Source organism: Amblyomma maculatum, chromosome 3, assembly GCF_055883805.1.
Source record: "Amblyomma maculatum isolate TAMU_Amacu chromosome 3, ASM5588380v1, whole genome shotgun sequence".
In the NCBI taxonomy this organism is placed as follows: Eukaryota; Metazoa; Arthropoda; class Arachnida; order Ixodida; family Ixodidae; genus Amblyomma; species Amblyomma maculatum.
The window spans coordinates 45,338,572-45,626,929 of NC_139346.1; the positions used below are offsets into that span (position 1 = coordinate 45,338,572).

The 288,358-nt window shown below is 47.0% G+C and overlaps 1 protein-coding gene and 3 pseudogenes across 1 annotated transcript; 2 read left to right on the top strand and 2 right to left on the bottom strand.

Moving 5' to 3' along the window:
- Positions 1-73,594: 73,594 nt before the first annotated feature.
- Positions 73,595-170,209, bottom strand: LOC146194675 (uncharacterized). Its single transcript, XM_084597498.1, has 10 exons — positions 170,101-170,209; positions 165,625-165,759; positions 146,274-146,359; positions 144,365-144,385; positions 141,288-141,471; positions 108,162-108,455; positions 105,897-105,997; positions 93,637-93,850; positions 92,704-92,889; positions 73,595-73,800 (listed from the first exon to the last, which is right to left on the bottom strand). Exons 1-10 carry the CDS (start codon positions 170,135-170,137, stop codon positions 73,697-73,699), a joined length of 1,362 nt encoding a protein of 453 aa, XP_084453624.1. The 5' UTR covers positions 170,138-170,209; the 3' UTR covers positions 73,595-73,696.
- Positions 135,681-137,625, top strand: LOC146194676 (uncharacterized; annotated as a pseudogene).
- Positions 170,210-197,238: 27,029 nt separating the features above from the next.
- On the bottom strand, positions 197,239-209,637 carry LOC146194677 (uncharacterized; annotated as a pseudogene).
- Positions 209,638-255,343: 45,706 nt separating this feature from the next.
- Positions 255,344-261,161, top strand: LOC146194678 (uncharacterized; annotated as a pseudogene).
- The last annotated feature ends 27,197 nt before the right edge of the window (positions 261,162-288,358 follow it).

Genomic DNA, 288,358 nt, shown 5'->3' on the forward strand with positions numbered 1-288,358 from the left:
AACTCCGTCCTGTCTTGCGCGATTTTCGCTTATAACACCAGCGTCCAGGAAACGACCAGAGTGACCCCGTTGCAGCTTGTGTATGGTAGGGATCCAAAGACCACGCTTGCTGCAATGCTGCTGTACGTAGCAGATGGTGATAACCTCGACACCGCCGCATACCTGCAGCGTGCAGAGGAAGTCCAACTCGCACGGCTGCGTATTAAAGACCAGAAGCGCACCGACACCCGGTGATACAACTTACAACAACGCCGCGTAGAGTACAAGTCAAGAAACCATTTGTGGGTATGGACGCCAATTCGCCGTCGTGGACAGTGAAAAGCTACTACGCGAATATTTTTGGCCGTACAAAATCGTTCGGCGCATACGACAACTTGACTACGAAGTCATATCCGGCGGCATCAGACCACATCCCAACGGCGCCGCGCGCGCCCTGAAATCGTCTATGCGATGCGCCTGAAGCCTTATTTCGAGTGCTATGGGACCGTTATTTTAATTTGTGGTATTTTGTTTACCTTTCTGGGAGTATTTCTAAGCAGCCAGGTGATGCTTTTTTAAGAGGCAGTAATCAAGCGAACTATTCAGATGTTTATTTGTAGCTTTTTCGACAGCCATAGGCACGTGACCTTATCACTGCAATTCTAGCGCACGAATGGATATTGTATTCATTGTTTGTTCATGCTCATTGTGACGAGACGAGGCGCTATCATTTCCTTCTTGCAGAAGATGCTTTGATATGTACCACAAAAGGCTCTAACTACGCGCGTGTGTTTCTACAATGTTCCAGGGTATGGTAATCACCGTTTGCTGTCTTATCTCAATCTTTACTCGGCACTTTTAAATCTAGCGCAGAGAGTGAAATAGGCATTCTTTGTTCGACTACTGTCGGGCACGTTTTCTCCTATCGCCGCAGCCGAATTGATTAGTTATTTTTCTGGCGCATCCTAGCCCAATATAGAGTTTTTTTAGTGCACTCTAAGATTCTTCATTTATAGTTATCGGCTTTTTGACCAACACGTAACAATTTGTCATCCGGACATCAAGACAGACCTCGGAACTGAACCTATAGACAAAAAACTTGTGTTGCTCTAGTCGAGTGATCTTCTCGAACTTTTACATCGCTACAAAACTTGTTTTGCCACGACATCCACGGTTCGCTGCACGGCCGTTGCAAAACACAGAATTAGTTTCTAGGGCGCAACACACCCTTTTCGCCAACCACCGTGTCGAGTTTCATTTAAAAGAAAAAGAGCCGAACAGGAGCAAGTGCATGAAATTATAAGCAATGATGTAATCCAGGCCTTCCAATAGTCCGCCGGCTGCACCTGTGTAGCTGGTCAAAAAAAAAAGGGTCTTTACGGTTCTGCGGAAATTACCGGCGACTCAATAAAATGACAACGAAAGATGTATACCTACTGCTCCGAATAGACGGCACCCTCGATCGGCTCCGTCACGCCCGCTACTTTTCGTCGATTGAATTGAAGAGTGGGTACTGGCAGATTGAAGTGGAAACCTCGTTTACAACTCAAGATGACCTCTATGAGTTTGGTCCCGCCGGGGTGTCGCAGTGGTTACGGCGCTCGACTACTGTGCCCAAGGAGGCGGGATCGAATCCCGATCTCGGCGGCTGCGTTTCTATGGAGACGAAACGAAGTGGCGTCCGTGTGCTGTGCGATGTCAATGCACGGTAAAGAATCCCAGGTGGTCGAAATTTCCGGAGTCCTCCACTACGGCATCTCTCATAGCCTGAGTCACTTTGGGACGGTAAGCTCCACAAACCAAACCAAACCTCTATTAGTTTAAGCTGATTCCGTTTGGGTTATGTATTGCACCTGGCACACGAGACATGGACACTGTGCACGCCGGTCTAAAGTAGCAGACGTGCCTTGTGTGTTTAGATGACGTTATCGTTTTAAGCACCTTTTCCAACTATCTTCTGTGCCGCGAAGTGGTTCCACGAAAGGCTGGCCTCATTTCAAAACGCTGGTTTGCGTACAGCGAGTTAGTTTCCTGGCAATCTCGTCAGTCACGCAGGCGTGAAGCGAGATCCTGTAGCGTCGTTCCCACGGCCATGGGAGAAAAAGAGTGTGAGAAGATGTCTTGTTTTGTGCGCCTACTTCAGACGTTTTTCACCCAGATCGCCGCGCCGCTGATCCACATTGCAAAAGATTGCGTCGCTTTTGAGTGGAACGAGGTGGAAGAGTCAGCAATCAGCCAGCTAAAGCAAGCTATTTAAACCACACCTATATTAGGCCTTTTCGTTAAAACTGCCGACGCTGAATTCCACATCGACATCAGCAACAAAGGACTGTGGGGCAGTACATGTGCACTCGCAGGACGACGCTGAGCGAGTTATTGAATAGTCTAGCGGAGCCCTTTCCAAGGCAATATGTAATTTCCGCAAAAGGAGTGTCTCGCTGCCATCTGGGCAACAACCAAGTTCCGGCTGTATTTGTACCCCCCCCCCCCCGCCCCCCCTTTTCTTTTTTATGTGGTCACTGACCATCACTCATTATTTTAGCTCGCCATTAGTAAGAATACCACGGGTCGGCTTGCTCGACGGAGTCTTCGCCTGGCGGAGTATGCCGTCACTATTGTATTTAAATATGGTCTAAAACATTATGATGATTACTGCTTGTCTTGAGTCCCTGGAGCTGGATTTAGGAGGCGAAGATGATGACGCGGAGCGCTTTATTGCAGCATTAAAAGCGGCCGATATGGCGGTCCGACAAAGACAAAATCCACAGTTCCGATATCTACTCGCGCACCTCTGAGGACCGTAGTACTTGCTAGAGGGCTAGTTGGCCATCCGACTCTGACGACCTCTGGCGCTGCATGGTTATACACGAACAAAATGCACACACAAGAGAATTAAACCAAGACGTTCACACAGATGATGCGCTCATCTGTGTGATCGTCTTGGTTTAATTCTCTTGTGTGGTATTGTGTTTGTGTATAACCATGCCGCGCCAGAGGTCATCGGGGACCTCTAAGAAGTCGAAGATGTGGTACCTCGTGTTTTCGTGCGCCTTCTTCCCGCTTTCAGAATAAGGAAAGGTGTCCAGTACAAAAATAACTTCGACAGCAGGCAGAGATCATGGCTTCTTATTATGGACGGATTATCTGTGCAGCGAGATCATGGAAGCTTCCCATGGTGATCCTACAGCGGGCCACCTTGGTTAAAGCTTAACACATTCATGGATTCAGGGAAATAATATCAGAGCCTTTCAATACTTTTGCTGGTAATAAAACACCTCCGAAAGTTTGATATAAGGACAAGAGTGGCCGCTAGGAGCGCCCTCATCATTCTGGAGGCGAGAAGATAACACATATGTGCACCATGGAGATGACACGTGTACAGTATTTGGTAAATCCACTGAAACAATTAACCATCTCATACTCGAATGTCATCATCATCATCAGCCTGATTATACCCACTGCAGGGCGAAGGCCTCTCCCATATTTCTCCCCTTAACCCGGTTCTGTGCTAGCTGCATCCACTTGACCCCTGCGAACTTCTTAATCTCATCCGCCCACCTAACTTTCTGCCGCCCCCTGCTGCGCTTTCCTTCCCTTGTAATCCAGTTTGTTACCCTCAGCGACCATCGGTTATCCTCTCTTCGCACTACATGTCCTGCCCATGTCCATTTCTTCTTAATTTCCACTAGAATGTCGGTAACTTGAGTTATTTCTCTGACCCACCCTGCACGCTTTCTATCTCTTTAATGTTACCCCTACCATTTTCGTTCCATAGCCCTCTGGGTTGTCCTCATCTTAAGTAGAACTCTCTTGGTTAGCCTCCACGTTTCAGCCCCATAGGTGAGTACAGGCAAGATGCAACTGTTGTATACTTTCCTCTTGAGCGATACCGGTAAGCTGCTAGTCATAATCTGCGAGTGCTTGCCAAATGCGCACCATCCCAATATTATTCTTCTTGTTATTTCGAATGTAATAGTATTCATCTAGAAGTCGAAGTAGGCGCGGTCACCCTTCTTGAGGCCCTTTGGTTTAGAGGTACCAGTGGCCGAGTGAATGAATCTGCGGTAGAAGCTAGCAAAAAAATTGAAAGACTGGTGGCTTAAAAGCAGAAAAGTAACATAATGTCAGTCTTGTAGAAAAAATTCATTAAATTGAATGATGGTATAGTTAACTGATCAAAAACAATAATTAAGATATAGGGAAAAAAACGAGCATGATAGCATCTGCTAGCCCCCCCCCCATTTCAAAGGGAACACTCCTATAATCCATCCATACATCCATCCATCCATCCATCCATCCATCCATCCATCCATCCATCCATCCATCCATCCATCCATCCATCCACCCACCCACCCACCCATCCATCCATTCATCCATCCATCCATCCATCCATCCATCCACCTACCCATCCGTCCGTCCGTCCGTCCGTCCGTCCATCCGTCCGTTCGTCCGTCCGTCCGTCCGTCCGTCCATCCATCCGTCCATCCATCCATCCATCCATCCATCCATCCATCCATCCATCCATCCATCCATCCATCCATCCATCCATCCATCCATCCATCCATCCATCCATATCCATCCATCCATATCCAACCATCCATCCATCCACCCACCCACCTACCCGTCCGTCCGTCCGTCCGTCCATCCATCCATCCATCCATCCATCCATCCATCCATCCATCCATCCATCCATCCATCCATCCATCCATCCATCCATCCATCCATCCATCCATCCATCCATCCATCCATATCCATCCGTATCCATCCACCCATATCCACCCGTATCCGTCCATCCATCCATCCATCCATCCATCCATCCATCCATCCATCCATCCATCCATCCATCCATCCATCCATCCATCCATCCATCCATCCATCTGTCCGTCCGTCCGTCCGTCCATCCATCCACCATCCATCCATCCATCCATCCATCCACCCACCCACCCACCCACCCACCTGGGCATCAGAGCGATCCTGGCGTGGCGCTTCATGGCGCACGACGGACTGAAAAGAAAATCTCTCGAGGGATGTTACAATGAGAAAGTTGTGGGTACTGGCAGAGGAAGGCACAAGCAAAAATAGAAAACTGTTTATTAGCGCACTAGCATCCGGCAAGCCCGGTAACACTCGGACGCAACCTACTAACTGTGCTGCAAACCAACGGGCCTCGCTCGTGAATGATGAGTCCCGATTGCACAAACGAAGCAAGCAGTAACCTGCAAGGTATGTGTAGAGCAAGGGCTGGCTAGTATTGAGAAAGAGATGGTCACGTGTTGTTTGGACTGATGGGGCCTGCGCGGCCGTTCGTGGTTCAAGTTATGAGGCGCAATGCGAATACGTATACCGGCAATAGGCGCTGGCACACCTGGCTGTGCCTGCGGGCGTGGAGACTGTTAGAAATGAACGGCGGCGCAATACGGAAACGCACACAGACAAGAAACGGACGCCACATGCGCACACTTCCAACTATTTATTAGGCCGAAATGTGGCATATTTATACGTCCAGCTCAAGCATGAGACTCATCGCCCAAATCCGCTACAAACTCAACACGTGATCGCCAGGCGGCACCGTCAGGAAATTGTATTAGGTTTGTAGCGGATTTTGGCGATGGGTCTTATGCTTGAGCTGGACGTATAAATATGCCACCTTTCCGCTTAATAAATAGTTGGTAGTGTGCGCATGTGGTGTCGCTTTCTTGTCTGCGCCCGTTCTTGTCTGCGCCGCCGTTCATTTCTATTATGCACGAACTCGCCCCCCAAGCCGTTATTGTGGAGTCCTGTGTATGTCCGGGGGCAGTCTTCGCACTGCTCTGAGGGAACTGGGAGAAACAGTAAAAAGGGCGACTTATTACTAAATCTCTCTTTGGAGCTAGAATTATAACAACCATAGCAGGCTATTTGCGCCATATACACTGTTGACAAGTCAATTGTGTCCCTGTAATTAATAGTGCAAATTTCAGTAGTCGATACATGGTACTAAAGACTCGGGCCGTTATGAATTCCTCCTGAGAGTGCAATGGTTTCACCTAGTGACCCCGCATGATGCTTCTTTTCATATCGACACTTATTTCGAAACATTTTATTAATCCTTTCGTTCAGGTTCGTTTCTTCCTAACAACGATTAGCATGAATAAATCTGTGATGCGAATTGAGGATTAGGGAAATAAGACCGTCTGTTGTTTCGCATATGAATCTCCTGTGGGCGTTTTTTTATTAGCAGCAGCGTTGTGCTACATCTCAACTTCGGTTGCTCATGCAATATTTGTTTCTTTTCACTATATCTTCATTCTTTTATTCTAGTTCTTATTGCAGTTTATAGCCCAGACTCCTGCTCCTCATATTCCAGCATGGCCGCAATGACAGACGTCTGTGTCACCAGGTAGCTGTTAAAAAATATAAACGCATCATTAATTCCTTCTTAGACTTTCTAAGCGGTAGCTGTGACGGAGAGTCCCCGAGGCAGAGGAAGAAGGGGCACTACCGTTCGCAGAAAAGGCGTCATGAAGTGGAGGTCTCGACAAGTCATCTCACACGCATAAGGTGACTCATAATTTGAATGTCTCTAGCAAGCACGGTGTCACGACGGTCTTCTCAGCACCCTCCCACCCCCCCCCCCCTCCCCCCAAAAAAAAAGAAAGAAAACAATTAGTTAACTTGTGTGTACGAGTCCCGGGCGATGACAATAGACAACAAGGCTAATATAAGAAGCATTTCAAGCCGTGCGTCAAATGTGCCACTGGGGTTTACGGCGCGGTTCGGGTGTCCACAGAGCAAGTGTGACAGTTACTGCGCCTTTCCCTTCCTGTGAACCAATTATTATTATTGTTAATTATTGATCCAATCCCCTTAAGCTGTGGCAAAGTAAACGTCGTTCAAACAGGCCGATACTTGAATTATTGGGCTGCAGAGCACAAACAGTCCAAACGTACATCTACCCTTCCACTGCCTGTCGTGCGATTTCAAGCCAAAGTATGAACCAAACCTCACAGAAATTAGGAGCTTAAGTACGAGCAAGGACACTCTCGCGCGTTAGTTGCTCGAAGCCTCTTACATCAAAAGGCTAGGATCAGAATACATATGACACCTCAGTATCACTATTTAATGGTGAAAGTTGCCTTCCTAATTTTGTTTAGATAGGGAAACCCTAACGTGACATATATGCTTTGCCGATGGTGTAGAAGCATTTGTCTTTGCGTATGAACAAAAATGTTAAATTTTTGTTTCATTTTTGTTATTTCGAAGAAGTTTTATTTTGTTGTCGTTTCGAAGAAAAATTCGACCAGTTGCAGTAAGCGCCTGTCCGTTCTGTGCCTATTTGAGAGTTCTTCGTTAATCTCTGTGGATTCTTTTGTTTTCTTTTTCACTCAGAAATTACAATCTCGTAGAAGAACACTGTTCCCCACGATCATTTCATCAAACATCAAAACTCTTAGAAGAGATCAAATGTACAGAGTGAAGTGTTATCAAGCCAAATTTAGTCAATACTTTTAACTTTAATTACTGGAAACATAGCTGGAATATTTCTTTCAGGCAGACCTTGGAGCTTTTCACTCAAAATATGAAACAAATTTGTGTTACGGCCCTGCCTATCATTGGGTTAGATTCCCAGAAACAAACCGGGCTCACACGACGCTGCAGTCTACTGCGATCAAGTGGCATTCTTAGCCACGGGCAGGGATTTAGGTTTTTAAAACTTTTTGCAGCAAAAGTTCTATATCACATGCGATATATCACTGGAAACAGGATTTCTATATCACTGGAAACAGGATTGCGGTTACGTGATTTTTGTGCCGCATTAATAATAGAGTTCTACAATCGACTGAGTAAAGGCGGCCTCAGTCTTTCTAACCCCCCCAACACACTCATATCTAAATGCAGGTAACGTCATAGTGTGCGTGTGCGCCATGTTGAAATACAGTAAGCTCCATCGGTGCTACATACCCTAGGTGAAGACAGCGAGGGCAGCTAGTTGCAGATTACAGAAAATGCTGCTAGCATATTTCAGTCAACCCCACATCTGAGAGAAAATGATGCAGGATTGCAGCGCAAATTAGCGAACAAGTAGAAACAGACAGACAATTGCTGTAATCCTGCATCATGCATCATCATCCTATGAGCGCCTTCTTCAGAGCTCACAACGGGCAAAACCAAAATATATGACTGTGTTCTGCAATAATCCCATCTCCGTGTCATCTCTCTGCCTGAGGTCTCTCTGGTAGCGGAAATATTGCTGCTAAGAAACTGGACTTTAAAAACCCTAATGAGTTTCTTCGACAAAATTTGACTTCGGTGTTTTCCTCCAGTACACTAAGCATGTACAGGAGGAAGGGCCTTTTGTGGGAGCAATTAACCATTTTATATGCCTCCTGACTGTGCGCTGACTCAGTCAGCAGCATTCTTCACAGGTTTAGCTAGGTCTCCTGCACAAAAGTTCGATCAGAAACCAATACTGCACTCCATTCCTCACACTGTTCGGGCACAGGAAGTACACACGAGGGCAGCACTGTGCTTAGTTTTAAGGCGAAAGCTGGTTAGGGCTTATGACTCACCGGTGTGTCCGTGCGTGCGTCCACGGCAGCGGCGGTTCATCTTCAGAAGGGTTAGGTTGGTTTTAATACTGATGGTGACTCAATGATGTAGTAGTAGGTGTATGAACATTAGTCAACAATAATAAGTTCATGAGTCAAAGCTAATTATCTAATAATACATAATAGTTAGATAACTAGTTAATGATAACCAGTTAACTAGTTAACTTTGAGACAAAGTACATGCACGCACTGCGCATGCGCAGTAGAATACATCTCCAATCACTTTTGGGACCAGAAAGGAATGGTTGCAGATGTCTACCCCTAACGTCGCCTTCCCAGATACTTGTCAATAAAGCAGTCTCAAAGCAGGTCTGGTTAATGCATTGGCCCCGTGGCGCCTTGAATGTGCCAGAATCAGCAGCTAGAGTCGCCGGACGAAACCAAGCAGTGGCCAAACAGAGGGCAGCGACAGTGGTGGTTAAAGGCTTTCGCCGCGGCACACTTTGACGATCCAAAGTGCCCCCTGAATTTTTAAAGGCGAAAAAGACTGAAAAACAGAGCGATTCAGGCTTTGAGTGTGAGTAGATTATAGCGGAAGAGGTAGCTAGAACGCTTCGTTATACTTTGGTGGCTCTTTAGTGACTCGTTTGGTGACTCTTGCTGCTGACTCCTTGACGAATTCTAGGCGCCACGGGGCAATGCATTAGCGAGACCTATTTCGAAACTGCTTTGTTGACAAGTATCTTTTGAAAGACAACGTTTGGATTCGGCGTCTGAGCTATTCCTTTGTAGTTCGAAAGGGTTGGACATGTATTCCACTGCACACGCTCAATGCATGCGTGTAAGGATGTCTAAAAGCTTGCTAATTAACTTATCATTCTGGACTAATTATCCAATTGTCATTAACTATAGTTAAACAATTAATCTTGATTGTTAGCTAATCCTTTACTGATTCACTAATTGTTATCAAATTATGTTCATACACGGCGCTGACTCATTGCTACTACAGGGATGGTGTGACATGTGGGGAACAGCTGCATAGTACGGCTGTGACACGTCGTAAAGGTGCTACAGCAGGAATCCTGTGACACATGTGGGGAACGCTGGCATCATATTGTTGCGAAAGCAACACTACGCTTGTCGTCGAGCCATTTCGCGTGGCCCAGCGTGGGCCAATGAATGAATGAATGAAAACTTTATTTCCACCGAAAAGGAGCCCTTCATCTCTCGCCCCCGGCACGCAGGCCGGGGAGCGGGTCAGGAGGGCCCCGCAGGCTGAGGTCAGGTGAGGTTACAAGCACTCTTCACGGCCTCAGCCGCCAGGCGGGTCGCGTGCCGCTGAACGGTGGGATCTCCGCTCCGCAGCCAGACCTCCCAGGCTTCTCTACTATCAATGTTAATGCCGGCGCCTGGGGAATCGGCGCATTGCCGTATTATACGATCTAGCGTGCCCTTTTGTCCGCAATTGTTACATTTAGAATCTCCTTCCTCCCCGGTCTGGTTTAAGAAACCCCAGACAGGGCAGATGTAGTTATCGGCTTGTAATAGCCTCCAGATGCGTGCTTCATTGTTAGTGAGAGACCGATCTGGGGGTGGGTATACTTTTCATCTAATTTGTAAGATTCTGTGGTCTCATTGTATGTGATAGCGCGATATTTAATTCCCTTGCATTCGGGCTGTTCTACCGCTACCCGGTGGTAGAGATCTCAGGCCAGCAGGTGCGCAGCTTCGTTGCCAGGGACAGACTCGTGTGCTGGTATTCATATGATGGATATGGTTCTAGTAATGAGATTTGTGAGATGAATCTTCCTCTGAGATCCGTCATTTGTAAAATTACAGACAGCCGTATTGCTGTCGCTGATTGTAGTTTTGGCCTGTGATCCAGTGCATGCGAGCGCTATTGCGACCTCTTCAGCTGTACTAATGTCACGGGTGCGTGTTGAGGCCGCAATTTTAGGCGCGCGTTCTCCATTTACTACTGCCGACACAGCTGCTCCGTGTCGTCCGTATGATGCGTCTACATAAGCAACTTCATCTACTGCTTTGCGTTTCATTCTTTTAGCGATGGCTTTGGCTCAGTGTTCTCTGCGTTCTTTGTTGTAGTATGGGTGCATGTTTCGAGGTAAGGGTGGTACCAGTATGTGTTCTCTTATGTTGGGTGGGATAGATGTTTTCATCTGTGGGCCTCTGTCTGATTGGAGTCCGACCCAGTCTAGGATGGCTCTGCCTGTCTCCGTCTGATTTATTCTTTCCAGTTGAGAGATTCTGACAGCTTCAGTGAGCTCTTGCCATGTATTATGAATCCCCATTTTCTCCAGCTTCTCTGTTGATGTGGAGACAGGGAGACATAGTGCGCGTTTGTCGCATTTTCGAATTATGACGTCGATTTTTTCACGTTCTGTCTCTTTGAGATTGAGAAAATGTGTGGCATAACATATGCGACTGATGATGTAGGCCTGTGTCATTTTGAGTAGACTACGTTCTTTAAAACCGTGTCCTCTAAGCGCTACTCTTCTGAATATGCCCGTAACTTGGGCTGCGTAGTTCTCCAATTTTTTGATGGTGTTTGTGTTCTGCCCTCTTGCTTGGAGGATCATTCCTAAAATTCTAATTTCCTCTACTTGTGGAACCGGGTAGTTTTCAACATTTATCTTTGTTGAAATATAATAGATGAATAGTTCTGACTTTTGCGGCGAGCAGGATAGACCGCGTTCCGCAGTGTACTCAACCACCTTATTTGCGGCAGCCTGGAGGTTGTTCTCTATTTCTGCATCGCTACCTTTATTTATCCAGAGATTTATGTCATCTGCGTACATGCTAAATTATAAGTCCGGTATTTGCTCTACTTGTGCTGGCAGCCCCCTCATAGCAATGTAAATAGAAAGGGAGACTAGACAGAGCCGTGTGGCGTTCCTTTGCTACCCAAGGTGATTCTGGGTGATTTGGCGCTTTGAAAGCTCATGTTGACTTCTCTGTTAGTGAGAAAATCTTTGATATAGTTATAGGTTCTGATTCCAACCCCAACTTCTTGGAGACCTTCGAGCACTGCCTTATGCTTGACATTGTCGAAGGCTTTGGTTAGGTCAAGTCCGAGAATAGTCTTTGCATCTGAAGATTCATGTGTTATGATATCGTATCTAAGTCCGAGCATCACGTTCTGCGTGCTTAGCCCCGGCCTGAAGCCCACCATTTCGTGTGGCCAGAGGTTCTCTTGCTCCATGTATTTGGTAAGTCTCGTCTGAATAACGCGTTCCATTAGCTTTCCCACGCACGAGGTCAGTGATATGGGTCTTAGGTTCTCTATAGTTTTGGTGGATTCCCCGGCTTGGGTATGAGGACTATACTGGCATTTTTCCATGCCTGCGGTAGTTGTCCAGTCTCTCATACCTTATTCATGTATTCTGTCAGGGCTGTGATTGACTCGTCGTCTAGATTTCTGATAATAGTGCTCGTGATACCGTCAGGTCCTGGGGCTGATCTTGCCTTTAATCCAGTAATCTAAGCTCGGACTTCAGCCCTATTGACGGGGGTGTCTAAGTCTAGGTTAGGTTTCCCCTCATATGCTGGTAACGTTTCGGTTTCCGTTTGTCCGATGTAGATTTCGATTAATTTACTCAATTGTTCGTCCGAGCCTTCAAGGGCATGCTTAACTTTAGTTTGATTTATGTTGGCTTGTCCTTTAGATTTTTCCGCATCGAACATGTGTCGTAGAATGCTCCATGTTTTGGAGAGGCTCATACCTTGTTTTCATCACATCTGCTACACCAGTTTTGTTCATTTAGTTTGATGGCTTATGTCTCCATCTCTTTATTATGTCGAGCTAGTGCTCTCCTAATATTACGGTTCCAAATGTGTGTTTTTAGGCTTTCCTGTACGTCTGGTTTCTTGTTCCACATGTTAGGAGTCTGCTATCGATACTCGGCGGTGCGTCTTCGTCTTCCAGAGTGACTGTTGCTTGCTCCACGTGTTTCTTTAGCGTTTGTGACCACTTATCGATATCGTCGATTTTCACAACTTCGTCGGTCTCTCGTATTTGCCTATATCTTTCCCATTCATGATTTTGGGTTCTTTGAGTTTTATAATTTTGATTCCTTTTCCTGTGAGTGCAATAATGAAGTGGTCACTACCTAGGTTTTGCTCGGTGTTTTTCCAGTCCGCTGTACTTACATTCTTGCTTAATGTCAGGTCGGGGGGGGGGGGGGGGGGGGGTCCCTGCTGACGCTATTACCCGTGCGTGTGGGTGCATTTGGATCAGTGTGCAGGGTGAGTCCTAGTCTTTGCATATCTTCCCATTATTGTCTGCCCTTAGAATCCTGCCTATTGTACCCCCATTCCTGATGGGCTGCATTCAAGTCACCGGCTATGATAAGCGGGTTAGTTCCTGCGATCATTAGGGCTTTTCGGAATAGGATTTGAAACCTAACTTTCCTTTGCTTCGGAGGGCTGTATATGTTCAAGAGATACTTTTTCGGTCCTTTCTTCCAGGGATGATTTCGGTTAAAATTGCTTCTATATCCCGAGATGTGATCTCGTGATTAGTAGCAGCTATGTTTCGCTGGATAAAAGTCATGACTTTGGATTTTTCGCCCCTATCGCTGCTGTGGCTTTGATATCCAAACAATTTGGTTGGGTTTTTCCCAGTCTCCTGTATCATGATAGCTATGGGTTTGTCGGCAGTTTGTTCTATGTATTGTTGCAATAGCGCTCGCTTTCTCTGGTACCCTCGGCAGTTCCACTGCCAGATCGTGGACTTGTCTTTCTGATTATGGCTTTTGTCCATGATTATTACCCATTGTTTCTTCTAGTTTTGCGATTCTGTTACTGGATTCAGAGAAGGCCAGTGATGCTTCCTGCATTTGTTTAGTGAGATTTTGAATCTGCACTTGCATCTGTCCCTGAGCCCCTAGAAGTTGCTGGATTAGCGTGTTATTATTCTCGAGTTGCTTATCAAATTTGTCATTACGTTGTTCAAATTTTGTATTAAGGGTTATAAACGGATCAGTCTCTCCCCCTTTAAGCTTCTGGGGTGGCGGCCGGGTGAATTCCAAGTTCGTACAGTTTTATTCCTCTGAAGTATAATTAGTAGTAATTGAATTTGTGGTTTTTGGTACCTCATTTGATTGATTTGCCGGCGGGCTCTTAGCTGTGGGCTTTTCGGTGAATTTAGATTTAAGTTCCTGAATTTCGCGACTCATTTGTTTGATCATCTCTCTAAGTTCTGCGTTTTCCCCTCTGAGCTTTACCATCTCTCTATTTTCAGCCTGGGAGATTTTGCTAACGAAGCTTACCGTATTGTTGTCTGCTGACTTGAGTTGGCCCCATGGATTCTTGGGATCTCTGGGAGGCAGGCCAGGTCCTCGTCCCTGGCTCGTGTCCCGGGTTTCGAGGTCTCTCTGGTTCTCGAGCTTGATCTTTATCTCGATCGGGTCCCCGACCGTGGGTCCATGTTTGCCCGGTTCCATCCTCGGGGTTCTCGTCCGGTGCTCTTGTTCCGAAGAGTAGAGGATGGGTCCCTGGCTTCCTGAAGTTGATTGCAGTTGTTTTTCTAGCCTTTTCTCCCACATTTTCTTTTTGAGAGGTAGGGCATCTTGTATATTACGCGGCATTTGTTGTCTCCTAGGACATGGTCTTTACCCCAGAGTTGACACTTAGGTTCACATGTGTGTCCAGCGCCTGGATGTTCCAAGCCACAGCCGCAACACTTCACGTTGGTCGGGTCTGGGCATACATCGGCTCTGTCTCCCAGCCTGCCGCATGTTGTGCAGACTTCGTACTTCTTATACAAGTAGCACCTCATGTTGATTCCCTGGAAATTGAACCATTTCGGCACAAACCAGTCTTCGAAAAGTATCAGAATGGTTTTGGATCCCGCTCGCAGTCTTCTAATACCGGGGATTTGCGGATTAGTCCCACTCCATTCTATATTTTCTTTAAGTTCCCCCGCTGAATATTCGAGTGGTAAGTCGTGAACGATGCCTTTGCCTCCCTCTTCCGGCATGACGATGTATGACTTGGCTTCGTTGGGTCCAATCTTCAGAGTTTAAAATGACTTGGCTTCGTTGGGTCCAATCTTCAGAGTTTAAATTGCTGCGTACTTGTAAGTTCTCTCGGTATCCGTGGTAGTGACCAGTATTGATTGCTGAGTAGAGTTTGGGGAGATGATGTCACCCTTCGTCGTAGTCAGATCCAGGCTGGCGGCTTGGATGATAACTCGAGACAAGTTCAATCTTCGTACAATGTTGATAATACAGTTAATTCCGCCTCTGGGGCGAATGATGATCTTGTTAGCGGTGCTGGGAATTCACTCCTGCTGTCGCTCAATCAATTTTTCGGCCAGCTTCCTCCCTTGAGGGGGCTTGGGTAGGCTCAGCGTTCCAACGTGGTCGGCTTGGGCGTTGTTGACGGCCACGTTTCGGTTTCTCTTTCTGATGAACCATTGTCTGTTCAAAATATCGCTGGCGGAAGCATCTCTTCCCTCCACGGTTTCCATCATCTTGCTCTTCTCAAGTAGCGACGCTCTGGGGCCGCTCCCAGCCTCTTCGGGTAACGCCTAGCGCCCAGCGAGGCTTCGGAGTCGAGCTAGGCCTAGGCCTCGGTCAGAAATTTTTAGACTCATAAAATCCAGAAAATTGTGCCTACCGCCGAAAGTCCGGCGTCCCCGTGGTGTTGCAAGGTTCAGGTATCAATTGGTAACACAGGATAGGAGGCGAGAAGTCAAATACTGCATTCGTAGATTGAACTTTTGCGGAGCGAAACAAAGTGGCGTCCGTCTCAGAAAGCGACCGCTGCTCGGCTCCAGCGTGGGCCAAGCTGCGCATGCGCGAGGAGCTGCGTGACGTCCGATGAAGCAGCTGGTGTGTCGGGAGGAGTTAGTGGCCGCGCGTTCGCTGAGCTCCGTAGAACGCAGCCGTTCAAGTCCAAGTTTCAACCTACGGCGTGCATTATACCGCTGGATTCGACTACACGCGTGAAGTGGAGTCCAAGGAGACCGCAAGTTCGGAGGCAGGCACACTAATTTGCCTATTTTTCGGTGGCCTACGCGGGACTGCTAGGCTTATCCGTAAGCCTAGCAGAAGAAAGACGCTCTCGGCGGCGGGAGCCACAGAAGAGCATGAGCAACACAATGGAGCTGGTGGAGGGAGAGACTATCAACCCCGCGGAGCTAACTAAGGGTACCTGGTTTGTTACCAAAAAGAAAGGCCGCGTAGTGCCCCTCGAAGAGGAAACGCGAACCGCGACCAAAGATGAGGAAGAGCGGCGGACTACAGGTCACAAAGCCGCCATCGGAAGAAAGCTAACGGCAAAATCGGTAAAGCAGTCCGCGAAGATACCGAGGGATGCCGAAAAAAATAATAATGCGCCCCCGGGGCGGAGGCAGCCGCCTAATAGAAGGTGGAATGATTGAACTCGCTGAATCGATCGCCCGCGCCGCCGGCATCGAGCTCAAGGACGCCGAGAACGACATCTTCTCGGCAAATATAAAGCAACAGTCCATACTAGTCGCCACTACTAGCGAAGAGCGTGGAAGAAGGTACGCGGCTTTGCGCGTAGATTTCGCGGCAGCAAAAATATCGAAGTAAAGGCCTATCCCGCTATGCCTGAAGATTGCGGCAAGGGAGTTGTGCACGACATCCCCCTACGCTATTCCAACGAAGAGCTATTGGAGCGAATACGCAGAGAAAGGAGAACCCTTCAGTGCTCGGTGTTCGCAGACTGGGAGCAACCTCCAAGACAATACTAATCCTCTTCGAAGATCAGAAGGTACCGCGCTGGGTGTACCTATTTCCCTTCGCGCAAAGATGCGTCTTATACAAGAAGAAATACGAAGTTTGCCACGCGTACGGTCACATGGGATACCGAGACGACGTCTGTCCGGATCCGACAAATAAACCCGAGAGAAGGTCATCTGTGCGAACCGAGGTACCAGCTATGCGGAAAGAATCACCTCCTCGGCGGCAAGCGATGCCGGGAGATATATAGAACCCCTTACATCACCAAAAAAAGACGATGGGAGAAAAAACTGGATCAGCAGAAACACCTGAGAATGGCTGATGCAACTCAAAACTGCGAGCGCGAGGGACGCCCAAGAACCAGAAATGGTTAAGAGGACCCCGGCTATTAAGGAGGAGATCGGAATCAAACAGCAAGGACTGCCATCACTTCACAGCCAAAGAAGGAGACTTTCCAAGGCTGGAGGAAGGAGCCACCGCCAACTCTACGCGACGCCGCTCGTGCTCCGGTACCAGGGACCAATCCAGCTCTGGACGAAGGCGCTCCAGTTCGAGGACTTTGGCCGCCTCCTCCACTGTCAGCAGCTCCGGGTGCTCTACACGGGACCCCAAGACGTCATGGGGCCCACCTGCAAGCAGACGCAGTCCGAGCGGAGATCGAAAAACGGTAAGCTTCACGGTTAGCAGTTCCCAGGTAAATAGGGAGGCAGACGAGAGATCTAAAAAACTAGAAACAGAGAATCGAGAGCTCAAGAGAATGCTCAGCACGCTCACTACAGAGATTCAAAATTTAAGAATGGAAAAGAGTAACCCCCCCCTCCCCCACCGAGGAACCAAATGGTACACCAAAAACAGGTACAGAAACAGATGCCCTCTCCCCCGCCTACAAAGGTCGTAGTCGCGCGCCCTGAGCCGAGGGATAATGAAGAGGAGAAAATGATTATTGAAACAATCGGGCCACCCCCGCAAAAACGTAAAGGGGACGAGACGGACCCGCTGGTGGCATTAGAAAGGAGACTGGACGCTAAATACGAAGCAAGATTTGAAAGAATCGAGACCCTCCTCACCCAATTAATGGGTGCGCTAAATCAAATACAGACGCAATTCACCGTGATGCAGAGCGCCTTCACCGAGAGGCTAACTACATTAGAAATGACGGTGACCCAAATGCAACAAAATGGACAGGCGCAGTAAAAATGAAGAGTCTGGTGTGGAAGTGGAACTGCAGCGGCTTTCAACGAAAGCGAGCGCTCTTGCAACAGCACTTAGAGCAGAGCGAACAAAAACCTTTAGCTATAGCCCTTCAGGAAACAGGAAAAGGTCCACCAAAATTATCGGGATATCAGGCGTTCCACGGTGACCGGGGAGAAAAATCCCGCGTCTTCACGCTAGTTAAAAGACACATAGCGGTAGTCGAGCATGAGGTCAACTCGTGTGACATCGAAGCTGTATTAATAGAAATTATCACTGGTCGCAAGGAAGAGGCTAGTCTCTTCATCTTAAACGTGTACAGCACCCCCAAGAAAAGAAAGGTACGTTTCCGCGCCCTCTTCCGCAAAGCGATCAAAACAGCAGGAAACAATGCTCTTATAATTATAGGAGACTTCAATGCCGCCCACCAAGAATGGGGCTACAATAGACACGACCCTAAGGGTAGGCAACTGTGGGAGGACATACATGAGTTCGGCCTCACCCTCCTGACGGACCCTAGCTGTCCGTCCAGGATGGGAAACAGCGTCTGTGCAGACATCACCCCGGACCTTACCCTAGGAAAAAACATGAGAGACGTAGTCTGGAAAAACACACCTCTAAATTTAGGCGGCGACCACTTTGTTCTGGCTCTCACTCTCAGCAAGGGCGTCAAAACGCGTCGCTTCAAAACGCCCAAAGTCACCGATTGGGACAGGTTTAGGCAAATCGGAGAAAACAGCGAATCGGGAGATGAAATCCAAACATGAAGAAACGGGCAGAGACGCTTAAGAAACAAGTAGAGAAAGCAACCACGACCCTAAGGGAGGACGATGCGCCGGTGACGGTTGACAGCAAACTCCTTCATATGTGGGAAGCAAAATGCGGCATGGAGAGGCGTCTCCGGTCGCAAAGATGAAACAGGAACCTTAGGTGAATAACAGCAAGATATAACAAAGAGATTGAAGATTACGCAGTAAAACTTTGCGAACAAAACTGGTGTAGTAGGTGTCACGAGATGGAAGGGAACGTGAGCCTTCCTAATACGTGGAGCCTACTGAGACAACAACTTGATCCTGACAATTCAAAAACTCAATCGGGCATAAGACTGACGAAAGCCAGACACGCGTTCGAGGGCACGGACATTGAACGCATGGCGAAACTAATTAACATGTACGTAGGCGACACACAAACCTTACCCCTGCCGGAATACGAAGGACCCTTAAACGAGGCCCTAGACGCGCCGATCACGGAGGCGGAGGTTCGCGCCGAAATATTAGGCCTAAAAACAAAATCGGCTCCCGGCCCAGACGGAATCACAAACAAGGTTCTCCGAAATTTGGACAATAACTCTATCCGCACGCTCACCAAATGCACAAGCATCGTATGGGACAAAGGCCGCCTCCCACAACAGTGGAAGACGGCCAACGTAATTTTGATACCGAAGCCAAACCCCTGAAACTAGAGAGGTAGGTAGGTAGCAACTTTAATGATTCAAAAAAGAACCAAGTGAGGGGAGGTGAAGGGAAGTGAGGGAGCAGGACGACGATGGGCCCTCAGGCCGCTCTAGAGCTTACGACCAATCTCTCTAACATCCTGTATAGGGAAATTGATGGAGCGTGTCGTCCAAACGCGACTATCGCGTTTCATGGAGCTTAACGACCTGTGGCCACACGAAATGGCTGTGTTCCGGCCCGGCCTGTGCACACAGGACGTAATGCTCCGCTTGAGACACATCATAGAAAGTGGAACCAGGGACGCGAGGGTACTACTAGGTCTAGACCTGACAAAGGCCTTCGATAACGTAAAACACGCGGCAATTCTTTCTGGCCTCCAAGAATTGGGGGTCACAAAAAGACACACGACTACGTAAAAAAACTTCCTGTCGAGTAGAACGATAAAGATAGTTTCAGGGCATCGAATCTTCCACCGTCAAACTAGGAACAGGGGTACGCCACAGGGTTCGGTGCTGTCACCGTTCCTCTTTAATGTTGTCATGCGAAACCACCCGGCAGAACTGAGGAAAGTGGAAAACTTGAAATTCAGCATGTACACGGACGAAGTCAATCTGTGGGTCACACCCAGGGGAGTGACGCGAGCATCGAGGAGCGCTTGCAAGCGGCAGCGGTCACCGTGATGTCCTACGCGGCCGAAAGGGGCCTCTCGTGCTCTCCACAAAAATCGGAACTGTTTATCTACAACCCAAATTTCCTCAGGTGCAAACGCCAGATAAACACCAGCGTAACAGTAGACGGCCAAACAGTGCCGAAAGTTGAACAAATTAGGATCCTGGCGCTGTTTCTACAAGCAGATGGGTATTTACAACGGTAAAGAAACTGAACGCGTACGCTACGCAAGTCACGGGTCTGTTCAGGAGAATCGCACTCAAGGGTCGGGGCCTTAAGGAACGAAGCTACGTGAAACTAATGCAGGCTTACATCACTAGCCGCATATGTTACGCCACACCATTCCTAAACATCAGATCAGACGACAAGCAGAGAAGAGACGCACTCGTCAGACGATGCGCGAAGAGGACTCTCGGACTACCCATCTCGACCTCGACTGAACGCCTCCTCGAAATGGGGGTGCACAACAACTGGACTGAACTAGCAGAGACTGTGCGCATGGCGCAACTAGAAAGATTGAGCAGAATCACCACGGGCAGAGCCCTCCTCGGCTGGGTGAGACTGCAGTCAGATAGAGGAACAAGCGCCAAAGTGGACATTCCACGAAAGTGTCGCGAATATATAATAGTGCCCCTCCCCCCCCCCCCCCCCTACCTAAAAACACGCACCCTACGTACAACAAGGAGAGGAGACAAAAGAGGGCCGAGACGCTCGCAAAGAAAGCGGGGAAAATGAAGCCCGGGGAGGTCGCATACGTAGACGCGGCTAGCAGGAAGTCGGGGGCGGCGGTGGCTGCGATCGTCAACGGCCGCGGCGCACCCGCCGCCGCCGCGTCCATTAGAAGCCGAAATGTAGACACGGCTGAAGAAGTTGCAATAGCGCTCGCTTGCGTTGGAACGGAAGCCAGCATAGTTATTAGTGACAGCAAAACAGCTGTCTGGAACTTTGGAAAAGGGAGGGTCTCGAAGGAGGCAGCCAAAATTGTAGAGAAAGGAAAACTTGAAAGATTCGAATTATTTGGACCCCCGCGCACGAACCTGTCCCCGGCAACGAGGCGGCGCACGAGCTAGCCCAAGCTCTCTACTACCGGACAGCCGTAGAGCCGCCTGATTGCGATGGGATGGATGAGAGGCTGCAAACGTATAAGGAAATCTTAGAACACTACAGACTTAGCAGAAGGCCCCTGCAACCTCCGGACCGAACGCTTAATAACGAGGAGGCAGTCGCTTGGCGGCGCCTGCAAGCTGGGAATTTCCAATGTCCCGTCTGGCTTTTCCACACTCAAGTGGAGGAAAACGCGGACGATAAATGCGAAACCTGCGGAGAAAGGGGTACTCTGTATGATATAATCTGATAAGTACTTTCTTCTGGGCGAGTTGGTTCATATTAGCAAAAGGTAAAAGACTTGCGCAAAAAGTAGATGAAGAAAGAGACGGGACAACGTGACGTGCGCTCTGTCTTCTTGTCACGTCTCTTTCTTCATCTACTTTTTTGCGCAAGTCTTTTACCTTTTGCTGATATAATCTGGCAATGCCTCGATTCCCCTGGCGCCAAGGAAAACATAAATAGTAGAGAAGCCTGGGAACTGCTACTGCGGAGCGAGTCCCCCGCCAACCAGCAGCAAGCTATCCGCCTGGCGGCTGAAGCCACGAAGAACGCAGGCCTCGGCCTCCGTCCCATAGGCCTGCGTGCCGGGGGCGGGGAGTAGGGGGCCTCCTAAATCGGTGGAAAAATAAAGTTTTCAACAACAACAACTGGTGTGTCGGAGCTGCCCACGCGGCCGCGCTTCGCCGCACGCTCCGCTAGCGGCGACGTGACGTCACAGCCGCAGCGAGCGCCAGCGGCGCATCACTTTCTCCGTTGGTTATGCGAGGTGTGTGTGTGTGTGTGTGTTGAAGGCCTCGCCTTTAAAAAAATGGGTCCGCGAGCCATGGTCTCGCCCGACGAGAGACAAATCCAGTCTCTTAAAAACACCGGTTTATTCCGGATAAACAAAAGAAGCAAAACAGAGAAACATAAGGCGCTACTGCTGAGAACAGGCTATTCGAGCGCGCGACATTAGAACACCAACGGAAAGCGGGAAGAATGTCGAAACAAAACACTGCGGTGCGAATAAAACGAGCAATGGGGTCAAAGCGCTAACGGCGGCACAGGAAACTTTGCTTCTCGCGGATATAGTCCCTAGTTACATGAGTAGTTTCTGCAAAAAACAAATTCAAATTATAACGCTAGTTATTTACGGTATATTTTTTATAACCAAACTGATTTTCCGAAATGAAGCTGCTATGCCTAAAACGCTTCTCTTGGTTCCACCGGGGTTTCTTCTGTGATGTCTGTCGCGGTTGGTTGGTTGGTTAATAGGAAGGAAAAGGCACAGTACCTGTCATACGTTTTTCTGTGGACACCTGAACCGCGCCGTAGGGGAAGGGAGGAAGGTGGGAGGGAAAGTGGAAAGAGAGAAAGGTGAGTCATAGTGGAGGGCTACGGAGTAATTTCGACCACCTGGGGATCTTTAACGTGCGCTGACATCGTACAGCACACGGATGCCACTTCGTTTCGTCTTCATTGAAACGCCGCCGCTGAGGTCGGGTTTGAACCCGAGCACTCCGGACCGTAGTCAGGCGTCTTACTACTGCACCACCCCGGCGGGGCCCACTCCTATTCGCCTCCATCGAAACGCAACCGTTGAGGTCGGGTTCGAACCCGGGTACTCCGGCACAGTAGCCGGGCGTCTTACCACGGCACAACCCCGGCGGCTCACCAGTAGGGTGCCTCTGTAGCACGCTGCCGTTGAGTTGTTGTGGCTGTAGACAGAGAGAAACGAAAATGCACGGGCCTGTTACTGGCTCTGTAGCTGAGCCATCTCCGCTGCCTCGTGCGACAGAAGATGGATGGATGGGAAAACATTTATTTCATCGGCTTTAAGAGGTTCAGTTTGATTGCTGGCAGCGCCAGATGGCCGCCAGTTGCGTCCTGTCTGCGATCTCTTCGGCCCACTCAGTGACCCGAGCCTGGATGGCCGGATTCTGGCAGCGCAGCACGGCCTTCCACCTTTCCAAAGATGGAGCTGGCAGCAAATCGGCGGGTGGCGGATAGGCCGCGCACCCCCATGTAATGTGGTATATAGTAGAGTCGACGCCACACTTTGCATTCAGGGTTAACCTGCTCTTTGCATATATATGAATAAACTTTGGGGCAGGGGAAGGAGCGGGTTTGTAGCTGGCGCCAGAGTATCTCCTGGGCCTTGCTTAATGAATTGTGTGGTGGAGGGAAGATGCGCCTTCTCAGGCTAAAATGGCGAATTATATCATGGAACGAGAGCAAGCCCTCCCTCGCGCCCGCGGGAAGCGAGGTGCTCAGCGCCCGGCCGACGAAACCTTGGGCATATTCGTGAGCCTTCTCGTTCCCGGGATTACCCGAGTGAGCCGGAACCCATACCAGTTCTATCGTCTTACTAGGGACTGGACGGTAGCTTTTAAGGAGAAAATAGACAAGAAAAAAGAAGAGAGAGCGAGAGAGAGACAGACGCGCGCTGCAAGTCATCGTCCACCACCACCGAAGCGGTGGCGGGTGCAATGACGGCCTAAAATAGATACTTCTGTGGCTGGCTAGCCCATACCGCAAGCGTCTTTGACCTACCGTCCCAGCCCCGTAGGGCAAGGAACTGCCACCCTTCACCACCTCTCCTGCCGTACAGGGTGGAGACAACGGTGCCATATTGGGGCAAGCGCAGATGCGGCGGGAAATGAAGCGTCGGCTGGGTTCAGCGCGCGCTTGAGCTAGCAGGCTCAGTTGTATAACGTTTTTACATATATACCCGCATAACTAAGGGCTCTCATGGTGAAATTGAGGCTGCTCTTCAAGCAACTGCACACGTCATCGATGAAGCGGCCAGGAGAGCGGGTCTAGAATGCTCCCATGCAAAGACGGAGCTTATAGTGTTTCATAAAGGCAAATTAAATGCGCCCTTGACGACAGTCGTTATACAAGGTGTGGAAGTAACAGAGGTTCAAGAGATAAAGATTCTGAGGCTCAGGCTACAAACAAACTCTGGAAACCCGCAAGCAATCAACAAACTGAAATGGGCGGTTCACCAAACAGCCAGACTGATACAAAGAGTCACCAATAGACAACGGGGCATGAAAGAACACGACCTCTTCAAACTCACAGACGCCTTCATCATAAGCAGGATTACATACTCCCTCCGCTACTTAAAACTCCAAAGAAACGAAGTTGAGAGAATCGACGCCATCATTAGAATGGCTTACAAAACAGCAATGGGCAGAGTTCGCTTGACTCCCAACGAAAAGCTTCTCAAGCTCGGGGTCCAAAATACCTAAGAGGAACTCAAAGAAGCACAACGAACTGCCCAAATAAAGCGCCTATCCAGCACGCCCGCCGGTAGGACAATACTTGAAAGATTAGGTATTGAGGGCGAACCCTACAAGACCTCCCTCAAACTATTCCACGCGATATCTGAAAGAGGATCACCATCCAACCTTTTCCTCGGAACATGAACACCCACGCTCATCAAGGCCGAAGAAAAGCACGAGCTAAGAGCCTGCACAAAACCCTGAGCCGGCTACAGGCTGTCATCTACGTCGACGCCGCAGAAGATGCGGAAGACCCCAACAAATATTCGATATGTGGAGTTACGCACTTAACACTAACCCAGCGAGAATCGTTATGGCGGAGTCTGTTTCCACATCCAGACCCCTAGCCTCCCTCAGAACTCTTGCCTGATCCCTCTAAAGAACCTTGGGACAAGCTAAGGTCCCGCAATGACCCTGGCATTCAGTTCAAGGCCGTCGAATGGGCGGGCATTGCCAAAAGCCTCCACGGCCTGCGGCACGCTAGCTGACTTCCCCTATTCCTCCCACTTATTCTAAATAAAGTTTTATGACCTAAGCCTCGCATTCCTGAGCGCTTTTTTTGCTAAAAAAAAAGAATGTGAAAAGTATTGTTTGCTAGAAAGCCTCGGAATGCGTCCCTGCCATCCATAATGCCACAAATAAACGCGCGCCAAGGAACGCCACCCGACAGGAGCGATGGTGTACAGTCAAACATACTTGGAGGAAAAAGTGTGGTAGATACTGTGCCTTTCCTTTCCTGTAAACCAAAATAATTAAATATAGCAACGAACACCGATAAAAGGCAAACAATGAGAGGCAAATTTTAGGATAGGTAGGGTAGCCTTTCCTCTTAAGAGACCCTCCAATTTTTTTTGCTTGAATGGCTCATACTGTCATGGACAGTGTGTCCCGCTTTTGCGGCGGCTGTCGCGTGGCGTTTCTTGGCGCGAGATCAAGTAAGGGATTGCAGATTGAAGGAACGCTAGACAAGATGAGACTTCTGAAGGAAAGGCGCTGTACCTTGCGCCAAGATGGCGAGCGCGGCGGCGCCGCACGTGCCAAGGGTGCCACCACTCTCAACGACGGCGGTGGCATCGAGGGGCTGGCATCGAGGCACCCTAGTCACCAAGCGATTCACATTCATCTTGCGGAAGAGACCGCAACAAGCCAAGGGCTACCTGAGTCCTGACAGCCTCTAATCCACGAGCGCAAGACTCCCTGGCACGCGTGCCGTGGGTTTGCTCGGTACGGTGGCTCCGCAAGAGAGATAACGACAAAAGTGCTGAAGAAAGCGGGTGGTTCTGACTAGCATCTACCGCCCGCAGAAGCAGCGCAAGCGGTTCAGGTGTCCAGAGAGGCGTGTGACAGATACTGCGCCTTTCTCTTCCTGTGAGCCAATTATTATTATTATTATAATTAATAATATTTGTGGGAAGGCACATATCACCGCTCCTTCCCCTCCTGGCTACGACGCGGCGGCAAGGAGCGGCCTCTCCTCTTCACATCACGTGACAGCCCCCTTCCCCTCTCTCCCTCGACTGCTGTGGCGTGGGAGGCGTGCGCTGTGTGCGGGTGTGGTGGGGTGCCACCTCGAGAGAGCGAATCGGACGGGCCAGCAGTGCGGACGTGTCCGGAAAAGCAGGGACTGGTTGATCGCGCGCGCGCGGCCGAGGAAAACCATTAAACCGGTTTACCCTTTGGTCCTCGGTGTTCGTGTTGTTCTTGGGGGCCACCACTGTGGTCTGAGCTAGCGGAGCGCTGTTTGCTCTGAGAGCGGAGCCGCAGCCCCGTAGAGAATCCCACATTTTGGTGCACTAACGTGGGTCCCCAAGCAGCACACCAGCATTGGTCCAACAATGGTTCATCACTGGAAAAGAATGGCATCAATATTGGACTGATATTGGCATTTGGGCATTTTACTACATTCTCCATTCTTGGCCCATCTTTCGTTCCAAGATTGGTCCAGTGCTCAACCAAGCTGGAGCCACCAATGTAGGCACAGTATTAGACTTTCCATTCATGCACCATGATTCTTGCCAATACTGTCCAGCATTATACCCTCATTGTATTACCAATATTTGTGTAATACCAGCTATTCCATTGATGGCCCATTGTCAATGCCAATATCATATCAATGGTTAGCCATTGCAGGTGCACTGGCTACTCCATTCATGCCGCATATTGTCGATACCAATATTAATCCAATCGTTTATGGGTACACCGGCTACTCCATTCATGTACCATTGATGATGTCAAGATTACACATTTTGTGGCACTGCCTTTGCAGGCCATAAAATGCAGCCCTTTTTATTCTAGCCATATTCGTGACAGCACATCGAGCTTGCTGGGACAATAATGGCTTTTCAAATAAGAGTGGCCATAATAATTCAAATTGTCGCTCATGAGCAACCAGTAGATATTCACAAAACAAGGGCATGGTTCACAAAAAGATAATATTTATTGCAATTGTTATATAGACGGCAGTTGTTACTAGCCAGCGCTGAGGGCATACACAGCCGCAGTTAGCGGGGCAGTGGCCGGGTTGGTCAGGGCAGGGCGGGCTCTCGGGAAGTGGAAGGGGCCAGGGAGCTGGAGGGCACACTCATCGGCGTAGTGAGGGGGCTGTCCCTGCAATTGAATTCACAGGTGGCATGCCTGGTTCGCCAGGGTAGGTTTCAGCATAACGCCTTTTTCTTCCACCCCCCCCCCCCCCCCCTGTCACAGGAACCAGGCAGCCACCTGCGAATAAATGCGTGTGCCTCCAAATCGTCCACCCCAACTTTTTCGCAAATGGCACCTGCACAAAAACAATGAGGAAACAAAATTTACAACACTATTGCGAGGCATATAAAATCGCGCCCATTATTTTAGGAAGATGTAGAAAATTCCAGGATTCATGTACCGAAATTCATGGCCAATGAGAAACACTATACTGATGAGTTCCAGATTAATTTCATCTGCCTTGGGTTTATTAGGATGAAAGACGTACATACATTGCATAGCATGTGCCCTGTTGCATTTTGATCGCCTCCACAGCAATACGGCTGAGACAGCCAGTGTTTCATCCCACACTAGGAATTAGTGCTTGATTGTCGGCTGTCTCCGCATATGACTGACGCGCTAGTTTTTTGCCGCTCCTACGCTTTCTGCGATATGCAAATAGTTTATACTAAATATTGTTACCAAGAGTATGTTCGGCGACCATTTGCATTTTTAAAATGGCTAGATATAATATACACAAGCGATCTAAGCCCACGACTACTGCACTGGCCACTGGTTAGCTGATATACGCTTTTGACTGGTTTTGTGGGTAGTTCACTTAAACGGGAGCTCACTTAAACGGGTAGCTCACAGGTGCTTCATTTTTACACATATACTGCTTGTCCAAGCAAATTTGATCCAAGGGATAAAAAAAAACATTTCGGAGGCAGGCAAAGGAAACCAGATACATATTGCTGGAAGCTACCTTGAGCGCCACAGAAAAGGTTTTGTTTGGAATTCTTAATTGACATTATTTACCTAAATTACTGATTACTGACTTACACAATATATGGTGTTGCTACTTTGAAGAGTACCGGCACAAAACCATGTTTGATTATTTGCGATAAAGAACCCTCACGTCTGCATTTTGAACGCCAGATACAGTAGGAAACCATGAAAATACAAAGATCAGATTCCTGGACAATACAATTGAGGACTTGGCTTGGCTCGACAGCCCTGTGTAGCGTTAGACCTACAAGTTGCCTATGGTTTCTTCGTCCGCGCCAGCAGATCCATCCAACAAGACTGTATTTGTATTTTACAGCTGAAAAATACTGTTCCACTCATTTGTATCCTTACCGCTTTGTAGTCATTATCCGCATTGCAAAGTTCGGCGCGCTCATTGTAACTCGAGCCTTCATGCGCGCCAAATTGCCGACGCGAAGCAACCATCACCAGCATATCACCCTTACTCATGCATGGGGCTAGCCATCATAGCGGCAGGTTGTTTTGTCCGCTCAAAATCATGTTGTGAGCAGCACAATCGAGGTGCGCGAATGGGCTGGTAACGGTTTCGGTATCTACATAACCCGGAATTTATCTGCAGCTGGAAAAAAAGGTACACATGAGTTTTCTAACCGCAAATATTGAAACAGGAGTTTCCGAACGTGCTCACCGACTCCAAGTCCTACTTATTGTCTAAAGTGAATATTTAGTACTTGAAGCGAATAACCTCACTTCCCTACGTACAAAATAAAAATTTTCTGCGCTGTCCTAAGTGGCTGCCAGCAAAAATGCGCCACCGGTTTCCATCGTCTGTTTCTAATGGTTTATTTATAACCCTTGGCTCAAGCTATGGGGCACAGCAGGTGTAATGTAGCTTTAATAAAACCTGCAAAGATATATATTGGTAGATTTGTAAGGTTTACAGATTTCACTTACAAATTCTACAGGAATCGCGTCATTGCGGCCTTTCTTTAAAATTGACACGTAATAGCGCTGTATTCGTGGCTAAAATAAAGTACTCAACGCATTAATTCAGCTTAGCAAATGCAGCTGTAACAGAAAGTGAGGGCTGGTGACACCTAAGGTGTGCCTAGCTTTCAAATTTTCTTAGATGGCACAACCGTTCGAAATATGGAATCTTAAAAAACGCCCTTGATATTGGCTTTCTCGCAGCGTATTATGGGTGCTTAGATAAGAAACATAATCGAGGTCCCATGGCCATCTTTCGTCTCCAATGAAATTCTTATATGTGGTTGGCAAATATCTAGACACAAAAGAATTAACCTGTGGTTTTCAAGATACGCGTAGTTTCCTCGAAAAAAATAATTGTACGGTATATCTCTAGAGGTAGAAAACGCTCTTTTTGCCATTTCAAATTGTTGCAAGTTTGGATACAATGATTTTGTCATCTACTCTTTTTTACTCACTAAATACATGCAGGTTTTATATTTACAAACACTATTAGAAACCCATTTTGTTTTTGCAGTTGAGTTATTAAAAAATCGCAAACTTTTCTTCAGGAGCGATACGCTGCAAAAATATTCATCTTTAACCTTATGTACTGGCATATGATGCATTAGGTTGGTTGCACTAAATATGTTTTCACTTCCTGACGCATGTTCTTAATTCCAGGCAGTATCTGGAGCTCCAGACCACTAGGTGTGTTCTCCACAACGCATCAAAATTGCTCAGAATTCGAAGACAGCAACAAAGGGCAAATTTGCTGCCATTAAAAAAAGATCACCTTCGATTTTTATTCAAATCTCTCTCAAAAATCTTCAGTACCTCAAAAATATCACGGACTAAAAAGTGTTGCGTTATACTGTTTAAAAATATAACATTAAATATTAAACCGAGTGCTTGTGCTGATAATGGCCAAACTCAGCCTGCATTCTTGCAAGATCCAATAATATCTTGGCACAGAAACTATTTCTCTACATTATCTAGGTTCGATTCTTTATTTCTGAAAAAATTTGAAGCTCTAGATTTGTGTCTGTATCTGCATATTATTTTGAAATTGGACAAAAGTAAGAAAATGGTAAAATAAGGAAAACTGATTAGAATTGAAGAAACGGCCGCAACATCAATTTTTATCAAAATCTGTGGAAACAATGCAAAGTACTTTGTAAATTTGAGTCAGTAAATATATTGAATTCTGCAAGATGTAATATTAGAAATATAAAAATGCTTGTTTTTGTTTTATAGATATGCTTATATGGCTCCCCCTTATGGAGTAGGCATCAAAACTTCAATTTAGTATTTGCTGAATTTAGTTACATTTTACCTTAAGTAAAATTTAAAACCTTGTCAGCGCTTATACACCCTTTTTCTGCTTCTGGGACAAATACTTAATATAGCTTAAAATGGTATTAATTCACTATTTCTGTCAATTTCATGGCAGAACGCAAGTGAAGGCTGAACTTTTTCTCTTTCCTGCATTCTTTTTTATTGCTAGGTGCAATAGTATTCAATCTAGGTTATTAATATATTATTCCATTTCTCAGCTTTGACCACCACTAACAATACTATATTTTTGAAGATGATTTTTCAATGTGTAATTTTTATAATCACAATCATAAGCAAATCGCTTTCCAGCATAATACTTTTGGTGGCGTTACAGAGAACACACATAGCAGTTTAGAGCTCCAAATTCTGCCTTAAATTAACAACATGACCTGCGTAATAAACACAGAATGTTTTAGTGCAAACAACGCAACGCGTCACGCCAGTATGTAAGGTTGAACATTAACATTTTTGTAGCGCGTTGTTCTTGAAGCAAAGTTTGCGATTTTTTACTAAATCAACTGCATCAATGAAACACACTTTTGATACTTTTTAGACAAGTAAACGTTACCCAAATGCGGTGAGTAAAAAACAGTGGATGACAAAATTTACGCAACCAGCCGGCCTCCAAACGTGCAACTTTTTGAAACGACAAAAACGGCGTTTTCCAGCTTTAGTGATAGGCGTTTTTTTTTTTTCGAGAATACTACGCCACATCTGGCAAACCTAAGGGTCATTCCTTTGTGTCGAGACATTAGCCCACGACATATGAAAATTTAATTGAAAAAAAAAAATGGTCATGGCACCACGATTACTGTTCCTGTCCGAAGACATCCATATTTGTTTTCAATTCGTCTCTTCAAACAGGCTGGTTTAGCCAATGCGGTGAATTAAAATATCATCGCATATATTAAAGATTTTCGCGCTATATGTTGTACCTAAAGCTACCTATATTGTCACAACTGTCATACATTATTTGTAGCTGAAACAACATCACAAAAGGGATTCGATTGCAAATTGTTCGCTAGTTAAATACATGTACGAGATGACACACGTATACTTTGTAGAATACAATTTAGGAAAGAGCAGATACAAACTACAGGCGAATAATGCTATGATATGGAGCACATGTATTACTCCGATTAACAGTAAAAAAATCAACATTTAACATATTAATATATTCGACAAACTATTGCATGCTCACATAGGAACACAATTAATGAGCTCATTCACGCTTCTAATGTCTATGGGCATTAGATGTGTGGATGACTTCGTTTTATTCCAATTCGTGCGTCACTCAAAATAATTGAACGAGAAAAAAGTTAATGTCTACACAATTTTCAGTGAGTATACCACAAATTATACTAAGGTGCTTCATATATGTCACATCACCTAGCAAGTGAAATGGGATAACAGAAGTAATCGGACTCTAACCCTGATCAGCATTTCGCTTTTGCGCCATCTTTGTAAGTTTTTAGGCAGGCTTTTCCACTGATTATCCTCTTCTTTATACCCCTGCTACCCACAGGACACAAATCTTCTGGGGGTACCGAACTGCCGGTTTTCGCACCAGTGATACAACCCTATTGATCCATTTATACGTAGAAAACACTCTCGATGCGCACCTAAAAAAAATGAAAGCATGTATGTGTAGGCGAAATCATTCACCGGCGATTTAATAATATGATTTGAACAATAAAATCAAAGGATCACACTCGAAGTAACAAAAAAGTGGTGGAGAGATAGGAATTGAAGCAATGAAAGGCGTTTGCTTTCTGCAAAAAGCCAATAGCAAGAGGTCCACCGTCTATAAGAATAGGCAATAAAAATAAGACATATTTAAAGGTGCATGCAGCAGTTACAGTGATGCAGTGCTACCTTTTTTTTAGGCAGGCTTTTCCGCTGATTTTCTTTTTATTCATTGCCTTTCCAACCACAGGACACATATCTTCTGGGCCTTGTCGGTTTTCGCAACAGTGATACAACTCAATCGATCCATTTCTACGTAGAAAACGCTCCCGATGCGCATCTAAAAAAAATGAAAGCATGTATGTGCAGGCTAAATCATTCACACATGATAAAACAATATGATTTGAACAATGAAATCAAATGACCACACCCAGAGCGACAAGAAAGTGGTGGAGAGATAGAAATTGAAGCAATGAAAGACGGTTGCTTACTGAACAAAGCCTATAGCAAGAGGTCCTGCGTCTATTTGAATAGGCAATAAATTAAGGCAAGTTTATAGGTGCATGCAGCAGTTAAACTGATGCAGTGTTACCTTTCTTTTTCACTGCAGTGATTGGTATAAATATTACAGCAATTGCTAGGCATCTCAGGTAACGCCATTGAAAATTTCATCCAAGGTACCGAGGAGCAGTGGCGTGTTATTTGCAGCTGTTAACGGAAAGACAGGCTATCCTATGAGTGCATGCGCATTTCCTCCTTTTTGTACCTTGAATAAAAGCGACTGAACAGTGAGGATTGTAAGAGGTGCAGCGTCCCTAGGAATGGGGAACAAAATTAAGTTTTAGTAAACAGAGGTACAAAAAGAAGCAAATATGCCTGCAATAATAGCATGATGGCCTACCTTTTGATCAACAGCTGTAAACAACCTGTCACCGCCAGTCGGTTCTTTAGATAAGCTTATAAATGCCAGAGCTTAAAGCTAAGAGCAATATGAGTAATATTTATTGAGGTCACGGCCGTAAACAATTCTAGCGGAACACTCCATTACTGTAACTATTCAAGCGTATATTTATACATATCGTTCATTAAATAACCATGCACATCATATTAAGTTGCTCTTTTCTACTCCCAAGTGATTTCCTATAGAATACGTGGATCTCTGCTTCGGTTTCAACATTCTTGCACGATGGCTATGGCGTGCACTTCATGCATACGGTACAGTACGTGAGGTACAAAGAGCTGTAATTGCCGAACAGGCGGACCTGACGGCCTGTCCCATTTCGCCTGAAAGTGCGCGCCGTGATCGAGAGCTTCGCGAGCAATATATTTCGGACGATATGGTTGCCTCATACCGGCCGTCAATGTTTTGTACAATGTGTCCCGCGTGCACGTTGTTTACTTTGCAGTGACAGGGACGCAGTGCACACACGGCTTATGTGCCTTTTTGCTTATATTGTTATTTTCCCCCGCCTTCGAAGCGCGTCTGCGAAATCGCTCTCCTATTGTCGCCGCTTTCTGATAACGCCCTCACCTGAAGGCGCGTGCTCAGAAGGGGGGCGTTGATTAAAAAAATTTTGAAAAGGGGCTCACTTGCGCTGTTCACAGCTTTCAATTCCTCAATATGATATTAACGATTATAAAAGTGGAGGTTCATTATGACTTAATTATAGCCTAATCATCAAGCGGCATCACGCACATAATGTCCGCCCAACTGTAAAATTCGCTTGCACAGACGGCACGAACAGTTTTCAAAACTTCGTCTGTACATCTGAAAACAAAAAACTGCCCTTAACTCTTAACAAAATCCAAAAACTGTGTGAACATGGCTTCCTGCGCGCAGAAGAGAGGCTGTCCAAAATATATGTACAAAGCCGGGCGCATAGTATCTGGTTACTAATTGATTGCGGCGCGCTGCACCGTCAAAAAACTGCGCAAATGGTTGCCTGCAGTGTTCTGTCACGTGTTGGTGGCATACACACCTGTTACGCACGGCTCCTCTATTTTCGGCGCAAATGCTATTCATATCGCAGCCAGCAAATAAGTCCACGCACTTGCTTGCATGTAACCCGGACGAAAATTCGCTTAGTTCTTGAAGTCATGCTTCGCGCAGTTGTTTCGAGGAGAATACGGAAAGAGAACATTTGGGACTGGTAGGAGATTATATAGAACCAATTATGAAGCAATGGCATGCTGCAAAGATATATACTCACGGTCTAAGATGACGGCGTTCACTGAGTCCGGTAATGCCGATGTTATTCCGCCGTTGCTGTAATCCGTACTCCGGCGACATTTCACAGCTAAGCTATTCACTGATATGTTAGCAAGCACAAACCGGAGCACATGGACATGTATAGGTGCAAGAGAAAATTATGCACAGCACAATGAAAAAGAAAATTAATGAGGGAAGAAAAAAAGAAAGGTTTAAGAAGCTGTCACAAGTCTTGTAGCGTCTTCAACAAGCTCTGAAATGAACGTTTCGGGAGGAGGCCGCACAGGCACAGCAGCGCAGCTGGGGATGCTGCCTGTTGTGTCTTGCACGTAGACGCGTAGGCGAGGGGGAACAACGAACCGCTCAACTAGTGGGCGATTCCCGCCGCGGTGTTGTGTTCGCAAGGGCTGCGCGTGGGAACAAAGGACCAACGACCCTCTCAACATTCCATTCCTCCTTTACCCAGCCCTCTTCTGCTTGCACCGGCCAGCCGTGACTTCGGACCGTGCCGATGAGCGGCCGCCAGTGCGCACCGCTCGAGTCGAGTTCTAATAAATAGTTTTGTTTTTTGTGTTCGCAAACGCATTGTTTCTTCCAGCCAACCACGGACATAACATTTTCTAAAAAAATAGAAAGCCTCCCCATCTACCATCCACATTCTTGCGTAAATCCATATAGTTGGTGCATCGACAAATGCGCGCGTCCCCTCCCTTTCGCCACCTATGATCGAACAAAGGATGGTCGTTCGACCTTTTATATTTACTTCAAAATATTATATATTGTTGCGTGATGACTGATTAATAATGTCAAAGAGGCGGAGTTCCGAGCTTCTCTTCTATTCTGGCCAACTTTGGTTATAGATTATACAAATTATGCTCAAGTTAGCTAGCTGAAAATTATCCGACTAAATACATACATGTTTTTATTTGTATTCAGTTAATGTTCGCTTTTCAGGTATGAGTAGATGTTTTTATAAAAATTGTCAACATCGGCCGAGGAAACGAAAATTTTCCTAATTTGCAGGCCTTTATTTCAGAAAAGGTTCATGGTAGAGCAGCAATAATTCCACAATATGTTCTCAGCATAATTATCCGCAAACAGCTAAAGCTCATATTTTTATGACATTTGGATACAGAGATACGATCGCGCTAATTTACAGAAAACAGCGAACATTGAAAATTTTTAGGAAAACAAAAACAGTTTTCACATTGTTTAAACTTTTTCCACCTATTCTACACTACCTTAGGTTTCAAAACCATTAAAACACCTTGCATAATTTTGTTGCGCAAGTAATTATGGCCACTTCGATAAGCCTTTGTCCAATTATAGCGCACCGCGCTGTTCTGAACATTGTACGGAATTTGTGAATTGTTCAAGATTTTTTAAATTTTGGCATATAATTTTGTACTAGGGAGAAATATATTGTCACGCCACTGACGAGAAAAGAGGATTACAAAAGAGGATTATTTACAAAAGAGGATTAAAGATATATACATTGAGGAACAGCCAAGGAGCCAGGCTACGAGGGCCATCCATTCGACGCACTTCTTTTTCTTAATCTTCCACAAACGAGCGCGCCACTTCGTCCTCATCATTCTCCAGCTGTAACAATATTTCTTCGCTCATGTTTTGTCTCGACTTCGCAAATCGACGGTGACAGACACAGCAATAAATGATTCAGAATCAATTTTGTGCGCGGCGAGGTCCTGATGCGCTGTGGCATCAGGCAACACCCAGACGTTTTTCGCAATCACATTCACATTAACGCGGATTGCACAAAAATACGATAACGTTCAATGAGCAAGCAACGTATTCCAAATCATTTTAGTAGAATGAAAGAGTTGGAAAGGGCATGGAAAACTGCCTCATTAAAACAGTGTTTCTAGGCTGCATTCGATTTTTCGAATGACTCGACAGCGCACATTATTTTCATTCCTGTACAGTTTTTTTTTATTCCTTTGCCACCGCCTAGCGCGGTTGGAATGGTTAAACTCTAAACTAATAGGCGGAAAAAACTGTTTTTGTTTATTGGCGATATATATGTTGTGCGCCATATAAATGTACCGGGGCCTTCATGCTCGCAGTCTGCACGTGTCACGAAATCGGCGCCCATTTTCATCAAGCCGGTACAGCGCTAGGCGCGCGCGGCGTCGCGTGGAGAGCATGGAGAGAAAAGCCCCTTCCCCGCGCGAGAGCGCGTAGCTTTGTACGCGCTGCCGTGACCCTCTTTCCCATTGCCCGGGGAGGACGGTGGTTCATCGGCCTGGAATGTGCCAGGCCTTTCGAGAAAGTTCTTTGGGACCTGGCCAATGACGACGCGCGGCTCGACTGGAGGAGAAGAGGGAGCTATAACCAGCGAAGTTATGTGTGTGTGCGCGCTAGCTTTGACGCGTGCTAACAAACAGACGCGGCGCGCCCTATTTAAAGAGACCGCGCCGCTTGATGAGGCAGTCAGTCAGCCAGTCAGTCAGTTCGTCCGTGTTTTGCGACGTATTCGCCTGTGCTTCGGCTGGACTCCCGGGGATCACCCGCTGCTGGCAAGCCCAAGGACTTTCAAGAGAGCGGCGCTCGTCTCGTATGGCGGCCACATCGTGACTCTTGAGGCGTCGGACTGCAACAGTGCCCGGTGAACAATTTGGTGTTTGTTTATGTACTCTCTCGTGTTTCATCTGTTGTAAAGCCTCTACGTTATTAGATACCTGTGTAATTGCATGCTTAGCATTTGTATTCTGTGAACCTCTCGTCTATGTATTTCAAGTGATCTTGTGTATTCCTTTGTATCGTCTCTTGCTGTGCATAATTTGTGTTTTGTTTGTTACTTCTGACTCCGATCCTTTCTCTGGTTTGACCCGGCGACCGCTGGGCACCAAACGACCACCCCCTTCTGTCACCACAAGGTAGTTGAATTCCGGCTGAGCTTGCCACGCAGGTCGAGGGCATCTCCTTTGCGACCGGAACAGCTACCCCCACTCACTCAAAGGGTGTCTGGGAGTGTGCGCACCGTTAAGGGTGCATCGTTAATAATACCCCCATAATTATTAACGGGTGACAATTGTTCTGGCGTCCGCGACAGGACGTTTGGTGCATTCAGGCTCAGAGGACGGAGAAAGAATTGGAAGAGTTTACGAAGAGGTCGTAAACAGGGTAACAGCAGAGCGATAGCAAGAGGTACCGCGCTGAAGCGGGTGTGTAAGGTCCATTGAGAGTGCTATGTATTAGCATTAGGCAGTTCACATTGAAGATGAATCTCAAGGAGATTATTGCGTTGGGCCTAGAGAAAGGTCTTAAAGGAGCTGAACTGCGGGAATGGGTGGACCGAAAAGAAAGAGAGGTTCAAGCAGAGGCAAAGAGAAAACGAGAAGAAAGAGAGAGAGAATGGCAGAGGAAAGAAGCAGAGGCAAAGAGACAAGAAGAAGAAAGAGAAAAAGAATGGCTCAGGAAGAGAGCCGAAAGAGAAAAAGAATGGCTGAGGAAGCAGGCAGAAAAAGAAAAAGAATTCTTAAAAGAGAGAGATATCCTTCTCAAAAAGCTGGCTGAAGTTCGGCGTTTGAAAGGTATTACCGAGCCTCCGGAGGTTACCTTTCCTTATATTAGAAAGTACAGTGAACCAAGCGATACATTGACAACCACAGGTACTGTAGAAACTGGCTCCAGCAGCCAGAATGAGGTTGTGGATCAGCGTGTTCTTGCAACAGAAACGTCAGATGACCTAACTGGAGCTCAGAATTCTCAGAAAAATGATATTGTGCCCTCCGAGACGACAGGTTGCAGAGAAGCTGCAACGGCAGCTATCGAGCCAGAAGGCTCATGCATATACTCTTCACTTCAAGAGGAAGCGCAATATTCTAGCTCCACGTCTGGTCGCATGACTGACGGAAAGGGAGAGCTGTGGAATAACAGCGATGCCGAAAGCTTAGATGGAGCTGATGCTGAGGACAGCATTTTTGCCGAAATGCAAAAACCGGTTTCCAGGAAGGGTTTGACTGACGAGGAGGCTTTACTCATTGAGGAGGACGAAATATTTCCCTCCGTTGGGAATGACAGTGCAGATAATGAAAACCGCCAGAAAGAGAAAACTGCACTGCGAGAAAAGAGTTTAACAAAAATTTTAAGGAACAGGATGTAACCAAAAGTGAGGATAATGAGTCCCTAGTTGAAAATGAGTCCTGCTTTGAGAAGGTACGACTTAAGGTCGCAAAGAAAAGAAAGAAAATGAAAAGGATTGGGGGAGAACAAAGTTCTCAGAATTACGTTCCTTTCAGACAACAATGTCCTGATTATGCGGGTAAAACTGGATCAAGCATTCCTCGGCCAAAGGTGCGAATAAAATTGGAAACAAAAAGAAACAAATCCAAACCTGCCATGTCAGGCAAAGTCGACAGGGAAATGTCCCATAGAAAAAGAAGGAAGAAGCGGCTGAACGACTGGATGCGCAAGCGCATGGGGAGCCGCCCCGACCGAGAAAGAATGAGACGGCCTGCTCGAAGCGCCGCTAGGCTAGGTAGAGTTAGTTCTGGCCAAGCTTCCGATCGGAAAGCAAAACTCAAGAGTAGAGGGAGGAGCGAGACAAAATCGCGGATGAGAAATATCATTAGAACCAGAAAGAGTCAGGACACGCGAAAGAAATAAAAACCAGTGCTTTGTGAGAATGAAAACTGGCGTATCTGAAAGATGGAGAGGAACTGATACGTTCCAAGGAGGAAGTACAACACGAGTTTGGAAATATAGGCGAAAGCATGCCTTACATTGTGCGCTACAGATTTGAGTAACTTTGTGGTTCTGTGTTGTAGATTCTTACGTGTATCCGACAACAGTGCGGTGCTATGTTGTGAATTTCATAGCATTGATGTGTGAATTTTGTAATGGGTTATTACAGTTTGTGAAATTTGTGCAATGTGTGTGTTGTGGACATTTACCCGATATATTTGTGAGCGTATGCATGTGCGCGCGATGTTCGTGGTTGTTGTGAATATTGTGGGACAATATTCTTTAAGGGAGGGGCAGTGTCACGAAATCGGCGCTCATTTTCATCAAGCCGGTACAGCGCTAGGCGCGCGCGGCGTCGCGTGGAGAGCATGGAGAGAAAAGCCCCTTCCCCGCGCGGGAGAGCGCGTAGCTTTGTACGCGCTGCCGTGACCCTCTTTCCCATTGCCCGGGGAGGACGGTGGTTCATCGGCCTGGAATGTGCCAGGCCTTTCGAGAAAGTTCTATGGGACCTGGCCAATGACGACGCGCGGCTCAACTGGAGGAGAAGAGGGAGCTATAACCAGCGAAGTTATGTGTGTGTGCGCGCTAGCTTTGACGCGTGCTAACAAACAGACGCGGCGCGCCCTATTTAAAGAGACCGCGCCGCTTGATGAGGCAGTCAGTCAGCCAGTCAGTCAGTTCGTCCGTGTTTTGCGACGTATTCGCCTGTGCTTCGGCTGGACTCCCGGGGATCACCCGCTGCTGGCAAGCCCAAGGACTTTCAAGGGAGCGGCGGTCGTCTCGTATGGCGGCCACATCGTGACTCTTGAGGCGTCGGACTGTAACAGTGCCCGGTGAACAATTTGGTGTTTGTTTATGTACTCTCTCGTGTTTCATCTGTTGTAAAGCCTCTACGTTATTAGATACCTGTGTAATTGCATGCTTAGCGTTTGTATTCTGTGAACCTCTCGTCTATGTATTTCAAGTGATCTTGTGTATTCCTTTGTATCGTCTCTTGCTGTGCATAAATTGTGTTTTGTTTGTTGCTTCTGACTCCGATCCTTTCTCTGGTTTGAACCGGCGACCGCTGGGCACCAAACGACCACCCCCTTCTGTCACCACAAGGTAGTTGAATTCCGGCTGAGCTTGCCACGCAGGTCGAGGGCATCTCCTTTGCGACCGGAACAGCTACCCCCACTCACTCAAAGGGTGTCTGGGAGTGTGCGCACCGTTAAGGGCGCATCGTTAATAATACCCCCATAATTATTAACGGGTGACAGCACGAAAAACTGTCATTTTTTTTACCACCGTGTGAATGCCCAAAACTAAAATGGTAACCTCGCGAGTCTTCCGGCTTTTCGTTTTCCAGTGATTGCGTCTAGAAAGTACAAACATCGTATTTGGTCCTTTCTCCAGGTAAACAGACGATGCTACGCGTAGTTCCTAATGGATAATACAAAAGCACTAGAACAAAAACATCCCTAAGAAAATGGTCATTTGTTCCTTCAACTTGAGGCAACGTTTTGCTTCTCGCCAATGAAAAAGCTACCTTCTAATCACTAATTTAAAGTCACATGAACATGCTATGGCGACACGATTTCGTTTTTATGCCGTTCTCACTGACAACTGGATTTGTACTATAGGTTAAGTATAGATGCAGGGATGTAATCGGCGTCCAATACAGGCATATTGGGTCGTGAGTGCTAGCCGGTCTGGGGTATACATATGTGGTCGCACGGTCGTGCTATCATTAGATATAATTGTGCGACAAACTATGCGCCTGCGACGAAATCTGCATGCATGCCAATAGGCTAAAACCGTAAACACATATAGCTGACCCCCAAAGGTGCACCGCATATGAGCGCACCGAAAAGACGAATCCAGACAGTTGCAGCGGTACGTGCTTGAATGCGTTATAGTAAATGTCGTCCCGTACGTGGTACTCTGTGAGGTCCGAACGATCGGCTGAAATGTCGGAATTAAATGCCGCGGTTTGGCGTCCAGCGCACGTGTATTGAACCCTAAAAATGGAGAATTTGTTTTGATTGAATGGTCAACGGAAAATATTCACTTCGGCAGCCCATTAAAGCTGCGTTTTTAGGATGGCAATGACAATTGCGAGATCAGGGGACAAAGTGGTCCATCGTGGGCAGTTTTCATACAAGGTTAGCTAATACTGGAAAAACACAAGACTAATTGCAATGGTCCATTACAGCCAGTTTAAAAAAACGGAACGGTCAACGTGGGAAGAACACAGGACACCTTGGTCCATTGTAGCCAGTTTTAAAAACTGAACGGGCAACGCCGGAAGAACACTGGACAACATGGTCCATCGTAGCCAGCTTTAAAAAAGGAACGGCCAACGACGGCGGAACACAGGACAACTTGGTCCTTTGTAGCCATCTTTAAAAAACTGAATATCCAATACTGGAAGAACAGAGGATAACATTGTCCATTGTAGCCATGATTAAAACCGGAACATCCAATGCCGGAAGAACACAGGACAACTTGGTCCATTGTAGCCAGTTTTAAAAAGCGGAAAACACAATGACGGAGGAACGCAGGATAGCTTGGCCCATTATAGCCAGTTTTAAAACCCGGTGCGACCATTATTGGAGGAACGGCAATCTTGGTCCAATATAGACATTATGTATGTACGGCAGTGCCAATATCGGAAACTCACTGTACATCTTGGCCCAAGCTAGCCAGTGTCGGCTACTGGCAGCGCCAACACCGGGAGAGCATTGGCTAGTCTGGGCCATTGTTGGACTTTGTGCTGATTGGCATATCCTATGTTGGGAGCATGCTGGTTAGGCTTACCCAATGTAGGGCCACTGTTTGCCGTCGTACTTACAACATTGGCCCAATGCTTTGTGCTGCCTGGGTCCCTGTTGGCGTTCCAGCGGGGAAAGCTAGCTCTGTATGAACAACATGACCAGCCCGCGCTATAAGCTGTCTGACCTAATGATGTTGGCCGACGTCTGCGGCCAAGCTCGGGAGATTTCGAGCATTAGCCATTTGGCTACAGCAAATCCAACCGCCGATGCGAGGTTGGGAGGTCAATTGGACGTGTTGCATGATGCCGCAGGCGCGGCTACCGTCCGAAACGTTGCGCCGGGCATTCCCGGTAAGCACATCGAGCCGTACAGTCCGATGGCTGTGGCTATAGAAGTTCCGTTTTTTTGAACGTGTCCCCTTGCGCACCCGCCGATGCGGCTCGCGCTAGTATGTTCGCGCCGCGAACTCCTAGCCAGCTTCCGAAGCCCGTGCCAGTGGCAGTGGCTCCCAGGCCCAATCGCTCCGCCATGAAACAGGAGCGATTGCCAATGCAGTTCGCCAAACGAGTCTTAATACAGGCAATCCTGAATTACTCGTACGGCCATCGCCCGTCGGCGGCGGCTACTCTTCGCTCCTTCTGCCCGCTGCGCACGCAGGCTGGCCCGGTGGCCAAATTGCGTCTACACCCGCCAATGCGGTGAGCGCTCCCCGTCCTTTGACGGAGAGGCATGCAGTGTACCCAGCATCGGGAGATCCCGAGTTGCATCACAAGCTACCGCCCGTTGGCGATGGCTTTATTCCCCCCGGTATTCAGTCGGAATGGCCCATTGGCCCCGATTGAAGAACGCCCGCAACAGCGGCACGCGCATCACACCCGATGGCTAGTGAGCGGGCAGTATGTCACCCTGAGGGAGACGCCGCAAAACGTCCTCGCACCCGCTTTGCAACAGCGACACGCAGAGCGCAAATGACTTCCTACTGGCCTTGCGCCGGTATGCGCTTGCGAGTGACCTGAGCGAGAGCGATATTCTGAGACGAGCTTTGCCAGTAGCACTCGTCGATCAAGCCGCCCGGTGGCACCTATTGGTAGGCCACAAAGCGAGCACTATGTCTGACTTTCGACGCTTGTTCAGGGAGGAGTTCCTTTCGTACGATTACAGGCAGCGAATGCGGCGAGAACTGGAGCTGCGGACACAGGCACCTGATGAATCGCTTGTAGAGTTCAACCGAGCGATGCAGGAATTGTACGAGTACGCCGACACGGAAGCTTCGCATTCGGAGCGAGTGGAACGCGTCCTCCGCCAGTGCCACCCCACATTTGCCCTTTACTTGAGCAGCTGCCGATGCAGCGACCTGAACGAGCTTGCCATTGAAGCTCGCAGAGTCCAGGCTCAGATTTCTGCAGCCCGTAAATACCGGTCCCCGCCACCGGCTAGAGAATCACTAGAGCCGAGGTGTGCCTGGAGCGGCGCCCCAACGGTAAGGAGTGAGTACACTCCTGAAGCAAGTGGGTTCACGAGCGAGCCGTTGCCGCTCGAAATATCGGATCGCGCCCTGGATCCCTTTGGGTACCGGTTGCGCAGTGCTGATTTCAACCCCCGTGAGTTCACCGGGGTTCAGCCGCGAAAGTCCGCACCTACTCAGAACGCACCCCCGGAGGGCCGCATACGGCCAGACGGTCGGAGTGCCTCTGAAACCCGCCGAACGTCGCAGCAACCAGCATGGCGATCTGTGCGCTGCTTTAGCTGTGGCCAAACTGGTCACATAACCAGAAACTGCCCCTCGAGATCGGGAAACGAGGCAGGCCGCCGGTAGCAGCACCGGCGGAGGCTGAAAACGCTCGGAAGCCTGTACCCGTCACGTCCGCATTCAAAGTTGGAGAGCCAACTAACACGCCAGCGCCTTTTGTTGACCTCGCCGTAGCTTGAGCAACATTTAAGGCACTGCTGGACATGGGCATTTCGCTGATTGGAAACGCGGTCGTTTCCCAGCTCCGACGGCGGTCCGTTCGGATGCGAACAACGCCCCTCCTGCTCGTTAGCGGAGAGGTGCGCTTCGCAGTGCGGTTCGATAAGCATGTACGCAGAATGCGTTTTGTTCACCTGCCTTGCCTGACAGTACCAATTATCCTAGGCCGACAGTTCTTGGCTAAAACTGGACTGGTGATCGATATCGCCAGTGGGGGTTACCGGGAGAGCCCGTGTGCCCCGCTCAGGCCATTCGCCGAACCGCCAGTTACAATGCAGTTGTTAACGCGCACGGCCGATCCGCTCGCAGAAGGGAGGCATACCTCCTATGAGGGCTAATCGTCCCCCCCCCCCCCCCCCATTCCCGACCGAGCTCGGTTAGGGCGGCCCGTCTCAATGCTCCCTCTTCGCAGTCGGAGAAGAATACGCATACAACCCCGGCCACTGCCGGCGGAAAAAGAGACAGTGGGTTTCCGTGTCAGCGGCGGCCTGTCAGCACGCTTTTCATCTGCATTTGGAAAAGAAAATGCAGAGATTGCTGGGCGATGCCGGTGCGCTGACAGAGCACCAACGTGACCGACTCTTCTCGTTCCCTACTGAAAAATATGTATGAGGCAATAACCTCACATTTTCTCACACAATCTCGCTCAATTCACATAAGAAATCACATACAAGTCACATATAATTGCATAAGATCTCTTAGTTTCTTGCACATTATCATAAATTACGAGAAATATTTTATGATAATGATGTCCAACGTATGAGAGTCTATGCGATTTGATGAGATGTTGTAAGGTTATTTCCCCGTAGAACTTTTGGTTTTTCAGTAGGGCTGCTACACAACTTTGACGAGATGTTCACAGACCAGCCGGGATGTACCAATCTGGTGCAGCACCGCATAAATACGGGTGACGTGCTGCCCTGGAAATGTAACCCAAGGCCCGTCAGCGCTGCTAAAAGGCAAGCGATCGATGAGGTGCTCCAGGAGTTGCTCGATGCTGGTCGTATATGCCGTTCTCAAAGTCCATGGGGGTGCCCAGTGGTGCTCGTGCCAAAGAAAGACCGCACGTGGCGCTTGTGCGTCGACTATCGGCGTCTGAACGAGATCACGGAGAAAGATGCATACCCCTTTCTGAGAATAGACGAGATTGTTTCCAATCTTGGCGGAGCTCAGTTCTTTTCGATACTTGACGCCAGCAAGGGGTATCTGCAGGTCGAAATGCGACCAGGCGATGAGTACAAAACGGCGCTCTCATGTCACAGAGGACTTTTCCACTTCAAACAAATGCCCTTTGGATTGTCCGGCGCTCCGAGCACATTCCAGAGACTAATGGACCGCGTACTCGGCGATGCCCGATGGCAGCACGCCCTCGCCTACCTAGACGATGTGGTCGTCTATTCCCACACATTCGAGGAACACCTCGATCACCTCAGAGACGTTCCGGGAAAGCTCAGGTCCGCTGGCCTTACGCTCAATCCCGCAAAGGCGCAGATATGCCACGCTCAGGTGAGCTTGTTTGCATATCGAGTTGAACGGGGGCAGGTGTCTCCTGATCCAGAGAAACTTCGGGTGATCCTGGAGTTTCCTGCGCCTACAGATTTCAGCGCTGTTCGCCGATATCTCGGTACTCTGGGATACTATCGACAGTTCATTCCCAACTGTGTGCGCCTGCAAGCGCCCTTGGCACAATTGCTAAGAAAGTCTTCCCGTTGGCAATGGGGAAGCAGGAAAGGAGTTTTCGCCAGCTCTCGCACGCCATCGCTGAGACAGCAGCTCTGAAGCTGCCTGACCTAAACAAGCCATTCGTTATCCAGACCGATGCCTGTGATATCGGAGTGGGAGCTGTACTCCTCCAGATGGATGGGGATCAGCTGCGACCAGTGTCGTTTGCGAGCCGCGCGCTCTCGCCGGCAGAACGCAATTACTCAGCGACGGAAAAGGAATGTTTGGCCATTAACTGCGCAATGCGACGTTTCGAAATGTACGTAGAAGGAGCAAGGTTCACGGTCGAGACCAACCACATAGCCTTAACATGGCTGAAACGCCTGCGCGAGCCCAGCGGTCGGCTTGCGCGGTGGGCCCTGACACTACAACGCTTCGAGTTCGAAGTGCGCTACCGAAAAGGGACTGCCCATGCAGTCGCGGACGCGCTGTCACGAGCGCCGGTCACTGACACCCAACCGGCAGGCGAAGACGAGGAGGAGACGGAAGGGCAGCTGTCTCCCCCTCTGCGTAGGGAGCGCGCAGCGGGCAGCACCCCGCCTGCGGAGTTACGAAAGCACGTGCGCTTTGTGGGAGCAGTAGTCCCCCTCGAAGCTGCGTTCAGAAGAGAAGAGCTTCTCAGAGCCCAGCAGGAAGACTGGTACTGTCAGGAGTTAATCAGTTGTCTTAGCGAAGAGACGGATGCTCTGACAACTCAGGCCAAGTTGCGCTGTGAAGCCACTGGTAGTGTGGTTGGCGCTAACTCTACTGTAGCTGGTTTTGCTACGAGTGAGTTGGAGAACTTTCTGCTGGACTTTGAAGGAGCTTTGCTAAAATACGTGCCAGACAAAGGAGCCTCCAGTGAGTGCCTTAAAGTTGTGATTCCGCGCAAACTGCGCCGCGCCGCTATGCGGCACTATCACGATGCCGACGGTCACGGGAGCGCTCCAAAGACATGGCGGAAGCTTTGTCGGTTCGCTACCTGGCCCGGAATGAAGGCTGACGTATGTCGTTACGTGCGAACATGCCACATCTGCCAAGAGAGGAAGCCTCGAGGTGGCAGACCACCTGGTTTACTCTAGCCCATCATAAGCACGAAGCCATGGCAAATCCTGGCGTGCGATTTGATGGGGCCGCTGCCGCGCAGCAAAAAGGGGTACGAATACGTGCTCGTCGTTACGTGCCATTTCAGCGCTTTCGCTGAACTGTACCCGCTGCGGAAAGCTACTGCCCGGGAGATCTTGGGAAAGCTATTGGAGGTGTTTTGTCGTTTTGGCTTTCCAGAGCGACTGATAACCGGCAACGCCACGTATTTCACGTCGAAGGTGTTTTGGATACGTGCGCGGCAATGGGTGTACGGCAGCGGAAAACCACTTGCTATCTATCATCCCCAGTCCAACGTGAGCGAGCGCCGCAATCGGGATATCAAGCCGCTCCGGGGCGCATATGCGCGGTCGCATAATGATTGGGATGAGCACTTGGACGCCATATCCTTCGCTCTGCGCACGAGTGTAAATCGCTCGACCGGCTTCACGCCGGCTTTTCTCATGTTTGGCAGGCAGCTGAACACGCCAACGGACACGGTCCTGACCCATAGGTCGGACGATGTTCGCAATGTCGAGGCCAATGTCGACGACTACGCACGGCGATTACGAGAGCGTTTGGCCAATGCCATTAAGGAGGCGAGCCGCAGCCGTGAGAAGGCCAGGGAGAGCCAAAAGGCGAGCTACGACCAAGACCAGAGGGACCTTGAGTTCCAGTTGGGAGACACGGTTCTGAGGCGAAATCATGTTTTTAGGGATGCATCCGCGGTATTCGCGGCCGGCCTTGCGCCCCGATGGGTCGGGCCCTTTGTGATCGCAGAGAAACACTCGCGGCTGATTTACCGACTGAAAGACCCGCACTCGGGCCGAATAAGCGGCCCATTCATGTGGGAGAGCTGAAGCAGCATTTTCAGAGAGATGCTGCGGAAGCTGAAACGCCTCTCGTTCCGGAGAGCGCCGAGGCGGGCGATGCTGAGAGCAGTCTCTGCCGGCATCGCTATAACACCCGCAACCAGCGAAATCGTTGAGGCCGCATGCGTGAGAGCGCACATGCAGGCCTCAAACGCGGCCCTTGCTTGCACAGTTCGCATTCGAGCTGTTGAGGGAGGAACGCCAGACGCGCCAGTTCGCGCGCAAGCGCATGCAAGGGAAGGCAGTCCTTTCCGCGATGTCAGAGTGCGGAAGGTAGGCGAAGTCGCCTAATGTCAACCGCAAGGGCTCGAGAGGTCTCGTGTTTATTCGGCGCGTGTCGATACACAAGCCGACAGTGTCCCTTTACGCGAAGCCTGTGCTGAGCACGTTCAGAGGGACCTAGCCCGCCGACTGTCCTATTTATGACACCGGCACTCCGGGCGCAAGAGCCACGGTTTCTGCATTCAGGCGGCGAGAGCGGTGAAGATGATGTTTAGACAGCGCGCCCTGTGGCTGCGCCAGCCTGCAAAAGTTCTTGGAGCAGCTCGCATTCGAGCTCGACTGAATAACGAACGGGATGGCGAGGAGATACCAGTGCACTCTGACCTTTCCCGCCGCAGTCTGGGCTTTCCCGGAGCCGAGTACGTCTGTTCAGCCCTGGCTGGAGAAGATGAACGAGCCCTGCCTCCTGCCCTGGGCGACAATCCCAGGGCGTCGACGCTGCTTGAAGCAAGCGGCGCACCACGATTCCAGCTTTCAAACTTCGTGCCTTCCCCCCGGCAGCAGCGAGTACGATCCCAGATGCAGAGCCTGCCTCTCCCGGGCACAACCTAGTGTCCAGCGGCAGGGAACTGCCGAGAAGCCAGACCAATGGCACCAAAGAGTGGAAGCGACGCACGCCTGCACCCCCGGGCGAACGCCTCGATTGAGGTAGGAGGGGTGTGGGAAGCCACATCACCGCTCCTTTCCCTCCTAGCTACGACGCGGCGGCGAAGGTGACGAGCGGCCTCTCCTCTTCACATCACGTGACAGCCCCCTTCCCCTCTCTCCCTCGACTGCTGTGGCGTGGGAGGCGTGCGCTGTGTGCGGGTGTGGTGGGGTGCCACCTCGAGAGAGCGAACCGGACGGGCCAGCAGTGTGGACGCGTCCGGAAAAGCAGGGAGTGGTTGATCGCGCGCGTGCGGCCGAGGAAAACCATTAAACCGGTTTACCCTTTGGTCCTCGGTATTCGTGTTGTTCTTGGGGGCCACCCCTGTGGTCTGAGCTAGCGGAGCGTCGTTTGCTCTGAGAGCGGAGCCGCAGCCCCGTAGAGAATCCCACATATTATATGCCGCCGCGCATTAGAGTCGTACAGTGGGTGCACGTAATCATTTCCTCTGTATACTGACGCCAGCGAGCCATAATGCGTGGCGTGTAAGGCGCATGGGCGATGAGCTCATTCAAAAAGACTTCTTGACTTAGGGTGAGGTGGGTTTTTCGCGTAAAAGGTGGGTCTGGTGTGGCCATCTGCATGCGATGCTGACTGAGGCTACGAAGACTGGTGCGAGTATAGCCCATAAGGGCAAGAGAAGGGGTGTGTTGCCCGCCCAAGGTCGAGTAAGGATGAAGCAAGGGGGGTGAAAGTAAATGTGGACATCCCACCTGCCAAGGAAGCCGCGGCGTGGGCCGCCGCAGTGCCCCCTGATTCGTCCGAGTGACCTGGGGTCCACTGAATAACCACAGTTCTGGTCGCGAGTTGATGGTGTTTATGGAGGCACTGTGTGGCCGTAGCAGTTGCATCTTGTGAACCCGGAGTAGCAATGTCCTTGTAAGCTTCATAGGAATCAGTAAGAATATATATTGAACCAGTTCCGGTGCAAGGCACTCCTGAAAAGTCTCCCCAAATCGCGAGGAGTTCAGCATGAGGTAGGTGGCAGGCATAAGCGCCTGAAAGGGAAGGGTTGTCATCGCATACCCAGTGCATAGATGCAAATTCGCTTGTAATCGATGCGTCGGTGTATATGTCAGTCGTATCAGGAATTCGCTCTTGTCGGTGGTGGGCAGCGAGGAGCTCCCGGGGAATGACTAAATCCCGATTTATAGGTCGGCGATAGAGGCGTGTGACTATACTGGCATCTTCCAAGGGGGAAGAGATGCATATAGGGCTGGTGTTTTGTTGCTACACTGTTCATCCTAGGCAAGCAGGCGACTCCCTATGCCAAGGATCCTGCGGAAGCGGAATCACTGGCAATAGCCGTCACCATAAAAACACAAGACAACCAAAAGAAGTCATCACACGTAGTGACGGACTCCCAAGCAGCCTGCAGGGACTACCTGGCCGGAAAACCTCACAAAAGAGCGTGTGCAATATTACGTTCCATCTCCCAGACGCAGACAATTACATGGACACCTGGACACGAAGGCCTAGAAGTAAATGAGGTAGCGAATGATCTAGCCCGAGCTCTCACAAACCGGGCGGATCCCCATCCCTACCTCACCCATCTCCTAGGACCCTACGGCGACAGGCTGGAACACCTACGGTTAGAAAGAAGAATTTTCTCACCACCACACAAACAACTTCCTACCTCGGACGCTATAGACTGGAGAAAAATACAAACACATTCCCTAATCTTCAAATTTTAAATAAGATAATCCCAACAAAATACACGAGTTACTGTCCTTGGTGCGGTGCAAGCCCCACATTCTATCACATCTCTTGGGAATGCCAGGACAAACCTGACCCAACGTTACTAGTGCCATGCCCGACACACGAGCAGTGGGAGGCGGCCCTGACCAGCGACAACCTGGACCGGCAAGCCTGGATTATCCAGCTAGTCCGCAAGTCAGCTGCTGCCAGCGGAGCCCTGGACTAGGGGCACCGACCACCCAGCTCTGCGAATTTTTACTGCTTATTATGCTCATTAAAAGTTTTCTCTCTCTCCCTTGGACAGTGTTCTCTAGACGCATTCGATGACGCGTCTGTGACTCGAAAACGATGGTAGCGAGCAGTGGAAGAGCGGCCAAATGCTCAAGGTCGGATATAAGCGTTTGCTTAGGTAAACAGGTAATAGCGCGTAGTGTTGCGCGATGAAGGCGTTCGACCTTAGTGAAGTCAGTCTTCGACAGTTGGAGGACGGGTGTGCCATAGAGGATTTTTCCGACCGCCGCTACTCGGGCCAACGCACGGCAGGCATGTTGCCGCGCACCGCCGTGCCGGTTGGACAGGCGACGAATACTGTGTAGCAGTGCTGGCTAAAGGTGTTGCAGCTGATGAACCCATTTCTGGGGACTGCTGTAGCTTGAGATTGGCAGGCCAAGAATGCGAATTTGCCCATTTGAAGAGGTGATGGTGTTGCCTCTAATGTGAAGATGGATCTCCATACTGGGGTTGGTTTTATGTTTTCCGTCGAAACTAATCAATTCAGTTTTATGTGGTGCGAGTTCGAGGCCAATTTTGGTTAGAGTATGTTCAAGACAAAGAAGAGCCGCCTGAAGTTCAGTCTGCATATAATATTTGTGTACTTAATCCGCTGCCTCAGTCCAGACGGTAATATCATCGGCATATATAGCGAATCTTGAATTTGTGCCGAGTTCCAGATTCTCGGCGACGCGTGTCATGGTCAAGTTGAACAATATGGGTCCGAGAATGGAACCCTGAGGTACACCCCTATCCAAGTAATAGGTTTCGGGCACCCATCCGGAGCTTTGCCATGTAGCTGAACGGGTATAGATGTCAAAAAATTGCGGATCCAGATTTGGGCACGAGTACTAGGAAAGCGGTTGACGAGTTCCTCCAGAATAACCTAATGCGAACATCGTCAAAGGCTTTGTGTATATCGACAGCCAGGAGATAGTCAAGTAACGCTTTACAATGAGCTCTATTCAGAACTCTTCGCAAAAGCCGAAAGCAGTCATGAGTTCTGAGGTTAGGGCGGAAGCCGGCTTGAGATGGATGAAATCCACGACTGACGTATTCAATGCAGTGACTAATTCGGGTATGCAGCAGGCGCTCGATGAGTTTACAGAGATGTGAAGTCAGGGCGATTGGACGCAAATTACTAGGAAGTCGAGAGTTTTTGCCTGGTCTAGAGATAGCAAGAATAAGAGAAAGCTTGAGATCATCCGGTACCGTTTCGGTCTCTCAGTAAGAATTAATGATGTCAAGAAGGGCATTTTGGGCTGCCGAGTCGAGATTCCGATGCTCCTGCCGAATGACTCGGTCATGCCCGGGTGTGGCGCGAGCTCGGTCTCTTCCGAGGGCTGCTTGCTTTCTCCCTTAGAGAATGGGCGATTCAGGTCTGGATCCGGGTTTCTGACTGTAAAAATGGAAACTGCTGGTGGAGGCGTTAGGCTGGCGTGTGGGAAACAGGTGCGTATAACTTCATCTTCAACATCAGCCGGGTTGCCATTGAGAAGGAGATCGGCGAGAGGTGGGGCCCAGCATGCCTTGCCACGAAAGATACGCCAAAGTTGTGATAGGCTTTGTACTTGTCCAAGACGGTCGCATGTAGAGTGCCAAGCCACACTTTGCAGGTGAAGCTGGTATGCCCGGATAAGCTTGAATTGTCGTCGAAGAAGTACGAGATCTTTGTGACGTTTTCCGCGAGTCCGAAAACTTAGGCAAGTTAGGATATCTGCGCGACTCCAAAGGTTAGCCAGGTGAGCCTCCATGCCAAGTGTGGAATCGTCGCAGGGGATATATTCGAGAGCTTGAGTGCGGGCATCTCGCAGTACAGACAGGAAGGAGTCAATATCCGAGAAGGGGGTCGTAGTATTAGCACGAAACTTGTCCCAGTTGAAAATCGTACGTGTTGTCCGAACGCGAAGACATTTACGATTGAGAGTGAGCAAGATGGGCATGTGATCACTACCCCAAAAAATAAAAATGGCATTATTATTATTATTATTATTATTATCATCGCTGGACCGCTAGGCTCTCTCAAGCTAGTGCCGCGACCAACATTACGCCCATTGAAAAAGCACGCGCCGCGAACCGCTAGGTCGCTCGGCTCCTTCAAGCTTGCGCTGCCTCCGGGGGCGGTAGATGATAGTCAGAACCCGCTTTATTCGTCTCTTCTGTCGTTTTCTCTCTTGTGCAGCCACCGTACCGAGCAACCCCAAATGGGTCGTGGCCGGGGGCAGGAAAGCGGACGCCCATTTCCGATGGAAATAAAAGTTATGCAACCAACTAACCAATGCTGATACGAAGCTGACCACGCCGTGGGTCCGAGCGGCGCCTTTCTTTTTGCCGCTTCCTCGAACGCCGTACCACATCAGAAGTAGACCCAGGTGTCCAGGAGGCGATAGTACAACAGACATAAGCGGCGTTTTTTTAACTGGCTGTTTGAAAGGGAAATGCGCATTACCTGTCACACTTGCTCTGTGGACACCCAAGCCACGCCGTAAGGAAAGGAGGAAGGTGGGAGTGAAAGTAGAAAGAGAGGGGAGCCGTAGTGGAGAGCTACGGAGTAATTTCGACCTCCTGGGGATCTTTAACGTGTGCTGACATCGCACAGCATTGATTACAGGATAGAAAAGGCGCAGTATCTGTCACAATTATCCGCGGACCACGTTGTAAAGGAAGGGAGGAAGATGGGAGTGTAAAAAATTAAAGAGCTCGCAGAATCTGCATTCGAGTAATGCGAAAGCACAGGTTACTGCTGTTGGTTGCTTCTGGTTGCTTCCAGCTGCTTAATTCACTTCTTGTTAGCCCAGTTTAGGGTTTTGTACTTTCAAATTGCGTGCCAGTCCTTTCATATGTCCTTTTTTTTGGCTCTACTTCCGGTTGCGTGACGTCACATTCGTGACGTCTTATTGTCACGTAGTATTGACAAGGCCGTTGACACCAAAAGAAGACACAGACTTGATGGTACTGAAATTAACTCTTTATTGGGCTGACTTGCGCCCGCAAAATTAAGAACTAAGCAACTCGGCGGCGGCGATAGCAACAAACGTGCTCGTCGATCGTCGAACAATGAATGCCCTTGCACTCGTCAACGCTCAATTTAAAGTCTGCTCAGAATTAACTAGATAACGTCGCAAAAAGCTACCAGCACAAGCTGGAACATTGTAGAAAAACACACGAGTGGCCAGAATCTTCGAGACAGATCTCGGTGCATCTTGCACTACAATGAAACTGATAAAGGTGCGACTAACGACATCGAGCATTAACAGAGAATACAAAACTGATACTCGATCCAGAATCAGAGTGATAAGACCGTATGCCGGCGGCTCTTAAAAAGACAAGTACAGTTTTGAAGGTTTCGCGGCAATATCCACTATGGCGCCCTTTTCTCTCTTTGCGCTTTAATTCCCACCTTCCTCCCTTCCCTTATGCGCGGTTCAGGTGTCCACATAACATGTGGCAGAATCGGCGCCTTTCCTTTACTGCAACCCAGTTATCCTAAATAATTACCAAATTAACGTATTGCCGTAACTATTTTTTCGGCGACAACGTTACGTCACACTCTCTTGATTGACCACGTATTAACATCTACCACTTCTCAATTAAAACTGCTCCGGACACGGCCTGCGGACACGGTCTGCGGACAGAAATTTGCCAACATAGTGAAGTAATAATGCCTTCGCATTAATAAGAGCGGGATATAGAGGTGGTGTAATGAAAGGCTACGATTCATCGCGTTATAATGGCTTTCGCTTCATCGCACTTTACTAGTCCAAAGTGACCTCTAGACTTTTTTGTTGCGAAAGCAACCCTACGCTACTCGTCGAGCCATTTCGCGTGGCACAGCGTGGGCCATGCTGCGCATGCGCGAGAAGCCGCGTGACGTCACAGGTAGCGCTGGTGTGACGGAGCTGCCGTCGCGGCGGCGTTCGGCCGGTACTGGAGAAGTGAGGTCAAAGCCACAGCCGGCGCCAGTTGTGCCGGGAGTGGGCACTAGGGGGGCCTTCTTATCAGGTGGAATAATAAAGGTGTTAACACATCACATCGATACCGGTTGCGCGTCATTCTCTCCGTTGGTTGTGCGAAGAGGTGCGTGTGGCGAACGTGTAGCTGGAGCGCACAGCAAGAATCGACCAACTATGGAAGAGAGCTCAGGCGCTGCCCAGCGGAGCAGAAGAGCAGAGAAAAAACAAAGCTCATTCGATCCTGAGGCCGCTAATAGAAGGAATGAGAGAAAGAGAACTAATTTTAACCTTGTCATGCAGCTGTGGCTTTCACAACTCAAAACAGGGTATAATCGGAGTCAAACCACTGGCAATATTTTGTTTAGCTTCTTTGATTTATGTAGCAAGAATTCAGTTTAGCTCAGTTGTTTAGTCGTGTCCGACTCTTCGTGGCCCTATGGACCCTATCACGCCACGCTTTCCGGTCTCTCGCTATCTTCATAACATCACATGACTTCATCTGCAGCGCCTCGAGGATGCCATCTAACAACCGCGTTCGCTGCCTACCCCTTCTCCTGTGACCCTCACCATTTCTCAACATCAAATCTTTCTTCAGCGACTCCTCTCTTTTCATCAGATGACCAAAACAGCTGAGCTTTAACTTTTTAATTTTACCCTCCAATGAGCAGTCAGGGTTTATAGTCGACATTATCGACTGATTCGATCTTCTGGCAGTCCAAGGAACTCTCAAGAATCTCCGCCAACCCCACAATTCAAACGCGTCAATTCTTCGGCGCTCAGCCTTCTTCACAGTCCAACTCTCGCATCCATACATCACAACTGGAAAGACCATAGCACGAGTTATACGGAATTTGGTTGGCAGTGTAATGTCTCTGCTCTTTACTAGGCGGTTAAGGCTAGCCATGGCTCTTTTTCCCAGAAGCAGGCGTCTCTTAATTTCATGGCTGCAGTCTCCTTCCGAGGTAATCTTGGAGCCCAAGAAGAGAAAATATGTCACAGCTCCCACTTCTCGTCCCTTGATGCTCCAGTACTTGATAGGGCAAGACGCCATGATCTTAGTTTTTTAAATGTTCAGTTAAAGCTAAACTTCTCATTCTCTTCTTGTACGCGCATCAGAAGTCTCTTGAGTCCCACTTCCCTGTCTGCCATTAAAATGGTATCATCAGCATATCTAAGGTTGTTGATACGTTTTCCAGGAATATTCACTCCAGCTGAAGACTCGTCCAGCTGAAGACTCGTCCAGACCGGCCTTCACCCCGCCGGGGTGGCGCAGTGGTTACGGCGCTCGACTACTGTTCCCAAGGACGCGGGATCGAATCCCGGCCTCGGCGGCCGCTTTTCGCTACAGGGGAAAAGTAAGGCGCCCGTGTGCTGTGCGATGTCAGTGCACGTTAAAGAACCCCAGGTGGTCGAAATTTCCGGTGTCCTCCACTACCACGTCTCATAGCGTGAGTTGGTTTGGGACGGTAAACCCCACAAACCACAACCACAGACCGCCTTCCTCATGATGCACTCAGCATAAAGGGTAAATAGACAGGGCGACAGTATACAGCCTTGTCTCACTCTTTTTTCAATCGGAAACCAATCAGTAAGACCATGCCCAGTTTAGACTGTGGCCTCTTGTCCTTCATACAGGTTCTTGCGAAAACAGATGAGGTGAATTGGAACTCCCATCTCTTGGAGAACTTGCCACAATCTGCTGTGATCTACGCAGTGAAACGCTTTCGCATAGTCAATAAAGCAGTAGATGGGTTTCTAGAACTCTCTTGCTTTTTCTATGATCCAGCGAAGATTGGCAATCTGGCCTCTAGTTCCTCTGCCCTTGCGAAACACAGCTTGCACGTCCGGAAGCGCCCGATCCACATACTGCTGCAGCCTACCTTGGAGGATTTTCAACATCACCTTGCTAGCATCGTGCGGTAGTTGGAACAATCTTTGGCACCGCCGTTTTTTGGAATGGGGATGTAAACTGACTTTCTCCAATCCTGTGGCCACTGCAGGGTTGTCGGCCTTTGCTGACATAATCTATACAGAACTTTAACAGTGTCATGGTTGAGGTTTTGAAGCAACTCCGCTGGAATGCCATCAATTCTGCTAGCTTCGTTTTCAGCAAGGCTGGCTAAGGCCCATTCAACTTCACTCTTCAGGATGCCCGGCTCGAGATCAGTAATCACAACCGTCTTATGTTGTGTTTGCACATCCGGGTCCTTCTTGTACAGTTCTTCTGTGTATTCCTGCCACCTCCTTATCTCTGAGGCTTCAGTGACGTCCCTGCGTCGTTTGTCCTTTATCACGCCCAGCTTAGCACAGAAGCTTCCTTTGCTATCTTTGATTGTCTTATACAAATCTCTTGTGTTCCTAAATTGGCTGTTGGCCTCAACTGCTTGGCACTGTATGTTCAGGAAGGCATTCTTATCTCTCCTTGCTGTTTTCTGAAAATTCGCATTGAGGACCTTTCTCTTTACCCCATAACTTTTGCCACCCTCCTTTTCTCAGCTATTTGCAAATCGTCTTCAGATAACCAGTTTGCTTTCTTGCATTTCTTTTGCTTTTGAAGTACCTTAGCAGCAACTTCTTGTATTATGTCACGAACATCAGTCCACATCTCTTCAGCCTCTCTGTCTTCTTTATCTAATTCTTGAAATCGATTTCTCATTTCCACAGCATTTTATGGCTGAATTTGATCCAGATCATACCTTAAAGGCCTTCTAGTGTTCTGCGTTTTCCCCAATCAAAGCTTAAATTTGGCGACAAGAAGCTGATCATCGGTGCCACAATCGGCCCCAGGCCTTGTTTTTACTACTTGTATAGCGCTTCTCAATCTCTGCCAGCAAAGAATATAATCAATCTAATTCCGGTACAGACCGTCCGGTGAAGTCCATGTGTACAGGCGCCTCTTGTGCTGTTGAAAGTGAGTATTCGCTGTGGTCAGGTTTTTTTCTTGACAAAACTCTATTGGCCTCTGCCCAGCTTCATTTCGCTCACCAAGACCGAACTTGCCAGTAATTCCGAATATTTCTTCACTCCCCAGCTTAGCATTCCAGTCTCCCATGAGAAAAAGGACGTCTGATGATGGAGTGCGGTCTTCATCAATCAATCAATCAAAGTGATCTTCACTTGTATGAAACGAAATACATAAAGAATATTTGGACCGATAGCCGCGGAGCTAGTAGACGGTCCAGTGCTGAATAAACTTGATCAGGCAGCCGTAATGAGCACATACAAACACACACAAAAAAGACTGAAACAGCCAAACAAAAAGAAGCAACACGCACGGAGGAAAATACTTTTCAGCAAACAATTCATAGGCAATGAATACGAAACGCACTCGCACACATAAAATGGGGGGGGGGGGGTGGAGGGCGGGGAGGGGATCATAGCTCTTCTTGGCTGTTAATGAAGAACATTTTGCAACTCATTTTAAAGTTATCTGCAAGTTTCACATTAATAGGCAACATGTTCCAATGTTTTGCTCCAGAAAATTGCACTAAACGTTCTCCGTACACATTGTGGCAGGCAGGGAGGTTGAAATTGCCATTTAATGCGTGTCTTGTATTGCAGAGTTTGAAGTTTGAAGTTTATTATATTTCAAAGGTTAACAAAACATGAATACAGAAGGAGGTCCCAAAGTCAAGGACTGCGGAACGGGACCTCCTATAATGATTATTGAAAAGAAATACATATTGAGCAGTTGCAGAAATTATACAATATTTCGCATCAGTGGGTTGGGGCGAATGAAACATGAAATAGTACAGGCACTATTGATGTAATAACAAAGAATAAACACCTAATCACATAAAGAAAACATCGGAAACAATTCATAAAAGATATAAAGGATAACACTGGAACAGATTACCTTGAAAATTACGATAAGTGAGATAACATAAGTGAGATAACAAAGTGAGATTGCGATATGGTAACAAGAAAATACCAAGTGGCAAAGGAATACTAGTATTAATGATGTTATTTTCCAATACACAGATTTTGTATTTAAGCATGCATTCCAATGAAAGTACTCGATTTTCTAGAAATAAAAATATTGTTGCTGCAGTTTGAAGATACGTGATATATTATACGCAATGCTAAAAGGCATTGCAGGTCAGCGTAAAATCTCTCAACGTCAGCTTCTTCAGCAGTAGTGGTAGTTGCATAGACGGATAACTGTTATGTTGAAAGGGTGACCTTGGATCCGAAGTGAAGTCATTCGGTCGTTTTTGGGGTTGTACCCTAGCATTGCTTTGCCAATTCTTCTGTGTACTATGAGAGCGACCCCATTCCTTCTCCTGTATTCGTGCCCACAATAAAATACACAATGGTCGCCGGAAATAAATTCTCCCTTTCCGGTTTACTTGAGCTCGCTGATACCAAAGATATCAATGTTCAATCTGTCAATTTCTCGCTTGACGACATTCAGTTTACCTTACGTCATAAATCTTACATTCCATGTTCCATGGTATATATTCCAGGATATATATCTCCTTGCAACATCGGACTTTCCGGTCGCTTCTCGACACATCCACTACTGATGTCCTTTTGGCTTTAGCCCAGCCGCTTCATTCGTCCTGGAGCTACTAGGAATCGCCCTTTGTTCATCCCCAGTAACATGTGGGACGCCTTCCAACCTGAGGGGCTCATCTTTCGGCGCCCTATCATTAATGCTATTGTGACTGGCCATAGGGATTTCTTGGCAGGAAATACTGGAGTGGGCTACCATTACCTTTTTCAGTGAATCACATTGTCAGAACTCTCTGCCGTGACCTGTCTATCTTTGGTGGCCCCACACAGCAGAGCTCACGACTTCATCGAGTTACGCAAGCCCCTCTGCACGACAGGGCAATGATCCATGAAGCAAGAATTACAGGCGTGTTAACAGTTAACTATGAGAAAAAAGGCAGTCAGATCAGTAACCCTCGATAAAGCACGCCTAAAGCCATATTTAGCATCATATAACAAATAGCGTTATTAATAATTAATAATAATTGTTTCCCAGGAAAGGAAAAGCACTATATATGTCACAATTGTTCTGTGGACACCTGGCCGCGCCGCAGGTGAAGGAAAATGGGAATAAAAATGAAAAGAAAGGTTGCTATAGTGGAGGGCTACGGAGTAATTTCGACCACTTGTGGATCTTAAACATGCATTGACAGCGTACAGCACACGGACGTCTCTTTGTTTCACCTCCATCGAAACGCAGCCGCCGGCGGTCGGGATCGAACCCGGGCACTCCTGCACAGTAGTCGGGCATCCTACCCTAGGGGCTAACGAATATTGTTTTTTCAAGAACGCTAAGAGTTCTATGCGCTGAGATGTTTAGTGGGCTGCTAGCAAAGATAATGGGCCATATTTGGACGCACAATATGAATCAGTGGCTGTAAAGATGGCTGTGCGATGTGGGGGAGGAAAGTATTGAAGCGACTCTAGACACCATTGTCGAGTCTTCTATAAAATACCTGCTGGCGTTTTCTGAATCACGGGCGCTTTTTCCGTTTTGCCTTCATGAAAAATGCAACGCCGCTGCCGAGTTCAAAAGCGGGCGCTGAGGTTCAGAAACCAAGCCCGTAAATACTGGGTCACAACACTGAGTTGCCTGGAAGATCTGTTAAGCATGCAAGTACGTTTTACTAGTGTATTAACATGGTAGCGTTAAAGGCCCCGTGTCGCAGAAACGTCGATGTCGTCGTCGGTGGCCGTCGTCACGCGTCGTCCGGCGTTGGCCGTGAGCAAAATATCCCAGAAGCATTATAAATAAAAACGAGTAGGAAAATTCGCCGACCTGAGGAATCGAACATGGGCCTCCGGGGTGCGAGACGAACATGCTAACCACTCGGCCACGCCAGCTTTTTTTTTCTTTTTTGCCTGGTCTTGACACAAGAACCGTGATAAACAAAAATCACTCAGATGCTATTTACAGACGCTATTCACATATGACACGCTGAAATTCACGCATACACAACAAAGGCCACAGCCTTGAGAGCCACTCGGGAGATTCTTCAGTAGCTTTCTGCATTGCCAAATACCTGTCCACGCTTTCCCGAAAATAAATTCTGGCAGGCCGTGCATCTTTACGCAATGGTAACCTGCCATGCTTGAGCGTATTATACAGGTGAGGCCCATGAGCATGATTAAATCAAATGGTATCCCATCCTCACTTTCAACGCATAAGTACCGAATGCGATGCGGGTCTAGCAAACAATCTTTCATTAGCGTTCTTTGCAATACAAACCAAAAATATACGCCTTCACAACAGTGTAAAAAAATCATGGTCTATGGTTTCTGGCTTCCTGCATATTAAACAATGTAATCCCCAGGGTATGATTAATTCCTTTTTTCTCCAAAAATGTTTTCACCAGCAAGGTTCAGGTGTGCAATTTAAAAAAGAAGGTTTTTGCTCCTGGCGTCACCTGCATTCTTTTTACCCTTTTTAAAACATCTGCACCTGGGCCTCCATCGTACAAGGCCCTGTACAAAGGCACAGGGAACATAATGTCACACAATGGACGACATAATTTCTTTCGTTTCACTGTAGACAAAAAAATCCACTGAGAACCGCGCTGAATGAACCGAACACTTGCTACGACTTCTGTATAAAAGCCCTGAATCCGTGCGGAAAAATCTTCCGTTGAAACCACGTACTGCTGTAGTAGCCGCCTGAGTCTGACTTGGCATACGGTGCGTAAGAACGGGTCGTTCGTGTCTCTAAAAAACAAAAAAACGACTGACCAGCTGTCGCAAAAACAGGTGGCCCAATCCTAGCCCACCATTGTTTACTCGTCTGAACATGTTAGTCCGGCTGCAGCGCTCCCACTCAGATGCCCAGACAAATACAGCGAAATTCCTCTGCAGTTTCTGAATATTTAACCGAGTACAGTGCAACACCTGCATAACATACCAGAGCTTACTGATAAAGAACAAATTGCAAACAGTGGCCTTTGCAAAAATATATAGGTTGGTCTCTCTCCACCTTTCAGCTTTATCCTTTATCTCTTTAGCCTGCCCTCTCCAATACTGTTCCCTGTCACGGTAAGCCATAAGCGGAACTCCCAAGCACCTATCTGGTGTCGTCGTCTAAGGCACACTGGCAAACCACTCAGGCGTAGATGGCCATCTTCTATGCCAAAGTCCGAGGCATTTCGACCAGTTAACTCCACTACCGGTGACGCGACTGAATTCGCGCAAACACTTCACAGCTTGGCTTATGCCCCCCTCATCATCGGTAAAAACAGCGATGCCGTCTGCATACGCTAACAGCTGTACTTCGGCTGCTTGTACATTGAATCCCTGAATGCTAACACTCTTGAGTATCTTCAAACAAAGGGTCTCTATATAATTTTAAATAAAAGAGGGCTGAGGGGACCGCCCTGGAGTACGGAACGCTGTACACTAAAAGGGCCCCCTAAACATTTGTAACAATCAATCTTGTAGTGCAGCTCCGGTACGCCAAAGCCACACCATCACGGACAACAGAACCGACATTCACATGGTCTAAAATCGCAAAAAACAGTTCGTGAGGGACACAGTCGAATGCCTTTGCTAAGTCAATCTGGAGAAAGGCAACCAGACCATTACTGTCATCACAGTATTTTAATACATTGCGCGCTTTATAGATATATGTGAAAATGGAGCGCCCTTTGGTCCCACACGTCTGATGAGGCCTAACTATGTCTCTGATCACAGTCTGCAACCTTCGCCCTAAAATTTTCATAAAAATTTTGTACTCCACGTTTGTGAGCGCTATTGGCCGGTATGCAGTAACCAGTCTTAACTTACTTATTTCATTTGTTTTCGTAATGAGCACAGTGTGGGTCGACCCATACGACGGAGCAAGAGCCTTTTCTTTGAAGGCTTCGCTAAAGATTACAGTTAGGACATGGGCTATTTCGTGTTTAAGTACTTTATAAAAAGCCGCACTGAGCCCTTCCTGTCCAGGGGATTTACCGGGGTTTAATTTACCAATTGCGTGTTCCACCTCCGTTTCTGTTATGTCCAGTTCTGATATGTCTTTTGTTTCGTCGTCGAGACGCGGTAGCTCAGCTAGAAACTCATCCTTAAATGTAATAACATCTGCCGGGTGTGATGCGAAGAGCGCCTGGTAATGTACGTGGTATGATTCATGCCTGGTGATAATACCCCTCCCCATAAATCTCTTCGATGTGATTCCTTTCAGCAGGGGCTTTTTCTAAACCGAGCGCTCTTTTCGTTGGCGCTTCGCCTGCAGCTGTGTCTTCGGCCCTTGCCCTAACCAGCGCTCCCCGGTAACGTTGTTCTTCAATTAGTTCTAGTTTTTGTTTGGTTTTCCTTATGTCCTCCATCCATTCACCCGGTGCTCGGCTTTCCTGCTTTACCATTTTATGAAGCAGGGTGCTTAACTGCACTCATTTTGTTTCTCTTTGTGACTTATAATAGCAGATCTTTCAGTTGCTTTTAATTTAAAGGCTTCTTTACAGAGCTCCCACTGCTGGCAAACCTTCATGTTTTTTCGTGGATCTATTTTTGCTATTTCTTCTCTTACTGCTCGACTGTACAATTCATCCTCAAGTAGATTGTTGTTTAACTTCCACATTTCCCACGAAAAACCATTCCCACGCTGAACAATGCCTACGCAGCATTGAACCATACAATGGTCTGAAAACGACAGTGGTACTACTTCATACCTGTTGCATTGTGGTACAATATGGACAGAGGCATAGATGCGATCCGCCTCGACGACATCCATAAGCTCCGCAGAGTCGCTCGTCGCTACACGCCCGATAGCCGACGCGTAGGTACGGACGCAGTCCGCTTCCGCGTGTCAATAGCGCCTGCACTTGGAGCACCTGGGTACTTTACAGTCACGGTGAACGTGGCCTGTTCCATCGCAACGCAGGCACTGCATAGGCCTCCCGGGCACCACCACGAGGGCCAACTCGCCAGCCACTCGAACCTGATGGGGTAGGTCATCGACCTTCATACCTGGCTTCAGTTTTAGCAGCACAGTCCTCGTAGCGGATCTTTTCTCCTTCATGCCCGCAACGCGCCAACGTTCTCGAGTCACCTCGGTCACGACGCCAAACGCCGCGAAAGCGGTGCGGGTGTTCTCGTCGAGAACGCTGTGCAGCATCCAATGCAGACGCAGTTTAACTTGCTGTTTTTCTGGGTCAATGACGATGCAGCGGCGTCACTTGACCTCGATCTCCTTAAGGGCAGCCAGTTTCTTTGCCACTTCCGAGCTGCTGAAGGTCACAGCCCACACATGATTAATCTGGTACGCCCCCAACGACACGTCGGGGAGCACAGCAACATTAGCCAAGGTGTCTCTGAAGTCTTCGACCCTGTAGGGGCTAACACGGACGTCGCTGTACAAAAACACCGTGTTTAAAACAACACGTCCGGTCGGCAGGGTAGGCAGAACAATCTCATATTCCTTGTCTTATCCACTGCTGAATCTGTTACCGCGGCCAGACACGGCCGCTATCGCCGCTCCTTGGGAGCTCATGATCCTGCGTCCGCACCAAACGGAGCCTAAAGTAGAATTCCTCCGCCATGCCAGCTAGATAGTTTGAAATGGACAAAGGCGCGTCTATTGATGGCTGTGTTGTCTCAGAAATGTCCCTTAGAGAAGTGGATTATAGCGTATAATAATAATTATGAGCATGTTATTTACAGAATTACAGAACACGCAATTAAACGAGTGGAAAATTACTTTTCCGCTGTATACTTCCTCTTCGCTTGGCGTGCACGAAGCGCCATTATGCGTGGGGCGCACGGAATAAGATCGACAGGGCATGGCCTCCGAGATTTTCATCGCGCCGGCTCGGATTAGCAACGATGTTGCCAACGAATTACGACTGCAACTTGAGGACTGCGCGTTTCGGCAAAGTGGCTGGCAGCGCTTCTACGTCCCAGAATCACGTTTCAGAACACGTAATTACCACACAATCATGCTTTGGACAAGTTAACGAGTGTTGGATCTTGTGAACTATGCCTTTGTGTCCCTCAAAAGCGCGACAAGCAAATGAGTAGACTGTGCGAGCGAGGCGCGATAACGCTATCACGTTCCATTCTTAAAAGCCAAGCTTAAGCGTCCTCCAAATTTTTTCAACATACCTCCGCATTTGCCAGTGTAATGTGCAAATAAGACGCAAGAATTCTGATGTATTGCGTGTAGAGAAAGTAGCTCTTAGTATGTATTATTTTCGGCCACAAAAAGAGATATATAGCATATTCAATGTCATTATTAAACGCTTAGATTAGTCTGCATTGTCATATAGAGGGCTGTCAATAAGCTATCATTCTGATTTACCAGCTTATAGAAAGATTTGGCACCAGAACCAACGCACACACACACACGTTTCAACAACTGAATCAAGAGCGGGATAACTTTTCATACCAATACAGCATCGAGAAAGTATCAGTCCTACTGTATGCCAGTCTATATGCACAATGCATATATGACTGGCAGCTTGGAGTTTTCCTCTCCTTCCTTTTGTTGGATAACGCCAAAGAGCTCTTTACCAAGTTCTGTGGCGTTGTTGCTAAAATACGGACGCATGGCCTCTTTTTTAGCAGGTTTTTCTTTGTTACATCGGCTTTACATCCCCCTTTTTTGGCAGCCACAGAAGACAATTTAAGCCAACAGGAGAGACTGCATCTAATCTGGGAAGAAGGCAACAAACGGCCTCAACATCAATGTCAGTTGTTCCCACACACACCCTCCCCTCCATCTGATAAGGCAAGGCAGCAAACGGCCACAACATAAATGTTTGTTGTTCTCACACATTCTGATTCAATAGTGACATCTTTTTAAATATTACGTGATCATGTGTTATATTTTCACCTTATTTCTTTACTGCGCCCCTAAAAACAAATAATTTCGACGAATATCAGCCTTGTTATTAAGCTCCGTGTTTTGGCCAGAAGAGTGTTTATATCCAGCACAAGCCACCTTTACACAGTCTGCAGCTAGCAGCTGCACGTAATGACGGATTTTCTACCTGGATTGATTGCTGCGAAGCCTCCACAGTCCTTTTAAAAAAAAGAGCAAGCCAAACTACGCAACTACTAAATTGACATCTTCCTTGAGTGCTAGAAGGCTCTCTCTCATTAGCGAGGGTTCTGACAATAGCATCGCGGGTGCCGAGGTCTCAGCTTTGCTACGTTATACTCACAACTTCGCATTCTGAGCAGTGCCATGAAATCACCTTTCTATCCACTTTCTATACACCGGAGATCTTTCCATACTAGAAGCTTCTTTTTCATTCAGTGCATGATACAGGTTGTTTCGCTGGAAACGCGTTTTGAGACGTAGTGGAATTATGATCATTTGACACAATGACAGCAATACAGCAGCGACTGGTAGATCAATTATATGAACAGATGAAATATATTGAACACACACTACACTTTAAGCGTATGGATACACGGCGCAATATGAACAGAGCGAAACACAGAAATACACACGGAAAAGGTGCTACTACAACTGAAATTAATTTCAGTGTTTCATCCTGTTAATGTTTTCCTGTGCATCTACTCTTATCGTGTACCAGCTAGGCCAACAGTAAATTTTTCTGGACCCCACATTTTGCAGAAGTGCACCTAAAGTCGTTCTTCTTGACATTCCAGCAAACAAGCTACGAAAACTGTGCAGAGTGGCGATTCAACATGGCTGTTTCATTTGATAGCAGCAGAAAAAAACAGAACAATAAACATGAACAGCAGCAGGAACAACAACACAAGCACTTTGTTGTCCTTTTTGCCTCACCTTTAACTGCGCTGCTTTGCTTGTTGTGAAGGCGACGAATATCGACAAACTCTGCTACACCAAAATAAAACGGGGCGTCATGCAAAATTTTTGCCTGTAAATTATATTGCTTGTTTTCGTCTTGCTCGGACAAAGCCACTATATCTTACAGAGTTTTTTCGCAAAATTCTTCGACTATTCGCACTGCTACCTTCTTGAAAACACGCGGAAGGCCGTTAAGCTGACTTTCCCTACTCTTGGCTCCGACATAAATGGGACAAAAACGAGCATGCTAATACCTATGTCGCGGTCACACTTACCTATGGTGCTATATTCCTCAATTTTCCCGGTTTTCACGCTGTTCCTGGCACCGCTTTATGCAATTATTTGAAAAACTTTCCATACCTGCTGAGGGGTGAGTGTGAAATTGCGTGGGCGCGCAAAGCTCATACCACTGTATTAGGTTGAAATCGACGATATGAAGGTGAAATGTCGCTTCAGCGCTTTAGCTTGTAGCAAAATATCAACTCAGCCGAACTCGACCGCAGACGGCTGGGTTTCGATGAAGGCGACACCAAAAAGCATCCGTGCGATGAGTGAAGTCAGCAAATGTTAAAGATCCCCAGGTGGTCACAATTTCTCCCTAGCACTCCACTACGGCTCCCCTTTCTCTCTTCCCTTTTCAACCCCCTTCCTCCCTTCCTCCCTGTCCACAAAGACAAGTGTGGCAGATACGGCGCCTTTCCTTTCCTATAAACCAATTATTATGATTCTGCTAAAAAGCAAGTCTGCTAATATTTCATCCTCAAAATCATTGGCGTGTATTTATGTATAACAGACACAATATTTAGCATTATTAAAACTGCTGTTTTGCCACCTAGTTTAAGCGTCAGAATTTTCCGAAGTTAACTGCTGAGTTTGGTGGGCGGATGAGGTTAAGAATTTCGCTGGGGTCAGGTAGATGTAGCTAGAGCAGGGCTAATTGGAGGAATATGCGAGAGGCCTTCGCCATGGAGCGGGTATAGTGAGACTGATGATGATGATGGACTGATGAGCGCAAACAGCACGCGATCCACGGAGAAGAGACACGGAGAGGCACTAGAAACAATGCCTGACATAACCTGTATTTGTCTCAACGCCTTCGATTATCACCTGTTTGCGCTCATCAGCTACCTTGAAAAAGTCATGAACCAACTAGACCCAGCCGAAATTTTATTGAAGCGTAAAAAGTGAGTGTGATCCCAATTCCACCTGCATCATCTTACGTTTTTCGCTGCCTTGCATGAGTTTCATATTCGTGTAATCTCCTTAACTCATATTACGAATAAAGCCCAGGAGAAACCGTTCCCTGTGAACGGAGTGACAATTACGGTCATTTTGTCTACAGCAAGAGAGATCCCGAAGACGTGTAGTGAGCGATAATAGTTTTCGGCAGAAAAAAAACTGTCATTAGAAGGAAATGACAGCCTAGTTACAGATGTGATTAATATGTCTAAGCGTCAGTTATGCTGCGACAGCAAAAACATCTTTGGAGACATTTTTTTGCGCAAGCTTGCCATAAGGCATATTATAGAAACTCGTGTAAATTATTTTTGGTAAGGAACCGTAGCAGGCTCCCACTCTTGTCGTTGTAGGTGAGCCATTTAGAGAAGTCCTCTTCCCTTGTTGTGGTTAGTCCCACTTCGCGCAGAATCTGTGTCCTTGATGCCCTTGTCCCTGCACGGAGGTTAAAATTTTATCCGTACACCAGTGAGCGTGAAGAGAAGTGCAGTTTACCCCAGACGGCTATAAAAACCTTTTCTTAAGAAATGCACTTCACAGTATCTATGCAGTTCTGCTGTCACTGCTGGAATCTACCGCTGGCGACATATTCACGCCACAGACTCACAACTGTCCTGGACAGGTCTGGTTTCATCTTTGTCTACCTGGCTTTCGGATACGAAAAAAGACAGAACATCTTCGGAGACATGTTCTGTCTTTCGTATCCGAAAGCCAGGTAGACAAAGATGAAACCGGACCTGTCCAGGACAACTGTGAGTCTGTGGCGTGAATATGTCGCCAGCGGTGGTGGTGGTGGTGACAAACGTTTATTGAATCAAAAAGGGGTAGATGTATGCATCGGCCGGATCTATGAACATCCAGCCCTTACAGATACTGGGTGGGGTCCCTAGTACGGGACCCCAGTGGCGTCGGCCGCTGCCCGGGCGCGCTCGACCAAGGCCTTTTGGGCCTGCAGGTCATAGCAGCCGAGCAGGGTCGCCTCCCAGTCCTCCCGAGTGGGGTTGGGGTGAGGAGGAATAGCTGGGCTGGATGGGCAAGCCCACACCATGTGGTAGATGTCTGAAGACTTCTCCGCACAGTGCGGACAACTGCCCGTGAAGGAGGGATTAAAATGTTTTAGTGCTGCCAGGCACAGCAGAGTGTTGGTATAAAGACGGAGTAGAAGCCGCTCCTCCGTCTTAGATAGACCTTTACTTGGGCGAGGGTAAAGGCTATGACAAGATTGATAATAAAGAACAATGTCTTTAAAAGAATACGCGGGTTCGAATTCGAAATCCTGATCTAGGGGGTCGAGATGGGAAGCCCGGAAAGAGAGCGCGCGGGCGGCGGCGTCGGCTGCCTCATTCCCCTCGAGACCCATATGAGCAGGAGCCCATACTATTTTCCGGTAAGCGGGGTCCCCGGTGTAGGTGCAATTTTGAAGTAGTCGGTAGGCTAGGTATGGCGCCCAGCCTTGCTCGACGTTCCAACAGGCCCCTCGCGAGTCGGAGATAATTGTTTTAGAATCAGTGTGGGTAGCTGCCAGCGCAATGGCGACCTCCTCCGCGTGGGTTATGTCATGGGCGCGAAATGTAAGCCCGTTAACCGTTTTAGACTGGTGGACCACTGCGGCCGTGTACCATCCCCCATGGTGGGGGCCGGAGGCGTCCACGTAGTAAATGCCGGGTTTCGACCCATAATAGTGGCCCAGGGCTTCCGCCCGTGCCAGGCGCCGGCCATTGTGGTCTTCACGTGTCATGTTTTTAGGAAGAGGGCGTACGTGGAGGGCGCATCTCCACTCGAAAGGGAGGCGTACACGATCTTCCATAAGGGTGGTATGTTGGATGTGTAGCCGGGCAAGGAGGCGGCGACCCGACAGTGTCTTAGAAAGACGTGTGTATTGGTTGGTTAAGTGAGCCTCTCGGATTTCCCGGAACGTATTCACCATACCCAGGCCCAGTAGACGCTGGTTGGAGGTGTTCACGGGGAGATCGAGGGCTCTCTTAAAAATTTTGCGCAGGACGACTGCGAGTGCATCCTCGTCTTGTTTCCGAAGGTGGAGGTAAGGAGTCGAATACAAGATTCGACTGGTCACGAATGCATGCGCCAGCCGCAAGGCGTCTTTGCACCGCAACCCCCCACGTTTGTTAGAAACTCGGCGGACCATGCGGCCCACCTGGTCCCCCACCTTACGGAGTTTCGCCAAGGTAGTATCCGACCGTCTATGTTGATGAATAAAGAGCCCCAGTACCCGGACTTCTGTGCGTTCAGGAATTGATCCTGTCTCTAAAAAGAGCTCAATTTTGGCCGTACACTTTGGTGAGGGGCGTATGTGTACAAATTCAGATTTTTGAGGGGAGCATTGAAGGCCGCAGCGGCGAGCATAACGGTCCACTATGGTTGCCGCTTGCTGCAGGTTGGCCTCAATATCTCCAAGAGAACCTTGCGTGGCCCACAGGGTGATGTCATCGGCATACAGCGCATGCTGCACACCAGCGACAGCACCCAACTGGGCCGGCAGGTGCATCATAGCCAGATTGAATAAGAGATGAGACAGCACTGCACCCTGTGGTGTTCCTCTGGTTCCAAGTTGGAACGGGCCATGTTCGGTGTCCTGGATTTTAATGTAGGATTGGCAATCTGTCAAAAATTGCCGAATGTATCTGAACGCGTTTCGTCCGCAACTGGTTTGTGAAAGATGAGTGAGTATTACCTCATAACATTGTCGAAGGCTCCTTTCAAGTCTAAGGCGAGTATGACCCTGTCGTTGTGAGGGCATTCGACCGGGTCAAGAACGTCCGGATTAAGTTGTAGCAAAACATCCTGTGCGGACCTGTACGGGCGAAATCCGAACATGGAGTCTGCGAAGATGTGTTGATTTTCCATGAACTCGGACAACCTGTCACGCACCATCGTCTCCATTAGTTTGCCCGCACATGAGGTTAGAGAGATGGGTCGAAGGTTGTCCGTGTTGATAGCCTTGCCAGCTTTTGGAATGAAAGTGACCAGAGCAGTCTTCCAATCGATGGGGAGTGGCGCGTCCCCAAGCCAAATTGAATTGATGTAATCCAATAAGGATTGGTAGGCCGGGTCGGGTAAGTTAGCTAGTAATTTGACTGTAATTTTGTCCCGACCCGGGGCTGTGCCACGTTTCATTTTCGCCAGGGCCGCCCGCAGATCGTGGAGCTGGAACGGCTGATCCAGCTCAGCGTTCTCCGAACCTGCATAAGAGTGCGCCGGTCCGCGGGGGTCCTGGGTAGTGCACAAGTATTGGTCCCGCAACTTGTGCGCTAGCTGAGTTGTGTTGCCCTGAAAGCTGTGTATGGCACGTTGTAAATGTTTCTGAGTTTCTGTGTGTGTCTGCGTTGGGTCGATAAGAGCGCGGAAGAGCCGCCAGGTGTTCCTGCTGGACATCTCCCGCGCCGCCGTGTTGCAACGATCCACCCAGTTGGCGTCTGCGAGCTGGGCCGCATACTCGGCCGCCTGCTGGGTGAGCTCGGAAATTCGAGCCTTAAGTTTACGGTTATGCTTTTGTCGGCGCCACCGGTGGACAAGGCAATGCCGCGCTTCCCAGAGGTGGAGGAGGTTTTTATCCACGTCTGATACCGCCTCGGAAAGCTGAATTTTAGTTTCGGTAGAGCGAAGGCTAGAAACCAATTGTTCGGACCATGACTGGTAGCTTTGCTCGAGTATAGATGTAGCTGTGTTGTAATTTTTCCTAAATTTGGACCAGTCTGGGAGTCGAGCCTGTGTTGTGGGTTTTGCTAATGGTCTGGTCCGAATTGTAGTGTTTAGTATACAGTGGTCGCTACCGAGTGTTTCCTCAGTGTTGACCCAGTCAGCATACTGAATGTTGCGGGTAAAGGTTAAATCCGGACACGTATCCCGAGTCACGGAGTTACCTATACGTGTTGGGTGGATGGGGTCTGTGTGAAGAGTGAGGCCCAACGTAGACGCAAGCTCCGCCAACTTGCGTCCCCGTTTCTCTTCACGGCGGTACCCCCAGCCTCGACTGGGGGCGTTAAAATCGCCCACAATCAAGAGGGGGTCCCGACCCGCAGCTTTCAGCGCACGGCTGAAAAGGCCCGAGAATGATACATTCGGCAATTTAGGTGGGCAGTAGACATTTAGAATGTGCAGTGGTGGGTCCTGCTTGCGGAGGGGGAGGAGAGTCACCATTACATGGGAATAGCCAAGTTGAAGGTTCAAGTCGACCATATTTGCTGTGTAATTTTTATGAACGCATAGACAAGACGAGGGGTCCTGCTGAAACGTCGTATAGTTTGTTAGGGTGGCGCCTCTTCCTGGCTCCTGAAGGGCCACCACGGCGGGCATATGCTCGAAAGTTGAGAGGAAAAGCCGATGGTCGGCCCGCTTAGTGCGAGACCGTAGCCCTCGGCAATTCCATTGAGTTACAGTGATGGGGGAGGCCAATTTAGATAAGGGGGAACGCTTACACCGAGGTTGTCCCACCATGTTCAGGTTTTGGGGTTAGAGGAGGGAAGGTAGATGCCCCGGAGCCATCAACCCGGGGCTGAATATCAGCTCCTGGGAGGGGGCAGCTATCTTCCTCATTTTCGATGTCAATTTCTCGACGCGAAAATTTTGAGGGCCGGCTGGATACGTTTTTGAGAGGAGCGGCCCGGCGAGACGTGCGGGGGAGATTCGCGACATGTTGAGCGATCATGGTAGGAAGGGCCTCCATGACTTTGGCAATGATACGCTCCATTGCCGTCCCGATAAGGGTTTCGAATTTGGCGTTAAGGCGGGCCTCAAGAATGGCCACGGAGGAGTCCAAGGTCACCGGTGCCGCCGCATCGCTCTCCATGGCTTCTGCTTGGGTTGCAGGTTGTGGGGGAGGAGCAGTTTTAGTTTCTAGGGCTTCAATTTTGGCAAGTAGCATCTCGTTTTGGACCCGGAGAGAAGCTACCAAGTTATCAAGCTCGGCGTCGGCCGCCGAGCGAGCGTGAGGAGAAGGGGGGTGGGAGGAGGAGGCAACCCTACCCGAGCCGCTCACCTGTTTTCCTTTTTTGACCGCATTTGCCCAGGCACCGCTTTCTCCTTGTTTGAGTTGGGAGTGGGCTTGCTTCCCCGATCCGCCGTGTGGGGGCGGTGGTGGCGCTTGGTCGCCTTTGATGTCCAGCCCGCTTGAAGGCGCTTGCTTCTTGGAATTGGTGGCGTCACCGCCGGTGACGTGATCCTGTTGACGTGGCTTCTTGCCCGTTGCGCCAGTTTTGCCGCCCTTTTGGGCAGTCGTATTGGTGTCGAGGCGGTACTTGGCGGTACAGTCTCTGGAGTTTGTGGCAGGGCCGCCACCACAAACAGCACATTTCAGCTTACACTAATGAGGGGCCCGCACTCCCTCGACGAAAGGAGCCTGTAGTCCACACAGGCCACACTTATCTTGAAATGGATTTGGGCATGTGTCTGCCCTGTGGCCCACAGTGCCACACACACCGCAGGCTGGGATAGTGCGCAGGTAGGGCTGCACTTGGACAATTTCTGAGTTGCAGGTCACCGTCCGTGGCTTCACTTTTCCGGCAAAAGTAAGACGAGCCTTATTGGAGGTTCCAAATTTGCGAATTTCCAAGATAGTGCCATGCTTCCACTGGACACCATCTTTCAGGGTTTCCGCTGTTTCGTGATTTGCCACAGTGATGACGCCGTAGCAAATTTCTTTGCCATTTTGCTTGAGATGGCCTCGCAGTGGCACATCTCCTTGAGCTGATTTGATCGCGAAATCACCAAGCAGACGGTCCGCCACGTATTCGTTGTTGGTGCTCGCAATGAGTAGATTTTGCTCGCGGGAAACGACGAAGCTGAGTTCGGACGCCATTTGCACGCCGAGATAGGCACGCAAGGCTAAGCCCAGCTCACCACATTGGAAGACAGTCCCGATGGCCACAGCGGTTCGGGGCTTGATGATCACGACGAAATCGTCGGGGCGGAATTTGTGGAGATGTCTGGGCCTCCACGATGACTTGGGTTGGCGATCCTTGGCCGTGTGCGAGACGCGGTCGTGCTGAGGTGGGGTTGACTTGCCGGATGTCAACCTGGCGTCTGCCGTCATCTTGGCTTTCCGGCGCTGAGAGCGGCTCTCAACGAGACGGAGGAGATTTGAGTCCCGGAGCTGGTCCGATGGTGCCGAATTGGGTTCCCCGGCTTGAGGAACTGTCGACCAGGTCATGGCGTCCGGGTCGTAGCCGCGTTGAGGCAGGGCGTTCGCCATGTTGATGCGGAGAGTGGCTTCCTTCCCGCCGCACGCCGGCGCAGCCGTTAGGCTTAGCGGCGGCGCCACCGAGCGCGAGTGAAAGTCCGCTCTAAAGTGGTGAAAAATTTGCCCACCGGGATTGAAGTGGTGTCCCTGTGTGCCGGGTAACTTGCTGCGTCCGATGGATGCCAAATTTGCGGAGTTTGACGAATTGGTCAGTGGCTCTTGTCAAAAACTGACGGAGCCGAGGTGCCACGCGTGCATACGTGCGCGACGCAAGGTAGCGTTCCTCGCCAGCGGTAGATTACAGCAGTGGCAGCAGAACTGCAGAGATACTGTGAAGTGAATTTCTTTAAAAAAATTGTTTATAGCCGTCTGGGGTAACCTGTACTTCTCTTCACGCTCACTGGTGTGGGGATACAAATTTTAACCTCCGTTCGTGCACGCACGGTAATTCAGCTCTGCAGACTGAAGGGTTTCAAGGAAGGAAAAACTGCCCAAAATGAAAAGGAGGTAAAGAAAGGAATGAGCCCAAAACCTTTTGCATAGTCTTTCAATGAACCAACTAACTAGCTAGAATGCTCTGCTCTAGAGTTTGAATGTGAGTTGGCCTTGCAAGAAAGCAGTGAACGCGTGACACTTGTTCCCGTCTGTCAGGCAGTTGATTTCTAACCAACGCCAACCGGGACTCGAGATGGACTCTCAAGGAAGTAGGTCACCTGCTGGCTCCCGCCTTCCCTTCTTTTAACACTTTTCTTTCACTCATCTCTGTTGAAGTTGGGAGGGAAGTTTCCCTGTCTTTACTCTGTTTCCTGCGAAGCGAGAAGGTTGGCGCTGCGGACGCCAACAATAAAACGAAAATGAGGAACGAGAAGAGGCGAAACCTTTGCGCCTCGGCAATTTTGAATAAAGTTTTGTTTTTATTGATAACGAGGTTGTTTTTGAAACATGGGAGGTTTCCGCAAACAAAATCGAGAGTAGCCAAGATCTCCGTGCAGACCGTCACTCTCTGTAGGCCTCGGAATGTAAACTGTAATAGGCTAAGCCTCCAGTTTCTCTATACGTTTTTATGTAGAACTCGCAGTCTTTTGGATTTGTTGGCAAACCTGCAAAAAGAGCAAACGTTCATATCATAGCCGGCTCGCAGAGTGCGAGAGGTGTGGTAGTCAGATGAGATGTCGCCTTGCACGTGAAAAAGTACCAACAACAATTGGTTGTCCATACTATCAACGTTCTTAAGCTTGCGGTTAGTACGAACATCTGTTGCAATGTGTAGAAGGTAAGTAGTACACCGAAATTCCAGTGTGTTTGAGAAGATTTGCAAAGGGTAAGTGACTTCGAGACAGCAAATGAATGAAGTACCTTCTCATCATTTCAATTGTTTCGTAGAGTATAATCAAGGAATGCAGCGCGTGCCCAAACAAATGAAATTCTATTTGGTACTAAAACGTCAGACTCCGAGAGGTGCCGCTTCTACGGTGATAATAAAGCAAGCCGAGATCCAAGCACAGTTGTGTCGTAATCGGGTTAAATGGTAAGCTCCGCCAGAATTTCCTCAGCCAAGCAGACCGTCCTAAAACTTGAGGCAACATTAATAGCTTAGTGTTATTTTTATTTTAGTACCGCACTGTGATCTATCCCGACCTTTAATAGCTTTAGTCTCCATGTTTGCCCAGCCGCTGAATATCCTCGTGGACGCCATGTCGAATTCAGTATGCAGTACATGATTATGCCGAGAAACACAACTGCAGTGGCGTGGAGTAGGCAATAAACTAGGAAATGCTGTCATAGATTACAACCGCGCAGTGCCGGAACATAAAGAGACCCTAGGCACGACTCGATAAGCAACTGAAAGGAGGCTAGACGGGGAATGATAGACCTTTGAAAGGTTTCATTTTGTCAGACGAACTGCCAGACACTTCCCATGTGGCCAGTTGAAAGGACTGCGTGACAGCGTCACTTCGACAAAAAGACTATCACTAGAACGGATGAGGAAGCTTCACAGCCAGCTCGGCGAATGCCAAGCATGCCGGTAGTGACACCTGAGCATTAAACATTGAGGGCGAATTGGGAGGAGGGGGGGGGCACTTCAACTCCACCTTAAGGGTATGACGCAATATTGTGAAACTGTCCAGTCAGTGGTCAACGTATCGTTTTAACCAAATCAAAAGAACTGCCTCGATAATCTAAAGGTAGCGTATATCCCTCGCTGCCCACGGGCCAGAGGCCCGCTTCCCATTTAATTGCCGCAGTTTTATTTTAAGCACAACTAGTTTCCTTTACATTCTTAAATGTGTTATTGACGTTCTGGTCGTTTTGAAACCTTTTATTTATCATTATCTCACTATTTAAAGCTTTTAAATTCATCGGGACCCTCTTAACTAATCCTGATTTTCTCTACATAAAGCCAACCACTACTATACAATCCCGAGGTTTCCACCGAAGTGGCCCCTAAAGGTGTCGGTGTATGAAATATATAAGTTTAAAGTAAAAATTACGTTCTACACTACCAGCGGAATTTAAGAGCTTTTTATTTACCGATACATGCGGTAGGCGACGAATGATGAGTGGGACCGTAGCGATAACGCTGTAAAGGTGTTCTTTCTAACGCAATTACTCGTGACCCTCTGCTACCGCCCAGGATTCTACCCTGACCTGTTCAAACAACAGTGCTCAGTACCCGAGTCGCTTCAACTTTCACCAGTGTTTCTCACCAGCGCATGAACTTCCTGAATTGAACTTCGCACCACTAAACCTCGGAAACACGTCCTCACTTAACTGGCACAGGAAAACCCAGTGTCACCGTTATCACACAAGGCACAAAGAATATATAAATCAGCTGATGCATCTACACGTAATTGGCCATGGGACATTAGCGATGATGCTGCTAAAATATTTGAGCTTTCTTACAGAGGTTAGTTACACATACCTAATTCTAAGTGTATTAGCAACCTCTAGTAGGGCTCTCACACTTCGGGATGCATTATTCTTTGCGCTTTCTTACGGAGGTTAGTTACACATACCTTATTCTAAGTGTATTAGCAACCTCTAGTAGTGCTCTCACACTTCGGGATGCATTATTGCCAATTGTTGCCACGTTGAGAACTACTTTTGTTGTCGTGCGACATTCAGACGAGCTCAGGCCAAACTAAGTAAGTTCTAAATAATATTGACATACTCGCTGCCATAATGATTTCCTAAGACTAAGGAATCACGCATACTCAGGTGATTACACGTTGAACGATCGAAATGAAGGCTAGTCGAGAAGCGCTTGAGACCGGACAAAAATGCCTTGATGCTGGTCAAAAACAGCTTGACACTGGGCAAAAGCAACTTGAGGCGGGCCGAATGCAGCTCGAAGTTACTGTATCAGACGCGTTAGGTCGACTGGGAGCTCTCGAAGCAAAGGTAAGTGGAACCGCGGTTTTTCAGCATAAGGTCGATGTGCTGCGGATTGTTTCTGAATGCTTTTTCCGATGAAAATTTCTCCATTCGGAGTCCCCTTGATGAATTTGAAGATGAAGTCTGTATAGATAACCGTATATTTTACGGATTCCCTCATGAAGGCTCTGAAACCTGGGCTCAGTCCGAGCAGAAAATACATGCGCTTCTGCTGAAGTATTTTTGTTTAGAACTTTCCGATGAAGGAATTTCAAGGGCACACTACCTTGGTACTGTGTTCACCGAAAGTAAATGTGGACCTATCGTTATGGAATTTGCCTTTTTTAAGGTTAAGTCAAGCATTCTTGCGCGAAGTCAAAATTGAAAAACAGGGCCGGCTTGCACGATAAAGTCCGAGCTAAGTCCAGACTTAAATGGTGTCTTTAGAAAGACCAAGCTTATTTAAGACGGCTCGTGTTCTGAACGTCGAACGCTTCGGGTTCATGTTCACCAGAGTGGCTTCCCAGAACGGCCTCAGCAACTACTTGGGGCATTCTTCCTCGTGACACAATCTTAAGCCGCAAAAAGCAATGGCACGGATTTTACACAACGCAAAATTGACGAAATGTGTGCATCTTACAGCAGGGACAGTGCCAGCGTATCCCTGTATTTCCCTAATTTCTCTACTTAGACACCTGGCGTCCTTGTGTCTTAACCAAGACAGCACTAGAGTCGTAATCATACAAGCGACTTATTCAAGTCAGGACTGAAGCCCAGTCTTTACTCCAGTCTTAAGCGTCCATGCTAGTGGCCTATTCTTTAGACTCCAGTTAAGTCTGGACTTAGCTAAGACAGTCTTAAGATTGTTTTGTGCAGGCGGGCCCAGGTTTTTCTCTATACGCAGATGTAAGCAAAGCAACCGTGAACTCCCGGAAAAAGCTCTTAAAATACGTGCTGGGAATAGGCGCGAAATATAACCAACGTTACAGCAGGCTATACGTAAACGGAAAATTCTTCGTGTATTGTACCGAACCTGATATCGTGTGCAAAGTTGAAGCCCCCATTGCACATGACTTTAACGATGACATGTCAACTACGCCTGCTGGACGTTCATCTTCTAATTCCATATAGCGCAATGTGGCTGTTCAGGCGCCACGCATTAGGGATTATCCTTTCATCCTTAAAAAACATTAGGAGCATCGTAAATAAACATGGCCCACTGTTATCCTTACCTACATCCTAGTTTACAGATGTTTTCTTGACCAAAACAGGATTGTCTGATAATGTTGATTTTCGGGAAATGTTCACTTGCAAAAAAACTACAACGTTTATAGTTTCGATCTGTTCGGCCACGTAGATAGTGGTGTTTTGATAGCCATATCAGATGAAATAGCTTCTTAGAACGCTTGTGCAAATTCTTTAGTTGAATTTATTTGCATCTGTATTCGCTTAAATCACAAGGACGTTGTGCACCACCAAGCTCACCGAATTCCTTCTGTGACTTTTATCAAACGCTATCAATATGGTCACTTTTGCGTTCCCGAGAGCACCCGTTTATCTTTATGGCGACATTAATTTTCCCACAATTTCATGAAAACGCCCCCTTTTCGATACTTCACCTGCTCCTGCTGAATGTTCCGCGTTTATGGACCTGTGTTCCACGTTTGATGTAGTTTAATGCATAGATCAACGAACTCGTGTCACCCAGACGTCTGATACTATACTCGATCTTGTGTTAAGCGCATGTCCCGGAACTATGTCACCAGTAAACTACCTTCCTGGCTCAAGTGACTACAAAGTAACTCATTTATCTATACCATCGCACTCTCGTCGTTGTTTGAGGCAATGGAAGTCAGAAATAATTTACAAGAAAAACAGTTTTTAAGCCATTATTGCTGAGATCGAGCGCTTCACCTTTATGCACTACGCACTATTGTGGGAGCGTTCCGTTCACGAGAACTGCCGGATGTTTAAAGAGAAAGTCAACAATTTCGTTCCTATTCTTCATGTCACCTGTTCATCCAAAGTGCCCTGGTTTAGCTTATCGCTGAAGCAGGTGATAAATGAGAAACAAAGAACGTATTTATTGGTCTTTAAAGCTTATCAGCAATGCTGATAGAGTGAACCGGAATATGACAGCTGCGTTAGAGTATAAGAAGATACTGAAGAACGGCAAATACATTATTATGTTGACATACTGCATAGTTGAAATGTTTCTTACGGGCAGTGTGACATCATATTTAACTCTGACGTGGTAAAGAAGCCCACTCGTGCACAGAGAACCTGTCATTCTGCGTTTGACCTTATCTTTCTTTTCGAAGCAGGTCTCGTTTGATGAGTTTTCTGTCTCAGTGGAACGTGGAATTTCAGATCACAACTAACCTGGAGTATTTGCTGCACTGTCCATTACAATTGAGTTCCTGTTTGCGAAGCTCATTTCTGTTAAAGCTTTCTCTCGAGATCAGCACTAAAGTGTGCTAAATGACATAAATTTCAAAATTGACACATTTCAAGGATCTAACAGCTCATTTGTGAAATATATTCTAGGATATGTGTAAGTATTGTCTCGACGCATTCATTCCGAACAAAATAAAGAACACTTGCAAAAAAAAGCCCTTTGGACTACTTGAGAAATCCTGCATTTAATAAGCAAAATCAAACGGTTGAAACTCCGCACTTGTCATAGCTTTATACAAGTTAAGCAAACAATGCTTAGCAAAGTCGTTAGGGGATCCGAAGAATACTGCTTGAAACATACTTTGCCAAATTTCACTCGACCTGAACCAAAGAAATTCAGGAATCTTTTGTGCAAAAGAAAAAAAATCTACTGATAAAAACCTAATGACGGAGCGGTCCACGTCGACAAAACAGCATTGCCGAGAAATTTAATTTCCATTTTCATACCCACCTTCCTCCAGGTCCACCTTCAAGAAATCACTCAATGAGCCTCTCATACTCACCTTCAACTGAGTATAACAAAGCGTGGTGTAATGCGTTTTCACACCAGCAAGAGCATGTCGGAGCTGGTTATTTCTCGTCTTAGCTCCGACAATATTTGGTGACTCGGTATCGACCACGCAGCCCCGCCCTCCGACACGAATTCTGCTGGTTCTTACACCCTTCCTACAGCCCGCGACCAGCCCCAGGACGCTCGGCACAACGGCGCTTCGTTGGCCGCGTTTCAACGAGTCCACCTGCCACAATTTTGGCCCAACAGCCCTTGTGCCTGGCTACTCAAGGTTGAGGCTCATTTCCACTTGTGGTGTCTCCCTAGCCAGGAGACCAGGTTCTTCTATCTCGTGTCCTTCCTGCCTCCTGACGTCGCCAATCGATTAGTGGACATTATCGCTTTGCTGGACATGGCCCGATCTTCTGATATGTTGAAGGTGGCTCTGAGCGTCTGAGCGCAGCCGACTCCAGCAGCTTCTCACCACTACAGAACTCGGTGAAAGCTGACCCTTGCAGCTCCTCCATCGCATGCGACCGTTGCTTGGAGACTCCCGCTCGGGGCTGGACCGTTTACTACGTCAGTTGTTTCCACTGCGGCTTCTTGAGGAATTCTTCTCTCCTTCGTCTGATTCGCTCATTCATGATGCTTCACCCTACCTCCGGGACCCTCAGAAGACATTTCGACACGTCACTCCGGTCATCCCTTCTAATCGTCACTCTCAATCTGTGTTTTTGAGCCAGGATCTGGACGCACCCTTCTTAGTCGAAGGGTGCGTCGACCTCTGTCAAGCCTTTTTCTGGCTTTTTGTCGGCGCACCCAACATCTTCACGATGTTGGATAAATTGAATTGAATTGAATGTTTTCGTTCGCCGTGACCCCGTCCGTTCTCCCTTAACACCGGCTTACGACGGACCGTTCCGCGTGCTCCAGTGTGCGACGAAGACATTCCCCCTAAACATCAAAGGTCGTGAAGATGTGTCTGTTGGCAGGCTGAAACCTGCCTATATTGACAGTCCTCCAACCGTGACCCCTCCACTCATTCTAGCTTCAACTCTGCCACCAAACACGTCCGCTGCATGAAATCCCGTGGCTTCCGCTCTACGCGGAAGAACTCTGTAGTGCACCCCAGTGCCACGCTCTTATCGCAAGCCATGACACGACACTGAACAAAGAGGTTGACAGTGGCGCTTCCGCTTGAGTAGCGCAATAAAAAATAAGCAGTTCAAACTCGAATGCTGTTGGAGCTGGTTATTAGTCATCGTAGCCCCGACAAGCCCCTTTGCTACTATCCTGGGCGTCATATTCACCCAAGAGTTAATTTTTGCGTCTCACATCTCCCAGGTCGTGACGACCACAAGACGTATTCTTGGCTTGGAGTCACGAGTGGTGAAGCTGTGCGGCCCAGATTCCTTCCGATCTTTATACATTGCCCTTCTCCTCCTTCGTCTGGAATTTGTGCCTCCATGTAGAGTGATTATCAAGAAAACCTTACGGAGCGACTCAAAATCGACTCGAGGAGAGCCACCGTCACCTTGTTTGTTCGGCTTAGCCAGGGGCGCGACCAACAGCCGAGCTATGTATTTAGGCTAAGACAACTAGAGTGACGGACCTTAAGTAGCCGCCTTGGGGTCCTCTGCTCAGCCATCGACGGCTCGCTCGATGGAGGGTACCTTTGTTCCGCCATCATGTTGATGTGGACTGATTTTAATGGCGAAGGGCACCTTAGGCCAAACAGAACCAAATGCAAGGTGAAGTGTTGACTGAAGTCAGTAAAATGTCCGAGGTGTCATGTTTAATGATGTATTTAAAACAGTGGTGTATAGGCCCTAAAAGTTCTTTCGCCATGTATAATCTGAAAACAGTGGTGTATATGGCCTAAAACATTGATTTCCGGTGTATGATGGTCTGAGAAAAAATTAAAAGGAGACATGTACATGTTAAAAGGCATAGCTGCCTCACCAACAATTTCTTTAAAAGAAAGCCATCTAAGTAAAAGAAATGGGCTGAAGTTCACGGTGACTAATAATTTCATATAAAAGGTACTTCTAATAAATATTTAAAAACTCTTTCTAAAGGAAACATTGGATTATCACCAAGAAAGATGAACGGATGTGTCGCTATTTGTTTCTTGTGCAATTCGGGAAAATGATGTCTCCTTTGCTTTTCAAGTCTCCGGGCACTCAATTAAATCATCGTTCACTGTCAGCCGGTCACCGCATGTCGAGCAATGTGATTCAGGACAATTTGTTAGAAGGTATGAATGTGTAATATATGTATGGCTTATTCTCAGCCTGCACAGAGCTACTTCTTTGAATCTGTCTTGTTTTTTTTTTTTGTAGTGTACCTGCCTATCCTTGGGTTTATTGGGTGTAGTTTAGTCTCAGTTGCTGTGTCCCATTGTTCTTGCCATTATTGTCGAATAATGTTTTTAAGATGTGGCTTGAGGTCCTGATATGTTATCCTGTCAATGTCTGTAGTGTTTCGAAGAGCAGCTGATACAGCAAGCCTATCAGCTGCCTCGTTACCTGGCATACAACAGTGGCCTGGCACCCAACACAGTGTAATTTTAAGTTCTAGTTTATGCGCAGACCTAAGGGTGTTTTAAAGAAAATTCAGGACTGGGTTTTTATTATGCCATTTCTAAGAGGATAGGGACGTTAAAACACTGAGGGAGGCCATGTGAAGTGGTAACTGAAGTTAGTCGTTTTTATGTCTGTACTTTCTTTTTTATATTGCGTCTCGCATCTAACAAGATACCATGGCATTCAACGATAAATATACTGGTATGTCTGTGCAGCGTTTTTGACTATGAAAACTGTGGTCCATGTGCTGCACAGTAGACTTGAGCAGACTTTGAAGTATCAGTGTAAAACTCATTGCATATGTACTTTCCCTGAAGTGCATTAAGTGCTCCTGTATGCTAATAGGGGACGAATGTTTCCTGACTTCAAGGAGCGATAGGTCACAATTAACATCGTGTATTTCCCAAGGAGGAATGAAGTGTTTTGTGGAAGTTGCATGAAAGCTGATAACCGGAACGTCCAGACGTTCAATATGCTGGGCTAGGTGTTAACAAACTGTCTAAATGGACTGATGACAATGGGTTTAAATTTAACACTGGAAAGAGTGTTTGCATGCATTTCATCAAGCAGCGTGGTATCAGACCTGACCCCACATATACTACAGAATGTTAAGAGCCTTGTCTTTCAAAAAGAACACAAATGTCTTAGCGCAGTTGTCTACAAAAAGCTTTCCTCCATTGCACACACAAAACAGCTGCGACTGAAATGTCTCAAGGCAATGAATCTACTAAAACTTCTGTCTCACCAGTCATGGGGCACAGACCGTGACTGCCTTATGAGCCTTCCCAATAACGCAATTCTGTCGCGCATTGACTATGGTCGCTGATGATACCATAACGCCAAGTGGTATCATATGCTTTTTCAAGTTTGAAAAAGACAGATAAACAACGGTGTTTATGTACAAAGCATCCCTTGCATAAGACTCAAATGCAATGAGCTGATCAGTTGTTGACCGCCCAGCTCTAAAACACTTGGGTTTTATGAAGAAGACCACTGTATTCATGAAAATGACGAAGGCGACGATTTACCATTTTTTGAAAAAGCTTGCGTAGACATGTGGTTAGAGGAATAAGACGCAGCACGTATGGGTTCTTTTACGGGTTTTAATTTTGGGATAATGATCGTTTCCTTCTATGATTCACGAAAGCGACTTGTGGACTATATTATACAGGCAGAGTAGGGTTTCAAGAGTGTCCACATGCAGGTGCCTGAGCATTTCATATGTGATCCTGTCAGGACCTTGTCTTGTGTTCCCACATGTGCCTAGGGAAATGGTGAAGGGTTGCATTTCCTGGCCCTACGGGGCTGGGACGGTAGGTCAACGCCGCTTGCGGCGAGGGCTAGCCAGCCACGGAATTTTGTATGTTGTAGGCCATCATTGCACCCACCTCTGCTTCGGTGGTGGACGACGGCTGTTGTTCCGGCGCGCCTTTCTCTCCCTCTACTCTTTATTTCTCCTCTATTTCTTCTCTATTTTATCTTCTCCCCGTGCCCCGCCGGGGCGGTGCAGTGGTAAGACGCCCGACTACTGTGCCGTAGTACCCGGGTTCGAACCCGACCTCGGCGGCTGCGTTTCGATGGAGGCGAAACGAAGAGGCGTCCGTGTGCTGTGCGATGTCAGCGCCACGTTAAACATCCCCAGGTGGTCGAAATTACTTCGTAGCCCTCCACTACGGCTCCTCTTTCTCTTTTTCCACTTTCACTCCCACCTCCCTTCTCTTACGGCACGGTTGCGGTGTCCACAGAAAACAAGTGAGACAGTTACTGCGCCTTTCCTTTCCTATAAATAAATCAGCTTTTATCTTCTCCCCGCACGAGGCAGCGGAGGTCACTCAGCTACAGAGCCAGTAGCAAGCCCGTGAATTTTTTTTCCTCCGTCCTACAGCCCCAACTACCTGTGCCTAGTGCAATCTTCAGCCCCTGCATAGTGAAAGCGCTATTGTACCCTCCTGTGTATGGTCTTTTAACGCGGCAGCGTTAAGGAGCTCATGTCGCAGAAAAGCCGGTGTCGTCGGCGTCCAGTGAGCGATAAATCCCGGCATGCACTTCATAAATAAACATGCACTTCATAAATAAAATTTGGAGGACGCTTAAGCTTCGCCTTCAAGAGTGGAACGCGATAGCGTTATTGCACATCGTCGAGAAAACTTACTAAACGCAAGGGTATTGGGGCATCCTCGCACCGGTACCCGCGCGGCCCGAAGGGGAGAAGCGGGTGAGCGAAGATAGTGATCTAAAGAAAGGAAAGACGCTTGATTCTACAACCTGTGAGGGTGCACGGCGAAACGTCAGGGGCGAGTGGCGCGCCACGTGTCGGGGCAGCGCCGCACATTGCGAGGAGGGGTTCTTCTGTGTTTGCCGCAAGATGGCTCTGCATGTGCGCAGAGCGCAGAAGAAATGTAGCGGAAACGTACTTCGCTACTCGTGGAACTGCGACTTCTGTAAGTAACATGATCATAATTACCGATATACACTGCAGTATAACGTTCTACGGCATGTTTCTAAGGCAACACCGCATTCACTAGAAGCGCTTTTGTACCGCTTTCAAGCATCGAACTCGTGGCTGAGTTCGATGCTTGAAAGCGGTACAAAGGCGCTTCTAGTGAATGCGGTGTTGCCTTGAAAACATGCCGTAGTATCTGGGTGTGCCCCTACAATGTTATCGCGATCCTAGCTTACATTGGAAGGAAGAAACAAATATAGTGCGAGAGAAAGCGGAAGCATGGCAGGGAAGGCAACTGTCAATCTTTTCACGCGCGTTCATCTGCAATGTTTTTTTTTATTTCAAAGATATGGTATGTAATGAATGTTCTATGTGCGTCACGAACTGCCATTCAAAAAATTCATCGTGTGTTCGCGGTTTTTCTTTGGACTTCGGCCTGGGAAAAGACGAGGCGAACGAATTTATTTTTTTCCTTAAAAAGCGGAGGAGTCGGTTTGATTCATTTGTTTCTGCGCCAAGTGGTATCGCGCTTTTTTTTTCTTCGCGACCAAAATGACACCTTTTTAAGAACAGTCATGCAAGTGCGGCTGCAAAGGCTGTTACCCAGATTTGTTGTCTCCTCAAGTGAAAACATGCGTGGTGCTGTCACAGGATATTTGCGCGAGGTAGTTCTCTCTTACAAGTTGTTAGAAGTGCGTTTTTCCCGTGAATATTTGTACAGTGTTGGCAAGAAAAAGCTGTATAAGGACCTAGTGGAAATAATGCTGCCGGCACCTTTGTATCAAGAGCCCTACCGTGGAGGCCCAGGGCAGGATATTTTAAAACGAGTGAAGAGGATGCCAGTTCGACCGGCTGCCAAAACGTTCTTTTTTAAGTTGCACTCGAACACTCTACCCGTCAATACCTGGCTTCACGAAAAAGGAATCTATGTCCCTTGGACGACAAACTGCCTGCTTTGCAAGAAGCCAGAGACAATTGAACACATATTCTTAGACTGCTGGGATGCAGTATTTCATTGGGACGTGCTGCAAAGAACAATTAAAAAAGAGCTACCACTAAACCCTTATGGCATCCGGTTTTTACCGGTGGAGAACGAAGACGTACACTATGATTTAATAATGCTTCTGGGCCTCCACAGCTTGTGGAAAACACGGATGCAAGTAAGGCACGAAGATATTAACATTCGCAGTGTACGTGAAAATTTTGTTGAAAGTGCTGTTTATCTACGGGAATGTATCTGCGCGCTCCCCGACCCACCACAGTGGGCAGAAGTTCTGGATGACCTGGTAAAATTGAAGAAATTTTAACCTCACACGCGTCAGCTCAAGGGCAGCTGAAGTGTTTTATTAAGTGAGACAATCTGTTGTTCATGTATACCTCGGAAAGAAAAAAAAAAAACTCGTGGCTGAGTGGTACCGTCTCCGTCTCACACTCCGGAGACCCTGGTTCCATTCCCACCCAGCCCACCTTGGAACTTGCTTTTTATTTATGAAGTGCATGCCGGGATTTATCGCTCACTGGACGCCGACGACACCGGCCTTTCTGCGACACGAGCTCCTTAATGCTACCGCGTTAAAAAGCAAGTTCCAAGATGGGCTGGGTGGGAATCGAACCAGGGTCTCTGGAGTGTGAGAGGGAGACGCTACCACTCAGCCACGAGTTTTTTTTTCTTTATTGCCTGTTTTGAGTTCACATCAATTCAAAAAGGATCCACAATAATGGTAAAACTCGCAACAACCAGACTTTGGCTGTCACAAAAGGTTTAAAATTTTTTGAGGACAGCCAGCTCATCGATCACACTGATCCAGTCAGGTGGATCAGAAAGCACCCGATACGTTTCTCTAAGGAGCAGCACACTCTCGATAAAGTTCTCGCGTACAGAACGCGTGTTGACATCTGCATGTTGCACTTGCATCCTTGTTTTCCACAGGCTGTGGAGGCCCAAGACCATGACTAAATCCAAAGGAATACCCTCACTCTCGACTGGAAGGAACCGTATGCCATACGGATCTAATGGAAGGTCTTTCTTTAGTGTTCTCTGGAGAACATCCCAGTGAAAGACTGGGTCCCAGCAATCCAGAAAGACGTGCTCGATTGTCTCTGGTTTTTTGCAAAGGAGGCAGTCTGTTGTCCAGGGAACGAATAAGCCTCTTTCATGTAACCAGGTTTTAACAGGTAATGTGTTGGAATGTAGCTTAAAGAAGAACGTTTTAACTGAAGGCCTAACTGGCATCTTTTTCACACGCTTTAAGACATCCTGTCCGGGGCCTCCACGGTGTGGTGCACGGTAAATCGGCAACGGTATCGTGACATCCAGAAGATCTTTGTACAGCTTCTTCTTACACACTTTGCTCAAGTATTCCATTGAAAAACGCGCATGCAACATTCTGAAAGACAAGACAACTTCGCGCATGTACCCTTTTAAAGCGCCACTCATATTCTCACCAGAACAGACAACGTATTCTGGAAGCATTTTACACAGTCGTACTTGCATGACCGTGCTCAAGAATTTGTCGTTTTGATCACGAAGGAAAAAAAACGCGAGACAACCTGTCGCAAAAAGAGATGCACAAGGCCCAGGCCCCCCGCCTTAACAGGAAGAAAGAGGTTGGTTCTGCTGCACTTTTCCCATGTTGATGCCCACATGAAAACGGCAGACACGATGAATTTTTTGAATGCTAACACGCGTCGCCGAAAGCACATTCATTACGTACCATATCTTTGCCACAAGGAAAACATTGCACACATAAGCGCGTGAGAACATTGACAACGGCTTGCCCTGCCATGAATCAGCTTTCTCTCTCGCTCTCTCTGCTTGGCCAGCCCAGAAAGGGGCGGGATCTTGGTACGATTCAAGCGGCACGCCTAAATACTGGGTCGGCAATTTTGACCATTGCAAACGAGAAAAGTATTCAGGCGTAACATCCCAGTCTCCATGCCAGAAACCGGCGCTTTTTTCCCAATTTACTTCACAGCCTGTCTGTCGGCAGAATTTTTCAACAAGGGCAGTAACTTCTTGAATGCTTTCTCTGCTTGAACAGAATAAAGCGATGTCATCTGCATATGCCAGCATTTTGACCTGTGCTGACTGCAGCATAAAACCAGTTATACGTTCATTGTTTATGATACACCGGCAGAGAGGCTCGAGGTAGGCCGCAAACAGTAGGGGTGACAGGGGGCAGCCTTGCCTTACTGACGACAGCACACGAATGCTGTCAGTGAGCTCTCCATTCACAATTATCCGTGTCGTGCAGTTCGCATACACCATTCGAACACCTTCCTCAATCACTTGCCCTATGTTTGAGTGTGTCAATACTTCGAACAAGGCATCGTGCGAAACGCGATCGAATGCTTTGGCGAGATCCAGCTGTATCAATGCCACTCGAGATCCAATCGCGTCACAACACTCCAAAACAGTTCTTACCACGTGCACATTAGTTGCGATGCTTCGACCCTTAATGCCGCACGTCTGGTGTGGCCCAACTAGACTCGGTATTACACTTTGAAGCCTTTTCGCTAGCACTTTATGTATATTTTGTAATCCACGTTGGTAAGGCTTATCGGCCGATAAGAACCCACCAACAGGCGTTTTTCTGGCTCATCATACTTCGGAATCAAAACAATGTGCGAGGTAGAAAACGAAGGTGGGACCTGCTTACGTTCGTATGACTCGTCTAGCACTTTAAGCAAAATCTGGGCTGTGTAATGTTTAAATGCTTTGTAGAAAGCAGCGCCAAGCCCGTCAGGTCCTGGCGACTTTCCCATTGGAAGCGCGTCTATCGCACTTTCTATTTCTGTCAAATTTATGGGTCGTTCTAGACGCGTTTAGTATCCTCATCGAGCTTTGGCATTTGGCACAAAAATTCTGCCTGAAAGCCATTTTTGACTTCGCGTTTACGGCCAAGCAATTCATTGTAGTGTTCTATAAAGGTATTTTTGATAGTAGCAGGGTCACTAGTTACAGCACCTCGGTTGTCAATTTGCCGTATTTCCTTTTGATACGCGTGCCGTTTTTCATCTGACAGCGCTCGCTTAGTTGGCGTCTCCCCCGCCAAAAATTTTTCAGACCTTGCTCTTATCACGGCCGCCTTATACTTTTCAGTGTCAATGTTTTCAAGTTGTCGTTTCAAGGATTTTATTTCTTGTGCATATCTTCCCGGCTGGATGCTCAGCCACAAGTTCGATGCTTGAAAGCGGTACAAAAGCGCTTCTAGTGAATGCGGTGTTGCCTTAGAAACATGCCGTAGAACGTTATACTGCAGTGTATATCGGTAATTATGAGCATGTTACTTACAGAAGTCGCAGTTACACGAGTAGCGAAGTACGTTTCCGCTACATTTCTTCTGCGCTCTGCGCACATGCAGAGCCATCTTGCGGCAAACACAGAAGAACCCCTCCTCGCAATGTGCGGCGCTGCCCCGACACGTGGCGCGCCACTCGCCCCTGGCGCTTCGCCGTGCACCCTCACAGGTTGTAGAATCAAGCGTCTTTCCTTTCTTTAGATCACTACCTTCGCTCACCCGCTTCTCCCCTTCGGGCCGCGCGGGTACCGGTGCGAGGATGCCCCAATACCCTTGCGTTTAGTAAGTTTTCTCGACGAGGTACAATAAGGCTATCGCGTTTCACTCTTGAAGGCGAAGCTTAAGCATCCTCCAAATTTTTATCATGCACGTGCTTCCTCTCCTGTTGCCTTGTGCCAAAAAAAGGAATCTGGCGCCGCCGGGGTGGTGCAGTGGTATGACGCCCGACTACTGTACCGGAGTTCCCTGGTTCGAACCCGACCGCGGCGGCTGCGTTTCGATGGAGGCGAAACGAAGTGGCGTCCGTGTGCTGTGCGATGTCAGCGCACGTTAAAGATCCCAGGTAGTCGAAATTACTCCTTAGCTGTTCACTACGGCTCCTCTTTCTGTTTCTACTCTTAACTCCCACCTACCTGCCTTTCCCTAGGGCGCGATTCAGGTGTCCACACAGCAAGTGTGACAGATACTGCGCCTTTCCCTTCCTGAGAACAAATTGATTTGGTTTGGTTTGTGGGGTTCAACGTCCCAAAGCTACTAAGGCTAATAGAGACGCCGTAGTGGACTCCGGAAATTTCGGCCATCTGGGGTTCTTTAACGTGCACTGACATCGCATAGCACGTCGCCTCCATCGAAAAGCTGCTGCCGAGGCCGGGATTTGATCCCGCGTCCTTGGGAACAGTAGTCGAGCGCCGTAACCACTGCTTCACCCCGGTGGGGCTGTGAACCAAATATACACCATAATACATATTTGTGAACTAATTATTTATTATAGTGTTCTGAGCTGATTGTGTATTCAAAGTGCTGTCCTAGTATGTCTGATGTTCAAGAGAGTCACCACTGGTGTTGACAAGAGGGCTTGGGATAGTACTGTAGCCTTTGAGTGCTCTTATCATGTTGTATACTTTGTGCGCATTAGAATAAGAGTCCACAGAAGATTTGGTTGATTTGGTTTGGTTTGTGGGGTTTAACGTCCCAAAGCGACTAAGGCTATGAGAGACGCCGTAGTGGAGGTGTTCAGAAATTTCGACCACCTGGGGTTCTTTAACGTGCCCTGACATCGCACAGCACACGGACGCCACTCCGTTTCACCTCCTTCGAAACGCGGCCGCCGAGGTCGGGTTCGAACCCGGGTACTCCGGCACAGTATTCAGGCGTAGTACCAAAGCACCACCCCGGCGGGGCGAGTTCACAGAAGAACGGAATGATGACCAGCTTTCTCGCTTGGAGGTGCGTCGAACACGCCTGCACGCCTGCAGCCTTTGCACGCTTAAAGGCTATCAGGTTTTCGGCTGTGGGGTATCGGCGTAGTTTCCACCAAGCCCTGTTTTGAGTTTCACGATCAGTCTTACATTCTGCACTCCACCAGGGTCTTCGTTTATTTCGTGGAATACTGGACGTTTGTGGAATGTATTTTTATTGCGAAAACAATAATACTCGCCCTTTCAAGCTTTCGCGCGACCCGGCTGCAGTTACGTCTTACCCACATGACGCTGTGACGTCACATCCCACGTGATACACGGGCTGGCAGGAGCTTCCAACTTGGGTCTTGGGACGGTTATGTCAGAATCAGCCTGCTAGGACCCTGACATTCATGTTACCCCTATAGGTCACTATGGCACGTTCGTACGGCTTGGTTAAAGCGACCGGGAAGAAGAAAAAGAGAAGAACAAGAACGCTCGGTTACTTGCAGCTAATACTTTAGCTCAATATTTGGTTCAGCAGCGTTGAACCCTTGTAATTTTTCTGCTGCCTCTATAATGTGCAGCGTGATCAAGCGCTGAGTTTCATCAACGCCTAAGTCAGTAACTGAAGAACAAACCAATGTCGATTGTTCCCTGAACGTCTTCCAGTTGGCTGCATAGTCAAACTTTCTAGGATTAGACGCATTTTCATTTTTATTGCGTGCATACTTTACCGAGATCGAAAAAGGGTCATTTCCATAATTACAATTGCAATCCACTCTGTAGCTACCAAGGGAATTGGGGAGCCAATAGCTAAATCTATGGATGTGTATTTGTTATGTAATATGTTGTGGTATGTTAGCTCATTTGTGTTCAGTATCCATGATCCAGAGGACAATAAGAACTTTTCAGTTAGCACACCTCGGGATTCTGTTCTTGTACATCCCCATAATGAATAGTGGTTGTTAAAGTGTCCGACCAGCAGCCATTGTTCTGGAAGCTAATCAATCAGCTTTTCAAAACGTTCACTACATAGCCTATAATCTGAAGGAATATATAGAGAACAAACTGTTGTTATTTTACCAAAAAAGAAGGTTCGTATTGCCACTGCCTCTAAGTCTGTATTAAGTACGATGCTTCGGTATGGGATTGATTTTGAGTTAAATGGCAACGCCGCCAGAGGGGCGAGTGCTGCTTTGTCTATCCTTCCTGAATACAAGATACTGCTTGAGGAAACTCCTGCTTGCTGGTTTTAAGTGGGTTTCTTACAGACAACGTATGTTTGGATGGTGCTTGGCAAGTATTTCGTACACATAATCAAGATTATTTAGTAGTCCTCGACATTTCCAATAAACGATGCTCTCGGTAGCCATTTTTGTTCAGTGCGGAATGTTGCTGAGACAGTGGCTTTAAGACTCGCCGCCTTTATCAAATGGATTAACTGGCGTATGTCTTTTTATTTGAAGCGGTCCAGCAGGCACCGCCTCTCATTGGCGGACTCCCTGGGCGCCTCTGACGCCGCGGAGTCAACGCTCACTTCTATCGCCTCTGATAAAGGCATGGAGGTAGGAGGTTTTTCAAAAGGAACTCAGATGTCTTTGGTGTCCCGGATGTCTGGGAGAAGGGGACCTTCGGGATTGCAGATTGGTGCAACCGGTGGCTGCTTAGCTAGCAGCCGTGGTGGGAGCACGTCAGCAGTTCCACCATCAGGTGCAACGAGCACACGGGGCAGCCCGAGCCCATCCCCGCCCGTACGGTCCACCATATTCTTCTCCTGGCGGCAATAGCTCACTTTCTGTCTATCCCAAAGACCCAGCGGACGCCTAGATCTCCTTGTTGACTGGGCTGAGTCACGGGACTTGCACCGTGCCTGGCCAGATACCTAGGCTGATATGCGAATGTGTGTGTGCGTGTGTATGACCTGTCCGTCCCTTCCTCCCTCCCTTTCTGCGTAAGCAATTGGCTGACCAGCGCGCCGCGTATGGGTTTTAGGTTTCGGTTCAGCCGCGCAGGTTGCTCTACGCGTCCTCTTTCTTTTTTTTCTGATTTTCTCTTCCCCCTTTTTTTCTTCTGCTTCTGAGTGCTCATATATATTATTATTGTGTGAGTGTTCCACAAATAAAGCAAACTCTTAATCTTAGGACTGATCAGTATATAAATTCTTTCGTGCCCGTACCTGTACCGAACTCAAACCACCTGCCCTGTCTGTCATCTCCTTCCAGAGTCCTCACAAATTCATGGGTACTGTTTTTCGTCACCTTCTGTAATCACTTTATTATATCCGTCAATTTTTGCTCAATCTCCCACTCTCTAATCAGTAACGACTGAGAGACCTTGAGAGTAATAAAATTATACTAAATGAAAGGGAATAACTTTATTTCTCGGAAATCTAGGGCGTTGAGGTCGGAAGCTGGCTTTAAAGATTTCAGGCAGTTTAAATGGCTGCAACTAAATTATATAGAAGCAGCCTATTTCACAAGTTCTGTGGCACTCTCTATCTCCGGATGTGTTTTTTCGTAAGTACTCTAGATGCATAGACACGCCGCATGGACTCGTCTATGTCTAAATGCTTTAAATGGTGACGTAGAACCCTTGTGATTCACAATAAAGCAACTGGTATATTTTCAGTATACCCAAGACATCGACAAGATGCCAGCGGAAAACATATCAGATAGCGATATCAGTTGAAATCTCCACGAAAACAGCAACACGCCTGCCCTATAAGCTCTTGAGAATCCTTGAAGCACTAAATGGCTTCAAGCCTGACGGCTTTGAATGCTCGGTGGCCATTTCTGGTTGGAACACAGAATCGTTACAATCCATAGTACACGCTGCAGCATGTACTATGGTTTGTAACGATTCTGTGTTCCAACCAGAAATGGCCACCGAGCATTCAAAGCCGTTTCCGTTGTGAAGACAACCATATCAAAGGCAAAGACAAAAGGGTCTCACCTCGCACAGTTATTTCCTCATTGTTGTCGACCCGAACGTATGGGTAGTCTTTGTTCTCGTAGTAAACTTCCCAGTCGTCACCACATATACCGGTGATTTGAAAACCTTCGTGCCCATATTGGCTCCAGCGAAGCCAGGCGTGACGGTCAATGTGCAATACTCGGAAGTCGGAAGCGTCGACGTAGTCTGAAAGATGAACATACGACAACTTACTTCATATTTATCTGCGTTGGCGTTATTTCACTTGTTAAAGAGAATATCATAAACTGGAACTGAAATTACCGAAATAAGCACTTTGAATGAATGTCATTCCTGAAAAAACAATATGCCCAGTGACTCAAGTGCTACTGCGCCCATTTGCTGAGCACGGTTCAATTCCGTCATCGCTGGTTCAAATGCGGCCTCGCTGAGCATGTCGTACATTCCAAATTAATTATGTATTCTAATTCCTCCCGTGCAAAAATATCTCGCAAACGCAATTGCATTTTCCTGTCAAGCCTAATCACCGGTTAAATCACTGATGGGCCATGTACGACTGACAATTACTTTGTATTTGAAACCATGCAGAAGAATAAACCTTAAGTATCTCGTACCACATTCTTCTACAGCTAGTACGTTAACGTGGTAATGAACGAAATTCGAAATAAAATCAGGCCATTCGGTTCGAACTTCTCCTGCTTTAGTTTCCTGTGGTCAGATTAAGGGCCTCCAATGCCGCTCCTTCAGAGTAAAATGGGTGAAGTGACTGCGTCCTGGCCCAGACAGAAACCAGTCGAGGGATGACATTGCTACATATTTTGAACTTGGCTCACTTTCTTGTTCTTCATATCAACAAGCCAGAAATAATTGTCTCAAAAATAACTGCGCAAGAAGCGAAGACAATTAGCGTAACGTATGCTAGTGAAGGATGCAAAATAAGATGGAATATAGTACCTAGACCATGCCAGACAAAATTGACGAAATATTCCTTTCCACATCCGTGATCATTGCAGCCGTGTACACCGATGTTGACGCCTCCATACTTTTTACCGTGCGCGACGGACATGTACCCAGTCGCGTGCAGCGTTGTGCCGTGGTAGTCCGCAGTGATGTTGCATTCCGCAGAGAGGTTGCAGCTGATCCAGGGATTGTTTGTGTCAAGCCGATACTAGAATTTAGGAGAGCAGCAGAGACGAGGTTAATCAAGACGCCGGTTCCTGATTGTTAGAGGAAAAAAACCGGTCACGCAAAATCTATAACAGTAGAATTACACACACACACACACACACACACACACACACACACACACACACACACACACACACACACACACACACACACACACACACACACACACACACACACACACACACACACACACACACACACACACACACACACACACACACACACACACACACACACACACACACACACACACACACACACACACACACACACACACACACACACACACACACACACACACACACACACACACACACACACACACACACACACACACACACACACACACACACACACACACACAAACACACACACACACAAACACACACACACACACACACACACACACACACACACACACACACACACACACACACACACACACACACACACACACACACACACACACACACACACACACACACACACACACACACACACACACACACACACACACACACACACACACACACACACACACACACACACACACATCTTGTTTCATTATTATTTTACTCGTGGTGTGTTGCACCAAATAAGCTTTATTATCTTTCTAAGTCACTCGGCACGTTTTCACGAATTACGTTCTGTGCACATTTTTTCGGAGTGTGCTAAGAAAAGTCGAGATTGAAGAACCTGCGCGCCTATCTTCTATCTCTTCACCTCAAACTCATTTGGCCGCATCTGAGTGTCTTGCTACCGCTTTGCACTCTTCGTCTCCTCCATAGACCGATCCCAACAACCGATCTGCGCATGTGCCGGTTTTCCGGAAGTTGCACCACCGCCATGTTTGTGATAGTCAGCAGTCATCTGGTCAGCGCGCGCACGTGCGACTGCACTATTGCATTCTCCCCTCCAGAGAAATTTAATGCACATCTTCCATGCCTCACTGCACAGAAAATATGTTGCCAGTTTTGCACAAATTTACAGTGACTATTACATGCAAAGCAAGGATTCTAAGAACATTAAATTTGTTTTTTCTAACCAGTAGCCTCGTTCATTTGTAGAGACCTTGTCGGAAATAATTGAGAGCTGCGTACAAAAATCGTATCATGGTAATTTGTACTTCTGGTGACCGACGGTTGATTAGTGTGTGTGATAGGCAATGGCTTGCTAAAAATGAATAAAATTAATTTTTTAATTAAACAAATGAAAAATGAATGAACTAGATAAAAGGGGCTCAACAGTGTCAAAATGCTCAGAATGAAATGCCGAGGCATGATGATGCTAATACAAAATTTATACTATGTAATTGATCAATTAATTAGTGAAGTATTTCAAGAAATGAGTATTTGGAAAAAGGAATTTCAAGGTATCAGAATGCTCACAATGAAAAGCCAATGCTTGATTATCTAATAATTAAAATTTAAAGTGTGTAATTGATGAAGTAATTGAAATAACAAAAAAAAAGCAAAAGGAATGAGGTTAAAAGGTACTAAATTGCATACACCAAAAAGTCAATGCTTGATATACACTTATCAGGAAAGTTGGGGGGGGTGAAACTGACCAATTATTTATTTGGAATAAAGGACGAACTGAAAAATAATGAAGAGGGTTCTAATACACATAATGAAAGGTAAATGCTTGATGTTGTAAAATAAAATATTAAAGTGTATAAGTCAGCCACTAAAAATTTCAATGATTTTATGATATGAAAAAGTACATTTAACAATGTCAAACTGATTTTGACACCTTTGAGCCGCCTTTTCTAATAACACAATATTTTGAAATAAATATTTCATCAATTACACACTCTAAATTATCTTATTTAGCACCGTCTAGCATTGACGTTCATCCCCGTCATTTTGATACCTTTCAGACTCCTTTTCAGACATTAATTGTTCTATTATTTCGGTTAATTAACAAATTACACTTTATATTTTTTTAATTAGTATCATCACGCGCTGGCTTCTCATTTCGAGCATTTTAACATCTTTCAACCCTATTTTCTAAGTGTTCATTTTTAAATATTTTAATTACTTAACTGATCAGTTACACACTCCAAAATTTCTTCGTTACAATCATCAAGCATTGGCTTTTTGGTCTGAAAATTTTAGCACCTTTGAACCCCGTTTTTTTTTCAATTTTCCTCTTTTTTAATTGTTAAAACATTGTTCGATCAATTACGCACTAAATGTTCTTAATTCGCATGATTCATTGGCTTTTCATTGCCAAAATTTATTTTAACACTTTTGAAGCCTCAATATCCTAATTTTTAATTTTGTAAAAGTTATTCCCAAATTCTAAAATTTCATAAACAGCACCATCTACACTTGCTTTTCATTCAGAAAATAGGACACAAAAGTTTATATTTCAATTATTTCAGATAATTAAGTTACAAATTACATTACTTTTCTTAGTTAGCCTAACTAAATGGGCATTTCATTCTGAGCCTTTGAAAGTATTTAACCGCTAATTTTGCAATTTTTTTCCTTATTTATTTGATTAATCACATTGATTTCATTAGCTCGTCATCGCCTATCAAACACCAGTTATCAATCAGTAGAAAGACAAATGACCATGATATAGTTCATTTACGTAGCCCTCCTTATTTCCGACATGCGGGTGCCGACATCTATTACATCTGCTACTACTAATAGGCTCCCAAAGCATCGCTGGGCGGCGCTGCGGCTCCTGATGGCAACACCATCTGTGGCAGAAAAACACACAGTGGGACGCCGCCGGTTCGGCTCGCTGCCTTCGCGACGTGCGCCGCGCACTTTCTCTCGAACGAGCACGCGCCCTGACGCGCCCCCGCAGGCGCATCGCAACATGCCGCCTGCATTCCGTCTTGATGATCGGACAACCTGCCGCGTATTTCAATGAAGGAAACGTAATAATAGGGGAGAAAATTTTTATTCACGTCTGCACTGTAGAGCAGACGACAGACGACGGTGAGCAAATATTGATTGCGAATGCGTTTCCCATGTTAGCGAAAACGTAGGAAGTTTATCTCGAGGTAAGTCAGCTATGTAACTATATTTTCGTATATTGTCACGTAGCCGTTGGGGCCCATAACCAGAAGGTTGGTTTTTAATAGGGGGTTCATCTAGCACGCGCAGGAAAGCAGGTCCAGAGCACCGAGTGATAGCAGCCGTCTTCAGCTTCTTCTCATTGAACGCCACGAGGCCACTTCTTCGAGTCCGCGCACGATTCTCTCGATGAGCAGCCGCCTAGCGGCTGCTGTTGCACACGCTGCATTATAATATGTTTAAAACTGCGGAAGTATTATCAGTACTCTGAAATAAAACTGCTCGCTTGTTGATCACCGTTTTGGCCTGTAGTATGAGATCTATATACAGTTTTGTTTTTATTACTACGACGTTACTAAAGCAGATCTTGCAGTAGAAGAATAAGCTATAGTCCGAAGCAGATGTTTCTTCAAAGGCACGAACGCTAGCAGTCTCAAAAGCACAAGCGTGCTCCGCGCGCTGCACGCGACATAACCGGCTCGCTGGCTCGGAAGGAAGGTGAAATCCAAGCTTGTACTACAATCGTGCGTTATTTCGGTTCTTACTAAATGATTGTGCTTCATTTATATTTGGTTTGCCTTTACGAAACCTGTGACGCGAATAGGGGGCTCCGTGCGAGTAGTGTCAATCGAGCCATAACCAGGATCGCTTTTGTATTGCACTTCCAACATATTTTTGTTATGAATAATAATAATGTTGGTTCATTTATTGACCAATTTGCGGAAATCTGTAAAAGTGGCTCGGCCCAGCATGTTTTCCGGCCTCCCCCCCCCCCCCAAAAAAAAAAAGGCCTCGTTCCTAGATATTTTCTTGGTCGTGGGGCAGATTCACACATCATTGTCGATCGCGGACGTCGCACGCTGGATATCTGTTGATTTGGTGGCTCAGAGCACTCGCAAAGCAGTGAGAGAGCACAGAAAATCGGCAAAGTAAGACACGCGTGGAGCGAAGAGCAGGATAATTCTCCACCCCCTTCACTTCGTATACATTGTACTCTTTTGATGCCTCTCTAAGACGTCTTTGTCAATGTCAACTGTCGAACATTTCTGAGTTTATGGAGAAGGGCAAAATTAGCCCTTTCCGTTTACACAAAGAACGCGAGACTTCTCAGAATGCTGTAATGCGATTAGAAAACAGGTCTTGTGGAAACGCTTCCAATGAAATCTGCAAAGTTCCACACGTGAGCCTCGTCTTTTGGCGCTGCGCCTACTATTGTGGCTACCCATGACACAATGCTACTTAGTACCTCAGTTTAGTTTCGCATCAGCGGAAGCGTTTTTGTATTACCAAATAACCGCTAGGCGCAACTCGATCGCCGCACGTGCACAGGAAGCTAGCGAAGCGTCTGCTCCGGCGACGTCCCATCGTTTCACATTTCGCCACCATGCCAGGAATGCGGCGCTGCCATCGCGCGGCGAAACTTGAGCTTGGGGTCCCTATACGCCGATGGCTTTTCGGCCGAACGAGCTGTATAAGCTATTGCCTAATTGTTTTCTGGTTTTAAACTGAAAGGAACGACGTTCGCTATTCGTGACGATTTTTCACTTGCAACACGAAAGGCCAAGTCAAAGCTGAATAAATTCGCAAAAATGCATAAGAAATTCAAGCTATCGGCCGACAGGCGGCGCATGGATTCAGAAACGTACATCTACGACATCACTCTAACGCTGTAACTCATTTGAATCGGAGAAATTCAAGCTATCGGCCGACAGGCGGCGCATTTATTCACAAACGTACATCTACGACATCACTCTAACGCTGTAACTCATTTGAATCGGTAGCCACTATCCAGGGGCTATATGCACTATACAGGGGCCATATTCTTGACGCACATGGCTGCCATTCGGCGCCATTTTTTTTCTCTGTTTCTGAGAACAGTCACGTGTTTCAAATTTGTGGCGCGAAATTTTGGTGCGTCGAAATGGCTTTTTGTGGTACCGTAAAAACGACGTGAGCGTGAAAACTAATTTTTAGCAGCGGTATTCATGATGCATGGAGGGTATATTTAGGTAACTGTGGAGGGAAAATAGAGATATATATGATAGAAAGGGAAGCACTTAAGCTTAAATTACAAATGGGCTGAAATGAACCACCCACTGTCAAGAGCCGAATTATGAAACCTGATTGGCTGACGTTGTGTGGCGGGAAGGACGTCATGCACAAACATTTAATGATGACATCAAAATGACGTTTCATTACGCAAAGAATGAATTACATTGCTGTAAATGACCAAGGTTGGGCGCCGCTTTTTGAACCACTTGCGGTCGTCGCGAAAAAAACATGGCGATTTGACGTGCAGTGTAGGCTGCTGTTAGCTTACAGCAGCTTGGTAAAGAGTTTGGTGGGCAATGAAGTAAGCTGACACATCTCGTTGCAATTGCAGAAAGCACTGAAACGACGTCATAAGAGAACTTTTCAACTGCGTTATCTTTTAGAGGAATAATAATGAAGACGCAGATTTACAGCCGCACGAGGGTCGTACCTACCCTCCCGTTGCAAATGTTTTGCTCTCATAGAGAAACCATCGATCCGCGCCGTTGTTGCCAAGCGCAGCAATGCGACCCGCTAACTCAAGCGGTTGATCTGCGCGAGGCGAGGCGTTTCAGAGAGCAACAGAAGGGGAAGTCGGGCGAGTTGTAGGTTATTCATGATGGTTTCGTCGGCGCTCTTTAACACAGAGACAATGAAAGAAAGAGAAATAAAGGTGCCAGTCCCGTGTTTTCTTCTCTTCGTCTTTGTGTTAAACAGCGCCCACATGAATTTCAGGGAGGACCATGATGCTTTCTAATTTTCTGTCTGATCGGTTCGTGAGTATACAACATGAGGGATAATATGGTTCGATGGCTGTGCAGGAGCTGCGCGCGACAGGCAGCGAGGCATCACGAAAGAGTATCTTAAACTTCGGCCCTAAACTTAAACTTCGGCCTTTTTTGCCTTGCACTATGTACTCACTGCAATGTTAAGGAATTGAACAGCCTTGAAAGCAAGCAAAAATACTCAAGCTTCTATTTTAATAAAGGAATGTACATACAGTATGTTCTATGTACATGGCACACGTTTACTTCTCACATTAAATGTGTTTCATATATAAAGTTTTCTTTTAATAAGCGTGCGGGATCACTATTTGCTCATTTTTTTAGAAAACGAATAAGTACTCGGAGTACAATATGACGCTACGCTCTCAGCATATGATGTAGTTGAGTGAAATGTTTTGTTGATTGCATTTTTATACAGCCTGAAAATGATTTCCCTTTTTTATTTGCATTTCACTTTTTCGACAGTAAGGAATACACACGCGCGGCGAATTGCCCTAGCTTCATACCATGATTTAATCGGTCATCTTTCGCTTTCTTTCATTATTGTCGGTTTATTCCCCTCTGCACGTGCATGGTAGCGTGGGAATCGCCTAATTAACCTTTTCTGCTATTCTCTTCTTCATCTAAAACAGCGCACATAAAACACGAAACACAGCGAAGAGCAGGACAGACGTCGTGTTTTATGCGCGCTGTTTTAAATAGATCGCTACCAACCAACCAAAATTTCGACATTACTGAAATCTATTCTGTTCTTTGTTTCGTTCTTTTTTAGACATCTGTTGCGTTTAACAAGAGCTTTTCGCACGCCAGCGCATGAAAATTTAACAGACGAGGTGTGAGGCCCAGCGTATGCCTTCCACTTCGTGCGTGCGTGCGTGCGTGCGTGCGCGCGTGTGTGTGTGTGTGTGTGTGTGTGTGTGTGTGTGTGTGTGTGTGTGTGTGTGTGTGTGTGTGTGTGTGTGTGTGTGTGTGTGTGTGTGTGTGTGTGTGTGTGTGTGTGTGTGTGTGTGTGTGTGTGTGTGTGTGTGTGTGTGTGTGTGTGTGTGTGTGTGTGTGTGTGTGTGTGTGTGTGTGTGTGGAAGACTATCGCTCTCTCCCTCCATCTCTCTCTCTGCCCTGTTTTCGGCGCTCTACACAACTCAAGCCGACACAGTATGCTAGAAACTTAAGCAGACTTAGTGATCTGACGGTAGCTGGTCATACCGCGGCTTCTCGAAACACGTGGTTGCACAGCCAGTACCTAACAGTAATTGATACTTTGAGACTGCGAGCGTAGTCCTCAGACATGGACAATGCCGGCTGCGCCGGTGCCTCTTCGTCAGTGCTGGAGCTGCTTTGGAAATCGGTCGATTCCTTCTGTTTACGACCAAGTCCTTAAACTTTTTAGTTCCTGCATTTAAAAGCCGCTGATAAGTAAATGTGAGAGGTCATCGGCGCTTATGAACAGCAATGCTACTTTTAGCTCCCATTTTGCACCAACCTACTGCGAATATTCTCTTGCCATTCTTGCTCTTCAGCTGAAACTCACACAGCCTTTCCGTGCGTAGCTGATGCCGAATGTTCAACCGCAAGTATGTCATGACACACTAATACCGCAACGCCACAACATACTTCACTCGCCTCATTGCAACCCGAGGTTTCCGAATCACGGAATGCACCGCAGTGTATCGGTTCCCGCCGGAGCACCCATGTTTTTCATACTTGGCGCCTATATATAGTAGCAGACGACAGCGCACTTTTTTCTGTCACTTTAATTCTCTTTTTTTTTTTCAGAATACGTAACCCGATTGTGTGCTTACGTAACCTGGCGCCGTCCTACTGCAGACGTCACGCGTACGTCACAATTTGAACAAAATGGCGAATTGTCGGTAATAGGGCCCCAGATCTGGTTTTCCCAACCATCACAAACCTAAACCAGCTGTCGTCTCCTCCTTTTTGTCTATTTTATTTGCTAGCATACGAAGTATTCCATCGAAGCGCACTATTGTCACATCTTTTCTTGAGAGATAGCGATTCTGACATTATCGTTTTCCCCGAAACATGCTCCACGCCGATATCAATGAACATGAAGCGCTATCGGGCTCTACTTCATTCAATATATATAGGCGTGATCGACCTCAAAGGCGCGGGGGAGTCGTCCTCCTGGGAATAAGAAAAAGCTTTTACATCCTTCGTCATTGACACTGGATTCGATTTAGAAATAATCTGGACAGCTTGCCTGATTTCGTCTTCCAAACTGTTAATAGCCAACTGCTACCGCGCACCAGATTCCGGCAGTTGCTTTCCAAATAAACTTCTGTTTGGGGATTTTAACTTTCCGCAGATTGGCTGGATAAAGGTATCATCCCTTTGTGATGCTTCAACAAATTTCATAAACGTGACTTTAGATTTTAACCTATTTCAAATAGTTACCAAGCCCACCCGGGGTTTTAATATATTGGACCTCATCTTTACAAAAGCCCCTGAAACAGTTAGTAACATAATTGTTTAGAACAAATGATAAATCAAACCCTTGGTTTACAAAAAATCATCATCGAATGAGGAATAAGAAAAAAAAAAAACGGATGTACAAAAATGCAAAACGCGTGAATTCTCCAATTGTTTGGAGTAAGTATAAAAACTACCTGAAGACATACTGCTTTGTTCTTTGTGACGATAAAGATAAATATTGTTCAAAAGACCTTTCTTCTCTGCTAAAAATAATCCGAGAAAATTCTGAAAGATAACAGGTCAGCGTACCATGAATAACGACATTTCAATACAGGATATCAATAACATTCCTTATTCTGACTTACCCCTTTTTTACATCAGTATTCACTACAGAAGACAGCTCTAATGTTTCCCACGTATCTGATTCTGACTACCCGTATATGGCTCCCATTGACATTACATTAGATGGCATAGTCCATTTGATCACTAGCCTTAAGGTATCCTCTTCAAGTGGCATTGATGAGATTAATTCCAAAATACTCAAAAATATTATTTCCTAGCCTAGTACTTTCTTATTTAATATATTTCGGCAATCATTATTAACGGGCATGATCCGTGATGATTGGAAGATAGCAAAAGTGGTACCAGTTCAAAAAGGTGTCAATAAACATTCCCGCGAAAACTACCGCCCCATTTCACTAACACGCATCTGCTGCAAGATGCTTGAGCATATTATTGCATCTAATATTTATGGTCACCTGGAATCTAATAATTTCTTATTTTCCAATCAAGACAACTTTAGGAAAAGCTTTTCCTGCGAGTTACAGCTTTTCGAATTCACTACTGACCTTCATTTTAATACGAATTGCATCTCACAAACTGACTGCGCCTTTCTTGACTTCTCAAAAGCATTACATCGCGTAGCACAGTGTCGCCTAATATCGAAGCTTTCTGCTCTCAGCTTAGACTCTCCAACTTTGCCATGGATTCGAAACTTCCTTTCTAATCGTCAGAAGTCCACAGTTGTTAATAATTGCTCCTCTCCTCTCTCTGGTGTTCCGTCGGTTGTACCGCAAGGAAGCGTCCTTGGTCCGCTACTCTTCTTAATTTATATTAACGACTTACTGAACAGCATTTTATCTAAAATGCGAATATTTGCTGACGACTGCATTATATATCGAGTAATAAAAAGTACTGGCTACCACAGTGCACTTCAATGTGATTTGATGTCATTAACAATTGCTGTAACACATGGCTAATGACCTTGAATGTCTCCAAGTGTAACATAATCTCTTTTACTCAAAAGCGAGCTACTTGTCATTTTACTTACATCATTGGTAACAACATATTGGCACGGAAAAATGAATATAAATGCTTAGGCGTTCACCTAATTCCAAACCTTTTGTGGGTGAATCACATAATTAGCATTTCAGCTAAGGCTTCCCGGTGATTAGGCTTCCTGCTCCGCAACTAACATAGTGCTCCTTCTAATATGTGTAAACAAGCCTATTTATTATTTGTTACATCTCAACTAGAATACGCCTCTTCCATTGGGTCTCCGCATCAAAAATACTTAGTCGATATGCTAGAATCAATCCAAAACAGAGCCTTTCATTTCATTTCATGAAATTATAGTCATTGTTCAAGCGTAACACAAATAAAGCTGGAACTTTCGCTCCCTCCGTAAAGACTGCGTCGAGATATTTGCCCTTCACCTTTATTCGAGATATTCTCCGTCATCGCACCTGCAACGACCCTCTTATTCGTCAACCAGATCACACTCTAACTAACAGTTTTACATGCATTTATGGCTGTACTCATGCCTTTAAATTTTCTGCGCTCCCATGTGTTATACGCCTGTGGAATGAAATTCCAAACCACATCGCCTCTCAGTGCAATCGCGAAATTTTCCATGATCATCTATTCGAACATTTTATCGACAATTGCACTTAGGCCGTTCCCATCTGTATCAGGGAGTCATGACTTTGTTTCTCTATTTTTCCCTGTCTTATCACATGAGGTTGCCATGTAATAATGTGTCTATTTCCCCATCTGTAAGATATGCACGTTCTTTTTGCCAGGCTACTTTTTATGTATGATTTCTTATTTAATTATTTTGTTCGTGTCGGGCTTTTTCTTTTGCGTGGTTGTTATATTTGCAATGATTGCTTAAAATTGTTATATGTGAATATACAATATACAAAAAATACAATATTTTTTTTGTATTTTAACACTGTTCATTGCTGCTAATTTTGCTGTTTTTTTAGGCACTGGTATATGTATGTATATCTCTTCGGTACCCCTTACACAATGCTCCATGGAGGCCTGTAAGGTATTGTAAATAAATAAATAAATAAATAAATGAATAAATAAATAAATAAATAAATAAATAAATAAATAAATAAATAAATAAGTGAATAAATACATCAATAAAACTAGAGCACTATATGTGCCATGTGCTCTTATAACGCCCAGGAACGACACACATGAATTTTCCCAATGCACTCCGGCGTACACACGAGCTTTTAAAAAGCGTTCGGAAAGACGACGCGCCGGCTCTCCGGGTGGTTGTAGCGACCGTTTGACTACATGTACCAGCATGCACCGCGATAGCGGTGGCGTCGTGTAACTGGCCGGTGGAATCGGTCTCAACTCTTCGGTTTCAGACCTGCACGCCTAGCGGGTGCCGCGACGGTGAAACGTACAATGTCTTGGGAGCATTTAGCGCAGCCACGGCCGCTTGACAGAAGCGCACTAAGTCCTGGCGCAGTTCTCTCCTCACGACGTGCTTCACTGTTTTGGTTGTGTGCCCTGTTAGGGTTTGCGTACATGCGAGGACGGCGGCGTGCAGCCAGGGCAGCTACAGTTGATGTGGACGATTCGCCTCGGAGAAAAACGCGCCAAAGGATACAGTCGCTTTGCTCACGTTCACATTGTCTTGGCAGTGACCTCTCGACTATGCGGCGCGCTGCAGCGCGTTTTGCCTCACAAAGTCGTGAAAAGTCTCGTGTTGCTCGCGTTGCGCACTTGACGTTAACGCCACGGAAGCGCTTCGCTCGGCCGCATGCCTCATGTAACCTAGCTTCGCTGCGGTCGCACTGCGTCCGATGATAGCGTGAGCAGTCACCGGGGCGGCCCACCAATCGTCGCCCACAGAACTTTCTCCATTGTGGCTAGTACATTTCGCATTAAAAATTGGTTAGCGGTAATCATAGTAGAATTGTAGGTGCAGTCGTACCATGAAGTCCTAAAGCGTATACTTTGAAAACATACTCCGTTACCTTTTAACCTAAACTGTCCTTTCTGCCTGTCGCTTACCTCTTTGATTTCTCCTATCTGTCTCCTTGCTATCACTTTATTTCCGCCGCCCCAGGTCAGGTGCTTCAGCTCATTTCGATAGCAGATACCGGAGCAGGTTAAAATCTTTTCCTTCCTTTATTGTTTTTATTTTACTATACAATATTAAAACTACTTACTACTACTTTTGGCTGCCTGGTTACGGCAAAGGAATTGCATGTGTTGAAAAAAAAAAGATAGTGAAACTACTGCCATTTGTGGCTGATTACTCTAGTCAAAACTGACACTAAGTGTTAGTAGACATGTGTAGGCAATTTGACGCCTTCAGAATGAGAGGCTTATAACCAATAACCACTAGAATCATTCGTTGGACTTGCATGGTGCACATGCTACATAGCAGCATCAAGTATTTCGAAAATTAAAAAAATGCCTTCTTCACCCATCTTCTCACCTGAAAGTATTTGACGCTGCTGTTGACAGTCTCCCAGGCCAGCAGGCTGGTGCCAGATTCGTCGTAGAAATCGGCTTTATGGCGAACCATAAGCAAGGACACTGCATTACAAAAGTGAGGATGCCGTGACTTGGGTTCAGCTCGAGAGTACGGTAAACGAGCTTACAGAACCCTACAAAACGCCATGCAAACATAGAAATGACGAACATAGAAAAAACAAAAACGCTCAGGAGGTAGACAGCGCCCCGAGGCAGGACGAAGGCAGCACCAAAAGTCCCCAATTTGAGATTGGTTCAATGTATTTGATAATTGTTTTTATTATTGACAGATTTAGGAATCTTTCAGAACGTGGCAGCTACATTGTATTTGCGCAATAGTTGAAATTATTGACAGTTGATCATGCAACCAGGGGCCAACTGCACTAAACAGTTGCCATTGGGACAAAAGTACTCCTGTGGCGAAAAGCAGAAAATTCGCTGTTTCCGCTAGAACAGTCACATTTCCTCCGAGCGCTCCCAAGTTACCCTTTGTAAGGTATATAACATGGTGTCGGTCTTGGTGGCAGCAGTCTTGTCGATTACGGCGAACAGGTTTTGTTTTACGTGTTGCGCTTTTAGAAAATAAACATGAATAACCCAATAGGCGTTCTTTGTCTCAGCTTGTGTGCATTGCGAATGTTTTGTGACAAAAGATTATATTTCGACGGTGAACCTAACTGGAAGACAAGTATTGATCGTCGGAGTTATACCGTGTCACAAGAAGCGCGGAATGTACATTTTGATTGAATATTTTGATGGAATACGTTTTATGCGACATCTCACAAGAGCCTCCCCCTCTCCCGTACCACACACTGCCTCGGTTTTTTGTTCTTTCTTCTCATTAATTTTAAGTCGAATTTGGGAGCAGGCGACGTGAATATGAAAGGGGTGCTTCTCTAATATGACATACGATGACACGTATCAGAGCATGCCAATCTGAGTGCATGTCTTATTACTTGAAGCAGGTGATATGCATAATTCGGCTCGATGCTGTACGCGTATGCCTCTGCATTGCATTTCAGTGTAGCTTTAAGCGAAACGTTTCATGCGTCCTTCTGAGGGGTTGTGGCATACTTTCTAGTCATTCTAGTTTATAAATAGGGGTTATATCTTATCTCTAATCAAATGCGGCCGCCGTTGCCGCAACAGCAAAGCCTGATCCAAATGTTTACCTCTTGCGACGGCCATCTTATCCTCCATTGCCAGGACTGAGTCGGCGCAGCGAGCGAGGATGGCGGGAACCCAAATTAACTGAGACAAATTACACCTGGCGATACTTTTAGCGTGCATAACTTTTGCTTCAAAACCTGCAACAAATTCATCGGTGCGCTTTCTGCAGTTGGTTCGTATAGCAACGCGGACGTCCCTTATTTAGACAAATTATAAACTAATAATGACTAACTGCGACTTATTTTCATTTTAAGCGGCACAACTGGTGAGGAAATTGAGTGCAGGCGGAATGAAAGTTGCTTTTTTTTATATTCTGCATTCGGCATTGTAGCGGTAAATATTGAACGCTAAGAATACGTTCCTGAAAGCTCATTGATTTGGATTTCACTCATCGCATATATATATAAATAAAAGGCGATGTTAAGTGTGTTAATATTATTAGAACCAAGTAAGTCATTCTATATCTCCAAATAGAGAAACCGCTCCTGTAACAGATGAGTAAAATTGCAAGCGACGCCATGTTATGCATATGCAATGTGAGAAAGTGTGTGGACCAGTTTCAGGCGCGTATTTCTGGTGTTCAATATTTTTCAGCCGAATTTCCGATTTATAGTATATTAGAAAAAGAGAATCGCGTTTTATGATTGCGGTCTAGAAAGTTGCAATATAATATCGCCTCACAAAATCAAAATAAAGAGCTGATTACATATTTCGTTTATTACTCATTTAATCATTAGGCGGCACATAACGTGGATAACATCCGGCTGGTTGTACAACCTACCTAATCAGAATATTCTCCTACATAAAATGTGTCAAATAACGCCAAGTTAGAGCCAAATATAGTATACGCATTGAGTTCATAGAGCAACAATATGTGTCGGGAAACGGACTTTGGTTACAAATGTCTGTATGGACAAGAAAAAATTACGCTGGACCCATTGCAAGTTTTTTCGAACAGGAGTGCGAATTTCCGGACAAGTAGTTAAACATTCTCTCCGGCTCTCACGAAAGCGCTGCGGCTGCACATATGCTACGAATCTATAAACACGTATCGTACCGTCAGTCCACGTTGTAACCGTAGCTTTTCCTGGGGATCCCAGCTTGACTATTCCGTCGTTCAGCTTCAGTTGTGCCCGCACGTCAACGTGAAAGGTGGTGTCGTAGGCTAGACCATTTGCCTCAAACTTAGTTTCATTAGTGAAGACAAGGGAACACGTGGTGGCATTTTCTTCGCAGTAACGTATACGGAATCCATGGTAGAGGTCGCTGTCGACATTTGGGAAAGACCACTCAAGTCTGAATGAACCCGGGTGCGTCGATTCAATTTCAGTCACAACTGGCTTCGGGAACTCTGCGGGAGTGGTGGAAGATAGAACATGAAGAAACAGGAACATAACTCATCATTCACTTTGCGGATAGAGTCAGGACAGGGAGGAGTCACGTTAAGAAGAAAAAAAAAAATAGAAAAAAGGAACGTCACGCCTATAGGGAGTATACACCTACGTCATGGCGGCGGCCACTTTGTGGTGTATGTTGCACGGCCAAAGGCTGCGAGAATACCTAATCGCCTCATCATCGCTTGCCCCGACTTGCACCGCTGAAGCTGTGCTATGCATCACAAAATGGTCGCCACCGTGACGTAGGTGTATACTCCCTGATTGCCTCCTTTACCTCGTTTCACGAGTTATTTGCAGCATTACAAAAAGCAAGGACCACCTGCACCAATCGAAATTATGCGCACAAAGTGGCTTTCTTACTATGACGTTCTTACACCGTAGTCGACAGGAAAGTATGAACACAGTCGTCATCGGGATTGGTCCAGTTTGCTCTCGTGCTGTAAGCGCTATAAACATAAAAAAACGGGGTGCAGTTATACAAATACTGCCAACTACCTTTTGTCAGTGACGGGAGTAGTGGTACAGCCTTCCAAAAAGTATGAGAACAAACGTGTCATAGAACAATAACACAACTTTTGAAAACCAAATACAAATATGAGCACAAAGGTAAACTCAAGCTAGAATTAATACAACTCATAAAAAATTATGGAAGACAGTTAAGCGTCCGCCGGTAAGGGTTTGTTCGTTATTCAGTGACGTTAGGGAGAACTTTTAAAACAACATAAATTTTAATTCTCCAAACTCCACTCACTATGACACTGATCGGAGAGCGTCTCAATTAACAACCGCACTGCTCCGGAAATGCTGAGTGCCTCTCGTCCACTTTAAGGGAGCACACGCATGCACGCGCACGAGCCTCCCTCTCGCGCGCCACCAACCGACCACACCATACAACACACGCACACACAGCCGTACCCTGCGGAGAGTATTCCGGGCCATGAACGGCAAGAGCAAATCCACCAATACCTGAGAAACCCTTCTCCTCCGCAATAGTCAGACTGCTACCGAGCTTGAACAGGAGGCAGCCCGCACTTTCTTTCCGCAACCCGCCTCACCACCCCCACCTGACACATATGCACCTGTTCCATCCACAGACTCTACTGGCATTAACGCCCCCTTTAACTCATTTGAATTCGAATCTGCTCTTTAACAAGTTAAAAAGAACAGCGCTCCCGGCAAAGATGGCATCACTTGGAGCATGCTCCGGAACTCCAGCACACCTACTAAGGAAAAATTGCTTGACCTCATCAACCAGCACTCGGATACGGGCTGCCTACCACCACATTGGCAACACTCGGTCGTCGTCCCCATTCCCAAGCCTGGAAAACACCCCACGCAACTTGCCAACTTGCGACCGATCTCTCTAACCTCAACCGTCTGTAAGCTAATGGAACGCATGGTCACCAATCGACTTACACATTACCTTGAGACCTCAAATTACTTTCACCCGTTCCAGACTGGCTTCCGCCATCAGCTAGGAACACAGGACAGCCTTTATCTTCTATGCACCAACCTGAACAGAGCACGCCGACGGTGCAAAGGTCGTCCTGACATACTCGTAGCTGCCGATTTAAACAAGGCTTTCGATACCATCAGCCATCAAGCCATTGTCGACGCGCTCATCCACACTGGAGTTGGAGCCCGCGTCATCAACGTTGTGAAATTCTTCCTGAGTAATAGAACCTATGAAATTCAAATCGATACCAACCACACGGCACAACATTTTACAAACCACACTGGTGTGCCAAGGGCTTAGTCATTTCCCCCACCTTATTTAACATCGTCATGGCGAAAATCGCATGGCAACTAGACAACTAGAGTTGTCTAGACAACTAGACAACTCGCATGGCAACTAGGCCTATGGTTCACAATATATGCGGACGACTACACGCTCTGGACCACATACCGTAATACGGCTCGAGAACAAACGGAGACGCTGCAACTAGCACTAGATACAGTCGAGATTGAACTTCATTTTACAGGCATGCGTACATCCCCAGAAAAAAACTAAATTTCTGGTCATACATCCACCACCTGGCGGCGTGGACGTCAACCTTCACTTCGGCGGTCAAAACATCGCACAACCCCCGGGAGGTTATCTCCGGATACTTGGCGTTCCCATCAATCAGCATGGTACTGCTAAGGATTGGATCCAACAGCTAAAATCTCAATGGAGGCGTTGCTCCACTTAATCAAACGGCTCAGCAGCAAGAGGGGGGGTGCATGGACGGAGGTAGCGCGTTGCCTCACCGTCGCTATTCTGCTCGCTAAGCTCCGCTACAGTGCGCCTTACTTTGACTTGACCGCAGCCAATTACAAGACACATGGCTTACTTTATAACGCTGCCTTGAGGGTTATAACTGGCCTACCCGTACACACGCGCATCACGGAGCTTCACAGATTCGGTCAGCTTCCACCAGTGGATGCACTTATTGCTACGCACCGAGCCAATCATGAAACTCGCCTGTGTCACACACCAAACAGGCATCGCCTCCTCACTCGAATCTTTGACGAAGCTAACCTTCACTTGCCCATATTGGACCACCTTACAGCACCATGGACAGAAACATTGGTAACAGATCCAAAATCCCTTCCAACCAACACCAAAGGGCCAGGAAGCGATCACTGACAACGCCACATAATTGATACACAAGACCAGCATATCGGTCTCCGCATTTATACCAATGCCGCCCTATATCATGACGATGACACCGGCATCACGTTTGCAACCACCGCTTACTACCAAGAGGGTTCACAGCTGCACGCTACTAGCCACAGTTGTCTCAGGTACTGGTCCGCAACTGAACTCGAATTAACAGCCATCGACGAGGCCCTTCAACACTGCACCAAAGGAACAGATCGTTTCATCCACATCTACACCGACAGTCAAGAGGCTATAAAAACCCTGCAAGCCCGTTCTTACAAGACCTCAGTACAACACAGCATCAAAGAGCGCTGCCGATACCTGCGAGAGACCTCGCAAGTCTCGGTACGAATTCATTGGACACCTGGACATCACGCACAAGGAACTGGGAACAGAATGGCCCACGAGGCCGCTGGCGTGCAGCTAGAGGAAGACCGCCGGCATAGCCTTGATGTGGGCCCGTCCAACTCGGACCACCCTTACTGTTCTCCCGTCTCCGTCATCATACCGGACTCTGTCCTTACGCGGCTTAAACATGAGCGGAGGAGTTTGTTGCGGGATCTTGTCCCCGATATTACTTCGCCGATCCCTTCCGGTCTGTCTCATCCTGCCCAAGTTCTAACTCACAAGACACGAGCCGGTGCAGCGTACACACCGGACATCCTGAGTCAATGGCGCCGAACCAAGATTAGCTGCCCCAACTGCCCTGCTGACTCTGTTGACCTGCAGCACTTGAACCTGTCCTGACACGGCTGGCCTCCGCGTACGCTACACATCTGCTCACCACATTCAGAATTACGAAGACTGGACAGCCCCCAATAACAACGCCAAGCGCAAGCTTAGTGCCCTGCTAGACTACATGTCGGAGTCTGGCACCCTCAACCTCACCTAACCCACCCCCTTCCCCTCAAGGCCTCAGGTCATCCTCATTAATAAAGGTTTATGAATGAATGAATGAAGTACGCTGCGGGGAAGAATGGGCGATTCCAGCGCGTATACGTTCATCCCCTGGTGTCAGTGGAATGACCCAGATGTCGTGCCGGGAAGACTGCAGTAGCTTAAGCGGCACCCGGAATATTCAACATCCTCCCCGCCGAATGAGCGCTAGCTCATTAATTTCGTGCTTCCAACGGGTACAAAAGTTAAATGGGCCGTCTTAGAGTAGTGCCACCTGTAAACGGATCATGCAGGATGGCGTCCTATCTGGCCCAGGAAACACGTCCTGGAGTAAACATTTCTGCGCCTGTTGGTTTTCGGGTGCGCGGAGCGGGGCCTCAAGTCGATCCTCTTTCCGATCACAGTTGTGAACAAAGCGTCGCATCCAAGCTGTGACTCGCTGTACTTGATTAAGATTGCTGAAGCGCGCAATTTCTATCACCGGCAGAGGTGCTTGTTCTGCAACATGGCTGACCGCTAGCTTTTTACTTTTCCTTTCATCGTCGGCTCCCTCAATCGAAATATCAGCCGTTGTGTTAGGTAAGGTTGTTGGTGCCCTCTCAAGCAATTTGGGTCCTTTCCACCATTTTTCGCTCACACCTTGCAACAGCTAAAAAAGTGCCCAAATCTCTTGAAACAGCATTTTCGCAGTGATCGTCACTGGTCTCTGCATACCGAGTGGATTGAAGATTCTCGCTGAGGCTTGGAGCACGAAGCGTTTAGTGTTCTTCTTGTCAGTAAATAGCTCCAGCGCCGTTTTCAGGGAATACTTCAACTCGTCGTTTTCTCTGTCCCCCTCGAGCCCCAATATTCTTGTCATGGCTGAAGTCATCGTCGCAGTGTCAGCGCAGGAATTTCCAATGCCGTCAGCATCAAACCTTTGTTGTAGGAGTTCGTTGTTGGAACTCCACTTTCGCAGTGTCATCCTTGCTGAGCTCGTTATTTGCTTTGCCTCCTTGTAAAATTTCGTCGCCTCTTCCGTGTCGCTGACTCCGGCTATCAAATCGCCAACGTACAGGCAGCTGCCTAAGATTAGTGCGGAGTGAGAGAGGTCCTCAGAGATGTTAGCAAGGTGATGTCGTCTGGTGGCAGCCAACATAAAGGGACTACTTGTGGCGCCAAAAGGCACTCTTGTCATGCGCCAGACCTCTATATTACTCTCTGATGAGCCTTCACATGACGCAGATGAATAACAGAGTAATCGCAGTGCGTCGCGGTCCTCACTTTTGACGCCAATCTGAAGGAAGGCCTTCTCGATGTCGGCGGTCAATGCAACTTTGTGGCATCGAAAATTCAGAATAAGCCGCAGCAGGTGGGGGTTTAGGTCCAGGCCGGTGCTGAGGGTATCGTTAAGTGGCAAGTAGCCTTGTGCTTTCGAAGATTCATCGAACACTATACGAATTTTGGTGGTAGAGCTCTCTGAACGGAAAATAGCACGATGAGGCATATAATACACTCGAGACGAGATGCTGTCGATTTCGTCGGCTGGAACCCTTTCAGCAAAGCCTTTATCAAGGTAGTCACGGATAGTTGCATCATAGATCATTAGTCTGCTCTTGTTGGGTCTCAGACGCGGCATCAACCTGGCCAGTCGTTCTCTTGCTACAACTTCGTTGCTGGCTAGCCCTTGGTCAAGTGCCTTCCACGGGAGGCTCGCCCCGTATCGCCCATCGCTCAGTCGGAGAACGAGTGAAGTCTCTCACCTGCTGCTCCTCGCTTCTACGTAGGCAGCTGTTTGAGGAGATACCAAGGATCTCCGTCTCCCAGAATGCTAGAAGTTCGTCTGACAGGTTGGCGTCTATGTCACAGACACTTGTGCGCAGAACGGCAACGATGGAACGCGACACACTTGAAGCAGACATTGGTATCGGCCCTTGCAAGGTCCAGCCGAAGTCAGTCTTGAGCGCAACTAAGGCCCCCTGCACTTTTATTACTTTTGCGTGCACAACAGTTCAATAATAATCACAGCCTATTAGAATTTCGAAGCCTTGTGTGAATAGACGAGTTGGTGAGATGGTGACATCTGCTAACTTCAAATCAGCCACTTGACTAATTTCAACAGCGTTTTCTGGAAGCAGCAGTTGGTCGGAGCAGATTTCTTCAATTTCGAGGGCTTCGATGCTATCTATGCTCCTTGCGGTCGTACTGGCTTTGTAGCCGGAGCTTCACTTTGCGTCGCTTTTTCTTCATAACGTTGGTCGAGCCGCCGAAAGTGTAAATGGTCAATTCCTCTTCACCGGTCACCTCAAGATCCAGTATTCGCGAGAGCTTCTCTGTTATAAACGATCGTTGACTGCCTCCGTCAAACAGGCAGCGAGCGAGGAGTTTTCTTTTCGTTCCGTCGACCCGCACCTGTGCCGTCTGCAGCACGGCGTTTTTATTGCTGTTGCTAAGAGACGCTGTTGAGTGCAAACCAGTAGCGGTCTCGCCCTCGGCGTTCGGTGCCGGTAGATCACAAAGCGAGGTGTTATGTCGTCGGCCACACTTCGCGCAACATAGTGCCAGGTCTTGCAGCATTTCGCAATGTGCCCTCTTTTCGCACATCGGTAGCACCTCTCTTCGTTTCGCAGTTTTCTCTTCATCGATTGATATCGGAGCATTGCAATCTGCCACCTCATGCCTCTCTGAAGCGCAGAAAGGGCGTCTTTCCTTGCTCAATTTGGCACCCACCTGGAGGCTGGCCGCTGAGCCCTTGCCGTAGACGCTGCTGGGACGCCGTTCACTGGCGCGGTCAGGTCGCGTTTGCTGAGGAGCATTCGTGCTTCCTCCGTGTACCTTTTCCCTGCTCTGCACTTCCAGGCGAACTGATTGCAGTATGGCTTGGAGACTCGAGCTGTCAAGCACGTCCTTGTCTGCACTGCGGGCCTTATGGTACTCAACAGCCCATTCGGCCGGCAATACCCGAAGCAAAGCCGCACACAGCATCGCACCATAGCTGTCCGATTTGACACCTAAAGTTTCAGGTCCTGCGATGTTTGGCTGAACATGATCGTGGAGGCGTCGCATTGCATTCACATCACTAAGAGCTCTAACCTGGGGAGGGTTTACCAGCTGCGTAAGGTGTTTTTGCACGAGCACGTCCTTACGCCCGATACGCTCTTGGAGGGTCTTTACAGCGTAGTCATAATTCTTCTCCGTCGCTTGGACGCCGGTCAAAGCGGCCACCGCGTTTCCTGTCAACGCTGTCCGCAGGTACAAGAACGTTTCTATGCTGGTCAAGCCATTACCTCGTGGACGGCTTGCCGGAATTGTTGCCAGAACGGTTGCCAGTCGAGCTTGTTGCCGCTGAATTTCTGAAGCTCCAGCTTAGGCAACCTCAGTTGTCCCGAACGGGCAGCAGGTACCCAAGCAGCACGCCGTCAATGGACCGCCAATGGTCCAATATTGGGATATATTGGTCCCAATATTGGTCAATATTGGCATCTGATTGGGGCGCACAAAGAGCCAAGATATATGCCAACCAATTTGATCGGCTCTCCTATCAAAACCAGTATTGGCATACTACCTTGTTTACTGGCATTCAACGGCACTCAATGGCTACTCAATATCTTCCACCCAAGCTCACTCACTGGTTGTTATATCACGGCCATCCCGCCAAGCCCACTGGCCATCCAATATCTTGTAACCATGCTTATTCACTGGATATTCACAACTGGCATCCAGCCAGATTTATCGGCTACCCAATATTTCCAATCCAATCTTGCCCAGTGGTTTTGCATTATTGGCATCGAGCCAGAGCAATTGGCAATTCGGCTAGTTGCTTTTTCGTGCTATGACTAACAGGCACCTGCAAAGCCATCCCCTACTTATGCAGTGCAGATATTTTTCATGCCGCTTTTTATTTAAATAAAGCATGCTGGGGATATCCATGCACAGAAAATAATACAGCTGAAAGGTTCACTGCATGGTGATTCATTAGGTGTGCACGTGTTACAGGGCATGGAAACATTTAGGCAGAACTCTTAGACTTCAGTGCTCCTCCTGTCTTTTCGTCCCTTGGCAAGGTGTTCTCAGGTCCCAGGTTGGAGGAAGGCGCCGCGTTCATCGCAGCTCTTTTGTGGTCGGTTGTAGGGGCAGCAGCTTCATGCAGCCTTTAAAGATATGGACTTGAGCAGCGTGCATAACAATGTATTTCCTTTCGTAGATGGCACCTGGAAATAAAAGCAACAGTCATAAATCCCATTAAGACAGAAAACTTTTGGAAAGTAGAAGTGCAGCTAGACCGTGGAGTAAAAATGCAAAATAAAGCACTACCTGCTGGCCCTCAGGCAACTTTCTTGTCTGATTTATTCAGATTGAAATAAGCGGCATGCTCAGTGAGGCCGGCCATATTAACTTGGTTACATTAGTTGCGACATCTGGCAGTGTACGGCTTCCAATGTGGATGTGTTGTTGACGCTGGAAACATAAAACAAAATGATATTTGCCGTTATCTATTCGTTAAACGGTAGTCAGTGCTTGCCCCCTTATACTTGTAGTGCCTTTGTGATCGAACACCTGTAGAAGAAAGACGTCGTCATAACTGGAAGCTTCAAATCAATAGCTTTCCTTTGAATAGATTGCCGCAAGAACTAAAAAGAAACTACAGAGGAAAAAAACAGACACAAAAAATGGCAGTCGCACTCCGACCGCGGCTGCTAAATTTAGTGTGCACCGCATCATTACTGCAAACAGAACGTTTTAAAAATTGTCAAAGCTGCAGCCAAAACAACGTACGACACAGATGCTTTGGGGTTTGTATGATACACTCGAACTGAAAAAATAAAGAAATCCCTAACTTAGCATCACGTTTGTTGTCGGAACAAGTTTGTACGTGTGGTAAAGTATAAGAACTATGGTAGCAACTGTAAATAACCTATTTTAAGCGGCTATTTTATGAGACTTCTACTACTCGGAATTAGCGCAAGAGAAAGATCAAACACGTGAATAAGCTACGCGTTGTTTAGACCATTCCAATAGCGCATTCATAACGGCAAATTACAATATTAAATATTCGCTCGCAACTAAAAATCATGTCCCAGAAAGCTAGACTTAACTCTGAGTTTTGAATATAGTTTGTAAAAGAAACTGACCACTTCAGACACACAACACACGCGCGATGAAGTTGTAACCTGAAAATCACACAAAACACGCGTCATGTTTTACAGGACCACGTTTTTCTTTTGCAATACAAATTGGCCACCTCTGCGCCGTAAATTCTGTCATTATGACCAGAGTTTATGCCTACAAAATAGTGCGCTGAAAATACAGTTCAGAACTGACTGGCGTGGTGCGGTCGAAATAAATGACTTTCCGTTCTCGCAAGGTTATCGGTTATTGACATGCTGATCAAGGCTGACAACATACTGCACCAAATAATACAAAAAAAAAGTATCTTACCATACGGCTAGCGCAGATTTGCAGACCTCAGTTGCAACAATCGAAAATGAATGCTGCCACGCAAAGTACATCCCAGGGATCTGATGCTTTATACACCTGGTAAGAAAAAGTAGCGATCTTACAAGGAGACACCGCAAGAAATAATCTCAGAGAGCTCAGTTATGAACAAATAACTTAAAATGCTGGTGGTACTCACAAATATCCTCTTTCAGGCATGGCCATTAAAACGAATCGGAACTTTCACAAGGCTTGGTTTTTCGGTTCTGCTGTCCAAAGCTGCGGGAGCTCAAGCAGCTCGAGCGGGTGGGGATTGCGTGGCCGACCAGACGCCTCTGAATCAGCGGCTTGTGTCGAGTTTTGAGGCACGGTTGGAAGGGGGCAGAAGGATGGTTGTGTTTTCTCTCTCTCTTTTTTTTTTTTGCTTGAGATCTGTCGAAAGAGTAGGCATAAAGCTCGAAAGGGGGTGAGAGAAATGAAAGAGGTCCCGCAGGACCACGTGAGCCCAGAAGGCTGCCGGCCAGGAAAGTTGGCGGGAAGGAAGGGAAGAGTGAGGGGGAGTAGAGTGGGGGGCATTGTGAGCAACGCCTGCCTAGCCGGGAGGAAAGAGAGGGCAGTGAAGGTCGCTGTCCTTCCGCGATGACTGCTTTACGGGGAGAAAAGGCTACAAGACGGGAAGTTGAAAGCGGTTTGGAGAATTGCTTTAGTCAAGGCCCTCGGGCGGAGAGGCGACAAAAGGACGAGAGAATGGAAACCATATGTTCTTTGCGCCAAGCTTGTGAGGAGGAATGCGCAGAGTTTTGCCCTTGGCTTCGTTAAAACAACGAGGAGTGCGTTCGGAGCCCTTTGGTCGCCTTGACTGTTGGCTCGGTAACATTTTCAGTGGCATGATAATTTCGCTATATTTTTTTTGTTAATGCAAAATACGTTTTACCTCATAGTTTCAAATAATAATCACATACGTAAAACAATCTTCAGTTTTCACGGAATCGTCCTCGGTTCGAACAAATGGACATATTTTTTTTATTAAAGATGGCACGCAGGTCGCTGTTCATGACGGAGTGCTCTTGAAACGTCATCACGCGCAACTGAGCGATGCAACCGCCCGTATACTTGCTGTATTCATATTAAGGAAAAGAAAAGCGAAAACGACCATAACTACGAGTACTTCAAGGTTAAAAATTCCCATGTTATTCATTTTTATTTTATTTTTTTTTTCAAATCAGGTGGACATTTAGAGCAAGAAAAAATGCGCGTAGAACTAAGCGTGGGCATATAAAGCAGCAAGGAATACAAAATACTCGACGAGCTAAGATCTGAAGCACCAAATTGGCAGTAAAGAAAAAACAGAAAGAAAGCAAGGGTCAACATTGAAACTATATCTACGAACTTGGGACAAGGTTGTCCTCAGAAAGAAGCGCGGTATAATCATCTTTCAGCCCGCGGAAGCAACGCTTGTGAAAGCGGCAGAATATTTCACAAAGGAACCCTAATTCTCAATCATGTGTTAAATTCTTCGAGAGTGGTGTTCTCTAAAAATGCCTCAAAACTGCTAAAGTAACGCACTCGCATTACTTTTAATATATAAGAATTGCAATTAGCTGCCTGGTTGACATGATGTGATAGAATTATTTAGTTCTCTGAAGGGAAACGCCTTCGGTGCGGTGATTATATGGTTGGATAATAAGGCAATGAATGTTTGAAGAATAGTTTCTGAACAATGCTTAGGAGAGCGCTGTCAAACGCTGTGGTGAAATGCATCATTATGAGCCATATATTACAGCTTTCGAACAAAAATAACTTCCGTAAAGAACATCGTTATTATGCAATTTCAATTTTGTTACCATATATGCTGGCGACACATGTGCGCGCATTCATTACACTGTAGGTAATTGTTTTAAGTTTTTATTTTTTTTTCGTTTGCCTTGCCCCATGCAGTGCTGTTGATTTTTTTTATTATCTTTTACATGTACACTACTTTTTGGCAGTGTGCGATTTACGTCGCATTAGAATACAAACCATTCCAGGACAGTTCAGATTTGTTTTCTTGTCAAGTGAATTAGCTAGACATAACGTAGAATATATGTTGCTTGTATTTTTTCTTTGAGCTGAAATATTTTATGCGCTGCTGCACCGATGGCCAAAGTCGTTCAGTCTTTGTCTGTTGCTGAAGCCCACAGCAGAGCGCAAAAGAGTACAGTACAAATTTGTGTTTAGTAGATATTAGAACTCGAAGGCCCTGAAAGCAGCCCAACATATCTGTCTATAAGAACAGCTAGTACTGAGGCGTGGTATAGTCGGTGCTTATGCTGAATGCCGGAAACAGCTAGGGTAATGGCGAATCATGCAGTGCGTGTTTGATTGGCTAGCGCGATCGATCTCTCCCACCTCTGCTTAGCTTGAACATGTTGGGTTTCTTTCCATCACGTAAAAAAAAGGCGGAAATAATGATGCTACGCGTGCGTGTTTCCAATCATGGACAAACGATACAGGATGTGGATTCACCGGATATATTAGATCGTTTCTGCGTTTACTATCCAAACGTAACCCCTGGTGTTTGTTCAAGCGACACACACGTTCTGTTGCGTTCTTTGCATTTGAGTACCTTGCGTTTCTTGACTGGGCAGGATTTTTTTCGCGGACACGCATCTATTAAACATTTGCTTGTCAGATCAGATGTGTGCTCGAGCGTGCGCGTATGCTTGTACTCACGTATGCGTATAAATAGGCCCATGGAACGAAATCCCGTGCGCGAGAGTTGTGCGCGAGATGTGTTCGAGATCTGTGCATGGATATATCTGTGCATCGGATCTGTGCACTGATGTGTCAATCACTTTCAATCATCCTGATTTGACGAGATCAGAAAAACAAATCGTCTCCACCGGGAATCGAATTCCTAGCCTAGTTAACGCTTTAACCAACTGCGCTAAACCCTGGATCGCGAAACTAGCACCATACGTAAATTCTCATTGTCTACCGTGAGGATAGCGACGAGAATGACGCTGTAATTAGTGATAATGACAATGATGACAGAATCAATAGTAATGACGCTGCGTTTAGTTGATAACGATAATAATACGTAATGCACCGTATGCAGTAGCATTATTCTCGCCTTCGCTAATTTCTGCAGTGTAGATTCCACGTGCTGTCAGAATTTTTTCAACACTTGGCTAAAGTTTGGAACACTATCTGTGTTAGCTACGTCCACGCGTGATCGACATCCGGGCCTCTAGTCTGCAGGAATTGTCTCGAAGATATTATATGCACAATTTTACATAACAATTAATCGTGCCTACAGTCGTAAATAAAAGAGTTCGCTACCAAAATTGTCAAGTATAATCGCAGGTCATCCACAACAATTAAAAAAGTTAAGTTAAATAAGTTAAATTGGTTCACAGGAAGGGAAAGGCGCGGTAACTGTCACACTTGCTCTGTGGACACCCGAACCGCGCCGTAAGGGAAGGAAGGAAGGTGGGAGTGAAAGTGGAAAGAGAGAAAGGGGAGCCGTAGTGGAGGGCTACGGAGTAATTTGGACCACCTGGGGATCTTTAACGTGCGCTGACATCGCACAGCACACGGACGCCACTTCGTTTCGCCTCCATCGAAACGCAGCCGCCGAGGTCGGGTTCGAACCCGGGAACTCCGGCACAGTAGTCGGGCGTCTTACCACTGCGCCACCCCGGCGGGGCCACAACAATTAGCGAATCACAAAAAATGTATTCAGTAAAATATATTCTACATTTTCCGTGATGGGCACTTCTGTTCATTTTGTCTGGTCAGCTCAGTCAAACAATTTTAGGACAATCTATACATTAATCCCAATAAACATTATATATATGGTGGCCCAAATTACGTATGGCGTATGAATATCTTCTACAGTTGAACGTAAACTGATGTCCAGGCCAGCGAAAAATTTAGTTGCGACGAAATTAGCCCCAACACACTGTCATAAAGAGATGGAAGCATTAGAAATGTCTCTGACGGTCAGAGCTGCTTCTACTGTTTTTTTAGCGCCGCCGCAGCCTGAAATGTGCAAAGGTGGCCAGCCATCAAAGCTCGTTAGACAATATCGACCACTAGAAACCATGATATATACAATGTTGGGATGCCATCAAAGCTGATGGGACAATATTGACCAATCTATGTCAAGATATATGCAATGTTGACAAGCCATCCATATTGGCAGAACATTATTGCCCAACCTATGCCATTAGGGTGCAATGCTGGCTAACCATCACAGTCCATCGAACAATATTGAACAATATAATGCATATGTATACATTTTTGGCAGGCCGCCATGAAAGGCGGGTCACTATTTTCCAATATATGCCATTATTTATTTATTGCTGACAAGACAACCATAATGGCCGGACAATATTAACCTATTTATGCCATTATATGTGCAATGCTGGCCAGCCATCAGACCTCATTAGGCAATATAGACCGCTATAATCCAAGATATATACAATGTTAGGATGCCACCAAAGCTGGTGGGGCAATATTGACCAATGTATACCAAGATATATTCAATGTTGACGAGGCAACCATAATGGCCGGACAATATTAGCCAAGCTATGCCATGATATGTGCAATGCTGGTCAGCCATCAAGGCTCATTAGACAATATCGACCACTAGAAACCAAGATATTACAATGTTAGGAAGCCGCCAAAGTTGGTTGGACATTATTGACCACTGTATGCCTAGATATATTCAATACTGAGAAGCCGTTGTTATTGACCGGACAATATTTACCAGGTTATACCATGGTGTGGAAGATATTGGCAAATAATTGCAGCTGGTTGGCCAATAATGACCAGGCTGCCTCATTGTGTATACAATAATGGCAAACTGTTCAATATGAATGGGCATTATTGACCGCTCTTAGCCGGTTGAATGCCAATAACGGATTTGGGTGAAGTTCACTGGGCCAATAATGATTATGGTATAGCGTGGCTGCACATTATTGGTAGCTCAATGGCACCATTGGGCCACTTGTGGGCCAGTAATCCCCAATCAATCCCCATTATTGGGCCGATGAAATGTGCTGCCTGGGTAGTCTGGACATGGTTTCTTCTGCATTCAATGCGCTTGTTGCACCATTAGAATTTGTTTCGCTGAAACGCCGAAGCTTTGTCCGCATTCGTTTCATGAGAGCTTGGCACTGAAGAACACCTTTGTTTTCTTCCGCGAGGCCTTCGTCACACACATGCGGCTCAATCAAGGCATCTAACTGTTTCAAATCTCTCGAAACAATGTCCAACTCATCTGATATTTCCGCGAGGAGGCCTCGTTGCTGGGGGCCGAAGTCATCCGCCGTCGTTAGTCGCTCAAGCTCCTCGTTGAGTCGGTTCAGTTCGGCGCGTGTAACTTCTCTCTTTGTTTGTAGACGCTCCATCGCTGCCCTATTGCAAAAACCAGTGCCACTGGGTGCCAGCGCCCCAGCGCCATACCTGATTATGGTCCCAGTATGACGATGGAAACTGGGCGCCTGGGACGCGGCATACTGGGACGCTCCACACTGGCGGCACTGTTCGCCCGGAGAAAAAAAGGCGTGGAATAAAAATTAAAAAGTAAAAAGTAACGAAACAAGTTAGGTACATAAAAAAACCTAAAAAAAGTAAAAAAGGAAAGAAATATTAAAAGCGCGACTCGAACTAAGTCCCTAGGCACACACCAATCACTAGCTCAGTACGTTAACCACTCGACCACGCCGAAAACTGGGTTTTCTTTAAACATGTCTGTATTTTATGTCATGACCCGCATTTATAAGTTTGGGACTTCATGTTTCGCTGTCTACAGGCCATCGCTCTGACAATTGCAACTTCTTGGTCATTTTAGCTTGCTATCTGCTCACGACTTGTAATAATGTTCTGGGTGCCTAAGAGCACTATTGTGTGCGCTGGAATGAATTTAGCATCTGGAGTTTGACATCGCTGGCAAATTTACCAACGCCGGCTCTTGGGTGGTGCTCTGCTACCGTGGGCGTAATTTTCGCTGAACACGGAGCTTTAGTAGAAGCCTTGAAGGAAAAACGTGTGACCAAGCTTCAATACCGGCAAGCGCCGCAGCGATGACCTTAATTGCGTGTAACTAAACCTTATTTGTATGTAAACATTGCGGGAAGCGTTGCGATGACCGAGGGCTCGGTTGCTTGATACGCAGAGTAAGAAGGAGCGCAAAAACTTGAGAAACACACCAAATATAACGTATTACAAGCGCTGTATGTTGTTGCTTTTTCTCTCATGGGCCCATCGCTCGGTAAACTACTCTCTTCCTGGTTTTAGTTTTTCTTTCTGCTGTTATACTGGGCCGTGGTGCAGACTACGCTTGCCTGCGATTGAGCCCGCATTGAACATTTTGGCAGTAATCATTGTGTTAGAGTGCCCTTAAGATCAGCTGTGAAGTTGGTTATGCATGGTAGCCCACATTATTAAGTTCCAGCTTTAGTTGTGCGGTAATCGTAAGTGTGTCATGAGATCGAGGCACGGCGGTCGTTGTCTCTCTCAAAACGCTCGAAACGACCTATCGAAACATGGAAACTCTAGAAAAAAGATACTGCCTTTGTTTTCTTACAAATGCGCAACGACTTCGCAGTAAAAAGCGCTTGCTTGAACCATATTTTTCATATGCCACCCGATGGTCGATTGAAAGTACGCTGTTGCCCTGCTGCTCCCTGAGGGATGCTACTCCGGCTGACGCCGCAGGCCGCACCGGCTATACTGGGGCACTGGGACCAGTGCGGCCCCAGCGCACATACAGTGCTTCTCCCAGTGCATCGCGGATGCCAGCGACACACCCAGCGTCAAAAGTCTAATCCCAGCGTTTTTCTCCCATCGCACCAGTGCAGCCAGTGTTTTCCAGTTACTGCTCCAGTGAATATCGCATACCTCCAGCGTGCCCAGCAGATCCAGTGCAAAACCAGCGCGAAAATCTTACTGGTTTCGCACTGGAGACGCTGGTTTTTGCAATAGGGTGTCGTCCGTTGCAGTTGGAACGCTGGTTTCAAGTTGCCGTTGTTCTTCGCTTACTCCCGGCTTTCGGCACCGAAATATATGTTCGTTATTCAATGACGTTAGAGAGAACTTTTAAAACAAGAACATGAATTTTAATTCTCCAAACTGCACTCACTATGACACTGGTTGGAGAGCGTCTCAATGAACAACCGCACTGCTCCAGAAACGCTCAGTGTCTCTCTTCCACTTGAAGGGAGCACGCGCATGCATGCGCACGAGCTTCCATCTCGCGCGCCACCCACACACCACACACGCGCACAATCGTACCCTGCGGGGAAGAATGGGCGATTCCAGTGCGTATAGGTCCATCCCTCGGTGTCAGTGAGATGGCCTAGGTATCGCAAGGTCCAATGGCGACCAATGGACCAATGGGCGTCTATGGAACCTTCGCTACCATTGTATATCTACCTTGGGTATCGTGCCGGGAAGACTGCAGTAGCGGAGGCGGCACCCGGAATATTCAACAGGGTTTGACAAGGAATTATATAGGTGGCCCCATAACATCTAAAACCCTGTACTGCAAGATTGATTCCCATACTCCCGTCTCAACTCAAATGAGCAACACAAATTAGCAGGTCGTACCAACTTTCTGGTATCATATGCTCTCGGTATTCGTACAGAAAATAAAAAAATTTGCCACCGACGTCGACGCCGCAATATTGAAGCGAAAGGTTCACGAAGTTAGATAAAGCAGTCTTCGCGTGCGCCTGTTTACCTTCAAGTGGATTAGCCGTTAAGGGGCCGTAGAGTGCCGACACTCTCCATGTCGGTTCAGTCCAAAGACAGCGTTTCTCGCAAAGCGCAAGTTGCACTGATGCTGAAATCATCGGCCAGAGCGCCAAAAATGTAAAAACCACCGGCGCACCAAATTTGAGACCGGCCCGAGCATTTTTTCGAGCCCAAATACATTCTTTCACCGCAGTAACTGCACCGCTCGAGATAGGCCTAGATGCGCATGGAGGTAGGCCTATTGCGCCACGATCATGAAGGTGCGGGTGGCAGATAAAGCGCTCGATCAACTGGACTATGACCCCCCCTTACTTCATACATATTGTGAGCACTGTATGGCGCTTCAACTTTCACACGGGTAAACGTGCTGCATCTTCATCCTGCTCTCTCTTGTAGGTACCCATCGTCATCGCTGAGTGTGGTTCGCTACAGTGTGCGACCAGGGCTTCATGTCGGCAATAAACCTGATCCGCCAAGCCCGACCTTACACGTGGTGGAGATGCGGGCTGGGCTACCTTCAAACAAACAAACAAAAAAGTTGTGCCAGATTTTAGGTGCTCCTACTGTTTGAACGGAATCCGCCAAGAAGAAGCTAGATGCACTAGTTCGGTGCTCCAACGAGACCTATACTTCTTATATAGGAGGCGTTCTCGCACTTTGTCGGCGGATAAAGGTACCACGCCAGAGGCCGAGCAGCTTCGGCACGTTCTTAAAGGTATTGGGCCACTCGCCTTTTAAGCCCTGGCTGTGCAGAACCCTACTCCTATCGACACCATCGTATCTACGGCCAGACGAGCTACAGTCAATAAGCCTGCAGCCTGATCCCACTTCTTACGGTTCCACCACCCACTGCGACCTCCATGCTCTAATCCGCGGATTATATCGTGCAGAGCTCTTGGCTCAAGGTTATTTGTGCCGCTCTGCACCTGAGCCACATCCTTTGCGGGTGGGCCTCAAGCAAACTACTGTATACTGTACCATGATGTATATATTTCTTTGATTTTTACGTACCCTTTTCTTTCTCCCTATCGCTCACCTCTTTGATTTCCTCTACCTTTCCCTCGCTATCCCTTTATTTCCGCCGCCCCAGTTCAGGTGCTTCAGATATCATATAGCAGATACCGGGGCTGGCAAACATCTTTTCTTTCCTTTTGTATATACAATAAATACCCACTACTACCATCAGAACAAACTGCAGACCTAGGCAGCATTGTCAAAGAAGAGTTGATCTCCATGACTTCTTTCCCCCAACACCAGCCGCTTCTACTACCTGTCATGTACCAACGTACACCCAGGCCGCGTCCTTGCCGCCTGCATTTAGAGCGCTTATATGCTACCTGCGCCTACCTGTCCCGATGTCGCCGCATAGACACTTCTGTTCTCTTCCCTGTCCCTGAACACTGCTCTCATGACCTAATCCTCGGCCTTGACTTTCTCTCTGAACATTCTGCCCTCATTGATTGTGCCACAAGTGTCGTTCAGCTCGACCTACCTTGTATGGCGGAGCCGCCGGTTCCAGTTTTGCACCGCCTATGTACTGTCAATTTTCTTCCCCTGGACCCTGAAACCGTCACCTATGTATCGTCCTTGTCCGCCCCACTAGTCTCTGATGGGCAGTACATCATTACTGCAGCCCTTGATGTACCTCTCACATGGGACATTGCCCTTGCGCATACAATGGTTACTATGTCTGCCAATCAAGCGTCCCTTCCTGTCCTCAACTTTGCATCGTACGTTGAGATGCTTCTCCAAGGCATGTCGCTCGGCACTCTCTGCCCTGGTTTCGAATGTGTTGTATCAGCTGTGACAGGTTGTGTACCCCCTCGGCGCACCACCACGTGTCAGACGTACGTCACACCATCTGACGAATACACAAAGAGGATTGCTCCTGACCTTTTACCAGCCCAAACTCACGACCTCATATGTCTTCTTTCCTCTTTTCGCGACATCTTCGCGTAAACACCGGTGACATCGCTTCCATTCACAGACGTTCGTATAGAATGTGCAGTACAAAACGCAACATCATTCAGCTGGAGGTGGACCAGACACTTACTAAAGACATCATGGAGCCCTTGTAAAGCCTATGTGCCTCACCAGTTGTCCTTGGTAAAAGAAGGACGCAAGTTGGCACTTGTGCGTTGATCACCCAGCACCTCCATCAATAATGTAGCGTAGATACAGGCACACAGAGATTAGATGTATTCACAAATATTTAGAAAGGTAGTTGACCACAGACGAGCAACTTCAGGCGAGTGGCGCCATGCAAGAACCACCCACACACTTTGTCGTCCTAGCCTTCTCTACATTCCACACGCGAGCACAGCACTTTGTCCTCGTCGTCCCTTGACAATATTTATCGCTCTGAAGGCCCCCGTTGGCTTCCCGTTATCCCGAGAGCGCAACGCACCCATATTCAGGCGGCTCTCCACGATGATGCCACAGCCGGTCTGTTAGGCTTTCCCAAAACACAACCGCGTGAAAAACAATTTCTTGTGGTCAGGCCTCGCCTAAAGCGTGGCAAAATACGTCGCCTCTTGTCTGCCATGCCAACACCGCAAATGGCTGACTTCATTTCCTGCTGGCCTACTACAGCCGCTACTCTGCCCTGCTACTCCTCTCGCTGTTGTAAGTATAGACTTATACAGACCGATTCCATTGCCCGCACGAGGTAATCGCTGGATCATCACCGCCGCCGACCATCTAACACACTACGCTGATACCGCTTCCCTGCCCAATGGCCCAGCACCTGAGGTCGCGACCTTCTTTTTGGAATCTCTCGTACTGCGCCATGGGACCACTCAACTGCATCTCAGTGACCATGGTCGGACATTTCTGTCGACGATTGCAGCTGAAGTTCTTGAGGCGTCTACCAGACATCACAAATTGACCTCCAGCTATCATTCGCAGACCAATAGCTTGACTGAGCTGTTCCACCGCATGCTTTCTGACATGGTATCTTTGTACGTCGACCAGGACCACCGAAACTGGGACCTAATAATTTCTTTTGTTACGTTCACCTAGAGTGGGCATGGGAGAGCGGCTACCATGCGGTCGCTAAGTTCTCCATTCTGCTTTCTTGTGCAGCTTGCTGTTTATGGCTTCTGGCTCTCACCGACTGATACGTGTTATGCGTCTACATCTGCATGGGACTTCGAGCTGAATCTACGCCTACCAACAGCTGACAAAAACCTTATCTCAGCACGGAAAACGTCATCACCTTCACGCCCGTGTCTCGTGGAACATCTACATATCCGTCAGCGGCAGCACTGCACCGCGCCTATTTAAGCAACTGGCATCTACAAGGCGCTTCCAGTGGGCATGGGAGAGCGGCTACCATGCGGTCGCTAAGTTCTCCATTCTGCTTTCTTGTGCAGGTTAGTCAATCTGAAGCGCTATTTTGCAAGCGTACAAACAATGTATGTTTGCTGCTCTTCCCTTGCTCACAAGTGCTTGCAGCCACGTTGAATGATTGTGTATCTGCTGCAATGTTACTCTTACTTTCCAGAAATATAGTACAGAATCCTGGTCCTAACAAGGAAGTGGATAGTCAGCATAGCGAAGTTATGGCCGCGATAGCTGCTTTATCCCAGTTTGATACACGACATGAAGAAACGATGAATGCCATAGCTGAACTTAAGGTTAACCAAGAAGCGCTATCTGATACGGTTTCAGATCTTTCTAATTGAATGACTGCTGTGGAAGCCGCAGTAGAGTGTCTCGAAAACACGCCTTCTATTAGCGATCTTACTACAGCAGTCCAAGAGGCAGTTTCAAATGAGAGCACTGTGCTCGCGTCCAGACTGGACGAGCTGGAGGACCAGTCAAGACGCGACAACTTGATATTTTATGTCATCTCTGACAATTCGTCTGAAACGTGGGTGCAATCGGAAGCTCAGATACATCATTTCCTTTCCAAGTGTCTCGATTTGAATTCCTCGGAAGTCACAATTCATAGGGCTCATAGGTTAGGCAGCTTTGCAAATGGCAAAACGCGACCTGATGTTGCTAAGTTTGCGTCCTATAAAATGAGAGAATATATACTTTCGCAAAAAGCAAAGTTTAAAGAAGTTGGCGTTTCTATCGGCGAAGATTTTTGCAAAGCCACCCGTAAATCGCGGAAAGCCATTAACGATTTTGGCAAGGCTAGCGGTCAGTTCTATTCTTTGCGGCACAACAAATTGATCATAGGTAAAAGGTGCTACGTCTATTGCGCACCTACAGATGAAGTATGCAAAATCGGACCAAGTAGGAGCGCGATTACCCCAAGAAGAGACGTACGACCACCGGGTTCACCCTCCGCACATTCAAGCTCAGCATAACTATCTCAATATCGAAAAAAAAAACAAACTGCATGTCAATTCTTTTCCCTAATGTTCGAAGTGTCATCAACAAAACGTGCATCACTATCGTCACATATCGATGCATGCTCGGCGGATATAGTTGTGCACACTGAAACTTTGCTCTCGGAAAAAATCAAGAATAATGAAATACTAGATTGCGAAAAAACATGCAACTTTTACAGATACGACCGTGATTTCCGACCAGGCGTAGGTGTACTGATTGCTGTGAACTCTGCTATCAATTCCTTTGCTATCTCTATCGATTCCCCATTAGAAATAGTTTGCACTCACGTTACATTTCAAAATGGTGACCTTATCCTTTGCACGTGTTATAGGTCCTTTCTGCACTGACCTTCATGATGCACTTAATAAATTCGTTGTTCGATACCCAAAATCACATTTATTCTTACTGGATGATTTCAATTTCCCAAATATAGTGTGGCAAAATGGTATTCTCTCCCTTAAGCAACCATCCTCCGAGTGCAGTAATTTTTTAGACGCCTGCGCCGATTTTCATCGAACCCAGCTAATTAATAAACTGACACGCACCACCAGCACTTCGTCTAATATCTTAGACGTCTTTTTTACAACAGCTGCCGATTTGGTCTCTCCGCCAACATACCTAGAAGGACTGAGTGACGACTCACTGCTTCATTTGACAATTAAAAAGAAAGTCCGTCCCAAGAAAGTTGTTAAGACCATATGTGATTATAATGCCGCCGACACCGTGTCCATCACACCTGAACTAGAATCATTCACATCCGACTATACTCTAAACTTTTCCGAACCTACTGTTGAAGCAAACTGGTCATTGTACAAAAATAAACTGCTAGAACTAATAGATTGTTACGTACCTAAAATTAGGATTGTCTCATATCTTACCTCACCATGGTTTACTAAAACCCTACGCCGCTTATGCAACAAAAAGAAGCGTATTTTTGGTCGCGCCAAAGCATCCAACCTTCCTGAACGCTGGGCAGCATATTATGGCATTAATGCAGAATATCCAATGGCTATTTAAGATGCAAAAAAGAATTCTTTTGGTAACATCCTCCCGTCACTTCTGCAATCTAATCCGCGTAAATTATGGAATGTTGTTGGGGGCAAAGAAGACAAGGTAATTCAACTAGCCCGTTCTGATAATGTCGCGATTCCTCCGAACCAGTGTTGTTCCGTTTTAATTGATGTATTTGCTTCCATTTTCCACAAACGTGTTCCTAATATTGTACAGTCTGTAACTAATATTTCTTTTTTACCAATGAACTCTATCAGTATAGACTGGGTTGGCATACAAAAGCTGGTTGGAAATTTGAAAATGTCTTCTTCGTCAGGTGAAGATGCAATCAACTCTAAAATGCTGAAAATCACTGACCCATATTCTTCCATTTTGCTTTCGATGCTCTATTCCCAGTTTCTAGGTTCCTCGGTACTTTCAAGCGATTGGAGGGTTGGCAAGGTTTTTCCAGTACCTAAACCAGGTAGCGCTCATTCCCCCGATAACTATCGTCCTATATCACTCCCAAGTATACCATGTAAAAGTTTGGAGCATATTATATATTCTCATCTGATTGATTCCCTTGAGTCGAATTCCTTATTTTCAGCACAACTACACGGTTTCAGGAAGGTATTTCATGTGAAACACAACTCATATATTTTACTAATGACCTATTTGCCCACACTGACTTGAACATTAGCGTAGACTGTGTTTTTTTTGGATTTTGCTTTTGCTTTCGATACTGTTTCCCATGATCTCCTAATTCTTAAACTTAGCATGCTTAACATTGACCCTAACGTACTCAACTGGATTAAAAGTTTCTTATCAAATCGTACCCAGTATGTCTCTGCTAACGGCTGCTCCTCCTCTCGCACTTCCTTAACATCGGGTGTACCACAAGGATTGGTACTGGGTCCTATTCTCTTTCTAATTACATTAACGACCTTCCTGAATGCATTTCTCATTCTTCTATTAGGCTTTTCGCAGACGACCGCGTCATCTATCGCAAAATATCTAACCAGACTGATTCTTTTATCTTCAGGATGATCTCACAAGCATATCTAATTGGTGTGATCAATGGCTCATGCTACTAAACATTAATAAATGTAAAACAATGCATGTATCGCGTCGCACTAGCATCACTGACAACAAGCGTACTTATGTTCTTCACGACATTCGCCTTGAATCTGTTAACTCTTACAAATACCTAGGTGTTCATATCTCACGTAACTTCTCATGGCATAGACACGTCGAACATGTCACCAATAACGCCAACACGACTCTTGGATACTTGCGTCGAAACTTCTCAACCGCGCCTCTGCCAATAAAACTAACCCTTTATAAAACATGAGTACGACCAAAGTTAGAATACGCACCTGCAGTCTGGGATCCTAATATAATCACACTGATAAACACGCTAGAATCCATTCAAAATCGTGCGGCACGTTTCATCTTATCTAACCTTGCCCGTCACGCTAGAATTACTTCCATGAAAAACACACTTGCCTTACCCGACCTTTCTTCGCGCCGAAAGTGTTTTCGACTGTGTATTTTCCAGAGAATGTATCATCATAACCCTCTGTTAAAGAATCATCTTTTTGCGAGCCCTTCATACATTTCATCCCGTTTCAATCATGCATTAAAAATTGGTGTTCCATTTTCGAGAACAAAAATGTGTCATTATTCTTTTATTCCTAAACTAGCGTTGACTGGAACGACCTTTTTCCTCCCTCCATCGCAGCCATTACTGATGTTGCAAATTTCAAGAAAATTGTTTTTTCCGCCATCATATAACTTCATTATTGTATAGCTATGCACTGTATATTTTGTTTTTGTCTGTACCACTCCTTTCTGTAATGCCTTCGGGCATGGAAGGTATTTGAAATAAATAAATAAATAAATAAATAAATAAATAAATAAATAAATAAATAAATAAATAAATAAATAAATAAATAAATGCGGCTGTACAGCGGATCAGAGGTTATAACCCATTTTTTCTCGTTTACGGCCGTTCTACCGCTACCCTTCTTGATGCCTTCTTCCTTTCTACACATGCCAGCTCGTCATCACCCCCTTCTGGCCAGTTCATTCCCCGAGTGACCAAATCTCGCCGGCTTGATCGCTTCAACACTGAAGTCAACCAGGAAGACCGCAAGTGCCACTACGATGCGACCCACCGCCAAGTTTCGTTCCGTCCTGGCGGCAAGGTGTTACTTTGGACACAATTGCGCACTTCAGGTCTTTTTGACAAGTTCCAGCGCCATTACATTCGTCCTTACTCAGCTCTTGGACTAATCTCCCCGGTGAACTATCACGTCTCTCCTGTTTACTCTCCTCCAGACAGTCGTTACCGTGGCACTGAAGTTCTCCACGTTTCACGCATGAAACCTTTTATTAGGCGCAACGCTGTAGACTAATTGCAGCCAGGCTGGCTGCTTCAACGGCAGTGGGGGAAATAGTGTGGGCACTGTACAGCGCTTCAACTTTCACACGGGTTAACGTGCTGCATCTTCATCCTGCTCTCTCTTGTAGGTACCCATCGTCATCGCTGAGTGTGGATCGCTACAGTGTGCGACCAGGGCTTCAGGTCTGCAATAACCCTGATCCGCCAAGCTCGACCTTAGAATATATTGAGGGTCCCTGCTAGACGCGAGGAGTCGGAATGCCCGACAAAGTCGCCGTGAAAAGCCCTCGCAGTGAACGCTGGTGCGACGGCCGGCTCGAGCACCAGAAATGCCGGAGTGCCACCCGCCGCACCCCAGTCTCCATCATCTTAAAAGCTGCAAGGTCTCGACAACAGCCTCCACTCCTCTTCACACACTTCAAAGTGGTTTTTCGCTCTCACGGGGGCCCCCAGCTCAACATCGCGCCACCCTGCCAACTATGGTCCGCACTTTTCGTGTAGCACCAGAGGTCCAGGAGTCAGATAAGGTACAAATCTGCATTCTTCCTACCAACAATACGAACACGGTGAGTACATCCATCCAACAAGTTGCCATTGGTATGGTGAAATCCCCAATTTGAAATTACAAGCCACTAAGCATGAAATGGCCGCACACATTAGCTTCCCCGACGGGTCTGATGTGTAATAATTAGTAATGCATTCTGTAAGCAGAACGGAACTAAACTGAACGATTTCATCATCGAAAACCCCCAGGCGCCTGTAGTCTACGCCAGAAGATTGTGAAACAGAAAGTCTATTATATCCTTTCGACAAATCATATGTGGGAAGGTTTTAATCTCCTGCACCCCCTCCCAAGACCATGTGGACGCTTGAACAAACTGCAAGCAGCGGGGCATCGAACAGATGGCTGCGTATTACGGCACACGCTCGACTACCCCAGATGTGGCACTGCACACACACATTCAAGAAATACCCAAGTGCACGCCAGTATGCATCCTGTGCGAGGAGCCCACATGAAGGGAACGGCACGATCTAAGGCTCCTGTTCGTCAATCCCTCCAAGCTAGACTCTCAAACCGCGTGCCCTGCAAGGACATTCCATCCCAACTCGACACAATCGCCACACACACATCGGCGAAAAAACTCCTCAAAGTCATTTACGCGCCCCAATAATTCTCATGGGGAGACCGAGCAGCCGTCAAGTTACCAAGCCCATATCACGACGATCCCAGGTACGAGGAGCTACGGGCCCGAAGCGCGGAGATAAGTTGCCTTTATTTCCCAATTCTAGCGCTCGCACAAATCATTGTTCTTCCACCACTCCCACAGAACCCCTTTATCGCCCTCAATCCCCCCTACACAATCTCGTACCACTCCTCCTTCACCTCAATACAAAGAACCCGAACCATCCCTCCTCTGTAGTCAATCCAGATCTGTACCCTACCCTGCACCAGCTAAGCCGTAACGCGCACCTGAATCCCCCCAGATCACCCAAGACGATCGCAGGAAGATAGAAGAAAAACTTGAGGCAAAAATGACAAAAATGAAGGCGTGCCTTGATTACAATTTAACACCAGCATAGGCCACATCACCCGCAGATTTGAGCAGAAGATAAAAACAATTATTGCCTCGGATGCTCCAGACGCTGGAAATGCGCTTAGCACCAATCCCACCCACCATCACACCCAATAATTCCCCCCAAAACAACACTTATGTTCCTCAAACACCCAATGCTCCACTATGGCGGGGCAGATAATTTTATTGAATTACTTCTTCTCAAGTGGAAACGTAGCAGCTTCTGGGGCAAGCACGATACGTTTCAAATTACACCCAGCATGACCCTGACACCCAAAATTCTAAAAAACACACTCACCACTATCTTTAGTCATGTCTCTGGTCACTCCGACAATACCCTTTGCCTGCGAGCATGCGCCCTTTGACACTGCTCACTCACACATCGGACGTGCCTTATGTTGTTACCGTAATTATAAATCACAGACACGCGCCATGATATCCATTGTTTAGCCAAAATATAGCAACTCTGTCCCACACAATGCCTTCACTGGAGACGCTTCTGCGAGATCTGCATGGACGCCACTCATGTTTTTTTCTAGGGGAAGGGACGGAAGAAGGGGAGGGGGAGGGCTTCCAATTTTCACAAGCAGACTAAGGCTACCGAGCTGCCTCGGGCTGGGGTCAACGCATATCATTCTTGGCACGAGACTCCGTCTCACTGTGCACAATAACGTTCACATTCCCACGCCAATCGGCAATAGCAACTGCATGAATACCAATCCAGACCTGACGCTCAGCCGCCACCTCATGGATATTACCTGGAACAGGGTACACCACATGCTGCAGTGATCACTATACTATCTCTCTCGCTGTCCCATTTAAACAATCCAGCGACAAATTCCTTACACAACGCTCACAAACTCGGATGCTATCCGCAAACTGCGAATAATGGACAAGCCAGCTTCCAACATTACACACATCGACCAATAGGTTAGCTGACTTCTGAGCGATGTCTACATGCACACTCAACATATCGAAACAACATAGGGCACTCTTGCATTAAAAACTATGCAGACTCGTCCACCTCTGGCACGCTTACGATAGCCTCCTCGAGCGCTGGAAAAAGAACAAATCGCGCCCTGAAATAGCGGCTGACCACACTTAATCGCAGATAACCCAACATTTAGAGGAGCTCTGCCGGTCAAACTGGGGACACGTTTGTGCCAACATGGCCAGCAATGGGTCCACAAGCGAGCCTGTCAACTCCATCGACATCTCATCGACCCTACACAGTATAACATAGTTATGCAGCGCCACGTTATCGGCTCATACACACCACCTGGCAAGCAAAAGCTGTTGCTGCCTTTATTTTTTCTTCCATGCTACGGGATTACTGGTTCCAGGAGCAGAAATTCATATCGAAGAAACATTTTTTCAGTCCTTGCCCCTTTACTATCTCCTTCCCCTCCTCCCTCCCCCTGCCTGGCTTTTGTTGTTCGGCAGCAAAGGTTCATGTAACCCCCTCCCCCCAGTGATGATCATACTGCCACGGCCGCTCGATGGAAGCGCAGGTGCGGCCTGCTGCATCGCGCCGCCGTCAATGGGCGAGCGTGTCCTTGGGGAGTTTACAGTTGCGCCCGCTGTTTCTGCTGAGGGCGCCACTGTTCAGGGACACGTCACCGTCGGGATTGCGGGCTCGGGGCGCGCGGTTTTGTTGGTCTCTGGACGCGTTCGCCTCAGATCGGCGTAATCAACTCAAGTTTTATTGTGTGCGCGTGTGTGAGCTCGTTTACGTCTAGACGGGACGCGTTTGCGTTGTGTGCTGGGCTCGCTTCGTGCTTTTTGCTGTGCGCACGTGCGGTGGTCCGTCTCACGCGTGCGGCGCAATGCCGTGAAACTGCTGTGTGCCGCTCTGCGACACAAACGCGAGAAAAGACCCTACCGTGAGGTATCATGAGTTCCCCTGCGACCTCCAGCGTAGGGAAGCGTGGCTCAAGAATATCTCCCGCCAAAGACAAGCGGGAAAAAGTATCAAGTAGCGCCTAGCTACAGGTCTCTGGTATGTTCCTTACATTTCACAGAGAATGACAGAGAGCTCTTCGAAATTCAGTCAGAGCTACTGGTTAAGCCAGTCAGGTTCCTTACTCGTGCACACGTTGAACCAAACAACCTGGAGAAAATGAAAGTTTGCAGGGCCACTCAAATCTTTTCTCTGGCAGTAATAGCAACGCTACAATATCTTCAAGAGAACCCGGAATGTCATCCTGAAGCATGCCACTTCAAAGACAGCTCGGCTACAATATATTTCATGCGAATGGTTGCGAAATGGTACGCCCTACATGATATCGGTGCAGTGAAGGCAAGCGGGATGCATGAGAAAGCATTTTTTTTTAACAGATGATGAACGACTCTCCTGGCTGGAGCTAGATTTCATCTGTTACTTGGAAGACCTCCAAATGAATGCTGGGCGGTCGAGGCGAATCACAAAAGAGACCTACGAAGCCACACTCCTGACAACACGGTCAACAGTGGCACTGATTGAATATCTTCTTGACCACCTAAAGTAGGTTCTTTTTTTCTCGGCTCAGTTTTACGTTGTTTGCAACAGGTTACTCAAATGAATTTCATATTTGCAGCTTCCACTATGTCTTAACACGCGGGCTAAACAGTGACCCTGTGGAATCGCTGTTTAGCTGTCTTCGGCAGTTCAACGGCGGCAATGACCGGGTGGATGCCAGGACTGCACTTTTGACAGCGGATAAACTGCTAAAGGTACTGCTTAAAAATATTCCAAAGTGTGCTCATCAAGGTCACGTTAACATGGTGATCACTTGGGCCAGTTCTTGTGTCCCCGTGTCTTTCGCTGGTACAATATGCAAGGTCACATTCCTCTCTTTTTTTTTCAGGTTGGCATCTTTCAAGCAGCGAGAAGTGGCAATGCACCCACTTCTTCTGAAATGAAAGCAGCGCTGAGGGTAACAAGTCCACATGCTGAAACATATGCCCTGCCAACTGCCATTGAATTTGCTACCAGGGAGCTGACCAGTGAACTCGGATCTTTAACGCTGTGTTCTGAAGCAGAGGAACACTTTGAGGTGGCACCAGTAGCGTTTCTCGCTGGTTATGTTGCGAGAACATGTCAGGAAAAGGTATGAACTGTTTTTTTTACATAAACATACACATTGTTTAAAATTTTCCTCTTGTCTGAACGGCCTTGGAAGCAAAGAAATCTGTGCATACAATATTTGTTTATACTCTTCAGGTTGTCTGAGTAGGAGCCAATGCGATAGCGTTAAAAGCCCCGTTCCGCAGAAACAATGGTGACCGCCTTGTCGGCAAAACGCCGTGGGAATGTCTGTGGCAGGAGGTTTTTTACAGGTGATGTGGCCGGACCCTGATTGTTCGGCGGGATGTGTGGTGCAACGAGACCACATGACATGATAAAGTTGGCAGGAGCTGCGAACTCTGCAGCTTCATTAAGATGAGAGGGTGAGATGGGAATGGAAACCGGGGTCCTTGGATCATGAGTCAGGCACGCTACACCGAGACTACACAGGGACGTTCGTATGACTTGGTTAAAGCGCGGCTTTATATCTGTGTCGGGTGGTATATTTCACATAATGTGGTTGCCTCTGACTGTATGCTAAAGAGTATGCATGAGAGGGATAGAGGCGGTAATTAAGGGATGTGTTTAATAAGCGGGTAGCAAGTGCATGTATGCTAATGCGGATCCGTAAGGGGAGAAAGCTCCAAATTTGTCTACCACTATACCAAGTTGTTGGTTTATGTGATATTTTCTGATGGTTTTCAGGTGACGTGCGAGTCGGGCAAGACCCTGTTGCAGGAACCAGAGCCAACCGACCCTGTTTACGGGCTAATGAAAAACATGGACAACGGAGGCATGGTATACCCCAAAATGGAAGCAATCAAGCTTTGTCAGCTTACGTGCGTCTTCATTAACCGGGTAATGAAATCTCAAGAGGTCCGGCGAAGCAGCAAGCTGTGTGAACTGTTCATTTCAGTTTTGCTTCCGCGCTTTACACAGTACCCGCAGCTAATCTGCGAAAAAAACAACAACCGTGCCCACACTGAGGAGCTTTGCAAGATATTCCTAAGTAAGTTGCTGCGCCCACTGATAGCGAACTGGGCCGGGAATCTCAACGCAACAGTGGAGCGACTTTTAAGGCTATGCCATAAACCTCTCTCCAGGAAGGTTCTCCGTTTGTGAACGTCTTCTTCCTCTTTTTGTGTAACTGTGCAATAAATGTATCTAGTCTTGCTGAAGCAGTTTGTGGTTTCCTCGGCTCCAGTTGCGCTTAGAAAAATTCACAACTTCACTATACTAAATGCATTTGTTTTTCTTAATTAAAACAGTTTACAACCTTGATGTTCCACGGAAATGTGCTGAATATTAGCGAAGCATTAAGCAATTTTTCTGATCGCGGGTAAGCTAGTTTCAAACTGGAAGACTTGATGCGCAATCTTGAGACTAGAAATTCTTGAATGCTAGCTGTAAGTTGCACAGTAGAGTACAGTCGCCCAGTCACAGTAGGATCACATTTTGTTATTGGATTGCGCTGGCAGCATAGAAGATGTTGACATCAATCTTTTGTATACGCGTTTTATGCAAGAATGAGTAAACGGTATGAAAATGACACGCAATGAATTCGCGGCATTGTGATGTAAAGGATAATGCATTGTGCTACCTTGGCCGCTGAACAGCTTCCAATTGCTGACAGACGAGTGAAATTTTCATCTGACAACCAATTTGACCCGAATGCACATCACGGTAAATCGCGAACTATCGAGTGGCTTTGAACTACCGTCACAAAAGTTTTTGGTGTACACGCCAGTATATACATCCTTGCGAAGAAAACGCGGTAGTGCTGACATGTTCACACTAGACATGACAGTATATAGGAATTCATGTTTCAAAATTGTGTGAAACGGAGCTCTTAAATCCTTAAAACAGTAAGCTCCGACCGTACCGACGCCTCGCTCAAAGCGCAGCCAGGCGCAACTCTCCGCGCGCGGCTGTCCCCGAACGGTGGCGCCGCGGCGGTGGCGACGGGAAGTAGGCGCCTCCCGCGGGTTTCGGGCGATGTAGCAGGCCGCACCTAGTGCGCGCTTCCATCGAGCGGCCGTGATACTGCCCACACTAAGAGAAGACCACCTGAAGCGGTGGCTTGGCTTGCGAACTGAGGCTGCCCCTCAACTCTTGTTCACAGCTTTTTCTTAGGCTGAACGTAGTTAGACGAGCATTATCTGGTTTTTGCATGGTTTTTGCGTTGTTTAGAATTCTATTCATTAGGAACTTTTCAACGATATATGACGAAATTGTAGCATAAATTTAAATTTTATTGTTAATTTCTAATCATCAGAAGTTGGGGCCTTTTTCAGAGCAAATAAGATTTTTTTAGTGTAGCCGTACTCGGCACAATATATGACTTAAAACAAACGTTTTAGTCAAACTTCATTAATTATGACCAATTAAATAGGCCAAGTAGTTAGTCCAGTGCAATTATACTCGTCATAATATATCCAAAGCAAACGACTTCAAGCTGTCAAGCTGTACAAGCTATCGCCAAAATCACCGTTTATTATACCCCCAGGGACCCGGGTGGGGTACATAAGGAGGGTGAGGAAACATAAATATAACAATGCTTGATGGCCTAAAAAAAGGCGCAAAAAGTTAAAAGGCTCAAATACTCACAATTCAAATCAAGGAGGAGTTGCAATAAAAACGACGAGGAAGCAATCGGTTATGACACGAAATGACATGTGAGGCATCCTTTGAATCTAATAGTGTCACGTTTCATTTACATTATGTTTGGGAAGCTGGTTCCAATCTTGAACTGCGGCTGGTAGAAAAACATTGTTGAAGAGCTAGTAGATCCATGTTAGCGCTGGATTCTCATGAACGGGAACAGACGAGAGTCTATAAAGATGCTCTTTCTGTAACTTACCCTCTTTGGACAGCGACGGTGCTAGCAGTATTGAAAATAAATAAAAAAAATGATTGAACTAGTAGAGAATCACTGCAATGACGGAAGTTGTGGTACAGCCAATGGAGCAGGCAGAGACGAGAAATGGGTCTGGATGGAATCAGGGCCGTCAATTGAGTGCACCTGATGATAGCACCAATTGCTTTGGACAAATGAAAGTTTCGTACGGAAGTTTGAGAATGGATGCTGGTGATGGCGGAAGTGATCTTCTAACGAAGCCCCAAATTCTCGAAGTGTCAGCAGCTAGTTTTATGATGTGCTATTTCCATGTTTACTGATGAGTAGGATACTGAGATACCTGTTTCAACCTGTGATATGTTACGCGTCTTTAGAACGTTTACATGATACATATACGATGGCCCATAATGTCCAAAATTGAATTTCAGCTATTTAATAGCTATGAATAATTTGGTCGTACAATTATTCCAGTGTTATTGTACTCGACACTTGCACTGCTATGGCTTGACACAAAGGTTTGACATTGAGGCCGAGTTGCGCCTTTTGCACTTAGTTGGGCTAAAAACACTCCAGTAGTCGTCGAGATCCTCAAACATCCAAATAGTTGTAATCACAGCGGACCCGACAAGTATCGCTTTCCTGACAGCGTCCAGTATTGCATCAGAACTTAAGAATTCTTTAAACACTTCAAACAGACTCGCAAAGCCGGCGAACAGCGCTCCTCAGCGCGTGACAAGCCGATTCTCGGCCACCTCGAGATGGCTGCCGAGATAATTGGCCAGCATAGGCGACTTTCACTCCAGCAGCTTTTTATAGCCTCCTTGGTGAGGACGGTTATAAGCTTACCGTTTACTAGAATTTTGCCCACTTACCATTTGGTGGCGTGAGGAAACTTCTCTCTCCATAAGGCTTACAACTTCCTTCGGAGCAGGCCTTCAGCTGCACTGTGTAGCGTGTCCACGGCTCCAGGTTGTCAAATAAGATGCTGTATGTCGACAACGCCTTTTCTAATTTGTTGAATGTGCGACTTTCAATGAGGTCTAGATGTCCTTGTCCCTTAAATAGGGAAGAAAATACATGGTAATAAAATTCATTCGTAATATATCGCTAGTCCGTGCTACTGGGCACGAGATGTTATCCTGTTAGAGTAATATAGTAAGTAAGGTTTCTTTCCTGGCGATAATGATGATGATTCACTTAGCAATAATAAAATTCTAGTGTTTCTGGAAAAACACTGGAAGACCCTTAACTTAAAATTTGAGAGGTCAATGGGATAACGTAATCGAGCCCCTTTAGCATCGCATTCTTATGCGCTTCACAACGACATACTTTTCATGACACGTCCCTCCTTGCCTCCGCCTGCCTCGCTCGGTATTTAGCGTCTTTCGACCACTTACCAAGCAATGTGCCTGTGTCTCTTGCACGCATTTCGGCGTCTTAGAGCCGCGTAATCCTCATCGTCTTAGTAGGCATACCTAGCTTTCGTCTTTAGCTGCCTTCTCGGCTTCACTCTTACGTGGGCGACCTCGAGCAGGAGCAGACGCAGATGCACCGTCCGCACTGGCAGGAGACGACTTATAAGAACGTGATCAAAGTGGAGTTCTGAGCCTGTTGGTAGGTCGTGATTTACAGGGAGGCTTAGCGCGAGACACACGAAGACGAGAGAGGACGAGCGCTCTTCCTGGGTTCCTTTCTTGTTCTAGCGTCCCGCGTTGGTATACGGCACCGCATCCATCGCACACAAGTTGTTCCAGAAGCGCGTCTACTTCGCGTCCTCACGTACGACGGATGGACGAACGTTCATTGTCTCTGCCGTCTCAGCTTCTCTTGTGCGCGACCGCATCGCCGAGCGGGAGAAAACTTTAATGCGCCATCGGTACTCGCAGAAGACAGTGACTCATACGAGCGCCCTACGCTATAGTACAGGGCTCCGCCGACGCGTGATTCCGTTCTCTCAACGGTAGGGTCCTCTGAGCAGCGTCACCTGGCGGCAGATAGCGGAAATATTATAAAAATGAATAATATCGGGTTTAAAGCTTGCCGTACTCGTTGCTTCATTGGCGCAGTGGATTAACGCGACTTACTTCAGCACTAAGCGAATAAAACATCTGTTGGAATCCTGTGAGAGCAACATTTTTCTTTTTTTTTCGCTTTATCCGCAACATAAATTAAGCTACCAAGATCATTCCTGGGGAGTGTTCCCCTTTAGTTTGCAAAATGTAGTGCTTTTATTAACAGCTGCAAAACCAGCCGTGAACAGAGCCACGGGGTGATGGCATGACAATAGTAACACTAATCAATTACCTTCACCGTAATCATTTTCTGCCTTCAGTGAGTGTATGTTACCTTTAGGTTGCGTTCAGACGCCTTTCGGTAAACTATCGCCGTTTCACCCGCTGAGAGGCAACCAGTAAGGAAAAAGAAGTTGCGGGACCTATACCGTTGAGGAGACGGAATTACGCTCCGCCGACACCGCATCCATCGCACTCTCGTAGCAGAATGCTCCAGAAGCGTGTCCGTCGACTTCGCTTGCTTACATGACGGCGGCTCAAGCCACCCGGCTGCGTCAAGTACTGTATTTAGTATTGTTTTGTATTTATGGAATGGTGAAATTTCTCTGCTGCCTGTAGTTTAACCATCATCAGATAACCTCCGTTTGAATATTTGTTCTCTCCTAAAATCTGCAGTCTGTTTTTCTCGGCTGTTCTTAAACCCTAATGCTTTGAAGACGATGAACGGATGTATAAGGCTTTGAATCGGACAGCAACTTGCGCCATCTGTTGCGGCAGCGTAGTAAGACCGAAGGAATTTTCCAGCGAGCGCCGCATCGCTGGCAAGCAAAGCGGAAATGTTGTTTGCAGCTCGGTAAACTATTACTTCCGTAATGAATTCCTAATGACGCACCTAAACATTAGGTGAGAGGCAATGCATGCACTAGGTCCACGTTTATTCGGAGCAGCAATGAGGGTCTGTGGTGGAGTGGTGGCGGGCTTACCTCCCACTGCGAAGGAACTGTCTTCGACTCCACGAATTTCTGGAAAGCTTTCACTGTTCCTTTGCTTTCGTCTGATTTTCGCGTTAAAACCGCAACGCCGATATCTGCTTTCTGCGACACGGGGCCCCTAAGTGAATGGTGTTAATAACGCAGGCGTTTATGCACTTGCCTAAAGCGCTCGATTGACTCAGTAAACTATAGTTTGTGAGGTTAGGCGCTGCTACTAGACTAAAGCTTTTGGGGCAACACAGGTCACCTACTATGCATTCAATATGCATTAACGACAATGCGTAGGCTCGACTACTGGGGCATTTCTATATAACGCCAGCGCACTCCTCTGTGCAGTGTTTGAGCGCTATGCACAAGTATTTGGACACGTGTACGAAAAGGGTGCTGAGGAAAACAATACGGGACGTAAGACGTAGTTCTGGTAAGTCTGTAGTCGAAATGCTGGCAAGCAGGCTTGCTTCAATCCGCAAGTATCCTTTTCGAATTCCATTCTGACCTGCACTTCAAAATGAGGCCGTTTCTACTCTGCATCAATTCCTGAAGGCTCAACTCACCAAAGAAGTGTGCATGTACACACGCGTAGTTTAAAATAAGCAAAGTTTGTTTTTACTGAGAGATGTTTACCGTTCTCCGTTGCAATGAGTACTCGGCAATTTGTTTTTTCGGAGCAAAAAAGAAAAAAAAAGGAATCATGTGAATCTACTTCCAAAACTGACATCTCGGACAGATAAGATTCTTATTCATCAATTTTGCATGCCTTAGTAAATTCGTTTAGCAAGTGTAGAGAGCTAGACAAGACATGTTCAATATTACATTGCTAAGTAAATCGATTAGGAATAACCCAATTCTATGACGCGGACAAGGAAATGCAGGCAGACATTGCAGCCGGTGGTTGGCACCTGCTGCGAAGGTTTCTCGTTCCGAAAAGGCTGCGAGCGTACTCACCTTGTCCATGTTCATCTCCACCTGAAATAAAAAGCGGGTGTGAATAAAAGCCCGTCGAAATTAATTTTATATAGAAGTGAGTTCAGAAGCATGCTACGGAAATACGTAAGCTTCTGAAAAGTCTATTAAGTGCCCTAAGGCTACCCCAGTAAAGTCATTCCGCAGCTGACTTGCGCTTCTAGAGTTCAGGTATATAAGCGGACATTAGCTTTACGGTGGAATTTATAAATAATGCTCAAGATTTTGATTTCGTAACTCCGGTAAACAAGCATCTTCCTCTTCGGAAGTCAGCACTAAGTCGAAGCCGAAAGAATGAGCGGGTGGTACGGTGCGTCTAAACTAAACTGTTTTAACAGTTTATTTAACAGGGCAGGGTGCATTTCGTTAAAAAATGTGCATATGCGGTACTGTCGGGAGCTGTTCCCAGTTCAACATCTCCATTTATTGATCAGCTCCTTTGACACCATTAGTGCATTGTAAACACGCCTAAATAAAATGAGCTAAAAAATGGACTTCCATTTCAAGTAAAACATAAAAATGCAACATTGGCAAATCAACGGCCTTGCTTGTCTTGCTCAGAATGTAAGCTTCCAATGTTAACGGACGTCAGCGGAAGTGTGATTTGTTTGGTCACATACACGAAAACGTAATCGTTCTGAAAGAACTGCCTGTCCTGAATCAAAAATAATGCTGACACTTCTAATGAGAAAAACTGAGGGATGGGAAACTCTCGCTAGTTTCAATTTCAAATGCTTCAGCGCCCCTGACGGCTGAAGGGAGCTGATGCTTCTAAAGGAGTAATTCGCTGTGCAAGCCGCTGGGGCGAGAAGATGCGGTGCTAGTAGCGTTGATTAGGGCGCAATTTGGAAGTCATCCTTTTTCGCCGGTGGTGTTTCGAATCGCGCACGACGACGGTACCTTAAAATTGTCAGCTTGTTCGTTACTGGACCAAACGTCCCTGGAAAACAATGAAATGTGGCTGTTTGGTGTCTTTACCTCACAATTGGCTACAAAGGTGCTCAAAAACTCCCACTTTCTACCAATTTTTAAGCCATGGCGCGTCACATTATTAGGTTTTAGAAAAATAGGTTTTTTGATTAGCTTTTGCTGAGGTTTCCTGTGCACATGAAAATATGCAATGCCTGTGGTTCAGTACGTTAGTTATTGATCTGCCGTTTTGTTCCGCTCATACTTCGTTTTTAGGGTCTCCCTTGTTTACGCTATTTTTATTTTCTTGCCGAAAGTTCTCGGATTTGTATCAGCGTCAGCTTCGAGAATTTCATTCTCTCTTTCATAAATGTCGTTACAGGAAGCTGCAAACAGGCTACGTTAACACTGCACTGAATTTCCCAAATTTAAAGGCTAGCCGGACTCATATACTCAACGCGGTGAGTAACAGCGCGAATAACACAGAGAGGCAGGATACAATTGAGATATGGTTGAACAGCGTGAATAACACAGAGAGGCAGGATACAAGTGAGACAACAGTGTTGTCTTACTTCTACCCTGATTTCCGGGGAATTCAGGCTGGCAAAGCTGGTCTCATTTGTACTCAAATCAACTTGCCCACTTCGACGTCAGCAAAAGAAATAAGAAACAACGGTGGAGGTTGGGGAAGGAAGAGGGGATTAAAACTGTGTCTATTGCAGCCTTCTTCTGCCGAGGACTCTTGAGCGGCTTAAATAACCGCGGTTGATGGACAAAGCGTGTGTGATATAATAAAAAGATATAATAAAAAGCTCCGCCACTCCCTCTTCCATGGCTCGGCACATGAATTGTGCGATAAGAACAAGGCCAGGCTGTTCCTCAATCGGAGAACCATTAAGCGCAAAAAAACACTGATAAACGCTGCCGAAAATTAGGAAGCAGTGCAGCAATTTGGAGTGAAGTTGTGTGGTCTGCAACTTACACGAAACATGGAAGCCGGTTCCAGCGGCCTCCACCTGATGAGTACTTCAGAGAAGCTGACAGGTATTGCGAATAGATCACCATGATCTGCAGCGAGGGAGGAGGGCTTTGTTTACTTTCACTGCTGGCAATTTGTAACAAAGACTGAGAATTCGGTTTTAGAAAATGAGACGACTATTGCAGCATTTCGCTATGTCTGCATTGCATATGAAGGTGTTTACTATTGGAAAAATCCTAATGTTCGTTTCTGTATAGTACGTCCACAATCATCGAGTGTAAGGAACAAGGAAAAAAATCATGTGAAGCTAAAAAGATGGATGTAGAGTGAAAAGTAAGCATATTTTAGTTCTGACCAAAAACAGAGTTTTTTTAGGTAATGACTAACCCCTAGATTTTAGGCAGGTACCTAGCACATTGTAGGCGCATTATTTTTATATATGAGTGCGAAATCAGGCGCCGACAATAAGTGTAATGTTAGTTTGAGCGTGTCTATAAATGCATAGTTTGGGCGTTAGTGACTAAATGTTCGCGTTACTGACTTTTGTGCCTAATTTCCCTTATTTTCGTCAAAAGGGAACTAAAATTTGTTTGACGGGACCAGCGTTCATTGTGGTGTCATATTTTTTAGCTTCCCATTCAGCATTCATTTACTAGACAATTGAGATATGGTTGAACAGCGCGAGTAACACAGAGAGGCAGGATACAAGTGAGACAACAGTGCTGTCTTACTTCTACCCTGATTTCCGGGGAATTCAGGCTGGCAAAGCTGGTCTCATTTGTACTCAAATCAACTTGCCCACTTTTTTTGTCCTCCAGAAGTTGACCGCTAGTCAAGTTGGACGCTAGTTTTATTAAATATTCGAACCAATGCTATATGTATGTACCTCTGTACTCCTTATTGTGTGTCGGTAATTAAAATTTATAGACGTCCCCCGAAAAATGAGAAAGAAGTTTCGGTCCCCCAACCCCCCGCCAAATAAAAAGGAACTAAAACCGTTTAGGTCTCTACTAAACGTTCTTTGGTTTGGTGCATAGGGATTATCGTCCCAAAAGGACCCAAGGTTTGTGAGGTATCGCAGTAGATGACTGCGGAAATTTCGACCGGCTGTGGTTCTTTAACGTGTACTGACATCGCACAGCACACGGGCGCCTTGCTTTTCACCTCCACGGAAATGCTGCTGCCTCGGCTGGGGCTCGATTTGGCATCCTACCAAACTCTGTTCTGGCCTCTCAATGCCTTCCAGCTAAGCGATGACAAACCGCGCGAAACAGGGCTTTCGTGCACATATATCGGCGGTACTGCTTTATGGACAGCAGCAAAACAGTTGATGGCTTAAATCATTAACGAATCAAAATTAGCGGGAACGATAAACGCAAATATAGTTGACTATGAACTAATAAAATCCTGACTACAGAGTTCGTCCATCGAATGACATGTCCGAAGTATATTCAAGCGTAGCTTGTTGGGCGAGTTGGTGCATAGTGAAGGTGAAAACCAGTAAAATGTGGACTCATTAACAAGAAAGGAGTGCACAAGGACAACGCTGGTCATCGTTGTGCACTCCTTTCTTGTTAATGCGTCTTCTTTTCGCTAGTGTTAGCCTTAAACTGTGCGAAAAATATGTTTCTTGAATCCACAATAAAATGCCGTTTCGAATTTTTGAAATGAGTAAACAGCGCGACAAACGAAGAAAATAATTTCTGCATGGTTCCTGACAGGTCTGCTACGCTTCGAGTAACTAGGCTGTGTTATGCCTATGTTACGCTTCGAGCAAGGATCAAGTCAAACTGAAAAAGCTGGGCCTAATTACTTCTTGCATTTTGTCGTCGAAGTAAGGCTTGCCACAGCGAAAGGAAACAACCCTATTAAAGGTATAGTGCTGCTTATATTGCTGAAACGAACGGGACCTTGCCCAGGAAAGACATTGCCATATTTTCGCAATAATGCTTCAAGGCCACTACGGTAACTTTTGAAAATTGCATCAATGTGTTAAACGTATTTCTGCATTAGCTTTCAGCTCGTGCGCACTCGAAATCCGTTATCCTGTTAGCGAAAGAGTCACGTAAAACACGCTATAATACAGCTCACTACTACCGAAACTTACTCAGGAAGGTTTGAACGACTTACCGAGCAGCCCGGAACTATGGGAGCTCCGCGCCCGTTAGAACTGACGCGGAATGTCTTACCTGTCGACCTGTGACAAAAGCATACTGCGATCTTGGTACAGAAAGTTGAAAGCCTATGCAACTGTCGTCAAATGTGTCAGCGTTTGCTGCAGCCGCAATAGTACATATCCTGCGCATCGTCCTACTGAGCCCCTACGATCGACTTTCAACATTGATGATATGCCTTTTGTTCGGAAACGTAAACCTTTTTACTCGCCGTTTTCGCTTCTGCTTAATTCCTCCGCCGCAGAATTGCTCATTTTTGGAAAGAGTCTTAACGTCCACTGCAGCCGCTTTCCCTATTAAGTGGTGTTCTCCAGGCTTGCCGCTTTCGGTGTAGTATGGCCTCAGAATAAACGAATATGACGTCAGTGGGCTCAGTCCTTCCACTTTATGCGCATGCAAGCGTTTTGGAAGCATGCGCTGGATTTTGTCATTTCCCAATTTTTCGGTGAGGAGGTACCCGGCCAGCTTCAGAGTATGGCCGGATTTCCGCCTTGGCGCCTCCGTCCAAGCTAAATGTACCGACGTTCCTGTCAATTCGCGAGCTTCAAGCGAAGTGTCGTGGTGCAGAAAAGGCGCAGGAGCTGGGAAAAACAAGTATTGGCTGTTAGTCGGAATAGATGGTTAGATTATTGCCATAAATAATAAATCAATCAACAAATTATTTTTATTTATTGTGTACAGAAACAACTGTGTTGTATTGGTACTGTAGCACAAATAAGAATAAACATTGCCCAGAAAAGCTTCGCACACAGGGACAGAAGACATGAGAGATACGAAGTAACACAGAAAGAGGAATTTAGATTGAAAGTACTCTCGACGAAAATGAAATCAACGAGGACCCTGCACTATAGAACACATCAAAATTACATTCAACAAAGAAAAAGAACAAGAACAGTCGTTGACTGTAATGATAGAGAAATACAGAATCATGACAAGTGCAAATCAGTATGTCAGCCCTAAATCAGAAGTTAGAAATACATCCAAACACAATAAAAGAATGCGGTACGAACAATGATATACAAATACACAATTTGAAGTTTAAATATCGAAGGAAACAGGCCAAACCCAGTAAAGGAGACCTAGAGAAAACTAAAGATGAGAAAAAGCGGAAGCGAAATAAATACAAAAGTCATCAAACTGGAAGTTATATCTTCAGAATACTACGCTGCGATCATACTGCCGCATAGAAGACGCAAAAAATGAACACTGGGACGACAAGCGCGAGCCTGGAAGAGAAGAAAGCTTGACCGCAAGAATCGTTCTAGTCGACTATTAAAACCGTCTTATCTTTCGGCCCTCCTTGGCGTTCTATTGAGACGTGGCACTGGTAGAGCGCGCTGGGGTATGCATAAGACCCCTTCCGGCAGTCCACCGCGGATCCCAGACATCGACACGCCTGTGCATCGCGCTAGTCGCCACCTTTTAGGCCTAGCCCCGGAGTACAGCCATCTCCCGAAAGACTCTCCAAACACCCAAGTTCATCAGGTCTCTCAAGCCATGGCACATCCAAACCCTACGCCGGTTACTCTTCAGAACACCAAGGTGCCAGAGTGCTTTCGCGGGGAAGCGTTTGAAGATGTGGAGGACTGGACTGACAGTTTTAGCGAGTTGCTAAGATCAGTCTATGGAGCGCAGACCAGAAGCTCTCCAATGTTTAATTTGCCTTTCAGGATAATGCAAGAACGTGGTTTGAAAACCACGAAGCCAGCTTATAGACATGGAATGACTTCCGCCGCCAGCTAATAGACACTTTTGCAAGAATTTATCGACGAGACGATGCCATACGCCTGCTTGAAGTGCGCGTCCAGAAGCCGAATTAGAGTGTGGCTTTGTTTGCAGAAGACATGGCTCGCCTTTTTCGCCGTGCCGACTGTAATATGAGTGAGCCAAAGAAGCTACGGCATCTCATGCATGGCGTCAAAGAACAGGTGTTTGCCGGCTTGGTACGCAACCCACCTAAAACCGTGAGTGAGTTCATTAAGGACGCTACGGCTATCAAACGAGCCCTCCAAGACCGGTGCCGCCAGTACAACCGACTTGTCCACTGTGCCGCAACGACTGCGGCGCTGACTGCAACAGATAAGATCACTCTTCGAGACATGATTAGAGAACTTGTCCTTGACGATTTGCAGCGAATTGCGGTTATGGAGGCTCAGTCGTCAGAGCTCCTCATGGAAGCTTTCAGGAAGGAAATTCGCTGCTCCCTATCACCGTTTTCCCCATGCAAAGAGTCTCATCCAGTCTACAACACGGCAGCTCCTCCCGAACCATACCACGCTCCACAACCGGTGAACTAACGGCCGACATTCCTGCACCTTACCGCGAGCCGCTACCCGAGAGCTATGCCGTCGTCCTTCGTCGCCCGCCTCTAGACCATGCCTCACAGAGCTCACCGAGCGGCCAGGAGACGCGCTTCTTCCAGGGGCCTCAGTGGGTGCCTTCCAGGCGCTCTCAACTGCGCCGAACTGACAGGTAGTGCAGTTATGACAGCCGATCACTCTGTTTCTACTGCGGACACCCTGGCCCTGTATATCGGTACTGCCGTTACCCCGAAGAAGGGCAGGCCTTTCCGCCTGCTTCTGTTCGCCTTCACTTCGACACTGAGTCTCTCCAAATCGAGGACAACCCTCCGGTCAGCAGCGAAACCGAATCCTTGGGCTTCCGCCGCCGCTCCTCCCCATCGCCACAGTGCTATTCTTCACCGATGCGCCGCAGCATTACTGACGTTAGCGGACGACGGTCCCCTAGCCCTAACCGGGGAAACTAACAACCGCAACCTCGCGAGGGGAGGTTGCAACGAGTCAAAAAGTGTCAAAACCCTCACAACAGCCGAAATTGCCGATAACCCGTGCTTCTGACGCCGCCGTTAACATTGACATTGCCGCACTGCCGCCGAGAATGCCGCACCAGATGATAGCCATGACGACGAAGCTGACAGCGCCGACCTTGCCGCACGTCCGCCGCAAATGCTGAGACAAGCAACCCAGATAACGTTGTTAGCGCTGACCTCGCCGTTTTCCACTGATGGGCTGAAGATACATGCTCTGGTGGATACCGGGGCGGATTTTTCAATTATTAGCCAGAACCTGGCCAACACGCTGCGCAAAGTAGAAACCAGATAGACCGGGCTAGTAATAAGAAGTGCTGGGGGTCAGCTACTGGCACCAAGAGGGAATTGCACAGCCCAGGTAGGAATACGAAACGCGGTGTTTGTTGGCAGCTTCGTTATTCTCCCTGACTGCTGCAAAGACCTCATCACGGGCATGGACTTTCTGCGTCTTCATGGAGCTGTAACCAGAATTCGTGACAGCGTCGCTGCTTTCACCAATAATCACGAAGACCTTGGTTATGCAGAAGTGTCACTGATGCCCTTACGAGTCACCAATGAGATGGTGACATTACCTCCCCGATCATGCTCTCTTGTTCAAGTGAAATGCAACGTGGCGCTTACAGGCGATGGCGTCGCCAAACAGGCAGTAACCATGGCAATCAGCCAAGGTGTTTCTATAGCTCCAGAGCTCGTCAATTTGATCAGTGGGCATACCGAAGTGCTGCTGACAAACTTCAGCAACGAACGTCAGCAAATTCCAAAAAGCACAACTGCGGCCTTTTTCGACAGCCTCCCAAATGCGCAGCACTGCTGCTTACTGAAACAGAAAGGATCAGTGTGCAAGACACCTGGAACCATCTTCGATGTGAGCCCAAATTTGTCTTCTTCAGAACAGGACCGCCTTTTGGATCTCATTGATCAATTTCGAGACTGGTTTGCTTCAGAATCACGCATTAGCCAAACGCCTTTGACAAAACATCAAATTATCACGGATGACTTGATTCGCCCGATTCGACACAATCCTTACCGTGTGGCGTCAAAAGAACGTGAAGCCATTGAGCGCCAGGTGGCCGAAATACTTAGAGACGACGTCATCCAGCCGTCACAGAGTCTCTGGGCTTCCCCCGTGGTACTTGTTAAAAAGATCTTGATTCTTATAGCGCTGACGAAACACCACAGGAAGAACGACACAAAAGGACAGAAGCGCTTCTGTCCTTTTGTGTCGTTCTTCCTGTGGTGTTTCGTCAGCGCTATAAGAATCAAGATCATGTACCAACTAACCCGTCAAAAAGTCCTATTGTTAAAAAGAAGGACAGCACCTTACGATTTTGCATCGACTACCGCAAGCTGAACCAAGTGACCAAAAAAAACGTGTATCCTCTCCCTCGCATCGACGATTGCTCTGATCCGCTACGAAATGCACGTTACTTCTCATCAATGGATTTGAAAAGTGGATATTGGCAAATTGAAGTAAGTAGAAGAGAGGTATCGGGAGAAGACAGCATTCCTCACTCTCGACGGATTGTATGAGTTAAAGGTCTTTCCGTTCGGTTTATGCTCGGCACCAGCAACATTTGAAAGGCTGCTGGCCACAGTGCTTTCGGGTCTTAAGTGGCAAACATGTTTGGTGTATCTTGACTACGTGATGGTGTTTTCAGCCACATTTGAAGAACATCTACGCCGTTTGCAAGCTGTGTTTCAGGCCATACGATCTGTGGGCCTTACACTAAAACCCGAGAAATGCCACTTCGGGTACGAGGAGCTGCAGTTCCAAGAAGGTGTCCGGCCTGATCCTGAAAAGCTCTCAGCAGTCGCCAAGTTCCCAGCACCTACGGACAAAAAGACATGGCGGCGCTTCTTGGGTATTTGCGCCAATTACCGTCGGTATATTGCTGGTTTTTCACGAATTACTTGGCCATTAACGTCACTGACGCGTGAAAAACGCTGCCTTTCGCTGGGGTGAAGAACAGCAACAAACTTTCATTGAGCTGCGGAGGCGTTTACAGACACCACCTGTCCTGCCGCACTTCGATGACGACGCCCCTACACTGCTTCATACGAATGCCAGCAATGTGGGCTTAGGTGTTGGTTTGGTGCAGCGCCAGGGTGGTGTGGAACAAGTAATTGCTTATGGCAGCAGGACCCTTTCTAAACCAGAAGCGAACTACTCGGCAACCGAAAAAGAATGCCTTGCAGTGGCATGGACGGTTTTGAAGTTCCGCCCCATTTGTACGCTCGCCCCTTTCAAGTCGTTAGCGACCATCACCCTTTATGTTGGCTGATGAACTTAAAAATTCTTCAGGGAGACTCGCGCGATGGAGCCTTCGATTACGAGAATTCGACATGGCAGGTATTTACAAATGTGGAAAGAAGCGACGGATGCAGATTGCCTTTCGCGAGCGCCGGTCGAACTTTCCACTATGTCCGATAAAGAGACTGCGTTTTTAGGTGTCATAGATGACGCAATGCTTTCCCAACAGCAGCGAGAGGACCAGGAATTACTCCCTCTTATTGATTGCTTGGAGAAGCGAACTACGGTTGTGCCTAAGATTTAAGCGCGAGTAATCTCTTCGTTCTTAATTCGCAACAATGTACTTTACAAGAACAAATTTCGTCCTGGGGGAAACAGTCATCTACTCGTCGTCCCATCGGCTCTCCGCACTGAAGGTTTGCAAGCGTGCCACGACAAGCCAACAACCGGTCACCGAGGCTACAACCGCACGTTGGCTAGAGTACAACACGGATACTACCGGCCAAAACTGCCGGCGACAGTGAAACACTATGTACGTATGTGCATAGACTGCCAGCGCCGTAAATCACCCCCTGTAAAAACAGCCGGCCTACTCCACCCTCTTCAAGCGCCAACGACACCTTTTAAGGAAATTGGCATGGACCTCCTGGGACCATTTCCGACGTCTACAGCTAGGAATAAATGAATAATTGTCGCCACCGATTATCTGACCCACTGCGCGGAAACCAAGGCTCTGCCAAGGGGTACCGCTGCCGAAGCAGCTATAGTTCTTCGTTGAGAACATTGTCCAGAGGCAAGGCGCTGCGGCGCTCATTATAACTGAACGAAGAACTGCATTTACGGCCGAACTTTTGGAGACCGTTCTTCGCCTCAGTGGTACCAGTCACCGTAAAACTACTGTCTATCACCGTCAAACCAATGGGCTGACGGTACGCCTCAATAAGACCATTGCAGACATGCTTTGCATGTACGTCGAAGTGAACCACAAGAACTGGGACGAAATACTTCCCTACGTCACGTTCGTCTACAATACGGCACGCCAAGACACCACTCGCATGACACCATTCAGCCTCCTTCACGGGCGACCAGTAACAACTATGCTGGATGCAACCTTGCTCCCGAATGCCGAAACCGATGATCTCGATCAAGACGCAGAGGAATTCGCTCAGCGTGCAGAGGAAACTCGCCAACTAGCGCGTGTGCGGATAAAAAATCAGCAGGGAGTATGATGCACGACGTTACAATCATAGACGCCGACATGAATAGTATGAACCTCTTGGCAAAGTGTGGGTCTGGATGCCTCTTCGCCGCTGTGGACTACCCGAAAAACTATTGCGGTGATACTTCGGGCCCTATGTTGTTTAGCGACGTTAACCGACGTCACTAATGAGCTGGTGCCAGACGGGGTGTCGACATCAAAGCGACGCCAGCAGCAAACTGACGTCGTCTACGTGGTACGTATGAAGCCGTACCACTCGGGCTGACTTTAACCTCCTACTTCCTTTTATGCTCATCGGGACGATGCTTCCTGAGGTGGGGGGGGGGGGGGGCAAATGCCGCATAGATGACGACGCAAAAGATGACTGGGACGACAAGTGCTATTCTGGAACAGAAGAAAGCTTGAGCGCAATAATCGTTCTAGTCGACTATTAAATCCGTCTTATCTTTCGGCTCTCCTTGGCGTTCTATCGAGACGTGACAATACAATATAAACGAAGACAACGATTTTTAGAAGATATGGAAGTGAGGACCAAAGTAGTTAAAAATATATTTAAATTCTGTCCAGAAGGGAGTCGGAACGCAAAAGCGGAAAACCTTGAGACGGTCTGAGTTCCCTCATGTTCTTTTGTGGAACTCGCAGTAAGATGCACTCTAGGAGATGAGGCACATAATGTTGCCATGACGACGTTCTACAAGAAAATTATGTCTAGCTTGACACGACGGTAATTAAGGGGAGGGCGATACTGCTAATTGCTCCGTGTGGAGCGAGACCAGGAAGTTTAACAAGGAAAACGGTATTGAAATATTCGTAAAAACGTTTGCTGCACTCTGCCGACCTTGTCACAGTTCGATTTACAAGTGCCATTCCAAACACACGAATACTCTAAAAGCAGCAAACAAATGAACAGGTAGAGGTTTGAGAAAGGAAGTGGAACACGGAACTCTTCCGTAATCCTGCAGATGAAACCGACTGCGTGCCTAGCCCGCATAGCAAAGCGCGTTATAGGAGAGGAGAGGCATAAGGTACGGTAGAAAATTACAACGTGACCATTACTTTCATCAGCCCTGGCCAATAAGATAGAGTTCACAGAACAGGGGTAGAGACAAAACTGAAACCAGTGGAAGGACGCCGACAGAGAGGTACACAGGACTACGCTGGACTGAGAACTGAGCTTATTTCTAAGAAATTCACATTCATATATACCCTTCAGCAAAGAAGCAACACATGCGCTAATGACTACAGAAGAAATATATTAGGATACTCACGAGGAAAATGAAATGCCCGTCACAGCACAATATCTAAGTGCGCTGTAAGGAGCCTAAGAACTGAAATTGTGCGATATAGAATTTCAGTTCCTAAGCTCCTGCGTTTTGATGGAGGCGAAACGAAGTGGCGTCCTTGCTCTGGACGATGTCAGTGCACGTTAAAGGTTCCCAAGTGGTAGAAATTGCTACGAAGCCCTCGACTACCACCCTTTCTCTCTTTCTGCTTTCCCTCCTACCTTCCTCCCTTACCTTACGGCGTGGTACAGGTGTCAGCAGAACAAATTTGACAGATACTCCACCTTTCCTTTCCCGCGAACCAATTATTATTATTAATATTATTAATGTTAATATTGTTGCGTGCTTGTACGCAAAGGGGGCGGGTTATTTACAGAGATCGGTCCAAACAGGACTGCGGCGAAGCGTACAAACGTCCCTTTGCCCTTGTTCTTCTTTCTTCTTCACCGATCTACCCGACCATTCATCATCCGTCGATGTTCTGCGAAGGCACGTGACATTTCCCTCCTCGTAGACGAAGTCCGCCGGGCGAGTTACATAGAACCTCTGGAATGAAATCGTTTGAGGTGGGATAGATGCACCGCCTGAGACTGCCGTGACCGTCGACCAGTCGCAGTTATGCGTGCTATAACATAATTCAGATCCCTGATGCACTCTAATACAACGAACGGTCCGGTGTAGTGTGATAGCAGTTTTTGACAAAGACCATGCTTATAGAGAAGTGTCCACAACCACACATAGTCACCAGAAACATAAAAAAAACTGTTGGTGTTGGGCGTAGTAGCGGTTCTTAGAACGTCCTTGTGAAGATATAATTCGAACTCTGGCCAGCTGGTGAGCTTTTTCAGCTCTGCACAGTGTGGTAGCAAGAGAAGGTTCGTCATGAATGAAAAATGGTATAGAGGCCACGGCGAGGCCTGCGAGCATAGAGAAGATAGAAGGGACTGTACCCTTTTGTATCATGTTACGCTATGTTGTATGCATGAGTAATTAACAGCAGAACGCCATCGCAATTCTTATGATCTGCAGCGACGTACATAGCCAACATGGTGGTGAGCGTCCTATTAGTTCGTTCTACTACACCGTTCGTTTGGGGATGATATGGAATGGAGCGGCGAAAACTGCAGGCGCTGAGGCGAAGAAGCTCTTCGACAATGTTTGCTGTTAATCGGCGTCCAAGGTCACTAATGATGTCTGCAGGAAGGCCGTGCCGAAGAATGACGAATCGAATTAAGAACTGATGTACTTCAGACACAGTAGCGGATGGTATCGCGGCTGCTTCACAATAGCGGGTTAAATAATACACGCACACAAGAATGCATCGGTACCCTTAGAGGATCATGGGAAAGGTCCAAGAAGGTCAATGCCAACTTGCTCAGAGACAGAGGTGTTTAACGCCGCGACGGAACCTGATACGCCTTCCTCGAAACGGGCGAGTTTTAGGCCCCGAGGCAACACAGTTGGCTCTTCAGAGTGGTTCACTGCCCATAGCTCAGTGCGGTCTCTAGTCACGGGAATCATGCAATGAGGCACAAGGATACTTTTCCTAGAGCAGGTAAGTCTTGTTGATTCTGCTATAGGTTCAAAATATTCTCATTGGTTGCGAATAGAGAAAACCCGAACGAATGCAGCAGATAATGCTGGCACAACTGTGTCTTCTTCCATGGCAAATGCTCCGAAATCAGGTGTCGAGTCACCCACAAGAGCCGAAAGTAGTAAAGGATTCAAAGAAATCTTTAGTATAAAGTTGCACCACACATTTGCAGAAAATCAATCCCAAGAATCACATAATGCGTTGCCCGAGGCAACACTTCAAATTCTACTTAACTTGAGGCCACCAATAACAACATCCGAAGCACACACCCCAAGAAGAACTAAAGGTTTACGCCGACACCACAGAATAACACTGCACGGTCACCCCTGAACGTTACTTTCCGTTACTTTCCTACCTAAATGGTTCTTAAAACTAAAACGCAACAGATACTGTAGCACCAGTGTCCACAAGAGACATTGTTTTCACACCATCAACAAACATTTCCAATTGGTTCATAAACATGAACACGGGTAGAGGTATGAACGTCTTCGACTCGCCGGCGGTCTCACCACCATCGGCCGCGCCTCCTAGTCCCCGAGGCGGAGGGGAAGAACGAAGTCGAGGGGAAGGAGACCTGCGCTGGCGCTCGGGTGGCGGCGTCACACTACGATCAGATGCAGAAGATTAATTCTGCAAATATGTCGAATGGTATGAATTGACTGTAGAAGAACGGCTGATTGGGCGAGTTGGTGAACCACGACAAAACTGCGCAACAAAGATGTGACAAAAAGGAGAAGTGGGCAACGAAGAACTCCTAAAATCAATCCTAGATCAAGAATCGAACTCGTACAAGGTTGACAGAGTACAGAAAATTTGTTTACGGTAATTTCGATATCGCTTTCCTTGTGCAACTTCCTCTTCTTGCTCCAACATGACCACTCAACTGAATCTTACTTTTCTTCACTGCCATCGTGCCAGAATAGACATTACTCTGTACAAACCTCCTTCATGGCCACATTATGCGCCCTCAGCTCTCAGAGTACATCCTACGGCGCGTTCCGCGAAAGAGCATGAGGGAATTCAGACCATTTCAAGTTTCTCTGTATCTTCATTCCCATTCCCCTCAAGACAGAATTCGGTGGTTATTTAACTCTTTATGTCCTCACCTTGACATGCTGCAAAACTCGCACTGTTCATTTATATTGGATGTTCGCAGCGTTGTAGTCTAAACATTACTCTATCACATATATCTCCCACTTTCCAGGCTAAACTATTTTATTTCACGTTTTTCTTTTTCTCCTGTTCGATGCTTTCTATATCTTGAACTGCACTTTATCCTTTTCATGTTTATATGTTAACTTTAAACATTATATTCGAATCTTACTGTCCCTGGCCCAACTCAATTTCTTTAATTATAGTGTCCTGTATTTCTAGTCTGTGTTTTAAGTACCACGCACTTGTTGCGCCTGGAATGTTTTTTTTTTTGTGTGTATGTCTAATCAAAGATATCAAAGGAAGCTTCTGTGCTAAGCTGGGCGCGATAAAGGACAAACGAGGCAAGGACATCACTGAAGCCTCAGAGATAAAGAAGAGGTGGCAAGAATACACAGAAGAACTGTACAAGAAGGGCCCGAATGTGTAAACCCAACATAAGACGGTTGTGATTACTGATCTCGAGCCGGGCATCCTGAAGAGTGAAGTTGAATGGGCCTTAGCCAGCCTTGATAAGAACAAAGCTAGCGGAATTGATGGCATTCCAGCTGAGTTGCTTCAAAACCTCAACCATGACGCTGTTAACATTCTGCATACATTATGTCAGAAGATTTGGACAACCCTGCAGTGGCCACAGGATTGGAGGAGGTCAGTTTACATTCCCATTCCAAAGAAAGGCAGTGCCAAAGATTGTTCCAACTACCGCACGATCGCGCTTATTTCGCATGCTAGCAAAGTGATGTTGAAAATCCTCCACGGCAGGCTGCAGCAGTTTGTGGATCGGGAGCTTCCAGACGTGCAAGCTGGGTTTCGCAAGGGCAGAGGAACCAGAGACCAAATTGCCAACCTTCGCTGGATCATGGAAAAAGCAAGAGAGTTCCAGAAACCCATCTACTTCTGCTTTATTGATTATGCGAAAGCGTTTGACTGCGTAGATCACAGCGGATTGTGGCAAGCTCTCCAAGAGATGGGAGTTCCAATTCACCTCATCTGTCTCCTCAGGAACCTGTATGAAGGGCAAGAGTCCACAGTCAGAACTGGGAATGGTCTTACTGATTGGTCTCCAATTGAGAAAGGAGTGAGGCAAGGCTGCATACTGTCACGCTGCCTATTTAACCTATATGCAGAGTGCATCATGAGGAAGGCCGGTCTGGACGAGTCTTCAGCTGGAGTGAAGATTGCTGGAAAACGTGTCAACAACCTTAGATATGCGGATGATACCACTTTAATGGCAGAAAGTGAAACGGAACTCAAGAGACTTCTGATGCGCGTACATGAAGAGAGTGAGAAGTTTGGGCTTAAACTGAACATTAAAAAGACAAAGATCATGGCGTCTTGCCCTATCAAGTCCTGGAGCATCAATGGACAAGGAGTGGAAGCTGTGACAGATTTTCTCTTCTTGGGCTCCAAGATTACCTCGGAAGGAGACTGCAGCCATGAAATTAGGAGACGCCTGCTTCTGGGAAAGAGAGCAATGGTTAGCCTTGACCGCCTAGTAAAGAGCAGAGACATTAGTCTGCCAACCAAGATCCGTATAACTCGTGCTATGGTCTTTCCAGTTGTGATGTATGGATGCGAGAGTTGGACTGTGAAAAAGGCTGACCACCGAAGAATTGACGCGTTTGAATTGTGGTGCTGGCGAAGACTCTTGAGAGTTCCTTGGACTGCCAGAAGATCAAATCAGTCGATATTGTCGACCATAAACCCTGACTGCTCATTGCAGGGCCAAATTCTAAAGTTAAAGCTCAGCTACTTTGGTCATCTGATGCGAAGAGAGGAGTCGCTGGAGAAAGATTTGAAGTTGGGAAGGGTTGAGGGTCGCCAGAGAAGGGGTAGGCAGCGAACGCGATGGTTAGATGGCTTCCTCGAGGCACTGCAGATGAAGTTATGTGATCTTAGGAAGATAGTGAGAGACCGGAAAGCGTGGCGTGGCATCGTCTATAGGGTCACGAAGAGTCGGACACGACTGAACGACTGAGCTGAGCTGATGTTCATATTACTATGATTAATGTCAGTTATTTCTTGATGTTTTATTGCAAAAGCAATACTGCTTGCACTTTCTGCCATCGATGGTCGTGGTGCCTCCTCACACATGCGCGCCACGTGACCATGTGACGTCACGACAGACGGAGAGACGGGGCCCCGGCTCGCGCCATCGATGGCGGAGGTGAGGTTTCACAAGAGCCGGAGCGGTGACGTCGCGCCGTTGCCACGTAACCGCGTGACGTCACGACAGACCGAGAGACGGGGACCCAGCTAGTGCCATCGATGGCGGAGGTGAGGCTTCCCAGGCCGGCTGCGCCACTGCCGAGAGATGCGCTCGCTATGCGGGATAAAACAGAGGGCTGCAGCTGCGCTCCTCTCAGTGCGCCATGTGGGATGATGTGTACAAGGCGAGACTTCAACGATCTGCTGCGGCCAAGCGACGGCGCCGTGCCGAAGAAACAGACGAAGAGCGGGAAGAACGGCGAGCTAAACACCGTGGGTATGTATCGGCCTGGCGAGCACGCCGGTCAAGATCCCTTTATACGGAACGGCCAAGTGAAACTTCGGAGATAAGTTTCATGGACGCTCTTAATGCCGAAGATGTTGGTAAAGAATCTATGAATAGTATGGAGCGACACAATGCAAGAGAAGAAAACGCCATGATGAAGAAACGCCGGAACAAAGAGCGAAGCCTAATCGGATTAAATAAAGCAAAATTACAGTAGAACCATGTTGTGTCCAGAGTGAATCCATGCATAAGCCATACGGGGCAACCATGTCCAAACTACCGGCTGAACCAAGGCGTTGCTTTCGCAATCTTCCAGGCTTAACCAAGCTAAGCCACAACAAATTTGCTTTCTCTCTATCATTTTTTTCGTTCGTGATGTGCTCAGCAATTCTCTCACTGTGTATATAAGACATGCTACTCATTGATTTCTTTCCTTCCATGACACTTTTCGTCACAGTTTCATTTCATGTTTGATTTGTTTCTTATTTTGTCTTCTATCTGTGTGTGTCAAGCTTATGTGGGCTAATTTAATTCTTTTTTAGTTGCGCTGCAGCACTAAGACCACATGGTTGTTGATGCACACATTAAATAAAAATTGATTGACTATCATTATTATATTATTAATGTTGTTGTTCTTGTCGTTGTTGTTGTTGTTAGTATTATTATTATTATTGTTGTTATTATTATTATTATTATTATCGAGCGCACATAGATAGCGTGCTGTGACAGGCATTTCATTTTCCTCGTGATTACCATTATATTTTTTTTTCTTGTCATCTGCGCTTGCGTTCCTTCTTCGCTGAAACAAATAAATGAAGAGAAAATGAGGGTACTCGTTATAATATGTGAAGGAAAGAAGCCAACAGTCGGCGAAGCCAAGGAAAGCATTGGAGATTGTACTTTGTCTTTTTTTTTCTTTTTATTTTTACTTTGGTAATCGCTTAAATTAGTAGTGTAATCTGATTAGGGGAGAGATAAACACAAAGTAGAAGGAAAAACATTGTACCGATGGTAGGGACCGAGCCCACGACCTCCGAATGTGTACAAGGCGAGGCTGGAACTATCTGCTGCGGCCAAGCGACAGCGCCGTGCCGAAGAAACAAAGAGCGGGAAGAACGGCGAGCTAAACACCATGCGTATGTATCAGCCTGGCGAGCACGCCGGTCAAGATCGCTTGATACGGAACGGCCAAGTGAAACTTCGGAGATTTATTCGGATTTCGATGCGATATTCGGAGGTCGTGAGTTCGGTCCCCACAATCGGCACGTTGTTTTTCCTTCTACTTTGTGTTTATCTCTCCCCTAATCAGATTACACTACTAATTTATGTGGTTACCGAAGTAAAAATAAAAAGAAAAAAAAAGACAAAGTACAATCCCCAATGCTTTCCTTGGCTTCGCCGACTGTTGGCTTCTTTTCTTCGCTGAAGGGTATATATGAATGTAAATTTCGGACGCGATATTCGGAGGTCATGGGTTCGGTCCCCACCATCGGCACGTTGTTTTTCCTGCTACTTTGTGTTTATCTCTCCCCTAATCAGATTACACTACTAATTTATGTGATTACCGAAGTAAAAATAAAAAAAAAAGACAAAGTACAATCCCCAATGCTTTCCTTGGCTTCGCCGACTGTTGGCTTCTTTTCTTCGCTGAAATGTATATATGAATGTAAATTTCTTAAAAATAAATTCAGTTTCCAGTCCGGTGTTGTCCTGTGTGCCTCTCTGTCTGCGTCCTTCCTCTGGTTTCAATCTTAACGGATATGTACCAACTTTCTCAGCTCTCCACTCTACTAAGGGTAGAGAAGGCTGTGCGCTTTAGGCGTAAATGAGACAACCCTAGTTTTGAAAGAATTGAGAGTAATCCCATTCTTCGTTCGCCAATTAGAGAAAGCAGATATATCAGATTGCAAGAAGCAATCCTGAAAAGAATGTATTGGCTTGAATAATTCCATGTCATAAGCATAAATGAGAAAAGAGTTCTTGACTACGATGGAAACATCATTAAAAAAACAAGGAAGAGAAGGGGGCCTAATACAGAACATTGAGGGGCTCCACTGGTTGCAGCGCACATAAATGAGGCCTGTCCATTGATACTGATAAAGCGGTAGCGATTAAAGAGAAACTTCGTAAGAGGGATACGATTGAGACTTCGATGTCAGAGAGCAGAAACTTTGAGAGAAGTATTGGGTGAATAACAACATCGTAAGCTTTGCTGAAATCACAGCATACAGCGTCAACCTGACCTCTCTGAAGGACAAAAGCACAACAGTGCCTGAAAAATGTGACTAGGTTAGTTGTAATCTAGAGCTACCCGATATGATATCATGCTGATTGGGTATGATTATATGTTTGAAATGGAAGGAAATACGTTGTGCAAAGCTAATTCAAAACACTTAGAGGTAGCAAACCGAAGCGAAATCGGACTATGATTGAAAACATCATATTTTATTCATGATTTCCCAGATTTGAAGACAGTAAAAACACGTGCTATTTTACACACGCGAGGAGGCAGACTTTTTCAGGCATTTACTAAACATTGCGGTTAAAACGGGCACAAAACAGTAGTGGAATATTTTATTTCGGCAGCTCTAACTTATTAACTTCTCAAAGAAAATAACGAAATTAGGCGCACTATATGCAACGCATACGGGCTTGCAATGCGGAGGCTTGTACACTGAGAAAAAGTGTTGGTTAAAACTGTCGGCAAAATGCCGTATCTCAGACTCGTGAGAGTCAGCTAAGTTAATATAAGAATCAAATTTATTTTAACGCTTGTGAACGTATCGCCTGAACTCTTCGAGGTACGTTTTTCCAAAGGCACAAGATAGGAGTTATAGAACTGTTCGTAACGAAGTTTCCAAACGAATGCCCATACATCAAGCCGAAGGCTTTTCGCTTCATGGTGTTCCCGATTGTTAAATTTTAGCGTCGTTCTTAGTTTCCTGAAAAACCAGAAAGGAAACTTGTTACGAGTAGGCGTATTCAGCGGTATTCACTAGCGCATACAATTCGGAACTATTTCACTGGAGTGACTGACTTGTCAGTCGTAATTACTAATTTTGTTTACCAGCGAGCAGTTCACAGCAGAGAGAAAACCAAAGAGGCTGACGTAGTCGTCACATGCATACAGAAAACGGGGCGAATTCTCCACGGGATAAGAATTAGTAGAAGGTGAGGCGGAGATAGAAGTCATAATAACAAATGGAGGATGAAATTTGTCACAGCCAATCAGTGATATTTCAGAGCTTGAGACTGAAATACTTTCAGTATTAGATAAGCAAATATAAAGAATAATGCTACAACAGTTTTGAAATAAATAATGTTGAAGCACAGAGTGCAAAACGATAACATCAAGTAAAATGTTGCACTTATGTGCTACATAATGATTGTTGACAGAGTACGTAAAGGTGTTCCAGATTATGCCTTGAGTATTCAAACATCCGAAAATGATTAGTTTCTGCTTGCTATGGGAAATCATATTATGTTCGCTTAAATGAAGTACATCATCGTAGGAAGGATGCGTGGGCAGCGGAGCGACGGGAGAGAGGAAATTGAGTTCAACAAAAAAGAAAACTGGGCTAATGGATAGTGATCCATTTTTTAAAACGGCGCACGTAAAACGAAGACATAGAGAAGAGAACAACACGCACGGACAGGAGAGATTAATGCAGCTGCCTGCTCGACGCCGTCACTAGTCCTTGCCCCGTCGGAATAATAAATAGATTTATTTCACCGCCACGATACACATAACAATGTAGGGGTACCTAAGCAAAGCTGTCTTTTAGCAGCTTCACAGGGCGACTGGGCTTACTTTCAACAGCAACAAAATAAAGTAAATAAATATAATGCTCACAGAGAATAAATATTACACACGTTCATAACACTGCCCGAAAGAGCGGTGCATAAACAAAACATGAAACATGCGTGCAGTAGTTCAGTCCAGTTCAGTAGTTCAGTCGTGTCCGACTCTTCGTGACCATATCACGCCACGCTTTCCGGTCTCTCACTATCTTCCTAACATCACATAACTTCATCTGCAGCACCTCGAGGATTCCATTTAACCATCGCGTTCGCTGCCTACCCTTTCTCCGGTGAGCCTCAGTCTTTCCCAACATCAAATCTTTCTCCAGCGACTCCTCTCTTCTCATCAGTAGTAGGTATGCATAACGAAATAAACAACACTTGGCATGATTCTGATGATTTACAGAATGTGATTACATGCCAAGAACACTTTGCTGGTAAGCAAATAAACCTCTTGTTTTTTAATTCACAACACAGGAGTAGACAACCTCTCAGCGATGCTGCTGACTGGTCGTGAGTATCAAAGGAAAATAGATATTTATTTCAGCGTACTTACCGCAAGTCACGTGACTCTCATCGTCATATTTTGCGTCAACGTTGCTCTCGCAGTTCACTACACCGTCACAGACTTCTACGGAAGGAAGGAAGATGTCCGGCTTGCAGAAGAAATCCTCTTCGTCGAAGGCCACACCTTTTAAAATCAAAGTACATATTGGCCAGTACGTGGTCCGTACACGCCACAAAGGGCCTAATTAGCTGGTGATGGCGATTGACACCTTGAGGGTGAGTCCTTCTGCGGACTTTTAAGCTCTGCAGTTGCCAAGTGACAATAACAAGATGGCGGTGCTTGTTGCAACTAGCCTTATGCATAATACGCCTGTATCCAATCTTTTAATGGGACAGCCGGCAGCTTACATGAAGACGCGGAATCAGCAAGGTAGACGCACTGTGTCAGGGATTAATTTTCTTCAAGCATGCGCTACTCTAGCGGCAGCGCGGCGCGTAGGCAATGGACGGTCACCCCGCCACTTTGTTTAGGTTTCTTCTAAATGTTCTCCTTTCGTTTCGTCTTCGGTTCCGCGCCACGCGCTGCTCGGTGGCTTGCCGACAACGGGAGCTAAAAGAATTTTACGCAAAGTAACCAGGGAAATAAATATGGGGAACCCAACCTCAAGTTTGGCTGCGCGACTGCAGCGCGCGCTCCTCCGAAAGTGGCAAAATTTTGAAGCATGGGTCGAGGCGCGGCGCTGATGCGGCGCTTGACCGAACGTGTTCTGTGCTGCTCGCGTTACTCGCGTTACCTCTCTTTGTGAGTGCTCGCGCCGGCCCGCCGCGGTGGGTTCGCAAGAATGCAAACAGCAGGGTTTAAGACATGGCTGGAGTGGTTCCCTGACGCTCGAAATGTAGGGAAGTGTATTGTTGTGTTGTTGGCCGTCGGAACAGATCGCCTGTAGACTTTCGTGTCTTTGCGGCTTCTGCACGTGGAAGCAGCTCGCATTGCGCGCGCTCGCGGTATTGAAAGCTGCTTGCGCGCGCCCTGACCGCAGTCTGCTCGCTTTTGCGCGCGCTTGGATTTCCGTGCTGAAAGCTGTCGCGCGCGCGCGCGCGCTCCTGCTTCTACTTTTCAAACTCGCGCTTGGACGAAGTTGTGTCTGAAGCGAGTGCGCAGCAATGTACACGCTGCGATGTGGTCTTAAGAAAATAGCAGACAGCGATGGCTATTTACGCAGCGCACATGTCAAAAAGGGAGGGCTGTTAGTCAGCCATGTGCATTTTGTTGAGCAGATTGTAGAAGACAACGCTGTTATCGTGAAGGTTAAGTGTGTATCGCAGGTCATTGACCACATCGTGTACGACGTGTAGCCCCATTGTTGTGCCTGGCTTGTGCAGGACTCATCTTCGTGGGAGTTAATGAAACAGCACACAGCAGCAACATGCTTGCAGCGCCCCTGAATTCCTGCCATGCAGGTACCCTTGGCACGGGAAATTGCAAGCTGGCCCTCTTCAGGGCATGTGCATGCTAGCTGCAGATAAACATGTCACTTAACAGAGACGGGCCGTGTGGTTTATTGCGAACCCACGGCATAAGGAGCAAAACGAACAAAAGAGAACAAGGATATGCTGCCTCGCAACTCATGCTGAGACGCAGATTGTTTCTTCTTTAGAAAGCAGACACTGAAGCTCCAAGGGAAGCTATATAAAATGACCTGTAAGCAAGGATACAATTGAGTGAACATGTTCGTTTAGTTGTGTAGTGTTTAACGTACGCCTCAGCGCGACAAGGCTACGAGGGGCGCTGTATATTGACCTGCAAAAATCCCCCCCCCCCTCCACTCCTTTCCGTGGTTATTTAACGTTTAACGGGCACGTATATTTCTAAAGACCTCCTTGCAATTCGCCTCCAGCGAGCGGCGGCCGGGATCAAACCCGCGTCGCCATGACCAGCAGTCCCTAACGCGTAAGCCACCGCGGCGGGCCGAGTGATTGAAAAAAAAAAAACAGTTATATACCAATTTAAAAGCTATAGGAACAATCAAGTAATAATAACGTAGCGAAAATTTGTTTTTCTAGATATTGTCCAGAACTGTCTCATTTATTCTGTGGAATTGGAATTACTCGGTCAATTGCGGGACCAGTTATTAGGAGCTGAATGCGAAAATTAAAACGCGAAAATATCTCGTCTGCAGCAGAAGGGTTAATGTTTCTTTGTATACATGTGAATGCACATTCTATTCAGAAGGAAGCTACGTATAAAATGTTCTGCGTATGCAATTGCACGACAATCGGCATCAAAATTAACATATCGGCATATACCGAAAAGCGCTACTAAGATGCGAGCGAACCCACGTATCTTTTATTAAGTTCATAGGCAACAACTAGATTATATCTGCAAGCTCTTGAGAAATTAAAGCAAACAGCGCACCGAATGGTTGCATGCGCCTTACAAATCTGGGCCTTAATGAAATGGGTATAATAAAAATTAAATACTTGCCTCAAATCCCATGTCGTACGCGATGTGGTCGCTGACCTGCGACACACACTTAGCCATCACGGTAACAGCTTATCTTCTATAATCTGCTCAACATAATGCACATGGCTGACTAACAGCTCTCCCTTTTTGACATTTGTGCTGCGAAAATAGCCACTGCTGTCGGCTATTTTCTTAATACCACATCGAAGCGTGTACAAGCGTGTACACTCGTTTCGAACACCACTTCGCCCTAGCGCCACTTTGAAAAGTAGACGAAAAAGCGATCGCGCGCCAGACAGCTTTCTTTTAGCACGGAAATGCAAGCGCGCGCAGAGCAAGTAGACTGCGGTCAGGGCGCGCGCAGGCAGCTTTCAACAACGCGAGCGACAAAGAACGCCAGCGCGCGCAAAGCGAGTTGCTCCCGCGTGCAGAAGCTGCAAAGACACGAGAGTCTACAGGCGAGCTATTCACTCTGCCAGACCAATTACATGGCGTTGGCCGGAGATGGCGCTGTTCACTGGCACCTGCAGCGCCAACTTGCAATGATTGGGTCCCCTATAGAGGTAGTGATGTGTACAAATTGTAAATTACAATGGTAAACAAAAAGAAAGTAAACGAGCAACCGCAGAAAACATTCAAAGGGAAGTAGCCTCTGACAAGGATAACGCAACCGCAGGAAGGTGCGAGGTATATTCTTGGAAAACATTTCAGCCTTTTTTTTGGGAATAAAGTCGAACCCACGAGAAATATTTAAGAACGCTCCGTTATTTAAGTTTATAGAAAGAAGGCAAAAACTTGAAAAACGAGGACGATCGCTTCATTCTTCGCTGTCTGCAAAGCATGTGTCTAATGCGCCTTACTCATTATATGCTTCGAGGTATTCCAACAAAACCGCTCAGTGGGACAAATATACTCGAGACCTGATAAAGGACAGGTTAAATGAGAGGAGTGGCACTGCGGGCATTTGCAAAATATTTCCTACAACAGCCCGGATAGAGTGCAAGCTGTTAGCTTATATTATGTTTCAGCTTATTAGTTTTGCGGTCAGAATACAATCAACCTTGTTAAGCTGCGACCTCGTGGCAGAAAGAACATTGATTCGGAGAGCTCGGGCAACGGTTTTGGCAAAGGTAGATAGGCTTTTGCTTAAGAACCAAAAGCACCTATATAAACCCTGCTAGTTATGATCGCGTTGCCCCGACGAAGAGAAGTCACCTCTTGAAAACAGAAGCTCCTCTTCAAACCCTGTTCAGTGATGTTTCATTTTATTACGTTTGGATAAGCATGGTTTTATTATTTATTTTGCTATCGAGGGCACCAGTACAGTCTTCTGACTATGGGACCCTCATCTGTATCTTTATGTATTCTGTAAAAATCTTTAAACTAATAAATTTTCACTTTCACTAAAAATCAGGTTGTTGTGCATTTGGCAGGAGCTCTCAACGTATTCAGCAGCCTGATTCCTTCAGAACTGAACAATAGGGTAGAGTTTGGTAACGAAAAGGGTTAAAATTATGTTGACGAGATTGCAGCGAGCAGCCAAAAGTAATGTCATATGCGTAACGTAAAGACAAAAAGGGAGCAAAATTAGTCCGGCATTATCAGCAAAATAATAATGCAGCGGTTGATGGTAAATATTCGCATGCATATGGATTATTCAGCAGCTCTTCACTACTGTTTATATCGAAGCGGACAGAACAATTTCAGCTTAAATATAACCGCAAAAAATACGCCATTCACAGAGCAAACTGGTTGAACTACATATAAATCAGAAGTTTAAATTACTTGCACTGGTCACGATGCTATGGCTTGCATCGGAACCACGTTTGGTACTTAGTCAACTAAAGGAGAACAGAGATCTTGCCCTCCCTAACCTTGCTGCAACGTATTTGTTCTCAAGAATGGACTCAACCCGAAGGTTCTTCCTTGAGCTGCAACGTATTTGTTCTCAAGAATGGAGCTCCATCCAGAGGTTTTTCCTTGAGCGCAACTTACACGACTTACACCGCAATTGTTAACGCATCCTGCCACCATACCTGTATTTCTGGCAGTTTTACTCACCTGCCGAGGCCAAAAGCAGCAGCAGAGCCAAGCGCATGCTCTCTATGGAGCCTTTACCTCGTTAGTACTCTTAACGTTCAGCAGGCAACGTCTTTTCTATACCTACTCCCTTGCGGACAGTATACGAACGGGTAATATTAAACGCTTGGAGCAGTGGGAGGGTACTCTGATAAACCGCGTCTCATACTTCCAGTTAGGTCAAGGGACAGCAGCCACAGAAGCCACGTTCATTTATCACATTTCGGTAAAGTAGCTCGCTAAAGGATGCAGCGGCGCAGTTGCGACCTTATCACCACCCCTCTGTCAAGAGGTCGCCTTTAATCGTGGCGAGAATAAGCACAGCTAGCTCGGCAAAAAGCAAGTGACGTATTTGGTTTCAAACTCCTCCAGAAGCCGACGTACGCAAGAAGGCAACGCCTGGCGCAGTCAAGACATCGTAGACCAGTATGCGCTCATATCCATGCAAAATTAGCAAAACAATTACAGCGATACCTGCGTAGTCATTTGTTGCTTTATTTATGAAGTGTTTTCGTGCATTGTAATTAACATATTTTCTAAAAGTGAATAAAGTTCGCGATAAAGAGTAAGGCGCCCTGTCCCACAAACAAGGGCAGCCAGTCCACCAAACTACGTCACGTATGTACACAAAGTCTGAAAGAGCGAAACGTCACACAACCTAGAAAAAAGCATTGACCGGAAGAATTACAATCTGGATAGTTTTTGCTTCCGCATGAATATGACCATGATATTCAACGGCATTAAGGACATGCATTCGCTGAGCTATTTAATCCTCTTCGAGAACACAAAGCGAAATAAACAGGTATTGCAAGCCAACCTCAGTGTAATTCGAGCGATTTAGTGATGGAGTTCTGGGCGGACTCGCAGGTTTGTAAGTATCGAGACTATGAGCTGCCTTTTGGGTTTCACGAATAAGGCATTAATGCTTTTTTCCCCACCACCAGGGTGTTTCTCCTGTCACATGTTTGTAGTCAAATTTATTTCTTTGAATACCGCGGCTTCGGAAAATGTTTAATCAACCGGAGACAGGCGCTGCATAGCTACCAGCTAAAGACCGCCTATTTCTTGAAAATTAAACCGGGCATTACATGTTCATTTTTCCCATAACAATATATTGATGGCAATTTGATGTGTCAGTAAGTCTAAATAAGTCTTATTTTGTTTCTTAACGAACGTTAGGCCCGTCAATCTGCTGAATGCATGCCACCTTGTTCATCACATTTTTTTTAGTTACAGAGTCCAAAGCAGCTGAAACGCAGCGAAAGATAGGAAACGTATATTTAAAAAAAATTAGGGCTGCATTTAACTCGTTTAGGTGCAATAATGCATAAACATTTAGAGTTCCCTCACGCCACCAGCTGGATTTGTCCGGCAGTATGCTAGAGGGTCTTGGACACACTTCCCCAGATGAAGTGTGTGTAGCGCTCTTTTATATCTTTGCTGATTGCCTCAAGGCATAAATGGACTTCAGAGAGATAAAAAAAAAAACGTGGGACTTTAAATAATTGAGAAAAGGTAGAGGATCGAATGAAGGTGCTCAATTCTCTTTGGCCTCAGCTCCGGGCAAACCCATTAAAGTGAAAGTGAAAGTTTATTAGATTGAAGATATTCACAAAATGCATACAAATACAGACGAGGGTCCTATAGTCATAAGAGGGGCAGACAGGACACCCTGGTCGGGGATATAAGTGGAAAAATTGAAGTCATGTTCTAGTGACGGCTAGAATGAGTGCAACCTCTACCCGGATCATCCAAAGCGCAACCTCATCTGCTCGGGTAAGGCCGCCGGATTGGACAACAGCACACGAAAGAACGACAGCACGTATTTGACGGCGGCAGTGTACTTTTCTCTCTGGTCAGGAGGAAGGTAACGTTATCCATGGTGAGGAACTGAGGTACTGACGAGGGCACGACCTCGAAGCGGGTAGCAGGATCTGCAGAGCTTTGTGAACTCAACAGGTCATGTGAGACCCACTCAATTCGAACAGGCTGCAGGATGAGAGCTGCCAGACGACGCACGTTTTGGCATATATCCGGGCTGTGATTAACGCATGTTTCGAAGGGCGTCCGTGCAGACAAAAATACGGAATCAGTGTAGTGCCAACTACAGAATAAAGCGCTTCTTGGATAGCAACCAGCTCAGCACAGAATGAGGACAGAGATTCCGCGAAATGAAACCTAGTAGTCTTAATAAGTGTAGGCTTGCATGATCAGCCGACTGCAGTTGCCGTTTCACAGCCCTGCTACTGGTATCTACTTATGTAATCACAGAGCCGTGGGGCGGGGAGAATCCAGGATTCTCTTCCGAAGGGATGACACAGCATGAGGCGAGGAGGGCCGACAATCATTGGGTTTGATGCAGTGGAATGCTGAGTTGGGTTAGGCTTTAGGAACAGGAAGCACACAGATGAGCGCTGACCCGCAACTACATTTTTATTCAGAAAACAAAGCATATATATCTATCTAAGCGCACAAGCCCAGAGTATACTTCACATTGCCGATTCGTAGGTGAAATGCTAAAACCGCCATAAACCGATATCAGGACAATAAAAAACACACAGAGATAAAAATTTGAACCTGCGTAATTTTAATCTTAAAAAAATCACTTCAACTGTTGTAAAAAAAAGTGATTACTTTAGGAACTTTCACTAATGATGGCAAAGTAAAGCATTCATCTTGTCCTCTGCGAATGTGATATGCGTCTATTAACTCCTCTGTATTATTGTTATGATAAAATAAAATACGCGTTTGCGCGACTAAAGATCTGCACACTTTCCTGTTTGCTTTGGTGCATCTTGGCAGTGCTTTTTAGATGGGAATACGCTGATTCAGAGAGCGACCTGAGGTGTTCCCTGAGTCGAACATTGATACACCGGTCGGTTTGTCCAACATACATTTTCTTGCATGAAAATGGAAGCTCATAAACTACTGAACTTGCACATTGTACAAATCTTAATTTATGCGATACCGGACAATAAAAGGGGCTGTTTCTTGTCAAGTGCTCGCGCCGGTTTCTTATCATGCTGTAAAGATATTTGTGGCGCAGAAACCACCACGTTCAATTCAAACCTTCCGCGGCAACCTTTTTCAGATTATAAGCCCTTCGATGCACATAAGTAATTACTGCAATTATTTTGTTTTTTCGTTTTGACCTTGCATTTCAGAAATGTTCACGTACTGCTCGTAATAAACGTTTCGCAAGTTGCTGCAATAATTACTTTTAAAAGATCGGCGGCTTCTATATCCTTCACACTTGTAAGTGCACACTATCGGCTATGCAGTTATGACACGAATTTCTTAAGCTTAAAACGTATGGTCGTCATGGCGAATACATCCAACAAACACGTTCTTGCTTAAAGATCAACTTTAAACTGAAAAAGTGGAGAGCGTTTTTCACTGGCAATTCAAAAGCGAAAGATAATTCTTTCTTTGCCACATTCCCGAAACGCCTTTAGGATGCCATTTTCTCTTACATATAAACTGTATCTGTGAAAAAAAATTAAGATATCATCAACAAATCTTTAAATATCTATTATCCGTTACTCCCACCCGCTTTTTGATTTTCACTGTCTACCTGAGCAAGAAAAATATTACTGAGTGCCGAAGCTACCTGGAAACCATTACATAAGCCCTTTCTTTGAACATAGACGTCCCCTCGCCAACCTACATAAGTATACGTTGATTTCAAATAGAAAAACAAGTGCTCAAAAAACGCTGCACTGAAATTCCGCACTGATCCACAAAGCTTGCTTTATGGTTCCCTTCATCTATGCAATTGCGTACATCTTTCAATATGCCCTTATGTGGAATGGAATAATACAGATCCTCCTTATCAATGCTGAACACCCCCTGGATATTCTTGCTTCAGAAACTTAACCAGTGTATCTGTATTTTTTTAACAAAAGCATCATCAACTGTCAATACTGAAAGGATACCTCTTTAGGTATCCCGAAACCAGCCTTCAGAAATGATTGCCCTAAAAGGAACGTCAATTGTGTGGGTTTTAGCTGCGAAAAATTAAGTCCAATTCCGATGCTTGTGATTTTTGAACCAAGGGAGATAACGAGTCTGGACTACAATTATGGAGGATGGAAACGGCATCCTCTTTCACATACATAAAGTAACATTAACCCATTTAATGCACTTTTTTACGGCTTCCCAAACCTCTTCATCACTAAATACAGTAATTAGAAAATGTGTTTCCTTATCTGATAGAACAAGTCTCAAATCATTGTCGTGAAAAAGGTCTACTAGGCCACGAAAGTCCTCACCCCGTTTGGGCCTTTCCGGTGACACACCCAAGGCGATGACGCTTTTCTCTAGGCACCTTCACATCGCATCACCCTTGACCTATCTGGAGATACCTCTGGATAGGGCCAATCTTTCGACAGGGGACAGGATTGATTCCTGGGAGTACTTGTCTTTTTTCCAGTGTCTTACGATATTACGACGGAAGACGTACCGTCTTTGTCAAAAGTAACCAGGCTGTTCCGAAGGCTGCCGGAGCAAGCGCGCGGTCTTGTGGCGGCGTTAAGCTCGCTGTGGCTTACCGGTGCTCGTCAGCTCCGCGGGTACAACAGCTGACGTAACTTCGCACTCTCACTCTCACCCGTTGGATAACACAACCGAGGTGCGTATGATGTACGCGCAGTGGTTTCACGTGTGCGAAGCTTAGTTGTGCCTAGCGAGGGCGTTCAGTATAGCGACTGGGCTATTCGCTCTTCTCAGCAATTGCCCTGAGGCAGGTATTATAAGTCGCATCTCTTGCTATATAATTATACGTGCTTGTGTGCTGTAATCCGCTGGTGAAACGCATCAGCACAATTGCGCTTTCCTGCGTGTTTGACGCGCCTGCCTCTTAAAGAATGATGACACGCCTCAAAATTTCAATATGCGGTCTCCGAGGTGCCTTGCGTACTGCCACTTTACGGACTGTGACACCGGTATAAAGATCGGAGAGCATGTGAACCATTTCAAGCCACCTTCTCTCTCTTTTAGGCCTGCAAATATATGTTAGCCCCTTGGAGAGGCTGTGTATAAATAAGTGCAATGATTGATTCTAACAAAGTCTTGCATTTGCTTGTAGGTAAGTTGTAACGAACTATAATTAAACCTTCCTCACGCTTACATATTAGATGCACATGATTACTTTCTCGTTTGTGGAACCCTTACCTCAAGGCAACACTGTCTGGCAAACCTAGCAGATATTCGTCCTAGAAACGAATAACCACAGCTCACCGCGTCTACTATCACCTGCTTTTCTGTTTTCCGCAGTCACCCGAGAAGAGCGAATAGCCCCGTCGCTGTACTTATCACCCTCGCTGGGCACAGCCAGGCTTCGCAAATAAGAAACCGCAGCCCGCACATTATACGCGCCAATTTTGTATCATCTGACGGGCTAGAGTGAGGGTGCGAAGTTACGTCAGTGGTTGTACCCTCGGAGCTGACAAGCACCAATAAGCCACAGCGACCGCCGCGCCGCCACACGGCCCCGCGCTTGCTCTGACAGCCATAGAGCCTGCCTGGTTACTTTTGGCAGAGATGGTACGTCACACAGAAGCTGCACTCTTACAGCTTGCTCCTCTGTCCTTTCTTTTCTTGCGTGGAATTGCGGAAGCTCACAGGAATTTCGTCGTCGGTTGCGAGGTTGCGCACCATTCCTTGTAAATCCCCCTTTGTTGATTTCCGGTCTCATATGTGGTGCAGACTACCCATAGGCATTCCTTTAAGTATCTTGTCTGTCGCCACAAATCCGAACGAAGGATGCGACCAATCTACCTCGAATGTCCTTGTGACGGCTGTAAGCATACGCATATGATTTAAAGATCTGAGGGACACAGGCCACGCTTGACGTGCCAGGCGGCCACTCTGTCTCTGCATATACACACTGCATACAGCGTGGCAATGTACGCCGGGGTGGCCAGGTTTAGGTTGGAATATGTAAAAGAGCCCTGTGCGCTAGAAATATATTGTCTTGAATATTTGAGGCCCGGGTTTAAGAAAAATCCTATGCAAAATCTACTGCACTATTCGAGCGGAAATAACATTTAAAAAGTAGCAAAACATGGTCTACGTTATTTGATAACAGAGGCAGCGGTGCCACAACGGTAGAACATCTGCCTCGCATGCAAGAGGACCGGGGCTGAAATCCCGGTGCTGCGCAATTCTCCACCGGGAAAAAAAAAAAACAGCGTGTCGATGGAATTGCATTAACAGGTTTGGGGTGCGACCTGATGCCGGTGAACGCCTCCGGCAAAGCCCTCCTTCACCAGAACAGGAGTTGGCCACCCTGGTGCAGTAATTGGCCGCAACCTCTCATGATTAGCTTTATAAAACCCCAACCCTCAGTCACCAGCGGCTGCGGAACAACTGACCACGGCGGCGGTCAGAGCTGTGACGCAGCAGGGGGTGCTAAGAATTTCTGGCTTCGCTGGACAGGCCGCCATTGGAAACTGACCCTGGCAACGTTTAACGTTAGAACCCTAGCCAGTGAAGCTAGTTTAGCAGTATTCAGGTGAAAGCAAAACCTGGTCTTAACTTGAATGAAATGTGCCGAAGTGAACTGACATGCTGAATGCCCAGTTCTTAAAGTAAGCAGCTAGCACAGAACCGGGTTAATTGGAGAAATATGGGAGAGGCCTTCGCCCTGCAGTGGGTATAGTCAGGCTGCTGCTGATGATGATAATGATGATAATTTGATATGTGATTCAACATCGGCACTTGCCTAGATTTTCGAGAATCTACGAAAAAGTGCTCTCGGCGGAGTGCAAAATTCCGCAAAAGAAAGTCGAAAAGCTGTTTTGACGTGGTGCTCCATACGTCGAGCAGCGAGGCCAGTGCGCATTCATTCATTCATAAACCTTTATTCATAAGGATGACCTGAGGTCTAGAGGGGAAGGGGGTGGGTTAGGTGAGGTTGAGAGCGTCAGACTCCGACATGAAGTCTAGCAAGGCTCTACGCTTGCCCTTGGCGTTGGTATTGGGGGCTGTCCAGTCTTCGTAAGTCTGAATGTGGTGAGCAGATGTGTAGCGGGCGCGGAGGCCAGCCGTGCCAGGACAGGTTCAAGTGCTGCAGGTCGAGTCAGCAGGGCAGTTGGGGCAGGTGATCTTGGTTCGGCGCCATTGACTCAGGATGTCCGGTGTGTACGCTGCACCGACTCGCGTCTTGTGAGTTAGAACTTGGACAGGATGAGACAGACCGGAAGGGATCGGAGAAGTAATATCGGGGACAAGGTCCCGCAACAAACTCTTCCACCCATTTTAAAGGCGCGTAAAGACAGAGTTCGGTATGATGAAGAAGACGGGAGAACAGTAAGAGTGGTCCGACTTGGACAGCCCCATATTAAGGCTACGCCTGCGGACTCCCTCTAGCTGCGCGTCAGCGGCCTCATGGGCCCTTCTGCTTCCGGTTTTTTGTGCGTGATGTCCAGGTGTTCAATGAATCCGTACCGAGACTTGTGAGGTCTGTCGCAGGTAGCGGCAGCGCGTTTTGATGCGGTGTTGTACTGAGGTCTTGTAAGAGCGGGCTTGAAGAGCTTTTGTAGACTCTTTACTCTTGGTGTAGATGTGGGTGAAACGATCTGTTCCTTTGGTGCAGTTTTGAAGGACCTCGTCGATGGCCGTTAACTCGAGTGCTGTTGCGGACCAGTACCTGCGACCACTGTGGCTAGTAGCGTGTAGCTGTGAACCCTGCTAGCAGTAGGCGGTGGTTGTAAACGTGATGCCGGTGTCATCGTCATGATATAGAGCGGCGTCGGTATAAATGCGGAGACTGATGTGCTGGTCTTGTGCATCAATTATTTGGTGTTGTCGGTGATCTCTTCCTGGCCCTTTGGTGTTGGTTGGAAGGGGTTTCGATCTGTTACCAATGTTTGTCCATGGTGCTGTAAGGTAGTCCAAAATAGAGAAGTGAAGGTTTGCTTCGTCAAAGATTCGAATGAGGAGGCGATGCCCGTTGGGTGTGGGTCGCAGGCGAGATTCATGATTGACTCGATGTGTAGCAATAAGTGCGCCCTTAAAAAATGCATGTTGGGTGTCTATAGAAATTCGGACCACATGTGTCAACATACGCTGTTGAAACTCTATAGATAATCATCGACATCTTTGAAGGTGCCGTGTTGACCACATGTTGAGCTCTTTTGGAATAGTGGCCCTGGTGTTTCGTAAGAGCGCTTTTCGAATTATCGCTACTGAAATTCTGTTGATTTCAGGCGCAACTGCATCAGAAACACTGTGACACTTTCTGATTTTCTGCTACCTTTCCACTACTGAACAGAAAGTAGTACACGACCATCGGTTTGCCAGGAGCAGACACGAGGTGATTTTCATTAATGCAAGAGTAGTACAGTACATCTCCTAGCTGCGATGTCACCACGTTCTATGTTCCGCCCGACCAATCAGCAATCCTGTCAGATAAATGCTGGTTAATGATAAGCATAGTGAGGCTTAAAAGAACAAAACAGAGCTCAACCTTTTAAGTCTGATTATACTTACTCACTCATTAACCTACACTGACCTGATTAAATTGTTGATTGGTCGAATAGAACATAGAATGTGTTGACTGACCGCAGCAAGGATATGTGCTGTGCTACTTTTGATATAATGTAAACCACCTCGTGCCTGCTCCTGGCTAACCGTTGATCACACACCATTTTCTATTGTTCCGCAGCAGAAAGGGAACACAGAGGTAAAATGTGCGTTAATGAGAAAGAAAAAATAAGAATTGCATTTTCGGTGAATCCATAACATGAGCTGGGTTGTTTATTTGCTTTATTTCAATTCACGCGCAAGTTATGACGCCAGGTAGTTATTTGTGTAAAATGCTGATACGTCCGGGAACTCCCCGCATGTGGTGCTGAAATAAACAATGGAAATTATAAATAAGTTGCGGTCTATACTAACCTAAAAATAAAGCAAACGAAATTGTGCGCTACTCCAAGTCATAGCTCAAGACATTTCTTGTCTAAAATGAGTTGTCACTGTCTTTCACTGCTTAGATGGTAACGACCGCTGCCTCCCCAACTCGGCAGCGCTACCATATCGTTCATTTCTCCATGATAAACAGTATATGCTGCCGCCAAAGATCCAATTGTGAATATAAATATCAAAGCGCCGATCACAAATATTACTACCCAGAAAACGTCAAGCAAAATTACCAACTATAGGCACTAAAATAAGCGGAAACAAAAAACACAGCAAAAATGGTGGAGCTGCCCATGTTCAGATAACCCACAATTTGTGACAGAGGCATATTATGATCTAGACAATGTGTCCGTCACAGCGCGAGTACCGTATCGAAAGAGTACAGCACTTTGCCGAACAATCCGTCAAAAACGGTCACCGGTAAAAGAAAGAAAAGAAGTATCGCCACCCCCAACTGGCGTTTCATCGGCCCCAGCGTCCGCGTTAGACAAGCCTCGTTCTCTCTCTCCCCCCCTCTTTTTTTTTCCGACGAGGCTGGCTTGCCTGCTAGAAATATTTACATGCGCACTTCACCTTGTAGCACACACTCTACAAGACTGGCACAAACACGAAAAGGAAAAAGCAAAACACACACCTAAGTGCAGACCTGCCCGCGCCAGCATTTCGCCTATAATCCAAAACGCCTGTGACTGTTGAACTTCTTAAACACGTCCTCCTCGCGCAGAAGCTGTGGCCCAACAGTTGAGTCCTCCGAAGACTTAAATGAGTACGTTCGCGCTCCAATTTGAACAAAACGATCTTTGTGATAATCACCAGCGAAGAACCTACATATGGTGCTTCACTCACAGTGCAAGATGCGACCACGGTGGCGGGAAAACACCAACTGAACTGACCCATCGCCGTACTCAGCGTACCTGCGTCTGTGTGCAAAGAAAACGGGGCGCAGAAGAACAGCTTCGGTGAAAAGGGGAAGCCGCCGCCACCGCCGCGCGACTCCGGCTATGCTGAAGCCACCCTTTTTTCCCCCAGCCGACAGGAAGCGACCCCCGACCCCTCCCGACATGCTGGCGCCGTTCGCGGGGCACGGCGGAAGTGGGGTATGGACAGAAGCAAGGCGGCGGCCGAATGCGCGTTTGAAAAAAATACACGCCAGTACTCATGCAATCTTGTGTTTTTTTTCTTTTTTTTTCATGCGCGCATGTTTTTGCTATGCTTGTTAACTCTATAGTATCCGTGGGATCAATCCGTGATTATTAGAACCCCTCAATGTTTAAAGTGACTTCATGTTAGCATGATGTCCACTTTAACAGAAGGAGAGAAAAAAGAAAATAGCAGTAAAACACTCCAAAGACACAGGGTGGTGGAGGATTCCAATACAGACTGCATCTCATTTTGCGGCCATAAGCTACGGGCAAAAACACCTAGGCTTGAACAGAATGTCAGACCCTGAACATATAGTGAATTTTGCAACTGGTTTAAAAAAGCTCTGTCCTGCCCTACATAGTAGGCTCAACCTAGGATCCTGTTAGCATGATGACTCACTGAACTTGTTTTATGATAAGTATAAAATATGTCCTAACACTAAAGTTGCCTTCTGCGACATACACAAGCTGATCCATTACGTATTCTGATTGACATTCAGCGATGTATTTGCAGTATTAGTGGAGCCTTTGTGCATCATGAAGTTTTAGGGCATATTTTCACTGTGTTGTTGCAAAGCTTGAGCTAAGTGTGCACCGTTAATGCTAAAACTGTCCATGTACTTTTATATAGCATAAACGAGCCCGCAACTGCATGCTGCTCTTAAATTTCCCTTTGCAGAATGTGGCCAATAGTTGATTACAAGTGAGATCAAAAATGCATAACGAAATTGTTACATCATGTTCTTATCATCGGTGCCTAAAACTATTTAAAAACATGGGTCAGCATGAACAGTATACGCGAATTCTTTCTGAACGTTGAAAACTGACAACAAAAAACATATAGAAACAATAGCACAGAAAGTCTTTTCGGTAGAACACAATGCAAATTCTGTTGGCCCTGAAAAGATTACACTCAACTGAGGTTGAATGTATATCGAAATTCAGTACATGCAAAAGGTGGCCAATAGTCCGACAATGGAGTTTCAAAACTCATTTTAGTAAGGGCATGCATCCACGGGTTGGAGTTGAGCGAATCTGTGCAGCTCCGTGATGCGCGTGTGTACAGGTACTGCAGCTATAACCCTCAAGGCAGAGTTATAAAGGTAAGCGCGCCAACTGCCGGGATGGCGTTTTCTTTGCTGCTCGACAGATGGCACACAATGTCAAAGCAGCTTTTCGACTCTCTTCTGCGAAAATTGTGCTCGCCGCAGAGAGCAGTTTTTCATCGATTCCGGAAAATCTAGGCAATTACCGATGTTGAATCACTTATCACATAACGTAAACCATATTTTGCTACTTTGTGAACCGTTTTAGCTCTAATAATGCAGTATATTTCGCATAGGATGTTTTTAAAACCCGGGCCTCAAATATTTAAGGGCCTACTGCACTAGGATGCTGAGTTGGGCGAGGAGGTAGTAATACATTTTGGATGGAAAGACAGCGCAAAGGGACGAAGGACAAAGGAACAGAAAGACATTTTCAATTATAAAACGAAAAGTATAAACATATAAACTGTTGTGGGCGCCACTGACGACAGCGCCCCAAGCGGCAAGCTAACCAGGCGGACCGCCGGGAGAAACCGGCATGGGCGACCGCGCCAAGCAGAGCGAAAACGGGCGCCATTACATGATGTATAAATAAACAGCTTTGCCTGTTATACCGGCTACGTCTACCACATGGCGGCGGCGGTGGGATAACCAACGCAGCGTGACACGCAGAAGGAGAGCGAGCCCAACGTAAGCGGCCGCAGCGTCATGCCAGACACTCGCGGCGCGAATGAAGAGCGCGCCAGCGGCACTTCGAGAATGACGTTCAACCCGCTCGCCGTGGAAATGCCGATAAGGTTCGATTTCCGCAAGCCCGAAGATTGGACACGATGGCACCGCACCGCAGGTGGGAATGCTACCGACTCATCTCCGGTCTGACCGGACAGGACGAGACGCCGCAAATCAACACATTACTCTACGCCATGGGCGAAGAAGCAGAGGACGTGCTCGCTGCTTTGAAACTGACAGACGAACTGATGGCATCATACTCCGCCGTGGTGAGTGCTTTTGAAAAGCATTTCCTACCCCGAAAGAATGTCATCTATGAGAGAACGCGATTTAACTCTCGGAAACAAGAGCAGCATGAAAACGTCGACGCATTTGCGACTGAACTGTTCAAGATGGCCGAAAGATGCGATTACGGAACTCTCAAAGACGAACTAATTCGGGACAGGCTCGTGGTCGGCTTGCGAGACTTAAAACTCACCGAGAGTTTGCAGCTTGACGCAGAACTCACTCTCGAAAAAGCAGTCACAGCTGCCCGCAATTCAGAGAGAGTGGAACTTCCACACAAGAAAATTCGCTTCATCGAACAGCCAGCTCTCGACATGGGAGACGTTCGCGGCCAGACAAACGTCAAAACTCGCCGGAACGAAGCGAAGGTGCCTTTCAAGTCGCGCCCTGAACGTACACACAAGACGGGAGACGAACGCTGCAAGTGGTGTGGTGGTGTGCGTGACCACACGAAGACACAGTGTCCCGCGATAGAAAAGACGTGCAATCAGTGTGGGAAAAAAGGTCACTACGCCCGCGTCTGCATGTCTAAGCCGAAGAACGAGACCTCGAGTATCCGACAACGACCAAAAGATCTCGGAGAGCTATATCTAGGCGAAATAAAAGTAGGAGCGAACACGCCGTGGAGGATTCCTGCTACCGTGAACAACTTGTCGTTTACCTTCAAAGTCGACACCGGCGCGGATGTGACTGCAATCGCACACGACCAGTACGACAGAACCGTCATGGGACTCAAGTCAACGCCACAGCTGTTGATAGGCCCAGGCCAGACAGCGACAGCCACTGTTGGCTACATCGATGCAACAATAACCTGGCGCAACACTGAAGTCCAAGAAACAGACTTCATCATCAAAGGATTAAAAGAACCGGTGCTCAGTCGACCAGCTATAGAATCACTTAGGATTCTACAGCGCCCTCTTGAGCTAGACGAAACCCTTGCACAATCAACTATGTCCCCAACTTCTGGGCGTCATACCAAAAGCTAACGTCTGGGCTTGGAGTCATAAAGACTGAGTACCGCATCAAAGTCAAAAGGGATGCTGAGCCCTACGCTGTCAGTTATCCTAGGCGCGTGCCTCTTCCACTGCTTCCACTTGTGAAGAACTAGAAAGGATGGAAGACTTGGGAGTCATCCAGAAGATCGAGCTAGCAACCAAGTGGTGTTTTCCAATGGTTGTCGCAGGAAAAAGAACTATGAACTGCGCATCGGCGTGGACTATGGTCGGTGGACCAGTGTCTTGCAAAATTAGCAGGTGCAACAGTTTTCAGCCACCTAGGTGCACGAGCAGGGTACTGGCAGGTGCCACTATCCAAGGACTGACGCGAATACACAACCTTCATCACACCAGTTGGCAGGTTCCAGTTCCTGAGGCCTCCCTTCGGAATCTCCACAGAACCAGAGTTCTACCAACGAGAAATGCTCCGTGTGCTCGAAGGACTAGATGGTGTGAGTTTTCTACAAGATGACATCATTGTCTCAGGGAATACAATTGAGGAACACGACACCAACCTACTGCTGGTGCTGATGAAGCTAGAAGATACAGGTTTTACCCTCAACATCGACAAGTGTTCCTTTCGAGAAACAGAAGTAACATTCTTAGACACGTCGTAAACTCAACAAGAGTCAGCGTCGATCCGAAAAAGGTCAGGGGCATAGTCCAGCTCGACCCACAATGTGATGTGTCAGAAGTCAGGTCTTTGTTGGGCTCTGCAAACAACCTAGCGAAATTTCTTGCAGAGCCAGCAGACTTTACGAAGCCTCTCAGAGACTTGCTCCACCAAGACGCCGACTGGCACTGGAGCCCAGCTCAGCAGCAGAGTTTTGACAAACTCGAGTAAGCTTTAAGCAGGACGCCGATTCATACTCACCACGATGCTCAGTCGCCTCACACAGTGTCTGTGGATGCTTCCTCATACGGTCTTGGGGCTGTAATTCTACAGCAGTCGCACCAAAAGTTCCTACCTGTGGCTTATGCATCACGCTTCCTTAAGGATACAGAACAAAGATATGCCCAAATCGAAAAGGAGGCACTGGCAATCACATGGGCTTGCGAACATTTCTGCAAATACCTGCTGGGATCAACCTTTCACGTGGAAACGGACCACAAGCCGTTAGTACCGCTGCTGACGACTAAACGACTTGACGAGCATAGTCCTCGCCTTCGACGTTTCAGGATGCGCCTTTTGGAGTACGACTACACCATGTCCCACACTCCCGGCAAAATGCTGTACACAGCAGACTTTCTGTCCCGGAAGCCATCTGGGAAACCAGCAGACAAAGAAAGAACTCGAGAGTGCAGTGCGCGAGTTTGAAAAATTAGCACTTCAAGAGCTCTCTTCTTCAAACCAAATGCTGGACAGAATCAGGGCAAGCATCCAGTCAGACGAAACACTTTCGAGGGTGGCTATCTTCTGCACTACATCATGGCCAACTGTGCATGGGCTGTCACCTGACCTGAAAAGGTACGTCGAGGTGGCTAGTGAGGTTTCGCTTGTTGATGGTCTCCCATTCAAAGGCGACAGAATAATCATCCTGCCAGACATCAGAGTAGAGGTTCTGGAAAAACGCCATGCAGGCCACTTGGACAGAACAAGGTGCTGAGCGAGGGAAAGAAAATGCATATGGTGGCCAGGCATAGGCAAGCACAATGAAGGCTATGTGGAAAAGTTTCCAACTTGCAGAGAACACAAAAAGCCAGACACAGAACCCCTGATTCTAACCCCATTGCCAGCACACGCTTGGGACACAGTCGGCATGGATCTCTTCACGCTGGAGGGGAAAGAGTATGTTGTAGTAGACTACTACTCCCGATTTTTCGATCTAGAGCAGCTGCCGAGGTCAGCTACAATAATATAGCCCTAGTCTTGGAGCCAGTGTTTGCATGGTACGGTGTTTTACGAACAATACGCACAGACAATGGGCCGCAGTTCACTTCCACTGAGTTCAAAGAAGTAGTGCATCGCTGTGGAGCCTCACACACAACCTTAAGCCCTTACTACCCGCAGGGCAACGGTATGGCTGAGAAGGCTGTGCAGACAGCAAAACAGCTTTTGAGGAAGTCTTCCAACATACACGAAGCGCTGCTTGCCTACAGGGCCACACCCAGCATGGAAGGGTTTTCACCAGGAGAACTCTTAATGGGTCGTCATCTGAACACCACAGTACCAACCACTTCGAAGCTGCTAGCCCTGGACGACAGCGAATTCAGACAAAATAATGAAGCCTACAGAGCTCGTGCGAAACGATCATATGACACCCGGCACAAGGTACGGAGCCGAGAGCGCTTACTACCAGGCACAGAGGTGCACATATTCGCTGTAGCTGCATCACACAGCGTGGTAACACAGCCAACATCAGAACCAAGGCCCTACGTTGTACAAACCGACAGAGGACAAGCAAGACGTACAGCAAGATACCTGCAACCGTTGCAGGACACGAGCACCACAAGACGTGGACGTGTTTGTAAGCGACCAGAACGCCTGGACCTGTGAGATAAAACCGTTCAAGAAAGGGGGTGTTGTGGGTGCCACTGACGACAGCGCCCCAAGCGGCAAGCTAACCAGGCGGACCTCCGGGAGACCCCGGCATGGTCGACCGCGCCGAGCGGAGCGAGAACGGGCGCCATTACCTGATGTACAAATAAACAATTCTGCTTGTTACACCGGCTACGTCTACCACATAAACAAAGCATATCATGATGCAGCTTGGACCGAGCTCCATGGTTTGAGAGCTCGTAGTGACTACTAGAATATGCTATATGATTGAACATAAGCCCGCTGTGCTTGTGCTGACTTCTAAGTGTGACAGGCTGGCTTTAAGGCTACGAGTTCAACACCGCTACATCACTAGCTTGTTTGATGCGCTGGGCTGGAGATCTATTGAAATGTCACGATCGGTGTGATACGGGAAAGGCAAGTGATAGATCCCACCGCCTCTCGATTCACGACTTCCAGACGATCCCACTGAGACCTAGATAAGCGCTGGAGCTGTTCTTCATCAACGCCACCTCTATTTTCACAATGCTTGCTCAGCACTGCCGATCCAACCCTCTACGGCCCTCTACTGTTCCTTTTTCCTATTCTCCCTTGTTGGTCAGCCTTCGCAGCTGCTTTAACTTTGTGGGGAAGAGATACAAGTTGAGCGACGTCGCACGGCGAAACGTGTGAAAAGCTATTTTTCGTAACATTTTCCCTTTCTTCGTGAGGCGATGTCTGCATCCTCCATGGTCATCAGGTTACCAGTCAGGTAATTAATGCGCTATAGAGCGCGCCGTTCGCGACGCTATTTATCGTCGAGTTGCTGCAAGAGCTGGTTTGAAGAGGCACAGTAAGTGGTGTGCAGCAGAGTTTACATAGCTATGAAAGCTTTGGCGGCTTGTCTGTACCATGTGTGTCTTCCAGCTCCACGACGGAAACATTTCGGGGTGAAAATAAAACTGTTGTTTAGGAATACGATAGTTAGTTATATAAGGTTGTATGGCGCATAATCAACCATAGCTGCCATGCGCCGAAAAAGCATTAGATGCGTACGCAACTATATTAGCATAAAAAAAAGTTTTTTGAGCAACGTTAAAATATGTGAAATATGCACAAGTGCATGTTCTCCTAAACAGCAGTGCTGCATGAAATTATATGCGTTGACTGTAAAACTCGCCTTAATTTTATGCAACCCCTGTTTCACGTATCTTATTTCCATGTTCATGGTTCTAGCTTCGTCAGCGTATACATCTACTCTCTCGTTATCCCTAATTTCAACGCGGCAGGTGACCCCTCTGACTTTGACACGTTTTTCGACAACGTTTCGACAAGTAAACTTGTCGAAACGTGCTCCTTGACATAGTTATCCTTGATATTGTGTAAACCATCTTCTTCCTGTCGTTCTACCTGAATCGTTTACAGCTAGGTATTCTTCGAATATCAGCTCATGTGACGCTTGCATTTTCTGAAATTGTGTTAGTGTTAGGTCACAAATATCGCGGTGGGTGCACCATGGTGATAGTGGTTCGTGCCTTGTGGTAATAGTTGGCCTTTCCCTCACTATTTCTAGATCCTGGCATTTTTATTCGAAACGCAGGAGTGGCTTTATTGCCTAAAGCCTGTTCCTGAAGAGAACTCTGGCTGGGGATTTTTTTACTTCAGAGTGACAAAGATGTTTAGGTTTAGGCAGGTAACGGATTTTGAGGATATATGTACAAACGCTGATCGTTCTTGGATCTTGCAAGGAAGGTACATTTCTTTGTGCATAAAGATTTGCTATTGGGGATGTTCTGTAAGTACCAGATAATAACCGTAAACTAAGGTTATGCACTGGATCTAATCGTTTCACCTAGGATGGCCTGGCTTAGCCATATGATTCTGACTCGCATTAGAGTGAACCAAAGAACGAGATATATGTAATAGGCATGCCCTATATAACCCCTAGTGTTTTGTATGGAGTAGTATATGAGCTCATTTGGGATATGGGAAGCCTTATTCTTTGGGTTGTTTATATATTGTAAAAATGTACTTTATTTATTTATTTAAATACCCTCACTTCCCTTACGTATCAAATAGGAGAGTGGGAATAAATACACTGTATGGCACATCGCAGCAAGAAAAATACAATACCACTTTAAGCGCGACAAGAAAACAAAGCACACACTTTGTAGTGAAGGTTACGAAAAGTGAAAAAAAAGCGTCATAGAAAATTGGCAAGTATTTAGGAAAAGAAATCAGTTACGGCAGCCTTAAGATTATTGAAGTTGGTAATGCCGACTACGTGCCTGGGAAGGGGGCTCCAACGAACAGAGAGGCTGGGGACAAATGAATAAAAACAATGTTGTCTGACATGAAGGAACGCCTACTTTGTGCGGATGACAGATGTGGCCTGAAAGATATTTATTTATTTATTTGAAAATACCTTACAGGCCCATTAGGCACAACGTTGGGGGACATAAAATCTATACAGTGCAATATACCGGGTGTCCCAGCTAACTTGAACCAAGGGTTACAAAATAATATATTTGAGGTAGGTCAGTAAAACCAGTTGCATACATCTGCCAGCCTCCTTGCGCACTACAAATAATTTTTTTGTTTTGCAATTACTTAATTATCTAATTATGTTAATTTTTCTAATTTATTAAATATTCATCTTAGACCAAGAATGTGAATTGGAAAGTTGTAGAGCACCTTCAGAAACCCCCATTTCAATGATTGCGATAATGAAAGTCCCACGTGTATCTTTTTTTCCGGGCTCAAAAAAAAAGCCCGCGAAATATAAATAATACTACGTGACTAGCGCATTTGAGCGCCGCGATTGTGGTGCTCTCAGTCGCGGTTCGAGCGAATGAAATTAGCTGCGGCCGTGTCTCCTCGGCCAGGTTAACGCGACAGGCCGATATGCCTGCGAGGGCTCCTTCGCCCGCGTCAGACAGCCGGCCCACGTGACGTTGCAAGTAGCAGCGAGAGCGGCAATCCACCACCGACATTCTAACAAGCCTTTGCATCACCGTCTCTCCCATCAGCGAATGTCACAACAAACGGATGAGCGATAAGGTATCAGCCACCGAATCTGCGCGCTGGGCGTACAGGCTTGGGCGAGATGGCTCATATGACTCGACTCAAATTCGCGCTCGCACCTTTATTTGCCGGTACTTTATCATAATCCACCTGTTGTGACGTACGCTGCTGAGGTGCTCAGGCCTTGCCAAGATCGCCGTGACGACGGGCGAACTCGAGCTCGCTCCAACCATCGCCAAGATTTCAGCCTGCCGCTGAGAGGGGACCATCGGGTCACGGCCGCAGCTGATTTCATTCGCTCAAACCACGACTGAGTGCAGCACAATCGTGGCGCTTAAATGCGCTAGTCACGTGGTATTATTTGTATTTCGCGGGCTTTCTTTTGAGCGAGGAAAAAAAGATGCACGTGAGACTTTCTTTATCGCAATTATTGAAATGGGGGTTTCTGAAGGTGCTCTACAACATTCCCATTCACATTCTTGGTCTAAGATGAATATTTAATAAATTAGAAAAATTAACTTAATTAGCTAATTAAGTAATTGCAAAACAAAACATTACTTGTAGTGCGCAAGGAGGCTGGCAGTTGTATGTTACTGGTTTCACTGACCTACCTCAGACATATTATTTTGTAACCCTTGGTTCAAGTTAGCTGGGGCACCCGGTATACATAAAATGTAAGGATATGGAGGGATATATAATAGGCGGTTCTTAAGTAGTGGATTTTATTAGTAGATCTTGTGATACAAGCATAGGCAAGAAATTATTCTGCACTGTGAAAGCAGTGGCAAAGATAATGCGGTTTTCATGGCGGTAACATTGCAATTACGATGATAATTTGAAAATATGAAACGCGACTCAGGGGTTTGTACAGATTCAAGTTCGGATGGAAAAGGTTCAAGGCCAGGTTCCCGGACAGAAGCTTCATATTCCAATTTAGGTCAGACAAGTGTTTTATAAAGGAGTAGTTTAGCTGGCCTAGAAGGAAGTCTCGGCGCAGGTGCCCTAACAAGCAGTTAAGATTGTTAGCAATGAATTCACCACGCAGATTCCAAGAGAGGTGACAAGTTATAGCAGAACAATGACAGATTCCAGAGGGATATGTTAACTCCATAAATGTTTGGTAGGGCAGTAAATCGAGAAACAGGCAGCATTTAGTTTATGTGGATGCCATGATTTGCACAATTTAGAAATTTCTTCGGGATCAAATAAAAAAATAAAAAAGTGAGATTCATTTTTGATCTCCCGAAAAATAACACAGTCATCAGCATAGAGGCAGATAGAAAAATTGATATTGTTACTCAACGCATTAACATAATGAGAAACAGTAATGGTCCTAACACCGAACCCTGTGGAACGCCTGAGTCCACAAAGGGCGAACCAGAGTTTGTGATATTGCAGGTACAAACTGTTAAGGATTAATGAGGACAGATTAAGCCACGAACAACGCAAGCCTGAGATAAAGATTACTCAGCTTGAAAAGAAGCAATTGGGGAGAGACTTCATCGAAGGTTTTATAAACCTCTAATATACGGTCTGCCACAGAAACCCGGCACAGAATGACGCACAGATCATTGTAAAGCATATAAGCTGGGTCTCGCAAGCACATGTTTTTCAAAAACCTTGTTGGCAATGACTGAAAACAGAATTTTACTAAGAAATTGGCAAGATGGAAATAGATATGTTCCATGATCTTAGATGGGAAGGCTAGATGGGTCGATATTTAATAGGAGAATGTTTGTCCCGAGATTTAAGCAAAGGAATCACCTTGCCCATCGTCCAGTCGTCGGGGAAACAGCCAGACTGGAGTACTTATTGTAATCGTTTAAACATAATAATAGCCCTGTAAGGCCGCGGTGGCCCTTTCTTTATTGTTTCGGCGCGCGCGCCGCAGAAAACAGTGATGGAATGTTCTCCAAGATCCGAGAACGCGACGCGACCGATTACGTAATCTCGGCCACCGCGGAGCACCTCTTCGCCCTCATCGTCATGGGCGGAGTCACGCGTGCATTTCCCCGCACGGCCCCGGCCCTCCTCCTCACTTCGCGCGGGAAGCCCGCGCGTGCAAACCATGTTCGAGTAAATTCGAGTCCTCTCCAGCAAGCCAGGGGGGGAGGCATAGCTTTGGCAGCGCTAAGCTGTTTTTTCCGTTCCTCCTCCGCGCCTGTAAGCTTCTTCGTTGGCTATTTAAGAGCACCCCGCGCAGCCATCCACGGCTCTGGTTTTGATTCAATTCTCGCTCGGAGAAGACAGCGTAGCAGGCAGGCCCCGACTGAGAAGTCGTAAAAAGAGCGATGCGCTCGGTTTGCAGTTAGTCTTTCGCTCAGTCTCGTTTGTAAAGTGTATCGTCTCTCTGTTCATGTAAATAATGTTTCTGTACCCTGTGCTTCGTGTTCTTGTTATATAAAGTTAATTTGCGTTTTGTTACGGCAAGCTCGTCGGCCTACGTCTCAGTGCGTTTGTGTGTCAACTACACGTCACCCGCCGAATCGAGCAGCACCGTGGAGAGATGCGGAAGATTTGATGAAGAAACAAGAAGAACCGTAGCGTTTACTAGCCCTATGACCTTTTTTTTCTGTAATAGTTTATCGTAAATTCTATCCACGCCATAAGATGATGAAATCTTCAGTTGGTCAATTATGTGTTTCGATTCCGACAGGATCATATATAATGGTGATCATTGGGAGGAAGTAACTGAGAGGAAACTCAGGGTGCGAAATATTTAAACTGTTAGCAAAATAAGCCGCGAACACTTCAATAAGTACGACCGCACAATTTTCATAAGGGATTGCTTAGCCATCTACATTCTTTAGGTAATTGTAGACGGATCATATTTTCTAACAAAGTTCCAAAATTGTTTGTGATTATTAATCCCAAACAATTAATATCAAATTAATACCAAACTGAATGGTAAGCGTCCCACCGGAGTGCAGAAATTAGACATTTTGGCGGAGCGAAGGAGACGTTTCTGCTTCTTAGACAGCCTTTTTAGTTATCAGTTAAACCAGGCCGAACGTCTGCTAGTTGGAATCATCCTCAGAGGAAGATACGAATCTATCAGGGAAGCCATTTTACACTTATATAGATTCCAGTCAGTCGAGAGTGGACGGTATATAAATAATGGCTAGAATGCATCAATAAAAGTAGCGAGTTCACTATTATAGCATCAATATTTGCCCTCTTATCGACGATATATTTGTGACCGTTCTTTTGGTGAGGTGTTGAAACGTTCAGTAATAAATGAAGCACTGGTTACCTAAGCCCGGGAGACAAGCTATGGAGGCAACAAGATTATGTGAATTAGTAAGAACCAGACCTAAAAATTTGGATGAAGATGTTAGAGGGGTAGGCTGAGTAAGAAGTTTTGAAAAGTTAAAATCTGCGCAAACTAAAAAAAACCATCAAACGCACTGTGAAAATGTTAGCCATAAGGACGCACACAGGGCCAAAAAAATACTTGGAAAATCGAAGTCCCCTATCAAAATATTATGAACACTGGAAAAACGAACTGTAATCGCGTACAAGGCGTCATGAAAATCTTGAACAAATGTGGCAAAGTACCAAGAAGGGCGATAACAGACACCGAGATCAGTTTGTTAACGCCCATGCGCGGTTCAACCCAAAAAGTTCTAATCTGGTAACAATTTGAACGGCGCAAGACAAGAGCGCCAGTGCAATCAACGCCACCTCCACATCTTCTGTCTCTAATCACACCGATAAGTTAGGAAATGCATGTTACCAGGAAACATTTCAGTCACCAACTTTAGCAGAGAGCCACGTTTCAGTAAGATAAAGAAGGTCAGCATCGCAAGTATCTATAGTCAAAGTTCGTAGCGTTAGGGAAAAACACTTTTAATGTTAGCATATAATAGTCAGTGAATGTGGGTCTGTGGATTGGTGCCCAATACCCTGAATGGTGCTCACGACCAGTGCCATGAGTTTCATTTATGCTATCATTAATACCCTGGTTAGACGAGCAAGTTTAGTGCCACTTTCAGCGAGTGCCCTCAAACGCATGAAAGGCCACTTTCGGGGCGTGCTGCTACACGGCAAAATAAAGTGTCATTCGAAAGTGATGACGATGACAACGGCTCTTCAAGCAAGGAACAAAAATATGAGTTTCTGCTTGAATATACAATTTTCTTGTGATTATAAATTATGTGCAATATTTATTTGCGATTATCAACAAGGCTTCTGCAAATTTGGGGATTACAAAAGGCATCGCAAGAAGAGACTATCCAGGAGCAGATCCGGGCATTTTGAAGCATCATGGCGTAACGTAGCGACGATGTTTCTACGCAACAGATAGAACTTGATTGAAAAAAAAGTACTCGCGAAAATTATTTGTGTATTCGTGCGCATCGTCGCTTATAAAAATGAGCCTTGCAGTTGGCCATCGACTAACAAGCGAATAGAATAAGCGACAGAGAGAAACAACTGCAAGTGAACACATTCTGCATCGCCGCTCTTGCCTCTGGCAGCTCGTCCACAATACAGAGGGAGCGATGGGCCTTTGCGAGGAACAAAAGGTGGTTCGAGGAAACATTGCCCAAATTAGGTGAATTTCATTTCAAGCTGCTTTCGTGTGTGGCAGAGAACCTTCAAATACTTGGTGGGACCATGCAGGCGTGACTTCTGTCGACAGGACACAAACATGAGGGCTGGAATCTCAGTCGAAAAGCGCGTAGCCTTCGGACTGCAACGTCTGGGGTCAACCGCAGAAGATAGAACTATTGCCCATCTATTAGCTCTCGGCAGGTGAACCATAAACGAGATTTGTAGGGCGTTTTTCAAGGTCCTCCTCGAGAATCTGGAGACCAAATGGCTACGCATTGTACGCCGTGACGAGATGGCGGAGCACATACAAGTTTTATGCTGTCCACGGTTTCCCGCATGCCATCGGTACCCTTGACGGCTGCCACTTTGCGATATCGCCACCAAAGGAGCATGCTGCTGACTACTTCAACTACAAGGGGTGGTCAGTTTCTTTTTATATTATAATCCCTTATTTTCAACCAGTTGGATTTAGATTATACAAAAGATAAAAAAAAGAACCAGTTGCATTTTTCTTGTCAGGCTCTTCACTTCTGGAAGAAAAGGTTGCCTGCGCAGTCTATACCTTAACTAGAGTTATTTTATCGAAATTTCATCAAAATTGGAAATTCTGTCTAACATCAATTTATATGGTTATTGATTTGGTTGCAGAAAACAGGTCTGTGTACACGGTGAAGAGTGTTTCAATTTTTTGTTTCCATGTAGGCAAAGTATTATCCTCCTGGCACTGGTTGACCACTACTACTGCTTCCGTTACATAAATGTCGGAAGCCCCTGCAGGTGCCACGACGCACATATATGCAGCCGTTCGCAGTTCAGCAAAGTGGTTGAAGGGGAGCGGTTTCGTTTTCCTGTGGTGCTGATAGAAAACACACCTGGGAAACCAATAATCTTGTGTGACCAGGCATTGCCGCTCACAGCCAACTTGCTTAAGCCCTATGCAAATGCAAAAAACGGCACTCCTGAATCAGCATTCAAGCATAACCTCTCCAAAACTAGGAGAATTGTAGAAAATGATTTTGTACGGTTGAAAGCTCGTTAACGTTTTATTCTCAAAGGAATGGAATGCAAACTACACAACGCAAAGCAAGCGATTCGGGCTGCCTGCTTGCTTCACAATATTTGCAAAATGTTCAAGGACAGTGTTGAGCTGCAGTGGGAGCAGGAAGCGAGTGGACATGATGCCGCTAATAGGCAACCATCTCATATTACCACAGTGAGTGATGTGCAAGGCGAAGTGGTGCGAGATGCTCTGGCTAGCTTTTTCTAGAAGCAAGCGCAGTTCACAACTTAACGGGCTGGTAGTCAGTGATGCCCATGTGTACTTGTGCGATGCACAGGTTTTCCTAAAGGCACATTTATGTTTTTGTCACTTTTCTACAGTCCGCAAAAATACCCCTGTAACTTGTCTGACCGTTCGTTGTTCAAAAGCGTAGCTTTTTCGCCTTGTTGGTGCATGAACATAGCGATATTGTAGCGCAAAACAGACAAGGCACACCAGAAGACCGAACAACACGAGCGCTAACTTCCAACAAAATTTTATTACACATGCAGCACATTTAACGCCAAAGACAAGATATCACATGTGGCAACAGTATCATCGCCGAAGAAAAGACAGTTCCTTATCACATAAACAAATCGACGAAGTGCTAACACGTCTCTCCGGAAGCATTTTCTCTCTCTACTTCAATTATTACACGTGTGGTCATATTAAAACTTCTTGCTAGCACAGCAGTTTGTTCAAAGCATGGCTTGCAAGTTATCGACTTGCAAGAAAGATGTGATCCACAAGTGAACTTCCCTCCCAGTTCTTGACGTTACGTGCGTATTCCATTAATCGCTCATTTAGGCATCGTCCGGTCTGTCCGATGTAGTGGCCACCGCATGATAAAGGTATCTGATACACGACTCCTTCAATGCAACATACGAAAGGCTTCTGATGACGAGTCGTGCAAGCACGTGCTCCGTTACTGTTTGTTTTGCCAATCCTGTACAAATACGCGAGTTTTTTCGGAGCCGAAAATACGACGGTTGTATTTGCCCTTCGTCCAATTTGCTTTAGATTATGGGAAATTCTGTGCATATAACGTTTTCTCCCATCCAGCAACGGAGGCTGATGATCACCATTAAATTTTCTCAGGAGCTGCTCGGCAACAGATACCTGGACCTCGGCAGGGTACCCAGCATTAGTCAACCTTTTGAAATGGTGATTAAAACTTTCGTTCAGCTTGTGCATACACGAATTTTTGAGGGAGTTCTGAAAATACATGTTGACGATGGCTCTTTTTACGAGTTTTGAATGTGCGGAATGATAGGGCAGTACAGGTTCGTTACTACGAGGCTGGTAGGCCCTGCAAATGCAATTTTGGTGGCAGGTCAAGGTAAGGTCTAAAAACTTTATAGAGTCATTTACTGGCAATTTAGTGGTGAAAATGAGTGGGTTAAAACATTCCTTCATGATGGTTAAATGTTTACGGCCAAATCTAAATATTTGCAACACGTCCATACCCTCAAGGCGACTGATAGCAGTCTAGTCAAGGTTTGATAAAAACATGTTGCTTAAAACCGGGACCTGGCATGAAAAGATACATATTCCGTTTTTCTGAAAATACGGTTTACCTTTCCAGTTAATGAATGTTGATTTTATATACAATGCTAAAGGTTCTAGGAAGCGACCCACTGATTTACCCGCCGTGTTCTGCAAGGCAACACACCCGAAAACAACAATCCACAAGGTTGACTAATGCTGGGTACCCTGCTGAGGTCCAGGTATCTGTTGCCGAGAAGCTTCTGAGAAAATTAAATCGTGATCATCAGCCTCCGTTGCTCGATAGGGAGAAAACGTTTTATTGTAATGCCGTATATGCACAGAATTTCCCATAATCTAAAGCAAATTGGACGAAGGGCAAATACAACCGTCGTATTTTCGGCTCCGAAAAAACTCGCGTATTTGTGCAAGATTGGCAAAACAAACAGTAACGGAGCACGTGCTTGCACGACTCGTCATCAGAAGCCTTTCGTATGTTGCATTGAAGGAGTCGTGTATCAGATACCTTTATCATGCGGTGGCCACTACATCGGACAGACAGGACAATGCCTAAATGCGCGATTAATGAAACACGCACGTAACGTCAAGAACGGGAAGGGAAGTTCACTTGTGGTTCGCAATCTTTCGTGCAAATCGAGAACTTGCAAGCCATACTTTGAACAAACTGCTGTGCTAGCAATTGAAGCAGAGAAGATATATCCTTCCGGAAAGACATGTGTTAGCACTCCGTCGATTTGTTTATGTGATAAGGAACTGTCTTTTCTCCAGCGATGATACTGTTAGCACATGTGATATCTTGTCTTTGGCGTATAAATGTGCTGTATGTGTGTAATAAAATTTTGTTGAAAGCTAGCGCTCGTGTTGTTCCGTCTTCTCTTGTATATCTTGTCTGTTTTGCGCTACAATATCGCTGAGTTCATTGTTGTGGTGATGTAGAATACTGTTTACTGTGCAGAAATGTATAGTCGGATAAACGTCAAGGATGAAGTGCTTTTCCTCGTCGTCGAAGGAACTCCCCCCTCCCCCCCACGCCCCGGCAATGGTGTTGGCAGATTCTCATGACTGCTTGCATGACAATTCAGGGGGTGGCACATGAAGACAAAGAACTTGCCTCAGGTCAGGCCTCTCTTTGTAATTGCATGCCCCTCCCTGCATTGTTACGTTCGCAGGGTCATTAGAATCGGTCAAAGCCTTTGTCTGGAGGGATGCCCTTTGTAAGGAAAAGTAGCTTCATTCTTGAGCTGCATCCGAAAATAGCGGTGTGAAGCTTAGCTTTCATTAGTGTAATAAACATTTTAAATGCTTTGCCACCTTACAGCTGGCTACATTTATTTATTTACAAGTTTTTCAAGGATATCGATGAGCCGGTCTTCACGAATGGCAGCACCTTCTTCCAGAGCTAGCTGGCGCTCCTTGAGCACTCTATCCTCGGTTTTCTCGTTTTCTGCTGCAGGGGCGCAACCGTCGTGTACGAGAAGGGCTCAGGCTCTTCTGCTGTCGCAGCTGGAGGAGGCACGTCAGCATTTTCATTACACACCGCATCTGGTCCCACAGACCCCCTTTCTGCACCCTCAAACATGCTGAAGAAGATCTGAAACAATACACATGTTCTGCGTTAAAGTAGCATATATGGTTCTACATGCAGCTGAAGAGTACTGCAATTTAAAAAATTCTGAATCGCGGCATAATGGGGTTTCCCAAGTTTTGCATGCTGTTGCTTAAAGTACGGGTTGCATACAGAGAAATCTGTTTTGTTAGTCAATTTGCGCACTTACTACAAACAAAAGGTCACCACAACTGCACACCTGCTCAGCAGATTTGTTCCCGTTCTAACTGCAGCCTTATTCCTCTATCAGGCTGCAGTCATAGATTCTCAGGGGGCCCAGGAACCTGTGAATGTCCCAAAAATAAGGCTAGGAAATGCATCCTGACCCTGTAGTCTTCCCACGGCTGAGAAATCTGCAAAGAAAAAATTACCGACGATTACGTTACTTCCTAATGCGAAATTTGAGCGCAGCAAATAAGCTGTTTCAACTTTTCTATAGATTGAGGCAAAGGAATCGAGCAACACATGTATGCGCTATCACAGAATTTTTTTTTTTATTTTTCACACGCATTCCTTTAACAAAAACTCCCTTCTCGGCGGCGGCGATGAGCCTCTGCTTCAGCCTCGCTTACACCTGGTTGCTCTCGACGGTGGCGATGAGCCTCCGCTTCGGCGGTGCGAACGGCAGGGTCTTCTCGACGGCGGCGATGAGCTGCTTCAGCCTCGCTTACTACACTGGATTCTGACGGCGATGGCGCTGGGCCTCTGCTCTGGCAGCTCGTTTAGCAGCAGCAGCAGCAGCAGCAGCAGCAGCAGCAGCAGCAGCAGCAGCAGCAGCAGCAGCAGCAGCAGCAGCAGCAGCAGCAGCAGCAGCAGCAGCAGCAGCAGCAGCAGCAGCAGCAGCAGCAGCAGCAGCAGCAGCAGCAGCAGCAGCAGCAGCAGCAGCAGCAGCAGCAGCAGCAGCAGCAGCAGCAGCAGCAGCAGCAGCAGCAGCAGCAGCAGCAGCAGCAGCAGCAGCAGCAGCAGCAGCAGCAGCAGCAGCAGCAGCAGCAGCAGCAGCAGCAGCAGCAGCAGCAGCAGCAGCAGCAGCAGCAGCAGCAGCAGCAGCAGCAGCAGCAGCAGCAGCAGCAGCAGCAGCAGCAGCAGCAGCAGCAGCAGCAGCAGCAGCAGCAGCAGCAGCAGCAGCAGCAGCAGCAGCAGCAGCAGCAGCAGCAGCAGCAGCAGCAGCAGCAGCAGCAGCAGCAGCAGCAGCAGCAGCAGCAGCAGCAGCAGCAGCAGCAGCAGCAGCAGCAGCAGCAGCAGCAGCAGCAGCAGCAGCAGCAGCAGCAGCAGCAGCAGCAGCAGCAGCAGCAGCAGCAGCAGCAGCAGCAGCAGCAGCAGCAGCAGCAGCAGCAGCAGCAGCAGCAGCAGCAGCAGCAGCAGCAGCAGCAGCAGCAGCAGCAGCAGCAGCAGCAGCAGCAGCAGCAGCAGCAGCAGCAGCAGCAGCAGCAGCAGCAGCAGCAGCAGCAGCAGCAGCAGCAGCAGCAGCAGCAGCAGCAGCAGCAGCAGCAGCAGCAGCAGCAGCAGCAGCAGCAGCAGCAGCAGCAGCAGCAGCAGCAGCAGCAGCAGCAGCAGCAGCAGCAGCAGCAGCAGCAGCAGCAGCAGCAGCAGCAGCAGCAGCAGCAGCAGCAGCAGCAGCAGCAGCAGCAGCAGCAGCAGCAGCAGCAGCGCAGCGGCAGCGGCAGCGGCAGCGGCAGCGGCAGCGGCAGCGGCAGCGGCAGCGGCAGCGGCAGCGGCAGCGGCAGCGGCAGCGGCAGCAGCAGCAGCAGCAGCAGCAGCAGCAGCAGCAGCAGCAGCAGCAGCAGCAGCAGCAGCAGCAGCAGCAGCAGCAGCAGCAGCAGCAGCAGCAGCAGCAGCAGCAGCAGCAGCAGCAGCAGCAGCAGCAGCAGCAGCAGCAGCAGCAGCAGCAGCAGCAGCAGCAGCAGCAGCAGCAGCAGCAGCAGCAGCAGCAGCAGCAGCAGCAGCAGCAGCAGCAGCAGCAGCAGCAGCAGCAGCAGCAGCAGCAGCAGCAGCAGCAGCAGCAGCAGCAGCAGCAGCAGCAGCAGCAGCAGCAGCAGCAGCAGCAGCAGCAGCAGCAGCAGCAGCAGCAGCAGCAGCAGCAGCAGCAGCAGCAGCAGCAGCAGCAGCAGCAGCAGCAGCAGCAGCAGCAGCAGCAGCAGCAGCAGCAGCAGCAGCAGCAGCAGCAGCAGCAGCAGCAGCAGCAGCAGCAGCAGCAGCAGCAGCAGCAGCAGCAGCAGCAGCAGCAGCAGCAGCAGCAGCAGCAGCAGCAGCAGCAGCAGCAGCAGCAGCAGCAGCAGCAGCAGCAGCAGCAGCAGCAGCAGCAGCAGCAGCAGCAGCAGCAGCAGCAGCAGCAGCAGCAGCAGCAGCAGCAGCAGCAGCAGCAGCAGCAGCAGCAGCAGCAGCAGCAGCAGCAGCAGCAGCAGCAGCAGCAGCAGCAGCAGCAGCAGCAGCAGCAGCAGCAGCAGCAGCAGCAGCAGCAGCAGCAGCAGCAGCAGCAGCAGCAGCAGCAGCAGCAGCAGCAGCAGCAGCAGCAGCAGCAGCAGCAGCAGCAGCAGCAGCAGCAGCAGCAGCAGCAGCAGCAGCAGCAGCAGCAGCAGCAGCAGCAGCAGCAGCAGCAGCAGCAGCAGCAGCAGCAGCAGCAGCAGCAGCAGCAGCAGCAGCAGCAGCAGCAGCAGCAGCAGCAGCAGCAGCAGCAGCAGCAGCAGCAGCAGCAGCAGCAGCAGCAGCAGCAGCAGCAGCAGCAGCAGCAGCAGCAGCAGCAGCAGCAGCAGCAGCAGCAGCAGCAGCAGCAGCAGCAGCAGCAGCAGCAGCAGCAGCAGCAGCAGCAGCAGCAGCAGCAGCAGCAGCAGCAGCAGCAGCAGCAGCAGCAGCAGCAGCAGCAGCAGCAGCAGCAGCAGCAGCAGCAGCAGCAGCAGCAGCAGCAGCAGCAGCAGCAGCAGCAGCAGCAGCAGCAGCAGCAGCAGCAGCAGCAGCAGCAGCAGCAGCAGCAGCAGCAGCAGCAGCAGCAGCAGCAGCAGCAGCAGCAGCAGCAGCAGCAGCAGCAGCAGCAGCAGCAGCAGCAGCAGCAGCAGCAGCAGCAGCAGCAGCAGCAGCAGCAGCAGCAGCAGCAGCAGCAGCAGCAGCAGCAGCAGCAGCAGCAGCAGCAGCAGCAGCAGCAGCAGCAGCAGCAGCAGCAGCAGCAGCAGCAGCAGCAGCAGCAGCAGCAGCAGCAGCAGCAGCAGCAGCAGCAGCAGCAGCAGCAGCAGCAGCAGCAGCAGCAGCAGCAGCAGCAGCAGCAGCAGCAGCAGCAGCAGCAGCAGCAGCAGCAGCAGCAGCAGCAGCAGCAGCAGCAGCAGCAGCAGCAGCAGCAGCAGCAGCAGCAGCAGCAGCAGGACTTCCACCGGTCGTCTCGCTCATGGCTCAGGAAGAACTGGCAGATAATTTCACAGTGGCGAACGGCAGCGGCAATTTCGGCTCGGGCGGTGCACATATACAGATCCGCCACCCCCGATCTGGCTCTCTGATTGCCACCGCACAGGGGTTGCATTAGAGGAGGAGCGAAGAAAGGAATTAAGTTCGAGCCGGCGCTTTGACAACCGGAGACTCGCCGGAAGAGGGGGAAGGCGGGCGGCGTGTACACCCAGCGGCAAACGATGGGGCAGAAGCGCGCGCAGCAAGCGGACAACGTGATAAAGGGAGGAGGGAAGAGATAGCAGCCACTGACTGATGCTGCTGACGCCGATAGTGAGTCAACCCCAGCTGCGGAGTTGGTTTCAGGGACAACGCCGCCGATGCCGACGCAAACAATATGATACCCTCGCTTCCCCAGCGCCAAGAACCAGGGCCGGCTTGCACGATAAAGTCCGAGCTAAGTCCAGACTTAAATGGTGTCTTTAGAAAGACCAAGCTTATTTAAGACGGCTCGTGTTCCGAACGTCGAACGCTTCGGGTTCATGCTCACCAGAGTGGATTCCCAGAACGACCTCAGCAACCACTTGGGGCATTTTTCCTCGTAACACAATCTTAAACCGCAAAAAGCAATGACACGGATTTTACACAACACAAAATTGACGGAATGTGTACATCTTACAGCAGGGACAGTGCCAGTGCATTCCTGTATTTCTCTAATTTCTCTACTTAGACACCTGGCGTCCTTGTGTCTTAACCAAGACAGCACTAGAGTCGTAATCATACAAGCGACTTATTCAAGTCAGGACTGAAGCCCAGTCTTGACTCCAGTCTTAAGCGTTCATGCTAGTGGCCTATTCTTTAGACTCCAGTTAAGTCTGGACTTAACTAAGACAGTCTTAAGAATGTTTTGTGCAAGCGGGCCCAGGTCTAGCCGTGGGAAGGTGGTCACGTATTCGTCGACGTGCCGGGGCCTACGTGAAATAACCGGCGCGTCGGCAACTGAAGAGCACACTATCGGCCACACAGGAACAGGGGGAAGGGACCCTCCCCTCCTCTTTCTGCATGGCGGCGACGGTGTTCTATGCAGTCACGTTATCTTGACTCTCTAGCGGCGTCAGCGGCATCCAGCGGTATCAGTCGGTCGCTGCTAGCGCTGGGGGGATGAAAGGGGGGCGGAGCTGGTTACGAGGCCGACGACGACGCCGACGCGAAACCCAGGAACGGACGCCAAAGAGCTGCGCTCTAAAAGAAGCATAAACTCTGATCTACAACGCTTGACCTCTTCTTTCCTACCATCTCTAAGTCGAAAAGAAGATGGTCCCCTCCTCTCGATCACCTTTGTTAGTGGAGAAAAAGCGCAGTCGCCCTTGATCCAGACTAGTGGTTTCCTGACACAGACAAAATTACCTACGGCTATCTTAGTCTTCTTGGCAGCTCTTTTGTCCGTGTAGCATTTGCTGCTCTGATGTTCACGTCGCACTCTTTGACGGAGTCGTGCCAACTCCTTAGCTGGGTCTTCCGCAAATCCTGGTGCTGAAAAGCTTAGAGCATCCAGCCTGGTTCGGGACATTCTACCATGTAGCAGAACTTCTGGGTGACCCCTGTGGTAGCGTGCGGAGTACATCAATAAATGGCAAGGTACTCTGACAGCTTGCCGGAATGGTCATCATTCGAGAAGTGCAACTTGAAGGAAGTGTTTCAGTGTGAGATTGAATCGCTCTATTTGCCCATTCGATTGGGGATAGTACACCGACGAATGCGAAAGACGGATGCCTCTGCTTTGCAGGAAGGTGATGAATTCGTGCGATGTGAACTGAGGTCCATTATCACAGACTATCTCTTCTGGATAGCCTTCACGGGCAAAAACAGTTATTAAAAGTTTTTTACTGTGCTTGTAGACACTTTGCTGCAAAAGTGTACTTCAGGCCATTTAGAATGGTAGTCAACAAGCGCTATGGCAAATCTGCTGTTGTAAGCACCATGCGCGAAAGGACCAACAATGTCTAGGCCAAGGTTCTGCCACGGTTGCTCAGGTCATTCAACAGGTTGCAACGGTACTGGTGATGTTTTGGCGGACTTATCTGCCTCCAGGCAGATGTAGCAGTTTTTTTATTGCCATTTCCACTTACTGATCCATTCGTGGCCACCAGAACCGCTCACGCAGTCGCACCTTCGTGCGCGTGATACCCGGATGTGTCTCGTGCGCGGTGCTGATGATCTGAGCCGTGAGGGAGGATGAAACAGCGAGGCGCTCTGCACGCAGTAGCAAGTTTTCAATAACCGACCGTTCTTCCCGAATAGGGTAGAATGATTTCGCCTCTTCTGGTATGGACTTATTTGGCGGCCAGGAACTCAGCACGAATGACTTCACGGTTTCTAGGCAACCGTCGTCGAGGGCGGCCTGCCTGAACTTCTCCTTTGTCACAGAAGCTGGCGCAATGAACAAGACGATTTCTTCCTCCTTAGCAATCTCTGCCTCCGAGGTAGGTGCTAGCAGCCGAGGAAGTGCATCAGCTACAGTATTTGTGGACCCCTTGCGGTAATCAACAGTAAAAAAGCAGCAAAGCAGTCGTGCACTCCCGCGTGCGATTCGGAGTGGGCGTCTTCCATGTCCTTAGGACGACAGAAAGGACACCAGTGCTTGGTGGTCTGTTCGAATTGTGAAATGGCGACCCCAAAGGCATGTGTGCCATCGCTCACACGCCCAAATACATTCTAGTGCTTCTCGTTCACCGACCGAATGTTTCCTCTCCTCTCCGCAGGCCACAGTGTGCGAGATGCGAAAGCAACTGTACGGAGCTCGTTGCCGCTTTTCTGCTGCAGGACTGCTCCCATCCACAGTCAGACGCGTCACTGGACACAATTACTGGAAGTGACGGATCGAACATCAGGAGGACTGTACTTTAAGATAGCATTTCCTTAACCCTCCTGAAACTGCTGTCTGTTTCAGCTGACCAGATGAACGGCTCATATTTGGGAAGCAAGATTCTCATTGTGCCAAGTGTGTAACAAACTTGGAGGAATAATCTATGAGACCCAGAAACGAACGAAGGGCGGCAACATCAGTTGGCACTGGCGTGTTAACTATAGAATCTACTTCCTCTAGAAGTGGCGAGATACCACGTGCAGTGACTTTATGCCCTAGAAACTTAAGTTCTGAAACATCGAAAAGGCATTTGTTGTTCAGTTTAAGGCCTGCGTTCTTGATCTTTTGCAGTACGGTCATCAAGTTTGGAATGCGCTCTTTTGCGGTCTTGCCAAAAATGGTCACATCATTGATGTTGAACAACAATCCAGGGCAACGGTTGAGGATTGTCGCCATCATCTTGTGAAATGCCGCTGGGGCAGAAGACAACCCGAAGCAAACTCTTTTTAAGCGGAAAAGACCGTCATGAGGGATGAAAACTGTCAGATTCCTGCTTTCAGGGTACAAAAGAACCTGATGGTAAGCAGAAGTCAAGTATTTTGAAGTGTGCAGCGCCTACCAAAGCGTGAAGCAACCGTTCTGTATGGGATAATGGGAAACAGTCTGGAACAATAGCTTTGTTCGGCTTTCGAAGGTCTACACATACCCTGATGCTACCATCTTTCTCGTCAACAACAACAATAGGGGACCCCCATTCAGAAGCAACGATACGCTCGATAATGTCAATGCTCAGTAACCTTTGAAGCTTCTTTGATACTGGCGACTGGACAGAATATGGCAGACGGCGAAGCTTGGAAGCTACAGGCAACGACTTGCCGCGTCTTGATGCGATGGATGAAACCTTTAGCAAGACCCAAATCGGGACTGAAAAGCGAACTGAACTCATCTGCTAATGCTGGCGGCAGATCTTTGTTGCTTTCAGGGTACAAAAGAACCTGATGGTAAGCGGAAGTCAAGTATTTTGAAGTGTGCAGCGCCTACCAAAGCGTGAAGCAGCCCTTCTGTATGGGGTAATGGGAAACAGTCTGGAACAATAGCTTTGTTCGGCTGTCGAAGGTCTACACATACCCTGATGCTACCATCTTTCTCGTCAACAACAACAGGGGACCCCCATTCAGAAGCAATGATACGCTCGATAATGTCAAGGCTCAGTAACCTTTGAAGCTTCTTTGATACTGGCGACTGGACAGAATATGGCAGACGGCGAAGCTTGCAAGCTACAGGCAACGAGTTGCCGCGTCTTGATGCGATTTATGAAACCTTTAGCAAGACCCAAATCGGGACTGAAAAGCGAACTGAACTTATCTGCTAATGCTGGCGGCAGATCTTTGTTGCGGGGCTGCTCGCTTGTCGGCGTGGAAATGGAACGAGGTAGCGGGTCATTGACAGTCGACAGCGGAGCAACGGCTGTTTGGAAGCATTTAAGAGCAGAACTCTCAATGCGAAGATCCAAGGCTTGAATGCCGCCAAGACCGATCAGACAAGTTCCTCGGTGAGCAACATAAAAGCGTAGTGAAGACGTGCGGCCTTTAAACTGAACGTCTGCATGGTAACAACTAGCTAGCACGGAAATCGGCCGTTGAGAGCAGTCGAACAGAGGGACATGCGGAGCAGGCAAGAGCGGAATGCTCTGAAAATATCGACTGTATTTTTGTTCAGACATAATTGAAACAGACGAGCCTGGATCGACAAGAAATGCCAAAACATTCGCGACTTGCACTTGAATATAAATTTCGATGCCTTTGGAGTGTTGCAAAGTCAAAACTTGCTCAGCACTACTAGATGACGAAACATCTTGTAATTTAACTTCGCGGACTCAGTCTTGCATTTGAGTTTGCGGTTGCATACTTTTTGAAAGTGGCCCTTGAAACCACAAAATAAGCAGGTCTTCCCATGCGCTAGGCACTGTGGCGCTGATGCTAAGTGGTCCTGCGAGCCGCATCGGAAACAATGTGTTGAACCGGAGCAGCTACTCCGTTCTCGGTTCCGCTCAGGGGGGCGGTTCCGCTGCGGCGCACGTGAGCCGCCTGCACCCCCTCGTTACCCTCTGCTTAAAGGGAGCTGCTGGCGACGCATTTCTTTTTTTCGAAAGACTCGAGGATGGATTACGACGCTGCCGCAATGAAATTGCCACGACTGGAGCAGAAAGCTCCTTCAGTTCTTCAGCTGGTTGCTGAAACTGAAGAGCAATTCGAATCCTCGAAACATAGGGTTTCTTACTCTTACCTAGAGGGAAAGCTCTGCTGCCATCTATGGGAGTTTACATGCAGTTTCGAGACGACCAGTTCAGCCACCAAGGGCGCTCAAAGCATCATGGGCCGGAGAGCTACCGAGTGCAGAACTGCAGCTTTAGGCCAAAACTAATGCAAATATAAACGCTGTTCTACCGTAAACAATGTTCTAACATTCAATTTTGTGAATATAAATTGGAAAATGAGAAAGCAACAGCATGTCAGTGTGAAATGTATCCAATATAAGCGATGGGTATTTCTCTTATTAGCTTAGTTTTGAGCAGCACAAATACCAATATTTCGCACGTAATAGGGACACTTTAAGACGAAAAAAACGTTTTGGAAATATTTATGGTTGTGCAATTACTTAAGAAAGTTTTTAGTGGCATTTCGGGAAACAGAAACCTATTATTGGCGACTTCTGCTTTTGCGCCTTCGCTACTATGGTTTTTGCGGTCTATGTACGCACCTCGAAATAATGATGATGATGAAAAGAACATCATAGTAACGCCACTCCATGCATCCGAGAAAATCAGACTGTCCCACAACACGTAACACACCGGCACCTGATTCTTAGTGCGCCCATGGTGGCTGAAGTGCAGCGCCTTCAGCGTTTCCTCTAGTTAATGTAAGAAACTCTATGCCTCGAAAGACAGTGTGGAACCCTCGAGCAGTAACCACCGCTCTCGTACGCGGTTGGAAGCTACGCCAGCAACGAATTGGTCCCGAAGAGCATCATCTTGAGAAGCTAACGAACAATGTGCGGCTAGCTCCCGTAGAACGACAACAAAGTCATGAACGGACTCGCCTGTGTGTTGGCTGCGGCGGCGAAAACGATGGCGCTCTGCGATAACGTTGCAAGACGTCGAAAACTGCTGCCGTAGAGCGGAGTGTGCAGAGTCGTATTCGTCAGGAGCGGTAGACTGCGGCGCTTGGCGCTGACGGTGCTGCTGCGGCGCTGGTCCCTGCATGTAACGTCTGATAAACCCACTGGCCCTCCACCCCCAGACAATGCAAAACAATAGCCTTGCGCTGCTCTGGCTTGAATGCGGCGGCTCCGGATGCCATCAAGTACACGCTGAACGTTTGGTCCTATTGCTCTCGTGACAATGACAGACGGCCGGGCGTCGGAAAGAAGAACGGTGGCGGAGCAAGACCGGTGAAGTTCATGGCGGCAGTTCCGGATGGTGCGGCGGGGTTTGGATAGGTAGGGGTAGGTTCACAGCATCCTCGTCGCCAATGTGGTGTTTTCAAAGGTAGAAGCCGACTCCAGCCGTCCCGAACGAACACAATACGTTTATTCACACACACACACGCACACGCACAGAGAGAGAGTCAGACTAGAGTTAAGCTCAACAGGGTCTTCTTTCCCCGCTGATTTTGCCAAGCCCGTTGCCTTGGCTGTGGTTTCGCTAGATAGTAGATAGGGACAGTGGGAATCTCGTTAATCCATTCATGCGCGTCACTAATTAGATGACGAGGCATTTGGCTAGTAACTAAAATGTCTCTGAATTGGTCAGGGTAAGGTAGCTTCCGAGAATTTGCCTTAAATATAGGTTTCCATGGCCAAGTGGCCGAAGTAGAACTTCGCCATAACTGGTCATTGAGCCCACTTGACAGCACTGCAAGCCGCCGCTAGGGTGTGCCGCAGTGTTAGAAAGAAAAAAAGTAATTTTGTCGAGGTACAGGCAAAGAGTGGTAAGTCTCGGGGGCAACGGGTAAAACGCTACGCAACGCGCCGGAAAAGCCGGTAAAATAAGAGATATTAGAGGGGAGTTAAAGAATGAAAGCAAGTAGAAAACTGAACACAAACACAAAACACTAAGGTTAAAAAGGCTGATCAAGCAACAAAAATAAAAAAACCTCGCTAAACAACTAAGCTGCGGAATCTGCTGAGCACAATAATGCTGCCCAGCAGTACCCTAGCGGAGAGCCAACCAAGGTTAGATCTCGTAGGGACAAGCGCTTGACCGGCAGTTACGGTGGTGTTGCACAACATGGAGCGGGCCCCGAACGCCATCCCCCAAACGGAGACGGTCTTCCCCGGAAAGTGGCCCCTCAGGCACTCGTACTTTTGCCTCTTGTGTTCGCACATTCTCCTAAGGATAGCTACATTAGTAGCCCATGTTACTGCAAAGTCTACAGTGAGGACCTCTTGCCATCATCGACAATCATGTCCGGCCTTAGCCGGGCACCAGTGGATGCAGGATATGTCTTCTCCCGTGCAACGGTTGCGTTGGGCTTTTTCTCGCGTACCATCCGCTCACCTTGCTGAGCCAGGTAGTTATGCCGGGCTGACCTCTGCTGGTCCATTATCCTGCACTCCTGGAGGATGTGGTAAACAGTCTCAGGGGCTCTCTTACAGCGCCTGCAGATACAATCTGTAAGATCAGTTGAATGACGATTGTGCAGAGTCCTCGTAGGATAAAGATTCGTGCGTAGGCGGAGGGCCTTGATCCGACCTCGTCACGTAGGAGTTTGGAATCATGGGAATGCCACGCATTAGCTGTGAATTGTGTTTTGTGAGCGAAGAGCTCTTTGTTATTGTAGCCTCCTTGCAGCCTCTTCCACCACTACAGGGAGCCTTTCTCTATTGCACGTGCAATGTCGTTCTGCGTAGTAGTGCCTTCAGGCTCCTCGAAAGCGTCCGAGATGCGTCTGTAACTCTTGTTGAGAACTAGATCAAAAAGCTCATATACTGCGGGTTCATCGAGCCTCAATAGCCTGGCGAGGGCCTTCAGTTAAACAGCCTCCGCCACTCGTCTTAGCTGGATCAGGCCGAGGCCACCGCACCGCGATGGCATCCACAGATGGGTGTTGGGAAAGCTGTGGGGAAGATGCAAGGCCTTGACAGCCTGTCCGAGGAGGCGGTCCAATTTACCGGCTTCCGACTCCACCTCCAAAGAGTTTGAGGCTGTATAAAGAAAGGCCGGCGTACAGTGTATAAAGGAAGGCTGTATAAAGAAAGGCACTCATACAGTGGAGTTTCTGGAATGGCTTCAATGTAGCGCCCTTAGTTAGCTCCATCAACTTCATCGTTCTCTCACCGGCCACCTAGGGGGCCTTGTTGACGAAAAGATTTCAGCCAAGGTACCGAATAGGACCACTACGCCCGATTGGAAAGACGAGACTACCGGCCACAGTGAGAGAAGGCAGTACATAGGTGAACGACTTCATTGAATGATCAATCCTCCCACAAAAGTACTGGGTCTTCTGCGGATTTAAGGTTAACCCAGTGTTTTTGAGATAGTCCTCGGTCTGGTGTAGTAAGGCCTTGATCCCCTCCAAAGTGTCAGACACTAGGAGTAGGTCGTCCGCGAAACCGAGGCATGTCAAATATGAGCTGCCGAGGGAGAGGCCAAGAGTGGAGGCATTGCGCCCCTGGAGAAGGGGATCCAATACGCAATTGAAAAGGAAGGGTAACAAGGGGTCACCCTGCTTCATCCCTCTCCTCACAGGAACCCTGATGTCATCAGTCATTCCGTCTGACCAGAACGTAGTGGTAGAGTGACGGTACATTTCTCTGAGAACTTCTATGTATCTGGCAGGCAACCCCCATTCCTGCAAAGCAGAAAACAAAGCGAGGTGAGAAACAGAGTCAAAAGCTCTTCGCACATCCAGGCTGGCTGCAAACAGTGGGCGCCGCTTCTTCTTGAAGGCGTGCATGATAGCCTGAAAGAGCAGCAGGTTAGACGAAGTGCTGTTCCCGTCCGCCAAGCCAGCCTGGAAGCGATGGAACTTATTGTTTGCCGCAAGCCATTGCAGCAAAACGTTTGCAAAAAGCTTATATAATATAGGCGAGACCGTAATAGGCCTGAAGTCACTTGGGCCTTTAGGATTGGCTCACTTTGAAATGAAAACCGTTCTTGCGATTAGTATCTTTAATGGTATGGTTAAAAAGGCAAACCAATTGTTGAGAATCTGCAAGAACAGTAGCAGGAACCTTACGGAGCTCAGACACCGTAAGGCTATCTGGGCCTGCCGCTGACTTAGCCTGGAATTTCTTCATAGCAACTGCGACCTCATCCACCATGAAGAGGTCTTCGGAAACCTCCAACTCGAAGTCAGAACTTTTTAACTACCAGTCAGCGCATTCTAAGCTGATTAAGAGAGGTATCGCCATGAATGCCATCCGCGCTGCTCTCATCAAGTCTTGTCAACATTGCATCCCTGAAAGCGTGGCGTTGCAAAACATTCGCCTAAAGAACGCTGGGTTTCCTGAAGAAACCATTACATCTGTGGCTGAAACGCTACTGAAAGAAGTGAGAATCGGACGACGACAAAACCTTGAAGATCCCCATCGGCGTACTCGACTTGTGGCTATGCCCTATGTGCACAACATGCCGCATCGTTTAAAAAAGTTGGCAAAAAACTGCGGCGTCGATCTTGAATTGACTGCCCCAAGAAAGCTTGTGCGGCTGTGCCCCCCTGTGAACGGTGTGGCAAGACAGTCGATTTGTGCTAAAAAGCACCAAACGCAGTTCGTCCCGTGCAAAGTCGGTGTCGTGTATGAAATCCCGCTCACTTGTGGCAAGGTTTATATTAGACAATCAGGTCGATGCTTAAATGAAAGGCTGAGAGAGCATCATTTGGCTGCGGGATCGATATCGGCTGGGGGAATCTCGCTGATCACTGCAAGCGGTGCCTTATCAAAAAATACCCCGGCGACCCAAACCCCCTACCCTGCGCACCGATCCTTCAGAACAAGCGCGCACTTGCGACCAATAAGGCTCAATCAGAAATTGTCGAAGCCTATGTATAAATAAAGATGGCCAAAACTGTATCAGCACTCCATCTGTGTATTTATCTGATAAAGAGCTATCGTACCTTATGCGTGGCACCCTCAGTACGCATGTGAGAAGTGCACTTTGAGATCGTATATATGACATATTGCTTCAATAAACGACAGTTGAAGACTAGCGTCCCTCCTGTTCTTATGTGTTCCTCCTTCATCTAATGTCCCTTGTTTGTTAAAGAAGCGCTAGAAAAGATGATGTCAGAGTGCACCGGGTGCTCTACAGGGGAAGTCTACCCTCCAAAAATATCGTCATAAAGACCATGTAGATCCGGTAGAGGGCAGCCCGGCGACTCCCCACCCAACAAAAGTGCATCTCCCAAAACAGCAGAGCCCAACTTGTAGAGCCGCTGCTGTTCGAGAATCTTTTCTTTCTGCGCTGATTGCGGTTATAGGGCTCCACCTGAAGAATTTCTCGGGGCTCGTTTGTCCTTGGCGGCCTTCTCCGCACACCATAAAAGTCAAGAAACGCATTAGTGTCTGGCATTGATAGCGGCCCGGTGCATATTGCAGAGGCCATACCGAGATTCGTGTAGTCGGCATCTAGAAGCTCTTCTTCCACTTCTCTGATATCAAGTTGTAATGGCTGAGGAGAGGGACTTGCACCAAGGGCGGCAATGACGGTGGAATCAGTCTGGTCTCCATAGCCAACTGAAGGACATCACGATATCTGTCATCACGCCAAATATGCGCGATTGCCTGCACCGATCGTGAAGGAAATTTCTCATGTAAATGCTCGTTAACTCTTCTGCTTGCACCTAATGCAACCTCGGCCGATGCCAAAGCCGCAAGGTCAGAATTGGCCCTCTGCAGTGAGCATAAGAAAGCTGATGGCTTGTAGATGGGGACTGGATGGGAGATTGCGCAGTCACCAAAGCCTCGATTCTTAATCTTTCTCGGATTTGGCAGTACTTCACCGTCCGTCGAACATGGTAGATCGCCGCCTCGGTTCTTTGCTGGTGCCTAGCTGCGATGGCCGGCAGCATAGGCATCACACGACCCAAGCTAAGCTCAACTGATGCTAGTTCTTCTAGTTGTTCTGGCGTCCACCGACCACTGACACGTGCAGGCCGAACCGGCCGTGCACGGAGATTAATAGCACTTGAACCGCTCTGCCCACCTGGCTCATTGAGTGACGAGCCGGCGGCTGCAGATGAATCATGAGTACAAACCATTGAATCGACCAATTCTGTAGCAGCAACCGGGGAAACACCAAAAGAATCATGTAGCTGCTGTGCAGCCGTGTGAACCCTATCGACGCCAGCAGCGCTCAGCGGTCTGGGGGAATCAGCTAAGGAAGCATGAACCTCCTCAAGAGGGAGCGACCTCAAAGGCACACTAGGAGAGTCATGCGAAGCGGACTGCTACACAGCCGCAGCAGCCCCAACACCAGCAGTAAACCCAACAGCACCTACGGCATCCGGCTGACTACTCGAGATGTCATCCCAAACCGAAACATCTGGAGGCACCTGGGACTAGTCGCGTTCCCTTTTCCTCTGACACTTTGTTAAGTGTGAGGGTAACATTTGCGAACTGGATTCTAATCTCCCGCAGGTTAGACATTTCCACACCATCAGGGCAGCATGCACATCACGACAGTGCTTTTAAGACGAACGCGGGAAAATAGGCGCTCTGCACAGATTTTACAAGATAAAATTTCGCTGGAACTTGTGCCTTTGCCTACAACGAAATTATGCACAAAGTTCGGCGAAGCCATACTGGCCCAAAATCGCATCTGCCGGGGCGAGAAAAAAAATTCAACTATTGCACACCTATACTAACTTAACTATAACTATACTCAATACACCACGCATGTCTACTGGGGCGTCCGCCGAGACAAAAAAAACCCCACAAAATAAAAATATTGCTCGGCAAAGAATTCATTGTAGATCCCCCCTAAAAGACACTAAAACCAAATAGAGAAGTGGAAGTGGGAAAGCGGACAAGTTGAATAGGAAGAGGATCTCTCTGAAGGATCAGAAGCGCTGTTGCGGGCGAATCGCCCGCCCAACCAGCGAACCCAACAAATGGAGCAAGCTCCCACCTCGGTAACGAGGGCGCTGTTGCGGGCGAAGCACCCGGGTCAACCAGCGAACCTAGAAAGGAGCAAGCTCGCCTGCAACAGTGCCCTCGGTAGACCGAGGGCACTGTTGCGGGCGAAGCACCCGGGCCAGCCAGCGAACCCAAACTAACGGAGCGAGCTCCCACCTCGGTAAACCGAGGGCGCTGTTAAGGGAAAGTTTCGGAGCCAACCAGCAAGCCCGTCGAGAGAGACTCTCCTGCCTAGTGCACCAGGGGCGCTGCTTTGGGCTCGGAGCCCGGGCGTTCAGCGAACCCTTGGAGGCAAGCCTCCCTTCTCTGGTGTCCCAGAGGCCTTAAGACAGTCATAGGTACGCCCGCAGTTTACCCGCGCTACCTTTTGAATTTCTTCATGTTGACATTCAGAGCACTGGGTAGAAATCACATTGCGCCAAGCACCGACCAACGGCCAACCCAATGCTTTGTTTTAATTAGACAGTCGAATTCCCTCGGTCCGTGCCAGTTCTGAGTTGGCTGTTTTCTGCCGGCTGAAGCAAGAACCTCAGGCACAAAGCCCCTGGAACAAGTACAGCTGTGGCTTTCCACGTACAGGAAGGTCCCTACGCTGGTCCGGGCTCGGACGCACCGCTTTTTACAGCGACGAGCCTATATATATATATATATATATATATATATATATATATATATATATATATATATATATATATATATATATATATATATATATTGTAGTAATCCCGATCGCCATCAGCTCCCGAGCCAACCCGAAGAGGTAGACGAAGTGGAGCCGGAGCCTTGTTGGCACTGCCCTGTTGATTAGAACGCTACCCCCGTCGCTTTGGTCTTGGGCTTGCAGTCTTGGTGCTCCTATAAACACCTTAAACTTGGTGGAGGTTCGGTCGTCACCCCAGTCCTCCTCGCAAATTTCACCCTTGAACTTCGGAACCGCAAGCTACCGCCTTCGGTCACAACCATGCAGGACGCTCCCAGCCAACCATCGACGCCCATCCCTGCCACTCCTGCCACCATCTTCTGTCCCGGGGCACAACGCCCCCGTGACCCACCTTTCTTCAGTGGTACCGACAACCACGACGTTGACGACTGGCTCGCCTCTTTCGAGCGCGTCAGCACTTACAACCGCTGGGACGATTCCATCAAACTAAGCAACGTCCTCTTCTACCTCACGGACGTGGCGAATCTGTGGTTTCGAAACCACGAAGCCGATCTTCCAACGTGGTCTGCCTTCAAGAAGAACTTCGCGGATGTCTTCGGCCGTCCTGGGGTACGTAAAATCCGCGCCGAACAACGCCTCCATGCACGGCTTCAACGTCCCGAAGAAACGTTTACTAGCTACATTGAGGACGTGGTTGACCTCTGCAAGCGGGTCAATCCGTCCATGCCTGAGCCCGAAAGAGCCGCACATGTTCTAAAAGGTCTCACTGATGATGCGTACTATATGATGTCGGCCAGAGACCCTACTTCCGTATCCGACATCATAACACTGTGCCAGAGGTTTGACGAGCTACGAAAGCAACGCGCTTCTACGCGGCGGGCTGCCACACCTGCCGGCATTGCTGGCTTGGCACTGGCTACGCCGTCTGCGGAACAGTCTCAATTAATGCAGAATATCAAAGACTTCATCCGCGAAGCAGTTGCACGCCAGCTGTCCCTCCTCCACCAGTTCAGCCGACCGTCTGCACTTCGCAATTAGCGCCGGCCAACGCGCCATCCATCTCGCCGGCTATCCGCCAAGTTATCGAGGAGAAAGTCGCCGAAGCGCTGCCTTCTAGTGTTCCCATCGTTCCTGTGCAAGCACCACTCACTTATGCTCAAGTAACCGCTGGAACGCGCGGTCCGCTTACATCATCGTACCAGAACGGCCCTACATTTTATGCTCCACCTCGTTTTATGGCCCCTCAGTCTCAGATCCCTCGACCGCGACGCCGCATTACGAACCCATGGCGAACCGCCGACAATCGCCGAATTTGCTATGCTTGCGGGCTCCCGGGTCACGTCGCTCGCCTTTGCCGTCAGCGCCCGCTTCATCCTGAGTACACAGTCCGTCAGTACGACTACGATCCCGAGCCGCCCTTGAGCAACGTCTCTTCTGGATCATCTCCACCTCGGGCTCAGTACTCGACACGCCGTTCGCCTTCGCCTCGCCATCGTTCCATTTCGCCAATGGTCCGGCGACAGGGCCCTACGCAAGGGGAAAACTGAATGCCGCAGTTCCGGAGGCAAGAACTGCGCGTTTGACGAACTCGTTAAGTCCTCCGCCTTCTCCCGCCAACGTCATTGAAGTGTTCGTAGAAGGTTTTCCCGTTCTTGCGCTGGTGGATACAGGTGCTGCCGTTTCCGTAATTAGTGATGCCCTTCGCCGCAAAATTCGCAAGGTCACGACGCCGCTTTCTGCCTTTTCGCTTCGTACGGCCAGTTCAGAGCGCATCACCCCTGTGGCAGCGTGCACGGTACGAGTTTGCATCAAATACATTACGTATCTCGTCGAGATGGTGGTGCTTTACGACTGCTCCCACGACATCATCCTCGGCTACGACGACTTTCTGTCAACTCACAGTGCTGTGATTGATTGTGCCCGTGCTGAAGTTGAGCTTTCCCCTGTGTGTAATGTTTCCCTGTGTGACCCGCCTGTGCGCCCTGATAAACTCCTTGTAGCTGCAGACACCGACATTCCTCCCTTTTCTTCTGTTCTCGTTCCCCTTATTTCGACATCTGCCCTCCCTAGTCCTGTTCTCTTTACGCCCAAACCCTCCTCCGCCCACCATAACCGCCTCCTTCTTACTTTCGCCGTTCTAACAATTTCTGATGGCAGCTGTGTCATCTATGCTTCCAACCCTTTTCCCTGCCCAACGGCTGTTCTTCGCGGGGAGTGCCTCGGCTACACTGAAGAGCTGGACCCTGATCGCACTTACATGTTCTCCGAACCTGAAGTTTTACCTCAAGTCGCTGCCCTGACGTCTTGTGCTGCTACGAGTGATGAGCTTCCTGTCGACGCCCTTCATCGAGCTATCGCGACCGACCTTACGTCCGCCCAACGGGACCAAATAGTCGCCCTCCTTCAGCGCTTCAGTGCATCTTTTGACGTGTCCCAGCCTTCCTTGGGCCGCGCCTTGACCGTTTCTCATGCAATCGACACTGCTCCTCATGCTCCCCTGCGGCAGCCACCATATCGCGTGTCGCCCACTGAGCGCCGCGTCATTCGTGACAATGTCGCCGATATGCTTCAACGGGGCATCATACGACCATCTCATAGCCCTTGGGCCTCCCCCGTAGTGTTGGTGACGAAGAAAGATGGCACGATCCGCTTCTGTGTGGACTACCGGCGCCTGAATAAGATAACCCGCAAAGATGTTTACCCACTACCACGAATTGACGACGCGCTAGATCGTTTGCAAGGAGCGGAGTTCTTTTCGTTGCTAGATTTGCGCTCTGGCTATTGGCAAGTACCGATGGCTTCCGCTGACCGCCCGAAAACAGCCTTCATCACTCCCGATGGATTGTATGAATTCAATGTGATGCCGTTCGGACTGTGCAACGCCCCCCCCCCCACCTTCGAGAGAATGATGGGTAGCATTCTCAGTGGGCTCAAATGGGAAACGTGTCTTTGTTATCTAGATGACATTGTCGTTTTCTCGAAAGATTTCCCTTCCCACCTTCTGCGCCTTCAGCGTGTCCTTACGTGCCTTACTGAAGCCGGCCTACAGCTCAACTTGAAGGAATGTCACTTTGCCGCTACCACAATACTTGGTCATGTCGTATCCAAGGATGGCGTTCTACCGGATCCTACCAAAATTCGTGCCGTCGCAGACTTCCCCAAGCCCACAACCTTGAAAGAACTTCGAAGTTTTATCGGTCTATGTTCGTATTTCCGCCGTTTTATCCGAAACTTCGCCAGTATCATCGCCCCTTTAACGCAACTTCTCGCCGGAGGCCCGAACCTCTCCTCTTGGTCACCAGCCTGTGATGCTGCGTTCAGTACACTACGCCGTCTACTGGTCTCTCCCCCTATACTCCGCCATTTTGACCCTGCCTGCTCGACCGAAATACACACTGATGCAAGCGGCGTAGGTCTGGGCGCCGTTCTTGCTCAACGAAAAACTGGATATTCCGAGTATGTCGTCGCGTACGCTAGTCGTACCCTCACGAAAGCGGAATCGAACTATTCTGTGACCGAAAAGGAGTGTCTGGCCATCATATGGGCCATTACCAAGTTTCGTCCTTATATTTACGGTCGCCCATTCTACGTTGTTACCGACCACCACGCGCTCTGTTGGCTATCCTCCCTCAAAGACCCCTCCGGCCGCCTCGCCCGCTGGGCGTTACGTCTTCAAGAGTACGATATCCACGTCATCAATCGATCTGGACGCAAGCACACCGACGCTGATGCCCTTTCCCGTTCACCGCTTCCTAACGACTCGACGGCTGGCTTCGTTTGTGCCTACAATATGTCGCCGCTCAACATTACCAACATGAAATCTGAGCAGCAGAAGGATCCATGGATATCCTCCCTCTTAACATTCCTGTCTACGCCCGCAGAGCTGTCTCCGTCACGTGCACTTCGTCGTCAGGCCCACCACTTCGCCACTCGTGATGGACTTTTATACCGCCGCAATTACCATCCTACAGGGCGAAAGTGGCTTCTCGTGATTCTGCGACATCTCCGTGCCGAAATCTGAGCCTCTTACCACGCCGATCCCCATTGCGGCCATGCAGGTGTCATGAAAACCTATTCTCGACTGCGTATGAGATATTACTGGCGCGGCATGTACCGCTTCATTCGTCAGTATATCCGATCCTGTACCGCCTGCCAACGTCGCAAGAATCCATCCCCTCAGCCAGCCGCTCCGTTGCAGCCATTGCCTTGCCCCAGCCGCCCTTTTGACCGTGTCGGTATCGATCTGTATGGCCCGCTTCCGACCACGGCGGCTAACAACCGCTGGGTCATCGTAGCCGTTGACTACCTAACCCGTTACGTGGAAACATCGGCCTTGCAGTCTGCCACCGCACGGGATGTTGCTTCGTTCATTCTGCATCGCTTCGTTCTTCGTCACGGCGCACCGAAAGAATTGAACAGTGACCGCGGACGTGCGTTTCTTTCCGACACTGTCGAAGCCCTCCTCAAACAGTGCCAGATCATTCACCGGAGCACCACAGCGTATCACCCCCAAACGAACGGCATGACTGAGCAATTTAATCGCACTCTTAGTGACATGCTAGCCATGTACGTTGATAGCGCTCACTCTAATTGGGACCAAGTGCTGCCTTTCGTAACGTACGCCTACAATACGGCTACGCAGACTGCGACTGGGTTCTCCCCCTTCTTTCTTTTATATGGTCGTGAACCCACGTCCACCATGGATACTATCCTGCCCTACCAACCCGATGCTTCAGAGACCACTCTGTCTGAAGCGCACACATTTGCCGCAGAATGCCGACAATTGGCGCGCTCCTTCACAACGGAGAACCAGGCTCAACAAAAGCATAACCGGGGCCCTACAAATCCAGCGCCTTCATATCCCTCAGGTGCCCTCGTTTGGCTCTGGGTGCCTTCCTCTGCACCCGGCCTCTCATCCAAACTCCTATCGCGCTATCATGGACCTTACCGCATTCTCGAACAATCTTCTCCCGTCAATTACGTAGTAGAGCCCTTGAACCCATCTCCAGATCATCGCCGCCTCGGCCGAGAAACTGTACATGTCGACCGCCTCAAGCCGTATTATGATCCTCCTATCCTTTCCTCACCATGAGTCGCCAGGATGGCTCCTTTTCCGCCGGGGAGTATTGTAGTAATCCCGATCGCCATCAGCTCGCGCGCCAACCCGAAGAGGTAGACGAAGTGGAGCCGGAGCCTTGTTGGCACTGCCCTGTTGATTAGAACGTTACCCCCGTCGCTTTGGTTTGCGGACGTTGCTTGCGGTCTTGGTGCTTCTATAAACACCTTACACTATATATATATATATATATATATATATATATATAGCCCTTGCCACTGCTTATCGGGATTACTGAACCCTTGCAAGCTAAAAGTAAGAAAGCGAAACCTAGCCAGCATAACAGACGAGTGAATGAAACCAAAACAACAAAGAAGAAATGGAGCAGGAGAACAAACAAAAACGGCAACGGACTCATGGTATAGTTCTGCGAACCACGTTTGTGAGTGCACCCTGAGTCGGCGCCATGGAATGGCATGATGGTGTCCCGCATGTGTCCGCTTAAATTTAGGCTGTTGGCTCGACGGCGACAAGGCGGCGGCGACACGCGGACTGCAGGCGGCGAAAAAGTTCCGTCAGATCGAGTGACTGCGAAGGAAAGCACACAGTCACACTCGAACCAACACACACCGCACCGCACGGGCCATCCGTCGTTCACCAGCTGCGCCGGCGAAGCCGTTGCACCGATAAAACAGCAGTGGCTGGTATGGAGCACCAAGGTAGCGGCGTTTTGGCCACCGCAAAGCGGGGAAGGATACAGTTGGCCGTCAGGGCCTGTAACCTTGAAGAGAGGCGCCATAGCGCTCACGTCTCGGAAAGCGAGACACCCATCGGGGCGTCGTTCCCAGTGGTCTTCGGCTTCATTCTTGGATCCGAGGGCGTCGTCGCGCTTGCTCCACCATTCGATGACAAGTGCTGGCGCTTTGTTTCGTCAGCCTCATCCAAACGCAACGTTTTCCGCACACTAATTCGTTGGGTCGTGGGAGCACTTGCGCCCAGTGCGCGCAACTACTCGGGCAGGAGACTAGGTGTTCTGGGAATCTCGAATTCATGACTCTAGTCTTCGGAAACCAAAGGGCGCCCCTTGGTTTTAAAAACAAAGATTTTGTTTCGCCATAGGGACAAAACTACGAGAGAAATTACTGAGGCATATTACATCGGCAAGAAGCTGTCGCAGTGTGTCAAGCAGCCTTCATTGGTGTTTATCGAAAAAGAGGTTTGTTGTCTGAATAATGTTTGGTGATAATTTTAATTCGTGAAACGGGCCGTTGGGGAGGAGGGGGAGGGGGGGGGGGGGCTTGCACGTTTGGTGGTCTTGCTTGATAGGGTTTTCCACGTGGCTGTTGAAGAAGATATCTCTTGAATTTTGACTGGTCAAGGGTTTCATTCTTTGTAACATCATTTGACATATTTTTCGTATAAGAATCCGCTTTCTTCCTAATAAAAAATTAGTTGCGAGTCAGCGCTCGTCTGTTGTGCGTCTCTTCTTGTGTTCCGTCTTTGCGCGCTGTTCCACCCACTATGGAACTGTACCAAATCACCCAACTGTCCATCCTACTTGAAGGTATATGTAAATTCTGTTTTTCAGAGAATGTTTATGTTCTGCAGTCCCATAGTTCACACATCGGCCAGTGTGCCCGGTGTATAGCTTTCCACAGGTTAAGGGGATTTTATAAATAATCCCTGGGGCGCATTTCACGTAGGGCTTGACGTGCTTTTTAGTGCAGCCTTGTTTTCTTCTGGCATCCTTACAAATTCTTGGACGGTAGCACCAGCAGATATCTTTTTGTGTTAACTTAAGATTAAGGTCTAAAAACTGCAAACAGTCATTCTCAGGTATTTCCGACGTGAACTTTACGCCCTCGCCGCAATCCTGAAAACGTCATTTCTGCCATGGTTTTCTTATAAGAGTTTGTAAGAATTTAATGCCTTATGATGCTGCGCTCTCCAAGGTTATCAAGCGAGCGATCATGATGCAAACGTTAAAGTGTGCTTTGCAAAGGTCTTGCTGTCACATGCTGAAAGCAGGGCTTCGATAACCTGATAAAGAGGGATATCTTTACTGCCAACTTATAAACTGTAACAAACTGGATTTATCAAGGTTAGCAAAATCTATAAGTAACTACAAAGGCAAGAGTCTTAGCATATTTTTTTACGGCGAAGATTCATAAAGAAGGTGTTTGTTTTCGTTTCACCGTAGGCGAGCGATGGGCTTGGCATCACTTTGTAAGTCAGTACCGTTTGAAGAGTCAACCAGCTTGTGGTTAGGGATCCACTCGCCGCAAAAACTCTTTGGAAATAATTACCTTTCTTCAAAACAGTCAACAGGTAGCGCGTTGTCCTGTCTCCTCTCTTGTGTTTGTCTCCTTTGCGCTTACTTTTCTCCCGTACGAATTATCTGTTCTCTTTCAACTTCTGAAGGAGGTACACATGCGGTCATTACAGACCTTAAAAACGCAAGCGAAATGAAAGTCTGCCATTAAATCTATCAAAGCTTGACAAAACACTATTGAAACAAAGGTGACTTACGTGCAGAAGCACCTAAATGAGTAGAGGAAAATCCAAAGATTCTTGATAATTATAGCCATCAATTTGCACATGCAGGAGCCTGTCGAAATCTTAACCACACTAGATTGCACGTTACAGTCGCGACTAGAAGAGCTTGAGGACAGGTCACGACAGGATAATTTACTTTACCATGGCTTATCTGATTCTACAGATGCAGAAATCTGGGAATAAACACATTGACAACCCTTCTAAGCAAAGTAGATGACGCACTTCCGAATAACTCGATCGAGCATGCTCACCGTGTAAAGGCCATTTCCTCTGACAAAAGTATTAGCCAAATTTAACAATCATACAAAATCAAAGAAATAATCCTATCGTATCGCAGCGGTTTCCAGGAGCACCACGTCACACTAGGTAAGATTTCTCGCCCTCCAGTCGACTTGCACAGAGGAAACGTACCGAATTTGGCAACAGTCAACCGGAGTCAGCAAAGTTTCGTCTACGTTACAAAAAAAAATAATTTTAAACAAAAAATCCTTCAAGTACAACCAAACTACAGATAATGTCGAAAAAATCACGCCACGAGGCGATCCAGTTAAACCAGTATCCCATTCAGCCGCCACACGCTACATAATAGGAGGGCGTGAGGGGAAGTGGTCATACATCATAATGTGACGTGCCAGTTCTGTACATTAACATCAGAAGTATCTCATATAAGCAAACTATTCTTTTTCGGAAATCGATACACTCTTTACACAAATCATTGCACTAACTGAAACTTGGCTGTCATCACAGATTCGTAATAATGGAATACTTCCTAACGCTCACTAGTTTGCAATATATCGCTATGATCGAACTAACAGGGGGGGGGGGGGGGGGCGTACTTCTAGCAATGCCGGAAAACATGCCGTCATCTTGCGTTCATACTTAGAAACTGCCTGGGCTTCAGATATACTTGACTCAGATATTTATAATGGAAATATGCTATCGTTTACCTCTTGCTGAAAGATTGTTCAATCATGACCTACATAATGAGATTAACATAATAAGCTTCAAGTGTCCTTCAGCTCTACTGCTCTTACTTGGTTACGGCAACATTCGTAGCATAAAATGGACTTTCCAGTCACCCTTCTCTATTTCCCCTCTCTTCCTAACTGAGTTAATTTCTAGATATGTGCTCAATTTTTTTCACTTACTCACTTAGTTACCAAAGATTACAAATCATCCGTTAATACCGCTATCACCTTGAATTTGATTTTAACCAATTACCCCGATTTTCTTCCGCCACTAGTTTCCTACCCGACTTAAGTGATCACGCTTTGCGAACTTTCAACATTAAGGCACATTGTCCGAAGTCTGTTAAAAAGAAAAAAGATTATACACGACTACAACAGGGCTACCTTCGATGCAATTAATCATGAACTAACAGCCTTTATAAATGTATTTTTCTTGCATTTTGATAGTCGATCTGTTCAAGGCCAACTGATTTATATGTTCACAACAGAAATTCACGAAATAACTAAGAAATACATGCCTACCCAAACCATCGCTACTAATTTGTAGGACCCAGGTATACAGCCCGTATCAAACGCTTATCTAATTGAAAGAAGCGCCGATATCGCACTGCTAAACTAACTTGTAGCTACTTGTATTGGAATGCATATATTGCTATGCATACATTGTCACGTTGTGGTGACAAGCCCGGTAGCCCCGAAAGTCATTAGGACTGCACTTGAGTGAAACGTTTTATTGGGCTGACTTGCGCCCACAAAAGAACTAAGTGAATCGGCTGTGGCGATAACAACAAACGTGCCCGCCGGTGGTCGAACTAAGAATGTTCGTCGCAAGCGCCAACGCTCCATTTAAAGGTGGTAAGGAAACATGAGATAAAGCCGCAGACCATGTATAGCAATGAAGTTTGCTGTGTCGATCGTCGTTCCGTAAAACATATCTTGGCGAGAAGAGCAAACACTTCTGAGGCGGCTTTTGGGACATTTACACGCCACGTGCAACAGCTTGCAGGAATCAGATCGCAAGCTCTGTTGACGCTTTGCATGGCATGTGTCAGATAACTGGACTACATCGAGATCACCTGAGCAAGGACGTTATCGGTCACACGTGTATCTATAATGCTGCTGAAAGTGCTCGGTCGTTTATCGCGAACCATGCGGCTAACAGCAGCATTTTTGAGTCACGCTGCGGTAAAATTGCAGCCCCAACTATGCAATGCAGGTTCCCTATAGCGTAATCTGGAATATTGCAGGAACACGCGAGTAGCAGCAATCTTCCAGAATCCTCTCGACGCATCTTGCGCGACAAAGAAAATGATGAAGCAGCATCTAGTGACAACAAGCATGAACACAAATAATGGACCAAATCGATCCTCACGCTAGGGTCACAATTACAAGGCCGCATACCGGTGGCTGTTCAAAACAAACAACACATTAAAATTAATTATTCGTAGCATTACTCCCCCCCTCAAGAAGGCGTCACCTCAATGCTTACAAAATAAACATAGAAAGGTAAACAAAATACAAAACAAATTATTGTCCTTTAGGGCGCGAACTAGGGCTTCCACATGGACAATTTCTAGACGCGTCCGGAGTCGCTGGGATGTGGTCGTGTCATCGGGGATGACTTCGTAATCAAGTTGTCCTGTGCTCCGAAGGACTTTGCATGGTCCAGAGTATCGGCATAGTAACTTGGATGAAGTGGTGTTTCTAACGGCTCCATTTGCGCGTAGCCCACGCCCCCTGTCACAAAGACCACACCGGCAACGAAGCGGCAAATGCTGCGGCTACCGCGACGGAAGAGCCGCTAAAGTCCCAAATTAAAAAAAAAAAAGTACGAGGCCAACGGAATAAGCGGGACAGGGCAGCCACAGCCAGAGGAAGAAATGGCCGGCGAGAGCATAGCGGACGATAGTCATTGGAGATCGAGCTCCGCCAAAGCGTCTGCGAATCTGGTAGCTCAGAGAAATGCCAACAAAAGACGAAGCTAGTGCAGAGTCCGTGCGCCGCTGCGCCGGCGATGACGAGCCCAACGTAAGTCGTCCCGTAAGCGACATTGATAACGACGATTTGAATAAACACATATAAAATCAGTTCCTCAGCATCTACGCCAATCTCCTCATGCGTAGTGCAGACCCAGGCCCATTTGATGTAACCGCTGTGCCACGCTACCACGCGCAATAAATAAGCACATGACAGCAACACGCTGCGCCAGACACATCGTGACACACCTGCAGTAACTTCCCAAATAGCAAACTGCCACTTGTCCTGACATGCCAACGGCTCCGTCGGCGTCAGCTGTTAAATATTACAACTGCTCGTCTGTATGGCTGGCACTCATCATGAATTAAAATGCAAGGTCTGCGGACAGCAGTGATCCATGCTTGCCGCCTCTCGTACCATCTGCCTGGGAAACGATAGAACTTCACGTGCGGTCCTCGTTCCTTGGTGTTCAAGGTACTGTTGCGACAGCCAATAACATAACAATACACTTCCCCACATTTCGAGCATCGAGGAACTACTCCAGCCATGTTTTAAACTCAGCTGTGAAACCTGTTTTGCACGCCTGCGAAGCCACTGCGGCGGCCGGCGCGAGCACTCACAAAGAGAGGTAACGCGAGCGAGTCGAGCAGCACATGAAGCCGCCAAAACACGTTCGGTCAAGCGCAGCATGAGCGCAGCGCCAAACCAATGATTCAAAATTTTGCCGCTTGTGGAGGAGCGCGCGCTGCAGTCGAGCAGCCAAACTTGAGGTTGGGTTCCCTATACCGCTTCATCGCGAAGGTGGGAGTGAAAACAAAGAGCAAGAAGTGCGTATCGAAGGGCTTCGGAACCCCGCACGATAGAGGCTGTCGCCTCATCGCACTTTAGTGGTGAAAAGTGCCCCTATGGCACAGATAAAGCTGGAACCATAGATTAAACTTCTATGTGCAAAATACATGTCTTTACTTTCAAGCTGAACCTAAGCGTTGCCATGTAGATATCTTTCGCGTTACACCAGGATTAACCACAAGCTAAACCAAAGTTAATGGTTTTCTTTTTTCTTTGCAGAAGTGTTTTCACAACTTCTGCGGAGAATTATGAATCAAGCATGGCAGCCCTTGCTCAAAGTAATGACGCTTTGAATCAACAACAACCTGGAGCAGTGCCACTTACGCTACTTGTATAGTGGCTTTCAAAGCACGTCTACGCTCTGTAGACTTTATTTAAATTTAATTAGGATCATTGCTGATAATTTAGGGTAATTCAAGATTGAAGACTGCATACTCAGTGTCTCAGCAATCAGTGACATAGGCGTACTCGCCTTGTAACAAGCGCAGGTGTTTTGTTTCAATTGCACCAACCGAAAAAGGCGATTTTTCCTTCTCTCTAAGCGTTTCAATCTTTCCATGAACCATGATATCTGGGGATTGGCGCGGATGGTCATCTGAGGTGTGTATTTTTTAGATCGCTCAGTGAACCTGCTGGTAAAAAGCAGGCAATTATTATTAACGTAATGACTCTGTGGTCCCAACTCAGGCAGAGAGTGTTCCAGCTGATCGTTAATTGCATCAGAATTGCTCCGATCATAAAGTAGGATAGTTCGTTATGCGCCCGGCGTTGCTGCTACCCTATAGTTTTGCTATCCTGTGCCGCATTCAGGGAAAATCGATTGCTAAACATACTCGTTTCTGATGTTTGACGGTATCTAAGACGCGTGGCTACGCAGAATGTTTCCTTCTGTTTCCACCCCATTGACCAGCGATTCTTATGTCCGCCTTGCTCAACTCTCGCTGACCTCTCACGGTCCCCTGCCTCTGCTCCGAAGGCGCGTTGGCGCGCGTGCCAATCACCATGGCAACAGCGCGCCGCCTAAGCGAGGTGATGACAGGTTTTTCGTGTGCGCCCTAAACTTTAACGCAAGAAGTCAGACTATTACACAGCTTATCGCTCTAAAAAGCTTCTGCTCGGCCAGGAATTACACAGCTTATCGCTCTAAAAAGCTTCTGCTCGGCCAGGAAGGCTATTTGGCTTTGAAATGCGTTTCCGTATATAAAACTTCAAGGCTTACGAGATATATTGTGCCGGACCGCGGACTACCGGATTTGTTTTTCTCACACAACGCTTACATCTCTGCTTAATTTTTCAAAGAAATTTAGTTACTTGACATTAATATAACAGTACAACCCTAGCCGCCTAAGCCGCCCATAAAATCTAATAAAGCAGTGCTGATGCAGCAACAGACTTTATGCAATAGCTGGCGCCTGCTTGCGCTGATCGGGCGCATTTTCGTCCTGTTGGGTGATACTGGATACCGCAGCAGTGCATGAAAGTACAGGATTAGCGATGCGCGATTTGGTATTTGTCGTTGTCTAAGGTACCCAAATGTCGCAATGCATTGTGGGGCCCCAAAGCCCTTTTAAGTGTTTCAAACAACGCGCGCTTTTTTCTGTTTGTGTTGGTGTTTGCCCGGGCAACGCGATGTACGCATGAGCGAGCTGTCTGGAGCGGGAGCGGCATGTTATCTCCGCGAGACCGAGGGTAGATAATCGCGTCGGAAGTATGGCTTGGGGCTCTTCCGCCGGGCGGCCGGGCAGCGAAGGGCGGCCAGGCAGTGTCTCAGGCCGGCGGGATGTACTATCGGCGTCAAATGAAACGCGAAAAGCGTGGCGATAGGCCTAACTGAGGCCACCTGTCTGTCATTATCAGAGAGGCACGAATTTCCGGTTCGCGACAGTTTGCTTCTATTTTCTTTGGTATTCGTTTTCTTGTTTTGCCACTGGAGTGCCACATTCATACATTCCACCGACCGCAAGTGCCGCAGCGCGATTTCTCTGGCGAAAGAGGCTTATCAGAAAAAAGAACGATTGAAAACGTCACGTATCGCACTGACCGTTCCCTGTGGGCAGCCTGCGCTGTTCGCATCGCAGCCAGATGCTGATAACTTGACATGACATCAGTGGAAGCACAATCAAAGCGGCGTGCAAGGTGTAATCGGTGCTAAGTATGAATGTGGCGCTCCAGTGGCAAAGCAGAAAACGAACGCCATAGAAAATAGAAATCAACTTTCGCGATCCGGATATTCACACATCTCTCTGATAACGACAGGCAAGCGGCCTCAGTTGGGCCTATCACCACACGTTCTGGTGTTCGCGTTTCATTTGACTCCGATAGTGCACGGACGACGGAACGGTGTCCTGCCAGACGGAAGCGGTGCCTACAAGGACGTCTGTTTCACATGCAAGTGAAAACGCTAGCGATTTCTGCCGCGGCGGAGCAAAAACCTGTTCGGAGCGGCGCGGGGAGCTTCTGCGGCGCGAGCGGCGAGGTTCGGGAAAGCTGGAATCCCATCGCCGCGAACGAGCGGCAGCACCGCTTGTCAACCAATGAGACGGCCGCGCGTTGCAACGTGACCAGTGCGAAACTTGCGCGAGAAACCCTGGAAATGAGGCTGTGTTTATTTCCTCGCGTGTTGCTGGTAGTGCTGGAAAAAATGTATATAAACAATAAAAAGTAATCATGATTTAATTCTTAAAACGCGAGATTTGCATTTATTTATACAAATGTTTAGAAGAAGGGACGAAATCATATTTAAAACTGAGCTTGTTCGTTCTTGCAAGCCACCGAAAACGACTGCGAGCGTGCGTTGTTTACTAGCAACGTTGGTTTTCGCAGCGATGAAATTCGCGCTGACGCGACGCGTGGGAAACGAAGCCTCGCGAAAAGCTTCGCAGCGCCGCGCCGCTGTTCGCTCAGTTCGTTCAATCGCTTGCATGTGAACCGCGCTTGAGGAGTATTAGCATAGAGAAGAAATTGGTAAAGAGCGGACACTCGGCGAAAACTGGCCCCAGGAAATGACGCGCGACTTGTTGCGCTGCCGCCGATTGATGGATGGCGGCACCAGCGTGGACATGCGCGGACGCGCGCGCGATGGCACTCGCTGCAGTGGTAGCCCGCCGGAGCAGACGACAGAAAGTTGTCGAAGAAAGCGAGCGGTTGTCTGCTCGTGCCTCGCCGCGCCTGTGCGGCACAGACCGCATATTTTTATCTCTCGCGGGCTGCTACGCGGAACAACTGTGGTTTGGAACGACGGCAAGGGGAGCAACATTTTTTGCTGAACAAAGCTGCACTTCAAGCAGTTTACGCTGACCACACCGGCCGGTGCCAATTAAGTTTCGCAGCTCCTGAACAGGCGCGCTTGAGTTGAGGCATAGAGAAGTTCAGGCGCAGTTCGTGACGCTCGTGCAGTTTCCAACCGCGGCGAGGTTTAATATCTTGTGTTCCTCCGAAACAGCTGCATTTCGAACAGTTTATCTCAGCACGCTGGACAAAGTGGCATATGAAGGCACCAAGGCACGCCGTTGCGCCAACATGGCGTATTAGCCGGCCGGTGCGGCCAGGCCTGGCACGGTTTGCCGAACGGCTGGTTTTCCTAAGTGTCGCGTTTAACAGGGTGACGGTAAGGCGAGAAACGCTGCATTCTTGGCTTTCTTGTCAAACTGCGCAGTATTTCATTCAGTTTAGCTCAGTACGATGGCAACTGCGCTTCACAAAGCCGCGCGTGAAGGGCAAGATAACAGGCATATGACAAGGCGTGCTGGCCGCAGTGACGTGACATGGCGTGAGGCGGTCTTGCGAACGGCCAGTTTTGCGTGGTGTCTCGTTTAACAAGACGCGTTTAACCAGTGAGAAATGTTTCATTTTTGTCGACAACTGCGAGGCATGTCGGCCAGTTTAGCTCAGCACGGCGGTCTGTGCTTCACAAAGTCGCGTATAAAGGGCAAGCCAACATGGCGCGCTCGCGGGCCGCGGTGAGGCCAGGCCGCGGTTTTGCGTGGTGTCGCGTTGTATTTAACGGGACAACGTTAAAGTGAGAAATGTTTTATTACGCTGCAAGCTTCATTGTTTCAGTTATTCAGTGCTTTTGAGGAATATTGTTAGTTTAGTGGCTGTTATTTCACTCACTGTAGAAATGCATTTTTAGACAGGTTCGGTTAGCCTGCATTTCCTGATCTCTACGTTGCAAGAGTAGCTGTTGTGTCAATTTTACGAATGACAGCTTTTCTGTTCTGGACCATAACTGCTGTTCACGAAGTCTTCAGTATGCACCCACATGCACAGATGTGTGCACGGTGCAGTGGCCTTACATTTCATTGCAACCTTCTGCATCATGTTCATTCCTTTTCCAACAGCACTGCATGGACCCACGGGCTGCAGCCGAAGCACGGCAGATGCGACGAGTGAATGGTGTAGCCTTCCCCCAAGCGTCAGTACTCCTCTCTGCCCTGAACAATACAAGTTACCCTTGCTAAGGTAGCCACGATTGGGACTGTGTAGTTTATGTATAATGCCTGTTTTGTTACATATCATTTGGCATAATTCGGAAATCAACGTTATGCTATATTTGTCTCTACCTAAGTGCTGTTTCTCGCGTTGTGTATTTTATTTTTCTGTACCGTGCACATCGCCTAATGTGTGCCAAGTTTTGTCAATGCATTCGTCTACATCTGTTGTATCCCATGCGTTTTATATGTAGCAAAATAAACGTTCATTTCACAAAGCACTTGGCGTCTTTTCTGCAACAATGTTTTGCAAAGGCTATGGCGCAGCTGCGTTGATTGCCAGTTTAGAGAACTGGGAATCTATTTGTCATGTTGGTATGCATGCTGAAAATAAATATAAAAACTAGTAGACCATGCAAAACCAAAATAATGCGCCAAAGGCCAGGGAAGGGCCCAGCGCGTGCTAGCATTCAAATCTCGCGCCTTTCAGCAAGACCGGAAGTAGTTGCCGCCGGCCGCTCGTTGTGCTACAGTCAAATGGGCCGCTGAGCCCTATGGGAGTGTCCGCTCTTTCCCAATCTCTTTCTCTATGGTATTAGCGTGAGTGCTGCCACGCGAGAAGCAATGCTTTTGTAGCGTCGTCAACGCTTTGGCCCTATTACTCGCCCTATTCGCGCCGCAGTGTGTTTTGCGCTGCTGCGGTGAAGCCCTCACCCGTGTTCCTTTTTGTTCTCCATAGTTCGCTGTCGCGCACTTCGACAGCATGTTTTCAGTGCAGTTTTGTCCAATTCTGTTTATTTTTTATTTAATTGTTTTCTTTTCATCCGGAATAAACCGGTGTTTTTAAGGAAGACTTCGTTTTTCACTCGTCGAGTGAGACCATGGCTCGCGGACCCGTATTCTAGAAAGCGGAGCATTCAGCATATTGATGTACACAAAAATGAGCTAAGATAACCAGTGAAACGGAGTAAGGGCGCCAGCTTCGTAGTTTTTTAGTCATCATAGCTGACTATAATACCCACTGCAGGGCGAAGGCCTCTCCCTTATTCCTCCAATTAACCCAGTCCTGTGCAAGCCACATTCATTAATCCATGCGAGCTTATTAACCTCAACCCCCTACCTTTATTCTGCCTTCTCTGCTGCGTTTTACTTCACTTGAATTCCCATTTGTTACCCTAAGCTACCTTGCGTTATTCTCTCTTCGCACTACATGTTCGGCTCATAGTCATTACATCTTGATTTCCGCTAGAATGTCATTATTTCGAGTTATATCTTTGAGACAATCTCCACGATTCCTATCTCTTATCTTTACCGCTGTCATTTTGCGTTTGATAGGCCTCTGCTTTGCCCTAAAGTAGAACCATTTTGTAGCCTCCACCTTCCACCTATATGCCACTGAGGCACACGCGATGAACATGAGAAAAAAAAGAAACGATGCAGTTGGAATAGCTCCGAAGATGATAAAGTAAGTATCGAGGATGTGAAACCATAGTTGCGGCAACTGTCGTTGGGAAGGAATACTGCGTCATTTATCATCATCATCAGCCTGACTGTACCCACTGCAGGGCGAAGGCCTCTCTCATATTTCTGCACTTAACCCGGTTCTGTGCTAGTTGCATACACTTGACCCCTTCGAACTTCCTAAGTTCATCCGCCCACCTAACTTTCTGCCGCCCCCTGCTACGCTTTCCTTCCCTTGGAATCAAGTTTGTTACCCTCAGCGACCATCGGTTATCCTCTCTTCGCACTACATGTCCTGCCCATGTCCATTTCTTCTTCTGAATTTCCACTACAATGTCGGTAAATTGAGTTATTTCTCTGACCCACTCTGCACGCTTCCTATCTCTTAATGTTACCCCTACCATTTTTCGTTCCATAGCCCTCTGGGTTGTCCTCAACTTAGGTAGAACTTTCTTGGTTAGCCTCGACGTTTCAGCCCCATAGGTGAGTACAGGCAAGATGCAACTGTTGTATGCTTTCCTCTCTAGCGATACCAGTAAGCTGCTAGTCATAATCTGCGAGTTTATGCCAAATCCGCTCCATCCCAATCTTATTCTTCTTGTTATTTCCTTTTAATGGTCCGGATCTGCGGTTACTGCCTGCCCTAAGTAGACATATTCGCCTATTACGTCCAGTACTTCGCTACCTAATGTAAACTTTCTGTTCCTTCCCGAGGCTGTTGAGCGCACCAGGCCAGCGAAAAGCTGCTCTTTGACGCCACACATGAGGTAGCGCAGCATTTTGTCCTCGGACATCGTAGGATCAGCACGCTTAAACTGGCGCGTCATGTCTTCGATATACGCCGCGACGGTTTCATTAGGCATTTGGACTCGAGATTGAAGAGCGCGTTCGGCCTGTTCGCGGTGATATGAGCTACCGTAAGTTGCTGCAAGATGACGTTTGAACTCACTCCAAAACGACAGGTTCACGTCAATGTTCTCAAACCCCGTCCGAGTGCCATCCTCGAGGCTGAAGTATACATTTCGAAGCCATGCGGCGTCATCCCAGAGGTTAAATGTAGCTACCATTTCGTAGTGCTGCAACCAGTCGTCTACGTCTTCGTAGGTGTCCCCGTGAAAGGTGATTGGGATGCGGGGGTTATGAAACGTCACGCAGGTGATGGTCGCGCCAGGCATTGCGACGACGTCATGGCTGCCGGTAGTCATGCCAGAGGGAGAAACCTCAGCTGGTAGGCCTCGTTGTCAGCGGCTAGTGCGGTGAACAGGCGTTTCCTTGAATATATGACCAGCACTAATGCTTAAAGTAGGGGTACAGGACATCAGACCCCACCTCCACCAGATATTCAACGATGTTGGCGACTGGGGCTAGATTAACAGAGCCGATACAGGTGGAATTGCACGGTCCGAGTTTTAGGTACGTCCTGCGAGCCAGGAGCGGATTCACTTCAATGTCGTTTTCACTCCGAGCGCCTCCTGGCAATATATATGCTTTGGTTTATTTGGTTTGTGGGGTTTAACGCCCCAAAGCGACTCAGGCTATGAGAGACGCCGTAGAGGAGGACTCCGGAGATTTTGACCACCTGGGCTTCTTTAACGTGCACTGACATCACACTGCACACGGGCGCCTTGCCTTTCGCCTTCATCCAAAAGCGGATGCGGAGGCCGCGATTCGATCCTGAATTCTTGGGATCAGTAGTCGAGCGCCGTAACCACTGCGTCTACCCGGCGGGGCATACATATATATATATATATATATATATATATATATATATATATATATATATATATATATATATATATATATATATATATATATATATATATATATATATATATATATATCTATATCTTTGGGGATCTTTGCCTTGAGAAATAAACGAACTGAACTACTTTTAACGAACTTTAGTGCCGAATACCGCCATTTACCACAAGGTACAGCTATCGCTTATTTTGACGAAGTCAGTGCGCCATCCGCCCATTGCGCCCTTTCGCTGGCCAACGAGAACCCTCCCGAGAGCACTGGACATACTGTTCAAACTGACGTGAACCCAGCTTTGTCTCTTACCCAGAAACGCCGCCTTTAAGCAATTCTGGACACTTACCGTGACTGCTTTGCCGTCACTTCCAAAGTGAAACAGACGTCAGCAACCAAACATCGAATTATAGTTGATCCCACCGAGCGCCCTATCCGCCAACACCCCTACCGAGTATCGCCGAAAGAACGAGAGGCTATTCGGGCGCAAGTTGATGAAATGCTCCGTGATGATGTGATCCAGGCGTCCACAAGTCCATGGGCCTCACCAGTTGTGCTGGTCGCTAAGAAGGACGGAGCACTCAGATTCTGCGTCGACTATAGGAGGCTTAACAAAATTACGAAAAAGGACGTCTATCCATTGCCTCGAATCGATGACTCGTTCGACCGACTTCGCCACGCCCGATACTTTTCATCGCTCGATCTACGCAGTGGGTACTGGCAGATCGAAGTCGATGAACGTGATCGAGAGAAAACCGCATTCATTACTCCTGACGGACTGTACGAATTTAAGGTGCTTCCCTTCGGTTTGTGTTCCGCTCCCGCAACCTTTCAAAGAATGATGGACACTGTCCTAGCCGGCCTGAAATGGCAGACGTGCCTCGTCTACCTTGACGACGTTGTCATTTTCTCTGCGACCTACGAAGAGCACCTCAAACGATTGACGGCCGTGCTAAATGCCATCCGCGGGGCCGGACTCTCACTAAAACCAGAAAAATGCCATTTTGCATTCCAACAGCTCAAGTTCCTGGGTTACGTCGTGAGTGCTGAGGGAATTAGCCCTAATCCAGAGAAGACGGCTGCCGTAGCTGCTTTCCCGACCCCCACTGATAAAAGTTCCGTGCGTCGGTTTTTGGGCCTCTGTGCATATTACAGGAGATTTGTGCACGACTTCTCCCGAATAGCGGAACCATTGACTCGTCTAACAAAGGATGACCAGCCTTTCATCTGGGCCGACGAGCAGCAAAGGGCCTTCGAGGAGCTTCGCAAGCGCCTTCAAACAACGCCCGTACTTGGCCACTTCGACGAGGAGGCCGACACAGAATTGCATACCGACGCCAGTAACGTTGGCCTCGGTGCAGTTCTCGTTCAGTGGCAAGAAGGCGTTGAGCGGGTGATTGCTTACGCCAGCCGCACCCTGTCTCGTTCCGAAGCGAATTATTCTACGACCGAAAAGGAGTGCCTTGCAGTTGTGTGGGCGGTAACAAAATTTCGGCCGTATTTGTATGGTCGGCAGTTTAGAGTGGTCAGCGACCACCACTCACTCTGTTGGTTAGCGAACCTTAAAGATCCTTCAGGCAGGTTAGCCCGCTGGAGTCTCCGCTTACAGGAGTTCGACGTCACTATTGTGTACAAGTCCGGCAAGAAGCACAGTGACGCTGACTGCCTATCCCGAGACCCTATCCCGTGTTCTTCAAGTGAAACAGATGACTCCGTCTTTCTCGGCGCTCTCTCGACGCCAGATCTCGCTCAACAGCAGCGAGACGACACCGAACTGCGGCCCCTCATCGATTACCTCGAAGGAACCGCCTCATCGCCGCCTCGCCTTTTCACGCGTGGCCTGTCGTCGTTCTGCTTGCGTGACGGCGTCCTCTACAAGAAAAACTACGCTTCCACAGACATTCAGTATCTGCTGGTTGTCCCAACGCCGCTCCGTCCCAACGTTTTGCAGGCATGCCACGACGAGCTTTCTGCCGGACATCTCGGTTTTTCGCGCACCTTGGCACGAGTACGACAAAAGTACTACTGGCCCAAGCTTGTCGCTATGGTTCAGCGCTATGTTAGGACGTGCCGTGATTGCCAACGTCGGAAGATACCACCTGTCAAGCCGGCCGGCCTGCTGCAGCCTATTGTTCCTCCGCGAGTACCTTTTCACCAAGTCGGTATGGACTTGCTCGGGCCATTTCCTACGTCATCATTGGGCAACAGGTACATTATAGTTGCCACAGATTATCTGACCCGCTATTGTGAGACGAAAGCTCTTCCCAGCGGCTCGTCTACTGATATTGCGAACTTTTTCATCTTTAATCTGGTCCTTCGTCACGGTGCCCCTGCGATCGTTTTAACTGACAGAGGCACGGCATTTACTTCAGCTCTAACCCAGGAAGTGATGCGTCTCAGTGGCACTTGTCATCGCAGAACAACAGCTTACCACCCTCAGACGAATGGCCTTACTGAGCGACTCAATAAGACGATCGCCGATATGCTTTCTATGTACGTCGACGAAGATCATAAGAACTGGGACCAGATACTACCGTATGCAACATTTGCGTATAACACTGCAGTCCAGGAAACGACCCGCTTTACACCGTTTCGTTTGGTGTACGGTCGCGAAGCTGTCACCATGCTGGATGCAATGCTACTGCCAGATGTTGCCCACCCATCGATAGCCGGTGCCGACCAATTCGTCCAGCATGCCGAGGCCGCTCGCCAGCTGGCTAGACTGAGAGTCCGCACACAGCAAGTTAAAGATGCTCGACGGTATAACCTTCGTCACAGGGAGGTGATTTACAACCCTGGCGATCAGGTTTGGGTGTGGACACCTGTTCGCCAGCGGGGTCGCTCCGAGAAGCTTCTGCGCCGCTACTTCGGCCCGTACGAAGTACTACGGAAACTCAGCGACGTCACCTACGAAGTGACCCCGCAAGGAACTGTTTGCTCATCCCGACGGCAAGCACAATCGGAAGTCGTACATGTCGCCAGGATGAAGCCCTTCTACTCCCGCTAGGTCAAGCTACATGTTTTTTTTTTCTCTTTGCTTCCTTTAACTACTTGATGTGAACGCGCATCCTCGCCGACTACGGTTATCCTCGACCTCGCCACTCGGCATCGGGACGATGCCTTTTCCACCGGGAGGGGCAATGCCGCAATGTTATCGTACTGGCGCCGTCATGTGGCGAGCTCGGGAGACTGGCACGCGCTCGTCTTCTTCGCTCTCGGTGCTCGCCCGCCAGTCGGTTCCGTGCCTGATCTTACCGCTGCTTTTACTTAGTCCTAGTAAACCTGCTGAACCAGTTTCACTGGCTTCTGTGACAATATATATATATATATATATATATATATATATATATATATATATATATATATATATATATATAGCAGATCAATAAGGGGATATGAGGGTGCTCGTTATAATACATGAAGGAAAAAAGGCCAACAGTCGGCGAGGCCAAGGAAAGCGTTGGGGATGGTACTTTGTCTTTTGTTTTCTTTTTTTTTTAATGTTTTTTTTTTACTTGGATAATCACGGAGATTAGTAATGTAATCTGTTTAGGGGAAAGATAATTAAACACAAAGTAGAAGAAAAAAGAACATGCCGATGGTGGGAACCGAACCCACGACCTCCGAATAACGCGTCCGGTGCTCTTCCAACTGAGCTACATCGGCCGCTGTCCCCAAGCTACCTGCTTGGGTATTTATGTTGTCTTTATACGAATCTTGAGAGTGTTCGCCAGCGCCACCCTCAGCCAAGGCGGCGGACGTGGAACGTCCTTTGTTACCGCCAGCGTCACGTAGAACGTGATCAAGAGCGAGGGCGAAAGCTGTGCTAGAACCCTCTTACGGTACCTATGGCTTCAAGACTGCCAGAACCGAGACCCCCGTAAGCTACAAGCAGATTAATTCAGGGGAAATGAGGGTGCTCGTTATAATACATGAAGGAAAAAAGCCAACAGTCGGCGAGGCCAAGGAAAGCATTGGGGATGGTACTTTTTTTTTCTTGTTCTTAATATATTTTTTTAATTGGATAATCACAGAGATTAGTAATGTAATCTTTTTAGGGGAAATATATAAAAACACAAAGTAGAAGAAAAAACAACGTGCCGATGGTGGGAACCGAACGCACGACCTCCGAATAACGCGTCCGTTGCTCTTCCAACTGAGCTACATCGGCCGCTGTCCCCCCTGCTACTTGCTTGGGTATTTATGTTGTCTTTATCGAATCTTGAGAGTGTTCGCCAGCGCCACCCTCAGCCAAGGCGGCGGACATGGAACGTCCTTTGTTACCGCCAGCGTCACGTAGAACGTGATCAAGAGCGAGGGCGAAAACTGTGCTAGAACCCTCTTACGCTACCTATGGCTTCAAGACTACCAGAACCGAGACCCCCGTAAGCTACAAGCAGATCAATTAAGGGGAAATGAGGGTGCTCGTTATAATACATGAAGGAAAATAAGCCAACAGTCGGCGAGGCCAAGGAAAGCATTGGGGATGGTACTTTGTCTTTTCCTTTTTTTTTAATGGTTTTTTTTACTTGGATAATCACGGAGAGTAGTAATGTAATCTTTTTAGGGGAAATATAATTAAACACAAAGTAGACGAAAAAACAACGTGCCGATGGTGGGAACCGAACCCACGACCTCCGAATATCGCGTCCGGTGCTCTTCCAACTGTGCTACATCGGCCGCTGTCTCCCCTGCTACTTGCTTGGTATTTATGTTGTCTGTATACGAACCTTGAGAGCGTTCACCAGCGCCACCCTCAGCCATAGCGGCGAACGTGGAACGTCCTTTGTTACCGCCAGCGTCACGTAGAACGTGATCAAGAGCGAGCGCGACAGCTGTGCTAGAACCCTCTTACGCTACCTATGGCTTCAAGACTGCCAGAACCGAGACCCCCGTAAGCTACAAGCAGATCAATTAAGAGGAAATGAGAGTGCTCGTTATAATACATGAAGGAAAAAAGCCAACAGTCGGCGAGGCCAAGGAAAGCGTTGGGAATTGTACTTTGTCCTTTTTTTTCTTTTTTTTAATGTTTTTTTTTACTTGGATAATCACAGAGATTAGTAATGTAATCTTTTTAGGGGAAATATAATTAAACATAAAGTAGAAGAAAAAACAACGTGCCGATGGTGGGAACCGAAACCACGACCTCCGAATAACGCGTCCGGTGCTCTTCCAACTGAGCTACATCGGCCGCTGTACCCCCTTCTACTTTCTTGGGTATTTATGTTGTCTCGATACGAACCTTGAGAGTGTTCACCAGCGCCACCCTCAGCCAAGGCGGCGGACGTGGAACGTCCTTTGTTACCGCCAGCGTCACGTAGAACGTGATCAAGAGCGAGGGCGAAAGCTGTGCTAGAACCCTCTTACGCTACCTGTGACTTCAAAACTGCCAGAACCGAGACCCCCGTAAGCTACAAGCAGATCAATTAAGGGGAAATGAGGGTGCTCGTTATAATACATGAAGGAAAGAAGCCAACAGTCGGCGAGGCCAAGGAAAGCGTTGGGGATGGTACTTTATCTTTTCTTTAATGTTTACTTGGATAATCACAAAGATTAGTAATGTAATCTGTTTAGGGGGAAGCTAATTAAACACAAAGTAGAAGAAAAAACAACGTGCCGATGGTGGGAACCGAACCCACGACCTCCGAATAACGCGTCCGGTGCTCTTTCAACTGAGCTACATCGGCCGCTGTCCCCCCTGCTACTTTCTTCGGTATTTAAGTTGTCTGTATACGAACCTTGAGAGTGTTCACCAGCGCCACCCTCAGCCAAGGCGGCGAAAAGCGGCGAAAAGCAACCCCACAAACCAAACAAACCAAAGCATATATATTGCCAGGAGGCGCTCGGAGTTATACCGACAACATAAATATCCAAGAAAGTAGCAGGGGGGACAGCGGCCGATGTAGCTCAGTTGGAAGAGCACCGGACGCTTTATTCGGAGGTCGGGGGTTCGGTTCCCACCATCGGGACGTTGTTTTTCCTTCTACTTTGTGTTTAATTATCTTTCCCCTAAACAGATTATATTACTAATCTTTGTGATTATCCAAGTAAACATTAAAAAAAAGACATAAAGTACCATCCCCAATGCTTTCCTTGGCCTCGCCGACTGTTGGCTTCTTCCCTTCATGTATTATAACGAGCACCCTCATTTCTTCTTAATTGATCTGCTTGTAGCTTACGGGGGTCTCGGTTCTGGCAGTCTTGAAGTCATAGGTAGCATAAGAGGGTTCTAGCACAGCTTTCGCCCTTGCTCTTGATCACGTTCTACGTGACGCTGGCGGTAACAAAGGACGTTCCACGTCCGCCGCCTTGGCTGAGGGTGGCGCTGGTGAACACTCTCAAGGTTCGTATACAGACAACATAAATACCCAAGAAAGTAGCAGGGGGGACAGCGGCCGATGTAGCTCAGTTGGAAGAGCACCGGACGCGTTATTCGGAGGTCGTGGGTTCCGTTCCCACCATCGGCACATTGTTTTTTCTTCTACTTTGTGTTGAATTATCTTTCCCCTAAACAGATGACATAACTCATCTCTGTGATTATCCAAATAAACATTAAAAAAAGACAAAGTACTATCCCCAACGCTTTCCTAGGCCTCGCCGACTGTTGGCTTCTTTCCTTCATGTATTATAACGAGCACCCTCATTTCCCCTTTATATATATATATATATATATATATATACATAATTTGAAGGAGCGAAATTGTACCGTAGCGAGCTCCTCATTTCCCCTTATATATATATATATATATTCAGAGTCACATTGAAAAACTTAAACCATTTATTTCGACGGTTCGGTGGTAGCACAAGCTTTTTCAAGATTTTCTTCTAAAAGGTCGTGCTGCGACCTAAACGTCGAAATAAATGTTTTAAGTTCTCCATTGTGACTCTTTGCATATACTACTTTTAATCAGTTGCCTTGAAAGTGTTTGATATCGCCAATATATATATATATATATATATATATATATATATATATATATATATATATATATATATATATATATATATATATATATATAAAACTGTCGGCGAGGCTGAGGAAAGCATTGGGGATTATGTTTTATTTCTTTTTTTTTTAATTTTTGCTTTGATAATCACAGAAATGAGTAATGTAATCTGCTTAGGGGAGTGAGTGAGTGAAAACTTTATTGGATATTTCAAGGGTTTCGCGGTTGTGAAGTCTCCATCGTCTTCTATGGCGCTGGCGACTTGAGGCTTCTCGTCAGCAAGGGTGGGCCCCGATTCCAAGGCACCACTGAGTCGTGCTGCATCAGTCGCGTGCTGCACTAAGGCCCTTTGGGTCGCGAGCTCGCCGCTGGCGAGCCGACACTCCCATTGCTTCGCACTCGGGTCTTCATGTTGGTGGAATGCTTTGTTGCGTTCGCATTCCCACGTGATATGATAAAGTGTAGGTGTGGCATCGCATCAAGGGCAGGTGGCTCTGTATTGTGTCGGGAACATTTTATTAAGTATGAGTAGGTTAGGAAAGGAGTTGGTCTATAATCTGCGCCAGCCGGTCGCTTCCTCCTTTGTTAGGGCTTTGTGTGTTGGTGGATATCTAACTCTAGCTCCCCTATGCAAGTGCAAGATCTCTGCGTGTCCCCCCTCTCAAGCCTGTAGGCGGAGCTCCGGAGCATTTGACTGCCCTGCTCGGAATGCGTTATCTCGAGCTAGGCTGTCTGCCCTTTCGTTCCCCCCTATGCCCCTTTGGCCCGGGATCCAGGTTAGGTTATGCCTGGGTTTCTCCTCGGCGGAGGTTACCGCGCTGAGTATTTTAAGGGCTGTTCTGTTGATCCTGCCCCTCGTGTAGTTCCTGCACGTCTCCTTCGAGTCCGTCAGTATGTTGAGAGATCGGCCCGTTCTGTAGCCTTCTGTTGCCGCCAGCGCAACGGCAATTTCTTCGGCCTCCGCTGTGCCGGCGACCTTTGCCGTGGCACACGTGATCATGTTTCCTTCCTTGTTTACCACTACCGCTACGCGTTCTCTCTCGCGCGGATATACGGCAGCGTCCGTGCATACGGTGTTGTCTAACTGGGCTAGCGTTCTCTCAACGTACTCGGCCCTCGCTTTTCGTCTGTTTTCGTGAAGATTGGGGTCCATGTTTTTCGGCAATGGTCCCACGTTAATGGTTTTCCTAAGGTGGTCCGGTACGTCCGCGTATCTATCTACCAGTCCGCTCGTGTCCCGACCCAACCTTCTTAGGAGCGCTCGTCCCGGTGGGGGTGCCTCTGTGTCTCGTGATTTGCGTTCCCAGCAGAGCTTCGGCGAGCTCGCTGAAGGTGTTGCTGATGCCTAGCTGGAGCAACTTTTCGTTCGACGTGTGCTTGGGTAGGTGCAGAGCAGTCCTGTACGCCTTCCTGAGAATGATGTCGGCTTGTTCTCTTTCCGCCTTGGTCGTCGCGTGGTACGGCAGGGAGTACGTGACTCGGCTGACAATTAGGCTGTTAACTAGCTTGAGAGTGTCTTCTTCTCTCATTCCATATCTCTTTTGGGAGACTCTGTTGATCATACGGCCCACCTGCTCTGCCGCCTTACTCAGCAGGCTGATGGTGTGGCTGCATTTCCGGCTTCCTTGCAACCACATGCCTAGGATCTTTATCATGTTTTTTTCCGGGATGTTCTGTCCCTCGAGAACGACCTCCAGTGTCGCTTGGGTGGGATGCTTGCCGACCCTGAGGAGTTCCGACTTCTCCGTCGAGCATCTTAGGCCCCTCTCTCTGGTGTAAGTTTCTACGCAAGTTGCCGCTTCCTGTAGTTTTTCTTGCTTCTCCCCGAGTGATCCTTGGGTGACCCATATCGTGATGTCATCGGCGTACATCGCGTGTTGGATGCCCTGGATCTCCTTGAGCCGTCTTGCAAGTCCAAGCATTGCCACGTTGAAGAGGACGGGCGATATGACGGGTCCTTGGGGTGTGCCTTTGCACGGCGTGGGGAAGATGTCGCTTCTCAGCTCGCCCAGCCCCACGGTCGCCGTTCTGTCGCTCAGGAAAGCTCTGACGTAATCGTGCGTTCTCCTCCCGAAGTTGGTGTTGTTGATGCCTTCCATGATGGACGCGTGGCTTACGTTGTCGAAACCTCCCTTTATGTCGAGGGCCACGACGACGTTTTCGCCCGCCTTCGGCATCGCCTCGAGCACTTCCTCCTTGAGTTGGAGCAGCACGTCTTGCGTAGAGAGGTTGGCTCTGAACCCGTACAAGCTTTCCGGGTACCATTGTTCGTTTTCCAGGTGCGACTGGATTCTTTTCGTGATCACTTTAAGATAATTAAACACAAAGTAGAAGAAAAAACAACGCGCCGATGGTGGGGGCCGAACCCACGACATCCGAATATCGCGTCCGGTGCTCTTCCAACTGAGCTACGTCGGCCGCTATCCCCCTACTGCTTTCTCGGGTATTAATGTTGTCTGTATACTAACCTTGAGAGTGTTCACCAGCGCCACCCTCAACCATAGCGGCGGACTGGAACGTCCTGTGTTACCGCCAGCATCACGTAGAACGTGATCAAGAGCGAGGGCGAAAGCTATGCTAGAACCCTGTTACGCTACCTATGGCTGAAGACTGCCAGAACCGAGACCCTCGTAAGCTACAAGCAGATAAATGAAGGGGAAATGAGGGTGCTCGTTATGATACCTGAAGGAAAGAATCAAACAATCGGCGAGGCCGAGGAAAGCATTGGGGATTATGTTTTGTCTTTTTTTTTATTTTTACTTGGATAATCACAGAAATGAGTAATGTAATCTGCTTTGGGGAAAGATAATTAAACACAAAGTAGAAGAAAAAACAAGGCGCCGATGGTGGGGACCGAACCCACGACCTCCGAATATCACGTCCGGTTCGCGTATATCTGATCCCAACGAACGGATGCGACGCGAGCGGGAAACCGGAAAATAGAGGGCGTGAAGACGCCGCTGGCTGGCTGTTACCAGCTCCGGGCGGCAACCCCATGTTCACCTAGCCATGGCCGGTCTCGAGGGAGAGAGCGCTTCTCAGCGCGCGCTCTTCCTCGAGACCGGCCCGTGCTAGCGTTTCAGCATCACCGGGGCCATCTAGGGGGAGACGCCGCAGAAGAAAAATTAGAACGAAGCGGCTCCATTGAATGCTGTGTTTGGCGGTCTGGGTTTGCTCCTGCTTTTCATTTCGGCAGCGCATTTCCAATTTCTTTTTTTTTTTTCGATGCTGTGTAGCAATGCACGGCGCATCGTTTGTTGCCGAGCAAAGAAAAAAAAACAGCTTTGTGGACACCGCTATGCATGCACGCTTGCAACCGGCGTTTCTACACATGGTCCCTGCAAGTTTCAGACAATACCCGCGCGGTGTCTTCGAGCGGGGGCGTTTTTTCATACTTCCTAATGTTATGTTTCCATCTGGTCTTAGCTTTCACTTCGGAAGACCGTGCCGGTTGCTTGCCTACGCGTTGGTGGATATATATGTCCACCGTATAAAATAAGGGGAGACCAACTGTGACAAGAGTAATGTGGTCTACCTTTCCGAGTGCGGCGTGTGCCATGAGCAATAGATTGGGCAAACAGAAACGCCTTTCCGATTAAGAATAAATAGCCACCGGGTACATATGCGATATCACTGCCAAGTTTTCTGATCTCGAGACATATGTAAGCACAAAAGTGCATTCGTTTGACTCATTCAAGGTGACGCGCCTACAGTCAGGTTTCCAATATGACAGGGAAGCTTGCTAGTCGTACTTAATATGCAAATTCAACACGCTGGCATCAATGAGAGTGCCGGCAAGCTCTCCTGCCTTCCACGTGAATTCCAACGCTACCAACTGCAATTCATTGTGATTATGCGATCATTGTTTCTGGAGGCTATGTGCTTAAGGTGCTCATTATAGAATTTTTTTTATTGACGCTGAACACTGCTTTGTTCTAATATATGTTTATACAGTGACAACTTGCACGAGCACGTTGACCTTGGGCCATTCCTATTTAAGGAAATGTGGTGCTTTCATGTAGCGTTTCAGATACCTTAATTTAACCCATTATATGACGTGTTTTCTTTGATAAAGTTGTATAGACTGCGTTTACAATGCTACGTTCATTTATCCCTACCACTTTAGTTATATTTTTCCTTCCTTCCTAATTGTTCTCCTCCGTTTTACTTCCTGGGTTTCTTTTTCGCTCGCGCACTGAACATCATTTTACCTGCTTTACTTGCATTATGGTACACGTGTCTTTTTGCTTCAAAGGCGCCTCGCTCCTCCGCACTCAGGGCACATGCGTGCACCCTCTTGGGTTGTTGGCCACGCACGTACACTGGTTGTTGCTTTCTCGTTTGCCCCCCCCCCCCCCCCCCCCCCCCCTCTTTTTTTATTTTTTATTTTTTTGCGTGCGGATCCCCTTTTTTGTGTTGTTTGCCCCTTGTGTGTGTTCGCGTGGCGGCGAAATGCCCCTACGTCTTCTCGTTTCTTTTTCCGCCCCTCTCATGAATTTTCCACATTCTGCAGTCTTCTGTCGCTGTCATTGCCAAACCTTTAACAGGGCGCCTGAGCGCTTTTTGAAAAAGGACAACCACAACGTCGAAATAAATGTTTTAAGATTTTCAATGTGACTCTCTGAACTTTATAATATATATATACACACTGTTGTGCCCAGTGGATCCCACCGTCAACAGGGTTGTGCCAAGGAGTTGGTAACGCAGCGCTCGTCACCCGTTTCGTGAACGAGGGCTGTCAGCTCCCTGGGCGGTAGCGATGAATCCGAGTCGGCGTTGGTGAGATGAAGAAAAGGCTTTATACACTATTTACATGTATTTACACAACAAGATCGGCTCTGGGGCCGAAAGCTAACATAGCCGTACGCGACTGTTCTCGCGCAGCGACGGCCGGGGAGATTCCGCCGCGTCCGCACTGTCAGGAGGCGAACTGCTCCCGATGGACGCTAGTGACGAACTCACACTCGGAGTCTCGAACGGAAGCACTTGAGACTCCGTTTCCGAGAACCGTTGACGCTCAAAATGGTCCAATCCGACGGCAGCACTTTCGCAGGGCCAATGGGAGAGCTTGCTGCGCTCTCGCTTCAAATATGCCGCGGGGCGAGAAGGGGTTCACCGTCAGGGCCACGGCGCGCCGTGCTGTCTGGACATTCAGCTCGTGTTGAAACACGTCGCTTCTCTCCCTTTGGTACGGCTCGCCTCCAGTGCATTGGAGCTTTGCAGAGAAGTGTCCACGTTTTGTGAAGGAGGCGTTAGCCGAAGAAGTTTGGCGTCCGGCTGAATTTCTGGGCGGCTTTGGCCAGGCACAACAGCACCCCCGCCATCAGACAATGCGCCGGGAAGACGAGCTGCTCGCATGTGGCTCGGATGCCGGGCGCGCTCGTTCTCCAGGTTCCTCCAAGCTCACGTACAGTGTCCGGGCGCCAGGTAGCCTCACGTGCCTCGGGTTCCACTCGCCAGGTCAGGATCTCTGCCGACAGCCTGGTTGCCGGGGCACGCCGATCAACTTCGCTCGGGTCGCTCCGATGCCCTTGCCACTCGCCACTGGTAACGGTAGACTGTTCTGCGGCTTGCAAAACCGACCGACAACAGGCAACACCCAACACAAGCAAGTACCCTCGGTCACCCGTCAAACACCAGACAAGGCAAAATTTCAAATTCAATTAGCTAAATTGTTGTCCCCTTTTTGCTCCCACTACAACAAGAGACAAGTGTATAGGATGCAGTACACAAGGTTCAAACAACAATTTTGCATATTAAAGATACATTAAGTAGCAAGGAAAATTATCAATCAGTAATGGAAAAGAGTCTCCTTGAAATCACTTGGACCGTAGACCAAACTGAGGAAGTAAGGAGGTCATTCAATTTTGCCCCGATCTGCCTACAAAGTCACCGTTAGCGACGAAAGGCTCGTCGAAGGTAGCTATGTCTCGAGTGCATGACTCAAAGCATCCGAGTTCGCATTGTGCTGCTCTTTTCCGCAAGCGGCATAATGCGTAGCAGTATTTGGGCGGTTTGGCTCTCCTTCCTCCACTACAGCCTCGGCTGTCCATTTCTCTACGAGACCTTTCTTTCCACTTCGTGTGTGAAAGAACAGACGAGCACAAGTTACTCGCTTTGTTGAACGATCTATCTCGTTCCTTACGCTTTGCGCGCCAATCGCGCATTTTCTCAGCGCGGGTGCATTTGTGCCGCTGGGATCGCCGCTTCTTTTCCTTTCGCGATCGTTTGCGTTTTCTCACCTTTCGGTGACAGCATTCTTTCATGCACCTGCCTTTCCGCTCGTTTCGGCGGCTGCACTTGAATGTTTGCTTTCTTTCTCTTAGTACCAGCTCTTTCAAGCTGCCGGTAACTGGAGCTAGTATGGCGCCGGCATAGTCGGAGCAGTCGGAGTGCGGCGCCGCGCCTGCTTCGCGGCCAGCAGCGCATGACTCACTGCCAGTCGCGTCCGAACAAGGACAAGGATCGCTCACGCCAGCCCCCGAGCTAGGCATATCGTCTGCAGGCTCGCCACTCAAGTTGCACTGATCTGCCAGTGTGCTGCATTGCTCAGCGCTAACCGGCGCACGATCACGTTCGTCCGACAGCTGCGGCGCTTCGGATCGCGTGAGGTCCATGTTCTCACCAAGGTTGTTTTCGCCAATACAATTGAGCGCGTCAGGACAGGAAGATTCATGGCTCCTATCTAGTCGCTCGCTGTCGACTTCACAGGTGTGGTTCTCGACAGCGTCCGCGTCGTGGGTTTGCCTTAGCTGTTCAACACTTGTGAGCTGCGCAATCCGCCTTTTGCGCGAGGATGTGGCGCCATCATGCGGGAGCGGGCGGGAAACACATTGAGCGGCAGTGTAGCAGACGACGCGAGAGCACACCATACGAAATGGCCACGCCAACGCTGGTAGAAAGCGAAAGCTTCCCCCCTTTTTTGGTCTCGTAGCGGAAAGTAGTGACAGTGATTGCAGCATATCATGTTCACGCAGTATGGGGGAAGGTAGAGCGTTTTCACAATCCACTCATAACGCACGTACGCATATACTATCTTCGTATTGTAAGAGCGTGTAGCGCGGGCCGTGTTCGACGTGACAGAATGAGACGCTCTCAGCGTGCAGGTTTTCGGCAGACAGGAGAGCGTGGGGGCAGAGAGAGAGAGAGGGGTCTCAAAGGGCAAAGCAGCCAGGGGTTTGTTGATGCTGCAGAGCTAGGTGGAATCGTCTCCTGTGACTTTGAGCGGCGCATATGCGCGGGGTGTCTTGAGTTACCGAGCACAATGCGGTCTCCGCGGCGCCGGCATGGTGCAATGGGCGTCGCTTCCTCCTCGCGTCATCTACAACCGTGCAGCTATAGGATTTCATCCACGAAGTTCGGCAGAGAGTCACATATACACACCCCGTGAAAAGGGCATTGTCCCGGCCGGAATGCACACCTGCAGGAAACGCGCAGCATTTTTCTGGCAATGGATGATTCAGAGCTGTTGCCGGTTTCTGGCCTCAGGAGTCAGAACGGATGTGGTCGCAGTGGTGAAAAGTTTCTCGGTGCGCAGAGAATGGTCATTCTGTTGTGAAAGGATCTCCAACGTTCATTTCTGCCTCCGCCGCGATTTCTGCGGAATCGACAACTTGGTGACACATGTGAATCTCCTACATATCTGATGCGCATCTCGGTCAGGAACCAACCCTGTTCTACGTCCAGAGCGATCCACTCTGCAAGTGAACGAGCATGAACTCTCCAGGAGACTCATTTATTGTGCCGGGCGGTTTCCTTGACGTTGCAAACGGTTGGACGAAGACTACGATTATCAAGCTCCCTAACGAAGTGCATCTGATAATTCGTACACCAAAGGAACAAAATCCGGATGCTTTGGCGTGCACGAAGGCGAGCCTTTAATTAAAAAAAAATACTGTGCGTCGTGCAAGTGTCAAGTGCGTCATATGCTCCGAGCGGCAAAAACACAGATACTACAGGTATGTATGCATCTAAGCGAAATAGGCATGATGAAAAGTACCTACTGGAGTTTTCACCCAGGCTGTAGCGCACCAGTGATAGCTGCAATGAGGATTTCTTCGGTGCGTGATTGCTTCAGTTGCACCGGGGCCTGAAGGCGATGTATTTTGTCCCTTCTTATCTTTATGTGCGAAACGGCTAGGTAGCTTAGATATCACAGGCGGCTGTGTGCGCTAGGCCGTAATATTTAGCATGTTTTATCGTGACTGCCACCTCACTAACAAGAAAAAAAAAATACGGCGTTTTAATGCACTGCCGTTCGCGAGCGTCATGACCAGCTCAACCACTCGGCTCGCTAACGGCGGTGCATCACAACAAACACCCTTTTTTTCTTCTTTTTAGTCAGGCGGCAGTCGCGATAAAACATGCTAAATATTACGGTCAAGCGCACACAGCCACCTGTGATATCTGCGATACCCGGCCCCTTCGCACATAAAGAAAACAAACGACAAAATACATCGCCATCAGACGCGCCGAACAAGTGCTCATTGCGGCTATCACTGGTGGGTTACAGGCTTGGTGCAAACTCCAGTAGATACTTTTCATCATGCACATTTCCTTTAGATGCATGCATACCTGTAACGAAGTGTTTTTCGCACAGTCGAGAGCACGCAGTCGGCTGCCAAGGTCGCCCATTCACGTCTTGACGCTTGGTTGCCCTAATCCAAGCTTCACGCCGTTGCAGGTCGCGGCTCGCCGAAGGAAACCTAACAAAACGCGTCTTGCATCCCGGCACGCCTCGAGAGTGGCAGCCGTAAGCGGCACAGGTGGTTGGCATCGTTTTACCGAGGCTGTGAACGTACCGCGCCTCCAGCCCCCGTGCGTTGGCTATGAGTGCGGCGACCAGAAGCGCCGTCGACGCCTCTCAATGTGTTTTCATCAGTCGCCGCTGGGGCTTCGCGCATGCGCAGAAAACTCGCGCAAAAGGCGGATTTCCATGAGCGCAACTTCGTTTTTCTGTGTGTCATGATCTACGTCGACTCTGACATCGAAAATTGCCAATTTGTCGTCTCCTAGCCTGACTACATCTCCGCCACGCTGTACAACTGCTGCTTCTGAGGAAATCGCCAATGTGTCGTCTACTAGCCTGACTACATCTCCGCCATGCTGTACAACTGCTGCTTCTGAGTTGTCAGGCGGCTGATTTACTGCCAGGTCGCCACTCTCGATTGGTGGAATCGGATTGCTTACAGCAACGTGAGGTGGCGTGCAGAACGGTGTCACTGCGGATTTCTCGCCGATGGAGTCGGCTCCAACCGTCTCAGCTGCCAGTGGCTCGACCAAGGTAACCCTAGAAACTTCTGTTCGAGGCTCGATCGACTCGCTGCTGCTATCGCTTTGCTCGGCCGCTTCCCCAAGTTGTGTCTCATTCTCTGGTGCAAGCACAATTTGCTCCGAGACTTCCTGACTTTCTAGCCATTCGCTTACAGCGGCTTTCAACTGATAGGCCAAATCAAAGTATGCCTTGTTACAATGTTTCTCGCTCTCATATCTCTTCCGAAGATCCTGAGGCGTTATCTGATATCGTATCAGCAATGACTCTTTTAGTTCATCGTAATTTTTCAAGCGGTCGCCAACCAATCGCTTGATTTCTTCCGACGCTTCAGCGAAGAGAAGAGCTACCAACTTCAGCGCCCAACTATCTCGCTCGAAGCGTTTACTTCTGCAGACATTCTCGAAGTCTGCCAAATACATTGCCATATCCTCGGCAATGAGGAACGGTGGTGGACAGTCTCGCGGTATTGAACCGTCACAATGAATGGCATTAAAAGCTTTAATCTTTTCCACGCTCATTCTATGTGTTGAAACCTCCAGCTGCATCAGTTGCCATACACGGGCGTCCTCTTTCTCGTGACGTTCCCTACGTTCGCGATACTCTTTCTCGCGACGTTCCTTCTCTTTTCTCTCTTGAATATCATCCCAGGCCTCTGCGGCTTCCTCAACCGTCACTTCCTCTGCCTGCATGATCTCAAGAATTTCCTTTTTTCTTTTTGTTGAGCCCAAATCAATGCCCAACTCATCACAAATTTGGAGAAGTTCTCTGACCTTGTAACTCTCCATCCTTTACACCGGCCTCTTGTTGTTTGCCTTTTTAGAATAGTGTACTATACGTTCGCTATCTCGCTCCTAGCAAGAGATGCGCAAGCCTTTCTCAAACTGATTCCCTTCTCAGCATCCCCTGGTTTTCAAAACACTTCCTGTAGGCTTGAAACACGCAAGGTTAACACAATGCTACGCTCAGCCTTTCTCTAAGCTACCCTGTGTGTTAGAGAAGTCTGGCGTTTGAGGGAAACTTCAGGTACTCACCGCGCCGAGGTGCCTGACGCCGGTCGATCCCACCGCTGCCACCAATGTTGTGCCCAGTGGATCCCACCGTCAACAGGGTTGTGCCAAGGAGTTGGTAACGCAGCGCTCGTCACCCGTTTCGTGAACGAGGGCTGTCAGCTCCCTGGGCGGTAGCGATGAATCCGAGTCGGCGTTGGTGAGATGAAGAAAAGGCTTTATACACTATTTACATGTATTTACACAACAAGATCGGCTCTGGGGCCGAAAGCTAACATAGCCGTACGCGACTGTTCTCGCGCAGCGACGGCCGGGGAGATTCCGCCGCGTCCGCACTGTCAGGAGGCGAACTGCTCCCGATGGACGCTAGTGACGAACTCACACTCGGAGTCTCGAACGGAAGCACTTGAGACTCCGTTTCCGAGAACCGTTGACGCTCAAAATGGTCCAATCCGACGGCAGCACTTTCGCAGGGCCAATGGGAGAGCTTGCTGCGCTCTCGCTTCAAATATGCCGCGGGGCGAGAAGGGGTTCACCGTCAGGGCCACGGCGCGCCGTGCTGTCTGGACATTCAGCTCGTGTTGAAACACGTCGCTTCTCTCCCTTTGGTACGGCTCGCCTCCAGTGCATTGGAGCTTTGCAGAGAAGTATCCGCGTTTTGTGAAGGAGGCGTTAGCCGAAGAAGTTTGGCGTCCGGCTGAATTTCTGGGCGGCTTTGGCCAGGCACAACAACACACACACGCACACACACGCACACACACACACACACACACACACACACACGCACACACACACACACACACGCACACACACACACACACACACACGCACGCACACACACACGCACACACACACACACACACACACACACACACACACACACACACACACACACACACACACACACACACACACACACACACACACACACACACACACACACACACACACACACACACACACACACACACACACACACACACACACACACACACACACACACACACACACACACACACACACACACACACACACACACACACACACACACACACACACACACACACACACACACACACACACACACACACACACACACACACACACACACACACACACACACACACACACACACACACACACACACACACACACACACACACACACACACACACACACACACACACACACACACACACACACACACACACAAGACGAGTCCACAATAACTGAGAAATGCAAAACAACCTCTAAAACAAACCCGGTTTACTGACACGTTAATGTGTTGCAGTAGCGAAGAATGCAACCAAGTATTCAATTTTGGCTTGTGTATAACGCAAACCGTAAAATTGGTTATTCATTCTGTCGCTTTTAATATCGTGCTGCTTGGATTATATATAATTGCCTAATTACATCAGATTTCGAAACCGGCGTCGTCTGCAGCACGGATCGGCGAGCCGTATATAGCCTTCTTTTCATGGTTTTGCGGTCAGTTAACATATATAAAAAAGCCGAACTACAAGTACGTGGCGAAGAACCGATCGAACCGAATAAATAAATCTCGTGTCCAACATATGACGCCGTACAATCGACGCTATATTATATATGCATACACATCTGAGCAGCGCATTTCCCTAAAACTGAAATGTACAAGAGCCCTTACTGCGAGATTTTTCTCGCACTTTTTACAGCAATTTCCGTCCGCACGTACATCAAAAATGTATTTTTAAGTACGCCTAAATTTTCAATAGTCCGAAAGCCTTATACAATTAACTAATTAGGCACGCGATGGGGAGCCATATCTTGCTCGCCCATTTTCTGTCGCGTATTTCGCGGTGAGATGAGCTACATCTCTATAGCTCATTTTCAACCACGTACTATATAGTATGTAGAGATATCGTTCCGACCCACGTAGCAAAATAAAACGGCAAACCAGGCAGCCAAGCGGTGGCTGGTGAATATCGCCTTAGCGCGCATCTGCAAATACAACCTGTGCTTCTCCCATCCCACGGAAGTTTTTCTTTTCCTCCTTTTTTTTTCTTTCTTTTTTTTAAACCTGTAGCCCCCTTTGACGGCGACGGTGGCCAGCGATGTAGTACTCGCGGCGCTCGCTTTTGGCATGCCGTCTGCTTATGCGTGAAAACGAAAAGCCGCCACCAGCTGATGTGCTCGTGCCTGCAGGCGCGTGCGTCGAAGCGCCGGCGGCCGAACGTGCGCGCGCCTTCTTGCACACGGCCAAACACGGTACCGACTGTCTCTTTTCTTGAATAGCAAAACACGCATATGGTCCATGTGCTGCGTATGTGCAGCACAAAACAAGTGACCGGACCGTTCTAACGCGCATTTGCTGTCGAGAAGCGCACCTTTCATGTTCCTCTCCGCGCACCGCTTTATTCGGCTGCCTTCGACTTCTTTTACGGTAACCTGATCCGGCCGTGAACTATGGCAACACCGTCGCTGCCGTTCGAATGCGAGTTGGACCATCACAACAGCGATCAGAATGTGAAATGTTACCGTGTTGCGTTAAATACCGACGGGGAGGCATACGTGTGGCTAACTAGTTACGGTGTCGCATCGAGAACGTCGTGGATCGTCGACTGGGAAGTTCTCAATCCTAAAAGGTATGGAAAATTTGTTATTACCTGCGTACTTAGTATGGCGCTTTATTTATATTTATTCTGTAAATTTATTACAATATACATATGAATTCATGGATCGCTTTACAGACACTGCAATATCGGACATATTTTTTTTGTCCTTTTTGTTCTCTATGCGAGCTCCGAGACTTTCCATTGAAGAAAACGAGGAGAACAAAATGTGAATTTGTAATCTTCACAGCACTTCTGAAAGCGGCCGCGCATCGATGAAGTGTGCATCACTCGATCGGAGCACGCACCTAGGAAAAAAAGAAAAATGAGCTCTCGGATTAACCGTTCGATTTCTCGGGTTGCAATTCTCCACAGGGGTTTCATTTAGTGGTTAGTTGCGTTCTTTTTTCTATGTTTCGGAGGGGTACCCACCTGATTGTATCGGAACTAATCATGAAATCCTTGTCGTCTGCAGCGACGGAAAAGCAAAACTAAAGCTATAACTCATGATGATGATGATAGTTATCACCAACACAGCTGGCAGTTTTCGCTCGCCGTCGCTGAAGACGGCAAGGATTAATGAATAATTCTGATAGAATAGGTAAGCACCCCACGAAAGCATACCAAACAACAAAAGTTGCATCTCAATATCTCATGCTTGCGCGAAACCGAAGAAAAAAACGGTTCGGCCGGAAATTTTTTTCGGCGTGCTCCAGCGCAACAACTGCCGCGTCTTAATTATTACACGCAATCCCAAGCGTCAGCAGCGCTTCAATAAAGGTTATTAACATACATATTTAATACACAAATTTTGTTTCTTTACGTGTATGTAGTTATGTTACATGGGATGCCATTCTTCAATATCGGATACGCATTCGTCACAACAGTATAAGCGCTAAGTACGAAAGCAGCGTAGATCCCCAATCTAGATCCCCATTGTGATCTACATTAGCTGTTGTGTGGAAAAGTCATTCAATATGCTAACAGTGCGTTGAAAATAAAAGTTATTTTCCTAACTGCATTACTGTTGCAGAACTAGCTGGCATTATCTCGCGTTCACAGATCCAGCTGATGTGTTTTATTGCGATCGTTTAAGATTTTTTTTTGTCCTCTATGCGTGTTTGGACTCCCACAAAAGAAGAGTGTAGCTATAAGGAGAGCACGACTCCACTTCGTATTTTTAGTATAGTTTTGTTAGTCCCGTAGCCGCAACCAAATTCAATTTAAGCATCTTTATTTATGCGGATTGCTCGCGGTCACCTGTCCTATAGAAAAGCGACCACGCGGCGCTGAAGCTGCCGTATCTTGCTTGACGTACATAAATTAGTTGTGCGTCAAGGTCACAGCGTCCAAAATGTTACGTCTGTCATAAAAGGACTACGCAATTATGAACAGCAAATGATCCTAAATATCAATACATCTCCTGATAGGCTGGCTTCACCACATAGCAGCAATGTCGTGCAAAGAAACGCGCATTATTTACATCATTATTATTAGTATTTCTATAAAATTAAATCGTATAAAGCAAGAAATTTTGTTAACCGCAGGAATAAATAAATTTGCACTTTTTTTTTTACAGGATCACATTTCATAAGAGGTGGAAGTGCCAGCAAAGCAATAAAAACAAGACTGCTGGCCATACAGCCACCAACTGTCTGGCTTTTGTGGACTATAAGATAAAAAACCATAAGAGACACAAGGCTCCGCGATCCATACTTGAAAAGGAAGAGACCCTTACATGGCATAGTGAAGGTCAAAGATGACCATAATCACGCTCCTAAATGTGCCGATGGACTGCGCCTCTTGCGCACCACATCGGACACGCGAGCCACATTTCACAGCTACTTTCAAGATGGCTTCACAGCAGCACAGGCCATGACAGTACACCAACAGAAGCTTGAGTCAGAGGATGGCGCAGCCGAAAAGCTTGCAAATGGAGCATTTAATCCAAGTGCAAGCACTGTGTGCTACTGCTTCAGTCTGTGGCGAGACCAGCAATTCGGCAATGCTGTGGACCCAATCAGCAAGCTAGTTGAGAACGCACCACAGTATCTTGAGAAAGGTAAGTTGTGTTAGATGGGAGCACGTGTATTTCTTTTTTATGGAATTAGTGTGGCTCAGAAAACTACTGGACTTCAAAAGCTTTTTCATTCTTCCCTTCTGTTTTCGCATATATTTCTGTGTATGTGATTACTTTCATTTTTATGGTAGGGTATTTCATATATATTTTCTTCACAAGAATCATCACTAAACATAGCGGTATGCCATGCTATCGCAGGGGTAACCTCGTTGCTATGTAGTGAATACTGTTCCTTTCCCTTTAGTTTTCCTTAACTTGAGTACTTATGAGTATATTCAATCAAGCCGCAGTGGCAGCTTTCGGTAAACATATAGCATGACGAAAAGTCACATACATGTATAAACCAGCTTATTGCCCCGCCTCCTCTGGTCTGCATCGCTAAAGCTGTGTGGTATCCAATAAAACTGCACCGTCCAGATTTACTCCTACAATGCCAGAACAAGGCTGGCCTACAGTCTGATTTTCATTATCGGTAACATCAAAGTTTACCGTCAGAACAGAGCAACATTACTCTGCTCAGTGGCATTTCTGCCTCCCTTCTGGCTCTTAACATAGCATTAAACCCACGAGCATGCAAATGTGAAGCAGCTGAGCCTATTAGCGACATATGGTTGTCTTTTCTTAAGCCTCCTGTTATCTTTTCTAAAGCATCCTGTTATCTTATGCAGCCATCTTGCATAAAGAAAATGATTGTGCTGGTTCTGATTCGATATATCAAAACATTAAAAGAATTTTTGAATATATTTCATTGCCTTTTGTGTGTGTCAGTGACAACCGACTACTTCTTAATGTATATCTTTCCTCGTCTGCTCAATGCCATCATAAGTAAAGCTGTATTGTGCATTTTACAGGGGTCGATGGGAGAACAACCAGGACGGAGGATGGCACCTGCTGGGCAGCTCTTGTGGTGACGCAAGTTATGGCAAGAACTCAAACACTGAGTGCTGCGGGGTAAATCATTTTTTGTAGATTTCACGGCATCGTGTGATGAGACACAGAGCAGCCTAACAGTTTTTCTAGCAGTAACTGCAGTTGGTGCAATGTCATTGGCTGTGCTTCTCCATAGCTCGCAGAGCAGTGAAAGCTACAAGGCTGCATTTAGTCTTCTGAAGCAAACCTCCCCAACTTGCTTTGGAGGTACTCATGTAAGTAACAATTATTGTTCAAAACATTCACGTCTCATGAATTATATATATTGCAGCGGAAAAGAACAAGAGTGCCCATGAAACATTTCTTTCGTGCATTTTGTTGTATTGCCACCCTTGCTGTAGGGGCAAAATAGGGAGTGTAATGTTTTTGTCCCACCAGTCACTTAATTTAATTAAGCCATGATGGGGGGCATCTAGGAGGTTCAGTTCACTTGTTAAACACTCTTTGTGCTATTTAGCATAAATGATGCAGTTCTTTATTAAACCAACAAAGCTACAAATATTACTTTTTATTTTCTGCAGGCACTACAGGCAATCATGTCTGACAATTCTGCAGCCGAAAGGCTGCCTTGCGTACATTTTGGCCTGAGGGCAAGCAGCTTCTCTGCCATTTTCATGTCGGTCAGGCCGAATGGCGTTGGCTGCATTCTTCCCGTTAAACCAGCAGGGACGAGAAGGGAGACTTGATGACTACATTTCAGAAGGTGAATGCAATTAAACAGCTATTTCTTTTGGTTCTGGGTTTCCAAATTCATGGAGAATATCACCTCAATTTTTTCTGTAAGTTCCACCTACAAATCGTTGTGGAATCATTGTGGCTATCAGATATACACCGCAAGATAAGCGTCTTTTATTTTTTGCAGTAATAAAACAAATTATGCCTGACTACATTTAGCACGTTATCTACTGATTAGTATTAAAAATATGCGCATGAATAGATAAGCAGACACAGCAAAAACACTCCTGTAAGTGCTGCGGTAGCAATGCAAGGCTACATCACGGAGCACTTTCATGTCAATGGTCCCTTTAAGCGGTATCAAAAGTTTTTAATCTTATCCATCGCACTATAGGATTTTCAGGTACACTTTGTTCAGGCCTATGTAACACAACACACCACATGTTGGACTTTTTCTTTCTCACGCAGTTTTTTCTTTAAAGGCCCAGGAAAGGTACAATACTAGTCTGACAGTCTGTGCAGGGCAGTACAGACATAATGTCCATTACGAAGTGCAATTAAAAGATATTAAATAAGAAATGCAATTTTCGCTTTAGGGCACAGGGACAAAGTACAGCAGGTGTTCGAAATGCATCTCATGTCTTGTTTTTTCTTGAGCAGTATGTGTTCAAAATTTAAATTCACATATTTATAGCACGTATCTGCCGGATGTGTTTAACTTTTTAATTTTATCTCGGCCGACATGTAGCCTTGCATCCCTGATAAACAACAGCATGCGTGCCTGCTTTGTACCAGCTTTTCTCATTCATGGTTCCACCACAGATGACTACACCCATGTTCACAATAGCTTAAAAGCAAAAGCAATTGCAAAACTTGTCCTAGCTGTATTGCCTTAACCTCCTTACAATCCTAAATAGGCAATGTCTGATAATACCCTTCGCGCATTGCAGGATGTACATTTGAGAATGACGAGCATGTCATTTGCCGTGTGATGACAGGGTCGCATCAGAAGGAGATAAAAACTTAATAGGAACAAATTCATCTGAATAGTATGGCACAATAGTGTTAAAAGGTCCCCATGGTCACTTGGACCCTTGGCACACCTTATCGCAAACATTGACACGTTCGTTGCCTTAACATATGAAAAATTTAGTTTTAAATAGTTGCACTGTGTTTCTCAGTGCCACAGCTGAGTGTTCATTAATGTGGGAAAATAGCTTCTGAATTATGCATCGTGTCCGTGGAAAGAACACATTGTAGATAGGGTTCTTCATGGTTCATGTTGTTTTTTCTTTTTCTAAGTGACATAAAAATCAGAAATGGCTAGGAGATTGGTTTCTTGAAGAATACACAGTAAAATGAACAAGTGTTTAGCGTAATCACCAGCATGCTGGGCAGCACATCGACAAGAGGACTTGTCTTCGTCCTCTTGAAATGTTGGCTAGTGCACTGAGGCTTCCAGTGCTCGTTTTGCTTTGTGTGACTAAAGTGAGAAAATGTATTTCAAAGAGCCAGCATGCTGACGGCTTTCAATGCTATGTAATTAACATGAGTTTTGTAGGCAAGGTTATCAGTAGTATAGTACATAGCATTCTAGGATATGGCCATGCTGACTATTATAGAAATTGTCTTGTGCTAGTGGAAGGAAGCAAAATAACGGCTGATCAGCAATCTGTTCATTGGAAAAACATGTGCCCACATAATTCAACATCTGGATGGCAGCAAGTGTGCAAACTGTGAATTGAAAAAAAAAAAAAATATATATATATATATATATATATATATATATATATATAATGCAGTTTGCACAGCAAACGTTGGAGATAAGGCACCTAAAGACCCACACAATCTCTGACATCATTAAAAGTGCAGAATATGATTATTAATGCTTCACACAGGTCACGTCTTTGTAAGTGAAAAAAGAAAAAAATAACTCTGGCAAACACAGTAAACAGAAACGGCACTATTCGAAGTAACTGTAGTAAGGTGACAGTTGACAGAAAATTGCAGTTGCTAAGCATTTTGAAGCATTATACTGATCAGTGTCAGAAACCTTACTTATCCTGCAGCATCACAAGTAGTAGGTGACACTAACCTCAGTACACAACAGCAGAGAAAGAGACTCAATCTAAATGCTTCCACCTTGGTGTGATTAAATAATGCAAATATTGGACAGTGTACCACATGCATTTTACAACCTCCTTTGCAGATAATGTATGCATCAACAACCGAAGAAATGAATGCTGCCATGGCAGAACTTCGGAAGAAGTCGAACAAGGCTTACGTGGCACGCGTTGTTGCCTTTTTGGAGCGAAAAGAAGAGTGGGTGCTCCTTTATCGGAATGAAATCATCACGAGAGGACATAACACTAATAACTTTGCCGATGCCTCGATAAGGGCACTAAAAGATGTAGTGCTAGGCAGACATAAAGCCTTTAATGTCGTTGCCCTTGTTGATCTGATTACAACCACCTGGGAGAGCCACCTACAGAAGAGGCTGTTGAAGCATGCGCACAATCGTGTGCCAAGCCACAATCTGCTCTATGACAAGCTCCTTGAAAGAATGCCTCAAGACGCTGCTGCAAACATACACACCCTTGGCAACCGCTTATTTCAAGTCTCCAGCGGTAGTGAAAATGAGAAAGTGTATGAGGTGTCGCAGGACGTTGGCACTTGCACCTGCCGAGCGGGCCAGCAGAGGGTGTTTTGTAAACATCAAGCGCTAGTGCACAGGACATATGGGGGATGATTCCCCAATGCTCCTGTTGTCAGTGCCCAAGACCGCCACCAGCTGGCATGGCTCGCCCTGGATGACAAGTGCCAGCACCCTTCCTTTTTTCGTGACTTTCGTGAGCTAGCATGGGATCAGCCAGGGAGCAGCACAGGCAAACCAGATGATTCTGCCCAGCCACAGCACTCGCCACAAGATGCGACAATGTCACTTGATGACACAGCAGAAATCGAGTCATCACATGTTGCTGTTGAAGGGCAAAGAAGTCAGCAGTGCCAAGAGGTATGGGGCACATTCACTTCCTTTATGCATTACAATATATTTTTTCATCTCTTTCAGACCTATTGAATGCATTTCCCTAACGCACATAAATTTCACTCGAAAGTAGCTGAAACCTCTGAAAACTATAACTGGCTTCACAGTAACTAACCTCCACATTGCCAAGTTCATATTCCAGCAAGAAACCAAATTCAGCAGTATCATAAGAAAAACACCAATAATAGAAGTGTAATATCCACCTTACCCTGTAACTAGAACGAGTATTTCTTGCTTCATATCAAGCTGTGCTGCAGTACTGCATTTTGTGAGCATGTGAAATAATTCAGCGAATACAAAAAAAACAGTTCTATTTGCTGAGATAGTAGACCAATAATTAGCGTTACTTAGTCTGCACACAGAGTATGAACCTAATGTATATAACTTCTGTGAGATTAGCATCGCTAATACTGCAAAGCATGTGAACATTCAGGTCTATTCATTGCAGGAAGTTCTCCAGCTTGCCACAAGCTTCAAGTGCTCTAATTTGACGTAGTGCACTGTTGTTCTACTTTGCTATGGTGAATTGCCTTAACTCCTTGTGATCTTCCACAGTGCAATGCACATAAATGCGCACAATTGTGCGCAATGCGTCAGAATATTTGGGGCATTTAAGCTTTGCCTATAAAGAATTGATGTGACAGCATTTATGGCTTCCATTTTCTAGCTTCCCTTGATCTTTGCATACATGCATTTGCTACTCGCTTGATCACTGATGTCTTAATTTGTGCCTCTGTTGTCTCATGCATAAGCATTAGCTTACAGTCATACATTAATCTTTATGACACAGATATAAAGCCCCGCTTTAAGGGTGCTATGGGAATATGATTACGTGGCCAAGGGGTAGCACGCCTGACTTGGGTTGAATTCAAGGCTCCTTGAGGGTTCAATTCCAATCTCAAAGGAATGGCCGGAGTTGACAGCTCCTGTCAACTAGGCCATGTCATGTGGTCTCGTGATGCCATACAACCCAACGCCGGAACAGTGCAATGCCATATCACCTGCCAAGTAACAGCTTCCAGAGGCATGGTAATGAATTTTAAATCATAATGGCAAAACTGGTGCGAGATTTTTTTTCAAATGAAGCCTTTAACACTACCAAGTTAATTAAAATGTTAATGAAAAAACCCAAACACATGATCCTCCAATTAAGATTAACCATATAAGCAAGATAAACGGATAAAAAGGGTAGCAAAGTGGATGTGATGCTGGGGCGCAGTGAAAAAATTACAACAGAGCTTTAAATCAGGTTACCGGGATATTTTCACTTTCACCCAGGATGCCGGTGAAGTCCTAAAGGAGGTCACACAGGAGCTCTGGCGACATCATTCTTTGGCTGGAGACAACCCATTTTACCTGACTCTCCTTGAATGACACGACACCTGGCTCTACTGAAGAGAGCACGCACAGAGCCACAAGTAATTGCAATACATCTTGCTTCTACTGCAGCCAAAGCAAGTTCACAGCGGCGCGGTTGCACCATCAAGGTGCAACCAACTGCAATTGCAAGGCGCCGCCAAGGGGTAACGCGAGGCGCAGCCAGAGTACATGCCGGTCGACCTTTGAAAACCCTTAGCAACAAAAAGACGAAGCGGCCTCACAGCTTGCATCAAAGCATCCAGAATGCAGTACCACATGTGAAGTCGCATGGAACTGGACCCTGAACTAAAAGGAGCTCTTGCACAGCAGCTGAGTAGGGCTTGTTGCACTAGCAGTGATGTACATTTTTTAAAGCATTAGCTATGCTTAGAAAGCACTGTAGCTATGGTTTGGCTTATGTTTATGAGGTTTAACATCCCAAAGTCCCAACCACTTCACTACCGCGGTGGGCCACATAACAAGTGAAGCTTTGAGTTGGCTGTTCAATTAGCGTTAAGTCAGCATATGGTTTTGTGGATGTAGAAAGCTGTGTGATCTATGGCTTGGCTAAGTTCATACAGAGGCATGTGAAATATTGTTGTGAACATTTCTGCATGAATGATTATTGGACATATGCAATGAGATACCGGATATCCAGTTTCATCCAGAAATATGGTGCAGCTTCATTAGAGGCAATAAGCAAAAATGCCCCTATGTTATACATTGTTAGTGCAGTACATTAATGGTTCATCATCATCATCATCATCAGCCTGACTACGCCCACTGCAGGGCGAAGGCCTCTCCCATATTTCTCCAATTAACCCAGTTCTGTGCTAGATCTATTTACTTGACCCCTGCGAATTTCCTAACCTCATCCGCACACCTAACTTTCTGCCGCCCTCTGCTATGCTTTCCTTCCCTTAGAATCCAGTTTGTTACCGTAAGCGACCATCGGTTATCCTCTCTTCGCACTACATGTCCTGCGCATGTCCATTTCTTATTCTGAATTTCCGCTAGAATGTCGATAACTTGAGTTATTTCTCTGAACTACTCTGCACACTTCCTATCTCTTAATGTTACCCCTACCATTTTTCGTTCCATAGCCCTCTGGGTTGTCCTTAACTTAAGTAGAACCCTCTTGGTTAGCCTCCACGTATCAGCCCTATAGGTGAGTACAGGTAAGATGCAACTGTTGTATACTTTCCTCTTGAGTGATACCGGTAAGCTGCTAGTCTTAACCTGCGAGTGCTTGCCAAATGCGCTCCATCCCAATCTTATTCTTCTTGTTATTTCCTTTTCCTGGTCCGGATCTGTGGTTACTACCTGTCCTAAGTAGACATATTCGCCTACTACTTCCAGTACTTCGCTACCTAATGTAAACTGCTTTTCCTTCCCGAGGCTGTTGAGCATTACCCTAGTCTTCTGCATATTGATTTTCAAGTCTACCTTTCTACCTTTCCTCTCTAGGTCATCAATCATTATTCGTAGTTCATTCCCTGAGTTGCTTAGCAAGGCAAATGTCATCAGCAAATCGCAGATTACTAAGGTATTCTCCATCTACCCTCATCCCTACCTGCTCCCATTCCAAGTCTCTGAATACCTCTAAGCAAGCTGTGAATAGTACTGGGGAGATTGTGTCTCCTTGCCTAACTCCTTTCTTTATGGGAATTTTGTTACTTTCTTTATGCAAAACTAAGGTTATTGTGCAGCCATTATATATATCTTCCAGCACTTTCACGTACGGCTCGTCTACCCCCTGGTTTCGCAACGCCTGCATCACCACCGAGGTTTCAACTCAGTCAAATGCTTTTTCGTAATCAGTGAATGCTATGTATAAGGGCTAGTTATATTCTGAAGATTTTTCTATCACCTGGTTGATGGTATGGATATGATCGATAGTAGAGTACCGTTTCGGAAACCTGCTTGATCCTTTGCTTGATTGCAGTCTAAGGTTGTCTTGATTCTATTAGCGAGTACCTTAGTAAATACCTTATAGGTAACAGACAGTAAGCTAATTGGTCTGTAATTTTTAAGGTCCTTTGAGTCCCCTTTCTTATGAATGAGAATAATGCTTGCATTCTTCTGTTTCCGGTACTGTCGATGACACCAGGCACTGCGTATACAGGGTGGCCAGTTTTTCTAGCACGATATCCCCCCCCCCCAAATTTGTACTTATCTGATTTCCTCCAGCTGATTTCCCCCTTTTCATAGTTTCTAACGCTTTCTTGACCTCGTCCTTCGTCACTGGTGGAACGTCTGACTGTTTTTCCCTACAGCCAATCTCATTACGGTCCTGACTACTTTGGCTACTGTAGAGATCTATATAGAACTTCTCGGCTACTTTTACTATCTTCTCCATGTTTGTGATGACGTTGCCCGCATTGTCCCTTATCGCATACATCTGGTTTTTGCCTATGCTCAATTTCTTCATTACCGCTTTAAGGCTTCCCCCGTTTTTAACAGCATGCTCAATTTTATCCATGTTATACTTCCTTATATCGGCCACCTTGCGCTTATTGATTTGCTTTGATATCTTGGCCAAATCTATCTGGTGTGTTGGATTGGAAACTTTCATACTCTGGCGTTTCTTAAATCTTTCGTCTCCTTAGACAGCTTACCGTATCCCCTCTAACTATCCTACCGCCTACTTTTACAGAGCACTCAGTAATGATATATCTGAAATTATTGTTCATTAATTCTAGGGTAACGTCCTCGTCCTCGGGTAGAGCTCAATATCTATTCTGTAGCGAGATCCTGAACTCTTCTGCCCTCCCCGTCACCGCTAATTCGTTGATGGGTTTCTTTCTTACTAATCTGTTGCGTTCCTTCTTCAGATTTGGGCTAATTCGAGACCTCACCATCCTGTGGTCACTGCATCGCACTTTCCCGATTACCTCTACATTTTGCATAATGGAGGAGGTTGAACACAGTATGAAGCCAATTTCATTTTTAGTCTCCCCGTTAGCACTTTTCCATGTCCATTTCCGCTTCTTCAGTTTGTCGAAGAAGGTATTCGTGATTCCTAAGTTATTGTGCTCTACAAACTAACCAATAACTCCACCCTGCTATTCCTAGAATCAATGCTATAGTCACCTACTGCCTCGTCTCCTGCCTGCTTTTTCCCTACCTTGGCATTGAAGTCGCCCATTAGTACAGCATACTGCATCTTTACTTTTCGCATTGCTGATTCTACATCTTCGTAGAGGCGTTCAACTGCCTGGTCATCATAACTAGACGCAGGTGCATAGGCCTGTACAACCTTCAGTTTATACCGCTCATTAAGCCTAATTATGTTGCCTGCAACCCTCTCATTAATACTATAGAATTCATCTATATTACCCGCTATGTACTTATTGACAAGGAAACCTACTCCTAGTTGTCGCCTCTCCGGTAAGCCTCGATAACACAGTACATGCCCATCTTTCAGTACAGTGTATGCCTCATTCGGCCTTTTAACCTTACTAAGCCCTATGACATCCCATTTCATACCCTCTAGTTCCTCTACAGCACTGCTAAACTAGCTTCACTAGCTGGGGTTCTAGCGTCAAACGTTGCCAGGGTCAATTTCCAATGGCGGCCTGTCCAGCGGAGCCAGGAATTCTTAGCACCCCCTGCTGCGTCACAGCTCTGACCGCCGCCGTGGTCAGTTGTTCCGCAGCCTCTGGTGACTGAGGGCCGGCGTTTGATGGAACTAGTCATGAGAGGTTGCTGCCAAATACTGCACCAGGGTGGCCAACTCCTGTTCTGGTGAGGGAGTGCATTTCCGGAGGTGTTCACCGGCATCAGGTCGCACCCCAAGCCGGTTTATGCAATTCCATCGACACGCGGATTTTTTTTCTTTAATCCGGTGGAGAATTGCGCGGCACCAGGATTTGAACCCCGGTCCTCTTGCATGCGAGGCAGATGTTCTACCGCTACGCTCCCTGAGCTTTAATGTGCACTAACACCCTCATACTGCACCACCATGGCGGGACACAGATTTTGACTAGTTGACTGATGGTACTGAGTGATAGCCTTCTCTCTAGTTGCATCTGCTTTGATTGCATCTGCAGACAACAATGGCCAAGGTGCTTTCAGGACTACTAATTTAAAATTTGAAGTTGTAAGGTTTAAGGTCTCAAACCATGTTAGGAATGCTCTGGTGAAGGGCTCTGCATTAATTTAGACCATTTGGTGCTCTAATATGCACTTATGTCAGACGACACACTTGTTTCTCCTTTCTGTCACCAAGATATAGCCGCCGTGACCAGGAATGAACATATGTACTTGAGATCATAAGGCAAATGCCAAAGCCTCGAGCTAGTTCAGTTGGTTATTGCGAACTTCAGCTTGTTCAAACCAACAATGATATGGAAATCAGGAACTGAAATTTTAGCAATTGGAAGTATGGGTGCTTATGGATGTTCGCTTGCCACGTTCAGCTCTCATGGGTCAAGGCACATCTGTGTAGAGCAGTCTTTATTCTGTCGTAACTGACACTGGGCTAGTCCAGCAACTTGTATGGTGATTTGCTCTTTTTATAGGTTTGCATATCTTGGTGTTCTTTTGTTTTATATGCGTGATCAGTTATGTGGTAAAAAAATGAACAGATCTGAACTTTCTTCCAGTGTTATTGCAAACTCTTCATGCCGAGGACCTAGACCCTCAAGTATGTCGCTGTGCTGTTAAAATATATTTGCCAATATTTAATTTCTGGCTTTCATGCAAGCTGAGTTGCAGACAAGTTTGCTGATGTAGTTGATGAGCCTCCTGGCAGGCACATTAGTACTCAATAAATTAATGACACGAAACCTAAAATTTCATTGGTGCATTTGTTTACCTGCACTGCAGGAGACACTCTGCCTGTATTGGTACCTCTTCAGTGTAAGTGGTTGTACTGACATTAAACTTAATGAGCAGTGGGAGGGTGGAGTGTTCATGAGAGCAGAGGCTGATATCTGATGATGTGTCCAGTTTCAATTAGACATCATAGGTGTTCATTTGAATTTGGTTCCACTATGACTGCAAACAGCGGGAGGGAGCGGGGGGAGCTGCACCTTAGATAAATGTTCACTTCGTGTGGTCAGGGGTTAGGGATGCGTCACAGAGCAATAGCTGGAACAGATGTGGATAATGTACAAGGTCGCCCACTCTTAGAACACTTGAACAGGTGGTCGCCCCCTTTAGACCACAAGTGCATTCAAGCCAGCCAGTGGCAGCCCATGTGAAATATCAGCTCTACGTCCCCCTGGCCCTTGGCCACTTTACTTTGATGCGTGGCCCAGTCGACATGTAGCGGTGAATCAAAAAGAGTGACCACCGCTTTCCGTGTTTGCACTGCAAGTGGACAACCCTGTGCCCATCTACATCCCAAGCAGTATTTGCCTGTCAGAATATACTCAGGTTGGCTGGCGGAAAACAGGTACACTTTCCAAAAGGTATTGCCAGGGTTCTCCCCAAAGTGGGCGGCGGTGATTTTTCCACTAACCTGTCAGACCAACCGCCCACCTCAAGTGCCGAAAACTTTCTGTGACTTTGGTGTAATCAGTCACGCCATTTTGGACTCTGCAGCACACATCACTGACCTTTTATATATTTTTTTCAGAATGGCACCACGCTATTCTTATACCTATTCATATTTTTCTCTTGCATTCATGTGGTTCCTCCACTGTTAAAGTATGCTGTGATGCAAACAGCTTTCAGAAATTTTGATCACCATTCAACAAGTCGAATTTTCAGATAATTTGAACATATTTCCTAAAAGCCAAAGTAATGATCACCATTCAATAAGTTGAATTTTCAGATAATTTGAACACATTTCCTAAAAGCCAAAGTAACGAGCTTTTACTGTGATGGCAATGTGGCCACTGATTTCTTCTTTCACTTGCTTTCATCACTGTGTATGTTTTTGAAAAGCTGCATTTTCCTTATCGTGCAGTATTTCCATTAGTGTAGCAGCCTGTCTGGTGAATTACGTTTTCACAATGTACCGTTTTTCCCCATGGTGCGGTGTCACTGAACGTCCCACATTTGGACAAGGCCATCGCAAGCCTCGTGCACTGTAGTGCTAGCGAGATTTGGAGTTGTGCCATGTGCTGCAGGATGGGTACAAAAAGAAAAGCTATGCAGCTATCAGTACTGTCGTTTTTCCCTCAAGCCATCTGCTGTGTTGTTACAATGTGATTATTCAGTTTATAGAGCCCCTACCTACACAAACCCGGTCCGCATATGTCCATTCCTGAAAAGTTTCTTGGGAGAGCCCTAGCTGTTGCCTAGCATGAGGTCAGAAGCTTGGTCAATTACAATGTGTTATTGGAACCTCCAAGTAAGGCGTAGCATTTTTGTTTTTCACATGCACTTTGTGCTGAGTGACATTAACTTTTTTTACCTTTGTCCTTCTACATGATAGTGTATTTTTGTTCACTTATTGCTACTGCTTTTGTTTTGTTTCTTGTGCATTTTACAGCATTTGCAATGATTGACACTTGTAATATGAACGCTGTATTTGTTTCTAAGGTGTATACTTACCATATGTCCATATGTCCTGTATTCATCCTACAGCTATGTACCTCGCACCTGGTATGTATATTTTCACCTTTTTTCTGCCATGTGCAATACTTCCTCTTGTTGGCCGAGTTGGTTACCATCTTTTGTAATTACATAGCGAAAGAAGGACAAGAGAGAAGGAGAACAACACAGCACTTTGTTCTGTCCTTCTTTCTTGTCCTGTTTTTCGCGCTGTAACTATGGAAGGGAACTTCCACTTTACCTTTTGTATTGTATGCCACGATGTATAAATTGCACATATGTCATTTTAATACACCTTACTCAATAGCCTTCCCAGCCCTGCAGGTATAATGAATAAGTGAATAAACAGAGGAAATAAAATTTTTTTAAAAGGGGAAAACATTGCTTCAAAGCATGCACATTGTCTGCAATTAATAAAATAAGCTGACCCTGCAAGGGAACCATATTCATATGCAATGTCTACTGCAATTTCCTTTTCAATGATTAGGCCTAATATCTACCAAAGACACAATCAGCAAGAGGTGGTATGCAAATATGACCAACTAAAGGAACTTGACTGTAAAAATAAACTAATGAGGTACACATTTTATCAATATACAATTGCGTCCCAGACACAAGTGCTAAACCTTGCAGAAAAGTATTAGAGGCTTTTTTTAATTTTTTATAGTCATTTAAAGCGTTTTCAGGATTTCGTTTGCCAGTAATTAATGTCAAGATGATAGTGCTTGGAGTTATTCTAACAGGAGACATTGCGATCATCTTTAGAAAGACATTGCTATAGTCTCCTAGAACTTGAGACTGCACCGGCAAATACCGGATAACCTCTAGCCAATGGCTGTTCCCCCTTCAGGGCGAGGGACACCAGCCTTTGCTCATGCCTCTCTAAGCTAAGCAGGTTCTTTGTTTCCTTTCTTCTGGAAAATTAAACCCTATCGCCAACATAATAAATACCCTCGTAACCTAATGGCACGAGATAGAGAAATTGTTTTGTGTCTTATGATCAGTTGCTGGGAGGGTCCTCTCTGTCGATGACATTGGATGGAGGGCTTCCTTCTTAATTTCGACTCATGTCTGAAGATGTCTTTGCTTGTGGTATGGCAGTTGTACCAGCAGTTCCCTTTGTTAAGAGCGTAGATATCTGTGATGCATTTCTGAGAGCACAAGAGCATTTGCAAGGTACAATTCCAAATATTCACACAGATTTGAGATGAAACCCTTCGTAAGTTTGAAAGGATTGCCTATCCTGGAAGAAGATATTCGGAATTAGAAAACGATCAGTTAAACAGTTAAAAGTTATTGTTGAAAAAATGTGATCATGCAGCACAGCTGTTTACACACTAACTTCGAAGAAAAGCGTCTTGTAATCCGGGAGGCATATTTCTATTTCCAACGTACTACTGCAACTTGAGAGGGAACCCGGAAAATGAAGGAGAGAAGAGGCAGCCGGCTGCCAGCACTCCCAGGCTCTCCATATTAGGTGTGCTGTAGATGCAAAATGTGTAGTGCTGCATGGCCCTATAATTCTTCTATTGTGCATGATTGCACAAGTGCAAAACTAGAGGAAGTGCAAGTTGCTTTAAGGTCACTCATAAGGCAAAACCACTTGCCTATGTCGCAAGAAACTCATCAAAGAAACAGCACCATACTGGAGCCTCGGAGTCACAATATATACTAACATGCGATCAAGAGAAGATGCTTTGTACTTATCGTTTACAGCTTTTGCTTAGAGCAATTTTCAGAATTGAATATAATTAGTTATTATAAATTACCTAGCATTAGTTCCAAGGAAAGTTCACACTTTTACAGCCATGTCCTACAAAATATAACTTCCAGTACAATAATCTCAAAGCAGTGCACAAAAGCAGCTTTTGATAACTGCATCTCCTGAATGCTATTCAGCAATTCAGAGAAAGTTGCAAATTCCCTGCAGTATACCTGTAACTCTAGAGCTCTTTGGTGCTCCTACAGGAGCACTAAAGAGTTCTGGTACAGTTGCTGCTCTCACCACTCAATCGCATTCCAAGTGGCACTTGCGGTATTAGACCTATTGCCGCTTTGGTTGGGGATGACCCTTGTGAGCAATCTCAATATTCGGCTATGCACAACCTAATTATATTCGGAAAATAAGGATTAACAGCCACTGCAGTAGCCCACTTGGTACAGCACCATACGCAACATACAGAGGTTGTGGGGTTTGGATCTCTCTACTGACATATAGTTACCTTCTCTCCTACTTCCACCGTAATCTTTCAGGCAAAAAATGATTGAAGTGTTAATTTCCCACTGAATAGCCTGTGAAACAACAAGCATTTCCATATGCTTTACCTGATTTCAATAACTTTTGGCTTTTTTCATGTGCATGTTACGAGCGATTCATTTTCCTACCCTTGTCTGTGCACGAAAGGAATGAAGTTGTTACGAAACTGCTGCATGAAAACCACAACAAAGAAGGAACAAATAGGTGAGGACCAAGCTGCATACATTTTTGTGATAACGAACCAGCTAGTTCAGCTATCTCACTCGATTAAAGGAACAATGAAAAGGTATTTGCTGTGGCTAGAAAAGGTGCGCTAACGATTAGTATTTCATCGCTCATTTCCACAACACAAAAATATTTCAGCTGTTGTTACTAACACAGATGGAGGTAAAAAATGATGCCCATCCTTTCCCTTCAACTCAACACACGTCAATGAGAAAAGTAAAGAAAATGTCTCAACGGCTCCCCACTGTGGCCAATTTCACCTGCATCATTTGGTCCCAGGTGGCCAAGTTTATGTCAATAGGGTGCAGCTAAGAGCAGGCCGTGAATGGTTGTCCAAATAGACTGCGAAAAGCAATTTTGATAAATTTGTAAATTAAAGGGTGTATACAGAGACATTTCAAATTTGACTTGAATATCAACAAAGAAAATCCTAAAAATGTACTGCATTACAACATGACAATAATTACCTTTGCAGGTCCCTTTTACCATATTTCCTCTAAAATAAAAAAATCAAATATTAAAAAAACAATTGCAAGGGTTTAACGCTGCTGAACCAAGTATTGAGAGAGAGCCTTAGCTGCGGGTGACCGAGCATTCTTCTTCTCTTTTTCTTCTTCCTCAGCCCACATATAAAGCCCCGCTTTAACCAAGCCGTATGTACGTGCCTTAGTGGCCTATAGGGGTAATGTGCATGCAAGGGTCCTAGCAGGCTCATTCTGACATAACCGTCCCATGTGAAACGAGAGACCAAAGTTGGCAGTTCCTGCCATCCCAAATATAAACCCCCGCTTTAACCAAGCCATATGAACATGCCTGACGTCACATATCACGTGAGCACCAGCTGCGCCTCTAGTGCGCCACGCCGACCACTTTTTTGTCACGTGGGGTGTGATGTCACGCGCTACGCCGTGGTTGCGATTGCGCTACGCCGACCGCTTGAGTTGGTAGCCCAGCTCTCACCCTAGTGTCACGTGGGGTGTGACGTCACAGGGTCACGTCCACGCTATGCCGACCGCTTCAGTTGGTAGCCCAGCTCTCACCCTAGTGTCACGTGGGTGTGGCAGCGCTACGCTGAAGGCTCGAAACCTAGAGTAGTATTGCTTTTGCAATAAAAAAAAAACGCAAGAAATGAGAAAAAATCTGGAAGACATCAGCCCTAATGTTAAGTTCTAATGGCTTCCCCTGCAGATCTCATTACTTTACAACTCGCTGAATCACTAATTCCTAAATTTGTGACAATATCATCTCACACCTACTCATTAGCTTATACTTGTGAGCTACCACGTTATGTTAAACACCAACAGCCATAGCTAAAAAGACCTGCTTCAACCAAGAACGTGCCTGCATGGCATAGGAATAATGTGTTTGACTCGTTATCTGTTTCATGACTGTTTAGTATGGATGAATTACTCGAGGAGTTTTTAAATGGGCATAACAGGTTCAATCAGCGCATGGCACTCGGTCGGGGCTCCCAGCTGGCTTCTCCGATCGATGACGATACGATGTATCGCTGTTGTAGCTAGCGCCATCGATGGGAGCTTCTTGTAACAGAATAGAAGGCTGCGGGAGGTGGTCAGTTCGAAACCCGTTACCCATTCGGGAGGTACCGGGTTCGATCCCTGGTGCCGCCGGTTACCCACCGGTTTTTAAATGGGTACAAGCTTTCTCCTGGCCTGGTGCTCGGCTCTACTGGGGTGAAATGCTTGGGAAAAGGGGTCACGGCCCAAATAGTTGCGCCGATGTAGCAGTGATTTGTTCCGCCATCGGACAACAATAAGTCCGCCTTGCGCGGCAACAGCCCATTATGTGGCCATCTTTTTTTGGTTGTTCGAAGCTCCCGAACGAGCACAGCAGGGTTAGCAGAGCCTCTTCCAAACGCACACCCCTGAAAGAGCCGGGTGCCGGGCCGGGGGACGCTTGTACCCAATTTTACCGGTGGATGTCCGGCGGCGGGTCAGATTCTCATCTTGCCCTCCATCTCAAAGGAGCTGCTGGAGTCAGGAGCTCCAGCAGCTGCTGTCAGCGTTATGGAAGTGTGTCAGCATTGTGAGCGAAAAATCACAGGCATGCCATTGCCAGAAAAAAATATGTATCTCAGTGCAAAAAACACGGGGCGAAGAAAGGAGACAGACGCAGGGAAATGCTTCAATGGATGCAGGACGAAGCGTTCATTCTGCGTCTGTCTCCTTCCTTCATCTTGTGTTTTTTGTACTGAAACATGCAGTCTTCATACCAATACCAACTAGCCCGTCTTTCCAATTTAACTTTGTCAGAAAGCAGTTGGCAGCTGACATGGCCGGGCGCTTACTGGGCATCAGGATGTCTGATGTCAGAAGACTATACGGCATGGCCACTTTGGCAAGTGCTGCAAACTCGAAATTTGCCTTTGAAATAATAGGGTGAGATCGAAATCCAGCCCTCCAAGATCCTTGAATCTTGAGCTGTTCCTAGGCCCACGGCAAGACAAAGGTCTCTCCCATATTTCTCGAATTAACCAGATCCTGCACTAGCTGCATTAACTTTACCACTGCAAATGTCTTAACCTCATCAGTCCACTTAAGGGCTACGCTTGGCATCCTTAACGTGTTGCCCTTGCAAGTGGAAATAACTATTCCAGTTAATGCAAGAAGGAAATGGCCCCGAACGAACCTTTGTCTCTGTCATGTGAGGCCCACTGTAATATTAATACTAGGTGGAAGTGGTGCTGTTGAACACAGAAAAAAAGTGTTGTGAGTGGTGCCCTAGGAAACCTAGCATATCATTGAAAAAGGGGGTGAATATGCATCAATGCTTGAGAAAGTAGGTTTTGACATGGTGGCAAATGTAACGACGATCAGGAAAATTTGAGAAGCATTCTACACAGCCCAGAAATACATTTTCGTAGGTCCTTTATGGCTATCATTCATCAAGAAACAATTCATGTTCAATGCGGGCACAGACAAGCAAAAGAATGAAGCAGATGGACATGCTCACAGATATCGTCGTACCCCTCACAAAGCTTCAAGAATTGCTTGATTAAGCTAGTGCAGTCACAGTCCATAAAGTTGTCCCACCTGCTTGAAGCTAATAAAAATGTTGAGCTGGTGAGTGCTTCAAGGGTCTCTGAAATAGTACCTGTGGTAATATTCTAATGCAAGAAGTCCACGGAGGTGGTCTTTGTGAGCATTCAAGTCAGATTTTAAAGCTTTGCAGATAAAGTTTAAAAATAGCACCTAGCAACTGCTCGCAATCAATTTAGGCGACACTTCTAGTGCGCTCACTCTTCAATGATGTTATTAGGGCCTGCTGGGTGCACCCAATCACTGGACGCTCCCAGGTGACGCAGGCAGGCAGGCGGAATGGGGCGTGGTTGCATGCGCTGAGTTGATGGGGACAAGAGTCATTTTTTTGCAGTGATACGATCGGTGCTAATGCAGGTAGCTTGAAAATATTTGCATTGCAGAGGTACTAATTGTTTGTACGCGTTTTCTAGTTCTAATAAATAGCTTTTTGTGGGCCCTTTCAGTAACAATTTCACAGCAATTATGTGAGATGAGACTTATTTAACAAGCACAGTTCCAGTGTAAAGATATAAGAATGTGGCCTATACTATGTTCTGTCATAACTCACTAGGCACGTCAAGGTGTTATGAAAGAACTGAACAACTGACTGCTACAACCTTGGCTTTACACTGCATTTAATCTTTGTTTTATCAAGATTTGTTATAGCAGGAAGCTTTTTATGAGGCAGTTTGAGTCTAGAATCAATGTGTACCTGTTAGCAAGGTATGACTAATTGTACTGGTGTTATAAAATGCTTTGGAAGCAATAACGGGCACACAATGCATGCTCATAACTGGGAGGTGAAAGAAGGTTGCTTGTGAGAACTTTATGCAAAAACTGTGCAAAATATGAGCGCTCGTTGCATTTGTGCAGTTGTGGATGATAGTGGCTTATTTCTTTCTTGTCTCTACATTTCATGCAATTACCTTTGAATCAAGATTACTGAATAATTGAGCTATAATTCAGTTTGCAGCATAAAGTTCATACTTACCTAGAGATTATGTACCACGGCTCGATTATCTAGCTCTCTTATCTCGCGCATTTTGAAATGAAGCTTTTGAAAGTTTACTCAATGCCATGGTAGCACTCGCGCATCGTCAGAGTATCACCAACGAAACAGCCGCAGGCATCAGACAAACGCTGCAGTACCGTACTCTTTTTAGGACAGCAGACCCCGTCTCAAATATTAGGTTGTTTACAGCACTGGCAGATACATGTGCTTCGGAATAAGCCCCGAGTTGCGTTTTAGCTACAACACCCGTATGGAGTCCTAAACGAGGGGCCATTTTTTGGTTCTCACTGCGTGGAACACATCGCGCCTACGCTGCTCGTTGTCCTCGAGTCTCCGTCCGCCGGTCCGAGCCATGATCCACTGCCGAAATTTACAACACGCCTGATGTTGGAAGCTCCACGGCTCCACTTTGATGATGTCCGAATTCAAAACCACCGTAGAAAAGTTTTTTTCTTGCTGCGCCACAATGCACCGTGCTGCTAATGTCGCTGTGGCTGCGTTGTATTGCTACGCTGCTCTACCGCTGACTACCTTGGCTACTGTTCAAATACAATCATGTGCCTTTAGAAACATTACAAATTATATTTTACTCGTTATAACACAAAATAAAATATAAATGACGACTTTACGTGCGTATTTTGAAACAGTTATATGTGGCTATATTTGACGAATTTTGTTTTTTATCCTAGTGTCATTGGTGCTATTTTGCAAGATGGCTGCGCCCAGATCCAGTACAGCGAGCTCGCTACCTCTTCAGAATATCTCAGAGGTTTGTTTTGCTCCTCCCGGCTTAGAAAGCATTTCTTTTGAAATTGACCTTAAAACGAGAGTGGAAACTGTTGCGCTTCAAGTTCACACTTTTTCTAGCAATAGTGCTGAAGCAATGTTGGTTTTCCGGCGCCCACTTCAGGCACCGTCTGCTTCCACATTAAGCCGGATTTTAAACTATTGGCCTTCGCGAATTGTCTTGTGCTTGCGGAAATGCACGACAGATACTTTATGTTCTGAATGTACGCGGTTTTCACGGACGCGGTCTGCTGTTACCTTAGGGTGTCTACGGCTGTTGCCGCATGTGTTGCCGCAAGTATGTACTACTTGGCTCTGGCTAGTAGCCTAATGTTGATCCGAGTTTTAAAACCTCTGCCTGTCTGGTTTAACTAGGAGATTGGTTTGGCTCAGAAATGGCTAGGAGATTGGTTTCTTGAAGAATACACAGTAAAATGAACAAGTGTTTAGCGTAATCACCAGCATGCTGGGCAGCACATTGACAAGAGGACTTGTCTTCGTCCTCTTGAAATGTTGGCTAGTGCACTGAGGCTTCCAGTGCTCGTTTTGCTTTGTGTGACTAAAGTGAGAAAATGTATTTCAAAGAGCCAGCATGCTGACGGCTTTCAATGCTATGTAATTAACATGAGTTTTGTAGGCAAGGTTATCAGTAGTATAGTACATAGCATTCTAGGATATGGCCATGCTGACTATTATAGAAATTGTCTTGTGCTAGTGGAAGGAAGCAAAATAACGGCTGATCAGCAATCTGTTCATTGGAAAAACATGTGCCCACATAATTCAACATCTGGATGGCAGCAAGTGTGCAAACTGTGAATTGAAAAAAAAAAAAATATATATATATATATATATATATATATATATATATATATATATATATATATATATATATATATATATATATATATATAATGCAGTTTGCACAGCAAACGTTGGAGATAAGGCACCTAAAGACCCACACAATCTCTGACATCATTAAAAGTGCAGAATATGATTATTAATGCTTCACACAGGTCACGTCTTTGTAAGTGAAAAAAGAAAAAAATAACTCTGGCAAACACAGTAAACAGAAACGGCACTATTCGAAGTAACTGTAGTAAGGTGACAGTTGACAGAAAATTGCAGTTGCTAAGCATTTTGAAGCATTATACTGATCAGTGTCAGAAACCTTACTTATCCTGCAGCATCACAAGTAGTAGGTGACACTAACCTCAGTACACAACAGCAGAGAAAGAGACTCAATCTAAATGCTTCCACCTTGGTGTGATTAAATAATGCAAATATTGGACAGTGTACCACATGCATTTTACAACCTTCTTTGCAGATAATGTATGCATCAACAACCGAAGAAATGAATGCTGCCATGGCAGAACTTCGGAAGAAGTCGAACAAGGCTTACGTGGCACGCGTTGTTGCCTTTTTGGAGCGAAAAGAAGAGTGGGTGCTCCTTTATCGGAATGAAATCATCACGAGAGGACATAACACTAATAACTTTGCCGATGCCTCGATAAGGGCACTAAAAGATGTAGTGCTAGGCAGACATAAAGCCTTTAATGTCGTTGCCCTTGTTGATCTGATTACAACCACCTGGGAGAGCCACCTACAGAAGAGGCTGTTGAAGCATGCGCACAATCGTGTGCCAAGCCACAATCTGCTCTATGACAAGCTCCTTGAAAGAATGCCTCAAGACGCTGCTGCAAACATACACACCCTTGGCAACCGCTTATTTCAAGTCTCCAGCGGTAGTGAAAATGAGAAAGTGTATGAGGTGTCGCAGGACGTTGGCACTTGCACCTGCCGAGCGGGCCAGCAGAGGGTGTTTTGTAAACATCAAGCGCTAGTGCACAGGACATATGGGGGATGATTCCCCAATGCTCCTGTTGTCAGTGCCCAAGACCGCCACCAGCTGGCATGGCTCGCCCTGGATGACAAGTGCCAGCACCCTTCCTTTTTTCGTGACTTTCGTGAGCTAGCATGGGATCAGCCAGGGAGCAGCACAGGCAAACCAGATGATTCTGCCCAGCCACAGCACTCGCCACAAGATGCGACAATGTCACTTGATGACACAGCAGAAATCGAGTCATCACATGTTGCTGTTGAAGGGCAAAGAAGTCAGCAGTGCCAAGACGTATGGGGCACATTCACTTCCTTTATGCATTACAATATATTTTTTCATCTCTTTCAGACCTATTGAATGCATTTCCCTAATGCACATAAATTTCACTCGAAAGTAGCTGAAACCTCTGAAAACTATAACTGGCTTCACAGTAACTAACCTCCACATTGCCAAGTTCATATTCCAGCAAGAAACCAAATTCAGCAGTATCATAAGAAAAACACCAATAATAGAAGTGTAATATCCACCTTACCCTGTAATTAGAACGAGTATTTCTTGCTTCATATCAAGCTGTGCTGCAGTACTGCATTTTGTGAGCATGTGAAATAATTCAGCGAATACAAAAAAAAACAGTTCTATTTGCTGAGATAGTAGACCAATAATTAGCGTTACTTAGTCTGCACACAGAGTATGAACCTAATGTATATAACTTCTGTGAGATTAGCATCGCTAATACTGCAAAGCATGTGAACATTCAGGTCTATTCATTGCAGGAAGTTCTCCAGCTTGCCACAAGCTTCAAGTGCTCTAATTTGACGTAGTGCACTGTTGTTCTACTTTGCTATGGTGAATTGCCTTAACCCCTTGTGATCTTCCATAGTGCAATGCACATAAATGCGCACAATTGTGCGCAATGCGTCAGAATATTTGGGGCATTTAAGCTTTGCCTATAAAGAATTGATGTGACAGCATTTATGGCTTCCATTTTCTAGCTTCCCTTGATCTTTGCATACATGCATTTGCTACTCGCTTGATCACTGATGTCTTAATTTGTGCCTCTGTTGTCTCGTGCATAAGCATTAGCTTACAGTCATACATTAATCTTTATGACACAGATATAAAGCCCCGCTTTAAGGGTGCTATGGGAATATGATTACGTGGCCAAGGGATAGCACGCCTGACTTGGGTTGAATTCAAGGCTCCTTGAGGGTTCAATTCCAATCTCAAAGGAATGGCCGGAGTTGACAGCTCCTGTCAACTAGGCCATGTCATGTGGTCTCGTGATGCCATACAACCCAACGCCGGAACAGTGCAATGCCATATCACATGCCAAGTAACAGCTTCCAGAGGCATGGTAATGAATTTTAAATCATAATGGCAAAACTGGTGCGAGATTTTTTTTAAAATGAAGCCTTTAACACTACCAAGTTAATTAAAATGTTAATGAAAAAACCCAAACACATGATCCTCCAATTAAGATTAACCATATAAGCAAGATAAACGGATAAAAAGGGTAGCAAAGTGGATGTGATGCTGGGGCGCAGTGAAAAAATTATAACAGAGCTTTAAATCAGGTTACCGGGATATTTTCACTTTCACCCAGGATGCCGTTGAAGTCCTAAAGGAGGTCACACAGGAGCTCTGGCGACATCATTCTTTGGCTGGAGACAACCCATTTTACCTGACTCTCCTTGAATGACACGACACCTGGCTCTACTGAAGAGAGCACGCACAGAGCCACAAGTAATTGCAATACATCTTGCTTCTACTGCAGCCAAAGCAAGTTCACAGCGGCGCGGTCGCACCATCAAGGTGCAACCAACTGCAATTGCAAGGCGCTGCCAAGGGGTAACGCGAGGCGCAGCCAGAGTACATGCCGGTCGACCTTTGAAAACCCTTAGCAACAAAAAGACGAAGCGGCCTCACAGCTTGCATCAAAGCATCCAGAATGCAGTACCACATGTGAAGTCGCATGGAACTGGACCCTGAACTAAAAGGAGCTCTTGCACAGCAGCTGAGTAGGGCTTGTTGCACTAGCAGTGATGTACATTTTTTAAAGCATTAGCTATGCTTAGAAAGCACTGTAGCTATGGTTTGGCTTATGTTTATGAGGTTTAACATCCCAAAGTCCCAACCACTTCACTACCGCGGTGGGCCACATAACAAGTGAAGCTTTGAGTTGGCTGTTCAATTAGCGTTAAGTCAGCATATGGTTTTGTGGATGTAGAAAGCTGTGTGATCTATGGCTTGGCTAAGTTCATACAGAGGCATGTGAAATATTGTTGTGAACATTTCTGCATGAATGATTATTGGACATATGCAATGAGATACCGGATATCCAGTTTCATCCAGAAATATGGTGCAGCTTCATTAGAGGCAATAAGCAAAATGCCCCTATGTTATACATTGTTAGTGCAGTACATTAATGGTTCATCATCATCATCATCATCATCAGCCTGACTACGCCCACTGCAGGGCGAAGGCCTCTCCCATATTTCTCCAATTAACCCAGTTCTGTGCTAGATGTATCCACTTGACCCCTGCGAATTTCCTAACCTCATCCGCACACCTAACTTTCTGCCGCCCTCTGCTATGCTTTCCTTCCCTTAGAATCCAGTTTGTTACCGTAAGCGACCATCGGTTATCCTCTCTTCGCACTACATGTCCTGCGCATGTCCATTTCTTATTCTGAATTTCCGCTAGAATGTCGATAACTTGAGTTATTTCTCTGACCTACTCTGCACACTTCCTATCTCTTAATGTTACCCCTACCATTTTTCGTTCCATAGCCCTCTGGGTTGTCCTTAACTTAAGTAGAACCCTCTTGGTTAGCCTCCACGTATCAGCCCTATAGGTGAGTACAGGTAAGATGCAACTGTTGTATACTTTCCTCTTGAGTGATACCGGTAAGCTGCTAGTCTTAACCTGCGAGTGCTTGCCAAATGCGCTCCATCCCAATCTTATTCTTCTTGTTATTTCCTTTTCCTGGTCCGGATCTGTGGTTACTACCTGTCCTAAGTAGACATATTCGCCTACTACTTCCAGTACTTCGCTACCTAATGTAAACTGCTTTTCCTTCCCGAGGCTGTTGAGCATTACCCTAGTCTTCTGCATATTGATTTTCAAGTCTACCTTTCTACCTTTCCTCTCTAGGTCATCAATCATTATTCGTAGTTCATTCCCTGAGTTGCTTAGCAAGGCAAATGTCATCAGCAAATCGCAGATTACTAAGGTATTCTCCATCTACCCTCATCCCTACCTGCTCCCATTCCAAGTCTCTGAATACCTCTAAGCAAGCTGTGAATATTACTGGGGAGATTGTGTCTCCTTGCCTAACTCCTTTCTTTATGAGAATTTTGTTACTTTCTTTATGCAAAACTAAGGTTATTGTGCAGCCATTATATATATCTTCCAGCACTTTCACGTACGGCTCGTCTACCCCCTGGTTTCGCAACGCCTGCATCACCACCGAGGTTTCAACTCAGTCAAATGCTTTTTCGTAATCAGTGAATGCTATGTATAAGGGCTAGTTATATTCTGAAGATTTTTCTATCACCTGGTTGATGGTATGGATATGATCGATAGTAGAGTACCGTTTCCGGAAACCTGCTTGATCCTTTGCTTGATTGCAGTCTAAGGTTGTCTTGATTCTATTAGTGAGTACCTTAGTAAATACCTTATAGGTAACAGACAGTAAGCTAATTGGTCTGTAATTTTTAAGGTCCTTTGAGTCCCCTTTCTTATGAATGAGAATAATGCTTGCATTCTTCTATGGTTCCGGTACTGTCGATGACACCAGGCACTGCGTATACAGGGTGGCCAGTTTTTCTAGCACGATATCCCCCCCCCCAAATTTGTACTTATCTGATTTCCTCCAGCTGATTTCCCCCTTTTCATAGTTTCTAACGCTTTCTTGACCTCGTCCTTCGTCACTGGTGGAACGTCTGACTGTTTTTCCCTACAGCCAATCTCATTACGGTCCTGACTACTTTGGCTACTGTAGAGATCTATATAGAACTTCTCGGCTACTTTTACTATCTTCTCCATGTTTGTGATGACGTTGCCCGCATTGTCCCTTATCGCATACATCTGGTTTTTGCCTATGCTCAATTTCTTCATTACCGTTTTAAGGCTTCCCCCGTTTTTAACAGCATGCTCAATTTTATCCATGTTATACTTCCTTATATCGGCCACCTTGCGCTTATTGATTCGCTTTGATATCTTGGCCAAATCTATCTGGTGTGTTGGATTGGAAACTTTCATACTCTGGCGTTTCTTAAATCTTTCGTCTCCTTAGACAGCTTACCGTATCCCCTCTAATTATCCTACCGCCTACTTTTACAGAGCACTCAGTAATGATATATCTGAAATTATTGTTCATTAATTCTAGGGTAACGTCCTCGTCCTCGGGTAGAGCTCAATATCTATTCTGTAGCGAGATCCTGAACTCTTCTGCCCTCCCCGTCACCGCTAATTCGTTGATGGGTTTCTTTCTTACTAATCTGTTGCGTTCCTTCTTCAGATTTGGGCTAATTCGAGACCTCACCATCCTGTGGTCACTGCATCGCACTTTCCCGATTACCTCTACATTTTGCATAATGGCGGAGGTTGAACACAGTATGAAGCCAATTTCATTTTTAGTCTCCCCGTTAGCACTTTTCCATGTCCATTTCCGCTTCTTCAGTTTGTCGAAGAAGGTATTCGTGATTCCTAAGTTATTGTGCTCTACAAACTAACCAATAACTCCACCCTGCTATTCCTAGAATCAATGCTATAGTCACCTACTGCCTCGTCTCCTGCCTGCTTTTTCCCTACCTTGGCATTGAAGTCGCCCATTAGTACAGCATACTGCATCTTTACTTTTCGCATTGCTGATTCTACATCTTCGTAGAGGCGTTCAACTGCCTGGTCATCATAACTAGACGCAGGTGCATAGGCCTGTACAACCTTCAGTTTATACCGCTCATTAAGCCTAATTATGTTGCCTGCAACCCTCTCATTAATACTATAGAATTCATCTATATTACCCGCTATGTACTTATTGACAAGGAAACCTACTCCTAGTTGTCGCCTCTCCGGTAAGCCTCGATAACACAGTACATGCCCATCTTTCAGTACAGTGTATGCCTCATTCGGCCTTTTAACCTTACTAAGCCCTATGACATCCCATTTCATACCCTCTAGTTCCTCTACAGCACTGCTAAACTAGCTTCACTAGCTGGGGTTCTAGCGTCAAACGTTGCCAGGGTCAATTTCCAATGGCGGCCTGTCCAGCGGAGCCAGGAATTCTTAGCACCCCCTGCTGCGTCACAGCTCTGACCGCCGCCGTGGTCAGTTGTTCCGCAGCCGCTGGTGACTGAGGGCCGGCGTTTGATGGAACTAGTCATGAGAGGTTGCTGCCAAATACTGCACCAGGGTGGCCAACTCCTGTTCTGGTGAGGGAGTGCATTTCCGGAGGTGTTCACCGGCATCAGGTCGCTCCCCGAGCCGGTTTATGCAATTCCATCGACACGCGGATTTTTTTTCTTTAATCCGGTGGAGAATTGCGCGGCACCAGGATTTGAACCCCGGTCCTCTTGCATGCGAGGCAGATGTTCTACCGCTACGCTCCCTGAGCTTTAATGTGCACTAACACCCTCATACTGCACCACCATGGCGGGACACAGATTTTGACTAGTTGACTGATGGTACTGAGTGATAGCCTTCTCTCTAGTTGCATCTGCTTTGATTGCATCTGCAGACAACAATGGCCAAGGTGCTTTCAGGACTACTAATTTAAAATTTGAAGTTGTAAGGTTTAAGGTCTCAAACCATGTTAGGAATGCTCTGGTGAAGGGCTCTGCATTAATTTAGACCATTTGGTGCTCTAATATGCACTTATGTCAGACGACACACTTGTTTCTCCATTCTGTCACCAAGATATAGCCGCCGTGACCAGGAATGAACATATGTACTTGAGATCATAAGGCAAATGCCAAAGCCTCGAGCTAGTTCAGTTGGTTATTGCGAACTTCAGCTTGTTCAAACCAACAATGATATGGAAATAGGAACTGAAATTTTAGCAATTGGAAGTATGGGTGCTTATGGATGTTCGCTTGCCACGTTCAGCTCTCATGGGTCAAGGCACATCTGTGTAGAGCAGTCTTTATTCTGTCGTAACTGACACTGGGCTAGTCCAGCAAATTGTATGGTCATTTGCTCTTTTTAAAGGTTTGCATATCTTGGTGTTCTTTTGTTTTATATGCGTGATCAGTTATGTGGTAAAAAAATTAACAGATCTGAACTTTCTTCCAGTGTTATTGCAAACTCTTCATGCCGAGGACCTAGACCCTCAAGTATGTCGCTGTGCTGTTAAAATATATTTGCCAATATTTAATTTCTGGCTTTCATGCAAGCTGAGTTGCAGACAAGTTTGCTGATGTAGTTGATGAGCCTCCTGGCAGGCACATTAGTACTCAATAAATTAATGACACGAAACCTAAATTTCATTGGTGCATTTGTTTACCTGCACTGCAGGAGACACTCTGCCTGTATTGGTACCTCTTCAGTGTAAGTGGTTGTACTGCCATTAAACTTAATGAGCAGTGGGAGGGTGGAGTGTTCATGAGAGCAGAGGCTGATATCTGATGATGTGTCCAGTTTCAATTAGACATCATAGGTGTTCATTTGAATTTGGTTCCACTATGACTGCAAACAGCGGGAGGGAGCGGGGGGAGCTGCACCTTAGATAAATGTTCACTTCGTGTGGTCAGGGGTTAGGGATGCGTCACAGAGCAATAGCTGGAACAGATGTGGATAATGTACAAGGTCGCCCACTCTTAGAACACTTGAACAGGTGGTCGCCCCCTTTAGACCACAAGTGCATTCAAGCCAGCCAGTGGCAGCCCATGTGAAATATCAGCTCTACGTCCCCCTGGCCCTTGGCCACTTTACTTTGATGCGTGGCCCAGTCGACATGTAGCGGTGAATCAAAAAGAGTGACCACCGCTTTCCGTGTTTGCACTGCAAGTGGACAACCCTGTGCCCATCTACATCCCAAGCAGTCTTTGCCTGTCAGAATATACTCAGGTTGGCTGGCGGAAAACAGGTACACTTTCCAAAAGGTATTGCCAGGGTTCTCCCCAAAGTGGGCGGCAGTGATTTTTCCACTAACCTGTCAGACCAACCGCCCACCTCAAGTGCCGAAAACTTTCTGTGACTTTGGTGTAATCAGTCACGCCATTTTGGACTCTGCAGCACACATCACTGACCTTTTATATATTTTTTTCAGAATGGCACCACGCTATTCTTATACCTATTCATATTTTTCTCTTGCATTCATGTGGTTCCTCCACTGTTAAATTATGCTGTGATGCAAACAGCTTTCAGAAATTTTGATCACCATTCAACAAGTCGAATTTTCAGATAATTTGAACATATTTCCTAAAAGCCAAAGTAATGATCACCATTCAATAAGTTGAATTTTCAGATAATTTGAACACATTTCCTAAAAGCCAAAGTAACGAGCTTTTACTGTGATGGCAATGTGGCCACTGATTTCTTCTTTCACTTGCTTTCATCACTGTGTATGTTTTTGAAAAGCTGCATTTTCCTTATCGTGCAGTATTTCCATTAGTGTAGCAGCCTGTCTGGTGAATTACGTTTTCACAATGTACCGTTTTTCCCCATAGTGCGGTGTCACTGAACGTCCCACATTTGGACAAGGCCATCGCAAGCCTCGTGCACTGTAGTGCTAGCGAGATTTGGAGTTGTGCCATGTGCTGCAAGATGGGTACAAAAAGAAAAGCTATGCAGCTATCAGTACTGTCGTTTTTCCCTCAAGCCATCTGCTGTGTTGTTACAATGTGATTATTCAGTTTATAGAGCTACTCCCTACACAAACCCGGTCCGCATATGTCCATTCCTGAAAAGTTTCTTGGGAGAGCCCTAGCTGTTGCCTAGCATGAGGTCAGAAGCTTGGTCAATTACAATGTGTTATTGGAACCTCCAAGTAAGGCGTAGCATTTTTGTTTTTCACATGCACTTTGTGCTGAGTGACATTAACTTTTTTTACCTTTGTCCTTCTACATGATAGTGTATTTTTGTTCACTTATTGCTACTGCTTTTGTTTTGTTTCTTGTGCATTTTACAGCATTTGCAATGATTGACACTTGTAATATGAACGCTGTATTTGTTTCTAAGGTGTATACTTACCATATGTCCATATGTCCTGTATTCATCCTACAGCTATGTACCTCGCACCTGGTATGTATATTTTCACCTTTTTTCTGCCATGTGCAATACTTCCTCTTGTTGGCCGAGTTGGTTACCATCTTTTGTAATTACATAGCGAAAGAAGGACAAGAGAGAAGGAGAACAACACAGCACTTTGTTCTGTCCTTCTTTCTTGTCCTGTTTTTCGCGCTGTAACTATGGAAGGGAACTTCCACTTTACCTTTTGTATTGTATGCCACGATGTATAAATTGCACATATGTCATTTTAATACACCTTACTCAATAGCCTTCCCAGCCCTGTAGGTATAATGAATAAGTGAATAAACAGAGGAAATAAAATTTTTTTAAAAGGGGAAAACATTGCTTCAAAGCATGCACATTGTCTGCAATTAATAAAATAAGCTGACCCTGCAAGGGAACCATATTCATATGCAATGTCTACTGCAATTTGCTTTTCAATGATTAGGCCTAAGATCTACCAAAGACACAATCAGCAAGAGGTGGTATGCAAATATGACCAACTAAAGGAACTTGACTGTAAAAATAAACTAATGAGGTACACATTTTATCAATATACAATTGCGTCCCAGACACAAGTGCTAAACCTTGCAGAAAAGTATTAGAGGCTTTTTTTAATTTTTTATAGTCATTTAAAGCGTTTTCAGGATTTCGTTTGCCAGTAATTAATGTCAAGATGATAGTGCTTGGAGTTATTCTAACAGGAGACATTGCGATCATCTTTAGAAAGACATTGCTATAGTCTCCTAGAACTTGAGACTGCACCGGCAAATACCGGATAACCTCTAGCCAATGGCTGTTCCCCCTTCAGGGCGAGGGACACCAGCCTTTGCTCATGCCTCTCTAAGCTAAGCAGGTTCTTTGTTTCCTTTCTTCTGGAAAATTAAACCCTATCGCCAACATAATAAATACCCTCGTAACCTAATGGCACGAGATAGAGAAATTGTTTTGTGTCTTATGATCAGTTGCTGGGAGGGTCCTCTCTGTCGATGACATTGGATGGAGGGCTTCCTCCTTAATTTCGACTCATGTCTGAAGATGTCTTTGCTTGTGGTATGGCAGTTGTACCAGCAGTTCCCTTTGTTAAGAGCGTAGATATCTGTGATGCATTTCTGAGAGCACAAGAGCATTTGCAAGGTACAATTTCAAATATTCACCCAGATTTAAGATGAAACCCTTCGTAAGTTTGAAAGGATTGCCTATCCTGGAAGAAGATATTCGGAATTAGAAAACGATCAGTTAAACAGTTAAAAGTTATTGTTGAAAAAATGTGATCATGCAGCACAGCTGTTTACACACTAACTTCGAAGAAAAGCGTCTTGTAATCCGGGAGGCATATTTCTATTTCCAACGTACTACTGCAACTTGAGAGGGAACCCGGAAAATGAAGGAGAGAAGAGGCAGCCGGCTGCCAGCACTCCCAGGCTCTCCATATTAGGTGTGCTGTAGATGCAAAATGTGTAGTGCTGCATGGCCCTATAATTCTTCTATTGTGCATGATTGCACAAGTGCAAAACTAGAGGAAGTGCAAGTTGCTTTAAGGTCACTCATAAGGCAAAACCACTTGCCTATGTCGCAAGAAACTCATCAAAGAAACAGCACCATACTGGAGCCTCGGAGTCACAATATATACTAACATGCGATCAAGAGAAGATGCTTTGTACTTATCGTTTACAGCTTTTGCTTAGAGCAATTTTCAGAATTGAATATAATTAGTTATTATAAACTACCTAGCATTAGTTCCAAGGAAAGTTCACACTTTTACAGCCATGTCCTACAAAATATAACTTCCAGTACAATAATCTCAAAGCAGTGCACAAAAGCAGCTTTTGATAACTGCATCTCCTGAATGCTATTCAGCAATTCAGAGAAAGTTGCAAATTCCCTGCAGTATACCTGTAACTCTAGAGCTCTTTGGTGCTCCTACAGGAGCACTAAAGAGTTCTGGTACAGTTGCTGCTCTCACCACTCAATCGCATTCCAAGTGGCACTTGCGGTATTAGACCTATTGCCGCTTTGGTTGGGGATGACCCTTGTGAGCAATCTCAATATTCGGCTATGCACAACCTAATTATATTCGGAAAATAAGGATTAACAGCCACTGCAGTAGCCCACTTGGTACAGCACCATACGCAACATACAGAGGTTGTGGGGTTTGGATCTCTCTACTGACATATAGTTACCTTCTCTCCTACTTCCACCGTAATCTTTCAGGCAAAAAATGATTGAAGTGTTAATTTCCCACTGAATAGCCTGTGAAACAACAAGCATTTCCATATGCTTTACCTGATTTCAATAACTTTTGGCTTTTTTCATGTGCATGTTACGAGCGATTCATTTTCCTACCCTTGTCTGTGCACGAAAGGAATGAAGTTGTTACGAAACTGCTGCATGAAAACCACAACAAAGAAGGAACAAATAGGTGAGGACCAAGCTGCATACATTTTTGTGATAACGAACCAGCTAGTTCAGCTATCTCACGCGATTAAAGGAACAATGAAAAGGTATTTGCTGTGGCTAGAAAAGGTGCGCTAACGATTAGTATTTCATCGCTCATTTCCACAACACAAAAATATTTCAGCTGTTGTTACTAACACAGATGGAGGTAAAAAATGATGCCCATCCTTTCCCTTCAACTCAACACACGTCAATGAGAAAAGTAAAGAAAATGTCTCAACGGCTCCCCACTGTGGCCAATTTCACCTGCATCATTTGGTCCCAGGTGGCCAAGTTTATGTCAATAGGGTGCAGCTAAGAGCAGGCCGTGAATGGTTGTCCAAATAGACTGCGAAAAGCAATTTTGATAAATTTGTAAATTAAAGGGTGTATACAGAGACATTTCAAATTTGACTTGAATATCAACAAAGAAAATCCTAAAAATGTACTGCATTACAACATGACAATAATTACCTTTGCAGGTCCCTTTTACCATATTTCCTCTAAAATAAAAAAATCAAATATTAAAAAAACAATTGCAAGGGTTTAACGCTGCTGAACCAAATATTGAGAGAGAGCCTTAGCTGCGGGTGACCGAGCATTCTTATTCTCTTTTTCTTCTTCCTCAGCCCACATATAAAGCCCCGCTTTAACCAAGCCGTATGTACGTGCCTTAGTGGCCTATAGGGGTAATGTGCATGCAAGGGTCCTAGCAGGCTCATTCTGACATAACCGTCCCATGTGAAACGAGAGACCCAAGTTGGCAGTTCCTGCCATCCCAAATATAAACCCCCGCTTTAACCAAGCCATATGAACATGCCTGACGTCACATATCACGTGAGCACCAGCTGCGCCTCTAGTGCGCCACGCCGACCACTTTTGTGTCACGTGGGGTGTGATGTCACGCGCTACGCCGTGGTTGCGATTGCGCTACGCCGACCGCTTGAGTTGGTAGCCCAGCTCTCACCCTAGTGTCACGTGGGGTGTGACGTCACAGGGTCACGTCCACGCTATGCCGACCGCTTCAGTTGGTAGCCCAGCTCTCACCCTAGTGTCACGTGGGTGTGGCAGCGCTACGCTGAAGGCTCGAAACCTAGAGTAGTATTGCTTTTGCAATAAAAAAAAAAACGCCAGAAATGAGAAAAAATCTGGAAGACATCAGCCCTAATGTTAAGTTCTAATGGCTTCCCCTGCAGATCTCATTACTTTACAACTCGCTGAATCACTAATTCCTAAATTTGTGACAATATCATCTCACACCTACTCATTAGCTTATACTTGTGAGCTACCACGTTATGTTAAACACCAACAGCCATAGCTAAAAAGACCTGCTTCAACCAAGAACGTGCCTGCATGGCATAGGAATAATGTGTTTGACTCGTTATCTGTTTCATGACTGTTTAGTATGGATGAATTACTCGAGGAGTTTTTAAATGGGCATAACAGGTTCAATCGGCGCATGGCACTCGGTCGGGGCTCCCAGCTGGCTTCTCCGATCGATGACGATACGATGTATCGCTGTTGTAGCTAGCGCCATCGATGGGAGCTTCTTGTAACAGAATAGAAGGCTGCGGGAGGTGGTCAGTTCGAA

Excerpts from the sequence above, each read along its gene's own strand:
- LOC146194675 (XM_084597498.1), bottom strand. The coding sequence starts at position 170,137 with ATGCGCTTGGCTCTGCTGCTGCTTTTGGCCTCGGCAG. Across the intron at positions 108,456-141,287 it reads TTTCCTCACGCCACCAAATG|AGTTCCCGAAGCCAGTTGTG; the intron begins GTAAGTGGGCAA and ends CCACTCCCGCAG. Across the intron at positions 105,998-108,161 it reads GGTTACAACGTGGACTGACG|TGTCCTTGCTTATGGTTCGC; the intron begins GTACGATACGTG and ends TTTGTAATGCAG.